This window comes from Stegodyphus dumicola, chromosome 8 (assembly GCF_044657685.1).
Source record: "Stegodyphus dumicola isolate Sdum_Otavi_A_Nest chromosome 8, ASM4465768v1".
NCBI lineage: Eukaryota > Metazoa > Arthropoda > Arachnida > Araneae > Eresidae > Stegodyphus > Stegodyphus dumicola.
Window position 1 is genome coordinate 63,768,336 of NC_140775.1, and position 288,358 is coordinate 64,056,693.

At 33.1% G+C, this 288,358-nt stretch overlaps 3 protein-coding genes across 7 annotated transcripts; 2 read left to right on the plus strand and 1 right to left on the minus strand.

Annotated features, from left to right (window-relative positions):
* Nucleotides 1-16,491: 16,491 nt before the first annotated feature.
* Nucleotides 16,492-130,913, plus strand: Nurf-38 (Inorganic pyrophosphatase Nurf-38). 5 transcript variants are annotated; one of them, XR_015042594.1, is made up of 15 exons: nucleotides 16,492-16,592; nucleotides 19,510-19,544; nucleotides 58,474-58,594; nucleotides 80,340-80,436; nucleotides 88,042-88,157; nucleotides 88,329-88,448; nucleotides 98,986-99,072; nucleotides 99,164-99,227; nucleotides 99,890-99,952; nucleotides 100,045-100,085; nucleotides 108,395-108,481; nucleotides 117,820-117,905; nucleotides 121,448-121,557; nucleotides 122,177-122,316; nucleotides 129,818-130,913. XR_015042594.1 is itself a non-coding variant. In XM_085821917.1 (13 exons), the coding sequence occupies exons 2-13, from the start codon at nucleotides 19,542-19,544 to the stop codon at nucleotides 129,847-129,849; spliced, it is 906 nt and encodes a 301-aa protein (XP_085678043.1). In that variant the 5' UTR covers nucleotides 16,511-16,592; nucleotides 19,510-19,541; the 3' UTR covers nucleotides 129,850-130,913. The 5 variants fall into 5 exon arrangements, 1 of the variants encoding a protein (XP_085678043.1); XR_015042595.1 differs by lacking the exon at nucleotides 80,340-80,436; XR_015042592.1 differs by lacking the exon at nucleotides 58,474-58,594 and having other exon boundaries at nucleotides 16,501-16,592.
* Nucleotides 130,914-134,154: 3,241 nt separating this feature from the next.
* LOC118191461 (uncharacterized) lies at nucleotides 134,155-219,877 on the minus strand. Its single transcript, XM_035362262.2, has 9 exons — nucleotides 219,733-219,877; nucleotides 204,605-205,445; nucleotides 194,846-194,982; nucleotides 170,501-170,659; nucleotides 169,423-169,458; nucleotides 162,554-162,646; nucleotides 149,691-149,904; nucleotides 138,213-138,266; nucleotides 134,155-134,508 (listed from the first exon to the last, which is right to left on the minus strand). The coding sequence occupies exons 2-9, from the start codon at nucleotides 205,422-205,424 to the stop codon at nucleotides 134,174-134,176; spliced, it is 1,848 nt and encodes a 615-aa protein (XP_035218153.2). The 5' UTR covers nucleotides 205,425-205,445; nucleotides 219,733-219,877; the 3' UTR covers nucleotides 134,155-134,173.
* A 148-nt stretch (nucleotides 219,878-220,025) lies between these two features.
* LOC118191462 (zinc finger TRAF-type-containing protein 1-B-like) lies at nucleotides 220,026-234,952 on the plus strand. The gene is made up of 5 exons (XM_035362263.2): nucleotides 220,026-220,353; nucleotides 220,813-221,051; nucleotides 223,634-223,839; nucleotides 223,957-224,140; nucleotides 232,689-234,952. Exons 1-5 carry the CDS (start codon nucleotides 220,138-220,140, stop codon nucleotides 232,903-232,905), a joined length of 1,062 nt encoding a protein of 353 aa, XP_035218154.1. The 5' UTR covers nucleotides 220,026-220,137; the 3' UTR covers nucleotides 232,906-234,952.
* Nucleotides 234,953-288,358: the final 53,406 nt, after the last annotated feature.

The window sequence follows — 288,358 nt, forward strand, 5'->3', positions numbered from 1 at the left end:
CGGCCATTCTTTTCTGGACCCAGTCTTGGAAAGTAGTTTGATTTATCCTCCTTCTTGTACGGGCTCGCCCTTCAGTGCCTTCCTCTAGAAACGTTCTTTTTTCTCCAGTTCTGTCACCCTTGAATACCTTCTTTTTCGCCTCAGCTTGTGGTCTTGACCGTTTGATGGCAGCTGGTCTTGGCGGAACCGGGAAACTTCTTTCGCGTTCCTGCTTGGACCTCGTTGCTGGCCGTTCAAATTTTCCTTGTAACTTTTCCTCAGTCGCTGGTGGCCCTTCCGCAGTTCGGCGACATTTGCTGCGGAGAGTCCTGTCGGATGAGTAGATCTTCCGTTTTAGAGCCGGGTTATAGTTGCCGTCATTTCTCCTGGTTCTCTTTGCATACGTCGTCCTTCTCCCTTCTTCATTCTGGGGCTGTTCGTTAGCTCTCTTTTCTGGACGGTGGAACGGCTTCTTTTTCTTGCCACCTTCAGTTTTTCCGCGGGGAAACTTTCTTTTCACTTGCTCCTGCCTCTTAATGGCTTGCCCTTGTACTTGTCGTTTTTCCACCTCTGGAGCTTGTGCCTGCGGTGTCTGCCGTGCCGGATCCTGCAAAAGATCTGAAAATATTTGCATTTTATTACGATCATAGTAGGGTTTGATTTGATCAATGTTTGCGGAGCAGGTTTCACCATTTCTAGCTTTTAACACTACTACAGCGTGAGTTATTTTTTCTATGACATATGGTCCTTCAAATCGTGGAAAAAATTTGGCAGTTTTATCTTATGGTGCTGAAGAAAGTGAATGCTTAATTTTTAAAACTTCATCCCCTACTTTATAAGTTACTCCCCGTCGTTTCAAATCATAATAGAGCTTCTGTTTTCTTTGTGCTACTTCCGTATTCTTCTTTGCTTCCTTAATTAGTTTTTCTATATCACCCATTTTAAATTCTGGGGCTCTTTGTTGCACATAAAATAATTTATCTAACGGCGTTATAATCTTTCTGCCTAAAAATAATTCAGCAGGAGTTTTGCCCGTTGTATCATGTTTTGCGGTCCTAAGGGCGAAAGCAAATTCATTGACATAGTTATCCCAGCTTTTATGAAACTTTTTAACATAACTACGGATAATTTTCACTATATTTCTATTGACCCGTTCCGCTATATTTGATTGCCTCCGATACGGGACCATATTTAAATGACGTATGCCCAGTTTTGGGCACATGTCTTCAAATATATTTCTTACAAATTGAGGACCATTCTCCGATATAACTTTTAGGGGCACCCCGTATTTTAAAATATATTTTTTTAAAATAGAATCAGTAACTAATTTCGCGGAGGCTCGTTTTAAGGGAACAATTTCGGTCCATTTACTAAAATCATCAACCATAACAAGGAGATAGCGACTTTTATTTAACTGACGTTTTGGGAAAGAGCCTAATAAATCGATGCCAATTATTTCATTTGGAAATTCGGATTTAATACTATTTAGAAACCCGGCCGGGCGGAAATTAATATAATTAACTGCTTGACATGTTGGGCAGGACTGGACATACGCCCTTGTTAACTTTTGCAGTTCAGGAAAATAGACTGCGTCGCGTACGCGTTGGATAGTTTTTCGAATACCAGCATGAGAAGCTAATGGGCTGTCGTGTAACTCCTGCAGGATATTTAATCTAAGACTAGCTGGTATAACAGGTCGAAATTCGTTGTTGGAATCTGTAGGTTTTGTATAAAATAATAGACCATCTCTTAGTTCGTAATGGGCCGCCCTATTTCTTATCGCCACAATATCTTGGTGGCTAAAATTTTCAGGATCCTTTAAATACTCATAAATGTTTCCAAACTCAGGATCTTTGCCCAGTTCGGTTATTACAGTTTCTCGGGAATTTATTGTACATGCTGTGAGCATTGCCACCTTTGCAGCATTACCTTCTTCATCTATTTTTATTCTGGATAGGGCATCTGCTACGATATTTTCCTTTCCGGGGGTATGCTTGATTACCAGATTATATTCTTGCAGCTTGAGTGCCCATCTTATTAACCTTGGGGATAAGTTTTTCCCTGGGTACAATCTAGTTACCGCCGCATGATCAGAATACACTGTTATTGGCGCCCTTACAAAATAGACTCGGAACTTTTGCACTGCTAACAGAACTGCAAGTGCCTCTCTCTCAGTCGCGGAATAATTTCTTTGTGTTTGATTTAAAGTTCGACTAAAAAATGCCACGGGCTGCGGATTTTGCGAAAGTACCGCTCCTACCGCATAATCCGAAGCATCCGCTGAAATTTCTAAATTCTCATCCTTTTCAGGAAATTTCAACACAGGGGCTTGCGTTAATGCTTGCTTTAATTTTTCGAAAGCACTATTGGCTTCGGCCGTCCACGAGAATCTTGCCTTTTTCCTTTTTAATTTTAACAATGGTTCAGCAATAGCTGCAAAATCTTTTATAAAGGACCTATAATATGGACAAAGTCCTAGAAAAGAAGAGAGCTTCTTCGCGGTGTTTGGAGTCGGATACTTTTGTACAGCGAATATTTTTGATTCGTCTGTCTCGATTCCTTTCTGAGATATTTTGTAACCTAAATATTTTAATTCAGGGGCTGCAAATTTGCACTTTTTGACATTAACTTTTAGACCGGCCTCATTTAATAAAGGAAACACCTGTCTTAAATCCTGTACATATTGGTCGAGATTATCACTAGTAATAATGACATCGTCTAAATAGATAAATGTGGACTTTCCAAGAACAGGCCTTAACACAATGTCCATACATCGCTGAAATGTTGCCCGTGCCCCTGAAAGGCCAAACGTCATACGCAGAAATGCATAAGTGCCAGACTTGATTATAAAAGCAGTCTTAGGCACGTTTTCAGGCCTAACCCCTATTTGAAAATAACCAGTCGTTAAATCTAAAGTCGTCATATATCTGGTCGATGTTATGTTCCTTAGAATTTCTTCAATAATAGGTAACGGATATACCGGATATTTAGTTATGGAATATTTAGTTATGGTTTAATTTACGGTAGTCAATAGCGAATCTCCACCTTTTTGGATGTGTCAATGGATAGTCATTATTTTTCTTACATAAAACCACCGGGCTAGCATAACTACTTGAGATGGGCGTTATGATCTTTTTACGTAGCATATCGGTGATATGCCATTCTATAATTTTTTCCTTATTCTTATCATACCGGTATGCTTTTTGGCGAACTGGCATTGAATCTCCGGTGTCAATACTATGGTTAGTAACCTGAGTAAATCCTGGAATATCACTAAATAACGAAGCAAATTCACTTACCACTTGTCGGATTCTTCCTTGCTCGTCATTAGGCAGGTGGTCAAGATTTAACATCGGCGATTCAGCCTTTTCTGCACGAACTGGTTTCATTGTCAGCTTAAGGGACGCTTCATTAAAATCCAGCGTTGGGTGTGCGTCTGAAAGAAAATCTATTCCTAAAATTATATGTGCTTGCAGATTCTTTACTATAAAATAACATCATCTTTACTTGTTCGTCCTTGATACGGACATATAGCGGTACTTTACCTATACACTTACATAGTTCTCCTTGCGCAGCTAACAATGTCGTATTATCCGAATTATATATGCGGTATTTCCGAAAATACTTCCTAAAAAAATCTTCTGCCACACAGGAACACTGCGTGCCTGTATCCAGGAGTGCGGTGGCTGGGATATTATTCACCAACACTTCAATCTTCGGAAGAGTCAAATTTTTCACCATTACTGTATTTAACTTGAAGGAAGAGGAGTTTTCTTGGCCTTCGGATTTCCGCACCCTCTCGTCAGCAGAAATCCGTTTTAGTTTAACTTATTTTTCATTTCCGTGCTTTCCTTCTTTTTCCCTTGGTCTTGAGCCTTTTTTTGTGGATTGCTATTGAACTGTCGACGTTCGCCGGCTGTTTTTGAATGCTCGGGTTTCTTTGCCCACTGATTCGCTTTGCTTCCGTAGCCGTGTGCTTGAGTTTGCTGTAGTCTTGGCGCACCATATTGGTTTCGCTGTTGATATTGGCGTCTTCTTTCGACGTCCGCCGTTCTTCTACTTTCAAACTGGATTGCTAGCTCAAATAACTTTTCCAGTGTAGTCGGATTTTTTAATTCAATAAAGTCTTGCACTTGGGGCAGTAACCTCGGCAAAATCACTTGAATTATCTCAGGATCCAGACGGTTTCCATACAATAGTTTGAAGACGTGAATTTTCCTTAAAATAAAGCTTGAGAGGTTTTCGATTCTTTGTTGATATATACTAAAATGTTCCGTTTCTAATTTCGCACGATCCCTTACGACAGGGAAGGCTTTTACTAGGGCAGTCTTGAAATTCTCGTAAGTATAGGTGGGACTTCCTGCTTGACCCAAGAGACTTCTGCCTATACATTTGAACCAGTTAAGCGCTTGGCCCCTCAAAGCGCTGGTAGCTAAGGTAACTTTTTGAAATTCGTGCACGGGGTAGAGCATGAAGTGGTCATCCAATTTTTCCAAAAAACTGGTTACCGGTGAATTTCCATTAAATATTGCTTCTGGTTTCATCGAAGCGCGCATGGTCTGGACGATGTAACCAAATTCTTCCAGGGCGGCAGCTGGCATTTCTGTATTCTGAGCCGCTTCTGCAGGCAGCACAGGTTCTTCTTGAAACTCGGCCATGGTTATTCTTCTTCGTTGGGCGCCACTATCAGGTTCAATGTTCCGTCTAACCTTCTTCGGGAACATGCAAGGACCTGACTCGGAACAGAGAGCTTACTAAAGCTATGTTCAACAATTGTGGGAAGTAGACAGGATACACAAGAAGGGTATACAAAACCCTTTATTTTTCTCTATTTACAATAACTTCCGTACTTCGGAATACACAGACCCGCTACTTGGGGTCTAACGTAAAAATATAAAACTAGAACTAAACTCTAATTTAATTTTAAAATAATGAACGTGGAAGATTGGCCTTATATTAACAGGAAGCCGTATGTAGTACAGATAACTGTCAACACTACAATACGTTTAAAATTTATCAAGAGGATTAAAACCTCTAGCCTGGAAGGCAACCAGCAACTGCGTAAAACTTCTAAGGTAAGCGGCCTGCTTCGACTAACTGCTTCCTCCTTCTCGCTTGGCAAAAAGCCACAACTTAAATACTTGGCGTTCGCCAGACAAACTTTGCATAAAAACATTAACGCTTATAATTCTGGCCGGAAGTAGAAAATAAGAAGTGATAGTAAAGATTTAAAATAAAATAAACGTTAGTAAAACTTAAGATCCTTACAATGTTAGTTCTAAAACATTACAGAATTCTAAATTTAGTAATACTAAATGTTCGAAATGAAACGGACTTCATGCGTTATATAAATGCGTTAAATTTAAGAATTTGGATGTTACTGCTAGAAAGAACTTTTTACGAAAACGAGGATTGTGTTTTTTATGTTTAAATTCACATCTAATCAAAAACTGTAATTCACAGTTAAAGTGTAATTTGTGTAATTCAAAAACACATAATAGTTTGTTGCATGAAGATATTAAAGCTAACAACGTACAACTTTTAAAAGCTCCAAATGAAAACGAAAGCACTCCAGAGAGAATTTCGAATGAATCATGCGATGGTCAAGGTCAGGTAGTGGTCAGTAATACGATTCAAAATCGCAACTCGGCGATTTTGCCTACAGTTCTCGCACTCACATTTTCATCCAGTGGCGAAACTATCGAAATTAAATTATTATTGGATTCCGGAAGTGAAAGTTCGTTTATTTCTGAACGAGCTGTTCGAAGATTAGGATTAAAAAGAACAAATTAAAGGTTACTTTTGCGTGGAATTGGCGGAGTGCGAGCTTCCAAAACTCGTGGTTCTGTTGATTTTAAAATTCAGTCAAAGTCAAATAATCAAGTAATTGATGTTAACGCATACATTTTGGATAGGTTAACTTTGCCATTGCCGGAACAAGTGATTAATGTAAAGCATAAAGAATACATTAAATATATTCCGTTAGCGGATCCGAATTTTGCTCAACCCAAAGAAATTGATTTCATTTTAGGAGCTGATTATTTTTTTCTCCGTTTTAAGATGTGGCCAAATATATGGTTCGAAAAATGAGCCTGTAGCTCAAAATACAATTTTCGGTTGGGTGATTGCTGGGAAGGTCGGAAATAGTATGGAAGGTCCCAAAACAGCAAATTCACACTTCATAAAGTTAGAAGATGATATAAATATTGATTACGAACTTAAGCGTTTCTGGGAAATGGAGGATATTGTCGATGTTGGGAAAAAGGAATTTCTGACACCTGAGGAACAATTTTGTGAATCACATTTTTAAACACTCATGTTGTTAATTCAGATGGGCGATTTGTTGTAAAACTTCCATTTTATAAATCGCATTTGTAGTTGGGTGATTCAAAACCTGCAGCAATTTCTAGGTTGCGTTCCATGGAACGAAAATTCAAAGATAATCCGGAATTTTAAAAACAGTATAAAGATTTCATACACGGATGTGAACAGTTAGGACATATGACTGTGATTAATGATGATTTATCTAACAGATCGGATACAGAAAAGTTTTATCTTCCTCATCACGCGGTAATTAAACCTTCTAGCACAACGACAAAATTAAGAGTAGTTTTTGATGCATCCTGTAAATCTGAAAATGGTATATCATTGAATTCTCTTTTAGGGGTAGGTCTGAAATTACAAAGAGATATTTTTGAGATTTTGATTAATTTTCGATTTCCTAAAATTGTTTTCACAGCCGATGTGGAGAAGATGTATCGTCAGGTGATGGTAGCCCTTGAAGATTAGAATTATCAATTGATACTTTGGCGATACAATTCCAGTGATAAAATGCGCACTTACAAGTTGAAAACAGTTACGTATGGTCTTTCCTCTGCTTCATTTTTAGCAACTCGATGTCTGAAGCAGGTAGCTTTAGAGTCTAAAGAGGAATCAGATGTATCTCGTATATTGAAAGAGGATATGTATATGGACGACTTATTGTCGGGTGCAAATACAGTTGATGATTCAGTATCTGTCTGCAAGAAAATATCTTCAATTTTACATGCACGTGGTTTTGATTTGAGGAAGTGGAATTCAAATTCTGTAGAATTCTTAACTGAATTTAAGGAACATTGTTCATTGAATTCTGATTTTGAGGTATCTCCTAATTCGAGTTCGAAAGTCTTAGGACTTTTTTGGAATTCAACTACTGATACCTTCAGTTTTAAAACTATATTGCACATCAACGCACCTATAACAAAGAAACGCATATTAGCAGAATCTGCTCGCATTTTCGATCCTTTAGGTCTCTTATCTCCTTGCACTATATTGATTAAAACATTCTATCAAAAACTATGGTTAGTTAAAGGTGACTGGGATTCAGTTGTTCCCCAGCATATCTCAGATGATTGGTTTAAATTTCAAGAGACATTCAGTTAAATCAATAATTGTAAAATTCCGAGATGTGTCATACTTACAACGTTAGTTCCATGTAGTTGTTATCCAACTACATGGATTTTCTGATGCATCTTCGCAGGCCTATGCAGCAGCCATTTACTGTCGCCAAAAGTGCAATGGTACGGTTAAGGTTAATATTTTGGTATCAAAGACTAAAGTCGCGCCTATAAAGCAAGTATATATTCCTCGATTAGAACTTTGTGCTGCGTATTTGTTGACCAGATTAATGCGATCTCTATTGAACATTTTAAAGAAGTTTGATTTTGAAATCTTTGCGTGGACGGATTCCAAGGTAGTTCTGTCTTGGCTATCAGCTCATCCACGTAAGTGGAAAACTTTTGTGGCAAACAGAACATCTCAAATCATAGAAGTGATACCTATTAAACATTGGAATCATGTTCCCTCTAAAATGAATCCTGCAGACATTGCTTCTCATGGTATTGAACCTCAACTCCTACCAAATTGTACTTTGTGGTGGAATGGTCCACCATGGTTACGTCAGGAAGAGGAAAAATGGCCTAAATATGAATTAAAATCTGAAGATGATACTGAAGTAAAGGCCGAACAAAGATCTGATCCTATTTTTATTTCTCATATACGTGAATCGAATGATTTATTAGCTAATTTGTTCGAGCATTATTCTTCGCGTTGTAAAATTGTTCGTATTCTGGCTTACTGCCAAAGATTTATTACTAATTGCAAGAAGCATCATGTTACTCAGAACATTTCACGTAGTGGCATTAACTCCAGCTGCCTTATGCCGCTAACATTTCTAGAGATTCGAGTAGCAGAAAATTTCATTATTCGTTGGATTCAGAATCATTATTTCAAAGATGATTTACAATGTATTAAAGAAGAGAAACCTTACCCAAGAAGAGCCAACTACGTTCTTTGTATCCATTCGTAGATAAAGATGGTCTCTTACGGGTGGGAGGACGTCTTCGAAATTCATCTTTAGCATTTAACATCAAACATCCTGTCATACTTCCTTCTCGACATAAATTTAGCGAATTACTAGTGAAAGAACTTCATATTACTTACCTTCATGCTGTTCCTTCTTTATTATCACACCTCATCAGGCAATCTTACTGGATAATTGGAGGAAAGAAACTGATACGCAGTTGTGTCAACCATTGCTTAATATGTCGCTTAATATGGCATCTATTTAAAGCTGCTTCAAATCCGCAATTGATGGGTGACTTACCTGAACATCGTGTGACTTTGGAACGACCTTTTTACGCATCTGGTGTGGATTACGCGGGTCCTATTACCATGAAATTTAATAACGGTCGTGGTTCTAAAACAATGAAAGGCTTATATAGCTCTGTTTGTTTGTTTGTCGACTAAAGCTGTGCATATAGAAGCAGTCAATGACCTGACGGCAGACTCGTTTATCGCTGCACTTAGACGTTTCATTTCACGTCGCGGTGCACCACGGCACATTTACAGTGACAACGGTACCAATTTTGTGGGAGCATGCCGAAAACTACAAGAACTAAATCAAATTTGGTCTTCCTTGTATGCAACAGAATCGGTTTCCCGAGAACTAACTAAGTCATCTATTGAATGGTATTTTATACCGCCTGCTTCGCCCCACTTCGGAGAAATATGGGAAGCCAGGCATTCGCTCAGCGAAATTTCATCTGAGAAGAGTATTGAAAGAGACTCTTTTAACCTACGAAGAGTTGTCAACCTACTTACCCAGATCGAGGCTATTTTGAATTCACGTCCACTTACTTACGTGAACGATACTGATATTGATTCTATTAATGTTTTAACCCCTTCTCATTCTATTACAGATGATACTTTGACTTCCTTTCCAGAGACACATCAGACTGTTCGCCCAAGGAGTTCTAGGTGGGAACTTGTACAGAATCTACGTCTGGGATTCTGGAAGCGATGGAAAAAAGAATATGTGACTTCTCTTCATCAGAGATCCAAGTGGCAGTACATGAGACCCAATCTAAAAATCGACACGTTGGTTCTTGTCATCGAAGATGGATCTCCACCTCTAGCTTGGCCTATAGGACGGATCATCGATGTCCATCCGGGCAAGGACGGCTTAGTTCGCGTAGCCACCGTCAAAACTAAAACTGGTGTTTTCAAGAAAGCAATTAATAAACTTTCACCTTTGCCTGTGTATCAGCGTTATCCATGTCGGCGCCATTCTAATACGAGCAACGTAAACATTAACTTTGTATGCTTTAAATTTATTTTTATTCAATCTTGCAGCTATAGCGCAAGACAGGTTTAAAAAATTTTATTTTTAAATTTTAGCCTTTTTGTATATGTATAAATCACATAATGTTAATCTGCAAAGAAATAATGTGATGGCAATTTTTTTATCTATGACAACCAACTAAATGTGCCATACTGAACAGCTCATTTTAAATTTAATGTTTTATGTTATATAGCTTTAATTTCTCGGAAAATAATTCTTAAAATAGAAACTGTATTATAACTGCTTAGCTTAATGTTATTTCAGGTATTGAAATAAAATCTGCATAATGAGATCAGACTTCATTTTTTTAATCTTATAGTTATCATTCTGATTGCGGTTTTCTTTCAGTTCCATTAACTCTATGTTACATGAACGTACGGTAGAGACTGTCTTAGTCTTAACTTTAAACCATAAGGTTTTAACTGTAAGAACTTTATTGTTGTACTAAAGCATAAATAAAATATATTCCTGTGCGAAATTAATTGGATGTGCGCATCATATTGAATTTCTGAATTTCTTGGTTTTTCTTGCATTAAATGAAATTCGGTGAGGATGCACATTTATAACAGAGAAAGAGATGTACCATTCAAAAGTCATTATCAATAAAGTATATACGCATGATTATCAATAAAGTTCATAGTGCTGGAACCTCCAAAATCCCCGTCAAACTGAAAATGAGTGATATGGGGGTATGGTCCCCACTCACAACCAGACAGGTTGCACAGCGTGACGCTACACTGCATAGGAGGCTGTTTTAGAGTCTCTATGGCAGCCGATCTCACTTCTGCAGCAAAGCATTACCAGGATGGTTCTCCGAGATGGATAGAGAGATGAAATTGCCCTCCCAAGAGCGTCCCAGACTTGCCATGTAGGATTAAGGTCATAAGATCTGGATGGCCAATCCTTTCCGCGTATATTCTCACATTTTCGGTAATCGTCGACCAGCTGAGCCCTATGTGAACGAGCATTGTTGTTTAATAATAGGAACACATAACCAAATGCGCACCTTAAAAGTCACATAGAGCTCTAAGATCTCCTTTACATACCTCATAGCAATCAGAAAGCCTTTTTCAAACATACGCAGAGTTTGCAGCCGTCTAACATAATGCCTGCCTAAACCATTACACCTCCGCTATCGTAATGATCCTTTTCCATGATGAGGTAGGGATGGTATCGTGTTTCAGACTCTCTTCACATCCAAGTACGCCGAGTATCAGTGTCAAGTTGAATCCCATTTGTAAAAACCACGGTGCTTCACTTAAGTCTGGTCCAAGGCGCATGTTATCTTCACCATGCTAAACGCGCTGTCTTGTGTGCTTAGGTAAGCAGAGCGCAAACAACAGGTCTTCTGGTGTATAGCCATATCTAAGTCTTCGGGCAACTGTAGACAATGAAATTCGGTTCCATTGGTATCATACAACTCTCATTAAAGCTATGAAGCTGTAACAGTCCTGTGTCGTAGCACTGAAAGTGCCCATTAACGATCCTCATTCCTCAGTGTGGAGTTATTCGAATGATTTCTAAGTTGAACGAACTTCACCACAGAATTAAATTTTGCTTCCGTTTTAAATTTCTCTAAATTTCTAAAGAAATGCGAATTCACAGCCTAAGAGGCTGGATTTTTTAGAGCAGATATCTGAGGTTCAGAGATAGTCACTTGAATTTTCGCAGCTTCTTCTACGAAATATCTGTTCTCGGCATAATATAAACTTTAATCCAACAATTTAAAAATAAAACGGCATATGCAGGAAAGTGATTTTTTCAGAACATTGCTAAAGGTTATCTGATTTCTAATAACATAATTGATGCGCACCTTGTTCTTAAAAGTGGAGCTCGAAATAGAATTATTGAAACGTTGGCAACAACTGTGGCAAATAGAAATTACTGGTAAAAGAGTCTACATATTTTCCTCCAAATTGTGTCTGCTTCTAAGAAGTGGCTTGTTCACCTTATTAGCATTCTAGCAGGACTTAAGCCTTTCATGAGTTATCTTCATCGCTTTAGACGACTTGAAAACGATCAGTGGCTCTGTGGGGGAGCAAAGGGCCCCGGATCACTATGTGTTCCACACACTACAACCAGACTTCCAAACATTACCTCCGACAACCAACAGAGGATATGTGCTTCTGTTTTTATGTGTTGAATGACGTACGAAGCCGCTACGCTTTTAAACGCAAACGAGGTTGCATCGATATTGCACATGATATATCAAGCAGGCTGGAGTATCATTTAGCTGCTAAAAATATTGCCGGCACAGCCCCGAAATGTTGTATGCTTACGTTATCTGTATCTTGCCTAACTAACGTATTATTTTTAATTTGAAAATTTATTATTCTATTCAGCAGTTTGTTATATTCATTTGTATTATTCATTGTCACACTTTATTTATTGTCACACTTAATGTATTGTTAATGGTTTAATTTTATATTGTTCAACTGATTGTGCTTTTCATACACATGCCACTCATTTATACCCTGTGTACCCCTACTATATACATCTGTAGAACTTATTAGTCGTTCTTGATGAAACACATTAAGAGCATTTCAGTTTTTTAAAAATCATCACTAACTCAGTAATATTTAGAAACTGTATATGTTCTTCTCACCCACTTTGCAACCGTTATCCATCCCTAAATCTGCTACTCTACTGTCGCTGAAAAGAAAGAATAATTTCTAATAATTGAGTTGAATGCTAACTGCTTAAATATTTCATAAAACTTTAGTCTAAAAGTAAAATTATACTATAATTTCAAATATACAGATTATTACTAAAAGGCGTAAATATGTTTCTAAAAGCCTCGAACAATGAAGAGCGCAAATAAATTTTTAGAAAGATTGTGTCACGTGAAATGTTTAAATTTAAATGCATATTTTACGCCATTTAGAGAGACTGTATTCAGAATTTTATTTTATATTTCCACACAGCTATCGACACTTAATTAAAAGGACTGTTAAAAAGACCGAATTTTTGCTGTTCTTGCTTTATTGCAAATTATACATATTTTCAATACTATTCTCTTCAAAGTGTCAATATACCGTTGCCATTGTTTCTTCTAGTTTTGGAACCCTTGTTGTATCACTTTTTTCGATGGTGTTTAGTACTCTCGCTGTTTTTTTTCGTGAATTTCCTCTATGGAGTGGAAACAAAGTCGTTTCAAAACATTTTTAAATTTTAGGAAACGTAAAAAGCTCTGCAGGAACCAAATCCAGGGAATAGGGTGGGTGAGACACAACGAAAAGACAACGATTTGCCAGATAACTGGTAACAGAAAGCGATGCTTGATCTGGATCTTTATCATGATGCAACATAAATGACTGATTACCTTAAAGCTTAGGTCTCTTCTTATTCACGTATTTCTCAGTCGTGTTAGAATCATATAATACACTTCCTTGTTTACTGTATAATCTAGTGGTAAAAATTCATTGTACACATTGAATATGTTGGTAATCGGTTGACATGGAAGTTCGTTCAATAATTGGTGCTTCAGTAACCGAATTACTATCTTCTTTACAATGTTGAAACCAGTCATAGCACTGCATTCGGATCATGCAGTCATCTTTAGTACTACTTTAATGTCCTTCTTTTCCAAAATGATTAAAAGGGTTGCTTTTCTGTAATGTGACTCTTGTTTTCTGTTTTTTAACTCTTGGTTGTTCTGTAATGACTCTTGATCTTTCAAATCGAATTTGTCCTTTATGGATTAACGAACTAAATTATTTGAAAACAATACATGCAGTCCTTAAGAAAATTCGTTTCTTATTTTTGAATCGGATTGATTTAAATAAGAAAGTGAGTTTTATTCATAATCTGCTTAATTAAAAATATTCAATATTTTCAAAGAATATATATTACATTATTATAGTTATATATTTTTTATTATTTGTTTCAAATTTTTTAAACCTTTAATGAATTTTTGATAAGCAAACTGAACAACTTAAGAATTTGAAAGTCAGCAGTGGCAACACTATACGGAATAAAATAATTTTATCTCCAGCAGGCGAACTGTCTGTCGGAAATTCTAAAGCTATGCAGTTTTTAAATATTTAGTGATTTTGCTGTTTAACTGAATTTTATATGGGGTAAGTACGAAGAATTTAATATTTAATAAATGAAGTCAATACACAAAATATTTATAATAAAAATAAAAAAATCTATGAGTTATCTTACTAAGAAAACTGAACATTGAAATGATGAACTGATGATATGAGAAAAGACTGGTAAAAATAGAAAGATATACGCCAACACTTGACACTGCATCGAAAATTTTAAATATACGTTGTTTTTAAAATTTTTTGCGAATTTTCTATCTAATTGTATATGGCGTAAGTGTTAAGAAAATGACTTTAATAATAAAGTTAAAAAGGCAAAAGAAAAGAATAGGTTAGCAAGAGTGAGTGCAACAGGAGATTAGTAGAGTGTGAGCTCAGCCAGAGAGTAAAAAATTCTTAACAAACCCTTTTGGGCGACCTTTAAAATCTGAAGAATTTTGGATTTATTATTATTATTATTATTATTATTATTATTATTATTATTATTATTATTATTATTATTTCTTGGCATTTAATTTTGAACATTACCTGATTCTTCGAGAACTTTCCTGTTGAAATACTGTTTCACTTCTTAAACCTATCCAACTAGCCGTTTGAGTACAAAAAGACAGTCTCTCTAAAGCAGGGGCCCCCAAATTTTTTGTCCTTAAGCGCACATTCTAAAATATTTGTTGAACAGCGGACACTATTCACTTTTTTAAGGTGAATTATAGTTGGATAGAGAGATCAGTTGCTTTTCGCTTTGTGCTGGTATCTGTGTTGGAGGCAATTTCTGTTTCATAAAACTGAGAAAACTTTCACATAGAATTTTATTGAAAACCAAACATTTTTATTGTGATCGCACAGCGGGCACAAGTTGAACGATCGGCGGGTGCCGTGGTGCTCGCGGGCATAGGGTTGGGAACCCCTGCTCTGAAGTATAATGCAAATTTATTGGCTTTTACCTGAAGCATTTGTCCAGGTATTGACAGACGGAGGCTTCTATGAATGGTGAAGCATTTGAAAAATGGCTCTTCGATATCTTTATGCTCATCTTTCCTGAACATTTTACTCATAGTTAATTTTTTTCCCATGAGCAGAAATTATTAAATCTCGGTACTTTCACATGGTACTGTAGCTTTAGATATATTCCTGACAGATATTGATCTGGCTTTATCCGATGCATATTTTTTAACAATTTTTATTTTATTTTCACACAATCTATTAGGAATGAATTTTTGACACAGGAAATTTTCACTGATATGGAAGATAGAGAGAGAAAGCAATACATAAAATTTCACCATCCTCGAAAATGTGGAAAAGAAGATAATTTTATGACTAAACTGTCCTATACAACGTCCAATTAGAAAGCGTTCATTTCTCCCCGAGATATGAATTCATACAAAGCAGAGATGAAATACTCTTCGTAAAGAATTTTATAAAGCTTGCAAAGGACCTAAAGAATGCAGCTCTCCGTGCAAAACTGAAATAAAGCAAAATCCATAAGGATAAAAAAATTTCCGCCCTCAAAAAGGTGAATCACTTTCATAGTCTCAAGTCTAGTTCCTATTTTCTCTTTCCATCAGCAGCAAAAATTTCAAAATTTCATCATAGCATCAGTTTTGAACAGAACTCTGTTTGGTAGCTCAATCAAAGTATTCGAATGAAACCAGAGAATCAATCCATTCAAGTTCTTTATTAAACTGTCAAAGAGTTCTTTGGCTCAGCGATGCGTCGTGTTTCTCCAAGATCTAAGTGTTATATCTGCCTTGCATAACCTTGTTTAGAGTTCAGAGATGTTGTAGAGGTGAAGATTAAAAAAGAATATTACCGTAAAAGGGTTTTTCGTTATATTAACATATACAGAATATGCATACTAACATCCTAAATACAAACGATTCTTTAGATTAGTAATTATTTTAATTTTTTCTTAAATTTTTGCAGAAATTCCGAACAAATTGTGGGGGGGGGAGATTTCGTTTCAGATATTCATAACAATTTACTATATCAGTTTTCACACATTTGGAATTTCTCTTGTATAAACCCTGTATAAAATAACATTAAGATTATAAAAATATTGAACGGGACCAAAAATCGCTGTAATCGGAGAATTGTTATAAGTCTAGTTCAGTAGAGCAGGATATGAGCATAATAATAATCTAAAGCACTGTATAGCGAGATCACGGTTCTTCAGATAAAAGTTTTATTAACGGGAAAAGTTATAGAATTCATGGTCTAGAAAACGATTTGGAAATTCTCCCCATTTACCAACAATCACATCCCTATTGCAGATCAATTTATATAGAAATTTGCTCAGATCATAAGTTCTTTTCCCCTATCCGTCCATCGATGTTGAAACTTTCTACAGGTGATGTGTTCATTGAGAATGCATTGTAGTCAAGAGAAGAAGCAAACTAGCCTTGATGATTTTGTGCTTTAAATTACTTATATTCTTTCCGTAAACGATTTTGATTATGAAGGTGTACAATGGTTTCATAAAATACTTTTAATTACGTCTACGGTCTAATTTTAAAAAGTCATCAAAATTTTGTTTATTTTTTTTTTCTTTTAAAATTTCTGGGTCGTAAACAATCTAATTGAGGCATAATGTATTAAACGTCTGAAAGTACAATTTAGACACGTACTTTCAGGAAACTAGATATTTATTTTGTTATTTGTGTTAAACGGAAAGTATCAAAAGTCAGGTAAACATCCTCTAATAAATTTCCCTCGGCCAGGAGGCTTTAATAACGCAGGTGAACAAATAATTTGCACTGTTGTTCCCATCAAAACACTTTTAGTCTTGTAGTAAGCTTCGAAAATGTTTCGAACCAATTTTTTAAAGCGACACCGTCCTCTCAATATCAGAATTAAAGAAATAATTGTTTCGTTCTTTTTTATATTGCTAATATGGATAATTTGTTGTAAGTGTTATAAATTTTTATCATATTTCTTCTTTTGAATGATTGGTTTGATCTATAATTTATAATGTTAATTGCGAGAACTTATTTCAATTAATGTTAATTGCGAGAATTTATTAAGAGATATTTCAGTATTTCTTGCGTTTAAAATAAATAATAAGTTTTTTATGCGTAACAATTAATGTCAATTTTAAGAAAGTCATTCGAAGGGTTCCGTAGCTACATAAGTTAGCTTAAGCATTTTCATGATTCTTGATTTCTTCTACGTATGCGCATTTCTATTACCACGTTATTCTTCGGAAAATTGTCTTGATCGAGAATATAATGCAGTTATTACTTAAGAAATTCTACACTAGGATGTGCTTAAGATATTTTACAGCATATTTTCAGAAAGTTTTACTTTTTTTTTTTTTTTTTTTTTCTCAATTCTTAAGCATAAATTAGGAAACAAATTTTATATTTTAAACTTGAGAGCAGATTTCTGTATACCTCATCTTTGCAGCGCATGTTTAAAGAGCTTTTACTTTGAAAATTGAAATATTTCAAAAAAATACATTCTTATCAATGCAAAAATGCTATTCGACAAAAGATATGTTCCAAAATTCTTTACTTTTCTCAGATTAATGACTTTAAACATAAAAAACATTAACATGAATGTTAAAAGTAGATTTTCCATTTTTCATACGGATCGGTGTCAAATATTAAAAATTGATTTTAAGAATAACATAATTTATATATGTATAAGCAAATTTCAGTTTTAAAATTAGGCAAAAAAGCAACTTAATTTTCGGTAAATTTTGAATAAATCTCAGTCGATTTTGAAGGTAATCAAGTAGAGGTTTCTTTTCTTCAGGGACGAAAGAAAAAAAAATATTCAAACACAAAAGAATTTTTCCCTGAAGAAGAAGGAGCTGTATATTAAACTGATCGAGTTTTAAATCAATAATGTTTTATTCAAAAGCTATAGCAAAATAAGGCTCTTTTTCCGTTAATTAAAAATTTTACTTTAATGTGTTTGTCTTATAATTTGAAATGCAGATTTTGTTTGGAAATATTGAGAACTTTATTGTCCATTAAGTACATTCCTTTTATTCATATACATACCACTTTTCATGCTCTATATATTTTTCATGCTGTATATCAAAGATGACTAAACTTCACTTTTGAGCCGAATACAGACTTCGGAAGTATTCCAAAGCCGCAAGCAGATAATCTAAGAGCTAAAAATAGATTTATATGTCATTTTAAAAGTATATTTGAATAGAAGGAATCATTTAAAGTAAATTAACAGGTATTTATCTCTTTTAATTAATGCGGTTATTAACAAACATAAAATAGCAGTTCTTGCTGCACTTTTTTCGGTATTTAAGTAAATGTGTTTTTACATTACATAAATCTGATACTCAGAACTGAATTTTTATCAAATCAAAATTCAGCTATTTCCTCTGGTTTCCTTTTATTAATATTATTATTATTATTGTTATTGTTATCAAATGATTTCAGCAGGGGTGAACTAAAAACAAAAGAATATGTAATGACCAACACAGTAAAACATTAAAAATTAAACTTAAAAACCACCTTTCATCTGACTGAAGAATAGCGCAGTAATTTTAAAACCAAAATTACCCATATTTTATTCTTAACACATGAATGTAAATGTAGTAATTAATTAAAGCAGTTCGGGAAGCTTTACAGTTCAGGATACAAAAATACTTTAAAACTAACTCTCAGTTTACTCAAAGATTTGTTCAAAAATCATAATTTACTTCTTTTCGCAAGGTTAATCTAAGAATTAACATAGGGAAATCTAATAAAGATTAAAAGATTCGAACTTACCCTTAAATCATTTAATTAATTTATTACATGCAAAATGGATCAGCAAGTATGCTTTGTTTTCCTCGATGCACACCATCAACGCAACATAGTGTAAAGTATTTTTTTTTTTTTTTTGTTTGTTTGTTTGCATAGTTATTATTTTTTGCAATAGTCGGATCGTCATATCAGAGTGTCGCAAGAATGTAATTACTTGTCTTTCATTTATTTCTATCAAAATTAGAGGGGCACAGTTGGAAGCTGCCTAAACTTGTTATATATCTATGGAGTTCATTTTAGCCATAGCCGCATAGATAAAACGCATGTCGGAGTGCTCTGCTCTCGTGCAGTGATGCATACGGCTAGGAAGTACATACAGAATGATGACACATGCCAGCAGAACATTTTTACCTGCCGCTCAACAGTTCCGTGTAACCCCTCAATGAATCATTTCTGCACATGCATTCCATGACAAAATTTGATTATTTCGCTGCCTTTACATCTTTGTCAGATAATTTTGAATCATCCTGCATATTCAGCCTCCCCCCCCACAAAGACGCCATGTGGCCTCGGTTGTTGCAACGAACGTCTTTACTTCTAGGCTGCTGTTGGGCAAGCCAAATAAGAGAAAATTTACATCTATTTGTTGTAATATTAAGAATGTATGTGTAAAAAATAATCATTTTATGTCAAAAAAATAAAGTATGTTTAAAATATTTTCAAAGTGAAATAAAGCTGTAGTAATTTACTTGGATTTTCATCTTTCTACATCTTTTTCGCCGTACCTGCCCCTAGTAGCTCTAATGCTAAGACATCTAATGTTCTAGACATCCTTTTTCTCCAGCTGTATATTTTAAATTGATATATTGGTCTGCTGATTGCCTACCAACGACCCAATGGTTAAAATAGCAGAGCACTGTAATTTATTACAAGATTTCCATGAAGGCCTTCTTCCTAAGACAAGTAGCTGTCGTGAGCTTCGTCACAGTCATTTAATCAATCAAATATTGTTTACAGATTCGTTTAATTTTATAAATTGTCTGATAATTTAGTTGGTTGTTCAAATAATGAATTAGTTTATTTATAACTTACTGTTTTTCTTCTTTAGCACTACGAAAGGCCAACAGTAAGACTGTTGAAATGGTACGTACCACATTTTTCTTGATCACTCTTAAATATAACCATTCTTTTTAAAGTTTTTTTGATAAAATTTCTTTATTTTACGAAATCTGAAGCGAAAATTAAATCGGAACCTATAAAACAGAAGAAATATAAGTAAAAAAATAAAGAACTAGCAGCTTTCGAGAACGAAAGTATCCAGAATCAATCTAAACTATCGATCCAAATAACAAAATGGAGCAAGAATGAGAATAAAGCATTAGAAAAACAAAATAAAAATAATTTCTAAGCTTGACCAGTTTTCCTTAGCCACACCTAAAATTAAAAAGCCCCTAATTAGAATCAGTTTTGATACATTTCGGTCTTTTCCAGATTGACAGGCCATTTCGCGATGTATGTCAATAGCAATGTATCGTCGATTACAAGGTATACCTAAAGTCTAATGCCATGTTTGGTAAAAAAAGAATGGTTTTTAATTTTTGTTAAGGTGTCAAAATCTGCTTGCAAAATGAAAATTGTCAGCTATTTGTTGATAAATTTATGAGAACAAGCAATATACCACATGAAAAGCATTCAGGCAAGAAAACAATATCTACAAGCAAATAGTCATAATCCTAATACATTTGTCGATCATTATAGTACGGAGTTAAGCTTGCCACGCACTATAAGGAAAGTTATATTTTATAACTTGAGAGAATAAACTTATCCAAAAACATCCCTTATTTGAAGAAAGATATTTTCCATGTACTAATACGCTGCAAATTCAGTTCCATAACTGAGGTCGTAGCTAAATGCAGTCCGGCTAAGATCCCTTTCTTGCAGTATATCTTACACAGCATCTGGAAATGTTGTTAAAAGCCTGCTTGAATGTTTTGCATCTACTACGTTGCCTGTTCTCATACATTCGACCAATGGTTAAACTCTAGTGTTCTGTCCACGTCTATTTGTATCTGTTTTCACTCAAATTACTAGCCCTGAACACCGGACGGCTTGGACAGAGAATACACTCTTTAATAAAGCTATGCAAATTAGTATTGAAAAAGTTATTAATTACTATGCTTCTACATATGCCAGAATTTCTCATAGTCAGTAAAAACTATGATATTTAAGAAATATATATATATATATATCTTCATGCGCCTTTATTGTATTTTATGTATTTTGTGTTATTATTTATTTCGGTTTATGTAATATTATGTAATTTCCACATATGCCAGATTTCTCATCATCAGTAAAAACGGTGAACTTTGAGAACTGTTTATATCTTCAATGTATCATTATCTTATTTTATGTATTTTGTATTATTATTTAAGTATTATTACGTATTTAGATTTATGTAATATTATGTGATTGAATATTTCGAATATTTTGTTTGATTATGCATGCATTGTGTGCTATTATGTATACATTATGTATTATTATGCGGGTATTCGTGTGTTAATGTGCATTTTTTTTGCATATTCATTATTATGCCTGTTGTATAATTTTCCCCCTTTATTTCCCGTGTATTACATAGTTCCTATGAACATTCAAATTTGTTCTTACGTACTGTTTTATATTGATTTCTAATGAGCTTTTGTATATGTCTTCATTCTAGGTAAATATTTATAACAAGCGTGATAATGTCATACTTAAAAATATGCGTAATGGTATGAACTGGTATTGTACATGTAGACAATTGAAACTGATGATATTGATAACGATAATTATGGTTCAGTTTGTGCTACCGTTGTTGTGAAACACTTCAAAATCTATACATTCAATTTTTATACTCTTTTATGCATCTATTTTTATTATTTTTCTTCTTATGTTTATACATATATATATAGATATATATATCACTGGGGTGGTATTTAAATTCGCATGGCTCGACCTAGGACGGAAGTCATCTTGGTGGCACACTGTATCTGTCCTCATAAATTTGTTAACAATTAGCCGAATATTCGCTCTTGTGGTAATAGGTTTTTCAAATTTGAGCATAAATTCGGCTCGAAGGGCTTAACTCCACACAGTAATCGTGTTAAACATGCCATTCTAAAACACTATTTATTTTTCTTGTAGGTTTGTTGTTAGTTTGAATAACCAATTATTTTAATTTTGGTATCTTTTCTGAACTTCTTATTTCCCCTCGCATTTCCTCACCAGGATGCCAATTAAGTTACGTGAGTAGAGTGTTTTAAACAGGCGAAACGAGAAGGTTAGACTGAGCATGATTTCGGCCGTATATCGCACGTTGCTATATTATCCCCCAGCTATTAACTTAGTAGCGCCTACATCTTCTGGCCATTTAGTTAGTCTATCGCTTAGGTTGCTGAGTCAGCCTGTTAAGTTAAATGAAATTACGAAATCTAGCACTTTTTTATGTTTCGAATTTATATATTATATTTCCTTAGGTTCTCACTGCAAGTAATCAGTGTTTTTGTGAGCACGAAGTCCATGCCTTTTTGTTAAAGACCTGTGCTTTAAAAAAAGAAAAAAAGAAAAAAAAAAAAAACTTTTTTTATACCTCTCATCTTTTACGTTACTTTTCATGCCTGTGCGAGATGTTCCTGGCTAGATCTAGATAATTTGTATGATAATAAAGAAGATAAGATCTTACACTCTAATGTCATTATTTTGCAACCAGTCCTTGATACCTAGAACAAAACTGAAGAAAAAATTATCTTTTCACCGAAATTGATTGAGCATTTGGAAACACATTGTATAGATATACAATAATTGTAATCAAAGTATGCCTGCGATTGGCTATAAATTAAATACAAAAGAAAATATTTTAATGTGGCATATTAATACGCAATTAAGATATAGAATTAATATCATAAGTTCTGAATTTGTAGTAATTTATTATATGCAGGGAAAATGCATTTAGAATGGAAACAAAATAACAGTTCAGAGCAGGAATATTTCGAGGCTAAACTAGTTTTAATAGAATATCATTTATACAATTTAATAATTGACATCATGACAAACTGTTGATAATCCTCAGCTTTTCCCCCTCAGCGTCTAGAGAGTTATTGGGTTTTATTTTTAATAATTTCACTGAATATTCTACCTTTATTCAAAGTATTTTTATAATTCATTCGCAAAATAAATTCTTGAAAATATAATAAAATTGGCAGAAATGTAGCATTATTATCTTGTCAGAATTGTCAGCCTGAAGTTCATTAGAAATTTCATAGAAAAATTCCATTAAATTTGGTACTAAATGACGAATTTTAATTTCTTTTTTAATTTAGTTTATGTTTATTGAATTTGTTGAAACAGTCAGTTGAAACAGATATTTTTCACATATCCTTATTTGTGACTTAAGTACCTAAATCTTACCTCACCAATGGCCGAACGGTTAAAATCCGCTGAATACTAGCAGTTAGTCCCGGTTTCAAACCCAGGCAAAAGGGATGGCTAGATGGACGGTTTTCCTGATTTTCTCCATGTGTGATGTAAATAAATCCAATTCCCTTATTAAGTCCTCTACAAAAACAAACAAAAAAAAAAAAAAAACTTTTCTTAGGCAGATAGCCTTTGTACGCGTTGCCATGTTCAAATAACCAACCACTATCTAAATCTTAAACCTTCAAGGAAGTGGAGGAGCGTGTGTTCAAAAAGCAGATTACATTTTTCAATGCTTATGGAATATATAAGAACATTAAACATAAATCGTAGCAAAAAAACGATAAAAAATCTGAAGCTTTCAGAATTTATATTACTAACGTTTTGCGTGTTACCTTTATTTATTAAATATCATGTCATTTTCCTTAACCCAGAAAATTAAATTCAACAGCAGTATCACAAAATATTAAAAAGAGCATGTCTGTAGAATTTCTGATACACAGTCTCGCGCGCTGGAGATAAAAAAAAAAAAAAAAAAAAAATGTTCTTTTTTCCGTACAGTGTTACCATTGCTTGCTTTGAAATCGTTGAGTTTGTTAATCAAAAATTCGTTAAAGTTTTACAATATATGAAATAGGTAATAAAACAAATTCCAAATTTGGGCCTCCAAATGCCCATATTCGAGTGGAGGACTACGTTTTTCAAAATTTGATGTCTCTAGGTACCATTGTTTTTCACAATGCAAGAAACATACATGCATTCTTGCAGATTCGTCATTATTTAATTTCTTAAATATAATGTAGAGTTCTCATATTTCGTGGCAACAATTTGAAAAGTGAAACGCCATTTTATAGTGCACGACGCAAAATGCCAAAAAGAATTTAGTAGCCCTTCTGGACAAATAGCCTCTTTGGGCTAAAAAATTATGATTTATCATTTAATGTATTAACAAATTACTAAAATTATTATGTAAGAACTGAATCTCATTTATAGTTTATCTGCTCTGACTATTGTAATAGGTTCTCTCGCAACTTCAGAGCATAATCCACATTATCTTCATACCTGTAAAAATTATTTGAAATAAAATGACTAAATTACACTTCAAACAAATGATTGTGCAACCCTAAGATTTCGAGAACCTTCAGAATAAAATATTATGCAAAAATAAAAAATCCTGTTGTCACACCATACTGATAAGAACCAGTTCCTTGATTGACAAATGTCATAAAAAATAAGTGGTTTCTCAATCATTATCTTTTTCACGTCTGAGATTTTTTTTGATAGTTGTTATCAACAAATCAGCTGGCAATATGATTTCGCTGACATCACTTTATATTGCCAAAAAATATTTCAGAAATTATTTAACCTTCAAACTTAGTACTCGTACCTCCCCCTAGAAAAAGATCAAAAAGCATGAAAACTAGAAATATATATTTCCAATCATTCTGAGTTACTTATAAATATCAACACCATTATTCAGTATATTACTGTTCTGGCTTAAATACAGAAATAAATTATATAATTTATTAGCCCAAAGGGCGTCAGCCCAGAATGGCTATTAATTCAAAATGGCATTTTAGCGTCGATTTACTTTTTAAACTGTTGCCACCAAATATTATCGCCATATTACATTTAAAGAAACTAAATAATGAAGAATCTGCATGAATGCACGAATGTATCTCGCATTTTGAAGAAAGAACGGTACCTAGAGCCATCAAATTTTGAATAACGTAGTTGAATTTCGAATTTGTTTTATTATCTATTTAAATTTTGTAAAACTTTTAACGGACTTTTTGTTTAACAAACTCGATGATTTCAGAGCGAGCGATGGCAACAATGTACGGGAAAAAAGAATTATTCGCAGCGCGCGAAACCCTTTATCGAAAATTCTAAAGATATGCTGTTTTGAAATATTTTATGCTGTTGAATTGAATTGTATACGTTTTAAGTACGAAGAACATGATATATAACAAATAAAGGCAGCACACAAAACGTTAAAAAAACGCCGGGGCGAAATATAAATTCTGAAAGCTTTCAGAATTTTTTTTAATCTTTTTTTCTTTTAAATTTATATTTTTATGTTTCTTTTATTTCATATGATGCACTGATGCAAATAAAAGAAGAAGGGAACCAGTAGATCATTTCAATATCTTATACCTGTATTAAAATTAAATTTTAGGTTAAATTTAACCAGAAGAAAGAATTAAAGGATATGAATTGGAATAATTTGAATATTTAGTTATGATAAAACAGACTAGACTTCCTACCTAAAGATAAGACTTTCGTCGAGGGCTTTCTAAGGAAAATTGGCTATTGCCAACACCTCCTAGAACTAACTCAAGGCCACGGCGCGTTTCCCAGGAGGAGGTGTGACGTCAGTTTCAGTAGGGATTGCATTTCATTTAACTCTCCCTACCCAGGACTGTGGTGGGTGGATTTCCGGAGTTTTGACGGTCACTCGGTCAGAAGTCGTCCATAAGAACAGTGGACATTTTCTTTCTTTTTTCAGATATTTCCATATTATAACTATTCCACTTTATTATTTGTTTTTCAAATTTTTAATATGGTTTACACATGTCGTGTACCTAACTGTAAAGGGAACTATCCAAATGGTCCTAAAGTACAGGTTTTCTCTTTTCCGAAAGAGAAAGAATTCTTAAATAAATGGATAAAGGCGATTCATACAAGCAATTTCAAGCCAAAAAAATTTTCGAAGGTAAATTGCGTTAGATAGTACTGTTTATCATCATGCTAATCGTTCAATCTATAGCAAATGGCATTCTTTATCATCATGCTAGTCACTTTGTAGTAAATAGCATCATTTACCAAGTTAAGTAAATTAAACAAATGTGTGACTTAAAAGTAGGATTAGATTAAATGTAGGATTAATAAAAATTCAAAATTGTAAATACATTTTGTATGTTGCAAAATGCTTGCCTTTAAATATCTCGATACATTTGTCACAGGAACAGCGTATTTATTAGCATTCGAAGACCTTGAAAAATCTTGATAATATTTTTGTAACTAATACCAATTTTGTTTCTGATATCAATGCGAAAAAATACGCTATTTAAATTTTTGTGAGTTCATGCCTGATATTCTTAAAATTCAGTTAATATAAAGTAAATAATTAAATATGAAGTTTTACAAATTCTTGTATTTAATTCTAGTTTACATAATTAAATCCGATTATAACAATCTTTGCATGCAAGTGTTTCGTATTTTTTGTAAGTAAATAATTAAATTTTGGCAACTCTTTATTTGACAAAAGATTTTTCTATCTAATTAGACATGATTCTTCAAAACTAGTTACCTGTTTCACTTTATACAATTAATAGACAAGTATGATTTTGTTTCTATTAGTCGTGAAGAAACATTAACTTATATTATTTTAGCGGTCCACCAGCGGCCGAGCGGTTAAGTCGCTGAACACTGGTAGTTCGGTCCGAGGTTCGAATCCCGCGAACGGACTGGCTGCATGGGTGTTTTCGGAGTTTTCCCCCATGTGTAACGTGTATACGAGCCAGTTTCCCTTAGAAAGTCCTCATCGAAGGCATCCCTTCCCTTAGGCAGATAGCCCTCGAGGCTTTGCCGTAATTAAAATAACTTAACCTAACCTATGTTATTTTATGCTACAAATTTTAATGAAATTGAATAATGTATGCTCAGTTTAAAGCCGAAAAACTTAATGTGTAAAAATACAGACAGTTTTAAATAATTCTGAATTGACTGCAAAGACAATTTCGATGATTTTCTTCTTTCTCTTCTTTTCCTCTATTGAAACAATCCTTCCTCTTTTTAGTTGACTGACTGAAAATAAGCATATACATATTATCTAAAGTATTTCGAATTGTATAAATTATTTCGAATTGTAATGTATATTTTAGTGCATCCTAAGGGCATTATATTTTAGTCATTTTATTCGGCAGTAATAATGCAATGATAATTGTGTTTTTCATTTGTTGTGTTCAATATCCCAGTTTAGGATTTGTTACATTTGCCTTCCACATAATACTGCTAAACCATGTTATAAAATTTTCCTGTAAAGATCAGAGGTTAGCTATTTATATCTATATCAGACCTCTATCAGAGATTTGATATTTGCCATTTAAAATGCAAAATAATATTTAATTCTCTCTGTGCACCTAATGTCTCAAATAATTATGAAAACTTATTTAAATCGTTGCAAGCTTAGCGTTATTTTTTTCAAACGTGAGTATTTATTATTATTCGGCAACATATGTTAAAAATAAGATATATTACTTATACTTATCAAAGATGTTTATTAGTCAAGGCATAAATAAATTGTTGTAAGTATAATTAATACGACTCTTGACCAATAAACATCTCTGATTAATTATATTTGTTTTCAACTAATGATTTTATGTTTTCTACATGATTCCAGGTAAAATAGCTTCATAATTTAAATCAGTTAGAATTTATCTCAATTTTTTAGGATCTATATCCTGCCTTCATGTCTTAAATTGTCTTTCTGTTTAATTATTGCGTACAAATAAAATTCCGATTCATTAAGTGTGAAGTTTCTTTCGTTAACAAGAGTTACTCAGCGATTAAATTTGGTAAAATCAGTAATAACTTTTAATGGAATTAAAAATTCTAGTTATTCGTATCGAAAACATTCTAAAAATAAAAATCTCGGTTCTTCACATTCTAATGAAAGCAAAGTATTTTCCAGATTTATAAACGATGAGAATTAAATATAAAAATTTCAGTTTAATTATAAGCCTGTCAAATGGACATTTAAGAAGGCGCCCTTAAAGTTGGCGAGGACGAAAGTATCTCTACTGCAGTGACGTCACGAACTGCGCGCCGTGGCCTTGAGTTAGTTCTAGGAGGTGTTGCTATTGCGCGCATTACATCGGGAAAATCACGAAAATGCCCTTCCAGCCAAACCATTCGTTTGGGATTTAAGCCCAATTCTATTCCCAGTATACCTGAACAGATTCAGGCTTAGGGATACTCCTTTCTGCGAATGCGGAGAGGAAGGCGACACGGACCATTATTACTTCCATTGTGTACATACAAGAACCTGGCACTTGAGGAAACCAGCGGACTGTGCCTGAGCAATGTGGACGACTAACACACTCAAAAACAGAATAGCCCTTGATAAAATAGAGAAAATCTCAGGACACTGCCTAAGCAGAAACAACCGTGGATAATATTATAATGTTTCAAATGTTCAGAACTTAAAGCAGATAACTAGAATAACGCTTAGTGCCTTGCAGTTAACAATATGTAAAAACTGTTATTAGTATATGATATTCAACCTTGTTACTCTGGAGTCTTCCCCGCCGTGATGGTATATAATTCCGTTTGGTTCATGTCCATGGTCGGAAGCCATTATAGCGGTGCACTCACTCAGCCCTCGATCATTATTAGGCCCGAAAAATTAAAAGAAAGGAAATGAAAGTGGCGTACTATTGTTAGAAACCAGCCTCACTTGTTATCTTTCTTTTCATAGTTTGTCACTGTAAGAGTGGCAACTGTCTGATGTTTATTGTAGTTTGTTGTAGTTCTACGGATTTTGAAAATAAATATGACGCTTTGGAATTTTATATGTAAAATTATTTTATTTTAAGTTTATTAAGAGAAAGGAGAACGGTTAGTTCTTGCAAATCTCGAACAATTCTGGTGACGACGGAAGAGATCGGTAAAACAAGTCAAGGTAATTTTATTGTTTTTTATCGAATTTAATTCTATTTAACTTTATTGAATTTATTTTTATTGAAATGGAATCGTTAATTGAGAAACGAAAACCTGTCACAGTGTCTTTTACGAGAACAATTAATGCAATTTTGCAGGAATTTGAAAAGGAAATTCCTGATGAAAAATCTGCAAAAGCGAAACTTGTTACTTTAGAACGTTTATCTGAACTTAATGCATTTGATACTCAAATATTAAATTCGGAATTTTCTTCAACTGATCAGTTTGAAAGTGAATGGGCGAAAGTTGAAGAATACAAAGAAAAATTAGATTCAATACGAGTAGAAACGGAATTATTCTTCAATCGCCAAACGTCACTATCCATTGGCAGTGTGCCGCCGAATTCGAACAAATAGAAACGGAAATTACTTAAAATAGAGTTAAAACAATTCGCTGGCGAAATTAAAGATTGCTTACCGTTTTGGGGACAATTTCGGCGAATACATGAAGATAGAGAAATTCAAAACGATGATAAGATGCATTATCTCGTTCAAGCGACAGTACCCGTTACGAGACCACGTGATATTGTGAACAGCTTTCATGCAACTGCCGAAAATTATGAAAACGTTATAGAAAGCTTAAAAAATATGTTCGGCAGGGAAGAATTGTTTGTAGAATTCTATATTCGGAAATTATTAGATTTGATTATTAAAATGGCAAGTTAGAGTCGTATTTACGTTCGTTGGAGTCAATAGGAATGACAAGCGATAAATACGCTGCAATGTTGTTTCTGCTCGTGGAATCTTGCATTCTCGAGGAAATTTTACGAGTTTGGATTAGAAATCATGCATCAATAATTACAGCAGAAAATTCTCACTCTGAGATATCGAAACAATTATTATTGTTTTTAAAGAATGAAGTGGAAGGAGAGCAGAGAATTTCTTTGGCAAAAGCTGGATTTAAATTAATTGATTCGGGTGCCAAGAAAGATTCTAAGTAGAAACGATAAAAAGTACCATAGTGCACATTCCGTGCCTACAGCAAATGATTTATTCTCAGGCCATAATAAAGCAACCAATTATAGTATAGTGAGAAGAATTCTTGCATATTTTGTGAAACAAAATCATGAAAGTTGCGATTGCTTTGTTGCTCAGAACATGCCTCTGAGTCAAAAGAGTGATGAAATTAAAAAGAAGGGTTGCTTCTTCTGCCTCAAAACTAGACACAGAGCCAAGCAATGCAAGACAAATGTAAGATGTTTGATATGCTCGAAAAGACATTGGGTTGTCATGCGTCCGGATTTTCCCACCAATCAAAAGAGCAATGATATTGAAAAGAATAAAGAAGAGGAAACACAAAACGTATCACTTGCGAGCACCAATTTCCTAGATGAAGTGGTTCTTCAAACACTATTAATTAATATAGACGTAAACAAAAGGCAGTAAGGGCACTTATCGACACAGGATCGCAACGTTCATACATATTAGAGGAGACTGTAGACATAGGGTGCCACGCAATTGGATCTGAATCTCTATACCACGCACATTTTGGAGGAGTAACCACAAAGAGAGAAATTCACAAACGCTATGAAGTAAACGTTAGAAGCCTAAGAGGTGATTTTTCTAGACGACTAATCTTGTTGGAACAGTCGAAGATTTGTGGACCAGTAGTCAGTTTACGGCCTGGATAGAAGAACTAAGGCAGAAAAATATCCATGCATCTGATATAGGAAAAACGTGTTTGAAAATAGAAGTTCTTATTGGAGCTAACGTCGCAGGTGTTCTATTAGCTGGAAGAATTCAGAAATTAGAAAATGGGCTGACTGCTGTGGAATCACTACTTGGATGGACAATCATCGGAAAGATAAAAGATAACGTTTCAGAAAGAAACTCCTTGTCCATGTCTTCAACAATAACGTCAGTGTTGACTCACAGCAGTGACATAGAAAACCTGTGGAAGCTAGAAGCACCGGAAATTTCAGATTCTAAAGAAAATAAAACTGATTCAGAATTAGAAGGAACAGTGTGGGATCACTTTCACGCGACTCTGAAGAGGGTGGATGATGGATATGAAGTCGGTTTACCTTAGATCAACGATAAAGAAGCTTTACCAAGTAACAGAGGAGTTGCTGAAAAACGATTGATTTCCACTACAAAGAAGCTCATGTTGAAAGATAAATTTGAAACATGCAATGCAGTGTTTGAAGAGTGGCTCGAATCTGGAGTAATAGAAGAAGTAACAGAAGAAGAGGAACGAGTTGACAATCATTATCCTCCGCACAGACCGGTCTTCAAAGATAACTGTAGAACAGCAGTAAGGCCTGTATTTGACGCTTCGTGCAAGCAAAGGGATTTCCTGTCACTTAATGACTGTTTAGCAAAAGGTGAAAATTTAATTGAAGTAATACCGAAATTGCTTCTCGAATTTAGACAAAAAAAAATAGGGATTATCTCAGATATTAAAAGAACTTTTCTTCAAATATCTGTTCAAAGATCTGATCGTGATTTCCTAAGATTCCTATGGTGGGAAAACTCGGAACAAAAGGAAATAAGAAAATTTCGCCATTGCAGAGTAGTCTTCGGACTAAAATACAGTCCGTTTCTTTCAGGAGCAGTGATCAACTCTCATTTAGATCAATGTGAACCTTCTTTGAAGGAAGTGGCTACAAAACTGAAAAACTTCTATGTTGACAACTGTGTCACTTTAATGAATTCGAATGAAGAAGCAGAATACTTTATTGCAAATTCAACTCAGTTAATGGCAAGTGCTAACTTTGACTTAAGAGGGTGGCAATAAACAGAACTGAGCAGTGAGCGAATCATTGAAAGTACTTGGCCTTCTGTGGGATAAATATGAAGCTTCTTTGTTTTGTGACATCCCTACTATCGACTTGGTCGATCTCTCAGTGACAAGACGAAACGTACTATCAATTGTAGGGAGAGTTTTTGACACAATAGGTTTCACATGCCCTTTTACACTCCTTCCAAAGTTATACCTGGAAAAAAGGTGAGAAACTAAATTGAGCTGGGATGCACAGCTACCTGAAGATATCAAAAGAAAATTCTTGAAGTGGGTCAAAGAATTACCCTGTTATCATCTGTGAAGATTCCCAGACTACTTTCATTTACAGGAGGAAGGACAATCTTTTAGTTTGCATACGTTTGCCGATGCTTCACAGGGATGTTATGCAAGTGCAGTATATTTGAGAAGTCAAAATAAAGAAGTCAAAGTGACTCTAGTACAAGCCAAAGCAACAGTGTCTCCCTTGAAAAAAATAAGTATACCACGACTTGAATTGCTTGCTTGTCTTATTGGGGTGCGATTAGCCTCATTTGTCAAGAAGAACCTTAAGGTCGAAATTTCAAAGGAATATTACTGGACCGATTCTTCAACAGCACTATTCTGGATAAAGAACGTAGAAGTTTGGATCACTTTTGTGAATAACAAGAGTTTCAGAAATTAGAATCCTATCGGATCGTGAAAATTGGCATCATATACCAGGTGCGGAAAACCCAGCCCATATGCCATCAAGAGGACGTTCTGTGAAGAAACTCATTGAATCAAGATGGTGGGAGGGCCCACCTTGGTTGGCACTGTCGGAAGAAGAATGGCCTCGTTCTATCGCAATCGATAATAAAGAAGAGGTTAATACTGAAAAACGTAAAGCAGTTATAGTTTCGTTAAGCAATGTCAGCGATATGTCTTCACAATTCTTTGGCTATTTTTCAAAGTATAAGAAAATACTTAGAATTATTGGGTGGATACACAGATTCATAGGAAATACCCAAAAGAGAAAAAAGGAAAGAGAAGCAATAGAGTTAAAAGTTTATGAGTTGACAAGAGTTGAGAAATCTTTCGTGAAGATTATTCAACGTGATTATTTTTCATCTAATGATATCAAGAAGCTGAAGTCAATAAGTATGTTCAAAGATGATTAAGGCATTTTACGTGTCAGCTCTAGGTTGACTGAAAGGAAAGACTATGAACATTTTATTTATCCGATGTTACATCCGAAGAATTATAAGATTGTGGAGAAATTGATAATTGATAAACATCTCTCTATGTCTCATGCAGGAATTCACGTACTGATGTCTACACTTAGAGAGACGTTTTGGATCCTGAAAAGCAAAGCTACGATTCGAAAAGCTTTATATGCATGTGTCAGGTGCAGGAGACATGGAGGTAAACGACTACAGACTGTGCCTGCTACTCTACCAAAAACAGAATTAGAGATGCACGTGTTTTTGAGATTGTTGGCGTTATTTAGCTGGCCCATTAATTTTGAAGGATAAAAGAAAAGCTTGGATTTTACTTTTCACATGTGCTGTTTTCAGAGCGGTCCATTTGGAACTGATTTTGTCCCTTTGAACTCAAGGATTTTTACTTGGTCTTAGAAGATTTATTGCTCTTAAAGGGAGGCCATCGATAATTTATAGCGACAAGGGAAGAAATTTTGTCGGATCCAATAATCTCTTGAGATCAATTAATTGGAATACCATCGAGGCAGAAGCCATCACAAACGAGATCGATTGGAAGTTCAGTCCACCCGCAGCACCATGGTGGGGTGGCTTTTGGGAACGACTTGTTCAAATGATTAAGAAGCTTTTGCGTCGAGTCTTAGGCCAGTCATGTCTGAATTATGAAGAATTGATGAGTGTGCTGTGCGACTGTGAAGCAACTGTGAATGCCAGACCACTCACTTATGTGTCAGAGGACTCTGATGATCTCATCCCTTTGACACCGTCCTTGTTTTTAGGTGAAATTTCAGTCTTTGGAGTTCCTGACTTGGATCATCTTGATACAGTTGATTTCAACAAGAGACTGAGACATTTACAAAATCTACGAGAGCTCTTGAGAAAAAGATTTAGGAATGAATATCTCGGCCTGCTAGTGCAACGTCCAACTACAGTGCCGATTTCTCAACAGATAAAAGTCGGGGATATAGTTCTTATCGAATGTGATGACAAACGCAAGGTGTTGTAGCCTCTAGCAAAGGTGATTGAACTATACCCCGGAGAAGACGGCAACATTCGAGTAGTTCGTGTCAAACCCATGTCTGAAGAATTAGTTCGACCAATCCAAAGAATATTCCCTCTCGACATACCTTCATCTTCGGAGTCAGATGAGGCAAATGAAACTGAGACGCAGGGTGCAGACAGTTTAGTCTCAAAATTACCAAAGCATAATTCAGCTGCAGATTTATCAAAGGACATTAAGACTGTCGTGAATAGAAGTGGACGACAAATTAAAATTCCATCTAGATTTCTAACCTGAGCACTACTGGAGTTATTTAAGAGTAGAAATTTAAAAGCTTAATTTTTTCTTTTGTTTACTGTTTAGCCTCAATATTTGTGTGGACAGCATTTTTTTATATTTTGTTTTGATTGGTTAAGTACATGTCATCAGTGAAAAGGTGGGAGTATTGTTAGAACCCAGCCTCAGTTGTTATCTTTCTTTTCATAGTTTGTCACTGTAAGAGTGGCAGCCATCTGATGATTGTTGTAGTTTGTTGGTTTGTTGTAGTTCTACGGATTTTGAAAATAAATATGACACTTTGGAATTTTATATGTAAAGTTATTTTAAGTTTATTAGGAGAAAGGAGAACGGTTAGTTCTTGCAAATCTCGAACAACTGTTCTTTAAGACTCAAACGGAAAGCGCTCTAAATTTTGAGATGAAATTGAAAAGCGCTTAACATCAATGGCATAAGTGATCTTACTGTATGTTAAATAGTACATAAATTTAACATTGCTCTTAAATTTATTTGCTCTGTAAAGCTGCAGTTATATTATACTTTTATTTAAAAATTTAAATCTGTACTTAATTTATATAAGATTTTCAATGCCTTTAATCTGTTAAAAATGCAAAGCTAAAGAATAACAGCAGCGTCGGTAACTCATTTTTACAAGTGGTATTGCTGACAAACAAAAGATTCCTTGTTCATTTCTTTATTAAAGTTGAGATTTCAGAAAATGAAGAAGAGAGCAAGACCCCTCATCTTTGCTTCCTAAACCTTGAAATATTGATGAAATCTACAAAATGTACGACGTACGTAAAATCGTTGAGACAGAGAAAGATTTTCCAGATATGTTAATACGATACGATTAAGTAATATGATGTATTAATTTTGTGCATGTAAGAATATTTGGCTGCTAGTAAAAATAGGTAAGTGATACTATTTTCAATAAATTGCCTCATATAATAAGAATGATATTCCATAACAGTGGAAAAAGTACCTTTTATTTATTATTAGTTCTGTTAGATGTTGTATGTATTTATGGAAAGAAACGATATGATGAAACTTTTCCCCACTTACTTGGCTTCCTGATATTTTTTTCCCGTAAAATGCTAAATATTATGTAGATGATACCGAACTGGTAGTAGATTTTCTTTTAAATCAATGGAAACTTTTCACAGCTACCACAAATGATGACACTACTTGAAATTTAATCCAGAGATGAAGTTTGAGCTGTAATACAATTTTTGGACCTAAATATTGCAGTTCACAGAAAATTATAAGCTTGAAAGCTTGATTTCAAGTGTCAGTGTGATTTCAAGCGTGAAATGAAAAGCTTGATTTCACGAGTTTTTGAAAGAAAAAAAAAACACAGGTGATGACTCATTAGGTTATTTTGAAGCAGGAGACATGAAAAATGTGCAATGCTCTCTTCAGGACTCGAACCTAAAACTTTTGAATTGGTGACGAGTGTGCTACGGTTACGCAAAGAAGGCATGCTGGAAGGAGGAAGAAAATACCTTATTACTACCCCTTTTAAAGGGCGACTGGTGATCAGGGAACCCAGTCCGCAAATCCTGGTGGTGAAGAATTATTGTCCACCACCTTTTAGCTCGGGCGTTACTCCTAGAGTCATTAATTTTTTTTTTTTTTTTTTTTTTTGAGCAGCTGGCGTGAAAATGCGCAGTGTCCTATCCGAGACACGAGGGTTTGACCTCTCGAATACGCGTCGATTATGCTTCCAATCACATCACGAAGACATGCGAAAAGGAGGGAGGAAACACCTTATATACTCCTTCTTTCAAATGGTGATTGGGTATCAGGGGACCCATTCGCCAAATCCTGGTATGACGAATTATCGTCCACCACCCCTATAGTTCAGGCGCTACTTGTAGAGTCATTAGATTTTTTTAACAAGAGACATGAAAAATGAGCAATGCTGACCCAGGGACTCGAACCCTGGACCTCTCAAATACTCTCCGAGTGGGTTACCGTTACACCACGAAGACATACTGGAAAGAGGGGAAAATACCTTATACAGTCTATATCAAATATTACAGCTGCCATCTGTCTACTACAGAAGACGCTCGGCATGCATTATGCGACACTATAAAGCATTGCTTCAACTTAGGCCTTTCGTTTTGGAAAACAAAAGGTAATCACCCTCTCCGACGAATTTCATAAAAGGAAATTGCTTCTGGAAATCATCATCGCACACCATAAACCAAAAGTTTATTAATGAACTAAAAATAACTCTCTTGACCTCTTCCAGAAAACTCTCAAAGCAACCGGTGAAGTTATAGAAACTGTTGAAAGCTGTACTATGGTGTGACCAAGGAATTCCAATAATTGAAATATTGACACCCTGCTCAAAATTTGTTGTAAATACTCACTGTATAGTTCAAAAAAAGGAGCAACCGGGGGCGAAGGCCAACTAGGACACGGCCTTTCACTAAACTAGCGGCATTTTGAGTTATACTTAATGAATGCAAGAGGAATGCGTCTATGCAGTATTTACTGATAAATTCAAATACAGCCTGAACCAGTGGCGTAGCTAGAACTCTTGGGCCCCTGTGCAAAACATTTTCCTGTCCCCCACCCAATAAATTTACTATGCTTTAAAAAAAAAAAAGGGAAGAAAGTCTAGATTTCTCGAGATTTTTAAATAAAATCCAGTAAGTTTTACATTCAAGTATATTTCGTGTTTCTATATAAAATCTGCGCCAATCTAAGTTTCTTTTCGCTTAATTTAGCAAGTTAGTAAATAACTGGTTATGTTATAAACTGACAGACAACATGATAGGTAAACGTACAAAAAAGAGATTACACTAATATATAGCGCTCTGTGATCAACTGAGCTTACGAACATGACTTATGCAATAACATACAAGTCATAAGAAAGAACTTTTATAATTAAAATGATACATTTGTTAAATATAAAACATAATCATCATAAATTTCATAAAGAAAACTATTTGAACATACAATTTTTGTAGAAAATACGTATGTTAAACGCCACTGGCTGTATCATATATTACAATGAACATAAAGCGCTGGGCACGAAATAACAAAATAATTAAAAATAAATTTTCTCTGGTATGTATGGTTGGTGTTTGCAAGAAGTTTTGTAAATATAGTCAAATGTATAAAATATATGTATATCATCAGTCAAATTCACAGACAGTTATAGAAGAAGGAAAGATGACGCTTTGAATATATTTTATTTCCTTGTACGGAATATTAAATTATACGCATTTTTTCTTGCATTTCATTTAAACTTATTGAAATAAATCTACTTCGCCGACAGCGCATAAACCACAATAGAATAAATGCATTCTTTAAAATTCACTCTAGTATTTGTTTACCATAGCGACACTCTGGCGCTAGATTCACTTAACAGTATTATATTTCGTTCATATTATAACTTATAATGCACAAAATTTATATCATTTTATCAGGTTCAGTGTTCCGCCTTGCTTTCTTTGAGAACATACAAAGACCTGACTCGGAACAGGGAGCTTACTAAAGCTATGTTCAATAAATGTGGGAAGTAGACAAGATACACAGGAAGGGTATACGAAACCCTTTATTTTTCACTCTTTACAATGGTTTCCGGACTTCGGAATACAGAGACCAACCACTTGTGGTCTGAACGTAAGAATATAAAAATATTAACTAAACTCTAACTTAACTTTGAAATAATAAACAAGGGCCTACGTGGAAGATTGCCGTATATTAACAGGAAGCCGTATGTAGTACAGAGAACTGTTAACACTACAATACGTTTAAAATTATTAAGAGGATTAAACCTCTGGCCTGGAAGGCAACCAGCAACCGAGTAAAACTGCTAAGGCAAGCGGCCTGTGGAAAAATCCCCCAAATGATTTATATATCGCCGTTAGAGGGCGCTTCGCTTCTAAGAAGGAATGTTAGTTTTTAGTTTGCGACGTAGTTAGTTAGCAATGAACCTTCGATGCAATCCAAGTTGCTTTGTAAATAAAATGATTATTTTTGTAGATTGTTGAAGTATTTCACTTCATTTAGAATTAGAACAACCTTTCGCATTATGGCGCATCGGTGCCGATAACCTTTGGCCAATTTAGAAGTTTGTGTTTTTTAATTTTGGATATCATTTTATGCGAAGACAGCCAAGGTAAGCCTGTATTTTCTATTTTTATATAATATGGAAGATCTTATTGCTAAACTGAAATCGAAACGAAAGGTATTGAGGACCGGAGTGTCCAAGATATTAAAGAAAATTGAAGTTAAAGAAAACTGAATAAAGATGATAGTAGTATAAATGTAAATGTATTAGAAGAGATTTTAGACCAGTTAAACGAAAAATCAAAATCCTTGAGCAATTTAGACGCTGAAATAGAACGAGAATTAAAAGTCGATGAAGACGAATTCGAACTTGAAATCTCATCCGCTTTGGAATATGAAGAGAAAATTCAAGTGTGGCAGTTTAGAGGAAAGAAAAAGTTGAAAGGGTTGAATAAGTTGGAAAATTCGGACAATGCAAATAGAGACATTTCTAATGAAACCGTTACAGAATCCCAAAACGAAAGTAACAAATTCACTCGTCTTCCAAAATTAACGATCTCTAAATTTTATGGTGATTCTTCGGATTGGTTAGAATTCATAGGTCAGTTCGAAAGTGCGATTGATAAAAATCCGAATTTATCAAAAATAGAAAAATTAATTTACTTAAAAAGCTTTCTTGGTGGCTCAGCCGCCAAAGCTCTTTCTGATTTCGCTCTCATCGAAAATAATTACGAAGCTGCTCTTGAACTGTTACGTTCCAGATTTGGTCAAAAGAACATCTTAATTAATTCGCATTTAGGACAACTCTTAAGTACTTTACCTGTTAGAAATCCTAATGATATAAACGGATTCAGAAAACTTCTAGATCACGCCGAAGTACAGATAAGAAATCTTGAAGCATTAAAAATAGACTCTGATACCTACGGAAATCTCTTAACGCCTTTAATTTTGAAATTACTTCCTAATGAATTCGCTCTTGATTATAGCCGAAAAATTAAAGACGAAAATTGGGATTTAAAAGGTTTGTTAGCCTTTTTGAGGAACGAAGTATTCAGTAGAGAACACGCGGCTTCTGTTAATTATAATTCTAGAGAAAAATATTCGCGATTGGAAAAGCATTTGCCCTTCAAACATAAACACTCTCCAGCCATAACGAGTAAACCGTCTACAGTTGAGTTATTAGCGGCGTCATCCGAATCGCAGTGTCTGTTCTGCGGGAACACAAATCATAAATCTGCAGATTGCGAAATTTTAAGTGTAGAAAAGAAAAAAGAGATCTTAAAACGTGAATCGTGGTGTTTTTTATGTTTAGGTCGGTTTCACCGGATTCAAAATTGTAAACAAAAAATAAACTGTGCCTTCTGCTTTAATAAACACTCGAAAGCCATTTGTTATTCATTCCATCAGAAAAAAGATAATGAAAAACCTGAAAAGAAAACGTCGGATTCGAGCGTTATTTCCGCTGTTTCGTCATATAATTCCGATGAAAATAGATCTAATAAAATATTATTACAAACGGCTTCTGCATTGATCCGAAATAATGATAAATCTGAAAATGTCAGAATTCTTTTTGATAATGGCTCAATGAGATCTTTCATAACCAAAGATGTATCTACTAAAATGGAACTTCCGATTGTTAGAAAAGAATCACTTTCTGTTTATTCCTTTGGTGATAAAAGTGCGTTAGAAAAAACCTTTAATGTTGTTAGAGCAAAACTAGAAAATGTAAACGATCCTAATCTTAATATATATATTGAGCTTCTTGAAACCGAAAATATATCCAATACTGTTATCTCCCATCCAGATTTGAACTTTGTTAAGAAAAATAAAATTTTACAAAATTTACAATTAGCAGATTGTTGTAGAAAAAGTGACAAAATTGATATTCTCATAGGGGTAGATTTCTACTATTCTATAATTACTGGTAAAATTAAAAGAATTTCAAGAAATGTAGTAGCCACTGAATCTTTATTTGGGTGGTGTTTGCAGGGTAAAGTAAATAATGATCATAGTGAATTATTAACTAGGAAAGTAATTGTAAATGAAAACTTGATATCAGATCAGTTACAACAGTTTTGGAAGCTAGAAAACTTGGGTTTGGAAAGTGATACTCAAAACGACAAAACTGTTGATTTAGAAATTATGAAATCTTTCGAATCTAATATCAGGTATAAGAACTGCAGATACCAAGTAAAATTACCTTGGAAACCGAATTCAAAACATTTAATGGAAGATAATAGGGATATAGCACTTGAAAGATTTAAGAAAATGAGTAACAAATTTAAAATTGATAACTCTTTGTTTGTTCAATACACAGAGGTTTTAAAGGATTACGAGTTAAAACATATTATTGAACCAGTTCAAGAAGACAATCAAAATGATAAAACCCTATTTTATTTACCTCATAGAGCAGTCATCAGAAATGATAGAGCAACAAGCAAACTAAGAATAGTTTATGATGCTTCAGCCTATAAACCAAAAACACTGTCTCTAAATGACTGTTTATATACTGGTCCGAACCTATATCCTGATATTTTTGATTTATTGATAAAATTTAGACAAAATTCGATAGCCTTTACAGAGGACATTACACAAGCATTCTTACAGATAGAGTTAAATGAAGAAGACAGAGACGTTACACGATTCTTTTGGAAAGATGATCCTAATGATAACAATGGGAGTTTGAAAACCTTTAGATTTACAAGAGTTTTGTTTGGAGTAAAATCTAGTCCCTTTCTCCTAGCTGCTACTATTAAGCATCACCTTAAAAAATATTCAGAAATATATGCTGAAACAGTAGAACTCTTAAACAACTACCTGTATGTTGATGACATTATTGGTGGTCACCAAAATTTAGAACAAGCCCTGAAAACAAGTTTAGAAATTGTGAACATTTTTAATGAAGCTAGCATGTCACTACATAAGTGGCATACTAATTCCAAAGAACTTAAAGATATTTGGCATCGCAAAGAATTTTCGATGCAAGAATCTCCTGAAGTTGTCCCGATCAAAGTGTTAGGAATTAACTGGGATACGGATAATGATAATTTTTATTTTGACACTCAGCACTTGACAAATTTCATTTCCTCGTCAATCAACTCAAAACGTTTTCTATTGCAAACCGCAGGCCGTATTTTTGATCCTGTCGGATTTATGGCCCTTTCACTATAAGAATAAAGTGTCTGATTCAGGAAATCTGGTCTGCCAGAATTGATTGGGACGATGAACTGCCACCTGATCTTAGTTATAAATGGAAAGCCTGGTACGAAGAAATTGAAGAACTGAACCACCTCAGAATTCCCCGCTACTATTTAGAAGGAATATTAGATGCAGATGTGAAACAAATAGAACTCCATAGCTTTTCTGATGCTAGTTTTAAAGCTTATGGATGCGTGGTATATCTGAGAATAGTTTTGAACAATGGAACTTTTCAAACAGTTTTTGTTGCTTCCAAGAGTAGAGTTGCACCTCTGAAATCCCTTACACTTCCTAGATTGGAGCTTTTGGGTGCGCTTTTATCCGCTAGATTGAGTGATAAAATAGCAAAATCTTTAAAATACGAAGTAATCCCCTTCCACTGGACTGATTCTCAAATAACGTATTTTTGGATTCAGGGATCTCCCGAAAGATTTAAATCTTTCATCAGAAACAGAGTTTATGAAATTCAGAAACTAACTGAAAGCAATAATTGGCATTATTGCCGTGGGAAAGATAACCCCTCCGACCTCATATCACGAGGAACTACTGTTGCTAATTTAAGAAATTGTTCACTTTGGTGGTTTGGACCAGAATGGTTGCAAAACTATCAGGTTCAATGTTCCTTCTAACCTTCTTCGAGAACATACAAGGACCTGACTCGGAACAGAGAGCTTACTAAAGCTATGTTCACTAATTGTGGTAAGTAGACAGGATACAGACGAAGGGTATACAAAACCCTTTATTTTTCTCTATATACAATAACTTCCGTACTTCGGAATACACTGACCCTCCACTCGGGGTCTAACGTAAAAAAGTATAAAAATAAAACTAAACTCTAATTTAACTTTAGAATAATACACGTGGAAGATTGGCCTTATAATAACAGGAAGCGTATGTAGCACAGAGACTGTGAACACTACAATACGTTTAATTTATCAAGAGGATTAAAACCTCTGGCCTAGAAGGCGAACAGCAACTGCGTAACTTCTAAGGTAAGCGGCCTGCGTTGACTTACTGCTTCCTCTCTTTTTTGCTTGGCAAAAAGCCACAACTTAAGTACTTGGCGTTCGCCAGACAAACTTTGCATAAAAACCTTCACGCTTAAAATTCTGGCCGGAAGTAGAAAATAAGAAGTGATAGTAAAGATTTAAAATAAAATAAACGTTAGTAAAACTTAAGATCCTTACATACTTCCCGCCAGAGTTAATTAGTTTGAAACTGAGGTCTAAAACGATCTTGTTGAAAACTTTTAGCTCTAGAATCTAACGCGAGACCAACCTTTTACAACCATAACTTAGCTAGAAACTAGAAAATTTAAAAGAAAGAAATTTGTTACAATAGCAGCTCCCAGGATATACAACAATCTTTTTTTCATCTGTACTGCATCTAAACAGGAGCTTTATTCAATTCTGGTTCCTTCCAGAGATCTGGAAGGAAAACTAGTTTAATGAAATGTTACACAATGACATTGCAAATAACATATAGAATATCCTTCTCTTAACATTCTTATTTCATTCATGACTATTTTAATTATCTCTCCCCGTGCTCTCTGACATGTGTTGTAAAAGAACACCAAACACGAATGTGTTTCTGTCTACGTGTGCCACACTTCCTCCTACAATCAAAACACTAACGTGTTAAAATTCAACATAACGAGACCTCTTAACACACCCTACTTTCAACTCTAACCCTGAGGTACTATTCTAAAAGTGGCTAACTCTAAAGTGTAGCGTCAGAGAGCCTAACTACATCATTCAACCTTTACCACATATTCGCCATGATTTAATCTTTACAGTCACACGAATAACAAATTTTTAACATTACTTTCACTTTTACCATATCACGGTATTTCTTAACATTTAAAATAACAGTTCACATGTATATAAGAACATATCAACATGCCGTTAATTTTACACATTTGAAAACATACATTAGTAGTACATTGTTAACTTCTATTCTTTTCAAAGCAAGTGCCAATTCTTTGTACATTGAAATAATACTACATTTCAAAAAGTCTTTCAGACTAAAACTTCTTTCTTGCTAGAATGTTTTAAATAAAATTTATACAATAACTTTTTACAATATTTAAGTCTTTACATAACGCTATTATACATCAACTTTAGTTTTACGCACGAGTAATTTAAAAACATAATACGAAAATCGGTCACAACTCATTTCTCGCCCTTTTGGCGATAAAGGTAGACCTCGCCTGAGGTAAAACTTCTTGAAATATGCCACTTGCAGTAAGAATGAAAGATTAACTTAAGTTTGCAAAGTAACATAAAATTTTACTTATCTTTGTAATATTCGGACATCCTTTTCTGGGCCCAGTCTTTAAAGGTACTGCAGATAGTAGCTTTGTTTATCCTCCTTCTTGTACGGGCTCGCCCTTCAGTGCTTTCCTCTGGAAGCTTCCTTTTCTCACCAGTACGGCCACCCTTGAATACTTTCCTTTTCTCCTCTGCTTGTGGTCTTTGCCGTTTGATGGCAGCTGGTCTTGGCGGAACCGGGAAACTTCTGTCGTGATCCTGCTTGGACCTCGTTGTTGGCCGTTCAAATTTTTCTTGTACTTTTTCCTCCGCCGCTGATAGCCCTTCCGCAGTTCGGCGGCTTTTGCTGCGGAGAGTTCTGTCGGATGAGTAGATCTTCCGTTTTAAAGCCGGGTTATAGTTGCCGTCATTTCTCCTGGTCCTCTTCACATACGTCCTCCTTCTCCCTTCTTCATTCTGGGGGTGTTCTTGAACTCTGTTTTCTGGACGGTGGAACGGCTTCTTTTTCTTGTTACATTCAATTTTTCCGCGAGGCTATTTTCTTTTCACTTGTTTCTCTCTCTCATTGGCTTGCCCTTGTACTTGTCGTTTTCCCACCTCTGGAACTTGTACTTGCGGTGTCTGCCGTGCCGGATCCTGCAAAAGATCTGAAAAGATTTGCATTTTATTACGATCGAAGTAGGGCTTAATTTGATCAATGTTTGCGGAACAGGTTTCACCATCTCTAGCTTTTAACACTACAACAGCGTGAGTTATTTTTTCTATAATATATGGTCCTTCAAATCGTGGAAAAAATTTGGCAGTTTTATCTTCTGGTGCTGAAGAAAGTGGATGCTTAATTTTTAAAACTTCATCCCCTACTTTATAAGTTACTCCCCGTCGTTTCAAATCATAATATAATTTCTGTTTTCTTTGTGCTACTTCCGTATTCTTTTTTGCTTCTTTTATTAGTTTTTCTATATCACCCATTTTAAATTCTGAGGCTCTTTGTTGCACATAAAATAGTTTATCTAACGGTGTTATAATCTTTCTGCCTAGAAATAACTCAGCAGGAGTTTTGCCCGTTGTATCATGTTTTGCGGTCCTAAGGGCGAAAGCAAATTCATTGACATAGTTATACCAGCTTTTATGAAAATTTTCAACATAACTACGGATAATTTTCACTATATTTCTATTGACCCGTTCGGTTATATTTGATTGCGGCCGATACCGGACCATTTTTAAATGACGTATGCCCAGTTTTTGGCAAATGTTTTCAAATATATTACTTACAAATTGAGGACCATTATCCGATATAACTTTTAGGGGCGCCCCGTATTTTAAAATATATTTATTTAAAATAGAATCGGTAACCAATTTCGCGGAGGCTCGTTTTAAGGGAACAATTTCGGTCCATTTACTAAAATGATCAACCATAACAAGGAGATAGCGACTTTTATTTAACTGACTTTTTGGGAAAGGGCTCAATAAATCGATGCCAATTATTTCATTTGGAAATTCGGATTTAATACTATTTAGAAACCCGGCCGGGCGGAAATTAATATAATTAACGGCTTGACATGTTGGGCAGGACTGGACATACGCCCTTGTTAACTTTAGCAGTTCAGGAAAGTAGACTGCCTCGCGTACGCGTTGGATAGTTTTTCGAATACCAGCATGAGAAGCTAAAGGGCTGTCATGGAGCTCATGCAGGATATTTAATTTAAGACTAGCTGGGATAACAGGTCCAAATTCGTTGTTGGAAATCGTAGTTTTTGTGTAGAATAATAGACCATCTATTAGTCCGTAATGGGCCGCCCTATTTCTTATCGCCACAATATCTTGGTGGCTAAAATTTTCAGGATCCTTCAAATACTCATAAATACTTCCAAACTCAGGATCCTTACCCAGTTCTGTTATTACAGTTTCTCGGGAATTTATTGTACACGCTGTAAGCATTGCAACTTTTACGGTATTACCCTGTTCGTCTAATTTAATTCGTGATAGGGCATCTGCTACGATATTTTCCTTTCCGGGGGTATGCTTGATTACCAGATTATATTCTTGCAGCTTGAGTGCCCATCTTATTAACCTTGGGGATAAATGTTTCCCTGAGTACAATCTAGTTACCGCCGCATGATCAGAGTATACTGTTATCGGCGCCTTTCCAAAATAGACTCGGAACTTTTGCACTGCTAACAGAACTGCAAGTGCCTCTCTCTCGGTCGCGGAATAGTTTCTTTGTGTTTGATTTAAAGTTCGGCTAAAAAATGCCACGGGCTGCTGATTTTGCGAAAGTACCGCTCCTACCGCATAATCCGAAGCATCCGCTGAAATTTCTACATTTTCATCCTTTTCAGGAAATTTTAACACAGGGGCTTGCGTTAATGCTTGTTTTAATTTTTCGAAAGCACTATTGGCTTCGGCCGTCCACGAGAATCTTGCCTTTTTCCTTTTTAATTTTAACAATGGCTCAGCGATAGCCGCAAAATCTTTTATAAAGGACCTATAATATGAACAAAGTCCTAGAAAAGAAGAGAGCTTCTTTGCCGTGTTTGGAGTCGGATACTTTTGTACAGCGATTATTTTTGATTCATCTGTCTCGATCCCTTTTTGCGATATTTTGTAACCTAAATATTTTAATTCAGGGGCTGCAAATTTGCACTTTTCGACATTAACTTTTAGACCGGCCTCATTTAATAAAGAAAACACCTGTCTTAAATCCTGTATATGTTGGTCGAGATTATCACTAGTAATAATGATATCGTCTAAATAGATAAATGTGGACTTTCCAAGAACAGGTCTTAACAAAATGTCCATGCATCGCTGAAATGTTGCCGGGGCCCCTGAAAGGCCAAACGGCATACGCAAAAATGCATAAGTGCCAGACTTGGTTATAAAAGCAGTCTTAGGCACGTCCTCAGGCCTAACCCCTATTTGAAAATAACCAGTCGTTAAGTCTAAAGTCGTCATAAATTTGGTTGATTTTATGTTCCTTAAAATTTCTTCTATGATAGGCAACGGATATACCGGATATTTCGTTATGGAATTTAATTTACGGTAATCAATAGCAAATCTCCACCTTTTTGGATGCTCCAAAGGATAATCATTATTTTTCTTACATAAAACCACCGGGCTAGCATAACTACTTGAGATGGGCGTTACGATCTTTTTACGTAGCATATCGGTAATATGCCATTCTATAATTTTTTCCTTATTCTTATCATACCGGTATGGTTTTTGACGAACTGGCAATGCATCTCCAGTGTCAATACTATGGTTAGTAACCTGAGTAAATCCTGGAATATCACTAAATAACGAAGCAAATTCACTTACCACTTGTCGGATTCTATCTTGCTCGTCATTAGGCAGGTGGTCAAGATTTAACCTTGGCGGTTCAACCTTTTCTACACGCACTGGTTTCATTGTCAGCTTAAGGGACGCTTCATTAAAATCCAGTGTAGCTTGTGCGCCTGAAAGAAAGTCTATTCCTAAGATCAAATGTGCTTGCAAATTCTTTACTATAAAAAACATCACCTTTACTTGTTCGTCCTTGATACGGATATACAAAGGTACTTTACCTACGCACTTACATTTTCCTCCTTGCGCCGCTAATACTGTCGTATTATCCGCATTATATATGCGGTATTTGCGAAAATACTTTCTAAAAAAGACTTCTGCCACACAGGAACACTGCGCGGCGGTATCCAGGAGTGCGGTGGCCGGGATATTATTCACCAAGACTTCAATCTTCGGAAGAGTCAAATTTTTCACCATTACTGTATTTAACTTGAAGGAAGAGGGGTTTTCGTGGCCTTCGGATTTCTGCACCCTCTCGTCAGCAGAAATCCATTTTAGTTTAAATTATTTTTCCTTTCCGAGCTTTCCTTCTTTTTCCCCTGGCCTTGAGACTTTTTTCCTGGGTTGCTATTGAACTGTCGACGATCGCCGGCTGTTTTTGAATGCTCGGGTTTCCTTGCCCACTGATTCGCTTTTTCTCCGTAGCCGTATGCTTGAGTTTGCTGTAGTCTTGGCGTACCAAATTGGTTTCGCTGTTGATATTGGCGTCTTCTTTCGACGTCCGCCGTTCTTCTACTTTCAAACTGGATTGCTAGCTCAAATAACTTTTCCAGTGTAGTCGGATTTCTTAATTCAATAAAGTCTTGCACTTGGGGTAGTAACCTCGGCAAAATCACTTGAATTATTTCAGGATCCGGACGGTTTCCATACAAGAGCTTGAAAACGTGAATTTTTCTTAAAATAAAGCTCGAGAGGTTTTCGATTCTTTGTTGATATATACTAAAAAGTTCCGTTTCTAATTTCGCACGATCCCTTACAACAGGGAAGGCTTTCACTAGGGCAGTCTTGAAATTTTCGTAAGTATAGGTGGGACTTCCTGCTTGACCCAAGAGACTTCTGCCGATACATTTGAACCAGTTAAGCGCTTGGCCCCTCAAAGCGCTGGTAGCTAAGGTAACTTTTTGAAACTCGTGCACGCGGTAGAGCATGAAATGGTCATCCAATTTTTCCAAAAAGCTGGTTACCGGTGAGTTTCCATTAAACGTTGCTTCTGGTTTCATCGAAGCGCGCATGGTCTGGACGATGTAACGGAATCCTTCCAGGGCGGCAGCTGGCATTTCTGGATTCTGAGCCGTTTCTGCAGGCAGCACAGGTTCTTCTTGAAACTCGGCCATGGTTATTCTTCTTCGTTGGGCGCCACTATCAGGTTCAATGTTCCTTCTAACCTTCTTCGGGAACATACAAGGACCTGACTCGGAACAGAGAGCTTACTAAAGCTATGTTCACTAATTGTGGTAAGTAGACAGGATACAGACGAAGGGTATACAAAACCCTTTATTTTTCTCTATATACAATAACTTCCGTACTTCGGAATACACTGACCCTCCACTCGGGGTCTAACGTAAAAAAGTATAAAAATAAAACTAAACTCTAATTTAACTTTAGAATAATACACGTGGAAGATTGGCCTTATAATAACAGGAAGCGTATGTAGCACAGAGACTGTGAACACTACAATACGTTTAATTTATCAAGAGGATTAAAACCTCTGGCCTGGAAGGCGAACAGCAACTGCGTAACTTCTAAGGTAATCGGCCTGCGTTGACTTACTGCTTCCTCTCTTTTTTGCTTGGCAAAAAGCCACAACTTAAGTACTTGGCGTTCGGCAGACAAACTTTGCATAAAAACCTTCACGCTTATAATTCTGGCCGGAAGTAGAAAATAAGAAGTGATAGTAAAGATTTAAAATAAAATAAACGTTAGTAAAACTTAAGATCCTTACAAAACAAACGTATAGACTGGCCAGTTCAACCGAAGTTTGACGTGGGAAACGATAAGCAACTAGAACTCCGTAGTAAGATATCTGTTTATGACGTTGTTGTGAAAAGAGATGATCAACTATTGGATATAACAAAATTCAGTAATGTGCTGAAATATCTCAGAATTATGGCATGGGTTAGACGTTTCGTTGCTAAGGCAAGAAAACTGCCTGCTAATAGTGGAACATTAAGTGCCTTTGAAATTCAGGACACTGAAAGTTTTTGTGTTCGTAAATCCCAGATGGATTTTTTCACACCTGAAATTAAGGCTCTTCAATCTAACAAGTCAATTTCTCCAAGCTCTGATATATTCAGCTTGGCACCTTTTCTTGATGAAAATAAAATTCTTCGAATTAAGGGAAGATTAGTAGAAACCGAATATACAGTTGACGAGAAGCATCCAGTTCTTCTTCCTAAAGATTCCAAATTTACTGAATTAATTGTAAAAAGAGAACATAATAACGTTCTGCATGCGGGAGTTGCGGCAACTTTAGCCAAACTAAGACAGAAATTTTGGATTCCTAAAGGCCGTCAGTTGGTAAAGTCTTAGGGAACTGTTTAATTTGTCAGAAATACGTAGTAAAACCAGCGAAACAAATGACAGCTCAGTTACCTAAAGATAGAATTGTTGAAACTCCACCTTTCTATGTTACAGGCGTGGATTTCACAGGTCCAGTTTACATCAGGTCTGGAAACGACATTCAGAAATCATACATCGTATTGTTTAAGTGCGCTGTTACACGAGCGTTACATCTAGAACTCATTTCCAATATGTCTGCAAACAAATTCATTTTGGCTCTCAGACGTTTCATTTCGAGAAGAGGAAACTGTCGCACCTTTTATTCAGATAACGCGAAAACTTTCAAATATGCTGCCAAAGATTTACAGTATTTTTACAGCATAATTAAAGGTACAGAGTTTCAAAATTTTCTAGCAAATGAAGACTTGACTTGGAAATTTATCGTCGAGCTTGCTCCATGGTGGGGAGCTTTTTATGAACGCCTTATGAAAACCATAAAGGAACCGTTGAAAAAGATATTAGGCAGAGCTCAATTGAATTTTGAAGAATTTATGACTGTGTTGACAGAGGTCGAAAATATTGTGAATAGACGTCCTTTGACCTACGTTTACAACGATTTACATGAACCTGAACCGCTTGAACCGGCTGATTTTCTATTGATCGGACATAAGGATGAATATCCATACAACTTTGCTGATATCCTGAATAACTCTCCAACAAGAAAGAGTCTAATAAAACGAAAAGAATATCAGACAACACTTATAAAACAGTTCTGGAAAAAATGGAAAAATCAGTATCTTCTTGAGTTGAGAAATGCTCACTTCTTCGGTACACCAGAAGCCAAGAAAAATCTTAAAATTGGTGATATAGTTTTACTTGAAGGAACAACTAAATCTAAGTTCCTCTGGGATTTAGGTCGAGTAATTCAAGTCTTCAAAGGACGTGATGGTCTTGTATGATCATGTGTCGTAAAAACTAAAAAAGGGGACCTTAAGAGACCTGTGCAATTGATATACCACCTTGAACTATCAGACTGAAAAATGAACTAAATTTGTAACCTTTTAATTTTACTTCTTGTATTTCATATTCAATAACATTAATTTTAGATAATTAGTTTAGTTATTACTAATAATTTACTGTTTGTAATTTGAATTAATATTTACGTATTGAGTAACATTTGAGTTGATGCAGTTAACTATATTTGTTTATTTTATAGAATTTCCTTTTGCACTTTATATTTACATCAGTTCAATGTATTTGATATGTAAGTTGCTTTCTTATATTTTATTATTTGTATGCTGAAGTAGTGATAATTTTTGAAAAATTATCAGGTGGGGAGTGTGGAAAAATCCCCCAAATGATTTATATATCGCCGTTAGAGGGCGCTTCGCTTCTAAAAAGGAATGTTAGTTTTTAGTTTGCGACGTAGTTAGTTAGCAATGAACCTTCGATGCAATCCAAGTTGCTTTGTAAATAAAATAATTATTTTTGTATATTGTTCAAGTATTTCACTTCATTTAGAATTAGAATCACCTTTCGCAATACGGTCTGCTTCTACTAACTCCTTCCTCTCTCTCGCTTGGCAAAAAGCCACAACTTAAGTACTTGGCGTTAAAATTTTCAGGATCCTTTAAATACTCATAAATGTTTCCAAACTCAGGATCTTTACCCAGTTCGGTTATTACAGTTTCTCGGAAATTTATTGTACATGCTGTGAGCATTGCCACCTTTACAGTATTACCTTCTTCATCTATTTTTATTCTGGATAGGGCATCTGCTACGATATTTTCCTTTCCGGGGGTATGCTTGATTACCAGATTATATTCTTGTAGCTTGAGTGCCCATCTTATTAACCTTGGGGATAAGTTTTTCCCTGAGTGCAATCTAGTTACCGCCGCATGATCAGAATACACTGTTATTGGCGCCTTTCCAAAATAGACTCGGAACTTTTGCACTGCTAACAGAACTGCAATTGCCTTTCTCTCGGTCGCGGATCAATTTCTTTGTGTTTGATTTAAAGTTCGACTAAAAAATGCCACGGGCTGCTGATTTTGCTAAAGTACCGCTCCTACCGCATAATCCGAAGCATCCGCTGAAATTTCTAAATTCTCATACTTTTCAGGAAATTTCAACACAGGGGCTTGCGTTAATGCTTGCTTTAATTTTTGGAAAGCACTATTGGCATCGGCCGTCCACGAGAATCTTGCCTTTTTCCTTTTTAATTTTAACAATGGTTCAGCAATAGCTGCAAAATCTTTTATAAAGGACCTATAATATGAACAAAGTCCTAGAAAAGAAGAGAGCTTCTTCGTCGTATTTGGCGGCGGATACTTTTGCACAGCGATTATTTTTGATTCGTCTGTCTCGATTCCTTTCTGAGATATTTTGTAACCTGAATATTTTAATTCAGGGGCTGCAAATTTGCACTTTTCGACATTAACTTTTAGACCGGCCTCATTTAATAAAGAAAACGCCTGTCTTAAATCCTGTACATGTTGGTTCGGATTATCACTAGTAATAATGATATCGTCTAAATAGATAAATGTGGACTTTCCAAGAACAGGCCTTAGCACCATGTCCATACATCGCTGAAATGTTGCCGGTGCCCCTGAAAGGCCAAACTGCATACGCAGGAATGCATAAGTGCCAGACTTGGTTATAAAAGCAGTCTTAGGCACGTCTAAGCCCTATTTGAAAATAACCAGTCGTTAAGTCTAAAGTCGTCATATATTTAGTAGACGTTATGTTCCTTAGAATTTCTTCAATAATAGGTAACGGATATACCGGATATTTAGTTATGGAGTTTAATTTACGATAGTCAATCGCGAAACGCCACCTTTTTGATGTGTTAATGGATAGTCATTGTTTTTCTTACATAAAACCACCGGGCTACCATAATTACTTGAGATGGGCGTTATGATCTTTTTACGTAACATATCGCTAATGTGGCATTCTATAATTTTTTCTTCATTCTTATCATACCGATATGCTTTGTGGCGAACTAGCATTGAATCTCCGGTGTCAATACTATGGTTAGTAACTTGAGTAAATCCTGGAATATCACTAAATAACGAAGCAAATTCACTTACCACTTGTCGGATTCTTTGTTGCTCTTCCTTAGGCAGGTGATCAAGGTTTAACTTTGGCGGTTCCGATTTTTCTTCTCGAACTGGTTTCATCGTCTGCTTAAGGGACGCTTCATTAAAATCCAGCGTTGCTTGTGCCTCTGAAAGAAAATCTATCCCTTATGTGCTTGCAGATTCCTTACTATAAAAAACATAATTTTTACTTCTTCGTCCTTGATACGAACGTATAGCGGTAATTGACCTATGCATTTACATCATTCTCCTTGCGCAGCTAACAATGTTGTATTATCCGAATTATATATGCGGTATTTCCGAAAATACTTTCTAAAAAAATCTTCTGCCACACAGGAACACTGCGCGCCTGTATCCAGGAGTGCTGTGGCTGGGATGTTATTCACCAACACTTCAATCTTCGGAATAGTCAAATTTTTCACCATTACTGTATTTAACTTTAAGGAAGAGGGGTTTTCTTGGCCTTCGGATTTCCGCACCCTCCCATCAGCAGAAATCCGTTTTGGTTTAAATCTTGTTTTTTCCTTTCCATGCTTTCCTTCTTTTTCCACTGGCCTTCAGACTTTTTTCCTGGATTGCTATTGAACTGTCAACGTTCGCCGGCTGTTTTTGGATGCTCGGGTTTCCTTGCCCACTGATTCGCTTTGCTTCCGTAGCCGTGTGCTTGACTTTGCTGTGGTCTTGGCTCACCAACTTGGTTTCGTTGTTGATATTGGCGTCTTCTTTCAATGTCCGCCGTTCTTCTACTTTCAAACTGGATTGCTAGCTCAAATAACTCTTCCAGTGTAGTCGGATTCCTTAATTCAATAAAGTCTTGCACTTGGGGAAGTAAACTCGGCAAAATCACTTGAATTATCTCAGGATCCGGACGGTTTCCATACAAAAGTTTGAAGACGTGAATTTTTCTTAAAATAAAGGTGGAAAGATTTTCGATTCTTTGCTGATATATGCTGAAAAGTTCCGTTTCTAATTTCGCACGATCCCTTACGACAGGGAAGGCTTTCACTAGGGCAGTCTTGAAATTTTCGTAAGTATAGGTGGGACTTCCTGCTTGACCCAAGAGACTTCTGCCTATACATTTGAACCAATTAAGCGCTTGGCCCCTCAAACCGCTGGTAGCTAAGGTAACTTTCTGGAACTCGTGCACGGGATACATCATGAAGTGGTCATCTAGTGTTTTCCAAAAAAACTGGTCACCGGTGAGTTTCCATTAAATGTTGCTTCTGGTTTCATCGAAGCGCGCATGGTCTGGACGATGTAACCAAATCCTTCCAGGGCGGCAGCTGGCATTTCTGGATTCTGAGCCGCTTCTGCAGGCAGCACAGGTTCTTCTTGAAACTCGGCCATGGTTATTCTTCTTCGTCGGTCGCCACTATCAGGTTCAGTGTTTTGCCTTACTTTCTTTGGGAACATACAAAGACCTGACTCGGAACAGGGAGCTTACTAAAGCTATGTTCAATAAATGTGGGAAGTAGACAAGATACACAGGAAGGGTATACGAAACCCTTTATTTTTCACTCTTTACAATGGTTTCCGGTCTTCGGAGTACAGAGACCAACCACTTATGGTCTGAACGTAAGAATATAAAAATATTAACTAAACTCTAACTTAACTTTGAAATAATAAACAAGGGCCTACGTGGAAGATTGCCGTATATTAACAGGAAGCCGTATGTAGTACAGAGAACTGTTAACACTACAATACGTTTAAAATTATTAAGAGGATTAAACCTCTGGCCTGGAAGGCAACCAGCAACCGAGTAAAACTTCTAAGGCAAGCGGCCTGCTTCTACTAACTCCGTCCTCTCTCTCGCTTGGCAAAAAGCCACAACTTATGTACTTGGCGTTCGCCAGACAAATTTGCATAAATAAGTTAAAGCTTTTAATTCTGGCCGGAAGTAGAAAATAAGAAGTGATAGTAAAGATTTAAAATAAAATAAACGTTAGTAAAACTTAAGATCCTTACAATTTAAAGAATAGAATTATCTACTCGTTGCTACATGTTCTATTCAAATACTATAATAAAGCTAGAATGACGCATAACAGAAATTAAGCGAACAAAACAAAAAAGAAACAGTTTTTCATAGACTATTGAGTATTTCTCATTCAATTAATTCAGTTCTCACTTTGCGAGAAGGCAAAAATACATAAAAACTCAAAATATCTAAATTAAAAATTATGAAGTAAATCTTAAACACTTATTTCCTCGAAAAAATTCCAGAAAGGATTAAGCATAATTTAATTGGCAATAATAAATGAAGGCGTTATCTTTGTTGTTGCGAAGCTAAGTTTCTCTAGTTTGGCAACAAATCCACTCGTCTGCTGTTTCAAATGTAAACAATCAATGGCCGCCATAATAAAAAAAGGCTTAGAGGTACTTAAACAACTTTAAAATTGTTGATAATTCTAAAAACATTGCATAAAAATTTACTAAAGGCATAAAAACCTTAACCGGAAGATAAAAACAACATAATTCAATCATTTTTAAAGCAAAAAATGTGTACAATTTACAAACATATAAGAGTAAAGAAACTGAGATCACCTGAGCCGGGTAACAGAGGGGATATATATATAAATATATTTATATACGTTTGGTGCTGCCGATTCCAACCAAAATACGAGGTGCACATCTATATGTTATAGCAGTCCTATATAAAAAATTTCAACGTTCTGAGGCTACTCGTTTTTGAGTTATGCGAGATACGTACATACGTTCATACAGACGCCACGAAAAATTCTCTTGAGAGTTAATTTTAAAGCAGTTTTATAATTTTTTTGGAAGAAACGAGTCTTTTATTCTGTTGTTACGTAACACAAAAACATCGTTAAATTGATTTCGATAGCGGTCAAAATGGATATTTTCGTTGAAATATGCTGCCTGAAACTTTTCGCGATTACAATACTTCTTTTTTACTTCGTACAAGGAAGTAAAAATAAAGGTTTCACCGAGATTTGAACTCGGATCGCTGGATTCAAAGTCCAGAGGGGTTCCGTGGTATAATGGAACCCCTTCCCATTCCGGGAAGCGAACCCGGGCCGCGAGTGAAAGCCAGAAATCATATCCACTAGACCAAAGAATCTAGAATTTCTTTGACTAGACCACATGGGACTCAGGTGAGACTATCTAGGAACAGCTATTGCGCGAAGCAACTTTCCACGCAGAGAATGTTGCGTTAAAAGTAGTTTCTTGTTTCCTCCAGGTGATAGTTCCTCGTTTTAGTGCAACTTAATATGCAAAAATTCATGCAATGTATTCATGTTAAATTCTCAAAAGTACACAAAATTGATACACAGAACAGGAATTAGATGAATATAAAAGAATTCAAATATCAGTTTAAACTATTGCACTCCTGAAAGAGGTTAGAAAAAATCATCTTCAGTATAAACAATATATATTCTTGGCGTGGTTCCTCCACGCAGTTATTATCTAGTAATTCAGTTTCTTTGTGTGGACGATTTCAAATCCTAAAGAACTATCTGGCTGCATGAGGCGTTCGTGATTTTCTTCTTATGTAATGCAGAAAGCATCCCCCCCTTAAGGTAGATAGCCCTCGCGACCTTTGCGACCAATTCAACCAGCCAAAAACAGTAAAAATCTCAATACAAAAGAGATTTATGGAGAGAAAGGTCGTAACAAATGTGCCACTCATTATTTTTCAATATATTATGAAAACAATTCTTGATAATTAAATATTTTTTATTATAAATAGATTTTCAGTTATTATTTATGGGTTCTGTAACTTTATAATATTGTCAATTATATATTAATAATTTGTCAAAAAAATATATGTTTATAATATTCATTATTAAACTGCCTAACTTATATGAGGTTTATTGCTTTTTGACCTACCTTTTCGGTAATTAAGTTACAGAAAATACGAATTTAGAGTTTTATGCTGATCTCTAATTAGAGAAATTTAGAGTTAGTTTTTTAATTTAACAATTAAAAAAAATATTTTGGAGTACGTAATATGTAAGGTTTGAAACACCTTTTATTGACCACTGTAAAACTGCAAATGTTCATGATTATCAAATGGCTATAATATAAACTAAATATGCTCTAAATTATATCGATTACACGTATCATTAAAAATGCAATGCAGCTTTAAATTATTATAAATGTGTTCAATGTTTTAAAATACTTCAAAATCTTAACCAGTCACAATTAGAAATAGAACTTAAAGATCTCATGCCACGTCAATTGACAGCTCTCATGAAGCTGGGTATTTGCCAAGCGTGAATGCTAAGTTAAAAAACTTGTCTTGACCATTGGAAATATTCGCCAGGTCAATAGGGTAAAGTTTTTCCCACTTTCTTTTAAGGAAACTTTTTGGTACACTGAACTACTCGAATACATGATTTTTATACGTGTTTTAAGTTTAAATATGTAAATGTAGTTCAGCAGAACATTCATGGACCCCCTAAGCCTTCGGGCCCCTATGCGACTGCATTCCTTGTATACCCTTATTTGTGCCACTGGCCTGAACTATGTTTTGATCTGGAGGAAGCGAGGAGCACGCAATTTGTCTTTCCTTGTTCAGGTTAGATCCCATTTCTACGGAAGCCGTTTCATGGTTTGGGCTAGTATCGTATAAAATGGCTGCACCGAGCTGCGGAACTTTGATGGAGGATCTGTAATCCATCACAGATATGTGAACGAGTTTCTAAGCTCCCATGTAAGGCTATGCAGACCTGCTGTTGGTCTGGGTATTTTGCTAATGGATGACGCAGCTCAATACGGACGATACTCATCCGCATTGAGCGTGTCTAGTGTCAGAATGCTTGGAAACAGAGTATATCACGTGCACGCTAAATGTTTCTCTTGATCGTCTATCATCTGAAAAATGCACTTTCAAGAACGTTGCGCGCATTCCACAAGACTTGATATACGATTTGTTAAATTCTGAGAAACCAGGATGCAAGGTTTGCATTTCTGCATTACTTGTCATATATCATATTAAAAGATAAAAATTGCAGAATAGGAGGAATAATTTTTCTATCATTTCAAATTTCAATCAATTTTTCAGAAGTTACTTTCAAAAGCCTATAATTTGAGATTTATTATTTAAAAGGCCTGATAATTTATGTCCAGTAATGCTTATACCCAATTTTTAATTACTTTTCAATAAGAAATAATTCAGTTTTATTTCTGTCAATATCCTTAAATTTTGATAAGCAATGTAATATTGATATAACGGCATACCAGCTGTATGTTAACTTTATCCTGGTCCGAATTTTAGGAGGTTTTAAAAGTAATGAATGTTTTTAGAAAAGTAAGAGAATTCGGGATTTTTCCTAATATTTTTTAACTTTCTCTTTTGAATTCATAAGCTATGTTTTTGTATATAAATAACTGCAATATTACCTTCCACTAGTATCGTTTCAATTCAGTAAAAAACAGATCATTCAAAATTCTAGATAAGCAAATGAAGAAAGGTTGCTTACCTTTATGATCCGCGTTCTTCGATTCTGGTCCGCCGCTTTTGTAGACTCCGATTTGGTTTCAAACTCATCTAAAATTGGCACTATTTTGTATGAATCACTTTATTTGACATTTGACACAAATGAGGAACAATATCTAAATCATTACACTATCAAAAAACACTTCTAACTACTTAGCATCATTGCTCTACATATCTAACAGCGTCATTAGTCTACTGCGTCACTGTTCTAAAAGCATACACTTATCGTTGCCAGTTCTCAAAAAACAAACTTTCTTTTTCAATTTTCGTCGGTCTGGAGGCTCAATCCGTTCCCCAAGAGCGGAGCGTGCGTCGTTCGCGACAACTAGAACTTGTGCAAAAAATACTGTACTGTTCCATAATTCAAATCAGCACTTTGTATCTTAATTACCCCTCAGTTTTGGTAGACATCTGGAATAATCGAAAGAATCATTGTCAGAAGTTGCATAAAATAGCCTCCCGTTGTCTTTGCATAACAAAAAACAGTTTCAATGCATAATAATTAATTATGTTCTTCAACTTTGAAAACATGCCACATAATGAAGAAAATTTATATATATACAATATACATAAATTTTACAATACAATGCCTACAGATTTAGTTAGTTGTCATCAGACATTAAATATACGTTGTATGTATCTTGTCACCGCCGGCTTTAATGGAAATCTTCGACCTTTGATTCGATAAAAAAAAATATTTTGTACTTATGGTTCTTATGCTATATAATTATGTTATTTATGATGAAATTATTACCTTGTTTAACTTATTGTATATAATTGTGCAATTTACTTTTCTCTCTTATTATCACTTTTAGGATTTCTCATAAAACCTCTGGACGCCATTCTTACCCATAACGATTTCCTTTGCTCTCTCCTCTTCCAACAAAAGGACTCATGTCTTAAAGCACTTGGAATTATTATTCACTGTATCATTTGGTATGTTTCCTTTTGCATCGAGTTCTTGCTTTGTTTCAGTTTTCAATTCCGATTTTTGATTTATGATCGAATAAAATACCTCGTCGTAAATACTATCGCACAGAAAAGATCAAACGAATGCTATATTCAAATTCAAATTTGCCGCCCAAACGGCACAGTGGTTAGCGTCGCTGACTGCCGTGCCGAAGAGCCCTGGTTCGAATCCCGGAGAAGGCATGGATGTTTGTAAAGTATAGTGTCGGTGCGGCATGGCGGCACTCTAAATATGCGTCGAGCTGAAAGTCCTCTCGTGTGGTTTGGTGGAAGGGGAGACGGGTGTGAGATACCTTAGACTCGTCCTCCCGGGATGCTCGCCATCAAAATTGGGGGCGGAACTGAGCTAAATCGCACTGTCGCCTGTAAGGTGCTCCAGACTGTTGCCAACGACAGGCGTATCTTGCTTTCCTTGCCACGAGGATTTCCGTGGGCTTATGTTATATCTCGGACAAGTGAGCATAGGTAACAGCAACAACAAATTCAAATTTTTTAAAGTTAGTTTCTGATTTAATTTTAGATTATTAAACAGTCACGCTGAAGGGCGGGCGATCTGAATTGCTTTTCATTTCCTAATTTTTAAGAATATAGCATAAACTTCTTTATTTGAACTGAAAATGTATATATGTATATGGCTAAGCTATTCCTGATGGTATCAATTGTGTCAATATGAAACATTTGTCCAACGAGACATTGGCTTCGAGCCATAACAATGACTTAAACTTACAGCTTATAGCTCTCAGGGATTGTCTGTACAAAGCTTTAGGAAAAAATAAATTATCTGTTAACAGGACCAATTTGGTGGCTGTATTTTTCGAAATACTCTAAAAGGCAAGTAAAACGCCTGAAGGTATAAAATGATCTGAAATCATTGTGGTTTAAGAGGAAACGATTTGGCTTTTACCCAGAAGATTATTTCAATCATAGATAAATATATTGGATTGAGTTTTTGGATAGTGCTGATTACGCAAAGAACGTAACGGTTTCTTTTCTTCGGGCAGGTATGTGTTCGTAGAGAATATTCTGAGGAAAGCTGGCTCATTTCACTTTACCCACAAGAAAAAACCAAGAAATTCTTACGCAGCTGACTAAGATTTGAAGCAAAGTCCAACTACTAGTGCTCAAACAGTTTTTTCATTCGAAAGCTGATGGGCCAAATACAAATTATATTTTGCTCTATGGGTTCTATGACTCATTTTTAATCTTGAAATAAATCCAGGCTTCAAAGGAGAAAGAAACATCTTTGGAATTTTGTATTATTGAAATTTATGTAAATATTTGTGCTTGTTGATTTGTTATTTATAGTGTATTAATTTTTACTTAGGGGTACTGTTGCGTATTATTTAGTTACGTATTTCTGTTTCCTTTGTAAATTAAATTTTTAGTAATATCGTGTTTATTTATTGCGAAGTTTATGCGTAAAATTTATTTCCTTATTTGTGAACATTTAATTACTTTTATTTGTGGGGATTCTGAATTGCTTTATTATTTTGCAACGTTTGTAATTCTGCATAAGCAGATGAAGTACAACCAGAAGTACAGGCTGTTAGGACATGGCTACAAATTTTCATTAATAAACTGGCTACATTTAGCGATTTTTTCCATCTTAGAGAATTTTGGAAATTTATTACAAAACACGTTTTTAAGATTCTAAAACGTACTTTTTCGAGATGAACAGTTTTCTGGAGAAATCATTTAGAGAGTTCTGATGCTCAATTCCCCTTCACATACTTTGTGTTTGTAAGAGGCACAGTAAAGTAGGACGCACCCTGAAATGTTAGAGGTTAGTGGTTGAGAGTATAGACTCAGTAATACTGTCGAGTTTAACAGTTCTTATCATTTTAGCCTTGATTTAGTGACCGATTTCGCAATTAACAACATCCGTCTTGCGTAAAATGGAATATAGCAATATCAGTAGTTCTGTGTAAGCTGTTTTCAACTGTTTTATAAAAATGCTTCGCTTAGAAATGTATTAAAACTTCAAGCTTTCTTCTTCATACTGCCTATTTGTTTAAGATATCTACACAAATCGCGCAAACATAATACGTTAATGATCGAGATGGGAAAAGATACGTTGAAATAAGTTACCAACTGATATACGTTACATTGTGGAACAACAGCAAAAATTCTCTCAGCTTGATTGTTAACCCTTTAACTGCTTAAGACGTGTTTAAACGTTTTTGTAATTTCTTTAAAAATGCTTAAGACGTCTTTACACGAATTTCAAATCGCACGAAAAATGCTTAAGACGTGTATACACGAAGCTCGAATTTCGCGAAGATTGCTTAAGACGTGTTTAGACGACGCGATCTGGTCTTCCTTGCCCTACCTTTCTGCAAGCGGCTGTCAGTTGACACAAAGGTCTTAATAGGGTGTGAAGTCTCTTTGAAAAGAGCACTTTAGGAAAAAGTCCTTAGAGTGAAGTATCTTTGTCAGACAGCAGGTATGTATTATCTGTGTGCCGACTAAAAGTTTGCGAAAGAAGATAAATCGTTTTACAACTGTTTGCCTTGTGGTACTTTATACAAATGAAAGTCAAACAGGATCCGACGTTGTTATAGTACATTGCCGAATTTTAGTAGAAACAAGAAAAAATAAGAATTGTAACGGAGGACGCCTTTATGCCTATATGTTATAGAATCAAATATTTTATTTTTGTATTGAAAAATGATTACAATTTCTGATTCGTCAGGAAAAAATATAAAATGTTGCAACCAGCTTTCTTGTTTGCCTTCGTATTTCAAATGCGCGTTATTATAATGTTATATTCTTCTTTTTACATTCTTAAATTTTAAAACTGTGCTTTCAGCATGCCTGAGTTTTGTACTCGTATGTGTGGCTCTATGCTCCGTAGAAATGGCGAACTGACATATAAAAATTATATGAATGTTGAAAGGAAGATATTCTACTCGAAACTTCAACTAAATGGAATAAATGAATACGCCGAAGGAATTTCTAGAAATATTTGTTTTAAAAATTTTATTATTAAGATTTTAAATACAAAATGTTTTGAAATCTAAAGAAAAAATATGTAATCCTTGAAACATTTTTGGAAAGAAATCTATCGATATAAAATCTCTTAAAATTAATGGAGTGTAAATTAATTAGAACAGTTAGTGTACGAAAGGGTTAGATATACTGCGCACAAAAAATTACAGTCAGAAGCTCAATTATTTAAAGATATAAATTAATTACATTAAAAGAATTTAAAATAAATTAACATCTGTCCAAATGTCAATGCTAACAGCAATAGCACGAATGAAAGTTATTCTTTAAATTCCGAACTTAGTTCATCCGTCGGTACGCAATGATTGTGTCTTTGCGATTACTTTTCTTATAGATACTACAAAAGGCCGCCAACGAAGTAGCGGTAAAATCGTTGAATACTAATAGTTTGAAGCGGGTTTGAAGCAGGCAATCCTGATGAATGGATTGCCTGCATACCAGTTTTAGCGAATGTTTGTTGCGCATGTTTAATGTGAATATGAGACAATTTTAGTTAGCTTTTCATGATGACGTGCCTTGACTACGAGTCCTCGCTCGGGTTGTGTTTGGTTTGGCTTGTTAGATTATTAAGCACGTGAAGGCGATCTGTCTAAAGGGAGGTATGCTTTCGTGACAGATTTAAGGGAAACAATCTCGCACTACAAAAAGTTAAAACCATAAAAACGCCCATGCAATCAGTTTGTTCACGGGGTTTGAATTCAGGTCAAACTACCAGTATGTTAAGAGAAGCGATTACAAGAATGTTTAATTATTTTATTTAGTTTGTCATAAGCTAAATAAAATAATTAAATATTCTTGAAATCTCTTCACATTACTGAAATGGCAATAACTTCGAATTATACTATGCTACCACTTTTCCTCTAATATGAAATTTTGAACTTTTCCATTATCGGACAGCCCACCAGCGACTGAGCGGAGTCTAACGGAACAACTGCTGGTTCTGTCCGGGGTTCGAATCCCATCAAACAAGCTGGTTGCCAGGATGATATTCTTAGTTTTCCATACATGCAAGCCAATTTCCGTTAGGCAGTCCTCGAACGAAGGCATCCTTCACCTTAACCATCGAGGCAAATAACCATCGAGTACTTTGCCATAATCAAATAAACCTTTATCCATAACATGCTTCAAATATTTTTATGTTGAAAAGTTCATACGCCAAAGTTGGCCCCCGTTGAATGAAATATGTTGTTTATTTTTTCTTTGTTTTTTATAACAACAATGTTCTTGTTTTCAGAATCTGAATTAACAATAAAACTCTTTTAATAATATGCGATTCTATTTTTTTTTTTTTTTTTTTTTTTTTTTTAATGAAAAATTAATTTAAGCGACAAATCTCTTACATTTAGAAAAATTTTCAATTTTCGAAACGAGTTGCTGTCAAAAGCGCATCTTCTCGTTGCTGCATATATTTATTTAAAGCAAACTGCTTGGCGTGTGTGCTTTTATATTTGAAAAGATTCAGAGAACTTTCAACAGGGAAATAAAGTTATTAATTTTATTGAATTTTGTGGATTCTTTGTGTTTTGAGGTAAAAGTCAAACCATCAGATATGTGACAACCTTAAAATAAGGGTATATATAATCAGGATTTTGCGGCCAGACATTCCCAGCGAAATACATTACAAAAAATTATCTATGTAGAATTAATGTATATTCCGTTTAGTATTTTAATTTATCAGTGTTATTACACATCAGTTTATCAGTGTAAGTTATATCGAGTTTTAGTTGTGTTCGATATAAGAATTTTATTTGGTTTATATAAATCTGATTCGTTTAATAATATTATATTTATTAAATACTATTTATTAGGTTTCCAAATCTGTCAAACCCAATCAATGGCCTCCTGGCTAAGATATCTGATTATTGCTGTTTCGACTCGTATTCGAACCCAAACAAACGAACTGGTTGAATTTTGTGATTTCCCCTATGTGTAACATGAACATGAGTACGTTTTAGTTAGAAAGTCGTCCATAGAGACATTCATTGCCTTCGGCTGATAGATCTCGTTTCCTTTGCCATACTCAAAAAATCTAAAAATTTTCAAAAACACTACAGATGCATATAACAAAATAAAATTAAGTAAATGCATATAAGAAAATAAATTAAGTAAATGCATATAAAAAAACTGAAGTAAATGTATATAACGAAAAAAAAATGAGGTAAAAACAAATTTTGAATAATTTTTCAGTACAGTAGTTTTTAAATTGCTTGTTTTCAAATTTTATTTCATTTTTATGTATGTACTAATATACAGTGTATGTGTGCGAAAATGTACTTGTTCGGCATATCCATATATATTAATTAAATAAATCTGATTTGAAAATGCATGCACTAACGCGCTATTCTCGTAATTTGAAAAACACTAAAGTATTGTCTGAGAAAAATATTTATAAAGAAAATTAAATTTCGTCTCCTTACTCGGTGCTATGTAAAAAATTTTTTTTTTTATTTTTTTATTTTATTTTTTTTTTTTTTTTATATTTTTTTCTTTTTTTTTTTTTTTTTTTTTTTTTTTTTATTTTTTTTTTTTTATTTTTTTTTTTTTTATTTTTTTTTTTTTTTTTTTTTTTTTTTTTTTTTTTTTTTATCCTTACTCGGTGCTATGTAAAAAATTTAAGCTTATTAATTTTTTCTTCTTTATTAAAAACAAATTAGTTTCTTTTCATCTATATATGAAAAATAACAAAATCTTGTTGTCAGAATGGAAATTCTTAAAAATATAAAACTCGTTTTCTTCGAACAAAAGTTTCTGAGAAATTTCTCTAGGTCAGCAGGTAGTAACAGGACCACTGACTGCTTTGTTTGAAAAACCCGATGAAGTGGATGATTTTACCCCCAAAAGGTTTTCTTTAACAAAGCAGATGCGGTCCAAATGGCTTTGTTGAGAAGCGTTCGTATTTGAATAGCTTGAAGCTTGAAAGCTTGAGTTGGAAGACTTATTGTTTCCGAAGCAATCAGTCAAACAGCAATAAAATTTGTTATAGATATTTCTCTCTTTCTGTGAGTTCTTGAAATCTTGGAATGGGTGAAAGTTTATTTTGTTTTACATATATAAGGAAATTGCATGTAAAGCAAAATAATTCAAGGCACATATTGTATGTTAATCATTGTACGTCCCCTCAGCTCTTCGGTTGGGTATTAAGAAAAGAAATTCCTATACTGCTTTTGTATTACTTGTATATTGAAAGATTTGAAAAAAAAAAATAGCTTCATATGAAAAGTTTTTCTCCGATGAACGAATACAGCTGAAACATGTTTCTGTCTTCAAGTATATCCACAAAACATGAAATAGTATTGTACTCTTTTGTATTCTATTGCATTTTTATATTACTTCGTGGTAAATTTTTTTATTCTTAAATTTCTCTCTCTCTTTTCTTATAATACACAAGTACTCTTTCAAATATGGCTGACCTATGAACCTAAATTTTTATACTATAAAATTTTATATAAAAATTAGCCGTAATCATTAGACACAGCTTTGTGTATATTATATTCTTGAACACATGCCTGCAATTAATACTAAGAATACTATTGATAAAATTCGTGATATAATTAATAATGAAAATACTGTTTAAGCTAAAAACCGATTTGAATCTTTTTTTCATTATAGGGTAACATGAGCCAAACAATTTTCGTTAGAAATATACAATTATGCTAACTTGACACATCAGATAGAAAATATTTTATTGTCATCATCGCTATGATAAAAGATTTTTACGCTTAAGATTTTGGATTATGATAAAGCACACAGGACCTATTTGTCTAAGGGAAAGGAAGTCTTCGGGGTAGATTTTTTTTTTTTTTTTTTTTTTTTTTTTGTGGGAAACAAACTGTTAATTCACAATCAATTGTACTTATGAAAAACCCCTAAACCCCCCATGCAGCCGCTAGAATTTACCGGTGCTCAGCTATCTTAGCGCTTGGAGACTAGTTGGCTTTCTGAACTTACGCAATACCTATCTGAATTTGAATATTTGCATAAAAAACGAGCAAAATAAAATGACACATTGTAAATAGTACATTTTACTGAAATCAAACTTTCTTTGAAAAAGGAAAATTAATTGTAAGGAATAAGATGGATGCATTTAAATAAACGGCAGGCAATAACAGCGCTGATCATATGTTTCGTATAGGAAATCATTTTCTTCGTGTTATCGTATAACGGAAAATATCCACAGATTATATTTTACAGTTTTTAAGAAGTCATGGGTTATCTGCTTTAAGAGAACACCTTCGTGGGCAATTTTCTAAATAAAATTGGCTTGAATTCACGTTACGCATCGGGAAAATCATAAATACCACAAGCAGCTAAACTGTTCGGTTGCCAACAACAGCATCCAACAATCTTATTCACTCAACTATAGTGAACTTAAACTAATGTTTGTATATTATTAGTAGTATTAAAATAACGAAAATATTTATTCTAATAAAAATTTTTGTTTGAATATCTTCCCTAGTAAGGTATTTCCTTTGGTTGGAGATTTGTCAACAATAAATTCTATGTTTAAACAAGACATTTATTTAGAGCATAATGCTTCAAAAATGTATGCTGGGATCCCTAGAAAAAAAAAAATATCGCCGGAAAATATATCTCCGAAAAAATATTTAATTATTCATATTGTTATGATTAATTATTAAATAATTAATAACTTTTATAATTATTAAATGAAATGCTTATTTATACTTTACCAAATGTACAACAACACTCTTTCTTTACAAAAATAGCATACTGAATAAATTATATTGTAAGCTAATAAGTAACAACATTGCTTTGTTTAATTAAGATACAATAACAAACCGAACAAACATTAAATTGGAAGTCAAACAACAAAAATCAGCGCTATATTTTCAAATTTTCACAATCTAATTTTCATTATATCTTATCTTGTTCATTTGCGCTTTTGCAGCTGAAGATGATGGTTCGGTAAAACCATCGAAACTAGTCCTGTGAAAATTTGAAAATATAACGCTGATTTTTGTTCTTTGACTTCCAAATTAATTGCTTATTAATATGTCTCATCTTTCCTATTTGAGATAAAATTTACTAGTGTTTCTTGGACAGGAAAGCAAGAATTTTTAATTTGAATCCATAAATTTATGATACACTGAAAACGGTTTCATGTTATAATTCCCTTTCTGAATATCTTGAATGTATATGAAAAAGAAAAACGCAAATTTAATATTAATATTATCACCCTTAAAAACACCCAAATATTTCGTTTATTACACTCTTAAAACTACGTAATAATTAAGGAAAAAAGAAATTATTTAAAATAATTATTAGTTGCCTGCAGTTGAAGAATATAGGAAAATGCTGAAGGTTTTAAAGATTTTTAATTAATGACAAAAATACAGAAAATCGGAAATAATACGAAATGTTTCAGCAATATCTCAGAAGGAATGAAAATTGCACCAGATATTTGTCAGAATATAATTTTAGTGATAGCAGTTTAATCAGTCTGCATTGAAATTCCGGTGATAATCAGTGACATACAGATTTAGGTTACTTAGGTTAAAAATGCGTAATAATTTAAAATTTAACCGGGTAAATTTTAAAACCAATTTATTTGAAAACTATCAGCTTCGCTGCGAGCCTTCGTCTAGCTTTTAAATGTACCGGAAAAATGGCTGAAGGGAACTCCAAACGTTAAATTTAAAAACAGCGTAGGATTTTACTCTGCAGAACAACTTCATAAAAAAAGTTATTACGTATAACAAAATTACAATGAAATAAGCAATGTCCCTTAATACAAATATTAATTATCCTAATAAATAAATTAACCAAATTCCCTTTGCAAAATCTTAAGAACTCAAATGGTATAAAGGAGGTTAATAACTTTGTTTCCTAAAAAAATCAGTCAAAACTTTTCAATATCTTAAAAACAGGGAAATTGTAAGGATCTTAAGTTTTACTAACGTTTATTTTATTTTAAATCTTTACTATCACTTCTTATTTTCTACTTCCGGCCAGAATTAAAAGCGTTAACTTATTTATGCAAAATTTGTCTGGCGAACGCCAAGTACTTAAGTTGTGGCTTTTTGCCAAGCGAGAGAGAGGACGGAGTTAGTCAAAGCAGGCCGCTTGCCTTAGAAGTTTTACTCGGTTGCTGGTTGCCTTCCAGGCCAGAGGTTTAATCCTCGTGATAATTTTAAACGTATTGTAGTGTTAACAGTTCTCTGTACTACATACGGCTTCCTGTTAATATAAGGCCAATCTTCCACGTTTATTATTCCAAATTTAAGTCAGAGTTTAGTTATATTTTTTTATTCTTACGTTCAGACCACAAGTAGTTGGTCTCTGTATTCCGAAGTACGGAAATTATTGTAAAGAGTGAAAAATAATGGGTTTTGTATACCCTTCCTGTGTATATTGTCTACTTCCCACAGTTGTTGAACATAGCTTTAGTAAGCTCCCTGTTCCGAGTCAGGTCTGTGCTTGTTCCCAAAGAAAGTAAGGCAGAACATTGACCCTGATAGTGGCGCCCAACGAAGAAGAATAACCATGGCCGAGTTTCAAGAAGAACCTGTGCTGCCTGCAGAAGCGGCTCAGAATCCAGAAATGCCAGCTGCCGCCTTGGAAAGATTTGGTTACATCGTCCATACCATGCGCGCTTCGATGAAACCAGAAGCAACATTTAATGGAAACTCACCGGTAACCAGTTTTTTGGAAAAATTGGATGACCACTTCATGCTCTACCCCGTGCACGAGTTTCAAAAATTTACCTTAGCTACCAGCGCTTTGAGGGGACAAGCGCTTCACTGGTTCAAATGTATAGGCAGAAGTCTCTTGGGTCAAGCAGGAAGTCCCACCTATACTTACGAGAATTTCAAGACTGCCCTAGTAAAAGCCTTCCCTGTCGTAAGGGATCGTGCGAAATTAGAAACGGAACTTTTTAGCATATATCAGCAAAGAATGGAAAATCTCTCAAGCTTTATTTTAAGAAAAATTCACGTCTTCAAACTCTTGTATGGAAACCGTCCGGATCCTGAGATAATTCAAGTGATTTTGCCGAGGTTACTTCCCCAAATGCAAGACTTTATTGAATTAAGGAATGCGACTACACTGGAAAAGTTATTTGAGCTAGCAATCTAGTTTGAAAGTAGAAGAACGGCGGACATTGAAAGAAGACGCCAATATCAACAACGAAACCAAGTTGGTGAGCCAAGACCACAGCAAAGTCAAGCACACGGCTACGGAAGCAAAGCGAATCAGTAGGCAAGGAAACCCGAGCATTCAAAAACAGCCGGCGAACGTCGACAGTTCAATAGCAATCCAGGAAAAAAGTCTCAAGGCCAGTGGAAAAAGAAGGAAAGCATGGAAATGAAAAATGATTTAAACTAAAACGGATTTCTGCTGACTGGAGGGTGCGGAAATCCGAAGGCCAAGAAAACCCCTCTTCCTTCATGTTAAATACAGTAATGGTGAAAATTTTGACTCTTCCGAAGATTGAAGTGTTGGTGAATAATATCCCAGCCACCGCACTCCTGGATACAGGCGCGCAGTGTTCCTGTGTGGCAGAAGATTTTTTCAGGAAGTATTTTCGTAAATATCGCATATATAATTCGGATAATACGACAGTGTTAGCTGCGCAAGGAGAAAGATGTAAGTGCATAGGTAAATTACCGCTATACATCCGTATCAAGGACGAACAAGTAAAGGTTATGTTTTTCATAGTAAAGAATCTGCAAGCACATATTATCTTAGGAATAGATTTTCTTTCAGAGGCACAAGCAACGCTGGATTTTAATGAAGCGTCCCTTAAGCTGACGATGAAACCAGTTCGAGAAGAAAAGGCTGAACCGCCGATGTTAAACCTGGACCACCTGCCTAATGAAGAGCAACGAAGAATCCGACAAGTGGTAAGTGAATTTGCTTCGTTATTTAGTGATATTCCAGGATTTACTCAGGTTACTAACCATAGTATTGACACCGGAGATTCAATGCCAGTTCGCCACAAAGCATACCGGTATGATAAGAATAAGGAAAAACTTATAGAATGGCATATCACCGATATGCTACGTAAAAGGATCATAACGCCCATCTCAAGTAGTTATGCTAGCCCGGTTGTTTTATGTAAGAAAAATAATGACTATCCATTGACACATCCAAAAAGGTGGAGATTCGCGATTGACTATCGTAAATTAAACTCCATAACTAAATATCCGGTATATCCGTTACCTATTATTGAAGAAATTCTAAGGAACATAACATCGACCAGATATATGACGACTTTAGACTTAACGACTGGTTATTTTCAAATAGGGGTTAGGCCTGAAGACGTGCCTAAGACTGCTTTTATAACCAAGTCTGGCACTTATGCATTTCTGCGTATGCCGTTTGGCCTTTCAGGGGCACCAGCAACATTTCAGCGATGTATGGACATTGTGTTAAGGCCTGTTCTTGGAAAGTCCACATTTATCTATTTAGACGATATCATTATTACTAGTGATAATCTCGACCAATATGTACAGGATTTAAGACAGGTGTTTCTTTATTAAATGAGGCCGGTCTAAAAGTTAATGTCAAAAAGTGAAAATTTGCAGCCCCTGAATTAAAATATTTAGGTTACAAAATATCTCAGAAAGGAATCGAGACAGACGAATCAAAAATAATCGCTGTACAAAAGTATCCGACTCCAAGCACCGCGAAGAAGCTTTCTTCTTTTCTAGGACTTTGTTCATATTATAGGTCCTTTATAAAAGATATTGCAGCTATTGCTGAACCATTGTTAAAATTAAAAAGGAAAACGGCAAGATTCTCGTGGACGGCTGATGCCAACAGTACTTTCCAAAAATTAAAGCAAGCATTAACGCAAGCCCCTGTGTTGAAATTTCCTGAAAAGGATGAGAATTTAGAAATTTCAGCGGATGCTTCGGATTATGCGGTACTAGCGGTACTTTCGCAAAATCAGCAGCCCGTGGCATTTTTAGTCGAACTTTAAATCAAACACAAAGAAACTATTCCGCGACCGAGAGAGAGGCACTTGCAGTTCTGTTAGCAGTGCAAAAGTTCCGAGTCTATTTTGGAAAGGCGCCGATAACAGTATACTCTGATCATGCGGCGGTAAATAGATTGTACTCAGGGAAAAATTTATCCCCAAGGTTAATAAGATGGGCACTCAAGCTGCAAGAATATAATCTGGTATTCAAGCATACCCCCGGAAAGGAAAATATCGTAGCAGATGCCCTATCACGAATTAAATTAGACGAACAGGGTAATACCGTAAAAGTTGCAATGCTTACAGCGTGTACAATAAATTCCCGAGAAACTGTAATAACGGAACTGGGTAAGGATCCTGAGTTTGGAAACATTTATGAGTATTTAAAGGATCCTGAAAATTTTAGCCACCAAGATATTGTGGCGATAAGAAATAGGGCGGCCCATTACGGACTAATAGATGGTCTATTATTTTATACAAAAACTGCAAATTCCAACAACGAATTTCGACCTGTTATCCCAGCTAGTCTTAGATTAAATATCCTGCAGGAGCTCCATGACAGCCCTTTAGCTTCTCATGCTGGTATTCGAAAAACTATCCAACGCGTACGCGAGGCAGTCTACTTTCCTGAACTGCAAAAGTTAACAAGGGCGTATGTCCAGTCCTGCCCAACATGTCAAGCAGTTAATTATATTAATTTCCGCCCGGCCGGGTTTCTAAATAGTATTAAATCCGAATTTCCAAATGAAATAATTGGCATCGATTTATTGGGCCCTTTCCCAAAAAGTCAGTTAAATAAAAGTCGGTATCTCCTTGATATGGTTGATCATTTTAGTAAGTGGACCGAAATTGTTCCCTTAAAACGAGCCTCCGCGAAATTAGTTACTGGTTCTATTCTAAATAAATATATTTTAAAATACGAGGCGCCTCTAAATGTTATATCGGATAATGGTCCTCAATTTGTAAGTAATAAATTTGAAAACATGTGCCAAAAACTGGGCATACGTCATTTAAAAATGGTCCGGTATCGGCCGCAATCAAATATAACCGAACGGGTCAATAGAAATATAGTGAAAATTATCCGTAGTTATGTTGAAAATTTTCATAAAAGCTGGGATAACTATGTCAATGAATTTGCTTTCGCCCTTAGGACCGCAAAACATGATACAACGGGCAAAACTCCTGCTGAGTTATTTTTAGGCAGAAAGATTATAACTCCGTTAGATAAATTATTTTATGTTCAACAAAGAGCCCCAGAATTTAAAATGGGTGATATAGAAAAATTAATTAAAGAAACAAAAAAGAACACTGAGGTAGCACAAAGAAAACAGAAGCTCTATTATGATATGAAACGACGGGGAGTAACTTATAAAGTAGGAGATGAAGTATTAAAAATTAAGCATTCACTTTCTTCAGCACCAGAAGATAAAACCGCCAAATTTTTTCCACGATTTGAACGACCATATGTCATAGAAAAAATAACTCACGCTATAGTGGTGTTAAAATCCAGGAATGGCGAAACATGCTCCGCAAACATTGACCAAATAAAATCATACTATGACCGTAATAAAATGCAAATATTCAAAGATCTTTTCAGGATCCGGCACGGCAGGCACAAGCTCCAGAGGTGGAACAACGTCAAGCACAAGGACAAGCCATTAGGAGGCAGGAGCAATTGAAAAGAAAGTTTCCCCGTTGGAAAATTGAAGGTAACAAGAAAAAGAAGCCGTTCCACCGTCCAGAAAAGAGAGCTCACGAACACCCCAAGAATGAAGAAGGGAGAAGTACGACAAATCCAAAGAAAGCCAGGAGAAATAACGACAGCTATAACCCTGCTGCAAAGCGGAAGATCAACGCATCGGACAGGATTCTCCGCAGCAAATGTCGCCGAACTGCGGAAGGGCCACCAGCGGCGGAGGAAACGTTAAAAGGAAAATTTGAACGGCCAGCAACGAGGTCCAAGCAGGAACGCGAAAGAAGTGTCCCGGTTCCGCCAAGACCAGCTGCCATCAAACGGCCAAGACCACAGGCAGAGGCGAAAAAGAAGGTATTCAAGGGTGACCGAACTGGAGGAAAAAGAAAGTTTCTAGAGGAAGGCACTGAAGGGCGAGCCCGCACAAGAAGGAGGATAAATCAAACCAGAATCTGCGCTACCTTCCAGGACTGGGCTCAGAAAAGAATGTTCGAATATCATAAAGATAAGTAAAATTTTATGTTACTTTGCAAACTTAAGTTAATCTTTCATTCTTACTGCAAGTGGCAGGTTTCAAGAAGTTTTACCTCATGTGAGGTCTACCTTTATCGCCAAAAAGGCGAGAAATGAGTTGTTACCGATTTTGGTATTATGTTTTTCAATTACTCGCGCGTAAAACTAAAGTTGATGTAGAATAGGAATGTGTGAATACTTAAATATTGTAAAAGTTATTGTATAAATTTTATTTAAAACATTCTGGCAAGAAAGAAGTTTTAGTCTGAAAGACTTTTTGAAATGTAGTATTTCAATGTAGAAGAATTGGCACTTGCTTTGAAAAGAATAGAAGTTAACAATGTACTACTAATGTATGTTTTAAATTGCGTAAAATTAACGGCATGTTAATATGTTCTTATATACAATGTGAACTGTTATTTTAAATGTTAAGAAATACTGGGATATGGTAAAAGTGAAAGTAATGCCAAAAATTTTAAACTTATTCGTGTGACTGTAAAATGACCAAATTATGGTGAATATGTGTTAAAGGTTGAATGAATGTAGTTAGGCTCTCTGACGCTACACTTCAGAGTTAGCCACTTTCAGAATAGTACCTCAGGGTTTAGAGTTGAAGATAGGGTGTGTTAAGAGGTCTTGTCATGTTGAATTTTAACACGTTAGTGTTTTGATTGTAGGAGGCAGTGTTGAACACGTATACATAAACACATTCGTGTTTGGTATTCTTTTACAACACATGTCAGAGAGCACGGAGAGAGATAATTAAAATAGTCATGAATGAAATAAGAATGTTAAGAGAAATATAAATATGCATGTTACTTGCCATTTCATTGGGTAACATTTCATTAAAATTGTTTTCCTTCCAGATCTCTGGAAGGAACCAGATTTGAATAAAAGCTCCTGGTTAGATGCAGTACAGATGAAAAATTGGGTGTCCATGGAGCTGCTATTGGAAAAAACAAATTTTTTTTTTTTTATTTCTTGTTTCTAGTGAGAAATGTTTGTAAAAGATTGGCCTCGCGTTAGATTTCAGAGCTAAAAGTTTTCAACAAGGTCGTTTTAGACCTCAGTTTCAAACTAATTAACTCTGGCGGGAAGTATGTAAGGATCTTAAGTTTTACTAACGTTTATTTTATTTTAAATCTTTACTATCACTTCTTATTTTCTACTTCCGGCCAGAATTAAAAGCGTTAACTTATTTATGCAAAATTTGTCTGGCGAACGCCAAGTACTTAAGTTGTGGCTTTTTGCCAAGCGAGAGAGAGGACGGAGTTAGTCGAAGCAGGCCGCTTGCCTTAGAAATTTTACTCGGTTGCTGGTTGCCTTCCAGGCCAGAGGTTTAATCCTCGTGATAATTTTAAACGTATTGTAGTGTTAACAGTTCTCTGTACTACATACGGCTTCCTGTTAATATAAGGCCAATTTTCCACGTTTATTATTCCAAATTTAAGTTAGAGTTTAGTTATATTTTTATATTCTTACCTTCAGATCACAAGTAGTTGGTCTCTGTATTCCGAAGTACGGAAATTATTGTAAAGAGTGAAAAATAAAGGGTTTTGTATACCCTTCCTGTGTATCTTGTCTACTTCCCACAGTTATTGAACATAGCTTTAGTAAGCTCCCTGTTCCGAATCAGGTCTGTGCATGTTCCCAAAGAAAGTAAGGCAGAACATTGAACCTGATAAAATGAGCAATAAATAAAATAAAGGAATGCAAAAAACAAAAAATTCTGAAAAGCAAAGTATAATTAATGATATTTTATCTTATGCTTTCAAGGGAAAAAATTACAATGAAATAAGCTATATCTCTTAATACAAATATTAATTATCCTAATTAAAAAATTAACCAACTTTCCGTAGAAGAACAAAAATCATGAAAAGCTTTTCAATATCTGTGAAATAAGCAAAAAAAATGACATGACAGCAACTCAAAAATCATAAAATTCCGCGCAGAATTTTACTCCACAGAATAACTTTATCAAAAAAAAATCAATAAAAATATATTATATTTATATAAAAATGACAATGAAATATGCCGATCTCTTAAAATCAGTGACATAAGAAATACGATGAAAAATTGTTGCCAAACCCATATTTCTAAAAGAATGAAACTATTCAAAATGATGCGATTTCATCAAAAATCTATCAACAACAATAAGACAGGAAAATTGTTGCCAAAATCACATTTTTAAAGATGTGAGATGTGAGAAATGTACTCGGAAGCTTCATTTAAAAAATCTTTTAAAAATAAAAAATATTATCATTTTTCCAAAATTCTTTTTGTAAAAGCATTCGCAAGAATGAAAGTTTAACGTGTCCGAAAATCAAAGAAAAATAAACTGTACATTTTTAAAAATAAACTTTTTTAGAAAAAATCCCATTGAAAAAGTGTTAAGCTCCCTTTGTTAAATAAATTCGTATTTAATCGATTTATTGAAACAGGAAATTTATTTTAAGTTAGTAAAATAGCTAAGTGCCTAGGTTTCATGACGATGTGAAAATGGTGTAGAGTAAAATCTCGCTTTCCTATAGCCCATTATGTTTCAAAATGACACGATTTCGTCACAAAACATGAAATAAAAAAATTCGAATTCGAATTTCGAAAAAATCGCTTCGAAGTGCACTGTCTCTTGTGTAGATGTACCTATGTACCAAATTTCGTAGCCGTGGGTCTATTAGCTTACGCGCAGCGCGAACGAAAGGCGCACGCACACAGACAGACTCTTTCTTTTATTATATGTAGAGATAAGATTGTTTAAGGGAAGGAAACTTTCAAGTTTCGCAGCTGTAGCCTGCGGCATTAAGACGATCATCACGGAGAGTCTAGCCTTTTGCAATTAATTCTCTTGAGAGCTCACAGCTACCGAACAATATATAGCAATCAATCTCACTTAGCGGAATCATTGAAGTAAAATTCTGGGAGGGATGGGAAATAACAAAAGAACTGCTTGACAATTTTCAGAGGTTTAGGGTTATTTTCGCGACATTTTACGGGAAGTTCGGTCCAAAACTAGCGACAGTTTTAAAGAGATTCGCAGATAATCACTCGACAGGCTAAGGGTTAAATGTGCACAAGAAATTGGTTTCGAGTTTTGAAATTGGAAAACTGTTTGTAGCTTCTTCTCTATCCAAAACAGAATTTTCAGCTTAAACCAGTATTTATTCTAAAAGACCCTCTTATAGAAATAGACTCCACAACAAAAATATTTAAAGGGTTATTTGATACGTCCTTTCTCATACTAATCTTGCGATTAGGTTACATTACTTGAGGGTATTTGAATACGACAAAATAGAGCTATCTGCCCTAAGGGTGAGATACCTCTTCGAAGAAGACATTTTGAAAAACTAGCTCGAGAAAACCACAAAATTCCACCACGCAACCAGCCCGTTCATTAATGATCAAACCTAGGGAGAACTACCAGCGTTAAATTGCCTTAACTGCTTTGTCACTAGTGCGGCTATACATTTTTCGGATGTAGTATTTAGTTCGATCGAAACTTGATCGCGCATCTCTTTTTAAGGCATGCTTCGGCAACCTTTTACATTTAACTGCCTCGAAACCTTATACAGAGTTCTGAAAAATCATTATGCCTGTCAGTGTCAGAAACCAGCTATTGTTTCTGTGAAAAAAAGTTTATCAGTAATCAGCATCTATTAGCAACATTAGAAAACCTATTGGAAAGAAGCATATTGAATTATTCACTTACCTCAACCCTCTTACCAACCTCTCACAAACTAGGTATATAAATACATAGTCTTACGCAAATTGATCACCGCATTGAAAAACCATAAATGACGTTGGAACGATACACTTATTACAAATATTCCCAACGTAAAAAACATTTACAAAGAGCATACTAAAGGACAAAGCATTGTAATGACAGTAAGAGAAAGGAAACATTTGTCATTGGGTTTACGAGTTTTCAACCTGCTCACTTTCGCAGACGATAACATATTGCGTGTGGAAGATTGTTGACAACAATGACTAACGTAACATCGTAGGAGGAATGTTATATACATTTTATGGCCTCTTGCAACTCTGACAAATCTCATGGATTTGATGTGTACACCTTAGATTTCAGATAACCCCATAGCCAGAAATCTATCGGAGTGAGGCCGAGGGATTACGGTAGCCCCGAAATTGCAAAATGACGGGAGATAACTTTATCTCCAAAATGCCGTTGCAACACTTGCCGAAAACATGTACTGATGTGTGAAGAAGCACCGTCTTGCATCCATACAGTTCCATTAATGACATTGTACTGCTGCCGAGGACTTGCGGTGGAGAACGCTTGTATACCTGCGGAAGTGAGTTCTTCGAAGCAGTACGAACCGAGAACGAATGTGCTTACGATGGTGCACCACGCAGTCACTTTAGCTTCATGTAAAGACGCTCGTGCCATATTGTGAGGATTTTCGCGAGTATGGTGAATTAGGGATAATATTTTGATAGTTATCGGTAGTTTATCCAAGAGTACTTTTATTTTTTATGTTTTGCTGAAACCATATCTTCGGAAAATTACATTATTCGCATAATTTTCAATTCTAGATTTTTATATGATTAAATTAATAAAAAGGGACGAATACTTAGTAAATATGGCATATCTGATTTTTATACGAGCACAGCCAGCATTCCTATAATTCTTATACTGTTTGCACCTCATCATGAAATCGTTTCTTTAAGCCACTGAGAGGTGCTGTAATATCAGCGAGAAATCACAACTTGCAAAAGAAACCTTGTAGAGACATTAAGTTTTTGTGAAGCAAGAAATATGAAAACCGAGTAATGCCCTCGCCGGGACTCGAACCTGGCCTTCTCGAATACGCGGCGAATGTGCTAACCATTACACCACGAATGCATGCTAGAAGGAGGAAGAAATGCCTTATATATTCCCCCTCTTAAAGGGCGACTGGGGATTAGGGGACTCAATTGTCAAATCCTGGTGATGAAGAATCATCATCCACGACCTTTTATTTCGGGTGCCACTGTAGAGACATTATATAGGTTATCTTAAGCAGGAAACATGAAAAATGAGCAGTGCCCTCGCCGAGACTCGAAGCTGAACCTCTCGAATACGTGCCGAGTGTGCTGACCATTACACAACTAAGGCATGCTAGAAGGAGAGAAAATACTTTATAACCTTTATTACACATTTCTGGGAAATGTCGTTTTTCATTAAGGAATAATTTGATTGCATCCAAGCATGACACAAATACGTCAAGCACCTTACCTCGGCTAAGCCAGCGACGAAGTTAGATCATACGAATTCTGTATTCCTTCCAGCAATAAAAGGAAATGTCTGTGAGTTAATGCAGAGAGAGATTAGATGAAATTGATTATCTTAACAACAGTTTACATCACAGCGTTTATCTGACGTGCAGAGATCTTCGCACACAAATTCTGTTGATGTATACTGCAATGTGAGCTCAATCTGTGACGGGCAGTGTGAATTCCAAGAAGTTTTACAAAACACTTGTTCCTACCAGCTAAAGCAGGTGCACGATCAGAGGTAACGCAAACTGTTTTCAACATAAATACATTTCAAAATAACTGATAAACACGAAAGCTATGTCCTCTCTCCTAGTCGTACTGTGAATTGGGAATAAGCAGCACAGTTCCTCATAAATACGGTCTGTCCAACACTGGGCTGTTACAGCTAACCGTGACACATCATTCGGATTTCAACAACTGCTACAGTGCGGACACCGAAGTTTCAATAAATAAGTTGTTTGTTTTCCAGATATATTTGCTGCCATCTCTGTTATATGTCTTTCCATTGATAATTTTTAGCGGACATTCGGCCGCTCTTAACCTTTTCGCCACTAATAATACTCTTCATTTTCCCTCCATGGGACCACCATATCAAATGTGATACGGCAGCGAAGTCCACCGTATCATATTTGATACGTTGGAACAAAACATTTTGTTTCAACTTTTAAATGCGCATAAAATATGTTAGAATGCTGCGAAACCTTGCTGAAGTCTTGAGTGTTAGCCTTGTTATGAATGTTATTTTTAATTTATTATTATTTATTATTTACTTTATTATTGTTATTATTATAAACGCGCTATGCTTACAATGCGTATGCAGAGCACACACAAAGTGCGTTTCACAATGTGCAAGCGGCTTAGAATTTTGTATGTAAATATGCACAAGTATCTAATAGGCAGTGATATTTCAGTTCTTAAATTTTTTGCTTCATTATTACGCAAAAATAGTTCGAATTCGTAATTATAATCATTATTATTAATATTGCATGTTAATTTATATTGAATCATTACTGCATTGTAATTTTATAACGATTTTTTATGAGAAATAATATTTAAGTATCTTACGCAAGAATCCACATATTTCGATAAAAAGCAGATTTTATAAGAATTATTTTTGAGCTCGCTCGGACGCTCAGTGTCTTTCAGCATTTCCAAGGTTATAAGCGCGCGAGGAAACTTCATTTTCTTGACGTCAGATGCGAAAATGAAACCGAGGGTAAAAGCACATAGAAACACGCTCGCTGAATATCAGATCCTTCTCTGTCATTGCTCGTGTGCATTGTGTTGCGTCAGAATATTTTATAGCTGTGCAGTAATTAACCGCATATACTTCGACTTACAAAGATCTGTTTATGACTTTACGATAGTCTGTTTCTACGTTTATCAAATTACTAAATACCGAAAATTCTTCAAGGTTTCTCTTTGGCAACAATTCCGAATGTTATTAAAGATCATCCCCCGTTCCACATTTAGGCCTTGTGCCTGGGGTTGCAAACCCCTGATTTAAAGGATTGTTTTATTTTTTTGCTTTGGAAAATGTAATCGATTGCATCATCGAGCTCTACGGATTTTTTCTGGAGTGGTCCGAAAGTTTTCCATCCAGAATTTTTATTGAATGTTTGAACTTAATACATCAAGAAAAGCAGTGTTATTTTCGGCGATAACCTCTGAACTATGTCACGATCAGTCATCTCTAAAGAATTTCTCTACTTGATGATGCATTTTATTCTCTCATTTTCTGATTTGTGTATCGTTACCGTTTGAATATTATGTTGAATACATAATGCTTTGTTTTCAGACCGTTTCGATTTTGTTAAATTAAGTATTCGATTTTGAGAAGTCTTGCCATTTTGTTATTTTATCGAACTTGTAGCAAATGTATTAGTTAGAGATATACATGTCTAAGGATAACTTTCACAGATAATATTATAAGAAATTTAAAAAAATCAAATAAATATTTGTAAATTATGGTCACAAAATATACTGCAAAAATTTAGAAATATAAAAAATCCTGATAATAAAAGTAATCAAGGATACATTTTTTTTGCGCTCAGGTCGTTTTACCTAACTGTAACTGAGTCTATTTTTTGAATTGTTCCCGCTACCTTTTTCGTCACTAGATGGCAGTACTTTATTGACAGGTTTTTATTTTAAGTGTTTGATCACGTATCCGAAAAATAATAGCTATACCGTTGTACGTTGCGCTGATGATATTCAGTAGACACGTGTTGAAGTGTGTGTCTTTTGCGTCCCGCTGTGGGTTACTCAGAAATCGATTTCTCTCTTTTCAGAAACACCAGAAAAATATATTTATAGGTTCTCGAAAAATGTCTTTCTCCATAGTTGAAAGAGGATCTCCCAATACGCTAGGATATAGAATCTTTTATAGTAAGTGATTTTTCATTATATGACCTAATTTTTCTCTTCCCAGCTTAATTTGTTTCTTCTTTCTAACAATAAGAAAAAAATAGAAATGTATGTTTTGACACTGGCCTAAAATTATATAGTTAATTCATATTAGTACGAAGTTCTTATTAAGCAGTGCTTTTATTGTAGCTGACCTTCACTGTACTGATAGTGTATCTGCAAGTAAATATATGTAAGCTGTGACGGTAGGTATGTCGAATTTTAATTCGCTTTGTTGTCACTTTTTCCTCTGGCATACTGAGGTGTATTATAATATATCTGTAGAAGAGAATTTTGTTATGGAGTTAATTTTGCATTAATAAATCTTAATCTCCTGCGAACATAAGTTTTTTCTGTTATCTTTTAATATTGATCAGCGATTATTTTATTGAATTTTATTTTGAAGTTGATTTTTAAGTTATTTTTAAGACTTGCATTAATGAGGTGGTGTTTGTCTGGTGCTGAGTAACTTTCATGTGCAAATATTAAGTGAGTCTAAATTCAGCTGCAATATGTTACTTCCGAGTTCGTAATTGAAAAAAAAAAAAAAAAAACTGTCAAATAAAGCTTCATTTTTGTTTATTTATTTATATTTTGTTGATGCCTTTTACACTTTTTATGAGGTATGGCTCTTGTTGTAAAGACGAGATTAAAATTTTAAACTAATGATCATGGCACAGATTATTGAATCTGAAAATAAGTTGCATTATTAATCGACAAAAATGCTACTAATGAGTTCTAGGTAATGCATGGTTTTTCGAGCAGACTCTTAAAAGGTTTTAAGGGTTCTAAATGTTTAAAAATCTAAGAGTTAAATTTCTTTTTTAAAGTTCAAAACCTTTGGAAAAAAGGAATTGGTAAAGGTGTATGCATTAAAAAAAAAAAAAAAAAATTATTACATAAGTGAATGTAATTTTTATTTTCAAAATGTATATAGGTAATTAAGTTGTGTTCAGGTTTTTTTTTTAGATATATCGATTTGGATGCTGTTTGTAAGAAATCAGGTCACTGTTTAAGCATTTTATTATTTTATTGAAAGCTTGAACCCTTCCAGCAAGTGTACAAGTTAGAGAAATGCATGTCTAAGGATAACTTTTCCAGAGAATATTATTAAAATTGTCTTTTTTTCTTTATTTTTATTTGCTTGCTGTTTGATATTTGGTTTTTTGAATTTATTTAAAAAACTTTAAGGAAAAGGATTAAAAAAAAAAAGGTACTCTTCTGCTATCAGGACTGGATTCAGAAATGCTTGTATAATTATATGGATATGTGTGTTCATGTATGCATGCATGTATGTGTGTACACTTACTTTGACGAGCTAAAACATTATGACCATTCCTTAGTTTTTCAATGAACTTGTCTGGATAATGTGGAGGGTACGTGATTGAGTGAGAGTGGTATTTAACTGTCGCTGGAGACGGTTTGGAATCGTCTTTCACTTACTTTTGCAAATGATGGGAAAGGTTGCTGATCTAAGTGAATTTGATAGAGGGCAGAAGTAATTTGCAATGGAGATTTGGAATGAGTATCTCCTAAACTGCATGACTATTAGGTTGTTCATGATCTGCCGTAGTTAGTATTTATTAAAAGAAATTATAATGGAATAAAGCAGTAGATGTCTAGGTGTTGGACGACCACAACATCATCAAAGAGAAAGAACGTCGGATACTATTCCTCCGGAGACTGTACAGCAAAATCAGCGCCAGACAGTGAGACAGCTGACAGCTTAATACAATGCAGGTCCAAATGCAAGTGTTTCAGAACACACAGCTCAACACACGCTGTTGGATATGGAACTGGGCAGCAGATGTCCCACTCGTGTGCCTCTGTTGACCAAGCATCATCATCAGGTGTGCCTAGAATGGGCCCAAGAACATTGAGACTGCACCATGGATAAGTAGAAGACAGTTGCCTGGTTGGATGAAATACAATTTCTCATTCATCACAAAGTAATCAACACTTGTCATCCTGAGTGTGATGGTCGTGTCAGGGTATGCAGTCTTCTAGGACAACAATTGCTCCCTCCTCTATACAGCAAGTTTTACATCAGCTGGTGGTGGCAGTATTATGCTTTGGGGGATGCTTTCATGGGCAGCTCTGGGACACTTGTGGTAAAGCAGATCATGAAAGCTGTAGATGACTGACCATAATTGCAGATCAATTTCACCCTTACATGGCATCTATCTTCCTAACTGCAAATGGAATTTTTCAGCAGGACAGTGCTCCAAGTCACAAGGCTTGAATTGTATTGGAGTAGTTCGAGAAGAATAAGAATGAATTCCAATTAATGTCTTTGCCACCTAACTCACTGGATCTTAATGCAATATATCACATATTGGATATCATGGAGTGTTTGCTCAGTGCTCAAATACCACCATGTCAGAATATGTCGACTTTGTGCGACTGCTACTTAGACATTTGGCACAACTTGTTCCCAGTCATTTGCCAAGAACTTGTGGTATCCATGCCAAGGGGAGTTGCAGGTATTTTGCAGGCTAAATATTTTGCAATGCATTATTGAGTAGGTGGTCACAATGTTTTGGCTCTTCTGTGTATATGCACATAGATGCATACACATTCCTGAATCTGGTCTAAAGAGCAGGTGAGTAACCCCCCCCCCCAAATCGCACCTGTCCATTTTATAAATAATTCGACTGAATTGAGCATGCGTGTTTGTTTGTGATCATGCTATTGATGATCAGACAGTATTTTTTTCTTATTATTATGAAATATATAGACTTGAGCATAATTCGGTAAAAATATATTTCCGAGTGCCATTTGTTAAAAATTGGCAGTACATAGATACCAATTCAGAAGTCAAACAACAATCAGTGTTATATTTTCGAAATTTTCACAGGACTAGTTTCGATGGTTTTATCGAACCACCATCCTCAGCTGCAAAACCGCAAATGAACAAGATAGGAAATTATGATTAGATAAAATAAGAAAGCCTGGACAAGAATAATCAAGTGGCGCCATCTGTTGATAAAACCAGAATTAAAACATAATTTCTTTAAAGGCCGAAGGCAAAGTTGGATTGGAATTAAGATCGTTAACTAGAAAAATTTTTTTGAATGTGAAATGTCTCTAGAAAATCCAGTTCTCTAATGGAAGATGTTTTTTGAATAATTTTGGCAGCAGAAAAATTGAAAGTGTGATTTTCAGACCATTAATGTTGAGCAACAGAAGACTTCTGTGTTTCCTTTTTTCTAACATATGCCTCATCTTCCTTGATGCAAAATCTTAAGGCTCTCCTAGTTTGGCCAATGTAAATTAAACCACACTGGCAATGAATCCTATAAATACCCCAGGAATTCACATCCGGAATGGGGTCCTTGAGTATGGAACTTGGAATTTTATTGATGGGAGAATAAACGATCCGAAAGTTAAATTTCTGCAAAATATGTGCAACTTTATAGCTAATTGGACCCCATTCCGGATATGAATTCCTGAGGTATTTATAGGATTCCTTGCCAGTGTGGTTTAATTTACATTAGCCAAACTAGGAGAGCCTTAAAATTTCGCTTCAAGGAACATGAGGCATATGTTAGAAAAAAGGAAACACGGAAGTAGCTCAACATTGTTGGTCCGAAAATCACACTTTCAATTTTTCTGCTGCCAAAATTATTCAAAAAAACATCTTCCACTGAAGAACTGGATTTTCTAGAGGTATTTCACATTCAAAAAAATCTTTCTGTTCTAGTTAACGATCCTAATTCCAATCCAACTTTGCCTTTGGCCTTTAAAGAAATTATATTTTAGTTCTGGTTTTATCAACAGATGGTGCCACTTGATTATTCTTGTCCAGGCTTTCTTATCTAATCATAATTTCCTATCTTGTTCATTTGTGGTTTTGAAAACCATCGAAACTAGTCCTGTGAAAATTTCTAAAATATAACGTTGATTGTTGTTGTTTGACTTCTGAATTAGTATTTGTTCGGCATGTTATTGTGTCTTAATGGATACCAAGTTTGTGCAATTCTTTGACTTGTTATTTTGGCTTGTGTGCCAGTGATTTTTGCGCAAAAGTTGCCGCTGCACAAAGCCAAATTGAGATAGTGCCGCAATGTGCATGATAGTAGTGTTTCTTGAATAATGGTTTTGTAGGAGAGTGGTGTTGAAGTGAGCAGTAGGGGACCACAGGCCTAGGCAATGGCATAATGTAATCTTTTTGTCGTTCCATCATTTTGGGATGGCATATTTGCATATTTTCGTCTTGTGGTAAAAATACTGAAACAGGTTACAGTGATAATAAAATTACAAACAAATACAAACATAGCCAAGTTGCTGAAATTAACAGATAAAGTACTAAGAGTTTTGCTGCAAGTCCATCGGGAGTCTTAACCTTTTAACTGTCATGCCCGAGATAATCTCGGGCACAGCACTAGTGTTCGAAAATGTCACCCCCGAGTATTACTCGGGGTAATTTTTTTTTGAGTTCATCGCATTATTATACCCGAATATATATTGGGAGACGTTTATTTCGGCTTCATCTCTTTGTCAAACCCGACTGTATCTCGGGAAAAGTTAATGTGCGCTCAGTTCAATAGATGACAGTACTTTACTGAAGATTTCAAAGGTTAGAGGTTATTTGGTTCAAGCTGCATGGGATCTTTTTGTTGTAAAATAGCGTCCAGTTCTTTGAAACGTTATATAGATGATTTAGATTCTTCAACCGAAGATGAAGGATGTTTGTTTGATGAGCAGTATTCATGATACTTCCATGGTCAGCCTCAAAAATAAAAAATGGAGATATACTCAAGCCGAAGATTGTTTCTAATTATGGTCTAACTATGGGTGGTGTAGATCGCTGTGATCAGGAAATATCCTTTCATCCAACAATCCGAAAACGTCACATAAAATATTATAAAAAGATACTTTTACATTTACTAGGTACTCTGGAACTCATATTTGCTCTATAAAAATGTAGTTGGGAAACGTATTACATTTTTAGAATTTCGAATCCAAGTTGTAGAAGAGCTTTTACATAAATATGATGATGCAGCTTCTGGACAAAAGAATGTTGGCAGACCACCTACAATAGATAACCCTACCCGTCTTACTGAACGACATTTTATATCCCATTTTCCTCCTATTCCTGCGAAACGTGAGCCTACAAGACAGTGCAAAGTGTGTTGTTCGAAAAAGGATAAAAATGGGGAAAAGATAAGGAAGGAATCACGATTCTGGTGTAGTGATTTTGGAGTTGGTTTGTGCTTGGAAAAGTGTTTCCAGTTGTACCACATAAGACTGAATTACTGAACTACTAATAGGTATTCACTTATATTTATTTATGTTTTAGAAAATAGTTAATTTTTTTCATTTTTAGAAAATAATGCTCCACTAGAAGCGAACTTTGCAACTGCCATGTTGAGTGACAGCTGCCTCAAAGAAAATATGCAGTGGCTACAAAACTTTAAAAATTTTACCCATGTACATCAAAATATCAATTTTTAACTACTTAAGTATATTTTATTTTGTACTAAACATTTGGTTTTTGCAATAAAAAAATTTGACAATTTGTGTACCCAAATCATCAAAATAACTTGACAGTTAAATGGTTAACACATTAAAATCAGGCTTGTCACATAGGGAAATTTTGGTTATGTGCAAACATGTGCATAGTGAAAGGTCTAAGATACCTATCCTCATTTAGGAGCTCATAATGAAAAGTTCCGAAATAGAAGAATTCACACTGCTTGGCGCTGGAGAGAACTTTTAATTTGTATTGGCCTAGTAAGTCTTGATGTATTCAATCTTCAGATCATTGTGATCATTTCGTTACTGACAAAGTAATCAGCACTTGTCATATATCGCAATACTTTGGATTCAATTGCTTGTAGTTGCTTGATTTACTTTTGCCGTTGCCGCTGTTCAAACCGGAGAGGCATAGTCAGAATAGGTCTGACAACAGCTCTTTTTTTGCAAATTCAAGTTTTGAATTTGCAAAAAACTTGGATTAATGGAAGGAGGCAGTGAATCACATACTGAGCTTTCTTGAGTTTTGGAAATTTCTTGGCAGACAGAAAAACTATGTAAGAACCAGAAGGAGTATCAATTTTCTGTTTAGTTCAGAGTTCAGCTCAGGATATTGAGAGGTCACTGTGAGCTTACGCGTTTAAGGCTTTTTGTATTGCCTTGTGTTCAGTGTTCTTAATAGTTTGACATACTGATTGTACTCTGCCATACTGAAAAGAGCTGTACTGGTACTTTTGCAAGTTTCAGAATTGTAAAGTGCTTCTTTTGGGAAAATAAATTTCATAAAGCTATTATCGGTTTTGTGTGCATTCAGTCCATTATGAACCTGTATGCATGTAACAATATGTTTGTACTTTTAACTGTTTGAAAACCGAAACCTTCCGTAACCTGTACATTAAAATACTGAACCACCCAAAATGGTTTTCGAGAGTCACAGCAATTTCCTCCCCAACCCATCTATTAGCACATAAAGAAGAGTGAAGATTTCATATGACATCCTTTCTACTTCTAACAAATAAAGATAAGAAACTACAAATAAATCCTTTTAGGGCAAGCTGTCTGCATTAATCTGATATAGTGCATTTGGCGAAACTGAACCTGCTACTGCATACCTTAAGGAAGGGAAGAAAACATCAGAATTTCGGCTGTTTGGGGCTCTTGAGGCCGTCTGAGCCATTATGGTCTTCAAAGAGTTAAGCCCTTTATAACCTTAATTCTTTGCATGCATGTTATAAAGGCCTTCAAAAAGTTAAGGCCTTTATAGCATGCAGAATTTAGGTGAAATTGGCAAGATGAAAATCGTTTGATCTCCTTGATAATTATCAATTTGTCCTGTCCATATGATTGAGATTAATGTAGTGGTTATGTAATGTAAGTCAACCATGAATGATATATAATAAAAAAATTAGTCTATAGACATTAACATCAAACTAAATCATTTTAGTTACCATTACCAAAATTTATTTTTAAAAAAATATTTTCAAAAGATGCATAATGTGTAGAGGAGGGGGTTCAACATTGAGAAAGAAACTAATTGCATCTCCTTAGAAAAATCTGATGATTGATGTCATCTACTCAAAGGGAAAGCTATCCATAAGGAGATGAAACATGTTTAGGTAGTACATAGGTACGTGAAATAGTAATGTGATGTATTAATTTTTATTTAAATATTGCATAAAAAATTGTTAAATTGCATTAGAGATTAATAATAAAATTAGTTATCATACAGTTTATCATAAAATTTTCCAATCTGTATGATTCATATTCACAAAGATTGAAATATTATTGTGAATAGTTTGATTTCTGAATGTGGATGACATAAAAACCCACTTTTTTGGGAGGAAAAATGCATATGAATTTCTTTTGAAAAGCTGTGTGCCAAATTTTGTAGACCAACATAATACACACAAATTCCTTCTTTTATTATTATATATAAATTTTATGATAATTTAGTGGTGAATGCTGCTAGGGTTATTTAGTTACTTTAGTGATCTTATGAAATGATATTAATTTTGCAAGTATTTTGCTGATATTTTGATGTCATTTAAAAGGAAATACATGTTTTGATTAAGAAATACATAAATTAATTAATTTGTTCTGTAAATTCAGGTGACGAGAATGGGCCAATCTCACCATTCCATGACATTCCGTTATTTGCTGACAAAGAAAATAAAATCTACAACATGGTTGTTGAAGTACCAAGGTGGACAAATGAAAAAATGGAGGTAATCTCTATAAATAAAATTTCCTTTCCATATAGGCTAGGTCTTGTATACATGTACATAAAAAATATGAAAGAAATGGGAAAAATAGAAATTTAAAATATCGTATAAAATTTAATATGCCATTCAAATAGGTTTCATAAAATTAATTAATTTTCAATGTTTTTTTTGCAGATAGCAACAAAAGAAGCATTGAATCCTATTAAACAAGATGTTAAGAAAGGATTGCTACGATATGTTCACAACTGTTTTCCTCATCATGGTTATATATGGAACTATGGGGCTTTGCCACAGGTATCTTTCACATCCTTACATTTCTTCCTTTTTTATGTTTTTAAAATCATTTTTAGAATCCTTATATTTGAATAGAAATCTTTTATATTTTTCACTTCAAGTAAATTTTTATTTATTGATTAATAACTTTTAGCTGCTTTTGGCAAGCAACAGGGTTTAGCCCTTTTTTGCAATGTAAATACTAGAAACATTAGAAAACTTTCTTCTTTTTTAGGTCCTTTTAAAATTTTAAATCAATATTTTGATGTTATTTTTGAAATAGACAAGCCAAATTACCTTACTAAAAAGAAATCAGAAATTGTCCATTCTACCAGACTCTGACCTTTTAACCCAACAAGTGAGTTTAAATTAACTATTTGGAATAGCTATTCAAAATAAGTACATTTTATTTCCCAAATTATGCATTAAAATTTATGTGACCCCCCAGGTTTTATACTTTGTGTATTACTCCTTATATCCTCTCTTTTAAGAAGTATAAAGCCAGCAATAACACATACCTGCTGTCCCCCTAGGCATGCTCCTAATCCCCAATTTTCAATTTATTTCTTTTTAATTAGGAAAGTCATTTATGGTCGTGAATTGACTGATCAGTAGTATTTTTTTCCCACTGGCCATAATCCTCTGACTATAATTTCAGTACAAAGTAATACTACACACACATATATTTCAGTTTATTTTTATTATTATTGTAGGATATTATTAGATTATGTGTACTAAATTTCTGTGACATAACTTCAGGATACAAAATATTTGACTTTAATTTTTATTTATTTATTTGCATTATAAGTACTTAATGTAAAGGAATTTCTGTGGCCATAAAACTAAATTGAAACTTATCATATAGTACTAAAAACTGTTATCTTTTGTAAGGAACAGAGGTTTTTATGTGTAATATTATTTAAGCATCTCACAGGTCCTCTAGAAGCAAATCAGGTAGTTATGCTGATTCACTTGTAGAGAACCTTCCGTTTTTGTGAAAGTTTATTAGGTACTATTCTGTTTTGAGGACTGTAAAAAAAATGCTGCGAAAATGTATGCGCAAAAGCGCCAAATCTAGCATACACGCTGATTTCAAATTGCATAAGTTTAGATAGTTCTATATTTCTGAAGATGCCATTGAAATACTAATTTAATTTTTAAATTCTTTTTTGATATTCTATGGATTTAACAATTTGGGAATTGTCCGTAACGAAAAGTGTGCAATAGAATTTTTTCAAAGAAAAGGCATGATTCATTATAGAAAATTATGTTTTGAACAACCAACGAGATGAAATTATGCTTAAGCGATAACTCGGTAGCGAAATAGCGATGCAAGAATCCATTCAGTTATGTTTAGACTTTTTTTTATATAAATTATAATAATGATCTGAAATAGTTATTTACTCTTATGCTTCCATTCAGTTATGTTTAAACTTTTTTTATATAAATTATAATAATAAAAAAGTATTGTATGAAATTAACCTTTCATCTAAATTAAAACAATAATCTTAGATAGTTATTTACTATTATACTCCCTTTCTTGCATTAGGTTACCACAATTATTTTTGGCAGCACTGGCATCAACAATAGTTTGGCGATTTTTTACATTCCTCAAAACAGAATAGTACCGTTTATTATTATATTGGCTTTGTTTGTTTTAATATATTAAGTATTACATTGCTCTATGATAACCAAATCTGAATATGTTTTATACATAGTAAAACATAATTTTATAACCATGTATTAGAATAATTTTGATTTCATATTAAATTATAACATATGATTTTACAAGACTTTCAACTGACTGTAAAATTCATGAAATCTTCTTCAGATTCCTTTTTGAGAATTCTGAACACTCTCAAGGGTTGATACTCCAAATTCAGGACATTTAAAAAAAAGTGTTTCAACAATATTTCAAGAACTTATCAAACTTATCTCTTAGAGATTTTCAAATTCAATTTTAATTCCATTTTTGGTTAGAGTAGAGAGAAGGGTACCTCATGTATTATCGCAAAGTTATTTCATTTATCGCCAAGAGCCTAGTTTGTGCAATTCTGCGATGATTTTTTTTAAGTGAAAATAGATCAGTATCCATGTACCGTGAAAAATCGCCAATTTTCACCAAGGGGTTACCCATAAATATATTTTTACCCGATTTTTCACTTCCAATTTCCAAATTATATAATATTTTGTTTCTGTATTTTTTTATATTCAAATGTGAGAAGATGTATGCAACAAATGACAGGGCATATTGAAACCTCAGCACTATATGTCCCTGAAGTACTTATTTGCTTTCTCATTGCAATTCTAAATATTGTAAATCTTCTACAAAATTTCTCTTCCTTTGCTAACACTAATGCTTTTTCTCAAAAGGCTTTTCTTTCACCAAGTTTTTTTCTGTTACGGGGGGGGGATATGTAAATGTGAAACAAAATTATTAAATTTAATTGGAATCAATTAGCAATAGACCTTTAAATTTATAAATTTTAATTAAACATATCTGTGTTTCAAATATACACGTAGCACCATTTTGTATTGCTCTGCAGCGTGTTATGTCACTCTTCCCTGCAGTTTCTCTGCACTGTGAAATCTTTAGTCCAGTATTAACACAAAGACCTTCTGGCTATGAATATCACCGCTATTAGTGCATGTTACTTTTTCTCGCCTGCTGCTGCTTGAATAAACAACGTCTCTTGCATCACCTTTCTTCTCTATGTAAACTTTATATAGAAAATCTGGGATGCTTTTAACACGTTCAGTGTTGTTCCAGTTGTAAGCAGAAATGAATTTCTGAATAATTTTTCTTGTGCAAAATAAAAATGATGTATTAACCATTAAGCCAGCTGTGATTTGCACCAGTCATCATTTAAACGACAGTCTTCTCAACCATGATTAAAGAGTGAATTGGTGTCATCTTCCACAAAGACTACATCACACATACATATAAATATGTATATGCAGGGTGCCTACTAAAGTCAGGCAACACCAGTTTAATTGCCAAACGGCTGGAGCTATAATCATAAAAGTGGTGTCTAGGTATAGTAAAGTTGCTGTACGCTACTAAATGAGACCATTTACAGCGCCATCCAACAGAAAACAGCAGAGTTAATGTTCCTGTATTGAAAACAGTATGGGATAGGAGAAGGAATTTGAATTACAAAGTTGTAGAGCATCATTGATTTGGTACGAAAAGATATCTTGTGGATATGAATGCTGAAAATGCACATTAGTTTTTTCGTGAATTCCTGAAACTGTAACGCCACGAAGGCATGGTAGTATCGCTTGTAATTCACAATCAAAAGAGCTGGTTTCAAACCTCACAGTTTCCTAGTACTCACTGCCAAAGCATTCTAGTACTCACTGCCTTTACAAACAGAGTAAACAATATTCAGAATGAAGTCGCAAAACGCATCAGCTCATTGCAACTTGAGCTTTTTGTAAGAAATTTGTGCATTATGTAAATAGCATATTAAACATAACACCTGTTCACCTGAGACAGCTCTGTAAGAAATATCCTAATATATGTTGAAGCTCATGGTTATGAATGATTTTCAAAAAATGATTATTGTGAGATGGTTCTGCTTTATGGTAAATGTGTGTGCAAGGCATGAATGGCACCGTAGTTGTATCAGCTGCATTTTTCTGCAGGCCCACATCCTTCACATGAAACTGATGTTCATCTATACTGGCCAACACCTCATCAGGCATGGGATGTGGGATGCCTAGAGAAATTTTACATCTTGCAACTTCATCATGAACTAGATGGTGGTTCAGCCGTTCTTGGCAGATATAATATGGATAGATGAGGCATGCTTTTTGCAGAATGAAATATACAATAAGGAGAACACCCATTACTGGACACTGGAAAATCCTTCATGTTCTGCTGACATTCAACATCAAATAACATAACAATCAACATAACAAGGGTCCTCATGTACATTTAAGCTGATGGAGAGAAATTTGAATATCGAAAATAAAGTTTTTTGTAGTAACTAGTTTTTTTTTTTTTTTTCCTTTCATACATAACATCATTTTGTTACATGACAGTATAGGAAATTGTGAACAAATGCACATTTAAAATGTTCTGTTCATAACATTCATGCCCATTAGGTGCCTTTTCATACTACATTGATGACGCTCTACAACTTTGTGATTCACTTTTTCCTCCTATCTTGCACAGTTTTCGAAATGGGAATGATAAATCCACCATTTTCAACCAGGTGTCATCATGAGCAGTCTCATTTGGTATGGCGTAGCTGCTTTATCTAGGTATGCACTTTTATGACTACAGCTTCAGCTGTTCAGAAGTTAAATAGGTGGTACCGGACTTAAATGTGCATCCTATATATATGTGTGTGATGGAATGATTTCAAGAATACCTGCAATGGATTAGTGATGATTATTTGTGTTGTAATAACATGGAGAGCCATTATTACTTAGATAGAAGGATGATTGTTAAAGACAGACGTAGCCATAATTTTCACCCGTAGGACATATGTTCTTTTCCATATCATTATGGATGCACTATGCACCCATAATTTTATAGAGCCATTTTTTAGACAAATTGACAATAGCTAGCAGAGGCTAAACAATATGTTGAAGCAGCAGTTAGCGAAATAGAAAAGAGGGTACACAACAGCAAAGGGCTAGATTATAAGAAGGTATTTCTTTAATTTGATTGGCTGAGAGGTGTTGTACTACAGCTTAATTGCATAAGAGACATAACACACTTTAGATTCACATCTTAGTATTTTTAAGACAAGAAGGGGATGCAACCAAAGTAAAAACATGAATTAAAAGAACTTTCACTAGTTAGCAATTTCCTTTCATATTTTGTATCTTTACATATGTGTTAGTGTGTGTTACACAGATGTTAATATTGAAAATAAAGGAAAGATGACTGTAATTCTTATAGCAGTTTAGCATCTTGTCTTAAAAGATATGTCACAGTGACAATGAGGAAAAAAGAGAAAAGGATATTTTTGAAGAATTAATTGTCAAGAAGGTGGAAATTCAATGGCATATAGTTTAAAAAATCATCAAAAACAAAGTCCAACATTAAGAATCAGCGTAAATTAAAAAAAAAAAAAAAAAAAAAAAATTGCAGTACTAGTTTTGATAGATTTTGAACTACCTTCTTCAACTGCTAAGTGCAAATTAACCTAATAAAGGATGAAAAAAGATAAGGATAGAGATAAGATAAGAAAAATTGGACAGAAGTTAAGCTACTCGTGCCATCTAAATTAAAAAAAGGCATATAGTTTGTTTTAAATGCTTTTCTACAATTAAATTAAAACCATATGTAAATAAATTTAAGAGATAAGTGTAATACTCAGAAATAATTTTAAAAGTAAACTTTTAAAACAGGGTTTATTAAACTTTTTTCAGTTGCGACCCTTTTTATCGCTGAGATCTGTTTGCGACCCCCAAGACCCCATAATATTTACGAAAATTTTGGGGGACCCTATAAGCATTGCGCAAATCCGACACACTCGTGAAACTGTCAATTTTTTCACATGTACTGTAATATACTATTGCAGTTTTAGATCATTAACTTTAATTTCTAATTTAAGACATAGAACAGTGTGAAAATTTTAAATAAGTAACAGACGAAATGATAGCATCACATGCAAAGCAATTAAAATAAATGTTTCTATTATAAAAAGAATGTGTTGAAATGATTTCCTTTTTTCTTTGTATATATTGTCTTATTTTTATCTATTTTCAGATACATTGTGTAAAAATATTTGGCAATTGTAAAATTATTATAATAAGTTAAAGAAATATCAAAACTGCTAAATTTTTAGCGACCCACAGTTTTAAGAAACGCTGGTTTAAAACATCTGTCAAGTTGTTCAACATTTTGGAAATTATTATTTTACATATACAGGGTGATTATAATTAAAGTTGCGATTTCAAAACACTAACTTTAAAACTACCGGTCAGAATGACATGATATTTTACCAGAACAATTGCGAGGCAATGTAATTTTCTTTGGCAAAAGGGAAAAAAAAAAAAAAAAAAGTTTCAAAATGTACCCATAGATTCCGCTATCAGGGGTAAGGCCTAATTATTAAGCACGGGAATGTTGTTATCCTAAGGGAAATAATAGACTCCAAGGGTTTACGACAGGCAAAAAGACATATTGACAGCGAATAATTTAAAGAATACGTGTGTACAGCGAAAACAATGATAGTAACAAGAGAAAAAGGAAGATCTTCATGAAACAAACACCTTACGGATAATTGATGCATAAGTTGTTTGATATGGCTTCCGCCTTGTTGCGCTACTAGTTGGAAGAGCAAAACGGCATGTTCCACTATAGTTCGGAGGGTATTTGTGCTGATGCTATGAGTGTAGTGTATTATGCTTGCCTTCGAGTCAGCCAGATTCCCAATCCACTCACTGTAAACTAATTCTTCAGGTTTCCCCAAAAAATCAAAGTCAAAAATCACACGGGTTTAGTTGGGCCTCCCTGTTGGTAAATTGACAGCTTATGATTTTTTGAGCGATCAGCAGCTGCTTCACACAAGTAGTAATGTCTGGAGGAGTGCCATCTTGCATGATATTGTGCAATACACACACTGATGCTGCTGAATTGCCATAAGTACATGGTTAAGCAAAAATGCTGAATACTGCTCAACAAAAATGGTGCAGTTAACGGGATCCGCAGGTGTGATCTCAAAGAAGAACAGCCCATTGACAAATGCTACCATTCTACCGCACCACACACTGACTTTTTAGACTGAAGAGGTAACAGATTTTCGATCACCGATTTCCTGCAATTTTGAGTATTTAAAGAGCCTTGCAAATGGAAATGGGCTTCGCTAGACCACAGAGTGTTCCCTAGCATCCATTGTCCACTTCCATCTGGGTAAGAAATCATTGTGCAAACGATTCACTTGTTTCCAGGTCAGCAATTAGCAACTTCTGCACGCGAGTTATCTTGCACGGATAACAGCGCAAGATGTTCCGTAGGACATTACGCACTGTGCTGATAGGCATATCCAACATTTGTCCAATTCTCTGTGCACTTCTGATTCCTGCATCACTGTTCGTACATTCTTGTCACGTTGTAGCCACATCTTCCACTACCTGCCGTAACTGGTTTTCGTCCTCTACTTCGTTTCACGTCAAATAAATCGGTCTCTTCGAATTTATCTATCATTTTTTGCAGGCCATAAGTGGTCATGGGGCCGGATTTTATGCCTTTTAATGTTCAGAACTTCCTGATAGCTGTTAATGTGAAGTCACTGTTCTGATAGAAAAGCTTCACAAGCAGAGAGCGATCCTTCTTTGTCAGTCAAGACGAAGCATTCAGGCAAAGCATTATGTGTTTCGCTAGTGTTCTGCATTTTTATCACAGCTATGTCTGTGGTGCACATGTCAGGAGTTAAGAATGTGCATATCTCTACAGCCATGTACAATAGCCATGTGAACACTGACAGTGCCATCTGTCGGCATGTTTTGGAACTATTTTTTCCCTTCACCAAAAAAAATTCCATTCCTTCGCGATTGTTCTGCTAAAATAGCAAGTTATTCTGACCAGTACTTTTAAAGTTAGAGCGTTTTGAAATCGCAACTTTAATTATAATCACCCTGTCTTTTGAAGATTGTTTCAAACTTTTAAGATAAGCAGGAACTGATAAAGAAATTAAAGAAAATTCTTGTTTTAATCTAGTCCTTGGAAATATTTGCAGCTATATATAAATCAAAATATTTGCAGCTGCTTTTAAATTTTAATAGCTCCAGGTTTACTCCCTGTTATGAACAAACATGAAAACATTACTCAAAGAACTCCTGTCATTTTGTTAATTTATCTCTTCACTACATTTTCACCTTGCAATGACATTATGCATGCAATTATATTTAAAGACTGTAATAGTTTTTTTTATTCAGTTTCGATGAAATGCTCAAGCTATGAGTGTTTTATAATTATTTATATTTAAAAATCAGAAATGGAAAGATATAAACAGAAGGCATGACTTATATCACCTTATGCCTTGGTCCCAAGCTTTGCAGATTTTTGAAATTCAGTTGTAATTATTAAATAATGATCATTCTGTTGTGTCCCAAATAATTATTTAATACTCATAACTAAATATTCATTGTAACCATTCAGCATCTTATTTTCTCTGTTACTGCCTTAAAATATTACATATATATTTCTTAAATTTTTCCTCTACCTTACTTTTAATAACACACATAATTAAGTTTTGTAATATATCTACATTTGTATCAACATTTACAGTATAATGAGTTTTTAGTTAATGAAAGGTGATTCTAATATATATTATATTAGTTGCAAGATAATAATTCTTAAGGGGGGCTTATGTATTAAAACTACCACACTGTAAAAGTCCGTAAAATTTTTGGAAATATTGTAACCCTGTGCATTATTAATGTCTGTTTTAACCAACAATATTGCCATATGGTATGTGCTGTGCTTATTGTATTCTAAGTGGGTTTTATAGGTTAGTTAATTTCCATCTTAAATTCAGTATTAAAATATGCACTTGGGGGGGGAGGAACTTCAATAAAAGTTTTGCAAGAGCAGAGTTCTCTCAAAATTGCTGAAATCAAAATGATCCTTAAAAATTGCAAGGAAATATTATGTGCATATTTAACATTTTAATAAGTTATTTAGTCCAAAAATCAATCAATAAGCATGCACAGAATTTTTTTTTAGTCCAAAGGAGTGATAGCCTTTCCCCCCAAAGTTTGGAGTTCCTGTTAATGTAATTTATGTGGAGTTCCTGTTATTTTATAAATAATTCATAATGAAGGATCTCAGAAGACTATCTGAGACAGCTAATTTCAGTTTATTTTTTAAATTGTGAAATTGTGTTCATAAATATCCTCTGGGACCCCTCATTCTGTATGTGAATAAAAAATTATCTTCATTTAAAATATGAAATACATATAGTATTTGTGTCAAATACCAAATGGTGAAATAAGTAAGTTATTGAAAACCAATCTACCTTTCACAAAACCAGTGTGCAATAAATGCTTTAATTCCTGTTAGACATGCTCACTGGAGTTTGATTGTTTAAACTTTTTTGTTTTGATTGACTTTTGTCAAAATTACATCACAAACATGGGAGGTTAGTTTATATTCCAAATAAATAATTTAGAAGTGATTATTTACTTACAGATGCTGTATTAAATTTTTTATTTTTGTAAGTAAACTTTAATATTAATTGTGTAACATAAAATGCAAGCCAATTTGCCATAGAAATTTCTCTCTTCAGGTAAATAGTTTAAGTGTGCTTTGTCATAATATATTAAGTCCAAATTTGATATTTATTTGATTCTAAGAAAATTTGGATTTTAGTTTTTAGTTCAAAGGGACAATTTGCCCTGAAGGACTATTAATTTCGCTTTGGCTTTTTGCTTTGGTTAACTATAAATGCTGGTTGACTTTCAAATTGTTGCCACAAAATATTATCAACCTGTGTTACATTTAAAGAAATTAACTAATGAAGCTACATTAATATATGTATGTTTCTCGCATTGAGGTACAATAATGGTACCTAGAGCCATCAAATTTTGAATAACGAAATCTTTCACCTAATATGGGCATCTAGAAGCCCAAATTTGGAATTCGTTTTATTATCGATTTCATATTTTGTAACACTTTAACAAATTTTTTAGTAACAAACTCAACAATTTCAAAGTGAGCAATGGCAACACTTTATAAGAAAGCAAAACATTTTTATTTCCAGCATGTGTGACTGTGTTCTTTGTTTTAATTCTAAAGTTTTGCTCATTTAAAAATTATTTTGCAATATTGCTGCTGAATTGAATTTTATAGTTTAAGTGCAAAGAACATGTTATTTAATAAATAAAGGTGATACACAAGGGCGTGATGTAAAATCTGAAGGCTTTCAGATTTTTTTTTATTAAGTTTCTGTTCATTTGAAAATATTTGAAATATTAACTTCAGTTATGTAACAGAGAGTAAAGGTTAGTGGCTAAGAGTTAAGAAAATTTGTAATAGGAAATTATGCCAAAGTCAATATTTATTAAGATGAAACCCTTTTTTCAACAACTTACTTTCACAAACAAATGCAAATAAAATTACAAGTTTTTACTTGGGAAATTATTCTGAGTGTGTGTTCACAATAGATTTATTTTAAAAAATTTCGAAAAACAGTATTCTTTTGAGAGTTAGAAGCAACAACTTTTAGATGTATGCGGTGGCGCACAAAAAATTGACTCATCTCCTGTTGCCAGTCTCAATTATTGTGATTCTTTGTTGAAGAGAGTAAATCTCATTGAACTACTTCACATGGTTTTCATACCTGACTCTTCACTGCTTTTGTACTGACAGTAAAAGTCTACAATATTTTCGACAATGAAGCAGACGAGATGAGCTAGCTTTTGTCTGTGTGTGCTAGTGTCCTGTCGCCAACTCTCTATTTTAGAGTGTAAAATGTTAAATATTAGAAAATTGTATTTTTCTCATATCATCACATATAATATTTTGTCCAAAAAAACTATAAATCTTGATCACTAATTAACTGTATACGTAAAATTTTTTTATATTTTCTTACAGACTTGGGAAGATCCTAACCACATTGATGAATCAACAGGATGTAAAGGAGATAATGATCCTATTGATGTCTGTGAAATAGGCTATAGGGTTTAGTATTGTGTTATTTAGTAATTTTATTAATTTTATACAAACCTTTGTTTCTCTATATAAGTCATTTATTTTCTTTTACAATGAGTAGATTGCAAAACGAGGAGAAATCTTACAAGTGAAAATATTAGGAGTCATGGCTTTGATTGATGAAGGTGAGTCAGCATTAAATTTTAGTAAAACTATTTGAATAGATGATGTATTTTTAAATTGAGTGCAGTGTAAACCATATTAGTCATGGTTAAAATGTGAAAAAATTAAAAAAAATTCCATAATATTTACATTAAAAGTGTATTATTTCCTAACTTATTATAATATGTACAAAGGGAAAAAGATATGATTGTAACATGGATAATTAACTTTCAATGATTTGCTGCATCAGTTTCTATCAAAATAAAATTAAAAACATAATTTATAACTATTTTATTGTTGTTGGATTTGCATAATAGTAGCACTTATGTACTGTAGCCTAGCAGTGGCTGTGGGATAATGTTGAATGCTGGTAGTTCAACTGGGATTTTTATTCTGGCAAATGAGCTGGCTGCATGGGCATTTCCGTGGTTTTTTGCATGTGTAATGTATATATGAGCCAATTTCCTTAGAAAACCCTCCTTGAAGATATTCATCCCCTTAGGCAGATAGCCCTAGTGCTTTGCCATAATCAAATAAATCAGTAAACCAAGCACATGTGTAATTCTAATTTTATTCTGTTTTAAGAACTGTAATGTGTATGTAATATTCAGGTTTTATTTACGTGGCTGAAATCAGAGAAGCTGTTTTATTTTATTTTATTTATATTCTTATTTTTCTATTTTAGGGGAAACTGATTGGAAACTTATTGCAATTGATATAAATGATCCTTTAGCTGAAGATCTCAATGGTAAGCCAGGTTATTCCATCACTGCAATATCTGTGTTTAAAATTTAAAATAAATAAATAAAAGCACATATTTACTTCATTAATTATTTCTAGATATTGAAGATGTTGAGAAACATATGCCAGGATTTTTAAGGGTAATTTTTTTATTCAAACTTTTTCTGTTAAATTTTACCATTATGTTGATTTACTCGTGGAGGAACTGCTAGTTAAAATAATTAATATCTATTGCATTAATATCATGCATATGGGCTCGTTATAAAATGAATGCACAAGTCCGATGAAAAATGAAGAAAATTTATTATTATCACAACAAATATGATTAAATGTCCTCAAATAATCGTGCAGTATCACAATATATCATAGTAGTTACCTTCTAACTACTCAAATGTTCAAGAGAACTTAATTCAAAACAGCTAAAGAAAGCTAATTCACGAATTCGCTACAGTCAACAAGAGCAGTTTTCTAAGCAAACTTTTAAAACAACAACAAACTAACTAAATGAGAGGTTTTTCTCCTTTTTATAAGATTTTTGAATCGTGTGCGAGAACTTTCTGGAACTTTCTCGAAATTAAAAAGAGATATTTATTTATTTAATGTTAAATGCACGTGCTCTTGTATTTTTAATTTTCGGGCTTAGCTTTCCTTCAATATTCGTCACGTGCTACACTGCACGGGGAATAAAGCAATTTAATTTATAATTCAACTAACATTAGCTATTTTAATACCAAATCCGTAACACTGCCCACTTCTCAAGGACTGCACGTTCTGGGCAGTACAATCCGTAGACAGGAAGCACAACTAAGACGTCAATGCAATAATAAACATTACATTATAATAACAAACAACACGATCAATAAATGCAATAACTTAAACAAATCAATGTTATCAAATACTAAATACAAATCAAATACTAAGTGCAAATTTAGAAACAAAAAGGACCATGGTCTTGCTCTACTTACAATTATTTATACTACGTACTATGGCCATAGTAATGAGCTAACCTGTCGTAATGAAAGACTTTATGTTTAGAGTTCGAAGATTCATGGATCCAAACCACGATGTCATTCAGCCTGTTTAGGACTGTGTGCGGACCATCCCAAGGTGACTGTAATTTAGGCCTGGCTCCTTTTCGTTGAATTGGGTTCCACAACCACACCTTGTCTCCTTTGTTGGATCTATGTCCTGTAGCTCTCGTGTTGTATCTGGACTTCACTTTCTCCGTCGCCAGGTTGACTTGCTTTCGTGTGGAACGGTGCATCATTTCAAAACAGGCCTGTACATAATTCAGAAATCAAACAACAAAAATCAGCGTTATATTTACAAAATTTTCACAAGACTAGTTTCGATGGTTTTACCGAACCACCATCTTCAGCTGCAAAACCGCAAATGATTTGCGGTATTTATTCGGCGTGTTATTAGGCCTGTACATCTTGGATGTATTCCTCAGGCGATGAAAGCGCATCCGTATGGCGATCAAACAGGCAGTCACAAGGCAGATGAAGGTCACTACCGAAGAGCATTTGTGATGGGGAATAGCTGGTAGCCTTGCGTTTCTTATCGGCCCTAGTACGATTTCGGCAGCTTCCCGAGCTAGGTCTTTCGTACAAGGCGTCGGCATTTCCAGGTGAGGATCCCTTCTGAGGATGGATAGTCATGTCTTCAGATGCTGAAAGCAGTTTGTTGTTTTTGAAGTCTAAGGAAAAATTGTATTTCCTTAAAATGTCTAGTCCGAGTATGCATGGATCTGTAATATTTGCCACATATGCCGTGTGATGGTAGGCGGCACTTCAAATGTGATGTTCACGTTTAACTTCCCAGCTATCTCAATCTTGTCACCAGACGCAGTCTGAAAGGTAACACAGGATGGCGTCCAAATAAGTTTATCTTTAAACTGTTCATCTAAATCTTTCCTAATGATGGTAACATTAGCTCCTGTGTCAATGATCATATTGCAAGGAATTCCATCGATATGCCCATTGATGGATTGTTGCCACTCACTCTAGAAATCTTTAGTGCTTTAAAACAAGGTTTTTCATTATCTGGCAACCTCCGTTCCTTGATATGGTCATTAATTTGTTTCCTGCGTCGTTGCTGAGAAATGGTCTCAATTTCCGTATCCTGGGGTGTTCTGCAATTCTTTCGTACGTGGCCTTCAGTTCCATAGTTCCAGCACTTTGGTTTCTTGTCAATCCTTTTCTGTCCCATGGCATTTAATTGTCTATTTAACCCGCCTCTCTTATTGTCCGTGCTCTGTGGTGTTCCTTCGTATGTGGCCTTCAACACCGCAGTTCCAGCACTTTAAGGTTGGTTTCTTCTCACCAATATTCCGTCTCAAGGCATTCACTGGTCTTGTCAAATCATCCGTTTTATTATCCGTGCCCTGATGTGTTCTGCAATGCCGTCGTATATGTCCTTCAATACCACATTTCTAACACCTTAGAGCCACTTTGTTCTCACTCCTACTCCATATCAAAGCATTGACTTCTCTAGCTAAATCATCTAAACGAGCCATCAGTTGATCCACTGGCTCGTGTACTCGCATAGCTCTGACTGGGTAGTGGTCTCTACGAGTGGCTTGCTGGGCTGCCTCGAATTTCATGGCGTACACTAAAGCGCTTTTCAGATCTTTAACATCCAAGATTCGCAGTGCTTTCTGTATTTCAGAGTCCCGGATGCCATCGATGAAATATTGCAGCAACAGGATTTCTCTTGTTTCTGTCGGGCACTCCGAAAAGGCGTGATGTGACGGCCTTTTAACATCCGTGGCGAGCTCCTGAAGTGTTTCGGTGGGCTTCTGTTGACGGGATTGTAGTTGAAGCCTGCTGTAGTCTTTTAAACACTTTTCTCCGAAGCGCAGCTCCAATGCGCCAGATAGAGCTTCAAAGTCTAATCTCTGGTTTTCGGGAAGAGTCTGCAGGATATCCCCTGCATCTGCTCTCAGGGAAGCGGCAAGATGACAGGCCTTAGCTTGGGAATCCCATCTATTCGCATCCTCAACTATAGAAAATTGGGTTTTATACACTTGCCAGGATGTCTTCCTATCATATGTAGATAGCTTTAGAGATAGACGAGCAGACATCGGTAGAAATTTAAAACCATCCAGATTGCTCCCTGCTGTCGCTATGAACCGCAGAAACTCTATCATTAATTTGTTGTTCTACGGCAGAAACTCTCTCTTCTATTTCTTCTTTTACCGAAGAAACTTTTTCTTCAATGTTTCCAAATTTATTTTCAACTGCGTCAATTCTGCCTTCCATAACCTCAAATTTGTTTTCTATTACACTGATAATTTCTATTTTCATCTCCTCTTGACCTGCTTCAACCTTTCCTTGAACGGTCTTCATATCTACCTTAACTGCTTCCATCGTTTTTTGAACGACTTTCTGTCCCGCCTTAATCTCTACTTTAATGCATGTCATCTCTGTTTTAACAGAATCTTGCATGTCTTCTTTAAATGATGCTTGGCCGGCTTCGATCTTTTCCTGGCTAGATTTCATCTCTTCTTTAAACGAGGTAAAGGCTGATATCAACTGCCTTAACTGTTCTTCCATTGCTCTTGTTATTGGCATTCAAATCCCACTTCTGACACCAAAAACTGTTACGTGCGTATGGGTTAGTTACGAAATAAATGCACAAGTCCGATGAAAAATGAAGAAAATTTATTATTATCACAACGAATATGATTAACTCAAACAATCGTGCAGTATCACAGTAGTTATCTTCTAACTACTCAAACATTCAAGAGAACTTAATTCAAAACAGCTAAAGAAAGCTAATCCACGAATTCGCTACAGTCAGCTAGAGCAGTTTTCTAAGCAAACTCTTAAAACAACAACAAACTAACTAAAATCACTGACTAACTGAATTGAGAGGTTTTCCTCCTTTTTATAAGATTTTTAAATCATGTGCGGGAACTTTCTGGAACTTTCTCGAAATCAAAAAAAGATATTTATTTATTTAATGTTAAATGCACGTGCTCTTGTATTTTTAATTTTCCAGCTTAGCTTTCCTTCAATATTCGTCACGTGCTACACTGCACGGGGAATAAAACAATTTCATTTATAATTCAACTAACATTAGCTATTTAAATACCAAATCCGTAACACTATTTTGGAAATGGCTTTTTATCTGCTGGGAAATCTGCATTCTTCCTTGTGGTTGTGCAGTGCTGAAGAGGATGAAGTAAATAATCCGACTATTTCTATCACAGAAATGGGTGAAGGTTGTGTCATCCCAGTATGCCTATGTGGGGTGTGTCATCATGAATTCTTACATGGAATATAGCTGTCAAAGACTAAAATAAGAGTAGAAATCTAGCAGAGAATCCTAACAGCCAAGTACCTGCCAACCTAAATGAATTACCAAGTAGACTCGGCTAACATAATGGAGTAGTTTAACCAGTCAAATTAATCACCTGTAATCCATCTTATGTTTTTTCCTCACCTGTCATAGTTTGACATTCCCTTTTCATCTGTTTTGTAAAGCTCAAGGAAAGCGCCACTTAAAAATTGCGGTCATTCACACTGGGGTTTTTCGTAGCTAATGGAGACATCTAGCATAGCTGACACAGCTCCAAAACCAGGTTTTCTTCATAGCAGAGTGAGTTGAAAAGTCTGAACTTCACGTGTAGCAAAGCTATTTGACATACAGAATTAATTCCGTTAACACAGATGAACATCATTTTGACCTTTCATCATCAATGACCTTTTGTGTTACACTTAACATCGGGTATGCTCCTTTGGCAGGCAGTCAGATTTTCTGCTCTAGTATTGAGATAAAATATTATTCTCAATACTACCAGAAACCAGATAACAATACCCATTTTGGAATGGTTCTGATAATTGCTTTAGATTTGATATAGGATTATCTTTTTTTATTATAATCCTCATCTTAATATGCAAGAATATGAGCATTTAATTTGTTCCATGTTCCTGTAACAAATTTATACCTGTTCCTGGCAGTTTAATGCTAACCTGAGTTAGCATTAAACTGCCAGGAACCTGAGTTAGTATTAAACTAACTTGAGTTAGCATTAAACTATTAGAGTAAATTATTAAATAAACGTTTTAGAGTAAAATATTTCTATACATTTTCAAAAATTTTTTGAATGTACGTGTATTGATAGAACAATAAACAGTAGTGTATAATCAACATAATGTTTGTGTAATGTTTTTTAATTTGAAGTTTAATATATATGCTGATTTTATTTAGAATAATCAGAATCACAAAAGAGAAAATTTGTTAGAAAATTTGTTTTTGTAAGGCAAGAGAGTTTAAAATTATTACTTAAGGAGAAGAAAAATAATTTATTTATGCATTTTTAAATAAAACTGGAGAGGAATCTATGGTGAGGATTATTTTGCCAGTATCACAAAAGTGATTTTGTATCAGTAAAAATTATGCTTTTTATACCTACTTTACAAACTTGGATGATAGTTTCATTTTTAGCATATTACAAGAATAATCATACATCATAAATCCTATTTCCTAATCAAGATGCATTCTGATAGTCACTTTTTATGGGTTTCAAAAAAAGAGAGATAAGCAGACTAAATATTAGAAAGTAATTTAAATAAATAACATTGGGAATATTTTATTTTATTATTCTATAAAATATCCACAACATTTATTTTGCCCTTGTCTAAATAAAATTTCCTAGACTTCCAGTACTGAAATTATATATATATATATTTCGAATGGCTGGCACTTGCTTTTCTAGCACTGGCTACTCCTAAGGCCAGAAGTGATGGCTATTTTATTGTGGAGGCACCCAATAGGCAACCACCATTATCTCCTGTGAGAGGACAGACATTTTATATCTGTACCTTCTTGGGGATTCGAACCCGGCCCTTCGGTATCACAGTTGGCTCCCTTAACCACTATACCGTCTGGGCGGCACTGAAATTATATATATGACTTACATATACATTGTAAATTCTTTTCATTTCATGATTAAAAAGGGGGGATAAAAGAAAGAAAATCTGAAAGGATTCAGATTTTAATATCTTATCAGAAGGTTTCTTAACGTTTTTTATGCTCTTGTGCCACTTAATGTTTACCTATCTGCTCTTGAACTTAACATCTGCTGATAAAATTCTTTTTGTTCTTTTATTTATAAACATCACTTCTTTTTGCTCTAACATCTCAAAATTTGGCAGTAAAATCCACAAATTTTTTACAAAGAGCATATTTTTAGAATTCTCAATTCAGTGTTAACCCTTTGCACTCGGGGCTTTTTTTGGGTGGCGCACCAGCAACTTGAGATGTTTTGCAGCCTTTTTGACACATTTCTTACCAGTAACTTAAAATCGTTACACACACAAATTAATGTATAAAATTTTGATATTTTAACATTTTATGTGTCTTTACACCTTTATAAACATAATTTCTTAAATATTGGTCTCTGTAATATTTCTGTGTATGATACGAGGGCTATCCAGAAAGTAGATTACGTTTTGGAATAAAAAAATAAACAAAGTATAAAAAACAAATTTTATTATATACAGATGAAAGCCACACTCAAATACTACTTTTCTACATAGTCACCATACAAAGTAAGGCATTTATCGTAGCGATGTACGAGCTTGGAAATTCCTTCGTCGAAAAATTCGGCCGCCTGCGCCTTCAACCACTTCGTTACCTCTTCTTGCAGCTGTGCGTCGTCATCGAAACGCTGCATAGCCAGCCACTTCTTCATTGCTGGGAATAGGTGGAAGTCGCTCGGTGCCAGGTCGGGACTGTACGGCGGATGAGGAAACAACTCCCACTTAAAAGATTCAAGAACTTTACGAGTGACATTTGCCGTGTGGGGCCGGGCGTTGTCGTGAATCAACAAGATCTTAGAGCTCAACATTCCTCTGCGCTTGTTTTGAATTGCTCTTCTGAGTTTTTGGAGAGTTTGGCAATACCTTTGAGAGTTTATTGTAGTGCCTCTTTCCAGGAAGTCCACCAAAATTACACCTTTTCTGTCCCAAAAAACAGTCGCCATCATCTTCCTTGTCGACATTGTTTGCATGCATTTCTTGGGTTTTTGGGGAGAACTTGTGTGCCCCCACTGCATTGATTGCAATTTCGTTTCACAGTTCACATGTTTCACCCATGTTTCGTCACCAGTAACGATGCGATCGAGTAAAGAGTCACCATCCTTATGGTGGTAAGCATCCAAAAAGTTCAACGCTGCAGCCATTCGCTGATTTTTGTGGTCCTCTGTCAAGATTTTTGGAATCCATCTTGCACAAAACTTGTGGTAACCAAGCTTTTCGCTGATGATTTCGTGCAACAAACTTCGCGAAATTTGTGGAAAACTCAAAGAAAGTTCCGTTATTGTGAAATTTCGATTTTCACGGACTTTAGCATCGACTTTTTCGAGAAGTTCGGCGGTCACTGTGCTGGGTCTCCCACTTCGATCTTCGTCGTGAACATTGGTTCAGCCATTTTGAAATCTTATGACCCACTGACGCACTCCACCTTCAGTGATAATGTTGTCCCCATACACTTCACGAAGCTGCCGATAGATTTCTATCGGTTTACAGTTTTTTGCAGTCAGAAACCTTATTACTGAGCGCACCTCGCAGCTCGCGGGATTTTCAATTAACGCAGACATTTCAAACCGTCACAGTATCTGAACGGAGCACAGCACGAACCTCTCACTAGCATGGCTAGATGCAGACTGAGCTGCGCAACGCTCTGACCCCAAGATGGCCGCGCTAGCCCCTCCCCTAGCGGACACAGACGGAAACGTAATCTACTTCCTGGATGGCCTACGTATTTCATGTAACAATTCCCAACATGCATGCCCGGCTTTTCAGGGCAAGTATTACAATATTATGTTGTTTGAAACCTTTTTCCGGGCTCATTTCTCTGAGAATAGACCTTATGATAGATAAGAAAAAGATTTCAGGTAAGAAAATCTTATCTCCATGTAAAGGGGTATCATTTTACATGTCATAGGATTATGCAGAAAGAGCGTAGGAACCCGCTTTGGGTTCGAGTATATTTAAGTAAACAGTTATTGCCACGCATCGAGTTTCTGCATCAAACCAAGTGGTGAGTGAGAGTCACCTCTCGAGTTGCGGCATCAAATCACAAGGTGGTGAGTGAGAGTCACCTCTCAAGTGCAAAGGGTTAAGTAGTATTGTTAGTGTCATCATTTTTTCACTCAGAAAGGTTATTATTCTCAAACTTCACTTTGTTATCCAATTCACTTTTCAAATTACTGTATATATGCATACAAATATACACACACACATTCAAATATGTATATATATTTGCTATATTATTTCCTTAATCGCATGGTGATAGCATTTTAAAAGTGATAAGAACAGAAAAGTTAAATAGAGACTAATAGTTTCTCTTGTAAAAAAATAATTATGCTAATCCTTTGTTTCATATTTAGTAAAGTTTGATATTCTTTTTGCCTAACTTAGAAGTATGTGCTTTTTAGGCAACTCATGAATGGTTCCGGATATATAAAATGCCTGCAGGAAATCCCGAAAACAAATTTGCTTTTAATGGAGAGCCTAAAAACAAAGTAAGGAAATATTTTTATCAGTATTCTTAAAAACAATTGTATTAATTCTTTCCTGAAAATATAATTAATCTGAAAACTTTCATTATCAATTTAATTTTATACAGAGTTTTAATATTTTTCCTTAAAATTAATTAATGTTTCAACTTGTCTTCCTTTTCAAATCTTCGAAATGAATGAAATGAAACTTCAGAAAAAATAATTTTATTTTTAAAAAGTTCACAGAAATTTTATGATGTCAAAAAGGCATGTATACCAGCAACTGTAATTTTAGTAAAGCCTGTTGCTCATGTTTGGTCTTGTAAGCTGTGCGCTAAATGACTCACTTCAACAAAGTGGTCAGATGCCATTTTTTAAATGATTTTATAAAATATGACTATTTATAAAATTTTACAGGTTTCATACTGTCCTTAAAAATACTTAAAAGTAAGTTTTTTTTGGTCCTTAAAATTTTGCTCATCTGACATGTCTGCTTTTTTATGATTGTCATTTTGAGTGTGAATTAACATTTTGGTCGATTATTTTTCATGATGAATTGACAAATATGGATTTGATGGCTTAATATTTGAATCTTGTCCTACTTACTATAAATGATGGATACTCGGGTTTTAGGCAGGAGGCTCTGTGTTGATTGAAACATAAACATTTTGAAATAATTTCTTTTTTGCAAATGAAGTAAGTGTTCATAAAATATTACATCAAAAACAATTTTTCCGTTTTTGGGATATGAGTTATTTTATTATGATGTGCTAAATTTGGAAACTTATCAATGTTTTGACGATTTCAAGATCAGTTTGTATGTGAAATTTTTTATTCGAAGATTTGTGAAATTTTGACGATTTTTACTTCCTTGTACGAAGTAAAGGAAGTATTGCAATTGCAAAAAATATCAGGTATCATATCTCGCCACTCTCAAATCCATTTAATGATGTTTTTGCATGACATCTGTATATACAGACAGAATAAAGGACTTTTTTTTTTTTTTTGCCAAAATAGATTTGAAAGACGTTTTTTCATGACATCTGTACGTATACACTTATATATGTGTCTCACATAACTCAAAAACAAGTAGACTTAGAATGTTGATGACTTAGCTGGCTAAGTGAGCTCAGTTTTTTCTTATTTTTATATGTTGGTAAAATTGTGCATTTTTTGCTTTAAAAGTGATAAAATAAAACATTTATATTTTTTCTTGCCATATTTTAAAGTGACCTTACTTGTTACTGTTATTTTTGTAACTTAAATATATTCATTCTGAAAAATGAACAATGCTGTGAAGCACAGTTTCCAAAACAGTTCTGTAATTATTTTAAAATTAGTTTAATTTGTTTTCTTTTATATTTTCCTCATGTAATTGCTTCAGAGTATTTAAATGTGTATCAGTTTTCTCTTGAAAATTCATTTTACGTATCTTTTTTATGGATAATGTTTCAAGAACTTTTATAATTTAATGCCACTCACTTGGAAAGATTTAGGAAGCTAATTTTATTTTTGAATCTGTTTTATAATTAAGTTAAATATTAGATTATTTTTAATAATAATGCATCCTACTTACAGATTTATTTTATTCTTACAAAATACAAAAGTTTGGGTGTAGATAAGTAGTTTATTCAATTCCTAATTGCTTGATAGGTACTAATTCTTTTTTTTTTTTTTTACTCAAATTTTAACCTTTAATTAAAGAGATTCTAAAAGGTGAAATGTCTGAAAGATCAACATAAGTCAACTTCTATTTAAAGAACAATACATGTCTTGTGGGGTAGGATATGTGCCTTTTAAAGTTGCATTGACAATTTTCTTCAAGAAACAAGAGCCATGCATTAGAAATTTCTGTCTCTTTTGTTAGAATTATTATTGGATGGTATATGCAGAAGTATTAAACCACTTCCTTAAATTTCTTTTAATTTGCTTTGAGACAAAATGGATTGCTAAATTAGTTTCTATACTGCGGTAATACCCTAAAAGATAATTCCTTCACTATGCACCAGTATCTGAAATAATTCACAATGATGTCACAGCCTCTATTTTCACTAAATATTGCTACAATTTCTGGCATACCTCCACTGAATAAATATCTATCTTTTTTAAGTGTTAATCTTCAAGTTTTCAGTCTGTGTCAGTAACCAAGCAGGAAGTTAGTGACCCTGCAACATTGTTTCTATAAGGATGTAATTGAAAAGTACCATGTACTAATAGAAGATACAAAGATACTAAAGTGTCATGTTTTTTATTGTTATGCCTTTACCAAAGTAAAATTCTTTTGTTCGTTTAAAATAATCAAAAGCCTTCTTTTATATCATTACAGTACAAAGTCTGAGATCATCAAGACTTCGACAATTAAACTCTGACTCTGTTGACTTTGTTGAAAAACAACACTTTGTTGAAAGAGGGACACTTTGTTGAAAAACAACAAAGTGTCCCTCTTTCTCAGGGAATTTAATTAACTAATTTTAAATACAGAGTTATGTATGAACTTTTTCTCTTGCATGCCATAATAACTGAAACAAAATTATACTGACACAGTCAAAATTCCTAAATGCAAGTACATAAAATTTACTTTATCAATTTTAAGAGATGAGACATACTGAACACATGAATAAATTTCTATCAAAGAATAATTTATTAAATTTGACACATTCCATAGTAAATTTTAACCATTAGATTACATTATTACACCATGTTATGAATTTGAAAAGCAAGTCATATGCCAAATCTTGGTTGTAAAAAAATACACAAAATAATATATAGATTATTAAAAAATGATGTATACCAGTGTTTATAGATATGATTAAATGTAACAGATTATGTCAACAGAAAATTTACTGTCACAACCATATTAAGTGAAATGTATTATTTTAACATTTCACAATATTTAAGATATGGCATTAAATGCAAAATTATGTGCATGGACGTAAGTTAGTAAATTAATAAATAAGTAATAATAATAAAAGAATGAATGTTGTGAAAAATTTCAAAAACAAGCAGAATTTAATTTAGAAGACACTAAATAAATTTGAGACTTCTTCACCCAAAATTAAATTATAATTAACTAAAAGCAGTTTGACTGACCTTCCACGAAATTCTTCGGCTGCAATTTTTTCAATCTTGAATATAAAATTCTTTTCTGCATGGTAATAACATCTTAACCAGTTGAAATCCCTACAGAAAGTTTGATAACACAATAATAGAAGAGAAAAATTAATACAAAAGTATAGAACATCATTTAAACTTAACATTATTAAAAATTTTGGTGCTTTCTGATTATCTGCAAAGCTGTAAAAATTGGCAAAATGTTTGTTTGGTTAGTTTATGGTTCATATCTACTGCTCTGTTCACAAATAGTAATTCAAATAAGCATTTTATAAGAAACAAGAAATTTTAGGACACAAAATTTATATACATATATAGGGTTGGTATTCACATATTTTTCATTCTACGGAATACTATTCAGAAATAAAGATTAAATATAATGCATGTAAATACATGTATGTGATATGCATATTCAGAGATTGCTATATTATTATCTTGCAATTTTAATATAAGCTGTGAGTCAAGATGATGAGAAAGTATCAAAATTTTTCATGTACAAGAAAAGATTGCCCTAACAATAGTATCTCAGTTTTTTAGCACTGACATTTATATAGTGCATTAGAAATATATAGTAATATATGTATAATAAAAAGATAATTGCATACTATTAATTCAATTTTTAAGTGTTAAACTTTATAATTAAACAGAATTCTTTCACATGAACATCTAAAAATCAATTTTTGATTCTGAACTAAAAAATAAAATGAAATAAATAATAAAACCATGTATATTTCTCGTGAAGCCCATCATTTCGTTTTTGGATAACATTTATATTTCCATCTCACCTTCAATGAAACATTAAGAGAAATGCATATAATTTAAACACCAGATTATTTTATTTATCAGACAAATTATGTCAACTCAAACAAACCTATCAGTAAAATTGGGTAGTAATAATTCTGAACGTTAGACAGCTTGCAAGATTCAACAAAAGTTATCAATACTTTTATAATAATGACAATACTACAGTAACATGAACATAAAATTAAACTGCATATGCCTATAAAATAAGCCAACACATAATAATGGTATATTGGTTTCTAAAACAATGGGCAGGATAAAAAAAAAACCTGTATTATGGTAGATAGCTATTCAAATTCTTAAGCTTTCCTAATATTCTCATGTTCACTTTACATAACTAAAGTATCTAAAATACAATCAAAATGCAAAAAATATTTATGAGAAAATTTTAAAAGCAATCATAAGCATATGACCATATTTTGTCTTCCTGCAAGTCGAATCTTAAAATGATATGCAGTTTGAAAACCTGCTTAATCGTTTATAAAAGATTTAAAAAAGGTACTGTTCTGTTATCAGGACCGGGTTCAGAAATGTATTTATGTATGCATCTATATTTGTGAATGTATGTGTATATGTACGTATACACATCTATGAACACACATACAAACACACATTCATACATTTCTGAATCCAGTCCCGATAACAGAACAGTATCCCCCAAAAAACTTAGAACTTCTAATTCTCCATGTTTCAAAATTGAATTACAAACTAGATTAAGATAATGTTTCAACCATACATACAAATATTTGGACAAAACTATGCAAACTCTTATTTTTATACAATTGTTCAAACTATTTAATGTAAATTTATTGCTGCAATAATAATAAGCAATCTGATCGATCACACTTTTGAAACTGAATGCATAAACTAGACTGAAAAATATTCAGCCATAAACATTTGGATAGCAGGGCAAATCAGATATTTGAAAACACATCCATTGAGATATACACTTAATTCACGACAGAACGGTAACAACTTATAAAGCTAAAGATAGCTATCACATTTAACTGTCAAAATGACATAAATAACATTAATTCGACATAAATTCGAAAAGCAAAAAGGTAAACATACAAGTATTGCAACTGAACTTGCCTTTCATTACCTTTCATGCAACAAAAAATATCCATAGAACAAGTAAAATGCAATGAATTGGAAGTTGATCCATCAGCACTATCCTTATCTTCAGGGTAGATGTTTTTATTTTATTTGTCTTATAATTCCTTACTAAATGTAGTATTTGATCTCAATGTACTGAGTCTTCGATATGATTTAAATCAAATTCCTCGTCATTATAATTCGCTTCCGATAGGGAAGAAAGTGACACAGAGGTTATTGAAAACGAAAAAATTTCGATTTACAAATTAGTCGGTATTCTCGCAATTATAGGACTTTGTAACTGAAAGAAGAAATTATGTCTGTTTATAAAATTAAAGAGAAAGTATTATCACATAAAATGAAGCAACTTAAACAACTTACATTGAAAGAAATGTTTAATGAAGGAAACAAATAAATATTAAGCTTTTTTTTTTTTTTTGTAAATTTTGATACCCTTTAGATCATAATTGTTCTTTATTTCATAAATTACGGTTTAATATTTTTAATTTTATAATTTCTGCATGCCATCTTACCAGATTTAAACTGATGATCTATAATCCAGAAAAATCGATAATCCGGAATCGCCACGAGCCCAGATTAACGACTTGTGACTGTAACAAGAATAAATCATCAATCATATCAATAGTTTTAATGTACAGCATTTAGAAACGACTTAGTAAAATACATATGAAAATTAAATAATGTGCAACTTTCAGATGGGCAATGCCAAAAAACTAAAACTGGTAAATTTGAGAACAAATATCCTCAGAATGTTTGACAACCGAAGTCCTCCGGACAATGCAGTATGAATATCCTCAGGATGTGAAATTTGTGAAGTCTTTAGGACATCTGAAAATCGACATCTTCAGGACAGTGACAGGAAAATTGATCACAGGAAAAAAGCCCACAGAGAAATATGCCCACATAAAAAAGAACTCACATGGGAAAATGCCTTGTTATATATAAATCATATATATTTCACATACATTTATAAGGTATTTCTCCCACCTTCTTAGCATACCTTCGTGGTGTGGTGGTCTGCACGCTGAGCGCGTATTCCAGAGGTCCGTGGCTTCCAAAATACCTAATGTCTCTACAGTGGCTCCTGAACTAAAAGGGTGGTGGGAGATTATTCTCCACACCCAGGATTTAGCGATTGGGTCCTCTAAGAACCCCAGTTGCCCTTTAAAAGGGGGGAGTATATAAGTTATTTCTCCCACCTTCCTAGCATACCTTCGTGGTGTGGTGGTCTGCACGCTGGGCGCATGTTCCAGAGGTCCGTGGTTCGATTCCTGACAAAGACTTTGTTCATTTTTCACATCTTCTGCTTCCAAAATACCTAATGTACTTACCAAAATACAAACTTACTGAATAGTAGCTAATATATGTAAATATCTAATTTTATCATCAATTTCATCACAGTTTCTTACGTGATTCGCGATTACCAAATGCAAGTTTTAATTTTTTTTTTCTTTTTTGCTTCAGTATGCCCTGTATTTACAATAGCTAGTAATAAATGTTGACAGACTAAATCTTTTTTCAGTCCGTGAAACAAAAACCAGATACTAGGATGGCTACAATTAAATAATGAATTTAGTACCTTATGAAAGCTTTCGTAATAATTTGTTGTTTTAGGATATTTTTCGAAGGCTGCTTCATAATGATTCCACACTTCGATTAGAAACTGTAGTCTTCTAGAACTTTTTTGGTTCCAAACTTAAATAACTACATTCAAGCATCAATTTCTATAGATACACATCAAAAGTATACAAAAATAGAGTAAGTAAAAAACAAAAATAAACTATTGGCAGTTACAGAAAAAAATGTCGTACAGGGGGCAGTGGTATAAAATATTACAGTACAGGCAAAATTTTACTATAGTTTTCATTATTTGATATACCGCCCCTGAAAAGGCTAATATGAGCATTTGTCCAATAATTTTTTCAAATGATAAAATAATTTTTCTTTAAAAAATTCAAGTAGGTGTATGATGTTCAAATAGATTAATTATTGATTGATTAATGTAAGGATATTTCTGCATATTTTATTTATCAGCGGGCTTATTTCCATGTGAGCATATATCTATGTGAGCTTCTTCCGTGTGAGTATATTTCTAAGTGAGCATTTTTCCATGTGATTTTTTTTTTCTATGTGGGCATACTTCTGTGTGAGCTTTTTTCCTGTAAGCATTTATACCTGTGAGCATTATTCCTATGGGCTTTTTTCCTAGAACCCTTCAGGACATCCTCTCGTATCCCGAGATATTGCAACTTAACTAGGACATCCTGAGGATGTTCTGTGCTATGGGGGGGGGAATTACATTAGTTATTTTTTACACTTACACCTATTTTTAGCTGATATAAGTCTCAAATAAATTAATTATCATATACGTAAGGCTTTCTAGGGAAAGATTTTGCCATCCTTTAATTTTGTTGCATGGTGCTTCTATAAATTTTACTGCCCACTGTGGCTGCACCAGCTCTCTTTTTATCCTCGGCTTATTTGAATAAAAATCAGTTACTTTCAAATCAAACAGTACTAAATATAATCTTTTGGCCTTATGTGCATCATTTACAAAATCTTTTTTTTGCATATGGAAAGAAATTTTTGTTAAATTTCTCGCTATCAACATAATCAGCTTTTCACAGTGCAGTTAGCTAAAATCTGTAATCATTGCCAAGCTTAATGTTAACATAAATGGTAAAACATTAGCATGCTCTTTAGTATTTGACTATTAATACTTCAAAAAATTCTCAAGCTGCTGTGTGTTAATAGTCATGTGGTAATGGAACCAAAAACTAACAGATAATGATTCACCAGGTTGTTATCAGGGATATAAATTTATAATTAATTAGGTATAAAATCAATGATGTTTGGGTTTGAGATGTACGTCAAGCAGAAAGGTGGCTATGGAAACCAATTATTGATCATACAGCTTTATGCTAATAAGTTATTGTTTCTTGAATATGGAGGTATTTTATTTAGAGTGAAATTAAAAATCAGAACTCTCCACATATTTTATTATGAAAAAATAAGATATCTGCATGCATAAAACATACAAAAATTTTTTTTTTTTTAATATGGTGGTGATTCAAATTTTAGATCATTGTGGATATTGGACATTCATATTTCAGACTTTTTTGTACTATATATGCTTGTTATCACATATTTATTACTTCCATTCTTAGAATTAATATTAAATGTTTTACTAAAGAATAAATAAATACATAAGAATTCTTCGAAATAACCACACTGCAAGCAAGCCTTTTGTAATCATGGTTCGTGCTGATGGGCCTCTTCGGATTTCGTACACTTTCTTCCCAAATGGTATCAATCTGAGTAGAGCAGTTCATCTTCAATGTTGATTTGTATATGTTCCTACCATTTGTTTCTGGCATCTGACTACAAAAACTAAGAGTGTGCATGAAATGATGATGCTTTGACTAAATCGCAAGTGTATGAGTGGTTTTTGCGTATTAAAAACTATGAATTGGGTATCCGCTGACAAGTAGAAATGAGAAAAATACTAAGAAAGTGGGAAAAGTGTGTTGATGCTGGTGGAGAACACTCTGAAGGAGACTAAATTGTGTAGTGTAAAGCAGTGCTCTGCAATCTTTTCTCACATGCGACGCACAAAAAATCTTTCTGGAATTTCGTGGCACACCAAAAGCTAATGTATATATGTATTCATTTATACACAAAATTTACAATAAATTTTTCTTTTTAATTTGAAAAATATACAATTATAAAACCATAACATATTTATTTATATGCAATCATAATAATTATCAATGTGATACCTGCGCTTAAAAAAAGGTATATATTTTTTAGTTCCGAGTTATCAAGGAAGTGCCGAAAAAATTCAAATGCTGACACACTTACAATCACACACACAACCACACAACAGTGAAATATATAAAAACATTAAAAATAGACATTATTAAGGAAAAAAAAATGTCATTGTGTATTAAATACATGATAAAAAATTGCAAAATGTCAAATGCATGTATTTGATTGCGACACACCTATATCCTACTTATGGCACACTGGTTGCGGAGCACTGGTGTAAAGTATAATGCAATTGCGAACTCTCCTGGTGAAAGGTTTTGTTAAAAAATCTGATTTCCCAAAAATGCTACGACAAAGTGTTATTTTATTATTAATGCCCCTGGTTTTATACTTTTAATATACAGACTTAATTTCTTGGACATATTTCAAGATGAATATATATATCTAAATGGCCTTGCCTATCATAGGTTCAGTTATTTTTGATTACCCCTGGTATATATATATATATATATCTTTTTCCACTTGAAAACTTTGTCAAGTCTAATGCACATTTTTCTCTCATACAGGAATTTGCTGAAAACATAATTGAAGATACTCATAAATACTGGCAGAAGTTAATCAAAAGTGAAACTGATGCTAATGAAATTAATTGGTAAAAAATTTCACTATTTTTTAGACTAAAAATTTCAAGTATTTGAAAGAGTTTGAAAATTAAATCATAATCATAGTGGATAAAAGTTAGTACAGTAAAATATGTTTCAGTATCTTATGGGTAATAATTTAAATGTGCACAATATGGCACTCTACCATTAGTCTGACATTAAAATTAAATATTAATGTTTCCTTGCAGGATTGCACTAGTGTTGAATGATGTATGATCAGTTTCTTTGGGTTTTCTCACCTTCTCTGTTTAGTCTTTATTCTTAAAATCCTAACCACACTCCTCCTTATTGTTTTCTCATTCAATAATTGTTTATTATTTAGTAGTGTGCCTCTGGTGGGTGTATCATTCAGTTTATGCTCTTGAATTCTTTCCTTCCAGTTTGGGGAATGCTTGTGTGACAAAATTTGAAAACCCTCCTCAAAGATTGGCATCTCTGTATACATAACAAGGAGCTCTCATTGAATTTTCTGAAAACTGAAGAGTTTTATTCATTAACATAAAAAAATGATGATATTAGGCATTTGCAGATTATTAGAATTTTACTGTATTAACAAAGAAATAGATTAGTTTATTAAATATTGTTGCATTTCTGTATGGGTTTAGGGGTTGCAGCGATTAATGACAACACTTGGTGAAAAATGAAAATAAAATTTATTAGCCAGTATTACTCAGGACAGCCAAAAATACATTTACAGTCATTGAAAAATTACGGCAAACATGCTGAAACAACAGCAACACAGCCTTCAGGCTATAATGGTGAAGACAGCTTCATGGCAAAGCACGAGAGTACAGCTCCCGATTTGGCTCAGTTGTTCTCAGAAGTCTACGTACTCTCGAGACTCTCAACAGTACAACTCATGGTACACTCGTGATACTCCAACGGCCAATTCGACACTAGACTGATGATCAACTTGCTAGACTAACAACTTGCTAGACTGATGATCAACTTGTTTGAAACACATTCGATAGACTGACGAGCAACTCGTTAGATTAGGAACCACTCTCTACTCAGAGTACCAGTAGGGTTTATATAGCTTTCGGCCTGCCTTCGAAAATATTCTGGGCCAAACCAGCAAGAATTTGTTTTCCCTCTGGCATATCACTAATTTTGTCTCCAAATATGGCAACTCTGCCTTCCCTTGCCACTTTCTGAAGGGAAGTTATTTTTTCACAACTGGACATTTTGTAACACTGCCCCCTCCAAAGAACTGCACATCCTGGGCAGTAAAATCCTTGGTCAGAAGCTAAATTCAATACAAGCAAAATGTAAGAAAACAAACAAATAACATAACTAAAAAAAAATATATTTATACTATGTACAAGTTATATATACAAATCAACCACATAATAATTTAAAATTTTATACATTAAAGTTCAGAATGAATATCAGTCTCAGACTTTTTATTAAGTTGTACCCGGGTCAAATACTCTTGTATTGCAGTTCTCCGATGTATTTCTGTTTTGCATACACAATCTGAAGATTCAGTCCTTTCAGACTTTTCATCCACATGAAGATCTGAAACAGTTTGTTCATCACTCTATAGTTTATTCACATCAGATGTACAGTTCACCTTGGTATTTTTAGCAGTACTTCCTCAAAACTCGTTTCCATGTTTGCATTAGAGTTATGAACATAACCCAATCCTTTACAAGCAGAGATATCTGTCCTGGGAACTTGTAGTATGAGACACATAGTTTGTGAAGTCGGTGTATTTTCTTGCCATACTGGAACACTCTGCTTAAGCTGTACATTAGCTTCTCTCATCTCTGCATCACATGAATTTTCAGATGGTTCAGTACTTGCTAACTGTGACTTCACTATCAGTTTCTACCAACTTAACAGTTGCATTTTCACTCTAATTCAGCCACTTGAGAATCAAGAACTTAATTTCTGTGAATTATTTTTTCATCTTTTCCAGATGCTTTACTAACCACTTCTTTTATTTCTTGATCTTTAAAAACAGTATTATCACTTTCTTCCATTTCAATTTCAGATACTTGAAAATTCAATCTCGTTAGATGTTTCATCCTTCATTTCTTGATCTTTCTCAGGCAGTTCATCAGCTACTTTTCATTCCTTCCTCCTTTGATTCTCCAAATGCCACTACTTTCATTTTCACATCTTCTGTTTTGGCTCCAATTTTCTCTCTTAATTCCATGTATTCATCGCATGTCGCTTCTAATTTTCTTTTGCTTCATTTCCATGCGCTGAAGTTGCTCTAGCAGCTTTACTTGGCCAGTTTTTATTTCTTCTTTAACTGAGTTGACAGTGCCTTCCATCTTTTCTTGGAATGCAGCAAAGCCAGTCACGAGCTGTCTTAACTGTTCTTCCATCGCTGGCATTCAACCCATTCGTGACACCAGTTGTTGAATTTCTGTACGGGTTCGAGGATTTGGAATGATTATTAACGACATTTAATGAAGAATGAAAACATAATTTATTAGCCAGTACTACTCAAGACTGCTCCAAAAACATGTTTACAGTTGTCAAAAAAGTACGACAGCCTTCAGGACCAGAGTACAGCTCTTAACTCGGTTCGGTCGTTCTCAGAACTCTATGTACTCTCGAAACTGTGCACACTGTAACTCGCGATGCACTCACTAGACTCCAATGGCCAACTCAACACTAGACTGACTATGAGACATTCTCTACTCTGCGTTTATATAGCTTTTAGCCTGCCTTCGAGAGTATTCTGGGCCAAAGATATAAGAATTTGTTTCAAAATGTTCTCTCTCCGCCCATGGCATATTGCCAATTTTGTTGCCAAACGGGCGATTTCGTGACACATATGGCAACCCTAAACCCACTTTGCGAAGAAGCTATCTTTCCGCAGCTGGATATTCCATAACAATATATATAAAATAACTGAAACATTTTCAGATTTAAAAAAATACATGGATCTTTTTTTTTTTTTTTTTTTTTAATGTACAATATTTCTCCCTGTTATTACTCTGTTGCTCTAACATCTCATATAAACTAAACTGCAGAATTTCCTCAGATTGTGATTTTTAATAGCACTTTTTAACTAAAGATTTAAAAAATTGAAAACCTTTTTAATCGTGACCATGCAAATTTCAAAAGTATCTGATTATTATACGAGGAGAGAGTAGAATTTTAAGTTTTTTGAGAAATTATATTCATAATTTAGTGCTAACCACTTGAAAACTTCTATGGAGTTGGTTTCATTTTCAGACTTGTTTTACAGATATACAATATTAGATTATACTTAATAATACATCCTATTTCTGCTTTATTCTTTGAATGGTGTAACTAGAGTTGATTACTTAGATAACTGATTTAATTTATTTCTCTTTGTTGAAAGGTCTTTAATTTCTTTTTAATTATATGATCCTTCATTTAAATATATCATCACATTTCTTAGCTTCCAGTTATCATAATTATCAGTAATTCCAGACTGAGAGTTTTTAGAAAAAATGAATAGGAAAAAAACATAGACATTATATGTAACTGTATGAAAATGTATATTGTTCATGGGTCAATCAACTTTGTGTTTAATATTTTTTTGTAGCACATGTGTCACTGTTGAAGATAGCTTAAATAAAATCAATGTCATGGATGCTTTAGCAATACTTCAACAGTCAGATGAACCTGGACCTCCTCATGAAGTAGATCCAATAGGTAAATGTTTCAGTAGTGTAAAGTTCTTAATACTTTATTACTTCAGAGTTAAGTTATACTTTCTATACAGATTTTTAAGTCATAAAATTAGGGTGCAGCTTAAATTTAAGGCAAATATTTTACCATCTTACTTCTCTGTAAATTATATAGTTTATCATATTTATTAGCATCTGTTTAAAGAGTGAAAAATGTTTATTTTCAATAAATTAAAATCATTTTTAATTTGCCAGTTTTAAAATCCTACCGAGTAGCTACTTTGTATTAGCTTTTCCAATTTTAAAATCCTTACACATCCTATAAACACACTAGTGTGCAAAACTTAAGCAACTTTTATGATTTGGGCTATAATTCTGCAAAATATCATGACATGAAAATATATGAAATTCATACTACAGATGCACAGTATACTACTTAAAAGATAAGGAAAGTATAGTAGCAACCTATAGTAATATAAAATGTATTCCAAATTGCAATATATGTTATCACTTATTTGGCTATGTTACCTATATTACATGATTATTACCATATTAGTTTTAATAAAATTTTTATTATAGTAAACTTGATATGTAAAAGTATGTAAATAGCAAAAAAAGAATAGAAAATTTATTATTATTCACAGAACGATATGCTGTTGGTACAAAAAAACTGTCTAGTCAAGAGGAAGAACAATAAACCAAAGAGCCTTAGTAAGGTGTATGGCATCCCTAACTGCATGCAGTTTGTTGATACTCAACACAATATTTTCTCACAGTTCTTGGGGTAAGAGTTTCTATTCTTCAAGGAGCATTTGTTTCACTTGTTTAGTGTTCTCCAGAGGGTAAGATCATTTGCCAAGGCATCTATCTATAGTATCCCACATATGGTCATCGTGATTTAAATCAGAAGCATGCCCATTAATCCATTCTTTGTATATCTCCACTTTCCAGGAGCTCCTCGACAGCATGACTCTTGTGTGGCCGTTCATTGTCATACAAAGTTGAGAACAATGGCATCGTTGAAAAGGTTATCATGGTGCAGGATAACTTCATCACAATAACAATCCCCAATAAATGAACCTTTATCAAAAATCAGTCTGTTCTATATATCTATCTCAATCTGTTCATCATAATGCTTCCCCCATAAAAGCTCGATTCTTCCCCTGATATTAGTGGAATGAAAGCATGTCCCCAATGTCTGGCCACTGAAATAAAGAGCACACAGTAAAACTTTCTAGTTATGACACCCAACAATGCAAAACCGACACCGCTTTGCCAAAAAGAGGCAATTGATTTTGGAAATTTTGACTCAAAGGAATTCTGGTTTCTGAGAGCGATGTAAAGTTAGCCCAAGCTTGCCAATCATTCTACCATGTGTAAAGGCATCCTGATGTTTTCTTGTAGCCATACTGCACATACAATCTCACTTTTACTTGCAGAAGAATGTAAAAGCACCTGTGCCCCCCCTTTTTTTTTAAGTTCCCTTGCATAGGCATGCCGACTCCTAGTGTTTTGTGTGCTCTGATGTAATGGTGCTGATATTTGCATCATTTTTCTACTGAGTTGGATTTTAATTGTATTGTTCGCAGAAAGCTCTATTCAACAATTTTATGGTTGTAAGTTGAAAAATTAATTTGTTGCATAAGTTTTGCACACTAGTGAAAATACATTATATAATAAATATATTACACACTGTTTGCTGATTTTTAGATGTTCTTAATTATTCAGTGAAAACTCAACTAGCTGGAAAGATTGGGAAATGCCAGATTCCACATAAGTGAAAATTGCTGATAGTTGAGCATACAAAAAATGGAATTCATGTGGCCAAATCAATGGGGAAAATTTTCGCTCTAAAATTATAAAAACAGTCATTTGATTTGACACTAACTTGAATATAAAAAGCCTACATTTAAAATTACGTAAGATTTCGAGAGAAGGATAAATGCATTTGCCAATGTATTTTGAGATAGCATTCAATTTGATTATGAATGCCCAACAAACTTGAAAGTTGGCGGATGTGTCACCAATCATTCTGGTGGAAATTTTAACAAACATATCATTCTTTATTTAGATAATAAAGAGAAACAAATTATGGAATAAATAACTTCACATTGCTTATCGTAATTTTTCATGTTACATCACCATTTTTTATCTGTTGCAAAGTTACATATTGTAGCTGTTTTTTGTTTAACTTTGAAAATACTCCTTCATGTAGTTCTGAATATTAATATATATATTTTTAATTTTGAGGGAAAAATAGAATTTATATCGTTTTTTACAAAGATTAAACTGGTTTATGTTTAATAAAATAAATTTACGTTAAATGCAAATAAACATCTTATTTTATTCTGATGCTTATCTATTGTTGGCGCTAAACCACACTATTTGATGAAAATTTTATAGCATTAACCCGTCTCTCATACAGGCAGACAGTTCAAATATGATTTGTTGCGCCCGTATCTCACGGGGGATGCACTTTCTCAATAAAAAATTTATTGCACCCATATCAATTTTACTTACACAGCAGATTCACAGATAGCAGCACAGTACCTTTATCTTGAATATACAGAAGCAGTATGTAGATTTAGAATATTTTCCCATTAGAACAAGTTTTGAAAAAATTCAGTTTCAGTGCTTTTTTTTTTTGTTTGTTTGTGGTTAATATTTGTAAAACGAGTAGCTCAAGAGAACAGGAGGATTTAAGTCTTGAAGAATCGAGAAGTGATTCAAAAGTCAGCTTTTTTTTCAGATGCTTTTGATTTAGAAGCACTGGAATTTGAAGCGAGTGATAATAGTGACAACCTGCACAAATTTAACTAGGGTGCCAACGGAACGAATCTATGCCAGATGTCCCAGATATTTGTTTTCCAAATATTCAGTTTAAATTATTACCTAAAATTAATATTTCAAGTCAGTTCAGGCATTTTTACAATATTATGAGCATTTTATAAATTTGGAATAGTAGATTATAATTGTAAAGAAGATTATTCATTATGCTGAGCAATCAGGTAATGTTGCTTATAAAAGTAAACTAAAAGGCAGTAGAGAATGGAAACCTGTATCGCTACAAGTAATGCATTTGTTCCTTGCGCTTTCAATTTTACAAGGTATTATCAAAGAACCCGAAGAAAGCATGTATTGAAGAAAATATTGGGAAAATCCTTTTTTGATAAAATTATGTCATATGATTGATACTGTGAAATAAAAAAAAATACTTGCATTTTGTGAATAGTGATTCTTATAATCCAGAAAATCATCAAAACTACAAAATTTAGCCTAGATGTGAGCATTTGAATAAAGTATACCAAACAACAATTACTCCTGAAAGAGATATTACCATAGATAAAACTTGAAAATACCCTTGGAAAAATTTGGTATCAAGACATACATGCTAAGTGAATCTAGTAGTGATTTATATTTAGTCATTTATTTATATATAGTGGGTGAGAAACTATATTTCATCCTAAATGCTGATGTCTATCGGTATCTCCACAACTTATGACTTTGATGATTGCCACTATTGAAAAAAGGCTATTACATCATCTTAGATAATTATTATGCTTCACCAGAATTACGTGATATCCTTTTGACTTAAACAGATATGGTTGGAACTATTTAGACACAACAAAATGGATTTACTTTTAGCATCAAAACAATTAAAATCTGATGAAATTCTCTCATGAAGACATGGGAATGGAAGAACAAAAAGGAAATAACAATGTTATCATTTCATGATTCTGAAACTGTTGAAGTAATGACCCCCTTTCCAAAAAAGAAATTGAAAACCAAACAAATAAATTTGAATTACAATAAAACAATGGGAGGTGTGGACATTGTAGATAGTACCTTTCTAGTTATCAAGTAGTAAGAAATGGTAGGAAAAAATATTGTGAAAATGTACTTTTTCACCTTTTAAGACCAAGATGTTTTCAAGTTTATATAAAGGTGGGGGAAAAACACATGAAGTTTAGATTAGATTTTTATTGATGAATATCATACTTTTATCCATTTCCTACCAGATTCCACCCAGAGATAATTGATGCCTTGAAACTCAAAATCGAAGTTGCCATTCATGTGATTGGAGCCCAAACAATTGAAAATGTACTGAATAATTGGGTTGATCAGATGGGGAATTGTTAAGCCAACCTTGCCAGTCATTTGAATGATATATTTCATTTTTAAATGAAAATGTCCAATCTTTCTGATAAACTCATAATTTTGAAAAAATATTGATAAATTTTTTTTTTTCAATGCCCGATTCAAATTCCGACAGTTAGATGGCCCACCCTGTATTCGTATGTTTCCAACATTTTATCAGTTTCTTTTGGTGTAAACAACATATTAAAATAGTTATTACGGCTATTGACTAAACATGATCTGATGCAATTGCATGGAAATGCAATGCAAGAGTAACATTGGGGGGGGGGGGGAACTAAAAACAAACTTTATACAATTAAAATTTAACAATCAATGCTTAAAGAGTTTGTATTTACAGATTACTGTTTTTACATGAGTATAACTGTTTGATTAAAATACAATATTTTAAAATAATTTTTTTGACATATCAAATTGTGATATAGTTAGTATTGCTATAAAATACTCTTTTTCAATGATTTCAATTTTGGATGTTATGTGTAGTCCATACATAGCATCTGAAATTAAATAAATTTTTAAAAACAATATATTAAGAGAATTTTTTTTTAATCCTATTAGGCTTCATTCAGATGGCAGCATAAATAATACAGAGGCATAGCCACAAGGAATAAAATGCGGGAATTCTGTTCACACCTGCAACACAGGGGCTTAGAGAAGCTAAGTTTGCACATGCATGGATGTGTTTACAGCTTTCCCACTGTTTCCCCCATTCACGTTTCATGCATTCGTTCTGGTTGGTCAACGCTTATCCTATGTCGGCATAAAGTTGAAAACTTTGAACTTTATGAGTTAAACAATGAGTTCAGACACTTCTAGCTAGTAATTGACGAGCCCCCTCTCCCCCCCAAAAAAAAAGAAAAACTACTGAACAGCAAACAAATACGTTGAAAATAATTGCTTAAATTTTTAAAAACAATATATTAGAGAATTTTTTTTTTAAATCCTATTAGCCTTCATTCAGACGCAGGGTTCGCAGCGGTCCTTACAAGTGCTTATAAGTCCTTATATTTGAAAATAAAATATAAAGGCCCTTATAAGTGCTTACTTTTTCTTTAAAAACCTTATTTTTTTGTTTTTAGTGCTTATTTTTTACTTTTAGTGCTTTTTTTTTTTAATTCTTTTTTTTTTTTTAATGAACGCGCACTTTTCCCTGTACCAAAGCCAATAAACTACTAATACTAGTACTAAATAAACAACTTTTCTTTCTTATATGCAACGTCAGATGATGAATCATACTCCCGGAAATTGCTTTTCCCCCCTTTCTCTGCGTTAGCGTAACCTGTGGTGCGCGCGAGAGTACAGACAGGTGCAGGTCGTTCTATAGTCAAAGAATTGCGAAAGTGGTAGATTGCATTCTCGTTCCGCGTGGTCAGTTCATATTCGTGTTTATTATGATGTTATGCTTATATTATATTATGAGCATATGCATGAATATTTATAATAATATAGTTGCAGTAACTGCTGAAGTATAGATAAACTTCCAAAAATGGGTGTGTTTTTTACACAGATTAGCTTTCTAGGGAATAATATTCGGAATGTCTTAAATAAAAGGAAAGGGGTTTTCATCCGCAGAGAACCCGTTAGCGCCGTTGCATTCTTACTCGCCAAGCTCGCGGTTCATCGACGATGAGCTGAGCCGTAAACGTGGTTTTTAGTGCATGTAAATTCAAGTTAGCAGATAAAACAATTATTAAGCATATGGTAGTAAATTTCACAGATAATATGCATGTAGATGTAAAACTAAAGGGTTAAACGTGATATACGAAAATAAATTTGTATTAAATTCAAGTTAGCACAGAAAAGAATATATTATTAAGCATAAGACAATATATAAGCATTTATAACGGAAATAAAAATTCATTTAAAAAATATAAATTAGTATTAATATACTGAAATTAACCGGTTAAACGTGATATACGAAAAAAATTTGTCTTAAATTCCAGTTAACACAGAAAACAATATATTCCTTACACCAGCAATGGTTTGCTAATTTTAATGCATCCATGGTGATGCATCAAACTATTCTGTTATCTTAGATAATGAATAATATTTTTTATTTCAATTTAATCATCTATTTATGTCACACCTACCATCCTTTAAAAGGTTATTGTTAGAAAAGCATTAACAATATATTATCTTGTTAAAATTTTACGCCATAAAAATTGATTTATTCTCATAATTTTATATGACAATAACCAATAATAAAAATAAAAGCATTACTTAATTATTTAAAATACACATGCACATTTTTGCGGCATACGGAAACAAAGTATTTTAGAGGTTGGAAACCTCATGGTTCTTAGAGCTGTTAATAATTAAGAGCACAACGTGAACAGCCGTGTTACAAATTGGCATTCACCCCTCCCGCCGTATTTTCTTCCTTTCATCCCGAACCGAGAACCGGTATCTATCTACGAAAATATTTCTATCTATTCGTTGTTAAAAAATTCAGAAAAAATAATAATAAATAAGAGAAGAAGAATATAAATCTGCAAATGCGAACAACGACAGTCTTAATTCAACAAAATAAACGCAAGAGGAATGGTTGCAAACTTCGAACAAGCGAATGGGATAAATCTGAAGGGTTACCAAGTTAGAACTATTATCGCCAAAGTTGGCAATGTTTACATTTACCGGGTTCTCTGCGGAAGTGCTTCCAAGGAAAGTAATCGAATAGTCAAAATTTTTTTTTTTTTTTTTTTTTTTTACATTATACAGTACGGAGATTGGGAGATTCTCCCCTTTCTCCGTAAAATCTCTAATATTGAAGCAGCGGACTTTTATTTTTTTTTGTCACTGTCCAATCTGGATTGAATAGGAGTAAAAGTTTTTGCCGTCTACCCAACCCAAGCGAAGATTGATTCTATTTCGGAAATTTAATGCAGTCTGTTGAAAATTAGAATCAGAAACACCCCAGATTAGTAAGTCTCTTTCTTTTCCTTTATTTAGTTCTTTATTCTCCGAATACGGGCAGCTGTTGATTCCGATTGCGTAATATCACATGTGTAAGAATTATGCCGCACGTATTGAGCCATAACGTTTGCAGTATTTTGCAGAGATAATTTAATTTTGATGTTCACTCTGAGATTTGTTTATGAAAACTTAAAAGAGTTTTACTGTGCTTTCTAAGCAGAATATTTCTCAGTTCCGTTGGTCTATTTTTATATGATGCACATATCGAAATGTCAAAATCATTTATTTAGCCGAGAAATCTAAAGAACGGCTACAATCTCCCCCACTTCTCTTTTTCCAGTTACTATCCGGAATATTCGGCTATTTCCGAGTATGCGGGTTAGTTAAGCTTTTACTGTTAAAGGAGACTGCATGAAGCAATTACCGTCTTCTGATTTCAGAAATGTGCCTCTTTTTTACTTAAATTACTTTGCTTGGAATATATGTTAAGGGAAAACTGTTATGCAATGAAAATTTAGAAAATGTTCAGAATTTTGATTTAAGTTAAATTATTTAAATATTAATATGAGTTGAAAAATAAATTGTATTTATTGTTAGGTGCCAAATGAATACAATTAATATGGCTTATTATTATTTATTTTCTATATTTTGAACTGAAATTTCATCATTAAATCTTGTAATATAGTTTAGTTCTGCATAGTTTTTTCCTCTCATTGTAAACTAATTCTGTAAATTGAACTGTCATTTAAAATTTAAAAAAAAAAAAAAAAAATTAATTGTTTTCCATGGTTGAGGTAATGCTCATTTTCTTAATAAATATTGCATTGCTCATATTTTAAATTACAAGTCTAATTTTTCTTTTAAGGTTATGCAGTTGTGTATAATGTAATTTGAAAAGTGCTTATTTTTTTAACTAAAATGTGGCTACGAACCCTGAGACGGCAGCATAATAAAGCTTTTTAACGATTGATTGCATATTTTAATTAAAAAAATTCTTTACTTAAATGAATGCTATATTAGATGCATAATATAAATAAATTTGAAACATTAATTTTATATAGATACTCTGAATTTATTGAATAAATTAGTCATTAGGATACTCTTTTCACACAGAAATAGGAGATTACGATTAAAATTTGTGGTTTTATTTTCAAAGCCTTTTTCAAAACTTGATATTTATTGTCATATAATCTCACCTTTGAAATTTTTCTTTGCAGTTGACAAATGGCACTTTGTACAGCTGAAATGATGGGAAATGTACTATCTATTGAAGACATACAAGTCATTTTCAAGAAAATTAATTGCTGATTATCTCACGCCTCCAAAGAAGTTTTAAAACTAAATTAATTTTTCTAAAAATGCTTCTACTATCCCACTATTATTTTTATATTTTAAAATATTTAATTTGAGAGTGATCTGTGATAACAGGAACAAATTCATAAATAGGAATCATTTTATTGATGGATAAAATACCTTAAACTTCCTATAATTGAAATAATTAAGGCTGAAACAGATTAATCAATTTAAAATTACTCTTGAAAATTTGCGTGACTTAATCACACTAATATTTTGTATAAGATTTTGTCTATGTATGTTTTGCATTAATTACAATGATTAGTCGAGACATATTTTTCAGTTCACATATCTTTTATATGTTAATTTATTATAAGATTGAAATGCAGAAAACTTTCATTAAGATTTTTGAATGTGATATTTTCTTAGAGTTATATATTTTATGAAATTATTAAAACTAATTCACAGTTAATAGCTAAATAGCTAATTAGTTTATGCTAAAAGGTTTTAATAATTAGTACAATATTAGCTAAATAGCTAATAAACTGTTCAAATTTTACTTTGGACAATAAATATTAAGCTATAGTGTAACTTAAATCATAATTTCATTTATTCCACTCAGAAATGTATATTTATATATTTTCAGTATTTGTTTTCCCACAAAACTGTTTTTGAAAAGAAATTCGCATTCTTTTGGCATCAAATCATTTAAAAATCAAAATAAGATTATCAATGAAATTTATAACAGGAAATGTAAAATTTACCTATGTTAATTTCAATTCTGAACGATGTTTAAAAGTATAATTTTTAATTGCTTTCTTGGAAAGAATATGACTATTTATATATATATATAGGAAATGTTACGATATCTGTTTATGTAAATTATTTTTTAATCTAGTTGCTCTCTGTTTATAAGGTAGACATCCCATGACATTTCTAAAATTTTTATTTGAACAGAATTGTTGACATGCATATATATTTTCATTGTTATGATAATAAAATTTTACATTTGTCAATGTGTATTTTTGTCTAGTGTAATTTTTACATTTAACTGTATCACAAAGTTTGCTTCATCGTGCCAAAAATGTACACTTTTTCCCAGTATCCATCTCACTATCATGGTTGAAATGTACTACAGTACATAGTCTGAGATCCGAATGTCCAATATTCGGGGGGAGTGCGTTCAATTTTTTAATGCTTTAAGCATGCCCATTTTGTTTTCCCTGTAAGAAAATGTGCAGAATCCTGATTCTTAATTTTACTTTGGCACTAAACAAAATACCTCATTATTAAAGAAAGGATCATTACAACAATAGCTGCACATCTGCTTGTTAAACAACTGTGTCTGCATCTTAAACAGAAACATCTTTAATTTTACAACTGCTAATATTTTATATCTTTGATGCCAACCTGGCAAATCATTATTTATTATATTTCACTTTCATTACCCTATGCCATGTTTATTAACACATGACAACTTGAGTAATGACTCGTGCTGGAATGCCTAAACAATTTTTTATAAACAAAGAGTATGGAAACTTTTTATGTTGACATTATGCTTGGCGATGATTACAGATGCACTAAATGCTGACAAGGAAGAGTTTAACAAAAATTTCTTTTTAAAAATAGATTTCATTAATGATACTTTTAGGCCAAAAGATTACATTTAGTGCTAATTGTTTACTATATAAATCAGCACCAGAGCTCGTATTTAAGTATTTGTAGGAATTAGTTATTCATAATTAAGATAAGTATAATAAATAACTAACACAATTCAGGCTTAATTGTCTTGGTGTGCGATAGAGGCAAAACAAAATTTAGCGGAACAACTTGTCTTTCGTCGCCATCCTCATAATACATAGCCAATAATGATGAGCAGACGCTATTAAATATGCTAAAATTATACTTTACTGATTCCAAGGAATTTCAGTTAATATAGCAGATTGTGCTGTTCTTTAACTTTCTGATTTGATCCATCTTATTTTTTGCATGCTGTTATTACAACAGCAATTTTATAAAAAATTAAAAGTTTCAGCTTTCGATTATCTTGGAAAGACTAATTCTGGAGCTGCAACAGGATCTAAAAGCGAAAGCATACTTCAAAATGGATAAAGGTGTATATGTCTCAGTATTATATGAGGAGTATGGCATTGGAAAGTCAACTGTAATATGACATGAAACGGAAAAAGGAACTTTTTGAGGAAAAATTATTCATTATGCTAAAAATACAGATCATGGCACAGTGACGACTAAATGGGTCAGACAATGTCGCAGTGAGGACGGGTCGAATGCTAATGGCTCTAACTAAAATATTTCACTAAGAAATGAACTTAAAAGCTGAGTGAACATATTCGACAGGTTGGTTAACCATATTAAAAAATCGCCATGGTATAAGACGATTGAGAATTTCAGGTGAAAAATTTATGCTTAACTATTTGCAGATGAATTCATTTAATTCATTAATAGTTCAAAATAAGTTCAACTCATTAATAGTTAAAAGTAATCCAAAACAAATTTACAATGCTGATGAAACAACTTTTCTGGCTATATGTGCAACAAAATAGATTAGAAACCTTTATAAAAAATGCTCTAACTGATGTACTCCAACTAACAATTTTACCATGTGCAAATGCTGCAGGAACACGCAAGTGTAAACTTTTCATAATTGGGAAAAATACATGGCCTCAAGCATTTAAAGAGTAAAGAGTTTCCCATTATATATTGTGCAAATAAAAGAACATGGATGATACAAGTGTTAATGAATGGTTGTTTTGAAAATATGTACCCGAGGCTTGCAGAATTCGGTTGGTTTATGGGGTACTATGCGATATATAATAGTTGACAAAAATTGTTCTGATTTTAGTGAAAGATAATGTATCTGTATTATTCTTTTCTCCAAATTTTGTACATCCACCATTCAGCCTATGGATATCGGAATAGTGCACACGCTGAAAATGCAAATATAAACTAGAATTTTTAAAATCTGTTACACTTCTTGAATAATGGCAAGACTGTTCAGGAATTTTTGAAATATTATGGAACATCACAAGATCGTCAGAGGATATGTCTCCAGATACTTTCAAAACTGCTTGGCATAATTTATGGCCAGCTAGCATGTTGAGGTTTCATGTTAAGGACGATGAAGATGATATCCGTGAATGTGAAGGTTTTCAGATATCGCAAACCAAAGGTTAAATTTTCCTATTAATGGATTTATTAATAAAATGTGAAGAAATGGTTATATATGAAGATGATGTAACAGAATAGTTTTTCATTACAATAACAATGCTCCAATCATCAATCAATTAACGAACCGTGAAATTTGTGGTATAGTTCTAAATCCAAAAAATACCGCTACCCGTAGTGAAGAAAGTGACAGAGACGAAAATGAAAAAATTTCGAATGGCAAGTTAGTTGGAATTCTTGACACAGCAACTACAGGACTTGAACAGCGGAACTTTGAAACTCAATAGGAAATTATGCCTATAGAACTGTAGAGAAAGTATAAGCACAAACAATGAAGAAACTTAAACAATTTACAATCAAAGAAATGTTTAAAGTAAACAAATAAATATTAAGCTTTTTTTGGTAAATTTGGATTCCCTTATGCTTCATTTGTTTTATAAATATATATTTCAGATTTTTAATTTTATAATTTCTATGTGCCATCTTACTACATTTAAACTGACGATATAACGTCTGGAATTGTTGAAGTCCCGATGTCGGACTTTGTACTGTATTTATTTCAGTCTGTTTGAAATGATATGTCATATTTCAAGTTGCATGAAATTATTTATTGTTTTAATCCAAACACATTCTGAATGCCAGACTTACGAAATTCTACACTATCCTCTTCATTTTATTATATAAAATAGCTTAATTTCTTTATTATGAAACATGTACTCTTCACACCAACATAACGAATATAATTTGCCACGAGTTCCTTATCCTGACTTTTTTTTTTTTTTTAATTTCATATAATTATACAAAATGTAAGTGAAATAAGAAAAAATAATAAATGGCCATTAACATGGTCAAGTTTAAAATTACATAAGGATATATCTCATCAAATATTAAAAATAAGTTTATTTAATACAATTTTGTATTTTACCTGATTTCTTCTTATTTTTTCTAAACTAACATGAATTTAATTTGCCACAAGTTCCTTGTACTGAATTTTTTTTTAATTTCATAAAAAAATTAAGTGAAATAAGAAAAAATAATAAATGACAAGTTTAAAATTACATAAAGATATATCTGATCAAATATTAAAAATAAGTTTATTTATTACAATTTTGTATTTTACCAGATTTCTTCTTATTTTTTCCAAACTGACGTTTAATTTTCCATATATTTTTTATTTGATTTAGTTCAGGACACATATCATTGCAGACTGCATTTGTTTTTTGTGTTCTAGGAAAATTATTCTCTTCTAAATACTCGTAGCTTCTGAAATTTACAGGATTTTCAATATTTGCTGTCATCCTAAAGTTATCATTATTTTCACTGACTTTTCTCTTCTTTAACTGCATGCAAAACTTTTTCCGTGTTTTTTCCATGTTTGCTTCTTTACTCTTTAGAGCATTTTTTACAGCATAGTTCAACTTTGCATTTCCTGGAAAGGGAAAAAAAAAATAATTCAATCAACACAATTTAAGAAATATAATATCGATTACACTGAATGACTATTCGTGATGGTAGGGCAGCTACGAAACATTGCGTATTAGCGGTCATCATGAAACCTTTGGGTACAGCTGCCACTCCACCTAAAATCGGCATTCAGGGAAAGTTATGTGGGTTTGTTTATTTTACTACTCTGCGTGTAAAATAGGAAGCTGCTCTAATCATTTCATTATATGATTAGTAACAGTCAACAGCATGCCTTAATTATATACATTTTTTAATACATAGATAAGCTTATGGAAAACAAATTGGTATGTTTTACTTACAGTCTGAATTTAGTTTATTTCAGGATGAGTGCAAAATGTTTGAAAGGAGAACAATGGATAAAGGAAATAATTTATTCAGGAAGTGATTCTGATGAAGAAAATGAGTATAATTTAGCATTTTGCAAAATCTGAAGAAACAAAGGAACCTCAAATACGAATTGATACTGAAGATTTTTAAAGGAATATTGGTGTAAAGATAAGCTCAGAAGAGATATTTTCAGTGAAACTATAATCAGAGATCAATATTTTTCATGAAAATGCTTTATGTCTAAAATGATTGAATACGAATGCCGCAAAACACGTTTTCATGGAATTCTTGTGGAAAATATTCATTTTGAAATTGTTGAGTTTTTTAATCAAACACTCATAAATGCTTTACAAAATATGAAACAGATAATAAAACAAATTCCCAGTTCCAAATCTCGGCCTCCAGATGCCTATATTAGGGTGGAGGATTATGTTATTCAAAATTTGATAGTTCTAGGTACCTTTGTTTTATCACAGTGCGAGAGACATTCATACATTTATGCACATTCTTCATTATTTAATTTCTTTAAGTATAATACAGTGCATTAATATATGGTGGCAACAATTTTAAAAGTGAAACGCCACAAAATGTCAAAATGAAATTAATAGCCCTTCTTTTTCTTATTAAGGCCCTTTGGGCTAAAAATTATTTTTCAAAGTATCACACTAGTAGTTGTAGTAATACTACTGAAAAAATATTATAATATTAACTATAAAATAGTTTTATTATTTTTTCCATTTTTATTTTACAGAGTGGGTACTTTATTGTGTAACAATGAACGACATTCTTTATTGTGTTTACAATATTGTTCATAAGGTATTCTACTGTTGTATTTTAAATTAAACTTAATTCTTGCAGTACATAAATCGAGTAGACACTTCTCGGATATCTATATTTTTACTAACTGAAGAAGGATTATGTGCTAGATAACTACTTATTATCTTCTACATTTTTAAACTATACAATTACAATATATATGTATAGTTTCAAGAAAAGTATAAATAACCTTTCTTTCAGTAGAAATTGTGTTCTTGTTTTCTGAACATGGCTCCAAATAATCTCTCAGTTCATCGCAAATTAAAATAACTATAAATTTTGGAAATCTGAAATATGCAATGAAAAAAATCTTCTGGCAGAGTAAAAGCATCAACATATTTTCTATAAATTTGCCGCCGATTCAGAGAATAACGACCATATTCTTCGTTTAAATACAAAAAACTTAGGGGCGAAAACACATACAAAGCCATTCTCTACTTAGAATGTCAACTGGACAAAGCCTGATTGATGACATGGCAACACTTTTCCCTGTGCTTCCGACGGCTTATGTACTCTGAGATTATGGGATGTCGGGCAGTCCTGTTTCTCATTAGCAGCGACAACTGGCGGCCCACAAACTGCTGCCGACTCTTGGAGCGTAGAATAGGTGTCTTGGATTGGCAAATTTCTTTCACAGTGGAGAAAATTAGCTGAAAGATTTTTTTCAAACTTATTTCATGTTAATATTGCTATATTTTGTTTATGCATACCATTAATGCATTATTAATCAATTCAGCCTCTTAACTAACCCTTTATTTTTGAGTTCCTGTGCAAAAACTATCCACTCTTTTCTTACTGTGTACTTTTAATTAGTGCAACAAAGGATTCTATGAATATTTTCCCCAAATTTTTGTATTTTGTAATATTTTTATGATGCAAAATAAATGGTAAATAATTATTCTGAATTTTAATAATCCTACATTTATTTATATATATTTATTTGATAAAAAAATATGAAAACTACCTGAACGTTTCAGTTCAATTAGAAACAGTGTGGTAGACCTTAAAGCATGACAGGTTATAATATGGCTAAAAATAGTATGTTTTTAGATGGCATCCTAAAAGAATGAATTTATGAACTGTATTTTGTATATTCACTTAATTTATGAACTCTATTTTCCACCAAACTGCAAAACAGGCTGAACTATTAATCTCGTGCTTGACAGACATAAAAATAACCTCATACACAGTTAAATAAGTGCCCTGATGTCAAGTCAAAAGAGGCGTGGCATAAAACTTTTGTAGTATCATAACAAAACATCGTGAAGGTCACCAGCACAGCTGAAAAACACACTGCAAGTTTGTTTGGAATAAAGCGTCTTTTTTTATCTTCTGGGTGCATTTTGAAGATAATGAAGCAACAGATGCCATGTGAACAATGAATAAGAAATACAATAAATCATGCCCAAAGATGCTACTTTCAGGTCACAGACAGCAATAAGAATTCTTTAGTATAATATAGAACTTATATGTAATGCTTTCAAAAATACTGATAAAGAAATTGAAAATGCAAGATCTTGAACAATGTATACTTTAATACCATTTTTGAAATAAAAAATTATTTTGTATAACTATTTTTTTAAAAACATGCAAAAAATCATTTTCATTTCACTCACTTAAAATCCTCACACTGTTGGCAAGTCATAGTATTTTCGTACTGCATTTTTTGGTGCTCCTCATTTAACAAATTTTAATGAGTTCAAAGCAGTTAATTAAATCTGAAATCTGTGTGTTTTACTATTGTGCCATGCATTATATACAAGGTGAGACCCAAAAGTAAGGTGACTGATGTCATAATAATAACTGTATTACATATTTACATATAAATATATCACTGTTTTTCAAAGTAGTTCCCGCCGTCTACTTCAGACAACGTTCATACAAGTTCTGTAAATTTTTGAAAAAATCCACCTTTGAGCCTGTGTTAAGTTCCTTGGTAACAGCAGCTTGAATGTCTGAGATGCTTATTGTTGTCCTTCCTTTACTGCCAATTTCAGTCATGGAAAGAGGAAAAAGTCTGCTCGTGCAAGATCATGGAAATAAGGAGGGTGAAATAACTCCACAACCTTTTACTGCACGAGGAACCATCTAACACACATTGCTGCAGTACGAGGTCGTGCATTATCATGCAACAGAAACCACTTGCCTGATGCAGCGAGATGGGGTTTGCAGGTTTTGATTGACAGCATTTCAAAGATTAGCCACTGTGAAAGCTGTATTAAAATTTTATTATCATAATTTTTTAATAAGTGGTTTTATAGCATTAAAGCAATTTATTAAAAAAATGGTATTTCCCAGGAGGACAAATGATATCCTTCATCTACATAATCTTCTAGTTGAAGTAACATTCTGTCTGAAATAGTTAATGTTTTATTAAAGTCACGAAAATTGTGGTTAAAGAGCAAGGTAGCCTAAAATTGAGGGAAACAAAAGAATTCCTTGGCTTAAAATTATCACTTTAGGTTTTTAGTAAACAAGTTTCAAATAAGCATTACCAAATGAAAAAAGATAAACTTTAAAACTTACCTTTTTCCTGTTGTTTTACGTTTTCTGTTGTTTTCCTGTTTTTTTTCTTTTTCTCTGTAAAACAATGTTTATAATAAATAAAACTAATTTATAATACTTTTTTAATATTTAGAAACAGTTTTTTAGCTTTGAAAATGTATAATTTTTCTAATTAATAAGCTATCATCATTCATATTATAATGCAAAAGTAACATTTTAAGGAGATTTTAGGAAAATTAGAACATGAGAATTTCCTTGCCCTTTAAAATTAAACCTTCTAAACACATACAGATACTTGTGATAAAAAATGCATTTAATTTTTCTATCATTATTTCAGATATGCTAAGGAAAAAAGGGCACAACCTTTTTTTGCCCCTAGCATCTCTTTTATCATTGCTGGATGATCAACCCCCTCTTTGTAAATCTCAAAATGTACAGATACATTTATTTAAATTTAGATTATTTTTTACTGCATTTTATAAAGTAAACAAGAAAAAATATAGAAAATATTGTTCAATACCAAAACTTGAATAAAAGTAGTTTTTGATATTCATAAAATAAACAATTAAATGGTAAATAAAAGGCTGACTGCATATCCTCCTGAAACTATAACATTCCATCCTGGCTGAGAATCCCTGCTTTATACACTGCATTTATTATGTAAGTTAATCAATTAATTAATACACATCTCGCACTATTCAATCATATATAAATATCAAAAAATTATACACAGTTGAGACTCTACAAATAACACATTTTATTTTCTATCTTTCATAAACACGAAGTAAAGATTTCGATGTTTTAGCCTAATCCTAAGGAGATAATACAGCCATAAAAAATGCTACTATACTATATACAGACTGAAGAAATGACAGAATAATATATACCATGTATTGCTGTCAAAGTACAGAAATAGTAGCTCTAACTCTATACACATAATCACTATCGATAATTATAATCTCTGCAAAAATAATAGTAAATGAGCTGCTGTATGTCCCATTTCAGCTTCATTTATTTTTATTTATTTATTTTGTGGACATGAGTTTTCCAATTTATGAACCTTTTCTTTCTTTACCATTCAAAATGTTTAAAAGACTATGATAAACTGCAATAATGAGAAACCTAAGCTTATTTCTCTTTTTAATTGCTGAAAATAGTTACGCAACAGTATTGGAGTGGGGTATTTCATCTAAGCTAGTTCCATGCCACTTGCATTCATCAACTTGTTAACTGGGTATGATGACATTTTTCATCAATGAAATTAACTGCGTTATGTTGAACATATCGTACTTTATGTAATTCTTATATATTTAATCCTAGTATACTTATATGGCATCATATTGTAGATGAGGCATGTTAATTAATGTACAATCATGTTTTTGCGATCTGGTACTTGAGCAGTACTCACAAACAATTGGTCGGTTTGTGTTCTTTCCGCTTATACACTGTGAATTGAATTTGCACAATTTGGCTTCATTTTAATTTGCATTTCACTATTTTACATATTAGTGATTTCAGTAAAATTTATTTTCTTTAAAATATAGCTAAAATTTATTTGTTTAAAAGCATGCCACATTGATTCAAGAAGTATCATACTGCACATTAATTCTTTAAACATTGAAAGCACTTGATTTATATATAAGTATCATCAAATTTTTTTGTGGAAATTTAAAAAAAAAATCAATAAGTTAAAAACAATTTTCTTTTGAGGTGCGATGACATTATTTATCATGGAGACAAAAAAGTCCCCAGTGAGAAACTCGTTTCACAAAATTTTATTCCCCAGTTAATAGGTTAAAATAAAATCACAGTACAATGGCACCTATCACACTTATTCATTACTCAAAGACTGACTGTTACCTTTAGCAGGAACATCTATAATAACCCAAACCATTCACAGCAGGATTGGTTGATTGCACAGTATGCAGCAACTTGTGTGCTAACTGAACGCATTGATTGCATACTTAGTGCAAATATACTATTAAATAGCATCAGGTATTGTTCACAGATAAATCTTGCTTCTGTGAGTATTGCAACAGTGACTGTAGAGTTTTCATGGAACAGCTGGGAATGCAATGGGCACCTCTTGTATTTGATAATGTATGATGCAAGTTGTAAGATTATTATACTGTATACGCTCAACCGCAATGTCCGCACCTTTTTTACTAAAACTGCATCAGTAAAATGCAGACTCCATAGTCCCATTACAATGCTTTACAAGACAAAAAATGCACTAAATGAACAAAAACAAACACTAATAGCTGTTGAATTTGAAGGTGGAAAACGCTGCTATGTGTTGTGCATACGCAAACCAAGATTGCCAGTTTTGGCAACATAGTGCATTGCCCTGTGAATACTTTTCCGAGAAATGCTGATAATCAGAAAGTACCATGGCTTTTTTCTGGAAAGCAAAAGATTAGAATTATGGTCACAACTAACACAATAGTCAATTACATTTATTCAGTTTAATATGAATTATGAGATATCTATTTATTAAATGCATGTGCTCCTGTATTTTTACTTTTCGGCATAGCTTTCTCTTAAAACTTGTCGTGCATAGAATTTAGAATTGCACGGGGAAATGAAACAATTGAATAACAGTTATACTACAAATAGCAAACTAAATACTGCCCTCCTTCCCAAGGACTGCACATCCCCGGCAATACAATCCCTGGACAGGAAGCCAAACTTACAACTAAGGCATAAATGCAATAATAAACATTACATTACAATAACAACATAAACAATAATAAGTAACTTTTAAATAAATCAAATACAAATTTAGAAACCAAAAGGACCATGGTCTTATACTATTTACAATTATATACACTATGCACTATGGCCATAGTAAGGAGCTAACCTGTCGTAGTGAATGACTTTAGGCTTAGAGTTCGATGACTTATGGATCCGAACCACTATGTCAGCCTCTTTAAGACTGTGTAAGAACTATCCAAAGGTGACTGTAGTTTAGGATAGGGTGCTTTCCGTCAAGTCAGATTTCACAACCACACCTTGTCTCCTTCATTGAATCAATGTCCACTAGCTCTGGTGTTGTATCAGGTCTTCATCTTCTCCGTCACCAAGTTGACTCGCTCTTGTGCAAAATTGTGCATCACTTCAAACCGGACCTGAAATCTTGGACGTGTTCCTCAGACGATGAAGGCACATGTAAAGGGCGACCAAATAACAGATCACATGGCAGACGAAGATCATAACCGATGAGCATCTGGGATGGAGTTTATCTGGTAGTCTGGTTTCTCTTTGACTCTAGTTTAATTTCGACAGCTATCTGAGCAGGGCTTTTCAGACAAGGCGTCGGCATTTTCAGGTGAGAAACACTTCTGATGATGGATAGTTATGTCCTCTGATGCTGAAAGAAGTTTATTGTTTCTGAAGTCTAAGGAAAAATTGTATTTCCTTATAAAGTCCGGTCTGAGTATGCAAGGATCTGGGATCTGTAATATCTGCCACATATGCCATATGATGGTAGGCAGCACTTCCAAACATGATGTTCATGTTTAACTTCCCAGCTATGTCGATTTTATCATCAGACGCAGTCTGGAGGGTAACACAGGATGGCATGCAAATGAGTTTACCTTTAAATTGTTGAGCTAAATCTTTCCGAATGATGGTAACATTAGCTCCTGTGTCAATGATCATATTGGAAGGAACTCCATCGAGGTGCTCATTGATGAATAGTTCCTTACTGTTTCCACTCACTGCAGAAATCTTGAGCGCTTTAAAACAGGTTTTTTTCACTATTGTTCAAACTCTGCTACGCGATATGGTCATTAATTTGTTTCCTGCGTCGTTGCTGAGAAATGGTATTACCTTCCGTGCCCTAGGGTGTTCTGCAGTTCTTCATACTTGACCTTCAGCTCCACAGTTACAGCACTTTGGTTTCTTGTCACTCCTATTCCATCTCATGGCATTTAATTGTCTGTTTAAATAATCTGTCTTATTTTTTATGCTCTAAAGTGGTCTGCAATTTCTTTGTATATGCCCTTCAGCACTTTAGGATTGGGTTCTTGTGACTAATATTCCGTCTCAGGGAATTGAGTAGTCTGCTTAAATAGTCTAGATGAACAGTGACTCAACAGAGACTTGATGAACAGTGGGTGGCAGTCTTTATGAGTTGCTTGCTGGGCTGCCTTGAATTTCATGGCATACACTAGAGTGTTTTTCAAATCTTTGACATCTGCCATTCGTACAGCTTTTAGCATTTCAGGATCCAGGATGACATCAATACAGTATTGCAGGGACAATATTTTCCTTGTTTCTATCGGGCACTCAGAAAAGGCGTGGTGGGACAGCTTTTCAACATCCATGGTAAGCTCCTGGAGTGTTTACATTGGCTTCTGTTCATGGATTTTAATTCAAGCCTGCCGAAATCTTTTAAACATTTCTTCTCAAAGCACAGCTTCAATGCGCCGGACAGAGCTTTGAAATCTAGCCTTTTGTTTTCGGGAAGAGTCTGAAGGATATTTGTTGCATCTGCTCTCAGAGAAGCGGAGAGATAACAGGTCTTAGCTTAGGGATCCCATCCATTCGCTTTAGCCACTATAGAAAATTGTGTCTTACACACCTGCCAGCAGGTCTTCCCATCATATGTGGATAGCTTCAGAGAGGGATCAGCAGGCATGGGTAAAAATTTAACCCTTTGACACGCTCTATATTACATTCATAAAATTTTTAACTAAAAACTCAAGAAATTGAATATTATGACCCTAAAGACAAGTAATATATGAATTAAAAAAATTTACTCTTGCCTATTGTTCTGTGGGTGGTGGTCGCACTGTGAAACCAGCACGTGTCTAGGACTTTAAAACCTACTGAGATGGTAGCAGGAAAAACTTACCTTTTTCCGTGCGCATTTCCAATAAATGATGAAATTTACGGACTTTAAAAAAATGTATGTAAGAATTGCATTATATGTAAATTCTTTACATTATTTTACAAACTCATCAGAAAAAATTTACCACCGAGCCTCTAGATGATTGTGACACAATGCTCTAGTGGCGCAGTGGTCAAGCCTTGAAAGCACAAAGCAAATGTCGTAAATATAGATAGGTTTTTTTTTTTTATATATGCAGTTTAATTATTGCAATTTTAATTGTTCACAAAAGAAGTCATGATGCATGATGAATAACTTTTGAAATTTAAAGTTGTTTATATTAATAAAAGGAAGTTATTTTGTCTCATTAAAAACGAATTTTAAAAGACAGTCGATTTGAAGTACTAAGACTTAAAACATGTATGATTATGAAGTCATTTTGTGTTATTTAGAGGTAAAAGATCAGTAATCAATTGATTTTCCCTCAAAAATTTCGGAAAGAAGAGGAGAAAAAAATGTGAAAATTGGCGGTTTCAGGCCGCGACCACCACACGTCCGTCAAAGGGTTAAAACCATCGGAGTTGTTCCCTGCCGTCGCTATGAATTTCTTCAATGTATCATCTTCTGTGCCAGCTGCAGTAACCCTATCAGCAATTTGTTGTTCAACGGCAGAAAATCTCTCCTGTATTTGTCCTTATACATAAGAAATTCTTCAATTTGTTCTTTTACCGAAGAAACTCTTTCTTCAATTTGTCCAACTTTATTTTCAATCGTGTCTATTCGGCCTTCCAAAGCCGCAAATTTGTTTCCTATTATGCAAGTAACTTTTTCATTTCTTCTTGACCTGCTTGACTAGCTTTCAGCTCTTTTTTCTCATCATCATTTTCGATACCATTGACATCTACAAACTATGAAGGAGGATTTGAAGTTTTAAAGATCATTTCTTATTTAAGTGCTATATATATCATTTTTTACTTAAGTGCTCAATGAGGATACCCACATACAGTGGGCGAAAATTTATGATTGTCAGTAGATAGAAAGTTATAATTACATATATGAAAATGAATCTACATCCAGTTTTACAAAATTTGCCACTCAATAATAGTATACTTCAATGTTGTATAGTCGACATGGATGAAACTACTGAACAACCAATCTCTGAATTAAGGGTAAATAAATTTGCCATACAGCTGGATGAATCAACTTTTAGAAGAAACAACATTTTAATGATGTACATGAATTATTATAGTGAAGCTAAACAAGGAATAATAGAGGAGTTTTTTTTTTTTTTTTTTCCTACAAAGTCTCTCGAACCATACACAAGAGGATAAGATATATCATTGTGTTGAAAATATTTTCTAACAGTGTGGCATTCTTGTGTTTAGTATTAGTGACCTTTTATGTGATTGTATACCAACAGCTTTAAATATCAATGCTTTAGTATAGCTCAAAAACAAGAACCTTAATATTTGAACGTTACATTGTGTTTTGCACAGGTAACATTTAATTGCAAAAAATATTCAGGAAGAGCTTCACAATGTTTTAAAGCTATGCATCAAAGCTAAAGCTAAAGCTTTGGCGAGCATCTTTTTGCACAATTGTGTAGGCAAAATGATGAAAGCTACAACAATTTGCTTCTTCACACAGGTATATTGGCTCTCCAAGGGTAACTATTTGCAGCATTTTACGAGGGCGATCCCAAAAAAAAGGTCTCCTATATTTTTAGATACACAAAGAACCGTTTATTTTCTATAATTGCTACATCACTTTAAAGATTGAAGCATGCTGTATTTTTCAACATAATCGCCATTTCGGTCGATGCATTTTTGTAGACGCTGTGGCAGTTTTACAATGCCCATGTCATACCAGCTTGCCGTCATGCTCTTCAGGAAGCGTTAATCGAGTCCAAGAAGTTCTCCTTTTCGTCTCCATAGCGGCAAAGAAATTTGCGGGAAGAATCAACCCGTTGCCGTTTGTGGTCTTCTGTCAGCATATGCGGCACCCATCTTGCACACACCTTCCAATATTGCTACTTTTCAATTAAAATTCTGTGGATGGTGCTTCTGGAAACCTCAGGAACCAAAATGCAGAGAGCATCCAGAGCGATCCTCCGATCTTTACGCAAGAGTTTCTCAACTTTCGCGATTGTCTCGTTGGCAATTGACGGCCTGCCGCTCCTTTCTTCCTCATGAATTTTAGTACGACCTGCTGTAAACTCTCTACACCACTTGCGAACGTTTTTGACATCCATGCACGACTGTCCATACACTTCCGTCAATAGGCGGTGAATTTCAACTGGTTTAACGCCTTTTGCGTTCAAAAATCAAATAACTGCGCGCACTTCGTGGCAACGTTTATCGGGAGCTCCATTTCGAATGGCTGCCAAGCCAAGACTGAGCATCCGAGCGAAGCGCCTGCGTGCTTATGCGGTAGCGGAGAAGCCACCACTCACAAACAGTGTTGCCAACAACCATATTAAAACTTTTTGTACGTCCCCAAAAAATAGGAGACCTTTTTTTTGGGATTGCCCTCGTATACACATTCTTAATACTGCACTGCAGTAAAAATTTTTCAAGTTGAAAATTCTATGGCAATACAATAATTAAAATTCAAAAGACATATATTCTACTTGGCTTATATATATTCAATACCATATAAATATATTGTTCAATACCATATAAAACAAACTGCATTGAAAGCGGAACAATTATCTTTGTTTTTTGCTTTTAAATCAACTTGTTTAACAATTTGATAACTCTAAATCAGGAACAATTTGATAACTCTGATACTTTGATGTGTTTGTCCATTATTGAAAAGGACTGTATTTCCTCAGAATATGTTACATGATATACAAGCCACTTGCAAATTTAAAAGAAGGTTTTAAAGTTTGCTTCTAAGACAATGAAAATTTGAATGCAACAGCATGGCTCATAGAACTGGTGAACAGCAATTTACCTCATCTTGATATTATGATGTAACAGTTGATTGCACTGAAGGAAAATGTTCAAGTCATGAGTTTTATTCAAAATACATGGATATGTTAAGTTTTGTAATTTAAAAGTCATCCGATAATATCTCAAAATAAAAGTTGCTGCTGAACCAACATTATTAAATTTTTCCTCTCTTGCCTAGTGAAATCAGTCAAGTGCTGAAAACTATGGAAATGGAACTTATAATGGAAAACAAGAAATATGTTGGATACTTTTGAACAAGATAATTTAAGAATTAAGTAATTTTATGTTAAATATTTTTAAAAAATTGCATCATTGCATTAAACACAGCCACCATAATAATTAAAATTAAAAAACTACTGGGCAATTATAATCTATAATTTTGCTTCTGAAAACTTGCTTATATTTGTAAGATTATAAATAATAATACAAAAATAAAAAATCCATAAATCTAATAAAACACATTTTTTAAAACTTTTATTTCATACTCTTTACCAAATCTTTTAAGTTATTTATGTGCAATTATGTGCATTACAATAATGCTGTATGCTCTGTATCAGACATTGGCAACCTATGGCACAACACGGTACAATTCTTAGTGACCCTATGCACCACTCCCACACACCAAAGTTTTCAGATAAAGATAAATTGTCCTATCTCTCCTCTCTGCGCCATCCCACCTCATGTGTTTTCTCTCTGTTTGTTCAGTTCATTGCACAGATCCACGAATATTGAGCCTGATTTCAGTGGAAAGTAGAATTTAGTTTGATGCACATCGTGCACTACAGGTTATTTTTAACTTTACAACATGTTTTTAGTTTTATCATGAAAACTTTGCATTTTATTTGTTTAATTATTGTGACGGTTCATACATACATATTTAATCAAATGGTCACTAAAAACAGAAAGCTTGAGCTCATGTTCTTCAAGGTTCTCAAACAAATGAATATGGATTCATACAACAAAAGGATGCTGTGCGTGTGGTATGCCGCGAAAGCATCGTATGTCGCATGTCAAGTGTACAAAGATATTTTCAAACCACATTTCAGAATTCCGATGAGAAATGTGAAATTATAAAAAGAGCTGTTACCGAATATAAAAAGCAAGTTACATTTTGTATCAAACATTAAGTGAACAAACACAGCTTTATAATTGCCCACTGTGTAGCTGCCAATGGCAAATCTTTCATGGATGGCAACACTGTAAAGGACACACTTTTAAAAAGCACTAAAATATTGTTCAGCAATTTACCAAATCTACAAACAAAATTATCCCAATTTCAAGAAATATCAGCTTCTGTGTGAGCTACTAAAAGACAAATAATTCAAATGGCAAAAAATGTAACAACAAAACAGAATTATAGATTACAAGAAACTGTTGCATTTGGCATTGCTCTTGATGAAAGTACCGATGTGGTTGTTGTTGTGAATCTTCCATTAGGATTAGGATATTCAATTATGGCAAAGCACACGAGGGCTATCTGCCTAAAGGGAGGGATGCCTTCGTGGAGGACTCTCTAAGGGAAACTAGCTCGTATACACGTTACACATGGGGAAAACCACGAAAACGCCGATGCAGCCAGCCCGTTCACGGGATTCAAACCTCATGCCCCTTGCAGTAATTGCACAATATTGTGATAAAAGATAAAGTTTATGAAGAACTATGCAGCTTAATTCCTCTGTCTGAGACAACTAAGAGACGGGATATTCTTTCTTCATTTAATAAATTACTTTCAAAGTAAAATCATTAATATAAATAAAATATTTTGTGAAACTACTAATGACAATCCTGCAATGGTTGCCAAGGAAAAGATATTTATCAAACTTCTTGAAAATCATACTGGAAATAAGATATTGAACTTCTATTGAATAATACACCAAGGAAGTTTAATTGCCAAAGCTGCCAAAATTCAGTCTCAGCGCTTAATTTCTGTAGTGAACACTGTTATTAAAATAGTCAGTTTCGTAGTATCTCATTCTTCACTGGTACACAGGAAATTTAAATCTCTTTTATAAGAAATGGATTGTGAATATGTTTATCTCCCCTTATACAGCCAAGTGTGTTGGGTTAGTTGAAGTAATGTCTTGCATAAGTTTTTGTCATGCATGGGGCACTAAATTTTTTCTTAATGAGAAGAAATGAAATTTTCCCAAATTGAATGATAAAGAATGGTTATAAAAACTGATGTTTCTGGCTGATATAACTAAATATCTCAATGGATTAAGGATTGCAAGGAAAGGGCCAAACAGTGCTTGAACCTTTTGAATATTAGAAAGTCTTTGTTACAAAATTAAATATATTTTCCCATGATATTTATACTAGTACCTACAAATACTTCCCAAATGTTAAAGCACTTGCAAATACATCAACTACAGACAAAGATAAACTTCAAACCTACGCCGATTAAGGAAATCAAAATTTACGGAATTACGAAAAAATCTAGATGATAACTCTAACAATAAATCTATAGCTATTTTAAATTACTGGATGTAACTGGCAGAGGAGAGTTTAAATGTTTGAAGAAAATTGCCTGTGTTCTGCTTTACACTCTTGGTTCTACATATTTATGTGAACAAATCTTTTCTGGTATGAAAAATATTTTGAGTCCACAAAGTTGTTTAATAACTGAACAACTAGAATACTGTCTCAAGTTGAAAGTCACAAATTATAACTTACCCCTGATATTGCAATATAACATAGAGTGGTACAGGGATAAGGTTTGAATTAAAATTTTTTAATTTAACTATATTGATACTATGCCAATATTAAGGCTTTCATAACACAAAACACACCTCACCACTCAATACTTCTTTGTTGGAATTCATTCCTTCCCAAAACAACGGATATTCTCTCCTAAGCACAGATGTTCTGATTCGTAACAGCATGAGATCGTTAAAGGCGCAGTGTTCCCGTTAATGGAACACCCTGTTTTATTCAATGATTCTGCGTATGGTTTTTGTATGAAAGATTAAAAAAAATATATATAGAACAAATAATTTAGAGTACAGCCAGCAAAATTATGCCTAATTTTTTTTTCCAAATAAAGTTTTTTATATCATTAAAAGTATAGAGAAAATTACTTAAAAAAAAAGTGGATTTTAATAACACATAATAAATGAAAATTCTGTTTCTCCTTCTGATATGTTGCTATCTACTGTTTAAAAAGAAAATTTCAAAGTATATTATAAAGGCATTTTTATTTATTTATGGTTGAATTTAAAGGTTTCAGAAGCGATTCAATTTGGGTGCTCCATGTAGTGGAACACTGAGCCACAAAGGGTTAAAAACATAGTTGCAGGTAAAAAACAATTTTTTTTTTTTTTTTTTTTTTTTTTTTTTTTTTTTTTACAGCAAAGCTAAATTACCTAAAAAATGTGCAAACAACATCTGTATTCTGTTGAAAGCATTTCTTTTCAACTTAACAGATCTATCTATTAGCTTCACTAAAATTCATGAAAGAGTAGTTTCCAGCTGCATGAGCTTTATAAGTCCTCCTATGTGTAACATGAATACGAGTCCCCCCATTTTTTACAATCCTTCATAAAGATAATCCTTTATACGTAGCTTACAGAGGTAGATGGGCTCTGAGTATTTTATCATAATGAATGACAAAAATCTGTAGTTTGGAAAGTCATGTATAATATGCTTCATTAAAGTGGTAAATAAAAAAACTAGATAATATTAATATATATTTTATGAAATCAAAAAACATACGTCTTTGTTTTTTCCTTTTGTTTTTTATTCTTGCCATTTCTTTCATTCTATTCATATAAAATTCATTCAGAGAGAGATTTTGCACTTGTGGTTGTTCTGAACTCATATTTTCTTTAAGATTCTGATACGTTTCATTTGGATCTCTATAATATACCACAGATGGCCAAGTAGGAAAAGAACTTGAATACAGGCACATACGGGGTTCTGTGCATTCCTGAAATAAATAATTATGATTATGGTAGTCAAATTAATAATTACTCATTATTACATTTCAGTTTTGCTTCAAATTTATATCAAATATATTCAACACTGATTAGAATTTCATTTTTTTTACAAGCATGTGCAGCTATAAACATACATACATTAAAAAAAAAAAAAATCTGGACATTTCATGAAAACAAATAATCTCTCTCATAATAAAACTAATACATGCATGTTCAAAGACTACAACAAAGCCATGCACCAAAATAAAAAGAAATAAAAAGAAATAAAAAATAAAAAAGGAGGCTAAAAGGAAAAGCAAGATATCTAAAACCATGCGAAAAGAAAAGACCTGAATGACGAAACATGAGGTTTGAATGATATCTCATTTTATATGACTGTTTTGGGGGGAAGAATGACAATTTCTACCAAAAAAAAAAAAAAAAAACACTTCTTTATTGTTATGGTGCTAAGATTATAAATAAATCAGCAATGCAAACTTTCATCAAATGGCTGGCAGTCATAACCATAATCATTTACAGATTGCTTGCGAAAAAAACAGGTCCTAGTAAACCATATATTAACTTATTTTGCTTTTTCATATAAATACTAACTATTTATGATCACTCATAATTCTTTCATGATGAGAAGAACTGTGTGTTAATATATAATCGTTTTTCAAAAATTATTTTAAATGTTTGATTTTCCAAGAAATGAACAAAATACCACATCTTTTCTCAATAAAGCCGAATTTTATCTGTAATGCCATTAAATAAAACTAGAGATCAATAAAAGCATTTGGAGGAGCAACATGAAAGCTGTAAATAAAGGAAAAGCATACGTTTTGACAACTGATTCAGTGGCTTCAGAATATTGTTTGTAACAGTGCAATGATTTATCTATTCTTGGGTAGAGAAATTGACATCAATTACATTGTGAGAGAAGCAGTTCAGCCTTTATGGAAATACAGCTATTGACTGGAATAGTTTTACAACGGAGATGGATTCTCTACATGAAATCGGATAAACAGATATCTAAATATGTGGCTCTGAAAAAATTATGGCTATAAATGAAAAACTGTTTAATCAGGGTTCCACAATACTAGATATTTGCTGGCTTATGCCAGGAAATTGTTTAATTCTCAATAAAGCTGCTAAAAGATAAGGGAAAAAATATCAATACCCAGGGCAAAATTTACAACAGTTTATTCGGACTATTGCTGAGCATATAAAACAGTGGGAAAAGTAAAAAGCAGATTATAAACATTTTACTGGGAATCATAAATTTAATTTTGTTTATCCAATAACAGACACTCACATATAAAATGTTGAAAGACTACGGCACTCTAATAAGTGGCAGAATAAAAACTAGCAATGCACATTTCTCCATCATCCTGAGTCTTACCTTGAGGAACTTATGAGGTGGAAAAACCTTGGGATGAGAAAATGCTTCTGATGCTGCATTAAAAGCCACTGCAAAAAATGTCATTAGAAGAACACATGAACTTAGTAATAATCCTGATGCCAATATGCTGACTTAAAATAGGGCTTAATAATATGTAGTACCAAAAATGGTTTTAAATCAGTAATGATTCACAATAAAAGATTTATAATTCGACACTTTTTTAATTTGCATTTCTAATACAAATTTGTGCGTTGGCACAGAGTGCAATCAATTCCACAAAATCACAAAGTGTAGCATTTTAGTCTAATTAGATTAGTCTGAAGTATAACCCATGAAAAATCAGCAACAATTATGCAGGTGCAGGATGTCTAAGCACAGCTAAAGCCTATAATCATCATCTTATTAACTATTACCCATGCATTATTTTATGTTTAATGTAAGGGTTCATTGCTCCCACATTAAACAACAAAACGTAATAAATAAAACCCTGCACAGTGCACATGAAAAGCTAATCAAAGTTTAGAAAATGTGCATTATTTTGAAACGAAGACGAAGATGTTATGTCAGCTAGATCATTGATTCAATTTAATGGACAAAAACTGTTAAGGAAAAAGAAAATTTTTTTAAATGTTCATTAATATTAAATACCTGATGTGGTTATGATTTCTTTGTACAGCCCATTAAATTATACATATTTTTTGCTGCACTTATTTTAAACTTATTTTCTCGAATTTCATTACAGATATATTTCTCATTTAATCAATTCAGTTCTCATTTTGATGCTAGGTAAAAATACATAAAAGCTCAAAACACCTTCAAACACAGAAAAATCTAAAGCACCAAACAAAGTTAAAAACAGGATAAAAAATTTTAACTAAAATTAGTAGAATTTGTATGCAAAAACAAGCAATGCGGCCAATGGGTAAAAAGACAAATTTTTTGGTGCACATAATGGAAAGGTAACATTTGAGCCCACTGTGCAAAAAGACACTGAAGTTGGTGCACCAACTGACATAATTCATTACAAGAGTTTCAAATGTGAACAAGTGGAGGTTTTATTAGGCCTAGCACCGTTAAACTTTTAAATTGTTAATAATTCTACAACTATTGCATGCAAATTTAATTAAGCTACAAAAACCTTAACTGTAATATAAGAAAAGCATAATTCAATTATTTTTAAAGCAAAAAAAAAAAAAAAAAAAAAATGCACATTTTACAAACATTTAAGAAAAACACAGAGTTCACTGAGCTGGGTAAGAGAATGTGTTTTTCTATATATATATATGGTGCAACTGGTTGCAACAAGAAAGGGAGGTGCACGACTACGTGTTACAGCAGTCCCATTCACAAAATTTCAACCTCCTATGGCTAAACGTTTTTTGAGTAATGCGAGATACATACATATGTTACTAAAAATCCCTTCTGAATCGATTTTAGAATCTGTCTTGGAAAAAACAGTCCATTATTTTGTCTCTACGTACAGACATAATGCAAAAACAGCATCTAAATGGATACTAGTGCAGTCAAAATGGATACTTTTGTTGAAATATGACACCCGAAATTTTTTTCAATTATAATACTTCCTTTAATTTGTTCAAGGAAGTAAAAAAATACAGTAAATCTTAACCCTCTAAGCGTTACAGACGGATTTTTCCGCAAAGATGGTTTTTGCCTCACATTTTCCCCCTCGAAATCGTTGAGGATGGAATATTCTGTACTGTCGTTCCCTCGACCTCCTGTTGCGCTTAATTGGTAGTGGGGAAACAGCAATCGTTAGAGAGAAAGATGTTACAATGGGAGGGTCATAAATAAAAACATCAAAACCAATTGTACCATCTCCTGACCTAAGGGTGATTTTCGTGCTGAAACTGGAAAATACTGGAAAGCCTTCAATGAAAACCTTTGTGTATGCAAAAAATTTGCGAAACAAAATTTCTTCTGAAAAAGTAAATGCAATTTGCATGGAACCCACATGAATACCTTTTAAAGAATTTAGCATCACCTAATGTACAAATAATTTCTTTTAAAATAAAATAAATACTTAAACAGGTATCTTACAATGACTGTAGAAACAGAGAAAATGGATACAAGTTTTATTTTAGCAGTGCAAATTGATTAAAATTACTATATTTTTTAAAATTACTATAAAAATTCACAAAAACAGTTACTTCAATATATATATTTTGAATAATTGTTCTGAAATAAAAATGAGCTTTTTGAAAGAGTTCAAATCGTATAATTCCATTTTAAACTAATGTATCATTTATATGTTTGCATCCAAATTCATTTGGTTGTGTGAATGTGAAGTATGGACATTTTATTATTGAAATATGAGGACAAGATGTGTTTCCTTAAAAAAAAAATTCATTTTACTCTTCTGATTTCTCGTCTAAAACGAACTACTGAGAAATTTTCTAGGCATGATATGAAAATCATTCAGAAATAATATCATATTTGATGAAATTGCTTTTTAGCGTTGATAAAATAAAGTACTGGAAGTACATGAAATCGTATGATGTATTTTTTACCCTAAGGAAAATACGTCCGTTTTACTGAAAGTGTTATCGAATAAAAATGTCCAAATGATATTTGATTATGAATATTTTACTGTTATGAAGATGTGTTTATTTCCAAATTTCAATACGGTTGGAACATAAAATTCTCAGCAAGTAAGAGTAAACATTTATGAAAAATAGCTGTTAGTGAAAGAAAAATGTAAATAGCTTGTTATAAAATCATCGCAACCATTATACAAAGATTGAAAAAATTTGATGATGATCTGGGTGATACAAAAAATTTCAAAAAAGGAAATAAGAATTTCCGATTCTTTGTCTACATCAAGATTTGAAATGACACAGTTAGATGCTCAGTTAAAGATAGACAACTTTAACTTTCGGAGGGAAAACAATTTGTTATTTACGACTACGGTTGATTAATTAAAACAAAGAAGGGCTGTCTCTGTATTGGAAGCAATGCATTTTTGAAAGACTTTTAAAGAAAACTGGCTCGTATTCCTGTTACATGTGGGGAGAACTCAAACTACTGGTGTTCAGTGACATTACTGCTCGGCTTCTAATGGACGTTATTTACGACTAAGGACTGATGAGCTATGTTAAATTAGGTACTGATTATCATTTATTTTTAAATTCATTAGTTAATACTTATGATTGGGGTTTTACTAAAAAGGTCAATATTGCTTGACATTGAAAATGCAACACCAAGAAGGAGTGGTCAGAAATTTATGCAAATTTTCGAGTAGACGCACGTCACTGAGTTATGTGAATGATGTGAAATGCACAGCTCTCCAATGCGTGTGAAGTAAGATATAAGGGAAGAAACGTGCAGAATGGGCAATATTTGTGTCGTTATTTCTGCCAGACGAATTATCGAAGAAAGTTGGTTTTTGTCCCAGAGGATACGTGTAATAGAAGAGAATGCCAGGATGCTGTCAACAAAGGCACTTCCAGCAGACAGATGGTTTTACGAGGGGTATAGTGATCGGACTGAGAAGGGTGGGTTGGTCCTTATGTCAAATCGCAGCTGATACCCACATGGATGAGAGCACGGTGCATCGGCTATGGCGAACATGGTTGGAACAAGGAAATGTGGAAGAAGGAGGTGTGCAGGTGCAGCCAGAGTGACGTCAGAACATGTGAATAATGGAATCAGTACCCAAAAAATAAATAAAAAATGAAAAAAAAATATTATTGCTATATTTATATATATATATGCTTTTATTTTATATTTATATTAGGTCCAAATGGGCAATTTTTTTCATTTACAGACACATACATGTTTCGAGAGCATTTGGGCTGACGCCACATTGGCCTAAAAATATTTACAAATAGCATACCATTAGAATTTCCGATACACAGGCTTGCAGGCTGTAGACAAAAATGTTTTATTCCTGACAGTGTTGCCATTTCTCGCTTTGAAACTGTTAAGATTTTTAGTCAAAAATCCATTAAAGTTATACAGAATATGAAATAGACAATAATAACAAATTCCAGATTCCAAATTCGGGCTTCCAAGTGTCCTGTTTGGAAGGAGGACTATGTGATCCAAAATGTGATGACTCTAGGTAATGTTTTTCCACAATGCGAAAAACATACATACGTTCATGTAGATTCTCATTATTTAGTTCCTTTAAATAAATATAGGGCAATAATATTTATTGGCAACAGTTTAAAAAGTGACTCGACGCAAAATGCCGTTTCAAAACTAATAGCCCTTCTGTACTAACTTTCATTCGGACCTTAAAAAGGAATTATAAAATTAAAAACATTAAAATAAAATCTAGAAGCTTTCAGATTTTATATTACGCACAAGGGGACTTTTTTGACGCTTTGTGTGTTACCTTTATTTATTAAATACCATGTTCTTTGCAATAAGCACATAAATTCAAATTCAACAGCAATATTATAAAATATTTAAAAACAGCATACTTTTAGAACTTCTGATAAACAGTCTCGCACGCTGGAGATAAAACTGTTTTATCCCTTACAGTGTTACCACTGCTCGCTTTGAAACTCTTAAGTTTTCTAATAAAAAATTCGTTAAAGTTTTACAAAATATGAAAAAGATAATAAAACAAATTCGAACTTAAAAATTCCAGTTTCCAGTGTGCATATTCGAATGGAGGATTATGTTATTCAAAATTTGATGGCTCTAGGTACTGTATTTTTAATAATACAAGACAAAGTAATGTTAATGTAATTCATGAAACTTCTTAATTATTTCATTTCTTTTATTACTATAAAGAACAATAATATTTGGTGGCAACAATTTTAAAGTTGATTCGCCGTTTATAGTGAAATGCTATAAAATGTCATTTTGAGTAGCCCATCTGTCCTAGCGCCCCTTTGGGGTTAAAAAAAAAACTACGATTTAGAAAAATTTGTTTTCGAACTAAGTGAATTTTAAATCATTCAATGTTTATATATATATATAATCATAAAATCCGTTCTTAAATTTTGTATATATTATGCACATATTTATTATAAAATTGAAGCATTTTGCAGAAGATATTCCTACAGAATTGTATTCACAGAAATGCGTTCTTATATTCTGTTGAACATCTTTCTTCTATGATACTGAGAAAAGTTTAGCTTCTATTTCTGAAAACAGATCAAGTATTTTTAAACAGGGTACATGTTGTAAAGAAGCTGTAATGTAAAATGACTAGAAAAAAGAACATGATATGCGCTGAAAATTAGAGGAGGGGCGATAAGAATGAAAGGCAATGTGCGTGGTTATCCACGTATTATATATGGTATCTTTGATGAAAAAGACGCTATCCACGAGTCTGTAACCCCTGGATCTATATAACTACTATCTCTTTCTGTTCGATATTACCTGCTAATTGCATTAAAATTAGCTAACTATAGACTACAAGAAATATAGTAAGACTAGAATTCTGTTATTGTGGTTGTTGAGTTTAGTACTGTATGTGAATAAAATTTTTTAATCGGTTTCGTCTAGTTGAACTTTGCTAATAGCCAAATGATAAAACACTTGCTGATAGTTTGATTTAGGTTTGAAGATAGGAAAATGAGATGACTATATCATAGGTCTTTTGAGCAAAGTCAGTTTCCCTTAGAAATTGCCCTTCACGATGGCAGCCCTGACATGTTTACAATAAATAGCTTTCCTATGTTCTGCGATATCTAAATAGTATAACCTATTTTTAGTTGAAAATGAATAAATTATGCATTTTGTTTTGTAAAAAAAAAATTTGAAAACTTGTTGAATTTTAGTTTCTTAGAGGAGAAAAAGAAAAAAAAAAAAAAAAAAAGATTATATATTTATTTCTAACTGAACCAGACAACAATGTGAACAAAACTTAAATTTGTTTCTTCTAGTTGAAGTAGAAATATATTGTGCATTTTGGTGAATAAAAAGGCTTTCACACTTCAGTTTTGCCTTAGAATGTCTATTTTGTATTTTGTTATATGGAAATTAAAATCTTTAATTTTTTTTTCAAACCCTAGATGGGCAAAACATTATCTGTATAAAAAAATAGCAGTCACACATGTGCATAGTAATAAATAAATATGAGCCTCTAGGAGGCAAACCTGTTGCCCAGACTTTCTTAAATATTCGGATAGATTGTGATCATATTACTCCGGGTATTTGTTGAAATTAGTTGAATTTCTGTTGCAAAGCTTACTTCTACTTCAGTGCATGTTTTATATAATTTCTGATATTCGCACTTTAAGCATGTATATTAAAACATAAGTATTTTTGAGAAAAACTTAACTGAAGGAAGTTTAATTTAATCATGATCAGTTCTACACAATTTTATTTTAAAATCTGTTATCATTTGCATTTTTTTGAGTGCAAACAATTTTTTTTTTCTTTTCATATCTCCAAACTTTCACCATTTACACCCTTTAAAAATAACTGCATATTATTATACTGAAAAATAAAATTTAAAAATGTATTGAATTCTGGGAAATCTTAATTCATTATATCGAAAACCAATATTTATAAAATATTTATAAAACTTTATGTTTCTGTATTAGGTAACTTACATTGAAAGTAATACTGATAGAAAATGTTTAGTAAAACTATGCATTACCTCTATTTAGCTATAATATTTTGAACAAAATATTTTCAATTTTCCGACTGCACATACAAAACTTATATTCCATAAAACGCATCAAGAGTGTTGGCTCATCAGTGAACGAGCAATAAAGTCTCTGAACACTGATAATTCGGCCCAGGATTCGATTTTCAACAAAAGAGCTCACTGCGTAGCCGTTTTTAATTTCCCCACGTGTAACGCGTATACGAAACAGTTTCCCTCAGAAATTCCTCCATGAAGACATCCCTACCCTTAGGCAGATAACCTTTGAGGGTTTTGCCATAATCAAATTAAATAAAATTAAAAAAATAAGTAAGCATCATGAGCATTAGACTAGTGTCTCTGTTTCTTTCTATATACAAGTATATAGAAAGAGAAAGAATTATAGGAATAGAGATTAATAAAACCATGCGAATCAATCCATAAAAATCTGATGTCTTTTTTTCATTAATGCTCTTATATTTTTTCAACACAAAGATTTCGAAGGGCACCTGTTTATTTGCTCTTAGCCACCCCTCAAAAATAAGTAGTTGAATAGTAAAATATACTGATATTTTCTTAGATTTTAAAGAAAACAGTATCATTATGGCACAATTAATAAACTCGCAGCTTTCCTTACTTATGGCTATACACAAAAGAGGAAAATTCCATGACAAAAACTTAGAGGTCTGTAATTATGATTAGCAAATAAACAAGTTTTTTACTTCATATTCAGTTAATTAGTTCTGTCATTATATCAAATAAACTGTGGAATATTATTTATATCCGTAGCTTCAAATAAACTCTGGATCAAAAATACAAAATAAAATTTATAAAAAAAAGTTGGAAATAGAATAAGAAATTTTCTATTTTATTTTATTGAAAAAAGGAAACTATCTTGGGAACTATCGAAAATCATATTGCTTCAGCGAGAAAACATTCCTTTTATCCTAGGCAAGCCATCTTATATAAGAGGTAAATTCAACAACTAAAGTGAAGGGGTATTAGAAACATAAAAATATTTTGATATTACGGCCGTATGCACATTCATTGTCCATAAAAATTTAAATATATATATATATATAAACACGCACACACACATGTATATATATATATATATATATACATACATAAAAATGGAGGTTTATGGACACAAAAAAATTAAACATTTATAATTTTTTTCTTTCAAGGTCTTGATTTTCAGTTTCCCTCAAAATTTTTATTTGATAATAAAATCCATAACATAAAGCGAACAATTACTGTTACAAGTCAGATAACTTTCGAAGCGCTCTACTTCTTCATAACTCCTGAAGGGTAAAGTTATGACAGTGATTGATATTTTTACAGCCGACACTAATTAGTTCATCTGTATCATTCTCTGCAGGTGTGGGAGGTAGAGAAAAACTGCTTAACGCTTTCGGTGGGTTCAGTAAATAAAACATTCCACACTTTCCAAAAGCTCCATTGACAAAGCTGCTGAAGCTTTACAAAACAATACCTTATCTCTTTCAAAACCTTCGGAGGTTTAAGTAATACAGGCACTTGCATATTATTGCAACAAATTTTGAAGAAGTGGCAAATTTTTATAATGTGTCAAAATCTGGCATAACAATCCTTCAGTCAAACAGAGTCACTATTTTCATATGGGTTTTTGTTGTATTCCAAGCTTCAACAGTTTTTATACACAAATTGTGATATTCTCCCTCCATAAACTTAAATAATTAGAAAATAATACAACTATATAATATCATAATTATAAAATATCGCTTGGGGAATGAATATACCAAGAATGAAAGAAACTGTGTTAAAATTTCTGCATGAAAATGTATTTTGCCATGAAATCCCTAAAGAAAACAACCAGGAGATGTGTTTGGTAAATAAGTGGTGTGTAGTGTCAAGTTTGGGCAAATCTCTGACTCTTTTAGATCAAAATAGAATGCTGTGTACATCGGGAGAACAATGCTAAAAATTAGAGAAGGATTTCATGGAAAAAGTGTTTATTTTTTTATAGATCACATAATTCTAATTTAATAAATAAAATTTGCATTTAAAATATTTATAGTGTGTTTCGTTTTGATATGTTGATAATGTCTGCCGATTTACAATAAATATCAACAGTCTGGAAATATAAAAAAAGGGGAGGCGCAAAATTCCCAAACTTGCACCCGATAAGTAATTTTTACCTTTCATCTATTAAAAAAACCCTTCAGATTGTGCTAAGCAGTTGCATTGATATATACATACTGTAATGCAAATAATTATCACAATTCTTAAAAAACCTGATGTGTACACCAAATGACTTCCTTGTACAGAATATTAAATTTTATGCATCTTTTGCTGCATGTTATTTAAATTTCCTCGAATTTTATTAGGGATAAATTTCTCATTCAATTAATTCAGTTCTCACTTCACGAAAAAGCAAAAATACATAAAACCTCAAATATCTTTATTAAAAATTTAAAATATAGAAAAATATGAAAAAAAATCTGCATTTACAGATTTTATATTATGCCCAAAAGTCCTTTTTTTTAACATTTTGTGTGTTACCTTTATTTATTAAATATCATGTTCTTTGCACTTAAACCATAAAATTCAATTCAGCGACAATATCAAAAATAATAATAATAATGTTAAATCACACTAAAGAATAAGGTCCTTTCCATTTCGCCGGCGCAAATCTCGCCAATCAGACCTTATTGGCAACAACAGACAGTATACACATAAAAAATGTTAGTTCTAAGAATTTTTTATTTTGAAGGCATAAACATTTTAATATCATTTACAATTGTGTAAAAAGACATTCATTTAAGAATTTACTATGCTTTCATGGTACAACACCCTGAATCGCCGGTTAATATCACGTAACCCCTAGTGATCTCATCTGACATAAACTGCACTACAAAAATCTAATTCTCTCAGTAATTATCTACATTAATTTAAAGTTAAATCTTAATATAGAATACAAGTTTAAATGCAAGAATTATTTCAATTCGTATGAATAGCTTACTCAGAAATTATGTAAAACTGCAGTCTTCACTAGTGCATTCTCATTAGAATTAATGAATTTAACCCTTGACTGTGTCTTTTCTATATTTTCGCCTTCGGATGAGCAATGTGATTGCATCCTAATTGACTTAATTACCACGAATGGCCTTAGGGCATAAAATTGAACTATCTCATAAAAATTTTATGTAATTGTATGCCAGTATTGAAAAAAACAATCAATCTGATAAGAAATGGCTATGACTTGTTTTAAAAATTAAGTTCAAAAGGTAATCAGCAACAATATTCCATTTGACATTGGTTGCACCATTTTTGGCGACTTTATCTCCTGCGCCAGCAAAATGGAAAAGTACCAAGAATAAATGTGCTTTACGTATGAAGACTATGTTGTCCAAGTTTTTCTTATTTTTATTCACAACACATCTCACACATAAACATATTAGACTGAAATATAATCCAAGTATAATCGATCAGGTAATCTGAAGGAAGAAATGAACTAACCTAGCAAGCATATCCGTGACATTTCGAATTCTAAATATTTGTTTACATAAACATTTATTGCAAGGCCTGCTGGGAAAAAGATATCAGACGATTCCAAATGCAAGATAATTTTATTTTAACAATTTCAAAAGTGAATCGATGCAAAATGCCAAAACAAAATTAATAGCCCTTCTGGACAAATTGCCGCTTTGGGCTAATACAAAAACAAGCAATTCAGCCAACGGGCAAAATGGCAGCTTTTTCGGTGCACACTTTCGGTTTCCTTTTGATCCCACTCGGCAAAAAGACACTAAAGGCGCAAAAACTGATTCACTATTCTGCTAAGTTTCAACATATGGCTGTTATGGTAAAAACATAGGCTTAGCAGCACTTGAACAACATTTAAATTGTTGACAATTCTACAACTATTGCTCGTAGATTAACTGAAGGCATACAAGTCTTAACTGGATGATAAGAACAACATAATTCAATCATTTTTAAAGCAAAAAAATGCACAATTTACCAACATATAAGAATAAAAAAAAAGTGCTCACAGAGCTGAGTAACAGAGTGTGTGTGTATATATATATATATATTTATTTTAGGTGCGGCCGATGGCAACCAAAAAGGGAGGTGTACAACTACTAAAACAGCCCTATATACAAAATTTCAACATTCTGAGGCTACTTGATTTTGAGTTATGCAAAATACATATATACATCACCAAAAATATCTCTTTAAAATTTATTTTAATCCTTTTTGCAACCCGTTTTGGGGAAAAAGAATCCTTTTTTCTGTCCTTACATACAGGCAAAAACATCGTTCAATTGCATTTGATGGCAGTCAAAATGTACATTTTTGTTGAAATATGACACCCGAAAATTTTCGCGACTACAATACACCCTTTACTTCATACAAGGAAGTAACAATGAAAATTTAAACAAAAACTGACTACGAAAAAAAAAAAAATCAACAACCAAATGTCTCTGACAAAAAATAAATTTACAAGTTGAATAGAAATTCCAATGTGCAACAAAAACATATATACAGAATATAATATTGTGGGATCATTCTAAAATAAGCTTGTTCATAGCAAAAATTTATTCCCTTGGCCAAGAATTTAAATTACAAATTAAAAAAATTTAATGCAAAAATAATATATTTCAACTAGACTCAACAACATAAGCTAAATTAAAGGAAAAGTACATACAGCACCAAAATGTCCTTGATGCCCACAATTGAAGCAATAAATTGGAGTATCTTGAATTAGCTGTTTTCCTTCTACAAGTCCAGTGGGTTTTGTCTATGAGAGAAAATCAATATCAGAAATGAATGAAATTTTTAGTTATAGAATTACAAAAGTCATTAATTATTATAACACCAAATTAACATTCTTCACACAGAAAAAAAAAAAAAAAAGGACTAAGTGAAGTTTTTTAAGCTAACGTTTCCATGTTAAAGTACTGAAACCACTAAAAGTATTTGTCCATCATTTACCATATACTTGCACACTTTTTCCCAACACTTGACTTTTTTAAATCTAATACACATGATAGCCGAATGCACTCTTCAGTGAATTATTTGATGATAAAAACAGTTGTTTAACAATGACTAAAATTAAATATTCTCGTATTTAGAACAGAGTATTTTAGAATAAAAGTGCCTGCCCTCAGCAATATTTATGATGTTTTAAAGGTACTGTTCTGTTATTGGGACCGGACTCAGAAATGCATGAATGTATGTACGTACACTGCACCCTATCCCCAAATGGGGGGCCAGTTCTATTTCTCCCGTTCTACTGAGCCAATTGACAAAATTCAAATTACGTTCTTCATGTCTCGAAAGCGCGACTTAGGATATATATTAGATTTATGTATAGCATTGTTCTAACATAGGTATTTTGACACAAAATCAGACTTTTTCTGAAATAACATACCAATTTTTTCCATATTTCAATTCTATGACTCAGATTATGCCTAGATATTAAATTTTGTAAATTTGGTTTGAAATTTGCAGAAAAATTCAAAAATTTTCTTGGATCAATTTTTTCAGTTTGCGCCAAGAATAATTCACTTGGTGAACTTCTTAATATATGACAACCAATTCTCCTTTGCTTTTCATTATGCCAGAGTGGGGAAAAAAAAAAAAAAAAAAAAAAAAGGCACTTTGCTCCTATCTTTTTACATTGTGCATGGGAGGGAAAAAAGTCACATTCTTCCTACCTTCAAATAATTTTAGCAAAGTGTCTAAACCACCTTTGATGTTTTATCGCTTTCAACAAATATGCCAAATTTCAAAACAAGCCAATATATAAATTGACATATATCTTTGGAAATTTTGAATAAAAACTACAATTTTTTACAGGTATACTTAGAAATATGTCTACTTTAAGACGACGGTAAAAATTTTATAGATTATAAATCAATTTTTTTAAAAAATTTATAAAAATTATTTTAAAATATAAATTTTAAAAGTAAATAATAAAAAATGAGAGAATTTTATTTGGGAATGAACCTGAATTTCGAAATGTGAGAATCAAATAAGTTTAATAGAAAAAGAGAGATTAATAAATATATACCCAACTCAATTAACATTCGCTAAAATTTTGAGAGCTAATTTTTTAAAAACTACTCGTGCGATTTTTACAAAACTTGGAAGTTTCGTCATAATTTGAGTCGTAGAATTGAAACATGGAAAAAAATTGGCATGTTATTTCAGAAAAAGCTGATTTTGTGTCAAAAAATCGATATTACAACCAAGGCTGTGGAGTCGGAGTCATGGCTTCGGAATCGGGCAGATTTGGGGGTGAAAGGACTCAGAACTTGAAACAGGTCTACCCTGACTTCAGTTTTTGTTGGACAGTTTGAATTTGAAATGAAATTAAAATGAATTATAAAAAAATAATGACAACCTGAGTCATTATTTTTATTTATGAACTAAATACATTAAATAGTTATTTTCTATTGTATTGACTTATTAATAAATAAATATACGAGAGGAGGATGGATGTAATATTTGCCTTTAGTAATTAAACCGATTCATTCAGTTACAAATCTCACTGGTAAATTTAGGTTAGCAGTAAGAACTCCCAAAATTGAAGCCATTCTTAGGAAGCGAGCAGGAAAAGGAGCAATTATTGATCAAACAATGCAATAAGGAAGTACATATTTGATGATAAAGAGGTTATTAGAATCAAGAACCTTTTTTAGAAGATGTAGATAACCCTAATGTTTCACGAACAGAAAGACTGTGGAATGATCTTGCAGAATTGGAAACTCTTCTTTTTACACCGTATACAGCCACAAAAAAGCTGCAATCTGAAGAATTGACAGGAGGCGAGAATGGAAGAATGTGAAGTTTGTTCTTTCTGAAATGGAGGGTTTACTGCAGAAGGAATCATTTCTTCAATGAAGAAAAGAGAAACTAGTTTGCTAGACAATGAAATCTTGCTGGGTTCAATATATGTAGATCCAAAACACCGAATTTTCTTGAATGGCGAGCAAATTAAAAAGGCAAAGAAAGCCATCTACGAACTTTCATTAAGAATGAAATTATTCTTAGAACAATTGAAGAATTTGAATCAAGACAATCAATTTGCAAACATTGCAATTGAGTCTCTATCATGCGCTTCCAGTGATGAATTAGATTTTGAGAAATATTTTTGGATAATATTAAAAAGGCCAAGGCAAAGCAAATGGAAATAAAGAACCAAGAGGTTTTAGATATAAAAATAGAAAATACAAATAAGATTTCTGCAGGAAATCGAGAAATATGATTACGCTTGCAAGACACCTCTGTTAGAACTTATGAAAATCTATCCTCAAAAGTTAAAAGTAGCCCTAACAGTAACAGCGCTTCCTCCTACTCAAGTTAGAGTGGAAAGACTCTTCTCAGCTCTGAAGTTTATCAAATCGGATCTTTGGCCCTCCATCAAACAAGATTTTGCCAAAGATATACTGTTTCTTAGAAATAAGTAATGCCAGTTTTTCCATTTCCTAATAAATGCTAATTAATATAAATAATTTGCTATGCCATAAATTTTTTTCCCTATAGCATCTATTACTTCTTTTATATTAAAAACATAAGCTGTAACCAATGTTATGTATATGTTTACATGTGTATATATATATATATGGAGTCCAGTTGGTGTCTTTTAAATTCCAGGAGCGGAGTCAGTCATTTTCCCTACCAACTCCACAGCCCTGAATAGAACAATGCTATATATAAATCTAATACATATCCTAAGTCATGCTTTCGAGAAATGAAACATGCAAGTTGAATTTCATCAATCAGCCCAGTACAACGGGGGATACAGAACTGTCCCCCCCTTTTTTGCGCAGTGTACATATAGAAATCTTATTTTTGTATGCCCATCTTTTCTTTATTTTTAAACTTATCATTTTTATATCCAGCATATAATGCACACCTGTCAATTTCGATTCCCCCTTTTATTTGCATTAAAAGTGTACGTTATATGCCGGAATATATGGCATTTATTTTTCTGTTAACAGAGGGGGTGGCCATTTAGCAGCAAACGTATGTGTTAGCATAAAACCTAATTAGATAGCAGCAAACTTATTTACACACAAAACTTTATAAAGAAAATTAATATGTAATAACAGTATTGTATCATACATATAATATACATTTAATATGCAGAATTCTGAATCTGTGTTATTGTTCAATATGAATATGTTACCATATTTGGTGGATATTTAGTAATTGGCACCTTATTAATCCTCTGATCGGTAAGGTGTAGAATATTTTTCGTGATGTCTTTAAGAAAGTATAAAAGCATGAATCTTGATATACGAACAACAAATTAAGGAAATATCTTAAAAGTATATAAATCCATCTATAAAGCACAAAAGGCACTTGGACATTAAAATCAAGAAAATACCTCTTAACAGTGAAGCACCAAAAACAGCAAACTAGGTAATTACATATATATATCTAGTTTATAAAAACTTAGAAAATATAGTTCCTCACAAGCAGATCTACAAAACCTGAAACTCAAAAATAAAGATAATTCATATTTGAAAAAAGCTGATCTCCAGTACTATAAATGACAGCAGCTCAGATAATGAATAGATTACAAGTTTGAATGCTGTTGTAATCATTTTCAGAAATCTGAAATTCTAAATTACAAGTCAAGAAAGGACGAATTAAAAAAAAAAAGGTGGGAGAGGCAACAAAGAAGTCAATAAAAAGGTGAAAGAGCATATATGAGCTAAAATTGCACTGAAATATACAGTGGCTGCCAAAAGTGTTCATACACTTATGATTTTCATTGAAATAGGGCTCTATTCATTAATTAAAAGTAAACTTTCTGAATGAGATTTTAATAATAAGATCTATAATCTATTCGTAACAAAATTACATGAAATATTTTTTAAATATAGCGAAACTTTATTTTTAAGAAATTAATAATAAAAAAATGACAAACATTTTATCTCACAAAAGTCTTCCGAATATTTTTGGATAAAATCAAAGTTAGAATTATCGTTTGCTTTAATTTTTTATTGTTTATTTCATAATATTCTATTTATTACTGAAAAATGCGTCGCAGTCATAAAAAAATTACAAACAGCATTCAAAAATTGATAATTTTTCACCATAGTAGTGGTAAATCAATTTGAAATATCGCTAAGTGAGTTAATTTATCCCATTCTACAGTGCAATACGTGATAAAATGCTTTAAAGAAGAAAACTGGATTGAAAACAAGGTAAGAAAAGGTCGAACGATAAAGTTAACTAAACTTGATAAGAGATTTATTATTAAAAAATTTGTGAAAAACCCACATTTGAATGCTGTAAAAATTTCTGCAGAATTTAATGCAAAGTTTCTTACTTCAATTTCACCTGAAACTGTTCGATGAGTTCTCAGAGAAGCTGGATTATATGGGCATTCTGCTCGTAAAAAAGTTTTTGTTAGTGAGAAAAACAGAAAGCTTAGGCTTTCATTCGCAAAATCAATGATAAATACACTTGAAACATACTGGAATAATGCCCTATTTGCTGACGAAAGCAAATTTAGCATTTTTGGTTCTGATGGTCGAATAACTGTATGGAGAAGAAAAAATGAGGAACTTCATTCTAAGAACTTAGTTGGAACAGTTAAGAACAGTGGTGGAGGTGTTCTTGTGTGGGGGTGCATGGCAGCATCAGGACTAGGTAATTTGGTATTTATTGATGGCATAATGAATCATTCTCCTTATTTAAATATTTTAAAAGACAATTTAAAATTATCAGCCCAAAATTTGGGTATTTGAACCAACTTTATTTTTAATCATAACGATCCTAAGCATACAGCTCTCAACGTTCGCCTGTGGTGTCTCTATAATTGTCCACAGGTTTTGAAAACACCACCTCAGTTGCCAGAATTAAACCCCATGGAACACATTTGGAAAGAACTGGAGGTTAAAGTATGAAAATATGAAATCAAAACGAAAAATAGTGAACTCAAAACAGTCATGATGGAAGAATGGATGAACATTGATACAGAAATTACAAAAAAACTGGTAAAATCTATTCCCAGATGTTTAAAAGCTATAAAAGCTGTTGTGGATGCTAAAGGATATCTTGATTATTAATTTAACGAAAAATGAAAATATTTACTAATATGTCAAGATTTTTTGGAGTGTATGAAGACTTTTGTGAGACAAAATGTCATTTTTTGATTATTAATTTCTTAAAAAATAAGTTTCGCTACATTTTAAACATATTTCATGTAATTTTGTAATGAATAGATTATAAATTTTATTATTAAAATCTCAGAAAGTTTACTTTTAATTAATGGATAGAACCCTATTTCAACGAAAATCATAAGTATGAACACTTTTGGGAACCACTGTAAACATCATCTCTTAAGACTAGATAAACTGATAAAGCTTAATTTAATAACTTAATTATGCCAGAGCGGGAAAAAAGGCACCTTGTTCCTACCTCCTTACGTTGGTCCTACTTTCAAATAATTTTAGCAAAGTGACATCTAAACCACATTTGATGTTATTATCACTTTCAACAAATATGCCAAATTTCAAAACACAATAAATGATATACGTGAATATATAAATTAACGTATATCTTCAGAAATTGTTTCAGCAGTGGTGATGGAAGGGTTCTATAAAGGTGAGAATTCGCATCAAGCAATGCATAATAAGTAAAATTTTTATTAAGCAAAAGTTCCATACTTTTGCATGTAATATTCAAGGATGAAACAGAGAATGAAATTATACTGACTTGAATCACTCTCTGATGGCAAGCAGTGACTGAAATTTGAGAATATTCAACATAATTCAGAAAAACAATTACAAAATCTAAGTTGCTTATTTTGATAACTAATAAATTCTGTATTTAGTTAATGACATTCAATAGCAGCATTAGAGTAGTGCTCACGAGACTATGAATCACTACTATTTCTGTGAATTTTGCACACTAAGACATGAAAGTTTTACATCTAATTTATTAAAGCTGAATGAATATATTACTTGCACTTTTTGCTTTACAAAATAAATAATTAATATTTTTTATATTTACACAAATGTCTCGCTACTGGAAATGTTGCAATAAAATTCTCTGCTTTATTTTCAGAATTTTTAATTTGAACAATATTAAAAAAAAAAATAATGCCTGCAATTACCTTTCTCAGACATCTCATACGTATAAAATTTGATGACATACTCGTATGTATGTTCTTTTCTACAGGATTTTCCATTCATTTCATCACGGATAAAGAGAGATGGGATGTTAGAAAATTCAAGAATAGAGATTGCCTGTTTTGGATTCTGACACAATTCTCTGATTTTTTTACATCTGTCTTTCTTTATTTAAAGGATTAATGTATGAATTAGTAATTTAAAATCCATTCATTGCACTGACAAGAACTGGTTACTTTTAAAATGTTGTGTGAAAAAAAATCCTCTGGTTTTACGCCTTTTGAAGAAGGAAATATTAATCTCCGAAGCATTATTTACTTAGACATAAAGCTTTGAACCATATTTTTTACTTATATCTAATACTTTTAAAATGTATATAAATAAGTAAAAAAGAAAAGGAAAAACAAACTTTTGAACTTACAGTGAGATGAAAACGCCTCCACCTATCAGGACACTCCTATAAAATGAAATATAATTTAGTAAATATAATAGTTTAAAACATTCAGAAAAAATTATTTTTCTGACATGAAACATGCAGTGCTTCAATATATTCTATATATATATATAAAAAAAAAAAAAAAAAAACAGCTATTGAAAAACAAATAATAAATTAGATATATTACTAGTAACTAGGGTTTAGAAAGCTTCAGTATTTTGAGAATAAGCAAGTCCAAATCTTAGCTCAAAATCATTTTAAGCATCCAGTTTGTTTATTTACTGAAAGATCACATTAATTTCTAATGCTTACAATTAGTAGCTTTTTTATTTAAATCTTTACATGTTAGAATAAAAGTTAAATTTTTAATTGTAAATATAGATTTACAATAGTTTTATAGCAAATTTATTATTAAATAAGTGCTGAGTATATTCATTTATAAAAGCAAAATTTTTCTTATCTTGCTTCTACTGCAAATAATAAATGCAAAAGTTCTGCAATCGTACTCCTACTGCAAATGAGTAGTAATTAATCAAGCACGGCTTAAATAAATTACATTTTGATTAAACTTAAAAATCCACATTTAAAAAAAAAAAAAAAGAAAGAAACTCAATTAAGAGACATGTGAATCTTGAACTTATTTTAATGCAAAAATCCACAGAAATGGAGAAAATGCTTGTTTAGAAAAATATAAATAAAGAATTATTTTGCCTACATTTTCAGTTCCCTGTTTATTATTTGCAAATAGTATAAACAGTTAAATTAAAATATGGTGAAGGAAGCTAAATATATTTTTGCTTTTCCTATAACTATTTTTAAAATTATCAATCATTGTATATTATCTTCAGTATTCTCATTTTGTAATATCGCAGTCTTTTTTTGTTAGATGCTCATTCAAAAGGAAATCTAAAAATACCCAAAATTTTCATTCAATTTAGAATTTTTTAATTACATTTATAATGCAATATTATATGCCATATATTTTAAATGTATTAAAGAGAAATTAACACTATTTCCAATCCTTTTACAGCCAAAAGAATTATGGAAGTACAAATTACAGTACCGTATCATGGTGACCATCCATGCCACAGATTATGCAAAGACTAACATCTTGCTTCCAACACCTTCTAGTATCATGACCCAAGTAGTAACACTTGCCACATATTCTTTTTTTACATCTTGCTCCATTATGATCATCACCACAAATGAAACATTTAACAGCCTGAAACAGTGGAAACTATTAACAAAGCATAAAGCACATAATGTTTTTTGTGCTAAAAAACAAATGAAGATATAACATACATACTCTACTGCAATGACTAGCCCCTATAATCAATCAACTAAAGGAGACAAAATCTGTAGTAGTTTCAAATCCAGAAAATTTTGCTACCAATATTATAGAAAGCACTAGAGAGGTTGCTCAGAATGAAAAAAAAAAAAAAAAAAAAAAATGATTGCAATTTAGTGGTAATTCTCGACATGGTAATTACAGGACTGAAACTCTGTAAGTAAATAAGAAATTTATGTCTATCTATAAAATTAAAAAGGAAGTATTAGTATAAAAAAATTCAATTTGCACTGAAAGAAATGTTTAATAAAGCAAATAAATAAAAAGGCCCTTTTCTGTGTGTGAAAATTTTGATTTTCTTCTTTCTTCATAAATGCTTCCATTATTTCTAATTTGTTTTTATAATTTCTACTGCCATTTTAAGATATACATTTTAGATCATCATATATAATTATTTTGTATACCATTACTTGTCCAGGCTTCTATATTCTTGTCCAGGTTTTCTTATCTTATCTAATCATTATTTCCTATCTTGTTCATTTGCGGTTTTGCAGCTGAGGATGGTGGTTCGGTAAAACCATCGAAACTAGTTCTGTGAAAATTTTGTAAATATAACGCTGATTTTTGTTGTTTGACTTCTGAAATAGTATTTATTCAGCATGTTATTGTGTCTTAAATATTTACCTATAAAACATTATATGTTGATTTTACGACGAAGAATGGAACATTGAAAACCACCAACTGTATTATTGACATAATGATATTAACATTATCAAGAAATATGCATACTCGAAAGTTACTCAGTGCTACAAGCATAGCACTTTTATGATTCAAGAGAAAAGTTAAAAATTTCAAACAGTAAAATTGGTAATGGTTAGTTTAGATAAAATATATGGATGTATACTTGCACAAAGATGTAACTTTGTAATCATGATCTACTTTATTATGCTTCCTGAATCATAATAATTCTAAAAAAATTAAACATAATGAAATTTTGCATTTCTTATAGTTACAATTTAATCTATTCTTAATAAAATAATGTATATATAACAGAAATCTAAAACCAAAAATAAAAATAAAAATCCAATTAATTTAATTAAAATATTAATCCAGTTAACTGCTGCTGTATATTTCCCCCACTTTGGAGGTGATTAGTTTCTGGAACGAATTTTTAATCACTGAGCTTAAAATTTGTTTTTAAAAACTGTCTTCTCTCAGAAAGAAATTCAGAAAAGCAATTGATCATGTGAAACTGAAATCTGCTTCATGATGAAGAGTAGCAATATTTTTTTTTATCATTCAACTTTCTGTGTTAACTGCAACCTATGTTTTTTTAGGGGTCCTACCCCTTTGTCTTCTGGCCTGCTAGCCAAAGGATAAAAAAATTCTGATTCTTTCTGATTACCTACACTCCCATAAAAAGCATGCATATGGCAACACATACACAGTTGAGAAAAATAAACCCAACCCATGACATTGCCAATATGCGTTTATGTGGCAACCCAGGTGTCTGCCACAGACAAGCAGATTTCCATCATCAAATATGACAGACAGTTTTCTGAATTATTTTTGCTTTCGCATTGAGAACATTTTTTGTTCTTTTTGTAAGAAATTGCAATGGGGCAGTAGAATTTGCTGTCTGATGAAAAAGAAAGAGTTGCATTCTTCAGAAATAGGGTGTTCTACACAATAGCAGAGAAGATTTACCCTACTTTTTTTAGTGTTGTTGATTCATAATTATTTTATGAAATTACTACAGTGCAGCCATTTTAAAAATGTCTGTTGCCTTTCATGTATTTATTTCACGAAAAATTGGTCAACAACAAGTTGATGACCAATTATTCACTAACACACACATTACCACATTAACACATTTGTATTGAATTCTCTCATTAACACGCTTCATAAATATCCATGACTTTCCATGAATGAATACTGTTGCATGCATATCGGTTCGTAATGATTGAATGCAGACAGAATTGATGCTAGCTTGATAAAATTTATTTTATCAAAAGAAACAGATCAGAGTTCTGGAACTTTCCACAGAAACAGTCATACAACTAACTCTTCACAGTGTCGCACAGTACAATCACTAACGCTTCAAACTACTACAAACATTACTTTCTGGTCTTATCTAGTTTTCACCTAGCTGCCGAGATATTTCTAGAACTTCTCAAAATTACTGGAAGGTATATGAGAGCCAAATACGGTTACACAGCATCAATAACAGTTATGTAGGGACCAGACCAAAATGTTGGTGACTTTCGGTGATTTCATGCCATTTTTGGGGACAAAAATTAGTCACCAAAACCATTGCCAACTTGACAATATCTCCTAATTTAGTGACACAGTCATTTACTCATTGTTAAATGGACTTGTCCCTATATTCTCACCGAGCCCCTGTATAATATTTCCCACAGAGCATCATTTCTCTCAGCTTTTCATGTTACATTATACAGAATATTACAAAAATTTCACATATAATTAATTGCACTAAAACTATCCATCTAAGTATAAAATTCCTAATATTCTCCCCCTTCCCAAAGACTGGATGTCCCAGGTAGTACAATCCACGGACAGGCAGTCAAACTCACATCTAAGGAAAATCAGTGCAATACTAACACAATAATTTCAATAAATAACAAATCAAATACTAAGTCAACAAATAAATTCATAAATTTACAAATTTATGTATAAATAGGACCATTGTCTCAATATACACTATGGGGGACTATGTACTATAGCCCCAGTAAAGGGGCTACATTGTTGTAATGAATAACTTTAGGCTTAGAATTTAATGACTTAACGAAGGCGAAATACATTGTCATTCAACCTGCTTAAAACTGTGTGGGGACCAACCCAAAGTAACTGTAGTTTAGGAAAGAGTCCTTTTTGTTGAATCAAATTCCATAACCACACATTATAACCTTCACTGAAATGATGTTTTGTAGTTTATGTGTCATATTGGGTCTTCATCTTCTCCGTTGCCAAGCTGATTCTCTCTGGCGCAAAATTATGCATTGCTTCAAACTATACCCGACGATCTTGAATGTACTCCTCAGGTTATGAAGGCATTTCCAGAAGGTAACCAAACAAGAGATCACAAGGCAGACGAAGGTCATGGCCTAAGAGCATACGAGACAAACAGAGTTCGTACACATTTCTGCACACGGAAATTAAGTACTTTTAAGGACCATTAATGAAACAAATTAAGGACCTATGAACAAATGGGAACTGAGTAAATTCAATTAAAAATATTATATGTATGCCTGAATGTGAGTAGGATGCTATATTATTAAACATAACTTAATTAACATAATTATTAATACATTTGAGAATAAAATTAATTTTATGAAATTTATCAAGTAGCATCAAATATTTTACACTTATAATAACTGGATATCTTTGAAAGAAGATAAGTGACATTTTAGTTACGTTTTACTAATAATTAGCTTTTTTTTTTTCAATGTCTGATTTTGTCACATACTTGCTCAGTCTAGAGGTTTAGTAAATAGCAAGTAGATTTTATGTCAAGCAGCATAGGTTAAAATGAGCATTAAAATCATAATCAGCATGATTAATAACAAAAGACTGGCTGCTGTCACCATTCCTGCTTGCCTATAGAGAAACCTGCTGATCAGAACAAACCTGAAAGGCCTGATGTAGGCACAGTTAAGCAAGTTTTGAAAGTTAGCTGACCTCTGTCTGACGCTGTTAGTGTGATAGCTTCATGTAGAGTTCCAGGGGTTGTAACTCAGTTAATATACTTTAAGGTTGAATCACTAAAGCATTAGTGGTGATAAGCTGTTTTAAGTCTCAGTAGATGCAAAGAATAAGTTTCACATGAATTTTAATATTTTTGTGTTTTACCTTGTGACCACGGTAACGGTTAACACGTTGAGCCCGGCGCTGAATTTTCTGTCCTTTCCGTTCAGCCGGCAGCGAGCGATCAAGCGGTGACGGCTGAATTAAATTATTACCGACTTAAATTATACAAAATGGAAGGAGATGCACATAAAGTCCGAAAGTATTGTTCGAAATGTTATGATGACAATTCAAAACTTTTTGGATGCAAGACAGCCAAAAATGTTACCAAAATAGTTGTTTCGTATTGTAATATGTGTAAAGCTAAGCCGTATTTTTGTTAAGAATGTTTTGTATTTTTGTCTTTAATTTTCAATAAATTTCATTAAAACTACATTAATTTTTTAACTTTAATACTGTCGTCCCGCGGATGGACGCCAGCCAAACGAAAGTTCTAGTCCGGTTCCAGGGGACCGACGCCGGGCTCAGCGCGTTAACAGAAGGCAATAACTTGCTTTAATATAGAGAGATAATTTTTAAGGGAATGCATTTAGTTATAATTAAATTAGGTATTAGATAACCTTAGTCATTATGGATTTACATGGCCCCTATTAAATTAAATTTATTTTTTAATAATATTTGTTAAAAACCCTATTAATATCACAATCTCATAGAATTTCACAGTTTAAAATACATGCAATTTATGACATTGATTTTTAAACAATATTAGGATAATTACACATTAAAAGCTACAAAACATAAAACTCAACAAAATAATTATGCGTCTTTTTAATTTGAAGGTCTGTCCAGACATTTTGGCTAATTTATATCGATTTCCTTCTCCTTAAGAATGTTTTCTAACAATTAGAAATTTGTCTCAATATGTAGAACAATGTTCTCATTAGTTTCTGTGTGTTTTATTTCCTAACTGCCAACCTCTCCACAATGTACTACCTATGAGGGTTTACTTGATCTGGTAAAAGTTAAATAGTCCGACCCCCTCCTCCCCGACAAACGCGAAACAAATTATCACTATGTCTGAAAATAACTAAAAACCAGATAATAAATTTAAATAAAGGTTTAAATAAGCTTCTTATTCAAAAAGAACTTGGAACACATACGCATATTCTTATGCTAACAAAATAAAATACAGTTTGTGGGGATATAATTAAACAAGAAGAGTGAAATTCAAACTAAAAATATGGACTAGTGGTCAAAAACTATACAATTTAATTTCAATTTAATCTGGTTCAGTAACTCTATTGTCACAATAAATTCAAATGTCAACAGCAGTAATGTAAAGACTAATAATTATAAATCATCAGAGCTGACAGGAACTAATGCAGGGAGCAAGTGGAGTTCAGAAACACTCGTCCAACACTCCCAAAAAACAACTATCTAAGTGATCCACAGAGACTGCATTAGGTGGCAAAATGCCTAGTGCCAGCTCTGTGTATGATGCATTAAGACATATTAGATGAATGTTTTGAATTGTCAGTTTTCAATTTCTTTATTAGTAAAAAAATTCCTTTCTATAATGCTTGTTCATGTGATAAGATTAGAAGTACTTTTGATATTTTCCATGCTTGTATCTAGTGAAAAGTAGAGAAAATAAAGGGAAGATAAAAATGTTAAGAAAGCGATTCTAGAATAAGAAGTAAAAAACATTCAACTATTATGATTTTATTGTTCTTCTAGATGTTCTCCAAAATGTAAGAAACTGTGTGTTACTACCATGGAGACATTTTTCATTTTATCACATTTTTCTGGAATCTTTTAGAATCGTGGGTCTATAAATTTGCCTTGAAATCTTCCTAAACTTTTCAAGCTTCAATGTCTAAAATCCTAAAGAAAAATTACCCCTACGAATTCTGAAACAGCAAAAATCCAGAAATGTTTTTAGAAAAAAGCGGAGGAAAAAAGTGTGAAATTAATTTTATAGAGACAACTGATGCATATTCTGAGAATTCTGAGAAATGGGAAAAATTCTTACCATGAAAAAATTAAAAAGACATTTTTAATTAATTACATAGCTATTTTGCTTTTGCTAAAAATTATTTTGTAAACTTCGTGATTTATAGCATTATTCCTTGCTTATTTTTCAGTTTCAAAAAATTTTATAATATGTGGCCAAAATGGAACTTTTATAATATGACAGTGAAAAATAAAAATGCTTTATTTTAATGTTATTTCTTAAATGTAATTCCAATATATTACCATTATTTTAATGAAATTTATAAACGTTAGAATGTTCTAAAAAATCGTCAAAAAATTCCCAGATCTCGGAATTAAAATTTTTCCATAGAAACTGATCTTAAAATCGCCAATATGTTGATAATCATTAAGTTTAGAACCGTTTAATAAAAGACCCCAAAAGTGGAAAGTTGTTTGAGAGCTCTTCATTACAAAAAATGAAATAATTTTGAAATGCTTATGTTTCACTTCTTGCTCAGAAACTCGAGTATCCCACCCTTATTTATATTACAAATAGGAACAAATTATAACTAATGAACCCATTCAAAAATATTCCTGCAAATGCTAATTCACACCCAAAATGGCAGTCATAAAAACAGACAGAAATTTCAGATGATTAAAATTAAGGACCGTCTGCCGATTTTGGCCAAAATTAAGGACTTTTAAGGACCAAAAATCTATTCCAAAAAACTTAAGGACTTTTAAGAACTCTTAAGGACCGTACGAAACCTGGACAAAGAATAGCCAGTAGTCTTGTGGACAGCACTGTAATACTATAATAAGAAGAGTGGAATGTTCTGGTCCTCGTTATGATGGTTTCTGGAAACCATCAGCGAGAGCTTATTAAGAACAGCTATATGAAACCTCTCTACCTTGCCGTCTGATTGGGGATGTAAAGGTATAATTTGTGTTTTGTCAATGCCAAGTAACTTGTAGAGTTTCTTAATTACAGCTGAGGTAAAATTTCTTCCTTGATCAGAATGTAACTGAAGAGACATACCTAACCTAGAAATCCAAAGCTGTGTCATTCCCTCTGCTAACATGACTTAGAAACAGGATATGCTTAGGGCAACTCTCTGAATTAATCAGTGACAATAAGGATGTATTTTCTGCCATCAGCTGTACATGGCAGAAGTTAAAGGATATCAAAAATTATATGTTGAAAAGGCACTTCTACATTATAAGATTGCAGCTGCACTTCTTCGGTACTTTCCGTCCCACACAGACATCACAAGATTGGTACTACTTTTGCACGTCATCCCTCGCATTACTCCAGAAGTGCTCTTGAACTCTATCTATGCAAAGTCTTCATTATTCCAAAGTGGCCTCCTGTTGGACTGCTATGGTCATCACCTCATGGGGTATCGAACAGCCGATGTTGAAACTGTAACTGGCCATGCAACTGGGGTAAGCAGCTTGTGCGTCTCTTCAGTCATGGAACAGTTATCGGCAGCTTTCTGAGCAGGGTCTTCAGGGCAGGGCATCGACGTTTCTATGTGATGATCCTTTACAATGATGAATAATTATATCCTCAAGGGAAGAATGCAGTTTGTTATTTTTAATTATTAATTATATACATTGCACACAAAAAAGGGGGAACAGCTCTATATCTCCCATTCTACTGGGCCAATTGGTGAAATTTAAATCGCATTTTTCATGTCTCGAAAGCACGACTTAGGGTATGTATTAGATTTATATATAGCATTGTTCTACTACAGGTATTTTGGCACAAAATCGGACCTTTTCTGAAATAACATGCCAATTTTTTCCACATTTTTATTCCTTGTCTCAAATTATGCCTAAATATTAAATTCTGTAAAATTTGATGCAAAATTTATGAAGAACTTCAAAAACTAAATCTTGGTGCATTTTTTTCCAGTTTGCACCAAGAATAATTCACTTGGTGAACTTCTTAATTTATAGCAACCCTATTTTTCTTTCCTTTTTTTCATTGTAAATGAGCAGAAAAAGTCATTGTTCATTATTTCAAATTATTTTAACAAAGTGCGTAAACCACATTTGCCATTATTATTGCTTATAACAAATATACCAAATCTCAAAATGGACTAATATGTAAATTAGCATATACCTTAAAAACTTTGAAGAAAAAAAAAAAAAAAAAAAAAAAAACTTTAATTTTTTTTTGCAAGTATGCTTAGAAATACATCTACTTTAAGACAATGGTAAAAATTTTATAAATTATTTTTAATTTCAAAAATAAACCATAAAAAATGGGCAAATTTTACTTCAGGGTTTGTGCACATTTCTGCACATGGAAATTAAGTACTTTTAAGGACCATTAATGAAAAAACTTAAGGACCCCATCAATAAATGGGAACTAATTCAATTAAAGATATTAGCTATGACTGAACTTCACTTTTGTAATACCATCCTAGGAATAAAATAGATCCACAAGTAGAACACTATATTATTAAACATAATTATAAAACAAATTTGAGATTAAAATCAACTTTATAATATTTATCAGGTAGCATTAACTATTTTACCCTTATAATAGTTGGACATATTTGAAAGAAAATTAACAACATTTTATTTATGTTTTACTAACAGCTTTATGTTGATTTTTTCTTTTATGTATCATTTTGTAATGTAGTTGCTCTTTAGAGGTTTAGTAAATAGCAAGTTAATTTTATGTCAAACGGCATAGGTTAAATGAGAAGTAAAATCATAACCAGCATGATTCATAACAGAAGACTGGTTGTTGCCACCACTGTTACTTGCCTACAGAGAGACCTGTTGATCAGAACAAACCTGAAAATCTGATGTAAGCATGGCTGGCTACTACTTTTGAAAGTTAGTTTTGCTCTGTCTGTCTGACACAGTCAGTGTCATAGCTTTGCGTAGTTTCTAGGGTTGTAACCCAGTTAATTTACTTTAAACCACTAAAGCACCAGCAGTCATAGCTAAGTTGTTTTGTATCAAAGTCTCACTAGCTGGAAGTACTAAGTTTTACACTGATTTTTACATTTTTGTGTTTCATTTTGTGACCATGGTAAGGATTAATGAAAGCCAATAACTACTTTTAATAAGCAGAGATAACTTTTAAGGGTGACCAGTTAGTTACAAATAATTTAATTAGCAAGTTAGTTACCCTTAGTCATTACAGATTTAAATGGCCATTATTAAGTTTATTTTTTTAATATTTGTTAAAATCACAATTACAATCTATTAACATGTCACAGTTTAAAATACATGTAATTTATGAAATTTTTATTTTTATATGATATTAAGATGTTATACATCTTGTTTATCTCCTATCACAATAAAGTTATCTCCTAACTAACCTAAGCTAGGAGATACATCTTGTATTATCTTTTAAAACATTAAAAGCTACAAAACATTTATGTTTTGTATTTTACATTTTGTAGCAACAATAGTCAACAAAATATTTATGCATCTGTTTAATACAAAGCCTTCCCAGACATCCTGGTTAATTTATATAGATTCCTTTCTCTTTAAGCATCTTTTCTAACAATTTGAAATTTGTTTTAATATGAAAAAAAATATTTCCACTAGTTTCTGCGTGCTTTATCTTCCAACTTGTCAATCTCTCGACTATGTACCTATGACATTTTACTTGATCTGATAAAAGCTAAATAGTCTAAAAACTCCTAACAGATGTGAAGCAAGTTATTACTATGTCTGAAAAAAAACTACGTTGTCAGATAAAGGTTTTAACTAACCTTTTATTTAAAAAGACCTTAAAATATAAAGACATGTTCTTATGGTAGCAAAATCAACTACAGCTTATGGTGATCCAATTAAACAGGATCAGTCAATTCAAGCTAAAAGTGTGGATGCAGTCAAAGACTACAAAATTTAATTTTAATCTAAGCTGGCTCAGTTAAATGTTGTAACAAGTCATAACGCAGTTGTCGCTTAACAGACACAAATATTGGCAGTAATAGCGCAAAGATTTCTGTTATTCTAAAAAACTAAATGCATTTAGAATGTATAGGAAAAGGTGTTAATTTTATTTCTTTAGTAATATAAACATTATGAATAAATATGAAATGATATATGATAAAAGCTGGTTACAGAGCCAGTGTAGCAGAATTTTTAGAATTTAGTGACACACCGAGCAACAAAATCTGAAAATGACAAAATAAAAATTTCAGAATTTTTATTTTGAAAAAAAAAAAAAAAATTTAGAATTTAGGATCCACAGAGATTGCATCAAGTGGGAAAATGCGTATGCCAGCCCTGTTTTGATGCACATAGTCGTAGCTAGGGTTTTCAGCACCTGGGGACAACTGAAGATTTTGCTCCCCTTTCTGTATGCCAAGAATGAAAAATATTTCATTCTAAAATTTTGTAACATCAATTTGCCACCCTCATGGATGCTGCACCTGGGAACAGATGTCCCCCTTGCCCCACCCTAGCTATGCCACTGATGATGCATTGAGATATAAAAGATGAATCTTTTAAATTGTCAGTTTTCAATATGTTTATTTATTAATAGAAAAATTTCTTTCTATAAACGCCTGTCCATGTGAAAAGATTAGAAGCATTTTTGATATTTTTTGTGCTTGTGTCTAGTGAAAAATAGAGAAAATAATGGGAAGATAAACATGTTATGAAGCAATGAAATGACATGCCAATTTGCCATAATGTTAATAAAAAGACTTCTAGTTATCAGAAGTAAAACATTCAAATATGATGCATTGTCATTTTTCCAAAAAGTACGAAATTCATCACAAACTTTCTGTAAAATACATCCATTATGTGTTAATACCTTGAAGGCAATTTTCATCTTGTCACATTTTTCTGGAATTTGTGGGTCAATAAATCTTCCCTTCAAATCCTTCTAACTTTCCAAGTTCTAATGTCTAAAATCCTAAAGAAAAATTATCCCTACTAATTCTGTGACAGCAAAAAGCCAGAAATATGCTAGAAAAAACTCAGAGGAAAAACGTTTTAGATTAATCTTATAGAGAAAACTGATATTGAGATGGGAAAAACTCTTACCATGAAAAAATTGAAATGAAGGCATTTTTAATTAATTACATAGCTATTTTGCCTTTGCCAATAATTGTTCTGTAAATTGTACTAAAAAACAATTTAAGCATTTATTACCTTGTTTATTTTTCAGATTCCAAATACAATATAAAAAATCTTCAAAATGGAAAATAAATAATGTCACTTTATAATATGATAGCGAAAAATAAAAATGTTTTATTTTAATGTTGTTTCTTGAAAACAATTTCAATATATTAGCATTATTTTAATGAAACTGATCAATGTTACAATGTTTTTTTAAAAAAAAATATCGTTGAAAATTTCCCAGATTTCTAAATTAAAAATTTTCTACAGAAACTGATCTTAAATGTTGATAAGTTGCCAAATTTGGGATTGGTTAATAAAGAATTCACATTCCGAAAAGCGAAAAGTTAAGACACAATAACAACTAGTTTCGATGGTTTTACCGAACCACCACCCTCAGCTGCAAAACTGCAAATGTTTGCGAAAAGTTGTTTAAGAGCTCTTCATTAGAAAAAATTAAATAATTTCGAAATGTTCATGTTTGTATTCTTGCTAAGAAACTTGAGTACCCCACCATTTATATTAGAAATAGGAACAAATTATAATCCATTAACCTATTCACACATTCAAAAGAAAACTATGTTTATCAATGAATTGACAAAAATATTTATCCAAAAGGCTAATTCACATCCAAAATGCCAGTAATAAAAACAGACAGAAAATTCAGATGATTAAAATTAAAGACCTCCTGCCTCCATTAAGCAATTTTAAGGACCAAAATTGATTCCAAAAAACTTAAAATACTTTTAAGGACTTTTAGGAATTGTAAGAACACCATACTTGGAATGAACCTAAATTTTGAATTCTGGAAGAAGGAATCAAGTAATTTTTTTTTAAAAAAAGAGATATTAATAAATAGGTATCAAATTCAATTGACAATGAGCAGCTAAAATTTTGAGAGCTAATTTTTTAAAAACCACTCACGCGATTTTGACAAAACCTTGGCAGTTTAGCATAATTTGAGTCTTAGAATCGAAATATGGAAAAAAATTGGCATGTCATTTCAGAAAAAAGTCCACTTTTGTGTCAAAATACCTACAGTAGAACAATGCCATATATAAATCTCACACATAGCCTAAAAAAAACTCGTCTACACGAAGCGATTTTCTCGGCCGACTTTCTCGTAGAGCAACACTTTTAAGCATCTGCGCATGCGCCAAAAATCGGTCATGTGCTCTGCCACAATTTCAGAACTGGTGTTCACTGCTCACTAGCGTACAATAAAATCGGAGTCTCTAGCCAATAAGATTGCTTTGAGTGATCACGTGCTTTTCTCCTCCCTTGGAATAATAAACATGGCTGCATTTCGTTGGAGCAAAACTCAAATTTTTCAACTAATAGATTTCTATAGAGAAAATGTTCTGTCGTGGAACACAAGTAATGTAAATTTTAAAAATAAAAATTAAGGGATTATCTTATTTTGGTAACTCCCCCGGAGTTTGTAGCCACATTTTAGTTAAAAAAATAAGCACCTATAAGCACTTTTCAAGCACATTTTATGGAAAAAATAAGCACCTGCCTAATTACATTATACACAACTGCATAACCTTAAAAGAAAAATTAGACTTGCAATTTAAAATATGAGCAATGCAATATTTATTAAGAGAATGAGCATTACCTCAACCATGGAAAACAATTAACTTTTTTTAAAATTTTAAATGACATTTCAATTTGCAGAATTAGTTTACAATGAGAGAAAAAAAAAAAACTATGCAGAGCTAAACTATATTACAAGATTTAATGATGAAATTTCAGTTCAAAATATAGAAAATAAATAATAATAAGCCATATTAATTTTATTCGATTGGCACATAATAATAAATGCAATTTATTTTTCCACTCATATTAATATTTAAATAATTTAACTTAAATCAAAATTCTGAACATTTTCTAAATTTTCATTGCATAACAGTTTTCCCTTAACATATATTCCAAGCAAAGTAATTTAAGTAAAAAAGAGGCACATTTCTGAAATCAGAAGACGGGAAATTGCTTCCTGCAGTCAACAGTAAAAGCTCAACTAACCCGCATACTCGGAAATTGCCGAATATTCTGGATGGTAACTGGAAAAAGAGGAGTGGGGGGAGATTGTAGCCGTTCTTTAGATTTCTCGGCTAAATAAATGATTTTGACATTTCAATATGTGCATTATATAAACATAGACCAACGGAACTGAGAAATATTCTGCTTAGAAAGCACCGTAAAAATCTTTTAAGTGTTCATAAACAAATCTCGGACTGAACATCAAAATTAATTATCTCTGCAAAATACCGCAAACGTTATTGTGCAATATGTGCGGCATAACTCTTCCACATGTGATACTACGCAATCGGAATCAACAGCTGCTGGTATTCGGAGAATAAAGAACTAAATAAAGGAAAAGAAAGAGATTTACTAATCTGGGGTGTTTCTGATTCTAATTTTCAACAGACTGCATTAAATTTCCGGAATAGAATCAATTTTCGCTTAGGTTGGGTATACCGCAAAAACTTTTAGTCCTATTCAATCCAGACTACAAAGTGACAAAAATAAAGTCCGCTGCTTCAATATTAGAGATTTTGCGGAGAAAGGGGAGAACCTCCTAACCTCCGTACTGTATAATGTATTGGAAAAAAAAAAAAAAGAAAAAAAAAAGAAAAAAAAAAAAAGAAATTATTTTGACTATTCGATAACTTTCCTTTTATTTAAGCCATTCCGAATATTATTCCTTAGAAAGCTAATCTGTGTAAAAACACACCCATTTTTGGAAGTTTATCTATACTTCAGCAGTTACTGCAACTATATTATTATAAATATTCATGCATATGCTCATAATATAAGCATAACGATCATAATAAACACGAATATGAACTGACCACGTGGAACGAGAATGCAAATTATTAAAATCTTGATAGAAAATCAAACGTGTGTAGTATTTGGATGAGAGGAAAAGAATACCAAATGTACCGGAATTTTCTACCGTTTTCACAATTCTTTGACCAACAGAACGACGTGCACCTGTCTGTACTCTTGCGCATACCATAGGCTACGTTAATGCAGAAAAAGGGGGGGAAGCAATTTCAGGGAGTATGCTTCACCATCTGACATTGCATATAAGGAAGAAAAGTTGTTTATTTAGTTTCGGCTTTGGTACAGGGAAAAAATGCGCGTTCATTAAAAAAAAAAGCACTAAAAGCAAAAAATGGGTCGATCCCCCATCTAAATTTTGGACTGTGCCTGCAAGACTTTTTAATTTCGTTTCTCCATCACTAAATTTGAACTGCATGACTTAAAAGTCACTTTTTATTTTTTCGCCTAGGGGTGTGGTGTTTATCGAATTTTAGCACATTTTCTTTTTATTTTCATTGGCACGTGTTAGTAGGTGCGTACCAGCTCAAAAGAAAGCCACAAACTCAGTTTTGTGTTAATTGAGTTTTGTGAAAACAAATTACAGCCTAATTTAATACAATATTGCTAAATTTTATTAGCTGATTAACTGACAGAGTCATATGATCATAGTTTTCAGACTGTATTAGTTATTTAATTATGCTGATATTAGTTTTTTAATGTTCAGTAAATATACTATTTAAAACTTTGCACCTTTATGATATTTCTTATTTGAAATTTTTGCACTAAAAATTACACTGTTGCTTTGTAATATAGTAATCTTTATTCTTTATTATTACTTTTTACTCATACTGGTTTGATATTCATGATGTTATTGTCTATTTATTCATTAATAAAGGTTTTGATTTAAAGCACAGTTATTTATTTCTTCTGAAACATGGTTATTTTATTATTTTGAGATTTAAGTGCACAAATACGAGTGCCAGAAAATGAAATTTAAAAATAAATAAATAAATAAAATAAAAAAGGAGTAATCTGTATACTCAGTACACAAAGGAAAAGCATATTTTTTTAAAATTTTTGCTGAAAACTAAATTTAGCAAAAAATCAAAATCACGTGGAATCATCCGTAAATACTTTCCGAATTGTATCGTGTCTTCAATATGCAAATCCCGGAGCAGGGCATTATGAAGGCACCATGAATTTCTCGTCGTTAGACCTAATTTCTGGTCCAAACGCATTTTCTTTTTTTTTTTTTTTTTCTCCTTCTGTAGCAGTAGCTAAGTTCAAAATTGTAGCTGTATCTATAGTAGCAATTTAAAGTAAAATAGTCATCTATTATTTTGACTATTTGACACCACCGTAAGCTTTGTTTACAAATCGTAAACAGTGTGACGCTGTACAAGGCAGGAACCATTCCTTTCACAGTGATTGGCTGAGTGAATTCCTGTACTAACAAGAAAATTGTTCTATGTGGATAGGCGAGCTATCTGAGATATTGTCGGCAGGCTAAGTCGGCCGAGGAAATCACTATGTGTAGACAGGCCTTAAGTCTCACTTTCGAGATATGAAAAATACAATTTGAATTTCGTAAATTGGCTCAGTAGAACAAGTGTCCTCCCCTTTTTGTTTTCTGAAGTGTACAACAGGAATGTAATTAAGTATTAACCCATTAGCCGCTGGTGTTGCGTTGGCGCAACGGTCAAAATAAATGCGTACATAAATATAACTACCTAAGATATTTTATTTTGTGTAGGGAATATTATGAAGATTATTTCTGTAAAAAAATATTTTCCACGTTGACGAATAGACAATTATATCATCAATGAAACTTTCAGCATAATCACTGTGTGGTCTAAGAGCTTGATTCATAACTCTTTGGAAAGTTGCGGCAGCACCTGACAAACCGAACGGCATCACTTTCCACTGACCCTTTGGAGAAACAACCTTCGGAGATACTGACCGTTTGGAGAAACAAAACTCGTCAGATGTCTACTTTCCTTTTCCATAGGGATTTCCCAATACCCCTTAAGAATATCTAGCGTAGACAAATAACGTGCTGCCCCTGCCTTATACCGAAGCTCTTCTGCAATTTTGCATAGAAAATGGGATGATCTGACTTTCCGCATTAAGCCCTCGATAATCACAACATAAACGTACGCTTCCGTCCTGTTTCGCTATACACACAATAGGGTAAGCAATCTCTGCTGTGGAAGGTTCAATTAAACCTCTTTCTAACAAATCAGCAATTTGTTTTTCCACCTGTCGCTTCAACGTCTCAGGTACCTTATAAACATGAGGTTGCTTTCTTTCAACTCCCGTTTTTAACCTGATACTGTGGGATCCTACCTTCGCACACTTAATCTCCCCGTCAAACACTATATGGAAAGATTTGATTAATCTGCTCAACTGATCCCTTTGTGACCTATCTAAATGTTTCCATTCCTCTGAAACACAGATCCTATCTAAAAGCTTGTCTACTTTAGGGTTTCTTTGAATAGGTGCGTGCTGCACCTCTCCAAATTCTGTGTCAGCCTCATAGATTATCCCTACTGCATTTATAGGCTGTATATATTTCCATAACTTATTTTGATGCAAATGTTTAACAGATTCATCTGGCAATTTTACCAAATATGAATGTGGAGACTTTTTCACAACTATTTCTCCAGGTCCTGTCCATTTCGAGCAAAGTTTATTTGTTGACGTTCGTATCAGTACTACTACCTCATCTCCTATCTCGAATTCATTTTCCTTAGACCTCAAATTATGATGATGAACATATTTCTGCTGTTTAGCTTCCGAATTTTCTTTAGCGAATTTCTCCGCCTCCTGTAACCTATTTCGAAGAGAAATTAAGTATTCAGTAACTGATTCCCCAACTCCTTGTGGTAATACCGTCTCATCTACCCAACTTGATTTAAGTATCGCCAGTGGCCCCACTGGCACCCGACCATACATCAGCAAAAATGGTGAGACTCCGGTAGTTGAATTCGGTATCTCTCTATAAGCCCATAACAAATATGGTAACTGCTTATCCCAGTTCCTTCCTTGAGTATCTATCGCGTGATGCAGCATTGACTTCATTGTTCCTATCCACCTTTCCACTAGCCCGTTTGACTGCGGATACCCTGGCGTAGAAAATTTTGGCGAGGCCCCTTACTTACTTAAAAATTCTTGTGTTAACTTAGCCTTAAAGTTCGTTCCGTTATCCATGGCTATCATTCTTGGAACTCCGCATGAAAATATCAATGAAAGCGTCACATGTAGCCTTCGCTGTTATCGCCTTTAGTGGAATTGCCTCCGGCCATCTGCTATGTTGATCAACAATACATAATACATACTGGTGCCCTCTTGAAGATTTCGTCTCAATTTGCCCTAAAACGTCCGCATTAACCACTTGAAATGGAAGTTCTGGCCTCCCTACTGCTGTAATTGGAGCCCTATCCTTCACTTTAACTTTCCTTCGTAGCTGGCATTCCTTGCAAGCTTCACACCACTTCCGCACCTCCTTTGACAATCCTTCCTACCAAAGCGACATTTTAATCCTTTCCGCCGTCTTCTTTGCTGCGAAGTGCCCTCCTTGTAAGCTTTCGTGAGCCAACTTTACAATTTCTTTCCTGCGGCTTTGAGGAACAACTAACTGACTACATCGCTGCCCATTGACACTTCCCGTATGGTACAAAATTCCTGACTCTAGCCAACACCCATTCTTGTTATTACACGCATCCATGAACGCGCTTTTCAGCGAAATACATTCCGCTTGCTCCTGTCTAAAACGTTGAGTTTGCGATAAGGGTGGGTTATCAGCTGACACTTGCTCACTGCCCCCCACTTCTACTTCCCCCTCATCTTTACTCCTTACCAACGGTGTAGTACGAGCTATTTCCCTTTCACCTTCGACCTCGTGACTGGCTTTTCCTGTCGATTCCTTTCCGTCCAAATTACTCGATACCTGACCAACTCCCAATACTAGTTTTTCTTCCTTATTTTCTCCCCAATAAATATCTCCTTGTTCCCTGAGAAGTCTAAAATCTGGAGGTGTCAACAGCGCCTCCTCGTTCAAATTATGCACTACTGCTGCATGAACGTTTACATAAGGCTGTACCTCCTCTTCTCCTGACCAGATACTGATAGGTACTGTAACTAATTGGGCTTCTACCTGGGGTCCCTCGGCGGGTTGTAACCATATCTTCCCTCCAGACTCCAAATATTTCTGTGGAACTACCGATTTCCGGATTACAGTAACTTCTGCTCCACTATCAATCACTCCTTTGAATCTAGTGTTGCCTATCTGCAGCTCTATCCTAGGTAATTCCCCACTTGCCCTAGTTAACGGAATTTCTTCTGCATAGTTAGCTAACTTCAACCCTATGCATATTTTATTTAATCCCTTTGCTTCCTCATCCATATCCTCTTTTTCGCTTCCTCTCTTGGGTTTCGCTATCAGGTTTATCGCTGGACAAAAATGCTTTATGTGTCCTTCACCCTGACACTGAAAACATTTTAGAACTTTCTTATTTGCCTGCATCATTCCTTGAGGTTCTAAAGTTTTTACCCCTTTGTACTTCTCCTTATCAACCCTGTAATCAGAACTGAAATTCCCCTTACTCTTATTTGGTCGTCCTAATTTCTCCCCTTGTCTTATCCAAATCATTTGCCAGCTCTGACGGAGGTAACCAGTTTTCTACCTCTTTTAACAGTATATGCACCTTAACATTTGCGGGTAATTGATATTTTACTTGATCGACAATCAATAGTTCTCTTGACTTATCAAAAGTCTTAACTTTTCTGGATTCTAAGTAGAAATCAAGTGCTGCCTCAACCCTAGCTATGTGCTGAGTATACGTTTCCTCATATCTTTTTACACATTTTTCTAAATTCTTTTTATGTTGCAATGGGGTAATCTGGAATTCTTTTAATACTGTATCTTTAATCTTAATATAATTATCCAAATCCCTTTCACCCAGAGTTGAAATCAAACTTTTAACTTTAGTTTTTAAACTCTGCAAAATAATTTTCCCCTTATGTTCTTCAGGAATTTTATAGAGATTAAACATCAATTCCGCGTGATGGAAAAAGAACGGCCATTCCTCAGCTTTAGATGGCGGGTCAATCATAACTCCTTTCATTATTTTTAAATGTTTCAAGAAATCATTTCCCTTGCTCTCAGCATCTGAAACCCCTTCATCCTCTGAGCCCGATTTATTTCCTCCTTTATCTACTTTCCTACTCTGAATTTCTAGTTCTTTAATTTTTATCTCGTGTTCTCTCTCTAATTGTCTTTCCCGAAATTCCATCTCTTTTAATCGGTCTTTAGCCGCATCTGCCTCTAACTTACACTTTTCTAGCTGCAGCTCCATTTCCTTTAACTTAATTTGAGCCTGCATGTTCTTAATAATTTCATCAGATTCTTCTGACACCCTATTTCTCCTTTTAGGACCCATATTAACTTCTGGTATTTCTTTTTACAGCTTTACCCATACAACACATAAATAACACTTAATTTTACAGGCAAACATACATATTTCACTACTACTGAATACTACCATTATTCATTTAGCAAACATTATCATTAGTGAACACAATCATGAATACCTTTCTCATATTACACTATTAACATATATTTCACCATATATTGTTAACACATAAATACTAAAAATTATATTAGCTTTTGAATTAGTACAAAAAATAGTTCTGAATACTTTTGCCTTACGCCGTAATACTTTACATATTCTGGAAATGAAACAAACATTTACTTATTGTTCTCAAATCATTAAACTAATTAATTTTTAATCAACCTATTAACTTTCATGATTAAAACATTTTGTCAAAATACGGCAACAACAAAAATAGATAATCATTTTTACCTTAATTAGTAACATGAGCACACAATTTAATGTTTCGAAATTACTGCTGACATATTTTTGAACTATTTTAACATTCATTTAGCATACATTATCTCCTTAATAACAAAATTAATCATAATTCCTTATTTGCATATAAAATATACCTTCTAAGTGTCTACTGGCTTTAATGCCTGGCATTCTCATCATGTTATTAACCGACATTAACACAATTTTAATTTTCTCCATTACTATAGTAATTATAGGGAGGGAGCTCTCTTTATTTATATATTGTGCTTCCCAAGAAATTAAGAGGGACTTACCTTTGATCCCGATAGTAGAAAATGACGAGTTGTGCTCAATTCTGTACAATTTTCTCATCGAGCTGCATAACACTTCACTTAATAATATCACCACAGTAATACTGATGATCACTTTTACCACACACTGGTTTCACTTTTCACACGACGAGGTTTCATACACCCTTTCGATATTTCGTGTAGGCTTACGCGTGCCACTTTCCGTCTTTCATGACCATCTTTTGTCATCTTCCTTGCTTTCATGAATTATTTCCTTCATTTAAACCACGTTCACTCAAATCACTTTTTACGATCTTATTTCCTTCGTATTTTTGGTGATTTCCTTTTTCCCATTATCCTACAGGGGTGCGCCATTTGTCATGCCTCGTGCTCGTTCAAAACACGAGTTGGGTTCTTCTGTGTGAACTTACCATAGTGGGAAAATAACACTTGTCCGCTTTGACATTTTTTTCACTAATTTATTACACATACTGCACTATTGATACACCATACAATGAATACACTGTAAAATAAACTATATACAATATATATATATAAGGTGCGCGAAAGAAATTAAAACATGTTTCAGTTCTCTATACTCTCACACCGCATGCTCGCCGGTCCAACTCCAAGTGCCCACTCAGTCCAGTCTTTCTTCCCCCACCCCAGCCTGCCTCGACCGGTTTTTCCGGGGTAGGTCACTTCCGTTCTTCGTCTTTCATCAGGGGAAGAAACTTCACACCGTTCATCAGAACATTACATCAGTCAGATGTTTATATTTGTACTGGGAAGGAAGGGAAAACAGGTGTTGCGTTTATGCAACGTCAGCAGGAAACGGGTAGTCAATCTCCTTTTTCACTCATTCCTTTCAATGTTCTGGTTGTTTAAAAATGCCTAGAACAAGGTATCTTACATTAGAAGAAGCCCTTCAAAGATTTTTTGATGAAGAAACAGATGATGATAATGTTAATAATGACCGGAATGAAACTGGTATTGTTGTTGTTCCCCCAGAAATTGCAGAGGCTAGTGATGAAGAAGAAAAGAATGGGATTGTTTTAAATAGTGAAAAATGATATTTTACCTAATGATACTGCTGAGGAAGTTGAAATTCACGTAAGAAGTAAGCTTCAGCCTTCTAAAAGCAGTTATAGTCATACTAAAAAGTTTAAAAAGCAGAAGACTGAAATCTTGAAGTGAATAAAAAAGGAACTGTTAGTTATGTCTCAGGAAGAACATGAAGAAAGAGATAGAAGAGAAATTATAAAAGACAAAACACAAGGTAAACCTAGTGCACAGATTTTCGATTTTCTTTTTGGTTTAGACATTTACTCTCTTCTCGTTGAATAGACAAATATATACGCTCAGGGAAAAAAAAAAAAAAAAAAAGCCCAGAATTTATTGCATCTGAAGCCTATATGAGAAGATTTATTGGAATATTATTGCTTACAGGATATCATTCTTTACCTCAAGAAAAAATGTATTTGTCTTTTGATAAGGACATTTCTGTTCCTGTTGTACGAGAATTGATATCATGTTTGCAGTACAGGAATATGAAGCAAAATTTGCATTTGACAATACTGATAAATTCTATGAGGTGAGACCGTATCTAAACTTACTAAATATCACCACTTTTTACTACTAGAAACATAAATTCTCTTTTAGATTTCAGACACGAGAATGCATTATTTCTTTTGTAAACTCCTATTGAGAGTGTAGAATTAGCCAGAAATAGATTAACAACAGGAAGACCTAGTAAATTGAGCATTCAAAAACCATTGCATGGAAATGGTACACATTTTATTGTAAACTCCATTGATAATAAAAGACTTTGTTGTAAAGAGTACCATAGCCAGACTGTTTATTGATGCAAAGTATGTAATGTAGTTTTTCATCATGATTGTAATCAAGCTTTTCATGTTTGAATCTTTCAATTCAAATAATCTGTATTTGTATAAGAAATACAATGTATATTTTAATATTAAATTAATTACAAGTAAAGTGATTTGTTTTCCTCATATTGTAGATTTATAAAATGTTATACAGCTAAAAAGTAATCCTGCGCTCCACTCAAAAGAAACATCACACAAGTACAATCTTACTCACTAAACATCCGTAGTCTTATTCCGCTGACGTTGCGCGAACGCAACACTCGCGTTTTCCACAGGTAAGAACATTTTTTTAATTTTCAATGTAAATTTATGTTATAAATGCTTAATTTAATATTTGTTATTATTTTCATGAAAAAAGAAACATTCCTTGTAGTTTTGGCGGTTAATGGGTTAATTGCATAAAACAGCAATGAAAAAATATATTAGTCGTCTAATTCGAGTATGCAAGGATCTGAAATATCTGTGACACATGTTGTGAGTAGGCGGCACTTCCAAACATGATTTTAATACAGAATTCCCCATCAATTTCAATATTATCATCAGACACAGTTTGGAGGTTAAAACAAGTTGGCATGCAGATGAGTTTACCTTTCAACTGTTGAGCTAAATCTTTCTGGATGATAGTAAAATTAGCTCCAGTATCGGTGGTCATATTGCAAGGAACTCTATTGATATGCTCTTTGATGGGTAGTTCAATACTGTCCCCACTTACTGCAAAAATCAGCAGACCTTTAAAATGAGGTTTCACATTATCTGATAGCCTAACCTCTGCGATATGTCCATTAATTTCTCTCCAGCGAGCGATTTCTCTCCTTGTTGGGGAGAGGTCTTAGCTTCCATGCCCTAGAGTGTTCTGCTGTTCCTTAGTACATGGGCTTCAGCACCACAGTTCCAGCACTTTAGGGTTGGTTTCTTGACACTTCTATTCCATCTCAAAGCACTAAATGGTCTGGTTAAACTGTTTAAATGAGCAGTCACTTTATCCACCTGCTCTTGGACTTGAGCAGCTCTGATTGGGTAACAGTCTGTATGAGTTGCTTTTTAAATTCTTGACATTTGCCATTCTCAGGGCTTTCTGTATCTCAGGATCCTGGATGCCACCAATGAAGTACTGCACAGACAGTACTTGCCTTATTTCTATTCAGCAGTCTGAAAAAGTGAAATGTGACAGCCTTTCAACATCTGTGGCAAGCTCCTGAAGTGTTTCCGGAGGCCTCTGTTGCTGAGATTTTAACTGAAGCCTACTATAGTCTTTTAAAAACTTCTCCCCAAAGCACGGCTCTAACTGAAGCCTACTATAGTCTTTTAAAAACTTCTTCCCAAAGCACGGCTCTAATGCTCTGGACAGAGCTTCAAAGTCTAGCCTCTGGTTTTAGGCACTAGAACTATGACCAGCTGTTGTTCTATACTTCTTTAAACTGTCAACTTCCTTTGCAACAGCAGCAGAAACTGTCATCAATTTGTTGTTGGATGGCAAAAGCTCTTTCTTCAATTTGTTGTTCCACAGCTGAAACTCTTTCTTGAATTTCTCCAACTTTATCTTCAAACCATGTCTATTCTGTCTTCCATAGCCTCGAATTTGTTTTCTGTTATGCACATAATTTCTCTGTTCATTTCTCCTTTGCCAGCTTTCATCCCTCCTTGCCCTACTTCCATCTTTTCTTTGATGGATTCTTGTCCTGCTTTCATCGCTTCTTTGAATGCAGCAATGGCTGCTACCAGTTGTCTTAACTGCTCATCCATTGTTCTTGTCAATGGCATTCAGCCCCTATCCTGACATCAAAAACTGTTGCATGCATATGGGTTTGTAAAGACTGAATGTACACAGAACCGATGCTAGCTTGATAAAAATTATTGTATACAAAAAAAAGTTCTGGAACTGTCCACAAAAGTAGTCATACAACTCCTTCACAAAGAGCAAAGAGCAGTTACACTGATAAGACTACTACTAAGGCCATTAAACACGAAGCAATGCAAAATGCATCTAAAGAGAAGTAAACCTGGAGATATCTCAGCACTCCGATTCATGCTGAACTTACAACTCAGGTCTTTACTGTTCTCATGCGACTGCCAAGATATTTCTAGTACTTTCTGTTTTTCAAAATTACAGAAAGCATATGAGAGGCAAATACTGTTACTGACCATCAATTACAGTTATTCAATTATAATATCTATTTGGCGATTTCTTCCCAAATCTGAGGACAAACAGTAGTTGCCAAAACCGTTGCCAGTTTCTCAATATCTTGCCAAATTAGCGAGATGGCCATTTACTCAATGTTAAATAGACATCTAACTAATTATCTTACCTTTTTAGCAAATTTTGTCCCTCGAGATCTACATAATACAGAAAAATACAAAAATTTTACTAATAATTGCACTAAAATCATCTACGTATATACAAAATTTATAACAATACTATACCCTTCGGATAGGACATGATTTTGATGTATGACCCTTTTGTTTACAACTGGTACAGTTCAAAACAGCTTTCTCATGATACCGACCGGAATATCTCTTTTTTGAACGGAACAGGTCTTCAGCATTTATATGCCATGGATCTAAATCATAATAATAAATACAGCATTTTAAACTTCACCGATCCACAGAACAATAATACTTTTTAAATTTAATTATATATAAAATTAAAAGCAATCATAAAATTTTTAATTTGAAATGCTAAAGGAGAAAAAGCAGTCAGAAAGAAAGAAAATTCAATATTTCTCCCCACTCATGTATTCTTGCAAGTCATCTTCAAACACTTACTGGCTAGGGAGTCCTACCACCCCCAACAGCAATATATTGAATGACTTTGTATTGATGCTGGTCAGCATCAGACTTTCAACCCTTGAGTAGTCATGGAAGGGTGAACATTTTTCTATCTAACCAAAACAATAAGTAGAGTTATTAAATTTATTGAAATGAACATGAAAAATGTGCAACGCCCTCAGTGGGATTCGAATACTGGACCTCCCAATTGCTAGCAAGACGTGATATCCATTTACACCATGATCGCACGCAAATAGGAGGCAGAAAATATTTTATACACTCCTCTTTTTAAAGAGCAATTGGGGATGCGGGGACCTTGTCACCAAATCCAGATAGTGAGGAATTATTGTCCATCATCAAGTCTCAATGTTGCCATGTTACAAGCCATTTCACTAACTGATAATCTAAAATCTGGAAATTCTCAAACCTAGATTCTATATTGTATAGGTAAATGTAATTCTTCTAGAACCTCTAAGAAAAATAGTTAGAGCTTGCTTTTATGACAAGAGACGGCTGCTGACATTTTGTTGAGAGTGGACTGTAAATATCAGTCTCATATTTATTTACAGATTTACATTTTAAAGTGATAAACATCAGACACATAAAAAAAAAAGAGAACTTTTTTAAGGACATATTTTCAAAATAATTTGAAGAATTGATGGCATTAACTTCAGATGAATTTTCTTTCAGAATGATTTAAAGAATGGATGGTATTATTGCACTGACAACTTTGACAAGAATCATTGAGCAAATCGCTATGCTGGCAATCCAGTTTTATGAAAATGTATTTATTCGGCAACACAGTAACGGTCACATACGCATATAATGACCCCATCTCTGTCTGTAGTGGTTGTAGTAATCTGTTCAGTTTTAAAATTCAAGGGTCACATTTGTAGGCTCTGTTTGTTGCGAGTAGTGTGGACCTTTTTCTTTTTTTTATTTTTGATAATGAATCATAATGCTATAGCGTGCCTGCTAAATTAAAGTGTTTAGATTTTTTTCAGAAATATGGCATTTTGCCTGCTAGTAATGTACGACTACACATTTTATGAGCTTAATTTGTGAAATTCTATTTTTTTTTAATACAGTCAAAAGTCGTTAATTCGGACACCCATAATTTGGAATGATCTATAATCCGGACATCAAAACTAAAAACTTTCTGCGCATGCGCCACGTTGACACATGCGCATAGGCGTTTGTGCATGCGCGTAAGACCTTATACGACTGCGCATATGAGTGTGCGCAAGTGCAGAATACGTTTACGCGTGCGCGTTTTATGTATAATGGATGTATAAGCTAAAATTATCTAATTATCTATTTCAGTTAATGTTGATGATTGTGTTGTTCCTTAATTTTCGAATTGGATCCGGCTTATTATTTTTTGCAGACTGTAAGAGCAATTTTACAAAAGTAAGCTTAAACTTTCGATTATATCAAATAGAATTTCCGATATATATTTGTTAATATGTAAAGGATCTAAAGCGAAAGTATGTTTTGAAATCCGAAATCTGTTTATCAATTTCACGCTGCTCGGCGGGGGGAACGCTGTGCCGCGGCGGGCGCGTAATGAATTGGAAGTTGATTTGTCAGCACTATCCTTATCTTCAGCGCAGATGTTTTTATTTTATTTGGCTTATAATTCCTTACCAAATGTAGTATTTCATCTCGATATGCTCCGTCTTTGATATGATTTAAAACAAGTTCCTGGTCATTATAATTCGCTTCCGATAGCGAAAAAAAGTAACAGAGGTTATTGAAAACGAAAAAATTTCGATTGACAAATTAGTCGGTGTTCTTGACACAGCAATTATAGGACTTGAACAGCGGAACTTTGTAACTGAACAAGAAATTATGTCTGTTTAATAGAATTAAAGAGAAAGTATTATCACATGAAACGAAGCAAAACTTACAACTTACATTAAAAGAAATGTTTAATAAAGTAAACAAATAAATATTAAGCTTTTTCTTTTTGCAAATTTTGATACCCTTTAGATCATAATTGTTCTTTATTTCATAAATTACGGTTTCATATTTTTAATTTTAGAATTTCTGCATGCCATCTTACCAGATTTAAACTGATGATCTATAATCCGGAAAAATTGATAATCCGGAATCGCCGAAGTCCCGACGAGTCCGGATTAACGACTTTTGACTGTATAATGTAGCCTTGGCTACTAATGTTTAAAATTAATTTATGACTAGGAACAGCATGAATTATAAACAAATAGCTAAGTTATTGCATTTTATTTTCCAGCTATCAAAATGCGATGCTACGAGCAACGTTTTGAAACCAAAACCTAGCAATCATGAATCAGAACTAGAACTAGTTGCCATTCAGCATAAAGAAATTTAAATATAAATATGAACTAGTTATTGCCATTCAGCATAAAAGAAATATAAATATGAATATTAACAAAATATTAAAGTTAATTTTATAAAATAATTAAACACATGAACAAATATATGAAATAAAAAATAATTATTTCTCATGCAATAACTGGGCCACTACACTACTCCCCCACCAGTAACTAAGTTACATTACGAAGATGGAGAAATAGGTAGTAACTAGTATTGCAGTGTTAACCACTATCAAAATAATTTAGTCAGTCCTTGAATCTAACAGGTAAACGTATAGTTCTGCCTGTGTGAGAATGTTTTTGATTCACATCCGAATTTGAGTCCGGTCTCTGCAAATTTGTGTAGTCAGGTTGTATCAACTGATAATTTTCCTCAGCTAAAATATATGCTGGTTTCAAGCGATCCAGGGATACATTAACATGTTTTCCTTTTATGCTAATAGTAAAATATTTGTCCTTGCGATCAATAACAGGAAATGGTCCTTCATAAGGAGGTTCCAGAGGTTTTTTTTACCCAATCTATTCGCTGAAACACATGAGAACAATTTTTTAAGTCTCTATGGACAAATATCTGTTCAGATGAATTTTTACGAATTAGTCTCGGTCCAACAACTTCCATCTGTTTCTGGAGTTTATTAGCAAAAGTCTCTGATGCTGTCTGGATACTTGGTTCGCTGAAAAACTCTCCAGGAAGTCTGAGACTCTGGCCATAAACTACTTGCGCAATAGAATGATTTGTGTCTTCTTGAATAGCAGTACGCAAACCCAAAAGTACTGTTGGTAACGTGCCCGTCCGGCTTTTAATGCTGTTTTTAATGTTCGATGAAGGCACTCAACTTTGCCATTACACGACTGGTGGTAGGCAGTAGTGTGTTGTAAATCGATGCCACAGATTTTGGACAAAGCTCGTAATGTATCACTTTTAAATTGGGATCCACAATCACTAATGAGTTTACTTGGCGTTCCAAAACGCACAATCCAGTTGCTATAAAAGGCTCTTGCAACGTTCTCAGCGGAAATATTTTCTAAAGGAATTGCTTCCATCCAATTCGAAAATCTCTCTATGCAAGTAAGACAATAAATATTCCCTTTAGATGGTGGAAGTGGTCCTATGAGATCGATATGGATGACAGAAAATCTTCCTGGTGTTACTTCAAACGCGCCTAATTTTGTTTTGGTATGTCGACTGATTTTAGCTTTTTGGCAAGGAATGCAGGTTCTTGTCCACAACTGTACATCTTTTTTTATGTTAGGCCAAATGAATTTTGATGACATTAATTTCATAGTCGATTTTATTCCTGGATGTGATAAACCATGAATTCGTAGAAAGACGTGTTTTCTGGGAGCCTGAGGAATATACGGCCGAGTATGTTTAGTTAATGCATCACACCACAAATATTTCCCCGAAGGTAGAGAACATTGCTTGAAATTCAAGGAAGTAGTGGTTTGCAAACTCTTCAGTTCTTCATCAGCTATTTTATCATAATCTATCGATGAAATTTCATTAACTCTAGATAATGTATCCGCCACAATATTATTCTCAACTTTTACATATTTGATATCAGTCGAAAACTGGGAGATGTATTGAAGTTGGCGAGCCTGTCTAGGTGCGGCTTTGTCAAGTTTTTGACGAAAGGCGAATATTAAGGGCTTGTGATCTGTATTAATTGTAAATACTCTTCCTTCTAGATAATGCTTAAAGTGTCTAACTGAAAGATATATGCTTAATAGTTCTCTATCATAGGTGCTATATTTTTGCTGAGTATCACTTAATTTTTTAGAAAAAAATGCTATTGGCTTCCACGAGGAGTTTTCATATTGTTGCAACACTAAGCCAATCGCCGTATCTGAAGCATCTGTAAATAACGCCAGAGGTAGTTCAGAATTGGGAAAAGACAACAGTGCCGTGTTCACCAGGTCATTCTTGCACGTTTCAAACTGTTTTTCAGCTTCTTCAGTCCATTCAATTTTACGTTTGTCGCTCTTTTTAGCTCCCTTGAGATACGCATGTAATAATGCTTGATTCTTCACTGCATCCTTTATATAACGACGATAAAAGTTAAGTATTCCAAGAAAAGTTCTAAGTCCATGAATTGTTTCTGGTCGTTTGTAGTTAGTAATAGCTTGAACTCTTTCTGGCAAAGGACGGGAACCCTTAGGTGTAATTAGGTAGCCTAGAAACTCGATTTGGGGAACAGCAAATACAGATTTTGAAACATTAATTCTTAACCCAAATGTATGTAATCTTTCGAAAATTAATTTAAGGTGATTTTCGTGTTCTTCATGGGTACTGGATGTAATGAGTATATCGTCTAAATAGGGAAAAACGAATTCTAATCCTCTAAAGACTTCATGAATAAATCTTTGGAACGTTGCAGGAGCATTTTTTAAACCGAAACTCATTACATTAAATTCGTATAAATTGAAAGGAGTGATGATAGCCGTTTTACATTTGTCTTCTTCTGCAATGGGAATTTGAAAATAAGCTTTGAATAAATCAATTTTAGAAAAAATATTTGTACCTCTTAAAATATGATGAAAATCTTCAATGCGAGGAATTGGGTATCGATCAGGTATCGTCTGCGCATTCAATTGTCGGTAGTCTCCGCCAGGACGATATGAACCATCCTTTTTCGGAACAAGGTGCAAGGGGCTTGACCACTGGGAGTTTGATGGACGAATTATTCCATTGTTAAGCATAAATTTAAATTCCTCTTTAGCTATAGCTAAGCGTTTTGGATCGAGCTATCGTGCCTTTGAATAAACGGGTTGACCATCAGTCGTAATAAAATGTGTAACACCATGTTTAATTTGTGTAAGAAAAAGGTTAGGTTTAGAAATTTCGGGATATTTTGACAGTAAATCGAAAATTTATTTAATGTGGTTACTGAGTAATCACTGGAAATAGCAGCAACATCACACTGGACACAAAGCTGTGTTACGCCATCAATTAATTTTTTCTTATTTATATCAATAAGCAATTTATATTTGTGAAGAAAGTCAGCTCCCAAAATACCATTTGTGACATCAGCAATTATGAATGGAAACTGAAAATCACGACGTAATCCCAAATCAAGAGTTAGCATTTTTATGCCATAAGTGGAAATATCTGTGCCATTAGCTGCATACAGTTTGTATTCAGTTTTACATTTATTCTGTGAAGTAGCAGGAATTATGCTTACGTCAGCTCCGCTATCAATAAGAAAGTGCAAATTTGATCTTCGGTCACGAACGAATAAACGAAATTTGCGACAATCCTTCATATTTTCTGCAGCAGCGTTTGCCGCTGAACCTACTGCAGATTCGAGTTTTCCTGGTTTTTGGAATCATTTTTTACCCAAGCACACGGAGGCTGGCATTTCTCTGGAATACATTTTGCTCCAAATCGAAAGTGATAGAAACAAAATTTGCCACTAGGGTCATATCATTTACAAGATCGGCTTCGAGATCGTGAACGGGAATTACGTAAATCCGAGTCCCTGCGTCTTGAGCGAATGGTTATTTGATCATTTTTTTGTTCAAGAAAGGTAATTCTTTGCAAGAAATCATTTGCGGGAACGGAAGGAGCATTAGCACTAAATACTTCTGGTTTCCCATTCATATCACTAATTTTATCTGCCATAGACGCTAACTTGGTTACATCTTCATCACTAGCCTTGGCTAGTAATGTTTAAAATTAATTTATGACTAGGAACAGCATGAATTATAAACAAATAGCTAAGTTAATGCATTTTATTTTCCAGCTATCGAAATGCGACGCTACGAGCAACGTTTTGAAACCAAAACCTAGCAATCATGAATCAGAACTAGAACTAGTTGCCATTCAGCATAAAGAAATTTAAATATAAATATGAACTACTTGCCATTCAGCATAAAAGAAATATAAATATGAATATTAACAAAATATTAAAGTTAATTTTATAAAATAATTAAACACATGAACAAATATATGAAATAAAAAATAATTATTTCTCATGCAATAACTGGGCCACTACAATAAGCCAGATCAATATGTGTGTACGTGGATAGCACTGCCAGTTTGTTCTGCAATGCCGAGAATTCTGGAATTCTCCAGTGTTTTTCAGAGTTAAAAAAGGTTGTTGTGCATGCAGACAGAACAAGAAAATAGAAAGTTAAATGCTTTAGTATGGGTATTCATAGCAGTTTTAATTTAGCTTGTTTGTTAATATTTTATGCCATTTGGAATATTTCATAATGAATACTTGTTTTATGTAATTTTTACTGCTTTGTTATGGATATTTCTTGAATTCATGGCTGTTTTACATAATTTTTAGTATGCGAGTATTTTTTTTTAAAAATGGTTACTGTTTTTCACATGCTAGATTGGTGAAAAATTAGTCGTCTTTGTGGAAGGATTGCATGGATACTGTGAGAGTACCAAATGGACTGCGGGTAATCCAAGGTTTTTACATGATCTTTATTTCTGTAAACGATTCAATCAACTTCTGTACGTATTCTTATAAAAATTTCAGCATAAAATAAATTTAAAAAAAATCTTTTAATTCCTTATTTCTGTAAACGATTTAATCAACTTCTGTAAGTATTCTAATAAAAACTGCAGCATACAATAAATTAAAAAAAAATCGGTACTTTTCCGTTTTGCCGGCGCAAGCGATAAAGTCGCCAATAATGGTACAACCGATGCCAAACGGAATATTCTCGCTGGTAACCTTTTACGCCTCATTTTCAAAACAAGTTGCAGCTTTTTCTTATCAGATGAATTGTTTCTTTCAATACTGGCGCAAATCTCGCCATAGAATTTTTATCAGGTAGTACAGTTTTATGTCTAAGGCCATTTTCGGTAATTAAGTCAATTAGGATGCAATCACAACGCTTACCCGAAGCCGAAAATATAGAAAAGGTAAAGTCAAGGGTTAAATTCATCCATTCTAATGAGAATGCATTAGCGAAGTAAAGCACTGCAGTTTTACATAATTTCTGAGTAAGCTATTCGTACGAATTGAAATATTTCTTGCATTTAAAATTGTGTTCCAAATTAAGATTTAAGTTGAAATTAATGTAGATAATTACTGAGAGCATTAGATTTTTGTAGAATAGTTTGCGTGAGATTAGATCGCTTGGGGTCACGTGACATGAACCGGCGAATCAGGATGTTGAACCATGAAAGCATAGTAAATTCTTAAATTAATGTCTTTTTACAAATTTATTGTCTTTATATATTGGCTTTTTATGAAATTTTAAGTGATATTAAAATGTTTATGCCTTCAAAATAAAAGATTCTTAGAACTAAATTTTTTAAAATATTTTTTTTATGTGTATACTGCATGTTGTCGCCAATAAAGTCTGCTTGGCGAAATTTGTGCCGGCGAAACGGAAAAATACCAAAAAATCTTTTAACTTTTTTGGGGTGTTTTCTTCTATTATTGGGACCAGATTCAGAAATGCATGTATAAGGCAAGCAAAAAGTGCATTTAGCTGAAAAAATAGTTTGGCCACATTTTGTAAAATAACAGGAAACTCTGTGGTATAATATAATAAATAATGTAACCTTTACTGTTCAGTCAAGTCAGTCTGCCCTTTTTTAAGCAATAAAATATTTTTGGCTAAATCACACAAAATCTATTACAGTAAAGTCTGTAATCCGGATTCGTTGGGACTTCGACGATTCCGGATTAGGGCTTTTCCCGGATCATAGATCATCAATTTAAAACTGGTAAGATGGCATGCAGAAATTATACAATTAAAAATATTGTTTCGCGTGTATGGGTTCGTTACGAAATAAATGCACAAGTCCGATGAAAAATGAACAAAAATTTATTATTATCGCAGCAAATATGCTTAAATTTCCTCAAATTATTATGTAGTATTACAATATCTCACAGTAGTTATCTTTTAACTACTAAACGTTCAATAGAACTTAATTCAAAACAGTTGAAGAAAGCTAATCTGCGAATTGGCTACAATCAACAAGAGCAGTTTTCTGAACAAACTCTTAAAACAACAACAAACTAAGTAACTAACTAACTACGGATTGAGAGGTTTTCTTCCTTTTATAAGATTTGAAATTGGGCGCGAGAAATTTCTGGAATTTTCTCGAAAGCAAAGAGAGATATTTATTTATTAAATGTTAAAATGCATGTGCTCTTGTATTTTTAACTTTCTGGCTTAGCTTTCCTTTAATATTCGTCACGCGCAGCACTGCACGGGGAATAAAACAATTTAATTTATAATTCAACTAACACTAGCTATTTAAATACGAAATACGTAACAATATAAAACCGTAATTTATGAAAAATAAAGAGCAATTATGATCTAAAGGGTATCAAATTTTACAAAGAAAAAAAGCTTAATATTTATTTGTTTACTTCATTAAACATTTCTTTCAATGCGTGCATGTGTAATGTATGCACATTCTTTATGCGTGCGCATAATGTATGCGCATGCGTAAAGTTTGTGGCTTTGAGGTCTGGATTATAGATCATTTCGGATAATAGATGTTCAGATTACGGACTTTGTGCTGTATTATATGAAATGCGAGAAGTATAAATTTTTATTATGTAAAAATGCAAATGGCAGAAAAAATCACAATGAACTAAGAAAATTTCACAGCCTTGCAACTACTAATTAAAACAGGAATGTTTATCATAGTTACTTCTGCCCCCGTACTTCCTAATTACAACATTTATCGAGTATGTCTTTAGTGACAGTTAACTTGGTAGAACCACATAACTTGCATATTACAAATTTGGCAATTATTTTGTTCAGTTTTGATAACTAACCACAGTGGCTGTTTTAATATGAAAGCACCTTTTCCTTTTATGAGATGATACAGAACAGAAAACGGTATTTAAACAAAAGGGGGGGAGAGGGATGAAAGAAACAGAGAAAAAAATCAAAGAGAAAATAATCAAAGAGAAAATTACAGATTACATATTATCTGTATCTGAATTTGGCAGGCAGAAGGTTTATGTCAAAAGAAGACCAAACACAATTACTTATTAAAAGTGTATGACACTTACACATTATACACTTTATAGCATAAAGCAACATCAATAATTAGGACTTCCAAACATACCTGTTGAATTTTCCAATAATCTGATATTTGGCAATGACATATTGGACGTATACTGCATCAATTCTGGGATAATAGGTGAATCTGAACTCAGACTCACAGTATCACCTAATACATTTGTTTTTAAGTCCCGACTTTGCTCATCAGGCTCTGACCAAATGATACTATCACTATCACTAGATTCTAAAATAACATACTCATCACCACACTGTTCTTCATCTTGTGATGCTTCATATTGAACTATTTCTCTACTTACAACACTAGAATTGTCATCTTTTCTTGAATAAGCAGGTTCACAAATGAGACTGTCATCATATTCTGAAGTATGATTTCCATTTGCAAATTTCCTATGCAGTTCTTTATTTTGGTAAAGTGTTTTCAGTTTTTTGTTTGATGTACTATTACACTGTGTACTTTCAGTAACATTACTTGAATTTTCTAAGGATAAATCTGATTTTCTTTTAATTGAATGGCAGCCAGTATTAAAGTTAGGTGTACTGTGGGCTTTTGGTAAACAGGTTTCAACAGAATTATCTGTGGAATTATTTAGGAAAGAACTTAAAGAACTTGTACATTGATTGTTTTTTGACAAAGGAGTGTCTTCAGTAAAAGAATTTTGCTGCATATCACGTTTCTCTTCACTTTCTGCATTTAGGCTGGCATCTCGATTAAGAGAATTATCAGGCGATGCCACAATCTCCTGGTGATGAATTACACCATAAAGTTCTGCTTCAACATCACTGTCAATTTTATCACTGTCAAATGATTCATCAGAGCTGGATGCAAAATCATGATCACTGTAATTCCAAATCCCAAGCATCATTTACTCTGATAGCATATGAATCTGAAACACATATTTTAAAAGTAAAACATCACAGCTAAAAATCAATTTAATATAGAAAAGCACAGTTCTTTTTTTTTTTTTTAATATATAAAAGCAACTGATTACACTATTACAAAATATGATCAACTCCCAGTTTATTGGGATAATTGGGATAATATGTATAGTTAGCTAAAAATCCGTATTAATCTAAGGGGGAGAATACAGGAAAGAAGAATAATCCATATTATAATTAACATAAAAGCATTATTAATAATTCACCTGTACTTTCAAGCAATTCAATTGTTGAATATGTTCACCAGATTACCTAAATTAAATCAGTATTAAAAAAATTCACTGTACAGAATAATACACCTCAACAGAGGTAAGTAAGTTACAAATGGTGTTAAAAAAATGTGTGTAAGAGATTATTCAAACTCCCATAAAAAGTTCATCAAAACAATTTTTATTGTATGTTTATATATTCCAGATTATGCAGAATACAAACACATATTACAGTGTGCATAATAACTTGCAAACACTATGATACCATTTGCAACCAATACTGTTATCACAGACAGTTTTCCTTTTAATATTTTCTGTAGACTTTATTTTATATTGATGATTTGTGACAGTAATTTTCCATTATCCCATAATAAGCAAACTTTCTTTTAAAGTTAATTCTCAATTAATCTGCCCTCAGTTAATGAGGAGTTGAAATCAATGTAGTAAGCACACTTTGGTATTAAAAAAATCCTTGGCTCCTGTACGATTACAAAAACAATTCTGTATATATAAAATAAAATTATACATGATTTGCTCAAAAAGAAAAATTTTAGCAGCAGAAAAAACAAAAATAAAATTAGTACAGAATTTTTTGATTATAATAAGGCCTTAATAATATGCACTTTAAAAATAAACTTTGTATGCAATTTTTACGTATTATGTTAGAATATCTATACAAATAACTTATATAATAAAAAAAATCATTTTTTCAAGTTAAACCCATAAAATGTAGGCACCATGAAAGGAACTGAGGTACTTTCAATAAACAGGCCATCAATAAGCACCAAACATAAACAAATTGCAGTCATTAGGCATTTAAGAAGCAGAAGAAATGATGGAAAACCCTCGGCAAAGAGGAACAAAAGTAAATAAATAAATAAAATAACTATTAAAATCATTATTTAAAAATTAAATAGGTAATTATTACCAAATTAATTAATAATTATTTAATTAATATTAATAATAAACATTAATCAATTATTGCTTAATTAAATAAAATTAAAGATTAAAATAATGAAATAAACTCAAAACTCCTGTTTCTGACTGTCCTCCGGTTTAGTTACTGTTGGTCGCAAGAATTAACATCAATTGTTGATTGGAACAATTATACAAGGGAAGTATGCCCTCATAGCCTTCTACAATGTGATTCGAAACAAATAGGAGGTCCGAACAAAACTGTAGAGAGAGATGACAGCCTTTTTACAAAGCACAAAAACCAAGTTGGTCATATTATTCCAGAACAATGGATACTTGGGAGACTGTGCAGAGAGACCAATGAGTGTTTTATCGTAAAGTTTCCCAACTGAAATGCAGTAACTTGAAATTAGGAACAACATTGCAGAAAGAACTACAGTTTTCTCAAACTCGTGGAAAAGTTACAAAACTGATTAATTAAAAGCAGCAGGATTCCAATACTTTAAAGTGAATCACCGATACAATTTTGTGGATCCTGAAACTAGTACACATACACAGAATATAGAACAATTGTGAAGTTAGCCAAAATGGAAAAACAAGAAACACCGCGGAACTACCCCAAAACACTTGCATTCATATTTATATGAATTCATTTGGCAGAGAGTACACAAGGATAATGATTTGTTCATTTGTGCTTTAAAAGCTATCTAGGATTTTTTGGAAGCCAAAATGATTTATAATACAGTACAAAGTCTTTAATCCGGACTCGTCGGGACTTCGGCAATTCCGGATTAGGGTTTTTTCTGGATTATAGATCATCAGTTTAAATCTGGTAAGATGGCATGCAGAAATTATAAAATTAAAAATATGAAACCGTAATTTATGAAATAAAGAGCAATTATGATCTAAACGGTATCAAAATTTACAAAAAAAAAATGCTTAATATTTATTTGTTTACTTTATTAAACATTTCTTTCAATGTAAGTTCTTTAAGTTGCTTCATTTTATGTGCTAATACTTTCTCTTTAATTCTATAAACAGATATAATTTCTTATTCAATTACAAAGTTCCGCTGTTTAAGTCCTCTAATTGCTGTGCCGAGAACACCGACTAAATTGTCAATCAAAATTTTTTCGTTTTCACTAACCTCTCTGCCACTTTCTTCATGCCTTTATCCATTTTTCGCAGCAATTCCATTTTTTGTTTGATGGACATCGAAACGTGCTTTCGCTTTGTAGACCCTTTGGCAGCTCCAGAATAATCGGAAACTCTTTTTGACATAATCGAAAGTTCAAGCTTACTTTTTATAAAATTGCTCTAACAGTTTGCAAAAAATAATAAGCTAGATCCAATTAGAAGATTAAGGAACAACGCAATCTGCAACATTAACTGAAATAGATAATTAGATAATTTTAGCCTAAATTATACTGTCCATTATACATTAAACGCGCATGCGTAAATGTATTATGGGCGCAGAAAGTTTGTAGCTTTGAGGTCCGGATTATAGATCATTCCGGATTAAAGACTTTGTACTGTAATTTATATGGTTATATTCAAGAATAATTCAATGTGTAATTATTAAAAAAATGGAGGTTTTTACTTTGATTCTTTTTATTATGTACCATTACACTTACATTTTTTTGTTATTATTATTATTTGATAAATTTAAAATGTTTATTTGGAAACTCCTTTTCATTATGATGGCACCAAAGGACCTGCGCATTTTCGCTAGTGTTTACAGGTTGACGGGATAATCCCAATGTACCGTTTTGTTATCCCATCTTTAGAAATTGTAGCATGGAAAGACTGCTGGCCATTTTTTTTATCTATCAGCCATAATTAAATAAACAATATTGCAAATCCTATAGATTATTTTAAATTAAAACATATGTATATGATGTTATTTAAAAAAATAAACAACACATTAAAATTATCATATATACAGTACAAAGTCTGAGATCCAAACTCGTTGGGACTTCAGTGATTTTGAATTTTTCCGGAAGTTAGATCATGAGATTAAATCTAGTAAGATGGCATATGTAGAAATTATAAAATCAAAAATATGAAATCATGATTTATGAAATAATGAAGCATTTGCGATCTAAAGAGTATAAAATTTTTTTAAAAAAAGAAAAAAAAAAGATTAATATTTGTTTACTTAATAAAAAATTTCCTTCGATGCAAGTTGTTTAACCCTTTCACCGTCTTCTCCTGTCTGCGAAAATTTTCTCGTCCCCCAGCGGCCATCTGTTTTTTGTAGTGTGTAATGTTGTTTACTCTGTACATCATAACTTTCCATACGTGACTTTCGTAGTGGATGAATGTCAATGAATATTAAGTAAAATTATAAGGAAATAAAGCATAATGAAAAAATAATAATATCTCTGCTTATTTCTAACAGCAGGATAATTTGATAGCATCTGATCCAGGCGATCCACTCCTCCCATTTGTTGTTGTAATCTTTTACAATTACTGGTTTTTTTACAGTTCTTTTCCGTGCTCCAACATCAATCATCGAGTTATTACGGACTGTACTCATCAAACGTATATTCTTCTTGTCTTTCCAATTCACAACCTCATTTTTACTCTTTTTCTGATGAGTAGACGTTGAAGCCATCTCTCACTGTCTTGTATCTTATGTAAAATGGCACGAATATTCATAAAACCTGGGGCAAATTCAATTAGAAATAGAACGCTTGATTAGTGCTGCCCTCTAAGAACAAATAAAAACTTAAACAAGTAAACATTTAGAAAGCGTTTTAAAATGTAGAAGAATGCTTGCAACACGTTACGGCCACCCTGCGGATGTTTCACTTGAACGTGCTAGATGCGTTACGGACGACGAAGAGGTTAATTTGATTCATTTTTATTGTTAATGCTTTCTCTTTAATTCTAAAGATATATATAATTTCTTGGTCACTTACAAAGTCCTGTTGTTTAAATCCTGTAATTGCCGTGTCAAGAATTCTGACTGACTTCTCAATCAAAATTTTTTCGTTTTCAATAACCTCTCTTTAACTTTCTTCACTATTGGTAGCAGTATTTTCTGGATCTAGAACCATACTACAGATTTCACTGTTCGTTAATGGATTGATGATTGGGGCATTGTCATTAGAATGAAAAACTTCTGTTATATCATCTTTACTTATAAGCGCTTACTCATATTTTTTTACAAAATGAAAATTAAATTAATTGGAAAATTTCACTTTTTTTTTTTTTTAGATATCTGAAAACCTCCAGATTCGCGGCTATCATCTTCATCATCTTTACCATGAAATATGGTAGCTGACCATTATGCCAAGTACTTTTTAAAGCATCTGGAGGCACATCCTTCATGATTCTGTGATGCTCCATACATCATATTTTATACTAAAATATTTCAAAAATTCTTGAACAGTTTTGCCATTATTTAAGATATTTAACATGGACGTTAAAAATACTACTTTACATTTGCATTTCAGAGTGTGCAACGGACATACAATTTGGAGGAAAGAATAATACAGACACATTATCTTTCACTAAAGCTTTTAAGTGAAGTATGAGCCATACAGTTGTCTACAATCAGGACAAATTTTCTGTCATCAGGTAAACCAACCAAATTCATATGTTCCTGAGCCTTCGGTATAAAATGGTTTTCAAACCAATTGTTCATTAACATTTGTGTCATCCATGCATTTTTATTTGCATGATATATAATTGGAAAAGTCTTTACTTCTTGAAATGCTTAAGGTCCTGTATTTTTTTTTTTCCCGAATACGAAAAGTTTACATTTGTGCATTTCTGCAGCATTTACGCGAGCTAAAACTGTTAGTCTCAATCTGGAATCTTTGACACCAATTGGAGCCTTTTCTGTGGAGGTTGTCAAGGTATTTCATCGTACTTATTTCCAGAAAATACCAGTTTCATCAGTGTCGCAAATTTGTTCTGAAGATAACTTTTCACTATTAGTGAGTTCAATAAATTCATCTGCAAATAGTTTAGCAGCTTCAGTCTCATCTGAAATTTTTAATTGTCTTATACCATGGAGATTTTTAAATTTAGTTAACCAACCTGTTGAATATGTGCATTCAGTTTTTAAGTTCATTTCTTCATGAAATATTTTGGCTTGAGCCTTAGCATTGGACCCGCCAATGGACACCCTCCCTGTGACGTTGTCTATCCCATTCAATCATCATTTTGTTATGATTTTCACTTTTAAAATAATAAATAATTTTTTTGTTATTCATTGCAAGTGAGGTGTCTTCAGAAAAAATTCAAAAAGTTCTTTTTTCTGTTTTCTCATGTCATATACAGTTGACTTACTTACCAATGTCATACTCCTTGCATAATTCAGAGACAGATATACCTTTATCCATTTTTTTTTTTGCAGCAATTCCACTTTTTGTTAAAAGTATATTGAAATATGCTTTTACTTTGTAGATCTTGTTGCAGCTTTAGAATTAGAAACTGTTTTTGACACAATTGAAAGTTCAAACTGTTGTGAAACATTTTATAGCCTCAAAATTTCACAACAAATTAATAAAAATAGAGAGCAAAATGATTCTTCTTACCTTGTATCCAGCGCAGCATGAAGCAAGATCATACCTAATTAACTTGTAATCTAAAATAGGTGTAGACGGAAATTGTAAGATCACAAAACACATTCTTTATTAATACATGAAAATGGACAAAAAATTCGTAAGTATTCCAAATACATATTGAAAAAGGAGTTAGTTATATTATAGAGATTGTCACATCACTGTCCTTTCCTAAAGGAGTGAGAAAAGTAAGTGTCAAGAATAAGCGAGTTACACAGTTAACTCTTTTGCAGGGTTTCCAGTTTATCATGCTATTGGCGACAGTCCATCACCATATGCATACCAACATCCCTACTTGATGGGCAGGATTGCCATTTGCAACGATTCTCGAACACAGGCTTGCCTAGTGGTTTGGTGAGTAGATTCGTAATCATGTCGGAGCTTCTGCAGTAGTCTAGGCTCAGGATCCCGTTTTGTTGAAGTTCACGCAAGTAGTGGTATTTCACGTCTATATGCTTTGTTCTGGAGCTACTTTTCTCCGTTTGTGATAGTTTGATGCATGATTTATTATCTTCATAGAGAGTAATCGGCAGATTTTGTTTTAGTCCTAGATCTTTAAGCAAATTTAACAGCCATTGTGCTGTATTAGCTGCTGCAATATATTCTGCTTCAGTTGAAGATAGTGCAATGCAGTTTTGACGTTTGCTGCCTAGTTTGATTTCCTAGTTTGATTACGTATCTGCTAATGGATTTTCTTGTTGTTCTGTCATTTGCCCAATCTGCATCTGAATAATGAATGAATCTTGAATTCTGTTAAAGACCAACTTAAAGTCTTTAGTTGTGTGCAAGTATAGAATGATTCTCTTGACAGCATTCCAATCTGTGTGTCGAGGTTTTTCGTTTCTTCTACTCAGTAGATTGATTGCACATGCTATATCTGGTCTGCTGATTGCTGCAATATATTATACTACCCCTACTGCTTGTCTATATTCTGTATTATCCTCTAGAAGATCATCTTCAGCTTCTAGTTTGCAATAATTTGTTTCCATTGGCGTATATGTTGGTTTTTCATTCTGAAGTCCAAACTTTTGAACTATTTCTTTGATTTTATTCTTTTAGTTTATGGCAAAAGTTCCATCCTTAAATCTTTCAATGTTTATGCCGAGATAGTAGGTGACTTCTCCTAGGTTTTTGATTTCGAATTTAGTGTTCAATTGTTGGATTGTTTCCATTACACCTTCTCTTTCACTTCTTATAAGCATATCATCTACATATAATATCATATACGTGACTTTTCCATTGATGTTTCTGTAAAACAAGCATGGGTCTGCTTTACTTTGTTTAAATGACATAATTAGAAGTATTTTTCCAATTTTCAGATTCCAAGCTCTAGCGGCTTGTTTCAAACCATATACAGTCAAAAGTCGTTAATTCGGACACCCATAATTCGGAATGATCTATAATCCGGACCTCAAAACTAAAAACTTTCTGCGCATGTGCCGCGTTGACACATGCACATAGGCATTTACGCGCGCGCGTAAGTCTTTTTACGACTGCGCATATGAGTGTGCGCAAGTGCAGAATACGTTTACGCGTGCGCGTTTTATGTATAATGGACGTATAAGCTAAAATTATCTAATTATCTATTTCAGTTAATGTTGATGATTGCGTTGTTCCTTAATTTTCGAATTGGATCCGGCTTATTATTTTTTGCACACTGTAAGAGCAATTTTATAAAAGTAAGCTTAAACTTTCGATTATATCAAATAGAATTTCCGATATATATTTGTTAATATGTAAAGGATATAAAGCGAAAGTATGTTTTGAAATCCGAAATCTGTTTATCAATTTCACGCTGCTCGGCGTGGGGAACGCTGCGGCGGGCGCGTAATGAATTGGAAGTTGATCTGTCAGCACTATCCTTATCTTCAGCGCAGATGTTTTTATTTTATTTGGCTTATAATTCCTTACCAAATGTAGTATTTCATCTCGATATGCTCCGTCTTTGATATGATTTAAAACAAGTTCCTCGTCATTATAATTCGCTTCCGATAGCGAAGAAAGTGACAGAGGTTATTGAAAACGAAAAAATTTCTATTGACAAATTAGTCGGTGTTCTCGACACAGCAATTATAGGACTTGAACAGCGGAACTTTGTAACTGAACAAGAAATTATGTCTGTTTAATAGAATTAAAGAGAAAGTATTATCACATGAAACGAAGCAAAACTTAAACAACTTACATTGAAAGAAATGTTTAATAAAATAAACAAATAAATATTAAGCTTTTTCTTTTTGCAAATTTTGATACCCTTTAGATCATAATTGTTCTTTATTTCATAAATTACGGTTTCATATTTTTAATTTTAGAATTTCTGCATGCCATCTTACGAGATTTAAACTGATGATCTATAATCCGGAAAAATCGATAATCTGGAATCGCCGAAGTCCGAGTCCGGATTAACGACTTTTGACTGTATAGATTTCTTCAACTTGCAAACTTTATTTTCATTTCCAGCTTTTGAGTATCCTTCGGGTTGAGTCATGTAAATTTCTTCTTCTAGTTCTCCATGAAGGAAAACTGTTTTGACATCGATATGTCTGACAGACATGTTTTTATACGAAGCTGCACACAGGAAGGCTCGTAGCATTGTGTATTTTACTACAGGAGCAAAGGTTTCATCACAGTCAGATCCATCACAGTTTGGATATTTGACATCGAATCCGTAGCGATCAGGAGGTTTACCTTTTGTGAGTCTGTTCGATCTTCTGAGTTCCAAAGGTTCTTCGTGTTCTGGTATTTCTTCCTCTTCGGGTTCTTCTATTTTTATTTCTTCCTTAGAATTTTCTTCATCCTGGTTTAAATAGATGCTTACAGGCTCGTCAGTTCCAGTGTCTTCAATAAATTGTACAGATCGACTTATTATAATTTTGTCACCAGGAATTAAAATTCTCTAGCCTTTACTTCTGCTGTCGTAGACGACGAGTATTCCTTCTATAGCAGTATCATCCAGTTTACCTCTTTTCGTTTTATGGATGTAAGCAAAAGCCTTGCACCCGAAAGTCCTCAGATGAGAGAGGTTGGGTTTCTTGTTATTCCATAATTCATATGGAGTTTTTGCATTTAGTTTTGTAGGCATATGATACTGTAAATAATTTATAAAATATCATTAACAAAATCTATTTTTAGTATTATGGAAAGAAATTTTTGTTAAATTTCTCAGTGCATTTAACTTAAATCTGTAATCATCGTCAAGTGTAAACAAAGAAAGTTACCACACTCTTCATTAGTCAATTACTAATATAAGAAAACATTTTAGCCATTGCTGCATGAGTCATTACTCAAGTTGTCATGCACTGGATAAATATGCAGTGATGAAAGCAAAATATAATAAATAGTTATTTTAAAGGTTGCTATCAATGATATAAAATATTAGTAGGTGTAAAATCAACGATGTTTGAGAAAAATGCTTTAGTTTGAGATGTTACACCAAGCAACTACACAGTCAAATTATTGATCACACGAATTTATACTAAAATGATTGTTTCTTCAATAATGAGGTATTTTATTCACTGCCGGAAGTGAAATTAAGAATCGGGACTCCTTTTTTTATGGGAGGGAAAAAAAATTGGTACTCTTCTGTTATTGGTGCCAGATTCAGAAATGTATGTGTGTAGGGATGTATGTGTTCACGCATGCATACACACACACACATATATATACACACATACAATACATTTCTGAATCTGATCCCGATACCAGAAGAGTAGCAAAAAATCAATTTTAATATCTAATCAATCAAATTTAATATCTGATAACTGTGCGCCAATCACTTTCGGCATCGATCAACCGTTGGTGAACTTAGCGAGTAAAACTACAAAGGCGCCAACGGTTCTTTGCCGAAGCACCAATGGGTTCTTTGCGGATGAAAACCCACAGCCAACTCACACCTCTAACTGAAGATTAGCCAACATTTATAATACACTGCTGGTCAACATTTATAATATACTGCTGGTAAATGCAACACCCTGAAGGAAGCATGCAAATAACATGAAATTTACAACATGCATTAGCGGAGGTGAGATATGGGATTGGGATTATTCAATTACAGCAAAGCACAACTTTCTAAGCGAAACTGGCTCGTATACACGTTACACACGGGTACGCCACAAAAACCACGTAAAGGGCCATGCAGCCAGCACTTTCGCGGGATTTGAACCTCGGATCGAACTACCAGTGTTTAGCGTCTTTACCGCTGGTGGGCCAGAGGTGAGATATGCAAATGATTAGAATTTAAGCGCAGACGCACATCACGCGTGCCTGTGGCACCACTTCAAAGCATTATTTAAGACTTGGGAGTTATCGACGATTTCAAGTTCAGCAATTGTGTTTTTCTTGTGGTTTATCAAAAAAACGATCAATTACGCCTCGTAGTAAACAGCAATAATCATTTGATCAAGTATTCGAGTTCGACAGAGGAAGGATAGTGACCTACCGAGAGTGTGGATTATCTTTCAGGGAAATCGGTAGTTGTGTTAGACGAAACCAAACAACTGTAATGTGGATATGTGACCGCTGGATGCAGGAGGGTATGACGGACCGACGTGTTTGATCGCATCCACTTCAGTGCACCGCTTCACGTGATGACAGGAACATTGTGCGCATGGCAGTGACGGATCGCTCAGTCACATCACGAACCATAGCATAACACATTAAGTCTATAACTCATCATCCAGTGTCTGCGTGTACCCTTCTACGCCGTTTACAGCAGTGTGGTCTGTCTGCAAGATATCCATTGCTTCGATGAACCACAGACAGACCACAGACGTCTCTGCTGCCAATGGTGCGATGAAAGAAGGATGTGGACAGCAGAACGGAATGAAATTGTCCTTACTGACGAGTCACGCTTCCGTCTGCAGCACCATGATGGTCGGATTCGAGTCTGGAGACACTGTGGAGAGAGGATGCTGAATAGCCGCATTATGCACAGCCACACTGATCCTGCACCGGGTATCATGGTATGGGGTGGTATTGGATATCACTCTTGCACTCCTCTAATATGCATTGCCGGTACTTTAAACAGCCACTCCGAGGTATTGGAGCCAGTTGTCCTTCCTTACCTTCAGGGCTTGCCCACAGCCATATTTCAACAGGATAATGCGCGACCACATGTGACACGCATTGTCCAAGGGTTCTTTGTCAATTGCCATATTGAACTGCTTAACTGGCCAGCTCACTCTCCGGATCTTTCACTGATAGAAAACGTGGTCCATGGTTGCTGAATGACTGACCCAGATTACATCCCAAGCTGGCACACCAGGTCAACTTTGGCAACGTGTGGAAGCTGCTTTGCCTGCTGTACTCCAAGGAACACGTCCAAAGTCTCTTTTGAATCAATGCCGAGGCGTGAGGCAGCGATTTCCAACAATGGCGGCTACTGATTCTGGAAGAAACCACACTTCACAGAAGTCTATAAGGAAGCACTTCCGCAGAGAACCCGGTAAATATAAACATTGCCAACTTGGTGATAATAGCTCAAACCTGGTAACCCAGTGGATTTATCCTATTCGCTTGTTCGAACCATTCCTCTTGCGTTCATTTTGTTGAATTATCATTGTTATTGTTCGCATTTGCAGATTTATATTATTCTTCTCCTCTTATTTATTATTTTTTCTGAATTTTTTAACAATGAATAAATAGAAATATTTTCGTAGATAGATGCCAGTTCTTGGGTCGGGAAGAAAGGAAGAAAATACACAAAAATGTGCATGTACATTTTAAATAATTAAATAATACTTTTATTTTTATTATTAGTTATTGTGATCTAAAATTATGAGAATAAATCAATGGTACAACTCTAATATACGCCCTAATTTCACCAAATGTGGCAATATGTGTTCTGCGCTGGTTTTTGGCACGATTTCGTGTTCTATGGCAACCCTGTTGACGTTGAAAAATCTTTCGCTGGAGCTCGTTGATTCGCCTCTGTGTCTGAGAAGATGGGAGGGAAAGATAAAATGGTAGTTGTTGAATTGAAGTTCGGCAAAAGGAAATATCATTGTGGCTATCCTGTTGAGGGGTAATGGGTATTTGGAAGTGCGGAAAGAGGGTCTGGGAGATTATTTTTAATGGCAGTGTATGATAGAAGTAGGGATTTGTGATTTCATTTATTTGTGAACCATAGTATAAATTTTCTGGATAGTGTGTCTGGCTGTCATGTAAATACGATAGTGATTATGTGGCGGCATGTTAAAGGCGGTATGAAATTTATATTTCTGCTATTCGAAAATGCATTAATTCATGGTAAGTGCATTTTATTTTATCCTCCTTCTTATTTTGTAGAATGTTACATTCATTGGTTCTTAAGTATGAATTTCTGTTGTTATTGTTCTTTTTTTAAATTGTTTGAAATTTATTTTGTTGTTTAGTGTCTAGACTGTGCAATTCGTAGATGTTTTTTAAAGTTGAAACAGAACGCTGTGTACATGGTATTATTTGAAATTTATTGTTATGTTATTTTATTAAAGCGAGGAGTGCGTAGATCGTAGATTCCTTCCTTGCCTAAATTGTGCAATTCGTAGAATTTTTTTAAAGTTTAAACAGGATGCTGTGTACGTGGTATTCTTTGAAATTTATTGTTGTTATGTTAATTTATTAAAGCGAGGTGTGCGTAGTTTGTAGATTTGTTTGTTGCCTACATTGTGCCATTCGTAGATGTTTTATGTCGCTGTGTACATGGATTCTTGTCAAATATTTTTGGTTAGAAACTTTACGTTTTTTCTATCTAAATTTTTTGTTTTTCTTTCGGATTTTTAGCTAAATTGTATGTTGAAAACGTAGTTTTTGCATGTGCGTAAATTGCGTTTTTGGAGACATTTTAGGCTAAAAGTTCGAAATGTAGACAAAAAATTTAGATAGTAATATGGCAGCGTGAAGTTTCTCACCAAAAATATTTGGCGCGAAATTTGGTGACTTGAGGGCGCATATCAGAGTAGTTCCAAATCAATTTTGATGGCGTAAAATTTAAACAAGATAATGTTAATGCTTTTCAAACAATAACCTTTCAGAGGATGGCAGGTGTGACATAAATAGATGATTAAATTGAAATAAAAAATATTATTGATTATCTAAGATGACAGAATAGATTGATGCATCACCATGATCATCAAAATTAGCAAACCACTGCTGGTGTAAGGAATATATTGTTTTCTGGGTTAACTGGAATTTAAGACAAGTTTTTTCGTTTATCGCGTTTAACCGGTTAATTTCAGTACATTAATACTAATTTATATTTTTAAATGAATCTATCACGTTACGGCTCGGCTCATCGTCGATGAACCGCAAGCTTGGCGAGTAAAAATGCAACGGCGCCAACAGGTTCTCTGCGGATGAAAACCCATCTATAAATTTAATCATTTAATATTTGGTCAACATGTTATCTACTAAATAAATTTTGCTGTGATATCTCTTGTCTTTCTTGGTGTTGCAATTTGGGTGGCCAGCAGTGTATAATAATCAGGATTGCATATCTAAGTAAATATTTTGGTTACTTTTACGTCTTTTGAGTACTCTACACTTGACTCTCATTGTAAAAAATGTTAGTCCGGCCTTGCACTCACTGCGAGAATATCATTAGATCAATACACTTCTCATATATTAGTTTTGTAGTATTAATTTATATGTGACTTGGTCACTTCATCATACAAGCTAGTAATTGCTGCTGTGCAATATTAATTCATAATGCAATATTAATTATGGAATAATTTACAGTAACATGATTAAAGAGATTTTCGAAATATCTGAAAAAGTATTTCTATACAACAGAGCCGGATATTATTTCATTACTTGAGGATAATTTAAAGTACTTTAATTAAACCTTTCATGGCAACCACTTTCAAAGCAACCCTTGTGTTCCTTACAGCATAAACAGACATCTTATTTTACCTCTTCAAGGCGACTACTTCCATAGAACAGTGCTCCGCAACCTTTTCTCACCTGCGACGCACAAAAAATCTTTCTGGAATTTCGTGGCACACCAAAGAGTTCCGAGTTATCAAGGAAGTGCCGAAAAAATTCAAATGCTGACACACTTACAATCACACACACAACCACACAACAGTGAAATATATAAAAAAATTTAAAATAGACATTATTAAGGAAAAAAAAAATGTCATTGTGTATTAAATACATGATAAAAAATTGCAAAATGTCAAATACATGTATTTGATTGCGGCACACCTATATCCTACTCATGGCACACCGGTTGCGGAGCATTGCCATAAAATACTAAAACCATCAGAAACCATGTATGATAGTTTCAGGTTTTTCTACACATTCATATATTGCGGTACAATTGTATCAATTTCTGCAGTCTGGAGACAAAGTCACTAAGTAATAATTTATTTATTACAAACAAAGTAACATGAAAGTAAATAAAAACATTAAAACGCAACACTACTAAATTATTCTAAAAAATCATATGGTCTTATAACAGAAATTTAACAACTAGATGCTATGACCGTATATTACGCACATTTAAATAATAAACAAATCGTTCATCACAAACCAAAAAACACACTAAAAAGGATACTTACCTATTATTATTATTATTATTATTAAATAAGTTCCACGAGTAACGAGAAAAACACTCTCAGCGGTTACAGTTTGATTTGCAATTTCATCTAAATTTAGGCTATGTTAGCTTTCATACATTCTGTAAAACATTAAAATGATTATCCTTGCTAGCGTCACTTTTCAATTTTTTCATAATATTAAATAACTAGATATTTACATTTAAACTTTCTGAAAACAATTTATTTTAATCTCATTCATTTCATTTAGTAGTTTATTTCTAAATGGCTGAAAGACCATTACAATGTTCAAAACAGTTGTGTTATTAAAAACCAGAAGTGAATAATGACATCGGTAAATAACGACAAACAAAAAAGGAAAAAAAGTCCTTTGTAGTATTTCCTTTGTTCATTATTTTTAATGTAGCCATGTCGGAAGATTTAACTGCACAGCCAGAAGGCTCAAGTACTCAATCCCAAAGTGAATGCGATGAAAATGCAAGCAATTCTAAGGCATCAGGCTCTCACAAATTGAGACCAAAGAAATTAAAACAATCTGATGAGACTGATGCTCTTGAAGAACGCTTGAATGGAATTTTGTGTTGTGCTGTGTGCTTAGATTTGCCAAAGTCCGCAGTTTATCAGGTAGCTGTTCAAAGCTAAGAGCGTAATTTATTATTATATTACTAATTACATTAAAAATTGTTTTTAAGGGAGTAATTTTTTATCCGTTGTTAATACAGTTTTGAAATTACTGAAATAATCATTTAGTGAGTAATAGTAGTAGTTAGTGAATAATTGAGTTAGTAAAATAATAATTTAATAAAAGTGCTTAAATAGTTAAATTATACATACACGTTTTCCAGAATCTATGTGACTTTATTCAGATTCAAATCAAAACAAAATTTATTTCATTTATTATCGCATTAAAAATTTATTTTTTATATAATTTAATAGTTATATAAAAATATTTTATATATTATGAAGTTTTTTAAGAATTATGTAAATTTGCATGCATGTGTCAATTTATCACATATTTTCTAATTTTTAAAAATGTATTCTTATTCTGTGCTATTATATGTAATGTATGCTGTTAATTTTCAGTGTCGAAATGGGCATCTGGTATGTTCAGATTGCTTTAATCATTTGCTTGCTGATGCTCAGTTAAGGATGGGCACTGCAGTTTGTCCAAGCTGCAGAACCTTAATAAGTAAAGACCTCTGTGTCCGTAACTTAGTTGTTGAGAAAGCTGTATCTGAATTACCTGTAACTTGTCAAGCGTGTTCTACTACATTTCCTCGATGCTTACTTGATATTCATGAAAAGGAGATCTGTCTTGAAAGGTTTGTTATTCTTTAAATATTTTTTTTAATGTTAACACTGTTTAATCATTTTAATCTGATTGATAAACAGATTTCGGAATGGTTAGAGAAACAAAGGATATGCCTTTATCCATTTTTTTTGCAGCAATTCCATTTTTTTGTTTGATTTACATCGAAACATACTTTCGCTTTGTAGATCCTTTGGCAGCTTCAGCATCGGAAATTCTGTTTGACATAATCAAAAGTTCAAGCTTACTTTTATAAAAATGCTCTAACAGTCTGCAAAAAATAATAAGCCGGATCCAATTCGAAGATTAAGGAACAATGCGATCTGCAGCATTAACTGAAATAGATAATTAGATAATTTTAGCTTAGCTTATACCATCCGTTATACATTAAACACGCATGAGTCAAGGCATTATGCCTTGACTCAAGCACAGAAAGTTTGTAGCTTTGAGGTCCGGATTATAGATCATTCCGGATTATGGGTGTCCAGATTAATGAATTTTGACTGTATATGTTTCGTGCATTGTGATAAAACAACTTTTCCTAGAGCCATCAAAGTTTAAATAACATGCGTCTGCACCCGGATATGGGCATCAGGAAGCCCAAATTTGGAATTTGTTTTATTATCTATTTTATATTCTGTAAAACTTTAACAAGTTTTGATTAACAAACTCAACAATTTCAAAGCGAGCATTGGCAACACTGTATGGAAAAAAAAAACTATTTTTATCTCCAGCACATGAGACTATGTATCGGAAATTCTAAAGATATGCTCATTTTAAAATTATTTTATGATATTGCTGTTGAACTGAATTTTCTGGTTTAAGTGCGAAGAACATGATATTTAGTAAATAAAGGTAACACACAAAAATGTTTAAAAAATGCCCCTTTGGGCGTAATGTAAAATCTGAAAGCTTTCAGATTTTATTTTTACTGTTGTTTTCAAACTGTATTCATTTTTATGTTTAATATTATAATATGTAGAAATAGTATTCTTGCAAATATATTTTTACTTGATGAATCAGCAAAAAAAAAAAAAAAAAAAAAAAAAACCCTCTAAATTTTGTTATTCTGAAAATCAATCTCCAATTGAAATCTCCAACAGAGATGTGAAAAAGTTGAATTGAATTCTCATGTTTCAGACAGTTGCTTACAGAGAAGGCAACAACGGTAATAAGCAAATATTCCAAACATATTTTCCTATGAAATTGAATGTGAACTATAATAAATAAGAAAGCTTCGATGTTGAACATCAAATGTAAGCAACATTTATTTATGTTTATATTTATTTATGTATAATATATATAAACTTTTTAAATATTTCATAATAGATACATTTAAATGCTAAATGTTTTTAAATGTACAGAATATGAGGCAGGTGATAACTTCCCTTGAACTGTTAGACCCAGATCATACACGCATTTGTTTCACACAAACAACTGTTTCAGACAATTTTTATGCTTGGTTTAGTATTGAAAGAAAGACATGCGATTTTTTTTTTTTCCTTTCAAAAAAAATTGCAAGTTGTTCGTTTTCAACCAATCAGCTATCAGCTTGTTTGTAATGGAGAACAAATTTACCCTGTGTTAACCCAAAAGCGATCTGTGGTGATTGGCTGTTATGGCAAAACAGAAAAATTGTTCCAAACAGTTGTTCTTCCGAAAGAAATGGCTGTGTGATATAAGCTTTGATATAATTTAATTGTCCAAGATTATATCTACTCCTTTTTTATTCTGTTAATTATAAATTGCAACAAATCATGCCGTTTACCTATCATTCTCTAACAATCAGATACTTGTATGCAATACCATGTCCTTGAAGGTATTTAAATTGCACTAGGTGACAATTATTGAAGCAGTTTAACGAACAAACATGACAAAATTTGGTTTAAGCTCATCTATCATTCCCAGTTAAGAAACTATAAAGTTGGCAAAAAGAGTTTTTTTTTTTTTTTTTTTTTTTTTTTTTTTCGTGTGTGTATATGTGTTAAGTTAGCTACTTAAAAAATAGAAGTATACTATTTTAGATAAGATAATATGCTAAGAGTGACCATAAACATAATGACTTTATAAAAGTGGATAGTTAAATGCATTAATGAAATTCATCATTTAAAAAATTTTGAGCTTATTTCAAAACTGACATACAAAGCAACATTTTCAAATAAATATCAATCTCTGAAGTTTATTTTTGGACAATGCATTGGTTATCTCCACAGTAGTAGTGCATATAGTAAAATAAAACAGAAACACAGTTAGAAATATGTTTACTGTAATCACTAAAATATATGAAATTCCTTTTACATTGTTCAAAAAAGAATTTAGTATGAAAAGGAAAGCTATTTGATTAATATTAATGTATAGTGTATGATTCTTAAAAAATATCATTATGGTTTGAAAATTCTAGGTGTTATTTCTCAAATATAATGCTTAACAGAATTCTGTAATTAGTTATAAGTTACTCCAGTTAACAACAGTGTTAGAGATTGATATAGTGTTAGTGTTCCAGTGTTGGAGACTGATAGACAGTGTTATAGATATAATCTTTAAAAACAAAATTAGCATATATTTATAATATATTAATTAATCTCTTCTTTTTAGAAAGTCTCAATGTTGCTACTCCAGAATAGGGTGTCCTTGGGTTGGCCCATTTAAAAAAAAAGCAGACCATGAGAAACGTTGTGCACAGCCCAAGAAAAAAGGTAGTGAAATAAAGAAAACACTTACTACTTTCCCTCATCAAGAGAAAGCTGATGAGTTACATCGCCTATGTAATATTTTAGCATCTGATGAAATTGCTTATAATGGTAATTTTTTTCCTTTGTAATTGCATTTTTATTTTTGTTATAATTTTTTAATTAAATTTTTTATGTGCAGTGAAAATTTCAAACATTATTCCCCACCTCTTTTTTTCTTTTTGGTAGATCTGCAGCTTTTGGGGCCATATCATACAGATGAATATTATATCAGGTATGAAACTTTCAGATTTTGTGCATTTGGAATGGAATGGGAAGTTAGAGCCCATGTCAATAATAATGAAGCAGATCCTACATTGTCTAGTGAAAGGACACTTAGCTATCAACTTTTATTAAAAGAGCCCATTGACAGGTAAGAAATTTAAAATATTTTTCTTGTGTAAACACTGTCGCTTAAAATGTTAAAAGTTATCAAAATGAGACTATAGAATTGAATGTTATCCTGAAAAATTAAATCTCCATTATATACAGTCAAAAGTCGTCAATTCGGACACCCATAATTCGGAATGATCTATAATCCGGACCTCAAAACTAAAAACTTTCTGCGCATGCGCCGCGTTGACACATGCGCATAGGCGTTTACGCGTGCGCGTAAATCTTTTTACGACTGCGCGTATGAGTGTGCGCAAGTGCAGAATACGTTTACGCGTGCGCGTTTTATGTATAATAGACGTATAAGCTAAAATTATCTAATTATCTATTTCAGTTAATGTTGATGATTGTGTTGTTCCTTAATTTTCGAATTGGATCAGGCTTATTATTTTTTGCACACTGTAAGAGCAATTTTATAAAAGTAAGCTTAAACTTTTGATTATATCAAATAGAATTTCCGATATATATTTGTTAATATGTAAAGGATCTAAAGCGAAAGTATGTTTTGAAATCCGAAATCTGTTTATCAATTTCATGCTGCTCGGCGGGGGGAACGCTGCGGCGGGCGCGTAATGAATTGGAAGTTGATCTGTCAGCACTATCCTTATCTTCAGCGCAGATGTTTTTATTTTATTTGGCTTATAATTTCTTACCAAATGTAGTATTTCATCTCGATATGCTCCGTCTTTGATATGATTTAAAACAAGTTCCTCGTCATTATAATTCGCTTCCGATAGCGAAGAAAGTGACAGAGGTTATTGAAAACGAAAAAATTTCTATTGACAAATTAGTCGGTGTTCTCGACACAGCAATTATAGGACTTGAACAGCGGAACTTTGTAACTGAACAAGAAATTATGTCTGTTTAATAGAATTAAAGAGAAAGTATTATCACATGAAACGAAGCAAAACTTAAACAACTTACACTGAAAGAAATGTTTAATAAAATAAACAAATAAATATTAAGCTTTTTCTTTTTGCAAATTTTGATACCCTTTAGATCATAATTGTTCTTTATTTCATAAATTACGGTTTCATATTTTTAATTTTAGAATTTCTGCATGCCATCTTACAAGATTTAAACTGATGATCTATAATCCGGAAAAATCGATAATCCTGAATCGCCAAAGTCCCGACGAGTCCGGATTAACAACTTTTGACTGTACATACATATATACATAAAGAAACTTAATAAGAGGCAAAGATTAAAAAACAAATTTTTTATCCCTGTCCTGGGCTACAGCTGCATGATTGAAGTAACATAAACTTAAAGCATCTAATGTTTCCTCAACAATATTAATAATTATGTCCTTTTTTAAGAGTTTTAACACAATATCTAAACAATTCAAAATAAAAATGATCACAATGGTACAAACTCAAAAACTAAAAATGCAGGAGAGAAAATATATACAAGATAATAAAAATAATATCTTTTACTGAAACTCCAATTCAAAACTCATCAAGGGAAAATGAATTAAAGCTTCATAAACATTGATTAATATGCTTCGAAAATGTATTTTGTTTTCCTGGTTCATTTGAGATAAAAAACTGAAAAACTTTTTACTGTACTTTAAAAAACTCATATAAAATTTTAAAATAAATAAATAAATAAATAAATAAAACATAACATTGTTTCAAATTGATCACATGCAACAAAAAAAAAAAAAAAAAAAAAAAAAAAACCATAAAACTTTACAATATGTAAAATGACCATTCGAAAAAAAAACAAATCGGTCTAAAAACATTATATGCAAATCCAAAATTAAAAGTCAAACATAAATATACATTGCAATACAAATATACTTTAAACCAAATAGTCATCATAAACACTATCGCTTAAAATGTTAAAAGTTATCAAAATGAGACTATAGAATCGATACTCTAAAAATGGGCGATTATGCTTAACTAAACTTTTAAATCCAAGAAAATGAAAAACTTTTCATAGAGATTTCTTTAAGTAATAAAATTAAATATGAGCATTAATCAGCTAAAATCTGAAAACCATTGAGAAATAAAAATTGAAGGAAAAAAAAACACACAAACTTGCTTAAATCTTAGGATGATTTTCAAAACGAAAATTTACCAAATTATTCAGATGACCAAGCTGTGTTTCTTGTAGAATTCATAGTAGCTCTGGAGAAGCAGAATATGTTAGTTCTTGGAAAAAGTATGTGATAGCGTTCAAAGTGTCCAATAACTAGGTATTTAAACATGTGTTCAAAACATCCTATTCTGTTAAACTTTGTGTGCGGAAGTGTTAAACGTGGGTGCGGTTATAAAAATTATTACCACAGGAAAGGTTCATCGTCACTTTCAAAATGATGGTGTTAAGAAACTCTAAAAGATAATGTTTTCTGTAAAATCATAAAACGTGAAATTAGTACTGGCTCATAGTTAAGGAAAAAGAAAAGTATATTTCATAAAAGGTAAAAGTCTTCATGTAGTTGGGGTATAAAACGTCTTTAAAACTAAAAAGCTTCTTTTTTTCAGTAAAAGCAAGAAGATTTACTAGTTATAAATTTATAAAATAGTAGAAAGAAAGTATGCATAATATTTGAAAGGGAAACGGAACAAGATCTTTGTACATTAAGATACAATAACATACCGAACAAGTATTAATTTAGAAGTCAAACAGCAAAAATCAGTGTGGTGGAAGGCAAATCGTTAAATAAAGTTCTTTCAAGAATGAATTCCATTTATCCTGCTACTCAGTTCACTTTTGAACTTGAGACTTGCAATTCTCTTCTGTTTCTCGACATTCTGATCACACGTAACACATCCAACTTCAGTACTATGGTTTACCGTAAACCTTCATCAGTTCACCACACTTCAAATCATGTCATGTGCCTAAACAAAAGTTAGCTTCATTTTATTCCTATGTTTTGTGTGCCCTTCAAGTGTGCTCCTCCAAACTATCTCTTGATGAAGAACTAAATTATTTTAAAGCAGTAGCTATTGACAGGGGCTTTTCACCCAACATTATTAATCAAGCAGTTAAAATAATTCTCATCTTAACACGACACTAAAAGGCACACCCTTGTTTTAGGAGATTATAAAAATTCTGTTGTCATTCCCTTCTTTCCATCAATTAGCTATAAAGTTGCACGTATTTTACAGAATTTTAACATTAGGGTCATTTATTCTCCCATTGATAAAATTTCAAGTTCCATACTCAAGGACCCCATTCTGGGTATGAATTCCTGGGGTATTTAAAGGATTCCTTGCCAGTGTGGTTTAATTTACATTGGTCAAACTAAGAGACCCTTAAAATTTCACATTAAGGATCATGAGGCATATGTTAGAAAAAAGGAAACACAGAAGTCTTCTGTTGCTCAGCATTGTTGGTCCGAAAATCACTCTTAATTTTTCTGCAGCCAAAATTATTCAAAAAAACATCTTCCATTGGAGAACTAGATTTTCTAGAGGCATTTCACATTCAAAAAATTCTTTCTGTTCTAGTCAACGACCCTAATTCCAATCCATCTTTGCCTTCGGCCTTTAAAGAAATTATGTTTTAGTTTTGGTTTCATTAACAGATGGTGCCAGTAGCTTTACTCCTGTCCAGGCTTTTTTCTTATCTTATCTAATCACTATATCTTATCTCATTCATTTGCGCTTTTGTAGCTGAGGATGCTGGTTCGGTAAAAACCATCGAAACTAGTCCTGTGAAAATTTGAAAATATAACACTGATTTTTGTTGTTTGATTTCTAAATTAATCTTTCTACATATTCACATTAAATTTCTTGTCGTAGTCATCCAATATAGGGATAATAATAGGAGGTAATAGTTGCAATTACATTTTTAAAACATATATTTTTTCTTTTTCCTCAGCTTTGAGCCAGTACTAATTTCATGTCTTAAGATTTTACAGAAAACATCACCTTTTAGTGTTTCTTAATGCCACCATTTTGAAAACAATAATCACCCTTCCCCATGGTAATAATTTTTACGACCGCATCCGCGTTTGACACTCCCACACACAAAGTTTAACAGGATAGGATTTTTTGAACACATGTTTAAATACTTATAACAAGAAATACAGTTTGGTCATCTGAAGAATTAAGTGAATTTTCGTTTAGAAGGTCGTCCTAAGATTTCAGTCAGTTTTTTTTTTTTCCAGTTTTTATTTCTAAATGGTTTTCAGCTAATTAAGGCTCAGATTTGATTTTATTATTTAAAGAAATCTGTACGAAAAGTTTATTGTTTTCTTGGATTTAAAAGTTTCTCATCGCCCATTTTTAGAGTATTGTTTAAATGACTATTTGGTTTAAAGTATATTTGTATTGCAATCTGTATTTATATTTGATTTTGAATTTGCATGTAATGTTTTTAGACCAGTTTGGTTTTTTTTCGAATGGTCGTTTTTACATATTGTAAAGTTTTATTTTATTTATTTATTTTGTGTGTGTAATCAATTTGAAACAATGTTATGTTTAATTCTTTTTTCCCAAGCATTTTGAAGGTGCGTAGGGAAAATCTTGGTACATTTGCAATTCACGTTTTTTGGTCTTGTATGTGTTTCAAAGTAAAGGAAATTTGTTTCTTTTTTCGGTTTTTGATCTCAAATAAACCAGGAGAGTGAAACACGTTTTTGAAGCATATTAATCAACTTTTATAAAGCTTTAATTCATTTTCCCCTGATGAGTTTGAATTGGAGTTTCAATAAAAAGAGATTATTTTTTATGTTTTTTTTATCTTGTATATATTTTCTCTTTTGCATTTTTAGTTTTTGAGTTTGTACTACTGTGATCATTTTTATTATGAATTTAGATACTGTGTTAAACCTCTTGTACAAGAACGCAATTATTAATATTGTTGAGGAATTGCTTTGCTTTGACTCCAATTTACTTTTAACTTAAAATTCTTTAAGTGCTGGTATCCATAGTAGGTTTAAGACTAGAAATGCTAATCTTGATATCCTCACCTTGGCCATACATACAAACACAATCAATGTATCAAAATGGAGGTAATCACTTTGCATGTTTAGGTCAGAAGACTATTTGGAACTGCCACTCCATTCAAAATACATTTTATTTAGGTTCATCTGTTGGGACTTAATTTTTTTTTTTTTTCCTTCTTGGGCTGCATGCAGGCCATCGGTTGAACTTAAGTTATTCATTATACATATTATTCATTCCCAGACATACTTGTCTTATCCGAAAAAGTAATTTCCACATACACTTGTGGCTTATCCAAGGCCATCGCTAGACATTTTGCAGCATGGTGCAGTCTGAGCAGGTCTGATATTCTACTGCCAAAAGACTCCCAAAATTCAAAACATTTTGCTGCTCCTAAGTTTTGCATCACAGTCAGCGCTTTCCCTGAATTTTGAATGATTTTGCCATTTATTAGTCTTGTTGCTTCCTTATATTCTAAAAATTATTCAAATTCAGCCCTCAGTGCAGCCGCAGCAGTTTTGGCACCGGTCATAGGATTAACTGAACAAGAAATCAATTACTTTCAATTCAAATAGCACTAAATGTTATCTTTTAGTTTATGAGTATCATTTATGAAATCTATTTTTTGGTATGGAAAGAAATTTATGATTAATTTTCCCTGTATTCATCAGCAAATATATGTCAACATAAAAGGTTACCATGCTATTTGGTATTCAATTACTAATATTAATTTTTATTTAATGAAAAATTTTAAAGATATTGCTGAACAAGTCATTTCTCAAGCTGCAGTGTCTTGGTAGTCATATTTTGATGAATTTGATGAAAGCAAAAATAATAATAATAATAATAATAATAATAATAAATAATGATTTGCCAGGTTGGCTTCAGTGGTGAAATCAAATTAAGAATTGAGACTTTGTTTTATTAAGAAAAAATATCAAAGCACAATTGCAAAATATGAGAAACGTTTGCCAAAATGGTATTTTTGGAGTAATTCATTGCTTTTCTACATGGATGTTTATGATATTAATTTTGTGTTACAGTTATTAAATCGATGGATAGAAATATCTAAAGTAAGTGTCTTCAACCTTTCACGCCCAAGGGCCACATCAATAAATTCACAAAGATCCGCGGATCACATGTCTGTCAAAAAATAGCATAGTCAGAAAAATTATATAAAAAAAAGGAAGTTTTGCAAGACTACAATTGATTCTAGGTGAAGAGATAGTGTTGCAGATTTGTATATATATTTATAAATTATTTCCGAAAAGTCAAATGGAAATTGAATTAAAATTTTTTGCTACTTTTTTTAACTATGAAAAAAAAGCATAAAGATGACTGTACAGAAAGATGTTACAAAATGCATTTTCAATTAAAAAAAAAAAAAAAAACTTAATACTGGCAGGGGATGGTAGTTACTTTAGTTTTAATGTGAAATTCGACATTGTTTTTGCTTCATTAAAGCTTCAGTCTGTGTTGCTGTAATTCGTAAAGCTTCCTCCAAATGTCTGTCTGTCAGCCATGTTCTTGTTTTTGATTTTAGGATTTTCATTTTATTAAAAAGCTGTTCATATGTAGGTACTGCCAAAGATAGAAGATATAAAGAGTGCAATTTATGAATTCCTGGATACTTGTCTTCGGTTGCTTACTTCGAATGAAAATAAATTAATGTAGGATTTTCAAATGACTTGCATTTTACTGCAGTCCCACTATAAATCTATAAATTTTGATTGAAATTCAGGTGGAATACTTCCAACGTCTACTGAAAATGGCAAGGAGAACATTCTGATAAAAATTTCATTTTCGCGAAAATTGGAAAATCTGCTTTTGAATTTCTCTTTCAGATTTGAAATGCATTGTACATAATTATTGGAATTCCATGTTGTAGAGTTCTTCACACACTCCATCACTTTTGGAAAGTGAGTGGAATTCTTATTTAGTAACTGACTTTCCCACAGGATTAATTTTGTCTCAAAAGCTTTCACAAATTAATAAGGATTATGAACAAGTAGACCTTTTCCCAGTAAGTGGTAGTTCAAATCATTGAGATGACCTGTAATATCAGCAAGAAATGCAAAGTCTCTCAACCATTTCTCATCACTGAACTTGTGAAGAGATTTTCCTTTAGATTCAATGAATTGTTGAACTTCGCTCTTCAAAGAAAACAGGCGCTGAATCATCTTTCCTTGGCTAAACTAGCGTACTTTTGCGTAATACACAACATTATCGTATTCAGCTTCCAAATCACTCATGAACTGTTGAAATTGCCTGTGATTAAGTTCTTTAGACAAAATGAAATTAACCACTTTTACAACAACATTCATCACATGTTCAAAATATGAGAACTTCTTGCACAAATTTTCTTAGTGGATGATGCAGTGGAAAGTCATCATAGTATTATTTCCACTTGCCTTTACATCAGGTTTGAGTAATGTTGTTACTCTTACTTCCTCTCCAGTCAGATTTAGCCCCATCTGTGGTTATAGCAGATATATTACTGAAGTCAACATTACATTTATTCAAGGTTTGTGTCAGACTCGAATACAAATCTGTTTCTTGTGTTGTACCTTTAAATGCAACGACACTGGCTGATTCCTCTACAATTGTGAAGTCTCTCTCAACGCCATGAATAAAAATGGCTACTTGTGCAGTATCTGTTGCATCTGTTGATTCATCCATCGCTACAGAATAAAACTAAAATTTTGTGCATTTGGATTTTAATTTACTGAATATATCTGTTGCGAGATCCTTTATGTGCCTCACTACTGTCATACCAGACAATCTAATATTCGATATGACTTGAGCCTGTGATGGATGAAGCACATCAACTGCCCTCTGAAGGCATTCTTTTGCAAATTCTGCATAAGCAAAGGGTTTTCTATGCTTAGCAGTTTTTTCTGCTATAATGTAACTAACACAAACACTATTTTCAGATTCTTTATTCGCTGTGATGAAGATAAACTGCTAAAAATTTAGTTTTGATTTTATTCACTCACCTTATCACTTCGAAAATGGACCTTCCAATGCAGAATATTTCTCACTGTGCTTAGTATCATAATGTATCTTAATGTTGTATTCCTTCATCACAGTTACGCTGTCATTGCAAATAACGCAAACTGCCTAAAATTCATCAATTTCAGAAAATTTTATCTCAAATAATATCAGGCATGTCAATAAAATGTTTTAAATATCAAGAAAAAGAAAAACAGAAGTTTTATGGTAAAAAGCTGACAAGGCAATTTTTTTTTAAATCAGACTTTCTTAAAATTCAAATGTCGGGCCACTAAAATGCCTTCAGCGGGCCATGGGTTGAAGACCCCTAATCTAAAATAATGTTGCTTTCTATTATATAAATTTATGCTTTTTAGGTAAAAAGTAAGTTCTGTACTGTCTCCAGCTTATAACTGATTCTGTTCTGTAAACTACCAGTATTCAGCGATTTTACCATTGAGACATGGCTGTTATTTATATGAACTGATTAATAACATCAAATTTGGATTTATTTTATTATTGAATTGGGATACCTTTTTGTTATTATTGTAATTTGGAAATTAAATTATTTTATCAGAACTTCTGTGTTTAATGATCTTGCAATTTAATTTCTTTGATTACTATTATTGTGTTTTTCAGAACTATTTTTTTGCGTTATACTGTCGTGAAAGGACCTTTCAGTGAAATTAAAGTTCGACCACGCATTGAAGAATTTACATTTAGTGATGCTACTCCTGAATCTCATTATGCTCCATTAGACTTAGAAAACTCTGTTGAATGTTATAGACTTCTTTCTGGAACTATAAAATTTAGACTTATAATGTTTTTGAGTGATCCCTTATCAACTACACCATAATCCATTTTCATTTTTAATATTTTATTGAATTACTTAGACATATACATGTAACCAATTATAAAACTGTACTTTTCAATTTGTGCATAAAAATGGAATTTTACGAGATGTAGGCAATAGATGAAATCTTTTAAGTGCCAAATTCCTTTAAAATAACAGCAACTATGTAAGTAATAGTCACTTAATTTATAAACTGTATCTTAAGTTTTTTATGTTTTCCTTCTGATTTAAACTAAAAAATCCTGTATGGATAAAATATTTATCTTTTATCTAATTTTATTAGTATAAAGGAACTATTCTTGTCAGTTTTTAAATTATGTATTTGTAATTTTTAGCATCATCATTCTTGGAAACCAAACTCACAAATTCTAGAAAATAAAAAATTGTTTGTTAAGATAAGTGACTGTTAATTATTAATGAGCAGAAAATATGGATGTGTATGTTATAAAATTCAGTATTATTCGGTTTCGAGGGCCGTAAAAAAAATCGCCGAACTATTGTTGATACCCATGCTGCCAAAAATAATTGCGGCAACCCTAATAATTGCGGCAAGAAAGGAAGTATAGAGGTAAATAACTAATTCAGAAGTCAAACAACAAAAATCAGCGTTATATTTACAAAATTTTCACAGGACTAGTTTTGATGGTTTTACCGAACCACCATCTTCAGCTGCAAAACCGCAAATTTTTCATTTGTCATTTTGTAAATATAACGCTGATTTTTGTTGTTTGACTTCTGAATAGTATTTATTCGGTGTGTTATTGTGTCTTAATGGTAAATAACAATTTAAGATTGATGTTTTAATTTAGATGAAAGGTTAATTTCATATAATACTTTTTTATTATTATAATTTATATGAAAAAGGGCTAAACATGACTGAATGGAAGCATAAGAGTAAATGACTATTTCAAATCATTATTATAATTTATATAAAAATTGCTAAACATAACTGAATGGATGCCTGCATCGCTATTTCGCTACCGACTTATCGTTAAAGCATAATTTCATCTCGTTGGTTGTTCAAACGTAATTTTCTATAATGAATGATGCCTTTTCTTTGAAAATATTCTCGGTAAAGTGCAGAATCGCTCACTTATTTGTTTGCCGCTTTTTACAAGGGTAAAAACGACTGGATTTTTGTCAATTTTCTTTTACTTTTTAAGTGAAAGTAGGTCGATGTGTACATAGATGAAGTCAAGGGGGGGAGCAGTGCCATTTTTGTGCAATTCTAGGATTTTTTTTTAAAGTGAAAATAGGTCGATGTGCACATGGGTACCGAGTGTGTGCAATTCTTAAAAACGCGTCAAGCAGTGGGTGATTCTGCACTTTACCCAAAATTCTATTGCCGACTTTTCATCATAAGCAATTCCCAAATTGTTAAATCCATAGGATATCAAAAAAGGATTTAAAAATTAAACTAGTATTTCAATGGCATCTTAAGAAATATAGAACTATATAAACTTACGCAATCTGAAATCAACGCATATGCTAGATTTCGCGCGCTGTTTAAATGGGCGCGTTTGCTAGATTTCACGCTTTTGCACATACATTTTTGCTGCAATTTTTTTACGGCCGTCACAATGGAATAGTACCTAAAATTCATAAAACTGCTTATCCCTATCTATTTAATACATAATTAGATATGCATGCATATTTGACAATTGTCAACTTTTGTATTTATTATTTGTAATTTTTTTCAAGTTTTATTTTACTAATAATTAAAATGTCAATTACCTGAACCACTATCAATTGTAAAACCCTAGATTCTACATTATCCTTATGAAAAAATTGTATGTATATACTACTATTAAAATTCATACAAAAAGTGCAATGTTGTACATAATTATTTTTATTTTTGTTACCAAATCTTTAAGTGAAAATTCATTTACATAAAGACATTGCAGATGTTAAAATGAGACTATCAGCATTTTTTCTTGCTATGTTAGTTTGTTAAGCAGTCATTTTGAGAGTTACTTGCATCATATGCTTAGCTATAGTGGTGTTCTTTAACTTTTAAAAAAGATTCTGTGAAATAAAATGTTTCAACATTTTTATATTCGTGTTCTCAACAAATGTAACATAAAATGTATACAGGGTTCAAGTCCTTTTTTGTGTAGAGTATAATTAACATAGACGTTTTTGTCATAAATTCTATACCAGACGCATAGAAAATCCTTGCAAGATTTTTACACAGAAGGTCTGCGAAAATCACAGAAACAACACATTTTCATAGTGAAAAGCAAAATAACTATATTTGTTTATGTTCTGATCAATCTTTCAGACATTACAGGAGTTAACTCTTATCTGCTACGTATTATAGTTCTTGCACTAACAGAGTGCCATCTTTAATTAATGCCAAGTTGTTCCCTCAAAAGACAGAAGATGTATAAGTTATTAACAGACTTCTATTTTTGTTGGCCAGTACAGTTCTGCAGGATAGATTTTGAAATATGCTATAGGGCTGGCAGACCAGTCATCTGTTTGGATGTTATTAATTTGTTGCAGTGTATGTATTTTTAAATTTTGTAAAAATACATATTCACAGCGGCTCTGGGTCATCCAGAAGATTAACAACAACTCAATATTTATATATCTTTTAATCATACAAAATGCTGCACAGTTTTATATCAAGCATCAGCTTTATAAAAAGCTTTTTAATTAAAAAAAATTGTGCTTTGTGAGATTCTACATCTATGTCTCTCTATATATATGTTATACATACACAATATTACTTTCAACTTCATATTTCAAAATTATGCCTGTAATTATTATACATGAGTATATTAGTGAAAAGAACTGAAACTACAATGTATTCACGAGTACTGAAAAACTTACTACATTTGTTGTTTGTAATCCATGAGTTCTATGATGTCAAAGTTTCTATTGAAAGAACTTTCAATTTTGTTTATTCAATTCACATTCGAATCACGATTCCAAAGTTAGTCTTAATGGCTATTTATTTACAAGCATCTGTTATTTTACAATATTTACATGATTCAAGATTCAGAATTTTAAATCAAAAGATGGGGATTACCCCCCTTCAAATCAAATTCTATTAAGAGAAGCCAAGTAGTGACCACTCCCTTCCAAGTTCGTTTTTTGACTGCCCGTTGCCACTGACAGAAGCAAAACTTTCGTTCATTTCGTGTTCAAGTTGTAACATTTCTTCCACCTTGTGATTTTTGACAAAGAATGGAAAAATTAAAACAAGTGCAAGATGAAATTTGAAATAACAGTTATAAGATGAGTAATTTAAATTTTATCAAAAATTAACAATTTTATCTAGGCGTAATAAATATCTTGAATATTTTAAACTTACTTAATATTCTGCAAAGTTACATGATTTTTAAAAAGACAAATAATTCTTTTCTGAAAACACTAGTAAATAGATTAATTCAATAAAACTGAAAAATTGTGTACAAAATTTAAATTCAAAGAAAAACAATGTAGAAAACAAATAATAGTGGTATTGAAAACAAATTAAAACTAATTAAAGTTCTTTGGTTTCACAATTTTTCTACCATATCTACTAAATGTTTTTATCAGAATTTTCAAGTTCACAGTCTTTGGTGTCAATTACTAAATCATCTTTTTTACCAATATTTCCTGAGGATATGAATGATTCAGTAGTTTTAAGCTCAAAGATAGATTCTTTATTGTCTATCTCCATTGAAATATTCTCTGAACTGGTCTTAGCAGTTCACCTCTAGATGTTTTTACTTTAGCCACTCTAATTTTGTCTTTTCCTGGGTATGTTTCGATTACACAACCCATAGGGCAGTTGGTTCTTTTCCTTCTATTGTCCTGTACAAACACTAAATCACCTTTCTTGATGGTTCACGAAGGTACAGTCTTTGGTCGATGTACTAACAGGCCAAGATATTCATCTCTAAATCTTTTACAAAATTCCACACGTAACTTTTGGTGGTATCGTCATCTTTTTGATAAGTTGATTTTATCTAAACTGTCCAGATCCGGAACACCTTCAGTTCGAACATCCTGGATAAATGTAGATGGAGTAAGTGCACTTAAATCGGCGGAATCTTCCGACTCGTAATGTTAATGGTCTGGAGTTGATATTTGCTTCTGCATCATACATGAAAGTTAAAATTTCTTCATATGAGAGTAATGCTCTCATATGAAGAACCTTTTGATCATCTGAACCAGTCTCTCCCACCACCCACCCCACCATGCTGCAGTTGGTGGATTTAACTTCCACTGAATTTTCATTTCGAAAAACTTCTGATAATTTGGTTCCACTCAACAGATTGGAGTAAATTCCTTGCTATTGTCGCTGTATACTACTCTAGATCGTCTTCTTTGTACTTATGAATCTTCGAAATCCAAGGAAGAATCCATTAGTCGATAAGCTTTCAATTAATTCTAAATGAACTGCACAACAAACTCCGCAGGTAAAAAGCAAGATTCAAGCCTTTCTATTTTCCTTTAAATAAAGTGGTCCTGCTACATCAACACCTGTCACTTCAAATGCATAAGCATCTCTGACTCGATCTTCTGGGAGAGGACAAAGCACTGTATCGAGCTTTCGCTGAGTGTCTCTTGCATCGAATGCACTTCGATAAGACTCTCTGTATTGTTTTTCTTCCTTTCATTTTCCAAAATTTTTTATGAATATTGGTCAAAAGGACTTGAGTACTAGCATGTAAAAGTTGTATATGGTAGTCTTGTATCATTCTTTCTACTAATTCATGTTTGGATGGAAGTACGATGGGGCACCGGGAATTTTCATCGTCATGTCTTCTCAAAATCTTCATTTTCAATCTTACAATCCTTCTTCATCAGTGAAAGTAAAACGTCCCTTCAGCTGTTCTTCATTAGAGAATGCTTTTGGTTGAATGATCCTCAATAATTTCTTCTCAGCATTGTCCAGTTCTTCAACTCAGGGATTTGTCATAATTTCTTTCTCCATTTCTACAATTATTAATGAATCTCAGAATCCAAGAAACCATTCTCACAATTTTAAAGTAACTTGAAAAGTAATTCAGATACCATTTTTCAGCGGTGATATTAGCTAAACTTGAAATAATGTTCTTTCGCTTTTCTTTCACAATTTCTTCATTCTGGCCCTTGCCACCAATGAGATTTCACAAAACTCTTAATCAAACACCCTCGTGATGGTATATCTGCGTGATTTGAATTTCCTGGAATGTGACGCCATTCAGGTTCACTCTACTTTTAGATAGAAGAAAATGTACCGATATATTTCCACTTGTTTCTTTTCTTAAATGAATCACACATCCATAGGCTTGTTTACTTGCGTCACAGAATGTATGAAGACTAAGACTATTTATATCTATTTCCTATCTAAGACTATTTATATCTATTTCCATTTATATCTAAAGCCCTTTGAATTCTAATATTGGATAAAAGCGACAAATAATCAGTCCACAAATAGAACTCTATAGGTATATTTGCATCCCAGCCAATTTTTTAACAACTAGGTCTTTTGTACGAGAAGTTTAGGTGTTAGCGTTATTGGGTAGAGAAAACCCATGGGATCGAAAATGCAATATACCGCAGACTATATACAGTACAAAGTCTTTAATCCGAACTCATCGGGACTTTGGCGATTCCGGATTATATAGATCATCAATTTAAATTTGGTAAGATGGCATGCAGAAATTATAAATTTAAAAATATGAAATCATAATTTATGAAATAAAGAGCAATTATGATCTAAAGGATATCAAAATTTACAATAAAAGAAGCTTAATATTTATTTGTTTACTTTGTTAAACATTTCTTTCAATGTAAGAGTTTTAAGTTGCTTTGTTTAATTCTATAAACAGACATAAATTCTTGTTTGGTTACAAAGTTCCACTGTTCAAGTCCTGTAATTGCTGTGCCGAGAATACATGTGTAAATGCATATGCGCATGCGTAAACGCTACGCATGTGCAGATAGTTTGTAGCTTTGAGGTCCATATTATGGACGTCTGGATTAAAGACTTTGTACTGTATTTCTTCTACAGTATGCGTTGACGTATGCACATAATGCGTTGAGGCATACACATAATACGTTTACGCATGTGCATTTAATGTATAACGGACTGTATAAGCTAGGCTAAAATTATCTAATTATCTATTTCAGTTAATGATGGAGATTGCGTTGTAATTTGATTCGGCTTTATTTTTTGAAGACTGTTAGAGCAATTTTATAAAAAGTAAGCTTGAACTTTCAATTATGTCAAAAAGAGTTTCCGATTCTGGAGCTGCCAAAGGATGTACAAAGTAAAAGCATGTTTCGATGCACGGCTTCCGATAGTGAAGAAAGTGACAGAGAGGTTATTGAAAATGAAAAAATTTCGATTGACAAGTTAGTCAATTACAGGACTTGAACAGTGGAACTCTGTAACTGAACAAGAAATTATGTCTGCTTATAGAATTAAAGAGAAAGTACAGTCAAAAGTCGTTAATTCAGACACCCATAATCCGGACCTCAAAGCTACAAACTTTTTGCACATGCGTCGGCCTTGACGCATGCGTGTAAGACTTTTACGTCTGCGAATATGCGTGTGCGCATGCCCAAAATACGTTTACGCATGCACGTTTTATGTATAACGGACGGTATGAGCTAAGCTGAAATTACCTAATTCAGTTAATGTTGCAGATTGCGTTGTTCCTTAATCTTCGAATTGGATCCGGCTAATTATTTTTTATAATGTGAAACATATATGTATTAGCTGCACAATTTTGATATTACTAACCTACTATTGATGTTAAACAATTTTATTATCGTACTTTCAATTTGTGCTTAGGCAAGACCCCTTCATATGGTTAAAAAAAATTGTGTATGCATTTCTATGACAGTTATCAGCTTTTGAATACCATCATTGTTGCAGACCATTATCGCCTCCCACATATCCAAGATTGTGGAAAAGAGTATTTTCAACATTAGGTTTAGCTCGTGCACCAGATCCCTGTTACAACTCGCTAACTGCAATGCTATATTGATAATAATGCCAGAAATGTTTTTAAAATTATTAATTTTATGTGTTATAAATGAAATATATTTTTAATTATATGAATTAGCTGTAATTAAAAAATATTTAAAGTGTATTTATTTCATTCTGCTTGCTTGGTTTATTAAGTGGTTATAATTTGAAATATAAAGACGTTATGTCACACCAAATGCCAGCAGTCTGATAAAGTGACTATTTGCCTAAATAAATTGCAATTTTTTTTTTGCCCATGTCCAGTACTTGCCATGTCACATCTATGATCAATGCATGGTTGGATGACAGTGTAATATACAGTCAAAAGTCGTTAATTCGGACACCCATAATCCGGACCTCAAAGCTACAAACTTTCTGCGCAAGTGTCGCATTGACGCATGCGCATAGGCGTTTATGCGCATAATGCATTTACGCATGCGCGTTTAATGTATAACGGACGGTATAAGCTAAAATTATCTAATTATCTATTTCAGTTAATGTTGTAGATTGCGTTGTTCCTTAATCTTCGAATTGGATCCGGCTTATTATTTTTTGCAGACTGTTAGAGCAATTTTATAAAAGTAAGCTTGAACTTTCGTTTATGTCAAATAGAATTTCCGATATATATTATATTTACTAAAGTATCTACAAAGCGAAAGTATGTTTCTAAGTCCATTAAACAAAAAGTGGAATTGCTGCAAAAAATGGATAAAGGTATATCCTTTGTTTATTTAACCATTCCGAAATCTGTTTATCAATTTCACGCTACTCTGCGGCGGGGGGACGCCGTAGTACGATATGAATTGGAAGTAGATCTGTCAGCACTATCCTTATCTTCAGGGCTGATGTTTTTATTTTATTTGGCTTATAATTCCTTACTAAATGTAGTATTTCATCTCGATGTACTCCGTCTTTGATATGATTTAAATCAAATTCCTCGTCATTATAATTCGCTTCCGATAGCGAAGAAAGTAAAGTAAACAAATAAATATTAAGCTTTTTTTTTTTTTTGTAAATTTTGATACCGTTTAGATCATAATTGTTCTTTATTTCATAAATTACGGTTTCATATTTTTAATTTTATAATTTCTGCGTGCCATCTTACCAGATTTAAACTGATGATATATAATCGGAATCGCCGAAGTCCCGACGAGTCCGGATTAACGACTTTTGGCCGTATTTGCACAAAAAACGAAGCAACTTAAACAACTTACATTGAAAGAAATGTTAATTAAAATAAACAAATTTTAAGCCTCTTTTTTTTTTTTTTTTTTTTTTTGTAAATTTTGATACCTTTTAGATAATAATTGCTCTTTATTTCGTAAATTACGGTTTCATATTTTTAATTGCATAATTTCTGCATGCCATCTTACAAGATTTCAATTGATCATCTATAATCCGGAAAAACCCCTAAACCGGAATCGCCGAAGTCCCAACGAGTCCGGATTACGGACTTTGTACTGTATTTATATTTCATGATTTAAAAAATTTAAAAATGGATCTATATATTGTACAAATAATAAAGTTTCAAAATAGTTTACACATGGATACAGGAGATGACTGTACTTTTTAACTATAATATAAAGCTCACTTTCTTCTAAGTAACTTTGCACAATGCTGGAAAGTTGTTTTGTTGTGAAATTACGTTTTTTCTTTAATTTCTCATAAATGAAGATATCAATACTACTGTTTAGGATTTCTTCAGTTAAAGTGGCAAAAAACATGGGCTATCTCAGAAATGAAGAACATTATCATGCAGGCCATTTATCTGGATGATCTGGCAGAGATTCTTAAACTCTTAAGCTGAATAAATGATTACTTACACATGAGATGGATCTTAATTGGTGTGTTTCAGATTAATGCTTATTCAATGAACTTTTACAGAAAAGTGATTTGTCGTGCATTTCCTATAGAAAAGGTTTTTCACTTGTGTCAAAGAAGCAGAAATTTCATTCAGTTACTTCTTTCTGCAAATAACTTACTACACATATTACACAAATATGGTTTCTCACCAGTGCGGAGAAATGAATGTTTTGTTAAAGTAATTTAAAAAAATAAATAAATAAATAAATAAATAAATATTACATACAAATACAATTTCTCACCTGCATGAAACTTTCACACATATGAGATTTCAAATTACAACTGATTGCAAACGGCTTGTCACACATGCGGTTCACATGTTTTTGTCACTTGCATGCATATGAATATGCTTTAATAAGTAATCTGATTGTATACTGCTCAAAAAAACAAAAACAAAACAAAACAAAAAAAAAATGGGACAGTGCTATATCTCCCGTTCTACCGGGCCGATTGACAAAATTCAAATTGCGTTCTTCATGTCTCGAAAGCGCGACTTAGGATATATATTAGATTTATAAACAGCACTATTCTAACATAGGTATTTTGACACAAAATCGGACTTTTTCTGAAATAACATACCAATTTTTTTCCATATTTCGATTCTACGTCTCAAATTATGCCAGAATACCAAGTTTTGTAAAAATCGTACGAGTAGTTTTTAAAATATTAGCTCTCAAAATTTTAGCTCCTCAATGTTAATTGAATTTGGCAAATATTTATTAATATCTCTTTTTTTATTAAACGTTTTTGATTTTTTCTCTCACATTTCGAAATTTAGGTTCATTCCAAATAAAATTTATCCATTTTTTGTGTTTTATTTTTTAAATTTCTATTTTTAAATAATTTTTATAAATTTTTCGAAAAACATTTTGAATTATAACCTATAAAATTTTTACCATCATCTTAAAGTAGGTGTATTTTTAAGCATATCTGCAAAAAATTAGACTTTTTTATTCAAAATTTTCTAAGATATACACGAATTTACATATTTTCGAGTTTTGAAATTTGGAATCTTTTTTTTGAGCGATAATAACGCCAAATGTGGTCTATGGATTTTTGTTACAGTGAACTGCCACAGCTATTTTTAACCTTAAATTTCAAGTAAGATTTTACGGAGAATTGATTATATGACATTTTTTCCCTCAATGAAGCGTAATAAATATTTATTAATATTATATGAAAAGCTATTTTTTTTTTAAATTACAGATGATATTATTCAAATTTTTAACTATTTTTTTTTAAATTTCTCTCTATCTTCCCTTTTTTTAAAAAAATAAGAGTAAGTTTTTACCTTCGGCGTTTTATCGTCCGCTACTTTACTTCGTTTAAATCGAATTGTCTAAAACTGAGAATTTTCGTTTGATATTTACATATTTGAATTTTATGACATTAACTGCATCATTTATTTCTAAACAAACTGTTGCTTTTGAAGTGGCTGAAAGAGCAGCTGATACTATTATCCACATTTTTAAAGCACAGTATATTTTTACAGAAACATAATATTTAGAATAATCATTTTTATAAAAGTCAAATTATGATATAAACATACAGCCCTCTAGAGACTGAATTAATAGAAGTTCAATGGTTATGTAGAAATGATCTGCAGCTACTTAATGGCTGGATAAGTCAGCAGATTCTGTGGACAAGTAAGAATAATTCTATAAACGCCACCCAACATTCAGGATTCAATTAACAACAAGGATACGATGTTTATTAAATGAATTTAAGAAATTTTAAAACATAAAAAACAAACTCATTTTTATCCTAAAATGTATTTTTGTGCGTAGAGTATTTTCATTATATCCTTAAAATTCTAATTTAGAATGTAATTGTCAAAAACTGAATCCTAATCATCAGTAATATAATAAGTAATTATTACGGTTATTAATAAATCCTTCTTATAAAGTAACATTTCAAGTTTATAAAGCAAACATTTCAAAAAACTTTCTGTCTGAATGCAAATATTTTAAATTTTATATTAATCAAGATTGCACACGATATCATTTATTTGCACTTCAATTCTTACCGTCAGTTCCAGTAGAAGTTACAAATCAATTATATTTAATTAAGATTGGATTGGATTATTTAATTATGGCAAAGCACACGAGGGCTATCTGCCTAAAGGGAGGGATGCCTTTGTGGAGGACTTTCTAAGGTAAACTGGCTCGTATACACGTTATACATGGAGAAAACCACGAAAACGCCGATGCAGCCAGCCCGTTCGCGAGATTCGAACCTCGGACCGAACTACCAATGATCAGCGTCTTTACCGCTCGGCCGCTGGTGGGCTATTTAATTAAGGAATGACCATCTAAGTTTAGAAACAGCGTACAGTAACAGCAATTCAATTATTGGCGCCGTATCTTTCATGTTACTCCCGATTGGCAAGCTACATGATTTTTAATGAGTATTCGGGTTTTGCTAGTAACTTCCCTTGGAAATCGCGCTTCAACTAGGTTAGTTGGTTATTTGAACATAGAAAGAACATGGGAGCTATTTGATTAAGATGCTTTCATAGAGAACCTAGAAAACTACGAAAACCAACTATGCATCCTTGGGTTAGACTTCGCAACAAACAATTAGTATTTAACAATCTTCAAATGCTAGGCAACTGGTGAGGCTTTAATTAAATCTCCAATTTAATATTTTATTTGTAAATATTTAAAATATTGTTGTATTCTTAGACACAAAAAGCAGAATTTAAGTTTTGTTAACTTGTTAGTAAACTACCAAGCCGTAGTGCAAATGAATATTCAATTTCTTTTGCAATAATTGTATTCACTTAATATTCTTGGAATATGAGCTAAAGAAGGAACGTTCTCGGAAGATTAAAGAAGTGTTTAAATCCAGTGATATTACGTTTGTCTTACAAGCTTAGGATCAAAACGATTCTGCAATTGCCCGAGTAGTTGACTTGTAAATGGCTGTGAATTAAGCAGATGACTTTTAATCTTACGTTTTCAGTCAGAAAACGTATTTCAAATGTTTTGTATTGCATGACAATGCATCTTTTCATTATTCAATAACCAATCGGAGAACCGCTTGTGCTTCCGAAAATAAGTAAGTGTACTCAATTGTCCTGCATGTTCTTCAAATTTGTCTTATGATTTTTTCCTCCCCAAAACTAAAGGCCTCTCAAAAGAAAGTTTTTTGACATTGAAGAGACAAAAGGAGTATGACATCTACTTTTAGAGGCATGTCAAAATCAGATCTCTACAAGCCTTCTCTTCCATTACATGTTGTGCATTCAAACAAATAGTTGCATCAGCGTAAATTCTATAATATATTTTTTGTTACACTCTTATTACTTTATTAACATACAGTGAATATATACTAAACCTTTTACTTCAGCTTCAGTAATTCGGAAATTTTGACGGAATTGTTGTCGGAACTGGGACTTAGAAGATAAGTCAAATTGAGTATTTCGATAATTCAATAAATTCATGGTCGAAGTTTCAATATTTTATTTTCGGAGGGAGGGGAAATTTTTTCAGTTTTGGTCTAATATCCTAAGTATATTTGCTTCGATTCTTTATTTTTTCCATAAAAGCGAAAATCTTACGCATGGTATACATATAACGCATAGCTTCAAATTAAAATTTAATAATATACAGGGTGGTTATAATTAAAGTTCCACTTTGAAACATAAAAGGAAAACTACTGGATCAAATGTTATCAAACTTGATAACCGTGTAAAGGATGTCATGGGAATTTATTTTCCGTGAAAAAAAGAAAGTTGGAAACTTCACCACCAGTGGGGAAATGGCGCTGTATGCAATATTGTTAAACCGTGTAAGTGAGAAATTCGTCCGTGAAAACCACGAATTAGCGATTAGAAAATGTGAGATCGCAAATCACTCGCACAAGTGCGTACAATCTGGAAATCGTTTTCGTACAGATCGCTAATTAGTAAATTTTGAAATTTTTGAAGTCTGAATTCGGCACTAAAACATGAAGATACTAATTCAAAACGCTTTTAATCGATTTGGGCCAAAGAAATCTCTCATGTTATCTATCTAGTTCCATTGCATTCTCCTACTGCCTTCGATTGCATAGCAGTCATTCCACACCGTTTAGTGTTGAATGACAGCTAGTATTATAACTGAACCATTTTTCTCTGAAGAGCAGTCGACAGCTGGACTACTGTGATTGCAGCTCACTTAGAGTCAATGTTAAAATGTTTCGTGATACATGAACTGCAGTAACGTGGCATTTTAGATACTACGATTTTTATGCAGGGCTGGGCACCACCTCACGTGTGTCGCACAGTTACTTAGGCAACATTTCACGAATGAAAGTCTTATAGGCCAACACTTCCCCTCTTCCCACCAGACCTCAGCCTCTGTGACTCTTGGCTATGGGGTTATCTCAAAAGCACTGTTTATGGTGATAATCTAAACAATTTGGCAGAAATGAAAAATGTGATACACTGACATGTCCGTAACATTCCTCCTGATATGCTAAGAGCTGCTGTCGAGAATGCAGTAACAGGATTTAACTTACTTTCGGAAAATGCTGGACGCTACATTGAACCTGCTTTGTAACACGTTTCGGAAAATATTAAACGCATTTTAAACAGATGTTTTCGTGTCTTATTTCTTTTAACAATATTGTATACAGCGCCATTTTCCACCTGGTGGTGAGTTCTTGAACTCTTTTTTTTTTTTTTCCGCGGAAAATAAATTCTCATAACCTCCTTTACACGATTCCCAAGTTTGATAACATTTGGTCCGATAGTTTTCCTTTTATGACCATTTCAAATTGGAACTTTAATTATAACCACCATGTAAATTAAACTTTAAAAGTTTGACAGTTTGGTTCAAGTCCCAGCTTAAAAATATATATATAAATATAATCTTTTATATTAATCTTTTTAGAAAAAATGTTTTAAGAAGCTAATTTTTCCCTCGCGTTATAGATTGTATTAAAAAAACATGATCTTTAATATGATTTAGATTGTTTCAGCCGATATAAGAATCGGGTCGCTCAGTGGTGAAGAATAAACACTGCTGGACTGTTTTATTTCTTTGTCATTTAGCAAAAAATCTTTTAATTAAAATATTTATCCTTTGGACTTTGCTCTATACTTTGTTTATAGTTCTAATGTCTAGAAAATGAAAAGCTGTCTTCAGCTGAAACACAGTTGATGCAATTGATATTTTAAAAAATTTACAAGAATGCAAAATTTATGAAAATCTAGCAATCGAAAAATCTTAATTTTCTTGTGTGAGCACTTAAAATAACTGTAGAAGGAAAGAAGAAAATTAGGAAGAAAAGCAAGCAAAAATTTGCAGGGAAAATTTGGCTCTTAGACATACCAAGATGTTTAAAAAAGTTGGACGCTTTTGAATATACTTTCAGGTTACTTCAAAGAATTTAGGCGTTCAAAGAGAAAACACTTGAGCGTGTACACCAGCAAATACCATCAATTGAGCTTGTGTTATCAGAAAAGACAAAAACGATATCATTGCAGATTAAAGTGAAGAGCGACTGGTTATAGACTATATGGTTGTATAAATTTAAATTACGTTATAGAACATCATATCGTACCATAAATGGAGAATCCCATGATTTTCTCAGTCGAATTATTTGAAGATTCAGGAGTTTATCCAGTATTGTATGTGAATGTCACCTAAAGGCGTATTTTTTCCCCTCCTGATGAAACAGCCGCCGAGCGGTAAAGTCGCTGAACTCTGGTAGTTCGGTCCGACGTTCAAATCCCGCGAACGGGCTGGCTGCATGGGCGTTTTCGTGGTTTTCTCCATGTGTAACGTGTATGCGAGCCACTTTTCCTTAGAAAGTCCTCCACGAAGGCATCCCTCCCTTTAGGCAGATAGCCCTAGTGTGCTTTGTCATAATTAAATAAACCAAAACCTCTTGATGAAACCAGTCATTTCTTTCATCTCATACCTTCAAAATGTTTAGCCTCTAAAGACTGATAAAGGCTCTGACCAAATATTGATGAAATGGATTGAACTGGATTATTAAGTTACGTCGAAGCAGGGTTATCTGCCTAAAAGGAAGGATGCCTTTGTGAAGAACTTTCAAAGGAAAACCAGCTGACATACACGGTACACATGATAAAATCCACGAAAACATCCATGCAACCAGCCCGTTTACCGGGATTCGGACCCCGGAGTGAACTACCAGTGTTCAGCGACTTTACCGCTCGGCCGTTTGTGGGCCTTTATGAAATGGAAGGCGATAACTTTATTTAAAATGATTGTCAGAAATGTCAAGATATTTCGAAAAGTTGGATTCTTTTTAATATACTTGCGGAATGCCTAAAGAAAAAGAGCAAGAATAAAGTAGAATGCCTGAAGAAAAAGAGAAGAAAAAATAAATTTTGGGGTAAAATTTAGTATGTGTATTTTTTTAAAATTTAAAACTTTTTAATCTTATGATATTTGATTCTTACGATTTCAAAAATAAAATATTTGACTAAAATATGAATAACATTTAAGAAACCAAATGTAGGATTTACCAAATTGTGTAAAGCAATGGGCACAATGATAAAACTGTTTAAAGCAATGTATGCAAGTCATCCTAAGTTAAAATGTCGGTTATACATCTCTCTTATTTATATATATCTTTTCTGAACGGAACATCGAAAGGCGTGTTAACTATGCTTTACTGTATTTGCTCTTTTAATATATGCAGTTTTCAAACGCATCGTAATCTGGGTTACAAAGTATTCCTCCGAAAGAAACGCAATTCAAATAAATAAAATCAAATTCTGGAAAATTTATTTAAAATGCTCAGTTCGAAGGAATAAATAGAAAATTTTAAAACAATTATCTGAAGAGACAATGCAACACAAACAATAATAATATATGGCAACCTAGTTTCCTTTCCCGTGAGAGGAAAAAAGTCACAATCGTTCCTTTTTTTCAAATAATATTCTTTATATTATATTTTTAATTATAACTGTTATTATTTTAATTCATTTTTTCTTTTTCGAATTTCATTTTAATTGTTTAATTTGCATGGTTTTTTTCGAATAAGTCTTTTAAAAATTTCTGTTTATTTATTCGAACTGCGTAAATAAAGGTGCATCGTTTATTTTTTTTCAAATAGTTTTATGTATATTTTTTGTCATAGTTACTATTTTAGGTAATTTTTAAATTTTTATACTTTTATTTTAATTGTTTGTGTTGCAATGTCTCTTCTGATAATTGTTTTAAAATTTTCTATTTATTCATTCGAACTGAGCATTTTAACTATATTTATTATTATAAATTTTCCAGAATTTTATTTTATTTAATTGAATTGCCTTTCTTTCCGAAGGACACTTTGTGTCCCAGACTACGATGCTTCTGAAAACTGAATATATTAAAAGAGAAAACACAGTACAGTTAACACGCCTTTCAATGTTCCGTTTAGAAAAGATATATAAATGAGAAAGATGTATAACCGACATTTTAACTTAGGATGACTTGCGTATATTGCTTTAAATAGCTGGAGAGACATTAGGTATTTTTTGGAAGCAGAGGAGATTAAAACTTAGCAACGCCTTCGCCGGAAATCGAACCGCGGACCTCTTTAATTACGCGCTGAGTGTGCTGACCACTACACCACGAAGGATCGCTAAGAAGGCGGGAGAAATATATTATATAGTTTTAACATTGTGCTCATTGCTTTACACAATTTTATCATTCTACATTAAGTTTCTTAAAATGTTATTCATATTTTGGTTAAATATTTTATTTTTGAAATCGCAAGAATCAAATATCATTAGATTAAAAAGTTTTAAATTAAAAAAAAATACTAAATTATATGCAAAAATTTATTTTTTTCTTCTTAATGGCTTGCTCTTTTTCTTCAGGCATTCTGCAAGTATATTAAAAAGCATCCAACTTTTCGAAACATCTTCGTATTTCTGACATTCATTTTTAATAAAGTTATTGCCTTCCATTTCATAAAGGCCCACAAACGCCCGAGCGGCAAAGTTGTTGAACGCTGGTAGTTCGCTCCGGGGTTCGAATCCCTGCGAACGGGCTGGTTGCATAGGCGTTTTAGTGGTTTTTCTCATTGCAACGTGTATGCCAGCTGGTTTCCCTTAGAAAGTTCTTTACGAAGGCATCCTTCCTTTTAGGCAGATAGCCCTACTTTGCCGTAATTTAATAATCCAATTCAATCCATTTCATCAGTTTGGTCAGAGCCTTTATCAGTCTTTAGTGGCTAAGCATTTTGAAGACACGAGAGAAAGGAAAGACTAGTTTCATCAAGAGGGAAATAGTCTTTAGATGATATCCATATACGTTTTAGAGATATTAGGATTTTTGGAAGCAGGACACTTGAAAAATGAGCGATGCCCTCGCCGGGAATCGAACTACGACCTCTCGAATACGCGCCGAGCGTGCAGACCGCTACACTACGAAGCATACTAAGAAGGCGGGAGAAATACCTTATATACTCCCCCCTTAAAGCGCGATTAGAGATTAGGGGACCCAGTCGCCAAATCCTGGTGGTAAAGAATCATCAGTCACCACCTTTTAGTTCGGGCGCCACTGTGGAGACATTAAGTTTTTTGGGGGGAAGTAGAGGAAATTAAAAATGAGCAATATCCTTGCTGGGAATCGAACCACGGATCTCTCGAATATGCACCGAGCATACAGACAACTACTCCACGAATGCAAGCTAAGAAGGCGGGGGCGGGAATTATCCCGTGACGATATAATACTTTATAACGTCACTGGATAAATTCCTGAATCTTATAATTCGACTGAGAAATTATGGGATGGTTCCGTTTATGATACGATATGATGTTCTATGATGTAATTTAAATTTATACAACCATGCAGTCGCAAACCAGTCGCTCTTCAATTTAATCTGCAATGATATGATTTTTGCTTTTCTGTTAGTACTAACTCAGTTGCTGCTACTTGCTGGTATCGTCCAAGTGTTTTCTTTTTGAACACCCAACTTCCTTGAAGAAGATTCCCCTTTAAAACTTTGCTTCCCCCCAATTTCCTTCATTACTTCTACATTTGTTTTCAGTGCTGACACAAGAAAATTAAGATTTTTCGATTGCTACACTTCCATAAATTTTGTATTCCTATAAATTTTTTTAAAATATCAGTTGCATCAAATTAAGCATAGTCCAAAGGATAATTATTTGAATCAAAGTTTTTTGTTAAATGAAAAAGAAATAAACCACTGCAGCAGCGCTTATCCTGTACCACGGAGTGACACGATTTTTATATCGGGTGCAAACAATCTAAATCATATTATTTAGAGTTTTTAAGCCTAATAATTTCTATATTAAAGAACATTTTTTATATAATCTACAACACGAGATAAAATTACTATTTAAAACATTCTTTCTAAAAGGATTAATGTAAAAATTTATATATATATATATATATATATATATATTTAAAGCTGAGACATGACCCAAACTGTCAACGTCCTGTATGCTTAAAAACATTGTGAAAATAAACATCAAACGAACTTTCTCAGTTTTAGACAATTCAATTTAAAGGAACTTAATGCAAAGTAGCAGACGATTACACAGCGAAGGTAAAAATTTACTCTTACAAACATTTTAAAAAAAGAAAGAAATTTAAGAAAATAGTTAAAAATTTGAATAATAGCATCTGTAATTTAAAAAAAAATAGCTTTTCATATAGTATTAATAAATATTTATTACGCATCATTGAGGGGAAAAAATTCATATAATTAATCCTTTTTTAAAAATTTATTTGAAATTTAAGGTTAAAAATAGCTGTGGCAATTCACTAAAAAAAAATCCATAAACCACATTCGGCGTTATTATCGCTAAAAAAAAAAGATGCCAAATTTCAAAGCGCGAAAATATGTAAATTCGTGTATATCTTAGAAAATTTTGAATAAAAAACTCTAATTTTTTGCATGTATGCTTAGAACTACACCTACTTTAAGATGATGGTAAAAATTTTATAGGTTATAATTCAAAAATTTTTTCGAGAAATTTATAAAAATTATTTAAAAATAGAAATTTAAAAAATAAAACACAAAACATGAGTGAACTTGTTTTGGAATGTGAATTTGTTTTTGTTTAAAAATCGAAATGTGAAAGGAAAAATCAAAAACGTTTAGTAAAAAAAGAGATATTAATAAATATATGCCAAATTCAATTAACATTGAGGAGCTAAAATTTTGAGAGCTAATTTTTTAAAAACTACTCGTACGATTTTTACAAAACTTGGCACTCTGACATAATTTGAGTCGTACAATCGAAATTTGGAAAAAAAATGGTATGTTATTTCAGAAAAAGTCCTATTTTGAGTCAAAATACCTATGTTAGAATAGTGCTATATATAAATCTAATACATATCCTAAGTCGCACTTTCGAGATAGGAAGAACGCAATTTAAATTTTGTCAATCGGCCCAGTAGAATGGGAGATAGAGAACTGTCCCTTTTTTTTTTTTTTTTTTTTTTTTTTTTTTGAGCAGTGTACCTCAATACTAATAATAAAATGCAGATGATATAGCAAATGGCAATTGTTTTTCACCATGGCTACCGACCGACAAACTATTTTTAGGTAGCCCCGATGAAAAAGCAATTAATAGGCTCTCGGTCGGTAGGAGATGGCGAAAAATAGCTGATTAATAGGCTATCGGTCGGTAGGTGTTGGCGGAAAAAAGCCAATTAAGAGGCTATCGGTCAGTAGGCGTTGGTGGAAAAAAAGCCGATTAATAGGTGATTAGTCGGTAGGCGTTGGCAATAAAAAGCCGATTAATAGGTGATCGGTCGGTAAAGTATTAAGAAAAGTTTGAAAATACACAAGTACATGGAGGCATATTTTAAGCAGTCATATTGCAAATATAAGTTTTAAGTCGTAAAACTGAAAACGGGAGTTCAGAATACATGTTTAAATTAAAGAAAATAAATGCTGGAAATTAAGAAAAGTTTACAAAATCATGGTAAATTTACAAAGAAATCCTATACTCTGTCCAGTTTATGTCCCTTACAATTTCTAGAAATTTGTTGAATGCATATTTTGCTCCTTTCAAGATTTAAAGAAAATATGAAAAGCCTCATTATGTGTTGGCAAGGAGCGTTTTATATGCCTCCATGTACTTCATATTATGTTTGTATGACATCCCATTTCTGAATATACAAAATGCAAACTACGATTTACTTTTAAATGCTCAAAGCCGTCTCTACTTAAACAGTCATAGCTTTTCCAACTATCAGAATAAATTGTGGTCTACGGCTTAATGCAATCTTTAATAACACCCAATAGTGTTCTCTCACTCCTGTCGTGAACAGTTGCTAAAAATAGTTTGCCAGATTCTCTCTCAACCCCTCCAAAAACTCACTACCCATCAACTGCATGGCCTTATTATATTTCCTCTTTCCAAATTTGCTTTTATCTAATTTCTACTATCTTCCCAATACCACCTATTTCTCTGATGACAGTTCTATATAATCTAAAATAGTTTTGTTTATAAATTGCCTCCAGTCCGCTAATGTATTAGACGCCAAATATACTCCTCTTGAATAGCTCTAACTTTAGTTCCTCTGAGCATTTCATATGTTAAGAAAAATATTTCATCCATCCTCAACTTATTGTTAGAAAACCACGACCCATATCGAATTGACTCCCGAGATTCAGATTCCTTCCCTGCCGTAACTCACATAAAAACCATCTGATTAACAATTTAACCATAAATTTCATTTCAGAATTACAATTTACACATATAAAATTTCCCTTTATCAAATCTGCTTCCTTTAAAAAATCTAAGAATAATTGTTGGTCTTGACATAAATGAAAAAGGAACAACCTATTCGCTACACCAAGCTTTCCTAACGGTCATCCTTCCATTTGAAAACTTAAATTTTAAATCTCCCTGAAACTTCTCAATAACCCTTAGAACAGATTGGGTTAGAGTTTACTTTAGGGTACCCCTTGTATTATCTCGAAGTTGTTGTTTCATTTATAGCCAAGTTGTAGTTTCATTTATTGCCAAGTTGTTGTTTCATTTATGATAACCTGAGTAGTTGAATGCTACGGAAATCCTATTATGACATAATTGTTTGCATTATTCCGAGAAATTTTGAATCATGGGATGTTTTATAAGGGCTTTTGTGGTGTGTGTTTAGGAAATACATTGCTTGTTTCATTGTTTAGACGGTAGAATGGCTGAATGTAGTAAGATTAATTCCTATTTTAACACATCCTATTTTAACAGGTCCTCATTTCTCTAATCGCTGGTTTATCAACTTAAAGTGATACAAACTACCCTATCTGTTTATCCTTAGATGTTTCATCATGACAAGGTTCGATATATTGGCATCGTTCTGGAAAACATGATGTTATCGGAATAAATAAGGCGATTACCGATTAAAAGAATGTATCAAGTGAACCTTATTTATCAGTAAATGATTATATAAATAAGTTTAGAAATATTCGATCTCAGTAGATTTCTCATTTCATTGCAAATCTTGGCGAATTGTACTTCAAAGCAGTCATTCTTAACTCTTACAATTCTCACGATAACCGAAATATTTAAGGATCAGTTAATACCATCCTATTTAAAAGATTTTCATAGTAAAAAAAAGCCAATTCTATTTTTGAGGAACTCTGTACGTATCCTTTCCAACCCATGAAATTGAATATTTACGGCCACCAATATATTCCAGCTCGACTTTGTTGCGCTTTCGGGGATGAAGATGGACTCACCTACAGTTTTTCGGGGACATCGATCGTCGCCCAGGTCTGGACTCCTATGCTGCACCAAATTAAAAGTGAAGTGGAAACCCTCACCCACAAAAAATATAATATAACGTTTTGCTCAACAAATACCCTGACGGAGATGCCAAAATATCCGCGCACAGAGACGATGAAAGCTTCCTGGATCCTTCCTACTGCATTCCCACACTGAGTTACAGTGCGACGCGAGTCATGCATTTTACAAGAGATAATTATATGACTCACGTTCTGAGTCTGGAACATGGATCGCTTCTAGTGATGAAACTCCCCACTAATGTAGATGGAAAAACGGTATCCTATCCCAGCCCAAAGTGAAGACTATACGAATAAGTTTGACGTTTAGAAAAATTATATCTCCGCAAGTGAAGTGTTCTTCTGATGAAATGGACTTTGGTTATTATGACGACATAATCCCTATACCGTGCATGAATAAAAGAACTTTTCCGCGGAAGAAACTATGTTTAGAAATGAGGTCCTCGAGATACTCCAGGACGACTGGCTGGGTCGTGATTCATCACGAAATCATGATGAAGTGATCAATTATTGGTCATTAGAACGGATGTGTCGTCTTTCCATCCTTGTAAGTAGAAATAATAATGTTCGAATTCTTATACAAGACTTTGCAGAAACGAATAATTTCAACTGTGGATCTTCTCTTGAGGGTGTGAGTATGACTCCTGAGACGTGGTATGATTTTATGAACAAATTACCAAACTTTAATTTCACGTATTCGGAAGCATCCATCATAGCCAATAATCAGTTGGCGGTATTTTCTGCAAACGCGCAATGTGTTCTTCAAGAAATTTTTAAAAGCCCCTGCGGTGGTTTCCGCCTCGTAGCAGATCGTTTTGAATTAAAGTCAATATCAAACAGATAAACTTTTAGATTTATACAGTGAAATAACACAGACTATCCAAACTACCCTATTTCAAAATGCGTTACCGCATGAAAACGTCAATAAAAATGCCAGCAGTTGGATCATTTAACTAGAGAGCAATGCATGCAGAAAGTTAATGTTATTTACGAGGAGTACTTAACCAATCTCAACGAGGTGTTTATCTGTGAGGGATGTGCAGTCGAACATCAACGTCAACGTCACCGACAACTCGGGAAAAAGGTATGAATAATACTGACAAAGCTATATTGTCAGTGAACTTTAAAAGACTTGCTCAAAAACTTTATAAGGACACTTGCTGTTGTATTTATGATAATGAAGATTTTTTAAAGAATATTTCATTGTCACCTTTACGTGATCGAATAGCAAATTTGTAAGAAAAAATATTTTAGTAAGTATGTATTTTAGTATTTTTTTTAAAAATTTATATTGAAATGTATCTTTATTTAGCTGTCAATTGTTTCTTATTATGTTTTAAATGAATATTTATTTACCTTAATCTTACCTCTTAAGTCTTGATAAGTTATAAGGGTTACAGCCGAAAACATCGCGGCAAAAACATTGCGGACGAAAACGTTGCGGAGAAAATAACGCAAGGCGAAAACGTCGTGCTACAAAATATCGTGGTACAAAACATCGTCGTCGAAAATAAAGCGGTTCAAAAACTTCGCAGTTTAAAAACATCGCCGTCGAAAATATCGTATTAAAAAATAAAGTATCTACAAATCATCGCATGACGATAACATCGCAGACATGCTTTTTTTCAGGCTTGAATAACTGTAAATGGATATTCCCATAATGATTTGTGAGCGCAAGATGGAAAGAAGGATAATTTTTACTTTCATATTTTTTATTAACTAATAAATTTTTGCTGAGAAAATGAGAAGGAAACGTTAGCATAAAAATTAATGCCACTTAATAGAATTTTAAACCGACATAGTTAACTAACAAAGGCCATTAATAAATAATTTTTTATAAAGTTTTTACTGGTAATTTTTCATGAAAAGTATAATCTATAAGTTGCATTTAATTTTCTATGCTTAAGTTTCCTTCTCACTTTTTCAGCAAAAATTTATTAATTAATAAAAAAATGTGAAAGTAAGAATTATCCTTCTTTACATCTTGCGCTCACAAATTATTATGGGAATTTCCATTTATAATTATTAAAACCGGGAAAAAACATGTCTGAGATGTTTTATCTTCATGCGATGATTTGTAGATACTTTATTTTTTACCACGATATTTTCGACGACGATGTTTTTAAACTGCGAAGTTTTTTAACCGCTTTATTTTCGACGACGATATTTTGTACCACGATGTTTTAAAACAGCAATAATTTCTCTTTGCGATGTTTTCCCCCACGATGTTTTGTAGCATGACGTTTTCGCCTTGCGACGTTTTCATCGGCGGACACCGTTATAAGAATACTCTTTTTTACCTATACTGCTTGTAGGAAATGATTTGTTACTCAGGTTTTATATTAATGCATTACAAGATTTTATATTTCATTTAAGTATTAGAAAAGTTTTACTGTTCCTAATGAGTGGAATTTTCTGAGTGTGTACGCGAATATTTAATTGCATTTTCCTCAACAACGCTTGGGAGTAATTTAATAATGTATCACATAAATATTCTTTTCTTTTAAAAATCCTAATTGAAAGTTAATTAAAATTATTTGGATTAATGTTAAATGTAGTTAAAGTGTTAATTGTACTACAGAATGATTCATGACTTTACTGTGTATACTAACAAGAATAGATAAAAGTGAACTTCAGGATTTTTCCACTGATAGTAAATTTGGAACCGATAAAAATGTGTTAAGACTCCTTTTTAGGTAAATATATTGCTTTCTATAGCACATTTTCTAAACATTTGTTGGGAATTCTGGGTAAATAACTTAAATTCAGTAAAGATTATATCCTGATTTCGGTAATACCTTAAATATTCTACAATGAAAAATGCTTATTTCATGTTTAGTTCTTAATATTAAGAAAATAGTTCTAAGATGGTTATTCTGTACTGTGGAAATATTGCAGGAAAAGTTAAATGATTTAGATGGTCTTTGGAGTTTTTCTCTCAGAAAAAGGTAATGTTTAGCAAATTACAGTTCTCAAAAATGCATAGAAAATTCCTATAATGCAAACATATGTGTACAATTGAAAGAAAACGTAACACTTATTTGGGTATAATTTTGTGTTGAAAATGAGTTATTCCTCATTAAATGTGTATTAGTAAGGAATATTTAAATGCTGAGTATTGTACGAAGAAATTTCTGTATTTATGATGAAGAAGGTTAAAATATTCGAAATTATAGTGGAGATTTGGGTAAAATGTCTCTTACTCTTTGGTTCCTTCTGTAAATATAGATATATTGGTAATGATATATGTTATGTAAAGGTATGGAAGTACTTCACAAGATTTCATTCATAAGAAAGTAAATTGGTAAATAAATTAATGCAAACTGATATTTGCGAAAGAACATTTTAGTCTAAGAAATTAAAAAATAGACCAGATATGAAATTGTCAAACAAATTAAGTTGGAACTGGACTAAGTTAAAAAAATGTGTTAACACTATGCGTTAGAAATAAATGTATATCAATAAAATAAACTTTCAAGAGATGAAATGGTAACCAATGGGTAAAATCCATGGTCATTCATCTCTGATTCAATATTGGAAATGTTTATCTTAGAAATTTCTTTTATACATGTAACGTCAAATTCCATCAATTTCACATGAAAGTCGTACATGAAGGTAGCAATATCCATACTTAGTGTAGGAAAAGGTAATAAAATGAAAATTCGAGTCGAGACATTTAAAGTGATGTAGAATGCATTCAATTAGTACAAATTACTGAATTAAAAGGTACTGAGCGTTCAAAATAATAAGAAAGAATTTTGTATGAGTACATAAAAGAATGAATATGGTTCTAAAATTATGGATGAATGTTGAGATTTCATTCTAAAAATTCGGAATCTATCAAACTAGCTTAATGAGAATCAAGACTAAAAACTGAACGTTGGTGACATTGAAGAGCTTAAAAACATATATTCAGATATAAAGGATATTAAGAATTAAAAGGAAATACTAGACTATGCAGGAAATGTTAAAGTTTGAAAATGCGAATGAAGTTAATAATAAAGTAAAATAGTAGGATAAGTCATGGTAAGAGTACTACAGACTGATAAATTGCAGAATTGGCAAATTAAAATATTACTATAAAATATGGACTAAGTAAAGGCTATTCAACGAATTGGATATGAATAGCAGTTAAAGGTGATAAAATAAAATGCTTAATTGAAATCTATCTCTATGGTTAAGAAATTTAAGCGTGTTAACTTAGCTGAAAAAGTAAAATCAAAAGCGTAATTACAATCAAAAATTATAAAACAGAGTTAAACTTTAGAGTATGTTGGAAACTAGAAAGAAAACCAGTGCCAGAAAAGTATAAAAATTACATCTAAAATTAACTAAAGTTCATGTGTATAGTAGGAAAATGTAATAAACAGGTTTCAAATTAGAGTACTTTAAAAATTACGAAGGTATAAAATGTACGAAACAAGTTAAAAATAACATCTAAAATTTAATAAAGCTCATATACATGGTAAGAAAATAGAGGAATTAAGCTAAAATTAAGAGCCTGTTTGAAATTAGGAATGTTCAAATAAATGTATGGACATCATTACAAATTAAATCAAAGTCATGTGAAAATATAACAAATTAGTTAATATTCTTAGTATGTGGGAAACTAGAAACGATAAAAAATAGAAAAGGACTTACAATTTACATCTAGAATTAGATAAGTCAGGTATATGGTAGGAAAATGTAGTAAGCAAGTTCAAAATTAGAGTACTTTAAAAATTAAGAAGGTTTAAAATGCACGAAACAAGTTAAAAATTACATCTAAAATTAAATAAAATTCATATATATGTTCAGAAAATATAGGAATTAAATTAAAATTAAAATTATATTTGAAATAACAAAGGTTTAAACGTATGCAAGTAGCTATAAATTAAATGAAAGTCGTGAAAATACAGAAAATTAGGTAAAATTTAGAGTATGTTGGAAACTAAAAACGTTATAGAAAATAAGTTAAAATTTACACCTAAAATTAAATAAAAGTCAGGTATATGATGTGAAAATATAGCAATTATGTTAAAATTAGGACTGTATTGGAAATTTTGAAGGTTAAAAAGTATGAAAGACATCAAGTAAAAGTCACGTATATAGTGGGAAAATATAAATTGGTTAAAATTTAGAGTATATTAAATAGTGTGAAGGTTAAAATGTACAAAACAAGCTAAAAGTTTACATCTAAAATTAAGTAAAGGTCATCTATATGATTAGAAAATATATGAAATAAGTTAAAATACAGAATATGTTGAAAATCACTAACGTTAAAAAGCATGAAAAAAGTTTAAAATTACATCTAAAGTTATATAATATAACACACAGGAACGCGTGTTCTAGTAATTACACTCGTAAAATATAACAAATAAGTTAAAAATATGGCTAACAAGTATGAAAAAACTCTGGGTAAAATGAATTTAATAATAAAAATGTGTAATGTAATTAAGATTACGGAAAGTATATCTAATATTATGAAAAGAAGATTTAAGAACTAAGGTAAAATTCTGAGTTTATCGAATCAATCAATCATTAAATTCGAAAATAATCGTCGTTAAGGGTACCTAGGAAATAATCATCATATACATAGTAAAATAGTTGGAATACGAAGGAAAAAAAAAAAAAAACAAAGACTAAAAATTTATTAAAGAAGGAAATCACCTCCGGTAAATCAGTAAAATATAATTGTGATGACATGTGGCAGTTTTGTAGATATTTAGTCACAGGATAAATACAAGTAAGAAAGTAATTATCTTCCAAAGAAGTTATACTGTGAAATAAACGTTTTATTGTATAGCAATTTCTGTTTAAAGAAATTCAAACACGTACTTGATATATGTTTTCAAGAACTCAATATAAGTAAGTGATCAGATGGATACACATGTCTAAATCACCAAATTAAGAAATAGTACTCAATATGATTTGTATTTTAATAAACTTATAATTTGGTTTAAAATTTATTGTCTGTATGAAACCCATTATATGTAGTAGTATTAAAGACATTCAACCTTCGGGTAAATGCAAGTAAGAAAATCATTATTTTCCAAAGAAGTTATACTGTGAAGGAAACATTTTATTGTATAGTAATATCTGTTTAAGAAAAATAACTGTATCAGTCACTTAAAACACCTACTTGATATATGTTTTTAAGAACTCAATATATGTAAGTAAGTTTACACATTACCATATAACTACTAAATCCCTAAATCACCAAATTATAAAACCTAAGCGCACGTCCTTTTTCTGTGACGTAGCAACTGCTCTACTCCCATCCACCTTCCAATAAGGCTCCCTGTCCCCATTTTCAGATAAGCCTCCCTCCCACGACTGGCCATTCCTTCTCGGGAGCTCGCTCAACTCCACATCCCTAAAGCTCCCGATCCAGAACTCTCATTCCTCTACTCTCTAACACTCGTAAATTTATGCGATCTGAACTTTGTTCAAGAGTGGTGGTAGTACTTTGTAGTAGTGCTGCTAAACGTTTTCAGTTTTGTTTAGATGGTACTCGTTAGTCGAAAGTTCGAGAACCGCTGGTCTAGGGGGTGTTGCATAGAAGCCCCAAAAATTTGATTGTCCCCAGGGGTCAATTTCGACCACGTTGGCAACCCCTGAATTAGATAATGCATTACTAAAAATAAAATAAAAATGAAAATTATTAAGGAGTTCGTATATTATTTATAAATCGATAATTCGTTGCACAAATTGCATGTTAAATAATTTTAAAATTTATTGAGGACGCAACGACAACAGTTCTCATTGTTAATAATTTACTATGCTTAATGGATGATTTTGGTTTTGGTTCTCATTATAAGAAATGAGAAAAATTTGATTACAGATATCAAAGTTTTTCTTAGATCCTGTAATTATTTTTGATTCGTGTCATGTTCACGTTCAATTTAATTGGTTTAATTGTACGTAAAATATTCAGTCCAGGTGTGAATTTTTATTTCACCCTAAAAATATTTACTCTTGAAATACTGCATAAACACTTCGCATTGTAAAATGGTTTAATTTATAGTTTCTTTTCATGATTTTCAGTTCATGAAAGTTACTTCCATATTTTTAAAGACAGAAATTTTTTTTGATTGGTTGTGTGATTATGGCAAAGCTTCGAGGGCTATCTGCCTAAGGGAAGGGATGCCTTCGTGGAGGACTTTATAAGGGAAACTGGCTCGTATGCACGTTACACATGGAGAAAACCACGAAAACGCCCATGCAGCCAGCCCGTTCGCGGGATTCGAACGTCGGACTGAACTACCAGTATTCAGCGACTTTACCACTCAGCCGCTGGTGGGCTTAAAGACAGAAAAATATTCAAAGATGTACGAGATTTTAAGAACTTAACGCAGACATCGTGCATAGAAAATCGGGAAAATGATCTCATGAATTATCCTGTTTATTTTCATCTCATAACTATAGGAAAAACATCTTAGAATCTTGGAGATCGTTCATAATCTTTACATCCCCGTGATTTAATGATGGATTTAATGATGACAAGAATATTAATTCACTTCAGAGTGTACATTTGTTGCAACGTAATTAAAAATGATGTTGCAGCTTTATACTGTAATTCCTGTCGGTAGATGGCAGTACTAATCTGCTTATTGAAATATATTAGAACAGCGGTTCTCAACCTTTTGACTAAAGCGCATCACCATCTGAACAAAAATTGGAAAACTTCAGTACCACCACTACATTTACAATGGTTATTTTTTAATTTTTCTAAAGAAATATTTAAAAAAATATATTGTGCCATTTGCACAACCTATTGGTTATTTGTATTAAATACGCAACTTAATATAAGATTAAAAATTGGTTACCATTTTAATATATTATAACACTTTTCTAAAATTATGAAGTTTGGGACTGTTCAAGAGAAATCAGTTTCTTATGTCTGCTCTTATTTCACTTAGTTTTAACCGTAAATTAGAATCCAGTTTTAATACTGTTCTGTATTTATTTTTCAAATATAATATGGAAGAAAATCTTTGTTCATACAAATGGGTTGGGCAAAAGGCAATAAAAATTTAATAGCTTTATTTGAAGTATCTTTAAATTCCTTTTTTTTTTTTTTTCTTTTCGGTTCAGCAACAAGTTAACAAGTGTGTTGTTTTTGAAATCTTTAGTTAGAGTTCTATCACAGGAAATTTCTATCAATTGTTTCATTTTGTTCAAGAGATAAAATTTCAGGTACATTTGAACAAATGGATTTCTAATTTTCTAATTCCAATTTGAGTTTTTTTTTTCAATTAATTCCAATTTTCGTTTTCATAATACTCTGCAAAATACATGTTGAAATTATTTATCAATAAAAAATAAATGATTTTTAATGTCGGATGCTAATCCTTCTTTAATTTTCAAATTATTTTCGGTTAGAAATTTTTCTAAAAGCGGTAAAAAGCTTAAAATATTATTTTTCAATTATTTGATTATTAGTTCGAGTTTTTTTGTTATTGCATTTATTTTATCTTTAATGGTAAACAAATTAACTCTTCGTCCTTGTAATTCCAAATTTAATTCATTTAACTTTTCAAACATATCTGCTAAATATGCTAAAAGCGCCAACTATAATTCACTAAATAAAGATTTTAGCAATTCAAATTTTGAATCACAAAGGAAAATTTGAATTTCTAACCAAAGTTCAAAGAGACGATTTAAAACTTTGCCTCTGAATTTAAAGCTCGGCCTTTTAATATAATTAACAATTTTCACAGCTTCATTCAAATCGATTTTCAGGTTTTGGGGGATTGTTGTGGCTACTAAAGCTTTACGAATGAAGCGGTGAGTAAAATTAGTTTCAGGTGCAAATTTCTTTATTTGGTAAATAACCCAGGAATGCTTTCCTGTTAACGCCAGATCTCCGTCACAGCATACGGCAATGCACTACTCCAAGGAATATTATCCTCAGACACGAAATTGCCAATTACTTTGAAAATTTAATTTGCAGTTGCTCTATCAAGATTCTCAAAATAAATACTCTTCGGCAATTCGTTTACCTTCTTCGAAACGTATGTAAAGTATATAATGGAACAGAGTTCGTTATATCAGTACTTTCATCCAACTGCAATGCGAAATATTCACTGTAATTTTTTTTTTTTTGACTAAATATCTCTTTGATGGAATTTGCCTTTTCATGAATTCGTCGACTTACTGTCTTATATCAAAACGGAATATTATTAAGTTCATAAACCGAGTTTTCGTCCAATAATGGTAAAGCGATATCTTTAGCTGCTGGTAACATAAGGTTTTCTTCAATAGTGTAAGCTTGCCCAGTCTTGGCAATTCTCCAAAGCTTTCGACTCTCGAATTCGATTAAAAAACTCCCACACATTTTGTTGCATTTTTTTTTCACATTTGTAAGTAGGAAAATGTTTTTAAATTATTATTTGTAATATTTTTAAGTACTTAAAACAATGTTTTTCACTGCTAATAAAATAATATTTTCCCTGCAAGTGGTCTTTTCTTCCTGCCTGAGCTCCTGACAGAGAAGTTACATTTATGGTTGCACGCATGAAAAATACAATTACTTTACAATTATGTTCGATTGCAGTTATATTTACTTAACCTTCTTTTTTCAAATGCCTGAGTTAATGTGTTGCATCTTAAAACGAGAAGAGAAGCACAGCGGAATAGCATATTCCAGCTAAAAATATCGTGTCTCTTTTTAATTCTTTTGCTGCTGTCATTTTACTTCAGGTCGCACATCGTATCGTCCTGTGGGTCATAGTTATTTTATCCCAAAAGGACGTTGCCCCGAATGGGATCGAAATGGGATTTGGCGGCGTATCACTTTAAATGTCTTAATCGCTCTTCAAATTGTTGCCATGACGTATTATCGCCATGTATTACATTTAAAGAAATTAAATAATGAAAAATTTGCATGAATGGATGTATGTTTCTCTTACTGTGGAGCCATCAAATTTTGAATAACGTAGTCATCCCCCCGAACACGGGCACCTGGAAGTCCGAATTTTTAATTCGAATTCTGTTTATCGGAAATTCTAAAGGTATGCTGTTTTTAAATATTTTGTGACATTGCCATTAAATTGAACTTTATGAGGTTTAAGTGCGAAGAACATGATATGTAATAAATAAAGGTAACAAACAAACCGTTAAAAAAACGCCACTTTGGGCTTAATATGAAATCTGAAAGCTTCCAGGTTTGTTTTTCTTTTCTTTCTTTTTTTCTTTTAGCCCAAAAGGTACGTTAGTCCCGAATAGGATATTAGTCTCGAAACTGCATTTTGCGTTGAATCACTATAAGCAGCGTATAACTTTTGAAATTGCTGCCACCAAATATTATCACCCTCTGTTATAGTTAAAGAAATTAAATATTGAAGAATCTATATGAATGTATAGATGTGTATGTTTCTCTCATTGTGAAAACACAATGACACCCAGAAGCATCAAAATTTTGAGTAACGTAGTCCTCCGCGCAAACAGGGGCATCTGGAAGCTCGAATTTTGAATTTCGAATTTGTTTTATTATCCATTTCAGATTTTGGAAAGCTTTTACAAATCTTTGATTAAGAAACAAACGATTTCAAAGCGAGCAGCGACAAAAGTGTACGAAAAAAAAAAAAAAAAAAAAAAAAAAGAAGGGGGAAAAAAAAAGTTTTTTTCTCCAGCGTGTGAGAGATTATCTATCAGAAATTCTAAGGCTATGCTTTTTAAATATTTTGTGTTTTTGTTGCTGAATTGAATTTTTTTCGGCATAAGCAGCACCAGAAACGTGATATATCTTATAATAATAAAAGCAAGTGTAATGTGTCTGTCTGTCTGTCTGACCGAGCTCTCCAGCCAAATCTATCGCACGCAGGGACCTGGAATTTTTTATACGGAAGCACAAAGGGGCTGGCCCCCAGACCTCGAAGCCCGATTTTCGATTTTTGAATTAGAAAAATTTAAAAAAAATTATTTATAATTTATTAATCACGGTTTTTTTGACTCACTGATATTATTATTTGTTTTCAAATAACGTTCGATTGTAACAATTGATTTCTTTATTCTAGCGTTAGTTTGCTGTTTTGACGATACATTAAATCGATTAATTACAATTCATTTCTTTTTTGTAGCTTGTGGGGGGGGGGAAGAGAGAGAGACAGTCTACATGTCCTACACTACTATTCCTGCGCTATTCACTTATCTGCATTTTCTAAATGCACGGGCAACGCCGGGCGGGTACACCTAGTAATAAATAAAGTATACACACGAAATGTTGATAATAGTTTTATGCAAACATCTTAGTAAGGAAACTGTACCTTGATATTGTTAGCCATGATACTTCCTTAATTCAAAAACATTTCCGTCAAACATTTACCGTTCAAACATTAATTGTTAGATACTTGCTTATTCAGAAACACTGTCGTCAAACATTACTGTTCTAAAAAGAAGAAAAAAAAATGTTGTTGCCAGTTCGGGAAAATACATTTAAGAAAAAACCGTTTACATTCGGGCATTCCGACTTTGTTCCGACCTCGGAACATTAAGAACTTATACTTAAAAATTAAATCTGTAATATTAAAGTTTATAGTACGAAAGTCTTTTAACTGTCATATAGATTCACCGTAGTTTTCTATTCTTTTCCGTGTCCTAGTTTTAGTAATATGGGGCGTGTTATTATCGTTATCCCCAGCAACACTAATGTTATCACCATCATCATCGTCCTCCTCTGATTCAGCTTGACACTGCCATGACTTTAATTGTCTCACATGAGCTGTCGTACTACAACGTCCTTTCACCTTCTCTTCCAATTGAGTCACTCTATAGGTATCACTTAGTAAAACTTCTGTAACTACCAAAGGTCCTCGATATTTTTGTTGTGTTTTGGTTGTTTCTTCAGTTGATTTAGGTACTCTTCTCATAACTACTATTTATCCTCGTTCGAATGTTAAAGAATTACTTTCTTTTTTGTCACAATTTGCTTTCATTTTCATCTGCATATCTTCAATTCTTTTTCTAGCTTCATTCTGTAAGATTACTGGATTCTACCATTCATTTGCGTCTTTAGCTGTAATCATTCTCATCAATCCGTCCTTAAATTTTGGTGAATAACCGTGAAGCATTTATAAAGGAGTTTTATTCGTAGCCTTATTTATCATATTGTTTAGATTTCTTTCGCACTCCTTAATCTATTTGTCCCAGTCCCTCTGATTCGGACTTTCCATACTCGTTTTAATCGTATCCAAAATTGTTCGATTTGCTCTTTCCACCATTCCATTACCAATTGGATGTTGAGTTGAATTGACTGTATGACTGATTCCATTAATTTGACAGTACTCTCGAAATTCCTTCGCTGTGAAACATGTTCCTCTATCGCTAATAACTTTTTTTGGTAAGCCAAAATCATCTACAAAACTCTTGAATACAACTAACACATACTTGGTTGCAGTACTTTTCATAGTATATAAGCGTGTAATCTTGTAAAATTATCAATTATTACAAATAATTCTCTATTTCCTCTGGAACGTTTTACACTCGAACGCTAAATCAATGATTGCAAAAGGTCTTCTACCAGGTCTAATTGGATGCAGTACTCCTTGTTTCTTACCACTAGGCACTTTATTTACTAGGCATTCGAAACACATCGAAATGTGACGCATAACATATCGTTTCATTAATTTAAACATCTACATCAAGTTCCAAGGCAAGTTCTTTTAAGTCACATTTCTTGCTTCTTGCCAAATAAATGTGACTTCAATTTTAAATAATAATACAAAAATTATACTTAAGTTCTTTCCGTTTAATACTTAAACATAAAATAAACAGTTTATAAATGAACATACCTTTCTACCTTCAGTTTTGGCGAGCTTCCGCATTCAGTTTAGGCTTAACGTGCATTGAGGCAATACGTTGTTAAATCCTAGGCAATAATTCTAGTTAATCCTACTTCTGAAATGTTAGCAATTACTTCCTTTATTCAAAAACATTTCCGTCAAACATTACCGTTCAAACATTAATTGTTAAATACTTGCTTATTCAGAAACACTGCCTTCAAACATTACCGTTCTAAAAAAAAACTGTTGTTGCCAATCGGCAGAATTAAAAAAAAAACCGTTTACAATATCATGAACTGAGAAAAGACTGAAAAACTATATAATATATGGCAACACTTCTTAACACGAGAATTCTAAACACATATTGTTATGCTGCTTTTATAATTTTTTGACTTTGCTATTGACTTGTATACTTCGTAAGTGTGAAGAAAATGATGCTTAATAATAAAGCTAAAAAGCCGAAAAAAAGGAGTTAGTAGGAGTGAGTGTAACAGCAGTCTGGTAGACTGCGAACTCAGAGAGAGCGCAAGAAACCTTAGCAAACCCTTCTAGGCGAATGTCTGAAGCCTTTCAGATATTTTTTCCTGTAGGTAAAATCATCTCTAAAAATACCTTTCTGTTAGTCTGTGTACCTTTCTGTTAGTTTTCTGTTTCTGTTAGTCTTAGTGAAGCTGGTAAACATCCAGGAACAGTTTTTCTTTTATCTTCTACTATTGCATGCTTTTCTATCGATAATATACGATAAGTTAACCGTTAATATGTAATCGAAACTGTAAACTGATTTGTTTACCATCTACTAGTATCGAAGACATCTGAAGAACTTTCGCTCCTTCCAGACTCATTTATGAATCTCCTTCCAGACTCATTTATAGACATTTTAGATTCTGAGGCCCAATGACAGTCTGAATAGCAAGAAACCAGCTGCTTACAATCTTAACGAGCCATTATTTTATCGTAAAAAACGGTTTTATCTACATCTACACCGATAAAATTTTTAAATCGGTAGTAAAATAAATGCGAAGAGGTAACCATTGAAAGATAAAACAGTTTTAACTACTTGTACATCAATAAAGTTACCAATTCAATAATAAAATGCAAGCGAAAGTTAAATATTAAAAGATAAAAACAGTTTCAACTACTTGCACACCAATTAAGTTATCAAATCAACAGTAAAATGCACGCAAAAAAATAAGTATTAAAAGATAAAAACAGTTTTAACTATTTGTACTTATATAAAATTATGAAATCAATGATAAAATACAAGCGAAAAGTTAAACGTTGAAAGACAAACAGAGTTTTAACTATTTGTATGCCAATAAAATTCTCACATCAACAGTAAAATACATGCGAAAGAATAAAAAATTGATATAAAAATAGAAAAAGTACAAATCAACAATCAAGGCAATAAAGAAATGAGATTGAACGTACAGAGTATAGGCGAATCAGTAAAGGCCCTCGTTATATGCAGCAGAAGCCGATGGGGGTTGAGTATTTGAGTTATCACTAAAATAATTTGCCTGATTCTTGGCCATTTCTGCGTAAGAAATTCCTTTTTTTGATGGCGCTATCTTTTTTTTGGAACATCTCGCAACCGCGATATGATGCCATGTGACCTTTTGGCAATTGACACACTTCGGTTGTTCCATTTTGCCCTTATTCGGGCAGTCCATGGTTTTATGGTCTAAAGAGCATTTGACACATTTGGGTATGAAGTGGCAGTTCTCCGAAGAGTGGTGCCACTTTTGACAGTTGTAACACTGTGGCACCTGGTTCTTGGAGACATACTTCTCAACGGTGACAGCAAATAGCAGAATATCAGTGACATGGAATATTTCATCAGCCAAATCGTTCTTTATTGCTTGTACAAGGAACAGCGGCATGGGCGCATGAGTCCTTCTTGTTAATTGCGTGACTTTACTGATGCTGAAACCTTTCGCTGTAAGTGCGTTAGCAATATCCTTAGTCTTTGTGGTAAGAGATAATCCTCTGAAAACCACTTTTATTGGGCGTGCATAATTGGCGTTTATTACATAATGTTTTACTATTTAGCGATTTTTTATACTTTTGAATTACTCGCAAACTGCTTGTGAAGCAAGAGTCTCGAATGTCAGGACGAAAAATTCCCACTCAATGTTTATATTTTTTGTTGTTCATAATTTCTTATCAATTTTCCAAAAGGTTTGAGAAAATTTACTTTAAAATTAGGCTCTGAATGCAAGGCAGAATCCGAATTTAAAATGCGACAGCCTTATAAACGCGTGCAAATTGTAGATTCACCACTGTTGTAGTGGTTAAAGCTTATGGGAGACACTTTCCGCTGCTTCTTGTCGGTCTTTTATGACGTCACTGACCAGTCAACCACTCGCGCTCAGGCTTTATTCTTCGAGACGGTGTTGCCATTACCCACCCCATTTGTTTCCTATCCTTTCAGTCCATGAACGCACGAGAGGTGTGAAGATTTCAAAGACATCATTTGCACTTCCTAACAAAGAAGCTTCCAGTAGCCTTTTAGGACAAGGTGTCTGCAATAAACAATGCATTTGGTACAATGCATTTGGTGAAACTGCACCTGCTGCTGCGTAACTTAGGAACTGGGTAGTAAACAATATCGCAATCTCGGCCGTTTTGGCCGGCTGTAGTCGTTTGAATGAAAAGGTGTCTCGGGGCTTTTGGCCTTCAAAGGGTTAAACTTTTTTGTGTGTCTTTTAAGCTGTATTATTAAGCATCATTTTCTTCACATTTATGTCGCATACTGTTCAACAAAAAATCACAAAATTTTTAAAAGCTATATAACAGCACATGTCTAGAATTTCTGATGCAGTGTTAAGTGTTGGCATATATTTCACGTAAGGTCTAATTAAGCCTTTTATCCAGTTACACGATTATTTTTAACTGGATTATTAATATTTACGAAACGCTTTTATAAAATGTCGCGTTTATATCTGTACACTACTGATGTTCCAGAACATTCATCTCTAATGCGCAAGCTTCTATAAAACTGATTGCTAATCACAACAGAGTGATTAAATGTTTCTTAATCACTCTGTGCTTCTCAATACCATCAAACTAATTGTAGATATTTACTCCTTATTCTGGCTAGACACATAATTCTTTAGTTTTTGAGCAGTTTGTTGCAAAATCTTATGCTTGGCAAAATACATGTGCCAAAAAATCATTTTTGTGATTTTCTTTATGAGTGAAAGAAGTTAGATGCAGAGATGGGCATCCAATAAGGATGTAAGTCATTGTTTTTTCCCACGAGACATTACAAAATTCATTGCAATTGGCTAAACGTTTTGATTAACTTTGATATGTTTTCATAACAATTTGTGTTTACAATAAGTTGGCTTTGAAAATTTGAATTTTAACGTCAAATTATGTATTTAAAATAATGTCCATGGGCATTCATACTTTGCTGTGTTGCTTTTCTAATCTGATTATGGCAGTGCGACTGTCAATATTTCTTTCTGTAATTATTTAACAAGAATTGTCGAAAATCAAGCCATAAAGCAGAATTAAGAAGAGACCAGGTATGGAATACTGCATCATTTTTTGAACTGGGCATCACCCACATTGTTATTTACAAAATTTTGGTATAAATAGTAACGTTTTCTTCTGATACATTGAAAAGCTGCAGAATTGAAAATCAGATCAACTTTTGCATTCTAATTCTTTGGCGAACGCAGTGGAAGAAACAAAAACAAGGAACTGAAAATGCAAAATAACATTTTTGAAGCATACTTTGTAAGCCAACAAGAGGACAAAGACTGGTAAGTAGTGGTAGTTTGGAGTCAGGCTCAAATCCAGTGCATTCAAAATCTTTGGCGAACGCAGTTGAAAAAGCAAAGCAAGGAGCAAAAAAGATGCAAAACAATATTTTTAATAAATCTTTGACGAACGCAATAGAAGAAACAAAAACAAGGGGGAAAAAAGATGCAAACAGACATTCTTAAGACATTCTTTTGAAAGCCAACATAAGGATAGGGCTGATAAGTAGTTGCAGCTTATGCCTCGAATTACGTGCATTCAAATCTTTGACGAATGTAGTGGAAAAAAAAAACAAAGAAGGGAAAAGAGGCAAAAGAATGATTTAGAAAAACTTTGTCGATTGTAGTGAAAGAAACAAAAATAAGGCAGAAAAACAAGGTAGCAAAAAGATTGCTTAGAAAAAATTTGGCTAACGCAATGAAAGAAACAAAAAAGATGCTAAAAATTTTTAAGACATTGTTTTATTATGCCAACATTAAGAAAAGGCTGGTAAGTAATCGTAGCTGGAGTCAGTCTCGAATTCCGTGTATTCAAAATCTGTGGCGAATGTAGTAGAAGAAACAAAAATAAATAAGAGAAAAGATGCAAAAGAATGTTTTAGAAAAACTTTGTCGAACGCAGTGGAAGAAACAAAAACAAGGAAGAGAGAAAAAGGCAAAAAGATTTTTTAGAAAAACTTTGGCTAACACAGTGGAAGAAACAAAAACAAGAAACGAGAAAGATGCAAAACATTTTAAAGCCAACATTAGGAAAAGGGTTGTAAGTAATCGTAAGTGGAGTCAGCCTCGAATTCCGTACATTCAAAACCTTTGGAGAATGTACTGGAAGAAGCAAAAACAAAGACTTGAAAAGACGCAAAAGAATGTTTTAAAGAAACTTTGTCGAAAGCAGTGGAAGAAACAAAAACAAGGAACAGAAAAAATACGATACATTTTTAAGACATTCATTGCAAGCCAGCAAGAGGATGAGCCTGGGAAGTAGTGGTAGTTGGACTTAGAGATGACTTCTGGTTTTTTATGGTTTCTTGTACCTGATGTGAATAAGAATAAATTTTCCTTAAGAAATTCTCCATGAAAACATTTTCCACCTTAATCTAACTAGTATCGCTTGCTTTAGAAGTAATGAATGCTATGCCTCTATATAGTGGCCAATGGCGTAGAATTGATTAATTTCAACATTAAGTTTTTATTTTACAATTAAAGAGCTTCTATTAGTTACATTTTTAACTGTATTAGTTTTTATGTCAAGACTTTTGGTATAGGTGCAAGACTGAAGTGCCTGCAGGTAGACGGTAATCGAAATAAGTAGTTTTTTAATGGGGATTACGTATGCAAAAATGGGGCGTTGAGATGGTTTTGAGCACTATAGAGTGGTATGTAACTGTACTGTACCAGCACTGCAGCTGGCATAAACTGCCATTTCCCATGCATATTTGTAGCAGTATGCATCGGTACACTAATGCGGAGCTTGCCGACTTGCGTTCTATCTACGAAACGCAGCAACTGATCAAAGAGAATACTCAGAAACCGTTCTCCGTTACGACCGCAGCTCCATAGATAGAATGCATACCGGTGAGCTCCGCGTCTGTGTAATGTTACATATGGGTCTGGGTCATAATCCCGACAGCCGAAATCCCGACAAGCCAGAATCCCGACAGTCGGAATGCCGACTGTCCAAAACCCCGACAGGGCCGAAATCCCGACAACCCAAAGTCCCGACACGGTCGAAATCCCGACAGGGTCAAAATCCCGACAAGCCAGAATCCCGAGTGTCCAGAATCCCGACAGGGTCAAAATCCCGACTGTCCAAAATCCCGACAAGTTAATATCTAAATATAAACACTCAATTTAGCTTAATAAACTACAATTTTTAACTAACTATTACATATTACTAATTAAAAGTTTAAATGAAAAAATCATAAAAATTATGTCATTACTTAAAATAATTTTTAACAAATTGAAATGACCGTTAAAATTTGAAATAAAGATTTATAAAATTCTTTTTATTAAGAAAAAGAAAACATCACTTACACATGCAAACGACATATTTACAGTGACACATTGTGAGCGATAGCACGAAGATATTCCATCACAGGTAGATTATCAGGATCGTCCTCAACAGTCATAATTCTCCTTTCTCTGTCATCATCTACCTTCCTACGTTTTGGTTGTTGTTCTCCGCGAAGAATGCATTGAACTTGGTATTCCACATGCTCCTGTTCTTTTTGAAATCCTTCTATGATGTTATAAACGCCGACATGGTTCGTCCAATTAAGGTCTCCCATCTTCTGTACCAATCCTCGACAGCATTTTGAGTGCGCGGAGCATTTATAGCTGCCTTTTCTAGATCACTAATGATTCTAGATGGCCTCAGTTCAATATTATTTTCTTCAGCGAAATCAATTAAATCTTGGAATAATCTTTTGTAATTTTCTTCAGATTTGCTAGTCATCAAAGCATATACTAGTTGCAGCTGTGGAAGTATGTTAAGTGGTCATTAGGCCTTATTGGGATTTCGCCCGTGCCGGTATTTTGACCCTGTCGGGATATTGGACAATCGGGATTTCGACCCTGTCGGGATTTTGGCTTGTCAGGATTTTGACCCTGTCGGGATTTTGGCTTGTCGGGATTTTGACCCTGTCGGGATTTTGGTTTGTCGGGATTTCGACCCTGTCGGGATTTTGGCTTGTCGGGATTCCATCTGTCGGGATTCTGGCTTATCGGGATTTCGGCTGTCGGGATTATGTCCGGATACCGTTACATATATATCGAAATTCGCCCAAGGAATGACAATTTACGCCAGTAGGCCAGATTTACCGAACTTCAGTAAAACACGTATCTTGAATTCTTTTCGCACACTTATTTTATTACAAAATTTGCTTATTTCACTTCCATCTACCTGGCTTGATATATATGTTTTTTCCATTTTTTGCCAGATATTTTTTAATTAGCTGATTTAATCGAACTGAATTAATTTTCTCAAATTCGTATTTTTCAAGTATTTTTTCAAGTATTTTTTCTCTTAGAAATAAAATGAAATTCTTCAGTTTTAAATTCTAATCTGAATCGAAATCCGGTTGATATAATGTTAATTTCCTTAGAAACGTCATACTTCATCAAAACAAATATGATTTTTACTGACTGACAAAATTTCACATTCCTAAAAAAAATAATAATAATAATATACATTCTACTATTATTATAAAGTAATTATGTTTCTTGAGCTCTTTGCACGAGAAACTGACTTAAGTACGCTCCGTTTATTCTAAAAAAGAAAAGTCTGCGCTCTCTAAGGAATTTGTGCCAATAAATTCGAAACCTCCATGATCGAATTTTTGGGCTCTCTCTTTGCAGCACTTTTCCGTAAGATAAGCTGATTTAAGAAAAGAACAGCTCTTTTTAGAATGCTGCATATCCAATGAAGTCTTTGATAGATTAAGCATTTTGCAGACGATAATCAATGCGGAGAAAGTATACAGTCTGTGGATGCAGTTTTAGAAAGTATGTACAGGTAGAGGATACACATATACTCTCTTGCACTCCTGCAGTAGTTGCATTTAGCTGCGTAAATTTCGGTTCAGCAGTTGATCCATTGGGCCGTAACAGCAAGGAGATGATCTAATTTAGGACTCTGACATAGTAGCAAAGTTTTGGAAGGAGAAAGGAACTATGGGAGGGGAGCAAGATTATAGATTTGGGTACGGCCAAAGTAGTGTAAAATTTTTCTTGGAGTTGCTGTTTGGTACTGGAATTATTTTTTCCTCGAAGAAGAGCGATTTGTAATTTTATTTGGCATACTGATCGATGGCCTACATTAATATAAAATTTGCAATTTTATTTTAGTAACTTCATCCATTAATTGTTTTGAGGAAAGCAGTTTTATAATAGTGAAGGTAAATAGTATGCATCGTTAAAGTGCAACCACATCATTAGGTTTCTTTGTAGCAAGAAACATGAAAAATGAGCAGTGCCCCGCCGGGACTCGAACCTGGACCTCTCGAATACGCACCGAATGTGCTACTGTTACACCAGGAAAGTATGCTGGAAGATGGGAGAAAATATCTTATAATCTATTTACGACGAAGAGGATTTTATGTTAATTAATTAGTTATTATGATTTTAACTTAAATCTCTTTTTCTGCAGTCCTCACCTGAAAGCAAATGAGTTGTTTAGAATTTAAACCAAGGGTTTCAATATTTTAGTGTTAGAGCTTTTGGCAGCCTCGCATTGCAGTTCCGTACTATGGCCAGCTCCGCTACTGTTTATTCCAGCTTTAGCCACTCTACTAGCCGACGTTAAATACACGCAGTAAATGATTCTATATAGCTTAAGTAGACTATTTTGTATGTGGTCTCGGACTACGTTACTCGAATTTAAACTTTATTTTATTTATTTTACAAATGTCAAATATTAGCGCTTAAGCCATTAGTTAACAGGCTCTCCAGTACTTTTTAACAATGTTTTCATTCCGAAAAAATGAAATACAGTTATTTAAATGTTAAAAAATCATAGGCTGAATTTAAAATTTAAGTTTTATATTATTTTAAATATAGCAAGTTGAGAAGTTCTGACTGTAGCACAAGTAGTGTCTTCTGTAAATAAAAAATGTTCAATAAAATGCTATTTAAACCATCTATAGACTTTGCCATCTTAATTTAGATTAGAAACATAACTGTATTATCCGCCTAATAGGGTCTGAAAGACACTGAATTAAATTTTTATACAAGCACCTGCAAAGATTTCATTGCAATTTCTACGTGATAAAAATATTGTTTCAGAAATCTACCTTCTAGAAATCTATCATATTTCTAGTTATTACATCAGGTTAAAACTAATTATCTACTAAACTACACGTGTTTAACATCACACCAGTGGCAGACTGGTTAAGGCTGAACGGTAGGAATTCGACCTGGGTTCGAGTACGGCAAAAACCTGAATGGATATGGATAGCTTTTCCTATGTGTAACATGAATCTTAACATTTCCCTAAGAAAGTCCTTCTCGAACGCATCCCTTATCTTAGACAGATAACTCTTGCGCCCTTTCCCGTAATTTAAATATCCATATCTCTGCCAAAGGGAAGGGATAACCTAATACTGTTGACCCTTCCTGTGCTGTAGAGAAATTCTCGTCTTTTCACGTAACTATGATTGTAAATTTTAAGAAGACAGATTTAATTAAAAAGTTGGGCGCCCACCAACGGCCGAGCTGTAAAGACGCTGAAGACTGGTACTTCGGTCCGTGGTTCGAATCCCGCGAACGGGCTGGCTGCATGGGCGTTTTCGTGGTTTTCCCCATGTGTAACGTGTATGCGAGCCAGTTTCCCTTAGAAAGTCCTCCACGAAGGCATCCCTCCCTTTAGGCAGATAGCCCTCGTGTACTTTGCTATAATTAAATAATCCATCCATTAATTAAAAAGTTTATTAAGAACTGTAACTGACTACAACACAAATACTGTACTACAAAATATAAATTAAACAAAAGCTAGTCGCAGTTACTTAAAAATTTAAATACATAAATGTGTGCAATGCAGAAAACAATTTTCAGTGCCTAACTAGTTTGGTTTTATCTACCACTGCTTTTGTACTCTATTACTTTCAAATCAGCACTTCAAGATCGTACCGTTTGTCCCATATTTACGATCGTAACGGGTGTTGTCATCAGCACACAGCGTGAATTGCGGAATTTAAAAAAAAAAAAAAAAAAAAAAAAAAAAAAAAAAAAAAATAGAAGACTCGGTCATTTTTACTAGCAGTCGATACCACGATTACGCGGCAAGCCAGAAGAAGGAGAAGAATGACCTTGAAGTGGATGTTCAAACATAACCAGACTGTAGTTCTACACGCGAACAAATGCGAAATTACTCACTAAAACGCAAATGAATGTCTCAGGGATAGATACTTATCTGGCTGGTTGCCCTTTTATTTCTCAGAACTACAAATTTTTTCGCTGTTTAAATTCAATATACACTGGTGTGCAAAAATTAAGGACGAAGTCGAAAAATTAGCATATCAGCTGAACAAAGAGGCAGAGCGGACAGAAAGACCAATCAGGAGATTAAGTAAGGTGATGTACGGTAGCACATGCGCAGATATGCAGATAGACGTAATGGGGGAGTGTTTGAGTAGTATAAAGCATGTTGTCGGTGTAAGATCAGTATTTCTGGCAAAGAGATTGCATGCCGTATAGCAGTTAAAATCACACCGAGTTGCTGCCTCAGCGAGAAATGGCGAATAATCAATCTGTTAGACGACATCTGGATGCTTTTACCCGAGGTCGAATCATTGGGAAGTTGGAGGAAGGCCGCAGTGTGACAAGTGTGGCTGCAGAGTTCGGAATTGGTCACAGCATCGTTTCACGAATTTGGAGACAATTTCAAGCTACAGGAACAGCTATCCAGGGGTTTAGTAGTGCTCGTCCACGAGGAACCACACCCGCAGATGACCGGTATATTGCCTTACAGGCCAGAAGAAACAGGCGGCAGACAGCGGGAGAAATTGCTAGACACACGACACAGGCGACTGGACGACCGATATCGCCTTTTTACCGTGGTCAGAGGACTGCACGGTGGTGGTCTGTTTGCACAACGCCCTGTACGGTGTGTACCTCTAACGCCTGCCCATCGGAGAAGGCGTTCTCTGTGGTGCCGGGAACATTGGAATTGGAGACACAATGAATGGGGACGAGTACTCTTTACAGATGAGAGCAGATTCAGTCTGAGTAGCGATTCTCATCGCATACTCATCTGGAGAGAGCGGGGAAGCCGCAATCATCCCTCGAACATCATCGAAAGGGACAGGTATGGAGGTGGCGGTGTTCTCGTTTGGGGAGGCATCATGCTTGGTAGTCGTACAGACCTTCACATCTTCGACTCAGGTTCAGTCAACGGGACCCGTTATTGTAACGAGATTCTTCTTCCATATGTGTGTCTTTTTAGGGGCGCTATGGGTCCGCAGTTCCTTTTCATGGACGACAATGCACCATGTCATCGCACAATAGCTGCCGAACAGCTCTTAGAGAGTGAGGATATTGAACGTATGGATTGGCCGTCACGATCTCCGGATCTCAATCCCATCGAGCATGTATGGGATTTTCTAGGCAGACGCTTGGCAGCTCGTACCTTACCACCAGTAACGATTCCGGAGCTTCGATTGGCGCTGCAAGACGAATGGGCAGCAATGCCTCAACAACTCATTGACACCCTCATTCTCAGCATGGGCAGACGCTGTGAAACCTGCCTAGCAGTCAGGGGAGATCTTATCCCCTATTAAAGACCGGATGTTTCTTGCTGGACACCCATCACAGAGATGTTTCGGCCTTCAGTCGCATTGCGCTCCATGCTACTTTTTCAATAAAGCTTCTTTTTATCCCTCTGATTTCTCTTTTAGTAAGTGTTGCTTACATTACTCATGTCCTTACGTATTGGGGATCTTACGGTATTAAATGTGTTGATTTGGAAAGCTTTTGTACAAAGTTATTTTGAAAAAACCGTCTCGTCCTTAATTTTTGCACACCAGTGTAAATTGCATTCCCGTGACGGCTGATGTAAACGAATGGAAGATAAAGAAAGAATTAACATAAACTAACGTGCTAAACTAAATTTTACAGTTATTACATATATAAGTGATTACTTGGGATCGACGGCAAAAATTTCAGAGAAACTGACTTTTAGATGACTGAGAGGAAGTATGTCTACAAATGTTTGTTATGAATGTAAGGAAGTTTTTTGAATTGCACCGAAATATTAAAATCCGTATAGTTATCGAGAAACTTCACAGCACGTGTAACTCTGATAAGTCACAGTGATGAACTTTTGCTTAATTGTATATGCATGCGACGTTAATTACATATACTGATAAACGTTTACTGAATACCAACGGTGATATTGATTGTGATTAAAGTTTTAAGAATACATATTAATCACTTGAAAACTGCAGATGATTCTGTATATTTTTAACATATAATTAAAGAGTTTAGACTTTAACAGCTAACCAAAGCGTTTTGTCTATGAGGAATCATTCCAACATTTTAAAAATTACGTTACGCTACCTAAGCATTTATCATTTATGGGGCCTTGCACGCCTGGCCACTTTGATGAGCACAAACTCTTTAAAATGCGTGTTGGCTTACAAGCAGTTAATTTTCAGAGTATGATCTTTCGCCATGACATAAGATATTTAACATGGTTATCAAAATCTGAAATCAGTTTTTCACTAGGTATATTTCACGTCTTAGCAGTTCAAAAGAGCTTGCTACTTCATTTCGAGAATTATTCGTTGCAAGCCTCGTGTACAAGAGGCTCAGTGAAAGAAATTCTCAGTTACGTCTTCAATAATTAAACCTTTTCTTTAGCAAGTAAATTCAAGTCTTTTCTTTGAGTTAATTTAGAAGAGAACATTAACAATACAATTCTCCTCCCTTCACTATTTGGCACTGCTTTTCTTAATAGGTCCTCATACATGCATCACTTTGTGCTTTGAATTCTGAATTTCTCGCAGTTAAAGTCTTAAATTAAAGGGTCTGTCTGTTTATTTTAAAATTTGTGTTAGATATTGAATCAGAATCCCAATTTGAAAAGCAGATTGCTTTTTAAATCGATTTAAGAACATAAAGCATAATTCTTAATAATAATTTGTATTTTATTTTACTTTTATGTTATGGCTGATTTACATACATTACGCATTTAACTTATATCAGTTAAAGATATTATAATTAATGACAAAGGTAAAAAAATTTTTGGTAGTCGAAGAAGCCTAAGATCTTTTCTTCAGTTTTTATATTGTATGAGTATGTTCATTTCCGTAAGAAAGGAAATAATGCAGAATGTAGTTTCATCCGAATTTCCTAATAACATTTTATAAAGTTAGAAAGTTTAGTATAATGAAAGAAAAAGGCTTCTAGCATAGTATGATCTAAGGATAGTAACAATTCTAACTCTGGTTTTTGCGTACAGTATTCTTCACGTCAAAAATAAAGGTAATGATGGATTTCTGTACTAATTTAGAGATAATAATCCTTTTTATGCATTTCCTTTCTTTTTTAATATTCAAATCGCAATAAACTTCATCGAATAATATTGAATATTTTCATGTTTTTCCATTTTTAGGTCGTATTTAATTAAAAAATAAGTAAATAAATAAAAATAAAAAACAGAACGTTTTTCTTTTGTTTTTGTTTCTGAGCTAAGTTTCTTTTTATTTAACCAATAAGATTCAATTTTGTCAGTAGGAAACAGAAGATACGTTTTTATTTATCGTGTTTACTCACGTATTCCTCCACTTTTTTTTAACTAATTTTATCACCCATATATCGAGAGAGGAAGATTGTGCGAATAATTTAATTTCCGAAGAACGCGGTTGCTACAGGATTATAACAAACGTATAGCAGCCACAGATAAACTACTGTAAACTATCACCATATTGTTTCTTTACAAGGAAATTGCATTCCAATAGGAATGTATAGCAATATTAACATTACAATGTCTGACGGCTGTTGAGGCGATATATGACAGTAACTGAGTAACTGATACGTCGTGCAGAGCGCAAAGTGTCCGACTATATTACCTTGTAAAGCCGTCAGGGTCACCTCACTTGAATGCAATTTCCAAGAGGGAAATCAGAGGAGAGAAGGAGAAGATGGGGAATAAAAGGCCCGTATTCCGAACACATAAACAGCAGACAAGGCTACACTGAGCTGAAACGTAAATAAAAGAAGTGAAATGAAGTCACATGTCCGAAACGCTTCTTCAGTGTGAGAACACCTGCTAAATCGACGTCGCTTAACAAAGAATCTACACAAATTACTTTCAAATAATAAATGCAAGAGAAAATAAAATGAATGAAATGCTAACAAAGGAATACGGTATACGTTGAAATCCATTCTTACTGGTTAAACTAATACCTAAAGCTTTTCGATAGCAAAATAAAATAAAATAAAATAAATAAATAAATCTTTTGTTACTAAAGTGATATTTTGCTTTTTATTTTTATTTATTTACAACGCTTTAAAAAAAAAAAAAAAACTTACTGATTTTCTGATTTTGCATTTCTCAAGCAACAGCCGAATCCATCTAGCATTCAGTCGCCTCATTTCCGGAAACGTTACTGAGAATGCATCGCGGGGGAATAACTAACATTTGACACTTAAGAGAAGGAAGTAAAAATACATAAACATCAAAAACATTTATTAGGAATGCAAACGCATAATTCTCAGTATTGCCATGACAACGTCTTCCAACCACCATGCCACCTAAGGCCAAAAAACTAAACTTTATAAATATCCAATTATTAGTTATTTAACTGGAATTAAACCTTTAAATTACGTTCTATTAAAGTTTAATATTTTTCGTGTTGTATTTTTGTTCCATGTATGCATAATTAAAAGCGTAACTATAAAGCAATGACGGGCTTCAATGATATTTTATTAAAAGTTTATTTCATGAGTTTTGGAAAGTAATATTAAAATTTACCGGTAAATTTGTGAAACTCTGCAGATGAAAATTTAATGCAAGGCTTTAAACAATCCACTGGCATTGGAAGAAGCACGCCAATAGTCTGTTAATAATTCCATGCTTTATCAACAAGTGCAACTATTTGTTGTTATATAATGTTTAGAAACTTCATAATTAATCTTTTAGATGCGGATTACCGGATGAATTTCTTCTCTGTAGAAATTCTGTAAATACGAATGGTTTTGCGAATGGCCATTATAAATTCCATGTTTAAAGTACCATTTCGATTTGTGAAATTTCACAAATATTTGCATGATAAGATAAAATATAGCCATGGATAAAAGTTACAAAAGTATTTGAATAGTTGCATTAAATAATGAGTAGCTATTATCATATAAATTTTAAAAATTAATTAATAATATGAATGTCTCAAATTTAATGTATTCAATTAGTATGCGTAATTCCTTGCCCCTTCTCATAGAAAATTCCAGGTAAAGAAAATGAATGTCAGCGCCACCTATTACAGCTTATGGAAAGTTTATGAAGAACTGTATAAAAACCAGAAAATAATAATAATAATAATAATAATAAAATCTGAAAGCTTTACATTTTGCCCAAAGGAGCGTTTTTCATTTACACACATATACACGTTGCGAGAGCATTTAGCCTAGCGTCCCTTTGGGCTAAAAATATTTATCAGCATATCTTTAGAATTTCCGACAGAGAGTCTCGAGCGCTGGAGATAAAAAATGTTTTATCTCGTACAGTGTTGTCACTGCTCGCATAGTAATCTTTGAGTTTTTTAATCAAAAATTCGTTAACGTTTTACAAAATATGAAACAGATTGTAAAACGAATTCAAAATTCTGGCTTCCAGATGCCCATGTTCGGGTAGAGGACACCGTTATTCAAAATTGAATGGCTCTAGATACTATTCTGTTTTCACAATGCGAGAAAACACATATACATTTACGCAGATTCTTCATTATTCAGTTTATTTAAATATAATATAGGACTATCATATTTGGTGGCAGCAATTGGAAAAGTAATTCAACGCTTTTAGTGATTCGACGCAAAATACCGATTCGAGAGTAATAACCCTTCTGGGCTAATAATAATAATAGTAGTAGTAGTAAAAAGATTATGCACCAGGGTAAAAAATATAAAACATATGAATTTAAACTTTTAGTAACTAGATATATTGTTAAAATTTATTACTTAATAATTAATTAATTAAGTGTGATTGACTTTAATATTAAGAAATGAGTTTATTGCTCTGAAATCGCTAATTCTATCAGGCAGTTAGAAACTGTTAAAGTTTGAAAGATAAAGATTTTTTTTTCCGAATGGTGACATTGAGAACTTGTATGAGCCCCCATACAAGGTATATTATTGAAATAAAATTAAACTGAAAGTGTTGTGAAGATCGCTGTTCTCTGGTGACTCATGGCTCGATAATCGCTGTAGTCGACCCACAGGTAACGTTGTAAAGCAGCACGTGAAATTTAGATTGATTATTAAAGGAAATTAAATAGAAAGATATCAATGCAAGTCAAGGCAGTTGGTGACTGGTGATCTATGGTTTAACATGCTATAGAAATCAAGACACAGCCACTAATATGAAGAGGAATTTTAAATTTTGATAAATAATTAAAATCGAATTAAAACAAAGGGCAACGATTACATGTAGTGCTGTTGTTACTTACGCTGTGGGTTTACGGTTAAAGCATAGATCACCGATGTAACGTACGCAGCAGGTAAATTATTAAAATAAAATAAAATTTTGGACATCGGCACCCCGTGAGGCAACGCGTTGTCTATGACTTGTTGGTTGACTACCACTGGCGGTTCACCACAGGTAACCTATAGGGGTGATTGGTACAATATGTTTGGATTTAATTATTAAGGGAAAAATTAATTAATTAAAATTTTAATTATTAAGGGAAAGAATTAAGTCGATGAACACTAGTGGCGATCAAAGCGATTGGTCAATTGGCCATATCGATCAACTGTTATGACATTTACTGTTTTGGAGCACTGCAATATCTAGTGTAGTGGCAACATTTGTAAAGGCAAATGCATGACAAATGCATGATTGTGTAATGTAGAGGTATCATTCTTAAAATTTTTGCGAAAACTTCGCTAAGCACGTTTCTAAAGTTCAAAATTCGTTGTTAAGCATATTTCAAATCAAACAGACCTCTGCCAACGAGTTACTAGGGTTAACGTCTTCAGGAATGGCGAATACATCGATCACAAAGCGACTTTTGCTCGATTACAGTTGACAGGAAATGATTTCAACAGGTAAAAGCAAATTAATCGTGACTTATAGAAACAAACGTAGTGACTTCTTTAGTATTCTAGTTTATGTTGACAATTCGCTTTCCTCACTAGAGGTTCTGAGAATGGGAGAACCATGTTTTGCACTAACTTCATTTTCTCGCTGTCCAGTGCACCATGTAGCGGGTTCCTCCTCGTGTTCTCTTTTAATCCTCGATGCAACAATACGTAAGTTGGCATTCCTGTGTTTTTTGTTTGATATTAAGTATTCACCATACTGCTAAGATCGTGTCCAGACATTTTTCTTAACACTACTACTGTGTAAAAATTAACCTTCTTTCTATGCTTTAAATAAAAATTTATTTAAAAAAAGAAACAGGGAAGACTTATTATCTTCATGAAGAACGAAAACCTGTTTACCAGTTACATGAAAACCTGATTACTGTTTTACAGTGGAAATGATAAATATTATTGTTTCATATGTAATGCCTCCTTAGCTGTTACTGAAAAGAGGAATCTGGGAAGGATGACTTACATAACAAATATTAAACAGATGCTCCACAAAATAGTGACATGTCGAAAATAAATTTAGGGAATCTTATGAAAAAGTAAAATTAAGGATTCTGAGGTTCATTTAGAAACACACAGAATGTTTTTAGAAAGTATATGTCGAAATCACGTGCAGTGACTATTGCATTATTCAAAGTAAGCCATAACTTTAGCAAAAAAAAAATGAGAACAATTTTCTGAAGGGGAACTTTCAAAAAATTATCTTGAAAACGTTAGATTCATTTTTTAAGTATTTAAAGAAGAAGATTGAAATTGTTGGTTCAGTTAATGATCTATAATTGTCTCGAAATACTCTCATGTGATGGACTGAGAAAATGAGTGCAAATACAGGAGAACAATTTTTATGTAAAAGCATTAATAAATATTCTTGTTTTCCCCTTCAGTTTGATAAATCGAAAGGTATTCGTGATATGGAGCTCATTATTAATTTAATATTTTAACAGAAAACCTTTAAAAAGCAATTCGTATCACTTTATGGATATGTACGATCACCATAAAAAACAAGTATTTTAATTGTAACATTCAAAAACGCATTACAGAAATTAAAAAGACTCAGAGCTCAGATTTCATGACGTTGAAGAAAATATGTAGAATCTCTCTTCCTTTTAAAAAGGATTTATTAATATGTGAAACATAATTGTCACCAAACTTCGGATACATTTAATACTGAAAGCAATGCATAAGAAAAAGAAAGTACAACTCTACTATACCTTTTTCGAACTTTACAAGCCAGACAACTTGAGAAAAGTTTTGGAAGATACATTATTTGAAAAACATTATCTCAGTATCAATGAACGTAGGAAATATATAATTTTGTTTTAGATTTATATACTCAAACAAGTCTTCATTTATTTCTTTCAATACTTAAAATTTAAGCGGGCACAGCACCTTTAAACATTCAAAAAATCAATTTTTTTTACTTATTCTGATTCTATTAACATTTCTGAACACTATGCAGAAAACCGCTTTGAAAAATTCCTATTATTTCTCTAGTTATGACCATTTACGCAAACCCTTATGCAAGAGACAACCTGATAAAAGGGCAGCCATTGCCATTTAAAGGGGCGGACACGCCCACGTGACTGTTTACGTTCCATTTCTGCAGCTGCGATATTTCTTTCCTTTCGAATATTTTCTTTATGATTGCTGCCTCACAATTTTTTATTTTCCCTCCTTTTTTGAGAAGCAGGAAGGTAACTACTCATCTTTATATCTTTGTTTCCGTTAGCTGTTTGTTTACCTCGTGTTATAATTACGCATTATCGTTTTCTTTCAATTTTGAAAGTTTGAATTGCCGTTTTCACAAAACAAAACTGCTTTTTTAAAAGCAAAATGAATGCTGTTAATGCTAAAAGGGCATCTGGTCAAAGACCAAAAAGACGGAAGAGGCGTCAGTATTATGGAAATCAACATACAAAGCGTGAGTGTGTTGACATAGACCTAAACATTTCTGTATCAGCAAGAAAGATCGGTAACGATTCATTTGCATCAGCTGAAATTGTGGATTGCATGAATGATAATTTTGATGGTTATGCTATTATCGATAAAAAACTGTTATTTTCACCATTAGAACAATGTTTATGTTGTTAGATATGCCATAATAAAATACATATAAATTCAGACATAAATTATGGGCTGACGATAAAAATCAATGTTACATGCAGTTCTTGTGGAATAATTTCCTCTTTCAAAAACTCTAAGATGGTTGGAAAAAAAAACAGAATGCTTCTGACTTAAATAGACGATTTATTCTGGCCATGAGGTACATTGGCAAAGGACTAGCAGAGTGTCGCCTGTCGCACAAAAATCTTATGACAAGATTGTAAGTCATATACATGCAGCTACATATACTGTTGCAGAAAAAAGTATGAAAAATGCAGCTGATGAAGAGGTCCAGTTGACTGGTTCCATGGATTTGACAGTTAGTGGCGATGGCACCTGGAAAACTAGGGGCCATTCGTCAAGTTTCTGTGTGACGTCTATAATTGGCAGTGAGACAGGCAAAGTTATAGACAGATATACTTCTAGTGCGCACTGTAAAGGTTGTAAAACTGCGAAAGATTTTCGTTCAACAGAAAACTATTTAGAATGGAAACGTCTTCACGCGAAAGTGTGTGCAAAAAATCATTCGGGATCATCTGCCAAGATGGAAGTGAACGGGATGGTTGAAATGTTTTCTCGATCAGAAGAAAAATATGGTGCTCGTTATGTGAACTATATTGGTGATGGTGACTGTAAAACTTAAATAGCACTTTCGAATAATAACACATATAGTGATCCCATTTCTAAAATAGAATGTGTTAGTCATGTTCAAAAAAGAATGAGTACACGTTTAAGAAAATTAAAAAGTGAATTTCGTGGAAAAAAGCTAAGTGACGGAAAACCTCTTTGTGGTAAAGGTCGTCTTACCGGTGTCTTGATCGACCAACTTACTACGTATTATGGTAATGTCATACGAAAACACTGTAACAACTATCGTGATATGCAGAAAGCAATATGGGCTATATGGTATCATAAACTCTCGAATGATAACGAAGCAATTCACGATTTTTGTTCAGATGGAGCAGATTCTTGGTGTCAATACAAAAAAGCTTTTTTTACTGGTGCACTGAAAAATTTTAAACATAAAAAATATGTACCTGTGGCTGTTATGGATGCCATAACGTCTATTGTTAAAGATTTGTCTCACCCAGACTTGTTAAAAAGGTGTATTGGCGGACGAACGCAAAATGCGAATGAATCGTTAAATTCATTGATTTGGACATTTTGCCCCAAAACAACAATTTGCAAAAAACATTGTGGAAATTGCAGTAAATTTAGCTGTAGCAAGCTTCAATTATGGAAAATGTGCAATTTTATCTTTGATGAGTGAATTACAATTGACTTCTGATGCTGAAAGCAAAACATTTGCTAAAAAGGCAGATGAACTTCGCTTAAAATTTGCTAAGCAATGAGCACTGATTAACAGTTTAGAGGCTCGTAAAGCTAAGCGAAGGGACAAAAAGAAACAAGATGAAATGAATAAGCTAAAAGAAGGATTTGTTTATGCACCTGGAGCATTTTGATTAATGTTACTAAAATATAAATAAGGAAAAATCAATATTAAAACTTTGAATTGAGTTTTCTCAAAATGTTAAATTTTAAGATTGCGCGCATAATTGCTTTCAAACTATATATGATAAATACATGAAAATTGAATCATATGTGTATCTTTATATTATCTACATGTTTAAAAAAAAAAAAAAAAAAAAAAAAACATATTTTGATAAAAAATTTCAAATTTTTGATTAAAAGTATCGAAATATTTTGATAATTTTTAATTTTTTAAAATTGTTTTGCCATTTTATAAATTTAAGTAGTTTTTTTAATATATTCTGGTTTTAAATTAAAGTTAGATATATTCTAAAAGGATTTTGACCAAAAATTGTTTTCTGCATACCTTTTTTTAAATTTGATGATGCGCGCCGTACTTATTGATTTTTATTTATCTGTTAATCATGAGTCTTTCAAATCAACAATTTGAAAATTATTATTGAAGTGAAAGTTTTTATTTTTGAACACAATGTTGAAAAAGGTGTGTGTTTCACATCTATAAGCAAAAAATAGAAATTATTATGGTATTATTTGTGTATCAGAAGGTAGCGTTTAGTCGTGTTTAACGTTATTTCGGTTAACGCAAAGGTACTGTGCCCCCTTAAAGACTAAACATTTTTCCCTGTTTACTGATTTCCATCCTGAAGATTCATTATCTTTATCTTTGTTTGGATACACACTTCTAAGGTATATTTTAATTTTATAACAATTATTTTAATTTCTAAACCCTTTCTATCAATTCGTATGTCCTCTTACGACTCTCTACACCAATGAATTTTTAGAATAGCGTTGAATACAAATGAGTTAGAAGAAGTATTTAAAGAAGATTAATTTAACTTCGTTAAAGAATGCTAGGAGTCCTTAGTAGGGCGTGTCTGCCTAAGTCACTCTTGAAACTGTTACGCTTAGTCGTATTATACGTGCTTATTGATATTCGCCAGCTAGTTTAATTTAAGGTCCAACTACGCTAGATAATGTGT

Coding starts and splice junctions, on each gene's coding strand:
- LOC118191462 (XM_035362263.2), top strand. CDS start 220,138: ATGTCGGAAGATTTAACTGCACAGCCAGAAGGCTCAAGTACTCAATCC. Junction 221,052..223,633: donor AAGGAGATCTGTCTTGAAAG/GTTTGTTATTCT, acceptor TCTTCTTTTTAG/AAAGTCTCAATGTTGCTACT. Junction 224,141..232,688: donor TTAAAAGAGCCCATTGACAG/GTAAGAAATTTA, acceptor TGTGTTTTTCAG/AACTATTTTTTTGCGTTATA.
- Nurf-38 (XM_085821917.1), top strand. Junction 99,073..99,163: donor TCTGTGAAATAGGCTATAGG/GTTTAGTATTGT, acceptor TACAATGAGTAG/ATTGCAAAACGAGGAGAAAT. Junction 108,482..117,819: donor ATGGAGAGCCTAAAAACAAA/GTAAGGAAATAT, acceptor TCTCTCATACAG/GAATTTGCTGAAAACATAAT.
- LOC118191461 (XM_035362262.2), bottom strand. CDS start 205,424: ATGATGCTTGGGATTTGGAATTACAGTGATCATGATTTTGCATCCAGC. Junction 162,647..169,422: donor GGAGGCGTTTTCATCTCACT/GTAAGTTCAAAA, acceptor TTTCTCTCATAG/ACAAAACCCACTGGACTTGT. Junction 149,905..162,553: donor ATCAAGGACATTTTGGTGCT/GTATGTACTTTT, acceptor TATTTATTTCAG/GAATGCACAGAACCCCGTAT.